Here is a 261,798-nt window from a genome sequence, read left to right as displayed (position 1 = left end):
GGCGGGCGGGCGGGCGGGCGGGCTGGCGGGGCCCGAGCCGCCGGGCCGGGGCGGACGGCGGCGGCCCTGCGCCGGCTCCAGTTAGAGCGGCTGGGCCGGGGGATTCGGCCTCCCCGCTCCCTCCAGCCCGCCTCCCCTCCGTGAGTACAGTCCCCGCCCTTCCTCCGAAGGAGGCCGCTGGGCCGGGGCCTGCGCGAGAGGCCGGGGGTTGGGGTCGCGGCTCGGGAAAGCCGAGTTTCGGAGCTGGAGCCGGCGTTCGCCCCTTCCTTGTCACGGGCACCCCTGACATGGCCACAGGTGCCGCCGGTCGGGTGAGGGGCGCTCGGGCCTCAGCCCCTGGCCCCTGGATAACGAGGGGCAGCTGGCGCCGTCCATTGGCAAGTGACAGGCACTTTACCACAGTCCGACTTCCCGGATCCCCAACCCCAACCAGTCTCCTACCTGCCCCCACTCGGGAAACTTCCCCACTACTGTCTGAATGGTCCTCATGGGTGGCAGTGACTAATTTTGGTTTCTTTTTGTCTTAAAGCTGCTTAAAGGCTGTGCCCTGATATGGGTACCTTCCCCTTAGGCTTTCCTTAGCCTTTTGATTCTTAGAGCACTTTACTAGAAGAGATAAAGTACCAGTCATTCTATTTCCAAATGGGTTCTGGTTTTGTTGGGCGAGGTTTTGTTTTTTAAAGGTAGTCATTTAAGAAATAAGAGTTTCAGTGTTTTAAACGGTCAAGACTTCTGAAAATGTATTGTTCCCCATGACAGTTTTGCTGATTTATCTTCCAGGTGCAAAGAATTGTAGACCAAGGAGCCATGGATAGGAGAAGTTTGGGTGAAACAGAAAATGGAGATGCTTTCCTTGACTTGAAGAAGCAGCCAACCTCCAAATCCCCCCATCGGTATACAAAAGTAAGCATTGTTACTAATGAAATAGTGTTTCTTTATAGGTGGGGAGATAGTAACATTGTGTAGGTATTTCATTAGTATTATCTAAAGTGAGAGTCTCGTTCTGACTATATAGACAGAATATTAACTAGATTTAATAAAGCATTGCTTTGAACTTTTTTCTGCAAGTGTGAATATGCAGTTTAAACTAGAATTTGCTTCTAATTCTCTTTTGGGTAGAGGAAATATTGGCTCATATGGCATATGAATTTGTGGATCAGCATATGTTGGCACACATGTTCTATAACAACTGTGTGTAACTGGTATGTTACTGATTTGATGCTCTAGAGTAAGGATTCCAGTTCCGGCATGCAAATCACTCAAGGTCCTGTACTTAAGCTCTTGCTTCAGTATCTTATTGGTCTCTTGATGTTTCTGAAGGGGTTAACAGGACTCATTGAGATGTGAATTCATTTCTCATTCCCTGAAATGTATTGGGCAGAGTACAAAAAAATGTTCTTGGGACGGTTGATGAGAAGAGTCATGTTCTAGTTGGTCCCATCTCTGTTTCCTAAGTATGGACCCAGTCAGGTGTTCTGATGTGGTATTGTCCTTGACTTTCCAGAATACTGACTGGCTAATATTTGAAGTCAGGCCTTGTTTATGTACTAGGGCCACTACTCAGACCCACTTGATAAAGTATCTAGTGCTGTCAGAGGAATATTCATTTTTAGCATAAAAAAAGAACTGATGGCATTTTATTCAGATTTGGTCTTCACAAATGTGGTTTTTCCTCAAACCTGAGAGTACTTGAATAACTTTCACAACTTAAATTCATTACCTAAAATGTTGACAGGTGAATTCTGAATGGAGAAAAGCTTATTCAATGAAGGGGAACTAACTTGAACTGCTTTCTTAAGCTTATGTGATTTCAATTCTCCTAGCACTTTTATTCAGAAAAGTATTCTACTTATAGAGTCCACACAGAGAGGCTTTTGCATCACTTTCACACTGATCAGAGGATGGGATGTATATGTCATCTTTATGTATATCCGTATTTAGGCTTAAGTCATTTTGGGGGAAGGTAGTCTGTCTTAGGCTAGAATTTATGTGTGTGTAAAGATTAAGAAGCTCAATATTGCCCATTTGCCCATTTTTGATAGTCTAGTCTCAGAATTCTGTCATACTTAGATAAATGTGCCTCAAAGAAATGATTAAGAAAAGCATTTTTTAGATTAGTGACAGTGGAGTTTAGATTTAATGGTCTTCTTTACCAACTTTAGTTGGAGATTGGTTTACGGTCCACTCCATTAGAGAAGATTTAGTTAATGTCAGTTTTGGGATCATGTTTAGGCAGTGTTTGGGTAGTGATTTCATATATACGTGTTTCTCACACTCTAGTAATGTAGTACTTGAGGCAAACTAAGCCTTCCTCTTTGAAGAAAGCTTGAAACAATCCTGTGTTCTGAGAACTATAATAAATGGTCTTTTGCACAACTGGAATAATACTTGAGCCATCCTATTCCTTACCTCCATATTGAGATCAAATTATTGGTGTAAATAAAGCATTTAGTAATGTTTCTGCCACTTCAAGTTCATGGGCTAGAAAGTTTAGAAGCAGGAGAAGGAAATTGTTCTCTGATTTTTGTAAGTTATGTGTTTTATAAAAACTGGTAAACATAGGATGTTTACTACAAGATCAAAAAAACACATTCACCAGATGAGAGGGCTTCTTAAACTTTGACCTTTCTTAGTTTAGCATTCATTTGTTTTATGAGATAATGTTAATACTCTGTTCAGAATTACAGGGTTTTTTCCATGAGAGTGGAGGAGTCCAGGAGTTTGGCCTAGTGCTTTTCAGGGTAACATCAGAGTCACCTGTGTGTTATGGCATTCTTTAGTCCAGCTTCCTAAACGTTGATATGTTTGGTGATTACCAATAAACCCTTGTAAAATGTGAATTCTGGTTGTTAGGTCACGAGTGGGTTTCAAAATGTAGCTTTTTAACCTGCTCCCAGGTTGTGCCTGTACTGCTGGTCCACTGATCATACTTTGAGTAGCAAGGCTTTGGTCTTCTTGGAGAACTTGTTATATGGTGTTGATGTAGTCGAGCAACTCGGATGCATAATTACTCCCTAGGGTTCAGTTGGTGTCCATTGTGTTTCCATGAATGTCTCAGGAAGTCAAGTTAGAATCACATTAGAAACTTTCAAGCCTACCCCTAGGCCTCAGTGATGATTAATTGGGATGGTTACAAATGGATTTATCATATACACCTGTTATCCTGAGAGTCTGAGCCCTTAATTTATAAGCCCATAAGGTCTATATTGGTAGGCCAGGTTCCTAAGACCAAAATCTGTTTCTGGTGGTACTTAAATGTGTCATTTATAAAGTGAATTATGTTGAAGGACTTTTGGAGGCTACAGGGTGGGATCTCACCGCAAAATCATGGATTAAGAGTGTTTTTAGACAGTGGTTCTCAAAGAGTAGTTCCTAGTAGCATTTAGCACCACCTGGTAACCAGTTAGAAATACAAAACTCACGTCCCATTTCGGTGGTATTAAATCAGATTTTAGGGGTAGGGCCCAGCCATCCACATGTATTAAGTCTTTCAGGGAATTCTGACTCTGATTCAGGTTTGAGGACCATTGGTTTACAAAACAAGGGGTGCCTGGGTGGCTCAGTCGTTAAGCGTCTGCCTTCGGCTCAAGTCATGATCCCAGGGTCCTGGGATTGAGCCCCGCATCAGGCTCCCTGCTTCTCCCTTCCCACTCCCCCTGCTTGTGTTTCCTCTCTCACTGTGCCTCTCTCTGTCAAATAAATAAATAAAATCTTAAAAAAAAAACAAGATGAGGTGGTCATGCTTATTAATGGAAAAACTTTGGGACCCATCAGCTTACCTTTATCAGAGGTCCTTGTTTGACCAGTTCTTGGGGTATAGTACCTACTATTAGTGATACCATTTATTGCTCCAAAACAAAACAAAGCAAAAAAATGCTTTGGACTATTCCACTATTCAGATTCATGTTCTTTTTCTTTGAGTGGACAGACTGATTTTAGAGTATACATACTTGGTACTGTTACTCCTTTGCTCCTGTTTCTTGCCACTGATTCCTTAAGTGTTACCACCTGTCAGTTGAACAGGGTATAAAAGCAGGGAACACTCATAACATTCAGGTTGATACTGACCAGTGTTAATCATATACGTTAAATATACCAGCTAAAAAGTGGGCATTGGATTATCTGAGCTTAATTTCATGTGTACTCTTTATTGCCTTGATTAGTTACAAATTGACACCATTTTAGTGACCAGTGTCTATAGGGATCTTCAAAGGAGTCCACCCTAATTTGTAGCTGATGGGTAGTTAATCACGGTGATACAGCCATGTTTATGTCTTTGCTCTCTACATATTTTTTTTAGATTTTATTTGAGAGAGAGCATGAATGGGGGGTTGGGGCAGGAAGGGGCAGAGGGAGAAGCAGGCTCCCCACTGAGTGAGGAGCCCGACGTGGGGCTTGATCCCAGGGCCCTGAGATCATGACCTGAGCTGAAGACAGACACTAAACCGACTGAGCCACCCAGGCACCCCTATGTCTTTGCTTTAAAAGCATTAAAAAAAAAATAGACAAGCACCTGAAGTGGAGTGATTTGAATAATTCTCCCAGCCTTCTTGGAGAGAATCAGTTGCAAGACTGAAGTCTAGCCTCTGAGAAAAGAGGAAGTAGGATTTAAATCTTAGGTTGAAGTCAATAGTCAGATGGTCAAGTTTTAACTATACAGAGATCTCATTTGATAACTTATATTTTCCAAAAACTGAGTTGAGAAATAACCTCTAACAGGTGGCATTTCAGTGACATATTTCACTGCAAACTTCTTAAGCTAATATAAAAAAATAACGATGCCTATTGGGAAGGCAGAATTATGGTATGAGAAATTATTATATAATCTTAATGTTTCAGCTTTTCAGAAAATCTAGCTAACTGGAAGTTCTTAGAAGGGGTCGGCTGGCAACACTGTCTTCTGATTGCTTTTTCCTACCTGTTTCAATTCTTGGAACAGTCATCTTGAAAAGTTGGGATTCAGGGCCATTGCCCCCCATGAGTATCCTCTCCTATTTGCTCATGGTGGAAACTTCTAGCTAGATAAGGAACTGGTCATTTTACAATTGGAACCTTTAACATAGGAATTTGTGGGTAGGGCCTTTGATTCAGGAAAGGGTGCTGTGAATGGAGGCTGGCTTAAGGGAAGCCTGCCCAAGGATGGGGCAGTTTGACTCGAGTTCCCAGTAGTTCACTGGGCAGGGACAAACCCAACACTGAGTGACAGCTGCTGGGAGGCGTCATGCACCTTCCCTTGTCCTCAAGAGAAGCAATGAAGAGGGTAGGATAGGGGCGTTGAGCCCCACTGCCTGCTTTAGGATCCCCTGCTTCACCACTTGCTTACCCTGTGTGGCCTTCAGCCATATACTTATCTGATTCTCATCCTTTTCCTCTGTAAAATGTGGGTGGAATAGTGTCTACCTCATGGGATTTTTGTGGGGAATAAATGAGAAAAATGCATGTCAAGTGCTTAGAAGAGTGGCTGGCACACAGTAAGTGCTGAGAACTGTTTCTGATGTAATAAGGGGCGTACTCAGATACCTTCTTTAGATCCCAACTTTAGATCAAGATGCTTATTTTTTAAATGTCACAGTAACCATTTCCATTTTAACATGAAACCAGAAAGTCCTGTTGAATATGTAATGCCACCACCCTGAAAATGATTTTCTTAAGTTTCCTTCTAGTGTTTACCTACTTTACACGTTATATTTTTTTCAGTTGTATAAAGACATTTAAAAGCCAAGGTTTATTTTTATTGTGTTGGCCAGATCAACAGAGAAAACAGACTTTTCTGTTTTTCCCCCCTTTCCCATTTCCTTAGTTTCAAATCTTTCAATAGAAGAAAGTCTTTGCAGCAAATAGCCACCATTAAATGCTTGGATGAATCCAAGTGCAAAGTCCTGCTTAACAGCTCTGCAGGATCCTTCGAATCCTGACCTGCCTGTAAGAACTGTTCTAAATGGTGCCTGCAGCAACAAACTTCATAAGTGGGGGATGGTAGAATGTATCCCATGTACCCCCTATGTTGTTAGTTCACTGTTGTGTTGGCTATCATCTGTGGGTACCATTACCCTGTTGTGATCTATTTTTAACAGCTGTCTAATCCTTTCAGAAAAGTCATCTGACTTGGCAGAATGAATATCTGGTCAGTCAGCAACCATCTAAGAGCTTGATGACCAACCCCAATGCTAGTGGGTGTGTGGAGGGTGGGGACAGGAGGTCAAAGGCGGATGACCCAACCCAAATGCTGCTCTGGGGACATTTGCCTTCTTTTGGAAGAGCCAGGCATGCATACACACACACACGTACGGTACTGGGTCACTTCTAGTCTTTTGACCACTAACAATGAAATGAAACTCTGGTTTTGTTGTTGTTTTTTACAAAATATCTGTTAATTTTTAAAAAGTTGAGCTTTTTACTCTTACGAATTAAATTCAGCCTACAAAGGTAAAGAATATTTCTTTTTCATCTTATGTAAGTGACTTGTGTGAAATTCTTTTATAATGTCAGAATGTTCATTAAGCGTCTGCCTTCGGCTCAGGTCATGATCCCAGGGTCCTGGGATTGAGCCCCACATCCGGCTCCCTGCTCGCCGGGAAGCCTGCTTCTCCCTCTCCCACTCCCCCTGCTTGTATTCCCTCTCTGGCTGTCTGTCTCTGTCAAATAAATAAATAAAATCTTAAAAAAATATATAATGTCAATGTCATCAGGAGGCATAGCTGCTTCTGCATGGAATTTCTGCAACAAGAAATGATGTGGATTTTAACCACTGTTGTTTTGGGCTTATATTCACATTCATTTGCTTTCTACTGATCACCGAAAGTGGGTATCCATATTAGTAATTCCCAAATAGATTGTTTTGGGAGGCTTGACAAATTTTCCTTAAGGAAGGCTGCTAAAACAGAAAATATGTTTATATTTTTTTGGCTGTGTGGCTCTTGGGCAATTAGCGGCTTATTTCTTGCTTAGGTTTTAAAACCTGTGCAAAAAATAGGGTTTCAGATATTAACTCTTCTTGTCCAGATGGTGATTGTAGTGAATTTGTTTATAATTAGTAAGTTCCTGTGGATTCTTAGGAATCTGCAAAAGGATAACCTCCCATTTCCTCCTGTAATACTCATACGGAGAGAGCATTCCCAGCTCAGAATGGGCACTTTCCAAGTATTCTGCCTTTAGCCAAAGTTGAAGATTTTCTTTGAAAATATCCCAAAGGGGTGCCTTTTCAGGAACATTGCTCTTAAGGGCTGTTGGTGAGATGGCAAGTTCAAGAACACTTCTCTTTGAGAGACTGGAGAACCATGGGGCCAGGGCCAAGATTCATCTGTGTATGCTAGATACTAAGCCTGGCACACAGGAAATGTTCCCTGGACAGCTATGAAAAGAGCAATTTTTGTATTGACTTAGCTCGTGGTTTCTCCCCAGCCCACTTATGTGGGGGACCTTCTAGGCTGGAATACCATCTTATGCAACTTAAGACATTGGTGGAAGGTACAGATTTAACTCTGTCAACCCCATGAAGAGGGCCTCTCAGTGTCCCTAAATGTCCAAGTAGACTTTAGGCCATATTTTCAGAAACATCCATTTAAAGCACTACTTCTTTGGAGTCCATTGGAGATCTTCTGAAGGTATGAATACTCACTGCAGGAATTGCAGAAATGCACAGTTTTGCATATGGTTCCTTAGGACCATGAAATTGGTTTAAGAAGCCCTGCTTTCAAGAACAGTAAGTCTAATTTTACCTAGGTGTTTAAAGTTATTCTCAGCAGCTTTTACTATCCAAGAACTATTGTTTTGTTTTCCCAGTTAACAGCCTGTTACCAAAGAAAGTGGCTCTTCATCCTCTCGAGGCAGGTGGGCTACGTCTTAGCCATTGCTCTTGGTCAGTAGCACCGTTTGTGCTGCTGACATAGTTAATGCTGGCATGTGTAACTGGCTTCCTGCTCTCCCTGTGCTCTTAGAGGCCGTCAAGTTGTATAGTTGGTTGCCAGAGTGTTTATTCACACCTAGTATATGTGTATATATAGCATAAAGTCAACTGGAATAATATGGGAGGGAAAGTTATAACATTTTTACCAACCTGAGCAACTCTTGTATCCTAGGGTTGTTGGCATTTGTAAGTCTGTCATTAGGACACTAAGTCTGTAAGGAAATAAAATATTAACCTCTGGTAATAACACCTTGATTTGATTTACTTAAAAATATTTTTTGAGATAAAATTCACATAAAATTCATCCCTTTAAAAGTGTACCATTCAGTGGGTTTCAGTAAATTCACTAAGTTGTACAACCATCACTATTACCTAATTCTAGAATATTTTCATCACTCCATACAGAAACCCATTAGCAGTTTCTCCCATTATCCCCTTTCCCCAGCCCTGGCAAGCATTAATCTACTTTTTGACTCCACGGATTTACCTATTCTAAACATTGCACATAAACAGAATCATACTGGGGCGCCTGGGTGGCCCCGTTGTTAAGCGTCTGCCTTCGGCTCAGGTCATGACCCCCAGGGTCCTGGGATCGAGCCCTGCATCGGGCTCCCTGCTCAGCAGGAAGCCTGCTTCTCCCTCTCCCACTCCCCCTGCTTGTGTTCCCTCTCTCGCTGTGTCTGTCTCTGTCAAATAAATAAATAAAATCTTAAAAAAAATCATACTGTATGTGCCTTTTTTGTCTGGCTTCTTTCACTTAATGTTTTCAAGGTTTTTGTTATAGCATGTATCAGTATTTTATTCCTTTTTATTGCCAAATAATCCATTGTATGGGTTTACCACATTTTGTATGTTCATCAGTTGATGTGATGGGCCTACAGGGTTGTTTCCATTTTTTTTTCCCCTCCATATCCTTGCCAATACTGGTTATTTTCCCTTTTTTTCTTTTTTAATAGCCATCCTAGTACATGTGAAGTGGCATCTCACTGTGGTTTTGACTTGCACTTCCTTAATGACTAATATTTTGAACATCATGTGCTTGTTGGCCATTTGTGGATCTTCTTTGGAGAAAAATACTGAAATCTTTTACAGTTTGTAAATTGGGTTGTTTGTTGTCTTTTTGTTGTTGAATTGTACACGTTCTCCCCCTATTCTGGACACTAGACCCTTACCAGATACATGATTTTGTACATATTTTTTCCTGTTCAATAGGTTGCCTTTTCACTTTCTTGATAGTCATTTGAAGCACAAAAGTTCCTAAACTTAAAGTCCAACATATCTCTTTCCTTTGGTTGCTTTTGCTTTTTTAGTGTCCCAGCTGAGAAATACTGCTTAATCTGAGGTCATGAACTTGTTACACCTGCATTGTCTTCTAAGAGTTTTATAGTTACAACTCTTAAGTTTAGGTCTTTGATACTTTTGAGTTCGTGTTTGTATATGGTATGAAGTAGAAGTAAACTTTATTTTTTAGAACAGTGTGAGATTTGTAGAGAAACTGGGAACATAGTAGAGTTTTTCCTGTTAATATAGTGTATTTGTTACAATTAGCAATGTTGATACATTGTTACTAAAATCCATACTTTATTCACCTGTCATTCGTTTTTATCTAATGTCTTTCTTCTGTTCAGGATCCCATCTGGGATTCCACATTAAATAGAGTCTTCATTTCCCTCTTTGTAAGATTGTTACCTTTGTGAAAATTTGTTTTTTTTGGTCCCCATAAATAGAACATTTGGTCCTCCTGCATGTTTTGTGGGTATGTTAAAATGTTAATCTTTTCCAGTTGACTTCTAAATAAATAAGTAAAATCATTAGATTCAGCAAACAGGTGTAGTAGTAATAGAAGACACCTATCACCTGGGCTCTCTATTATCTTTGGCAGTTAAAAGTTTCAAACAAAGCCTTATTATATAGAAACTTGAGTGTATTGGGAGTATACATATTTAAGTATAAAATATATTGCTCTTGGTTTAATAGTATACTAGGGTTCTTAGTTTAATATTTAGATTTGAGGGTGGTAGAGTAAGGAGATATGAAATAATCTTTGGGTTGCTTCTAATTGCAGAAAATTGTTTTTGCAATATTTTTTCCTGTAGTATATATTTCCAATATTAAAAGGGCCTTCCTGTTTCTACTGGTATATGTTTTAAGCATTCCTGTCCTCAGGATTTCTGTATTGTAATATTTACTATCATCATAACTACTATTGGTCCATCTACCTTCACCCATCACAGAATTGGTGTCACCCTGCAGCACTGACACTGTGTTTGCTCTGCAGATGTCACTGGATTCCAGTCTTTACTGGTGATTTCTGGGTTGTAGGTCATTACTTGGACAGTTTTTTGTTTTTTGGTGGGGGTTTTTTTTGTTTCTTTTTGTTTTTTGGATTTTGGGCAGTCTCTAGATACTATATTTGGAATTCTGTTTATCTCAGACTTCTGGATTTTTCTAGGTCTTTCTTCCCAATTAAAAAGACATAATTCATAAATCCTAAAAAAATGCAAATGATAGGGGCACGTGGGTGGCTCAGTCAGTTAAGTGTCTGCCTTCGGCTCAGGTCATGATCCCAGGTCCTGGGACCCTGCTTCTCCATCTCCCTTCTGCTCCGCCTGCTTGTGCTCTTGCACTCGCTTGCTCGCTCTGTCAAATAAATTTTTCTTAAAAATGCAAATGATTGATATGCTGGTTTTAAAACTAAAATGTCATCTTAGGGCATTTTGCTCTTGTGAAGAAAATATTTCGATGCTTCAAGTGTCTGAAGACAGAGTTGTGTGCAATGATTCCTGTAGGCTGAGAGAGTAAATCTATTCCTCCATGTTTACCCCAAGATATGGGAAGCAGTGATCAGAGAAGCAGCAAGCATTCTATTGTGAGGCCTGTGATGGGGGTCTTGCTGAGGTCACGGCACAGTGGTATGTATATACTTCTATGCAAGGCAGTTGTAGCATTTTATGCAGTGAAAGGTTGGGAATTGCCCTTTTTTACTTTATTATGAAAATGTTGAAATGTAAATAACAAGGAGGCAGTGGTTGTTCGTGTCTATACACATGTACGAGCAGATGTGTGTTTGTTAACACATATGTACTGAGAGAATTCTAGACCATTGGAAAATCTAGGAATCTGTGAGTCCATGCAAGTAATAGGTAAATACATGGGGGAAGAGAGAGGGTTTGGGTTTTCCCTCCCAGGGAAATGCCAACTGCTGACTGGTAAATATGGAGAGACCTAGAGTTGGGAAATCAGGATTGCTTTGGGCAAGATTCATCAGTAGGTGCTAAGTTCAGGGGGAAATTTTGATAAAGACCAGGATATTTGCAGCCTCCCCACAGATTGCATACTAATTGCAAGTGGGAAAGTAGTAACTGAAACAGTAGAGAAACTGGAGAATACCTTGACCATGTGGTCAAAATCAGGATCACTACTGAAGGGCAGATGGACATCATGGAGCCCAGAGGTGATGCACTGAGATGGACACAACATTTCTAAGGTTAGTGTTCTCTTCCGTGGATGCTTAGCCTCAGCGTAATCATGAGGAAACATTAGATAAGCCTCAAATGAATAATGTTCTCTTGGAGGGGGGAGGGGGAAGTAGGCTGTATTCTTTAGAAATGTCAAGGTCCTAAAAGAAGAAATGGTAGAGATGTTCCAGTTGTAGAAATGTCTCAAAGAAATATGACAGCTAATATCTGATGCTAGACTGTATCCTGCATTGGAGGCTAAAACAATATAAAGGACGGTACTGGGTCAGTTGACAAATTGGAATCTGGGAGGGGTAGGTTAGATAAAAGTATTATTGATAACATATAAAACTGGCAGCCATTCTCATCCAGGTTCTGCAGAAGGTAAGCCCTTATGCCCTAAAGCAGCTGTTACATGTAATGGATTTGCTTTTCTTTTATGCATCTACAATGATACTGGGCAAATATAATCCTTAGAAGAATGGAAAACTAGTCACTCAAATTATTTTCTGTAGGGTTTAATTCTCTCAAGGAACTGGATAAGAGACTATGAAAGAATATCCTCATTCTTAGGAAATAAGCACTGAAGTATTTGAGGGTAAAGGACCATGACTATGCAATTTACTCTTCTACGGTTTAAAAAAAAAAAAAGTATAGAGAGCCCAAATGCTAAAGTAAATGGGAGAAAATGTCAACAGGCAAATCAGAGAAATGATAAATAGATGTTTTTGGTGCTTTGTTTTCTTGCAGTTTTACACTAAAAAATCTTATAAATTGGTATCTAATGCACTTAAGAATATTAAGTAACTGGAGGTTTTATTTAAGCCTAAAGCTTCCATACCTCGATGAGCATTCGTGTTGTGGACTATATTATTGGATGGCAATTTGTGAGAGAATTGTGTTTTAGCAAGAAACTGATGACTATGAAGTTATTTGTCAGTTCTGCTTGAGCTGCTTCTTGTAAGAATTTTGAGCTAACTGCAGTCCTTTTTGGGATAAGTCAAGGTGTGAATAAGAACTGTGTGACATCCTTCAGATAGACACTCAGTCATTACCGAGAACAAATATAAGTTGAAAATACATGGCATGGGAAATATTACTCAAAATCACCATTTGGTTTCTCTTTCTAGGAAGAGCTCTTGGATATAAAAGAACGCCCTCATTCCAAACAAAGGCCATCATGCCTCTCTGAAAAATATGACAGGTATGGGGGCAAGGGGAGGAGCGTGCTCCTTCTAGTCAACTTCTTGTTACACCAAACTTGGTAATTTAAGAATTGTTTTGGAGTTTTTTTGGTAGAATGATGAGTGGGGAGATTTTAGGGATAATGACGTTGGGCTTCTGTGCCAAATACATCACAGATAAACTGTGGACTGAGTAGCACCTTACTGCATCGTCTTCATCAGTTTTATTATTAATTAGCTTTAAACTGTTCAAAAAGTTGAGCTTCACGGGACTAAGGACAACTAAACCAGTTCTTTTTCAGTGAATTGCTGATGAAACTAAAGTTAGAAAATGACTTGGTCAGCGGCACATAGAAAGCAGGATTAAGATTGAACACTGGAGTCCCCTCTGGGGTGTTTGCTATCAGTGGTGGCTTTTGCACTGTGCTTTGGGGGTCCTTCAAGGGCCTGCCCTGAGGAAGCTGGTCAGGAGGACTCAGCTTGTAGCACGGCTCCACCCCACTCCCTGCCCCCAGCCAGAAAAACCATTCAGCTCTTCAGATTAGCCCTTTGGCATCTTGGGCTCCTTCACAAGAGGTATAAGGCTTTGGTCTGAGAAGACTACAGCTAAATTATGGTCTGAAAATCACAAATACCCTACATTGCATTCGTTATGGCCACCTTAAGGCTTTAAGGTCACTTCTTAAAATCAAGGTAGGGGGTTCATATGGCCCACATTTTTAACATATAAAGTGTATTATGTTTAATTTCTTGGTTGAATAGGGCATACTGTTTTTGTTTATCTACTCTTCAGAAGGTTACTAAGTCTCAGTTCCTCACCACTTTCCCCTGATGAAGGTGATATTTGAATAATGACTATTCCAGATGATTAGGATTTTTTGATATGTCTCAGATAAGCTGTTTTTGTTGTTTTTCATTAAAGCTGTCAATCTTTTTTATGTCTCAAGTTGAATTTTCTTGTTACAACTGTTTCTTCTTGGGATAAAATTATCAGGGCACACATACTTTTATTCTGAAGTGGAAATGGAGAGAGGAAAAGCTTCCCATCCTGGTATTTCTCTTCTCAATTAAAATTTGATTCTTAAACTCCAAGTAATCCTCACAACCACACCAGAGGATAGGTAATATCTCCTTTATTGTGAGGGGTTTGGGATTGAGAGGTTGACTCACTTATTTGAGAAATGTTTAGTTGGTACCTGCTGCTGTGTGGCAAATAACTGTCAGGTGCTATCAGATACTGCCTTAATGGAGCATTGGTGTATGGAAGGATAATGGTCAAGTACTCAAGAGTTTATCATTGCCACCATTATAGGCGGTGAAGGACAAGTGCAGAGTACCCTGCTACTAGTCTTTAGCACAGCCTGGTCTGGTCTCGGGGTTGGGAAGTCCTTTCAAAAGAATAGTGAAAGGCATAGCTTATTAATTTGTCCAAGATGTCCCTGATGGTGATGTAGAATTCCGTCCCAGATCATTGGAGTCTAGAGATTCTGCTCTGCACACTCTGCCACCTGCTACCTTATCATTAGAGAGGAGTAACAAAATATAGCGAAATCACACATTTTATGTTTTTAAGGGTTTTCTTTCCTGCCTGTGGGGAAAAACTGAGACACAGTACACATAAGAAATTCTGGAAAAGTACATACCAAGCATTCCAGGAACAACTACAAGCAAGAGCTTTTTCTCCATCCCTTATACTAATCTTCAGTCAACTGGGTTTCTTCCCCTAATAAATTAATCAATTTTATGGAGCATCTTCTTCGTGTAGGACAGGCATAGTTACTGTAATCCCCATGGTTTGTGTCTGATGTTTCATTTATACACAGACCACTGGTTTTCAAGTGACTGTTGGTGTTCTGTGAAAAAATACAACAAAATATTACTGAATTAATATAGATCTTCCTCAGCATACAATGGGGTATGTCCCAATAAACCCATCCTAAGTTGAAAATGTTGTTAGTCGAAAATGCATTTAATACACCTGGCCTGCTGAACATCATAGCTTAGCCTAGCTATCTTAAAAGTGCGCAGAACACTTAGCCTCGCCTCCAGTTGGGCAAAATTATCTAACACAAAGCCTATTTTATAATACAGTGTTGAATATCTCGTAACCTATAGAATGCTGTATTGAAAGTAAAACACAGAATGGTGTGGTTTACCCTTGTGTTCACGCTGGGCGACCAGGAGCTGCTGCGTGCTGCCCCTGTGAAGCATCGCAGGAGGGCATTATATCACACATTGCTAGCCTGGGAAATGCTCAGACTTCTACAGTTCGAAGCAGTTTCTACTGAAGGTGTACCGCTGCGAAGTAGAACCCTCTTGAGTTGAACCTAATAAGTCAGGGACCATCTGTTGCTGTTTGTTACCATCTTAAAGAGGCAACCATGAAGTTTTATATTGGAAAGGGGTTTTCATAACTTATTACCTGAAGACATTTAGAAATTAGACCATGTGGTCCATGGGTGCAAGTGCTAACTTTTGATACCTTTTGACTTGTAGTGATGGCGTCTGGGACCCTGAAAAGTGGCATGCCTCTCTCTACCCAGCTTCAGGGCGGAACTCACCAGTGGAAAGTTTGAAGAAAGAGTTGGATCCAGACCGGCCTTCCCTTGTGCGCAGGATAGTAGGTGAGCAGTAGGAGCCAGGGCACCAATTTTGGAGCAGCAAATTTGTTTGCCGCTGGTTAATTCTTAGCTGAGAATTTTATGCATTCAGGGAAAATGTCATTATCAGGTAACTGATTTATTAACTGGGTTTTTCCTGATTAGCAGAGAAAAATCAGCTTTCCTATATAGCATTGGCAAGTAGACTGCATTAGACTGTGTGCTTTTGGAATTAAAAGTACTGCAGTCTTTCATTGATAGGGATAATTGAGTAAGTTGTGATGGGGAGCATGGTAGTGAGCATAAAGCTGTGCTGGAAATCCAGTTATGCTTAGTCTCATATATGAAACTAGTCCTCAAGTATGAATCAGTTCTGGCAATTCTTAAGAGTGGATTATGGTCTGGATACAGGATTTGGATATGGTTTGAGACTGGACTAAAGCTTGGTTTTCCATATCTTTGCTCTTTAAACCCGAAAAGAGATTGAAGAGTGAAGTGAAGGGTTGGCAGTGGAGAAGCTAGTCAAGAAACTTGTTGCAAGAGGGACTTCTTTTGAGAGAAGAGGAAAACGCATCATAAAACAAATTTGGAACTGGGCGAAGAAGATAGGGAAGACTGGTTTGAGATACAGGATCCCTCTACACAATCTTACAGTACACTTAGTGCAGTAATGTCCCTTGAACAGAGAATTTATTTTAGGAGAATTGTTAAAGATGTGCACAGAAACTTTAAATGATGAAAACTGGTAAGCACCCTACATGTCCAGGGGTAGAAATGGGTTACATAAACTTTGGTACGTCCATAGTAGGACCATTAAATTGTTCAGCTGTAAATTGGAAAACTTGTGCATACTGTGTCTCGTTTTTGGAAAACATGGAGACACCCATGGAAATTCTGGAAAAGTACATACATTTTAGGTACTGTTTCTGGTGAGAAGATTAGAGGAACTTTTTCTCACTTGGTCTTCAGTTTTCTGGCTTTTCTAGGAAGAAATTTTGTGTGGTGACATGTTTCACTTTCTCATATCTTTATTGAGATATTACTGACAAAGGATAGACTGCATGTAAAGTGTGCCATTTTATGTTTGGCAGGTGTATACACCTGTGAAACCATTACGATGATCAAATTAATAAACATTTCCATCACCCCCAAAGTTCCCTGGTACCTCTGAGTCCCTCCTCATACTTCCCACCCCCCCCAATCTTCCTCCCCCCAAGCACTGATTTGCTTTCTGTCACTACAGATTAGTTTACATTTTCTAGAATTCAGTGAAAATGGAATCCTACAGTGTGCACTCTTTGGGTAGCTTTTTTCACTCAAAATAGTTGTTTTAAGATTCAATCGTGATGTTGGGTATATAAATAGCTCCTTTTTATTGCCTAGTAGTATTCTGTTGTATGAATTCACCAATTTATCCACTTATCTGTTGATGGACATTTGGGTCATTTCTAGTTTCTGACTATTAACCAAAAGTATTATGAACATTTATGTACAAGTCTTTATATAGACATATGCTTTCTTTTCTCTTGGGAGTAAATACCTAAGAGAATGGCTGGGTGCTATAGTAAATGTATGTCTCATGTTTTGAGAAACTGCCAAGCTGTTTTGCAACATGGTTTTACCACTTTACATTTCCGCCAGCAGTATATGAGAGTTTCACTTGTTCTGCATCCTTGTCACCGCTTGGAATGGTCAGTCTTTGTGATTTTAGCCAATCTAATAAGTGCAATGGTATCACATTATGGTTTAATTTGCATTTCCCTAATGACTGATAATGTTGAGTATCTTTTCATATGCCTATTTGCCATCCATATATCCTCTTTAGTATCAAAGCATTTGTCCATTATTTTTTTTTTTTTTAAAGATTGATTTATTTGAGAGAGACAGAGTATAAGCTGGGGGAGAGGCAGAAGGAGAGGGAGAAGCAGACTCCCCGCTGAGCTGGAGATCATGACCTGAGCCGAAGGCAGATGCTTAACCATCTGAGCCACCCAGGGCGCCCCAGCATTTGTCCATTTTTTAATCAGATTGTGTTTTAATTCTGAAGAGTTTTTATATTTACCTGATACAGGTCCTTCCTTTATCAGATACACACTTTGAAATATTTTCTTCTGGTCTGTGGCTTATTTTGCATTCTTAGAACAGTATCTTTCAAAGAGCAGAAGTTTTAAATTGCAATCAAGCCCAATCTGTCACTTTACTTTTTTTTTTTTAATGAATTGTGCTCTTGGTGTCATGCCTAAGAAAACTCTGCTTAACCCAATGTCATAAAGATTTCCTCCTGTATTTTTTTCTAGAAGTCTTATATCATTTAGATCTATGATCCATTTTGTGTTTTGTATGTGGTATGAGGTATCAATTCAAATTCATTTTTTTGCGTATGGATATCCACCTGTTAAATACTGTTTTTGTTTTTGTTTTAAAGATTTTATTTATTTGACAGTGAGAGAGGGAACACAAGCAGGAGGAGTGGGAGAGGGAGGAGCAGGCTTCCCGCAGAGCAGGGAGCCTGATGTGGGGCTCGATCCCAGGACCTGGGATCATGACCTGAGCTGAAGGCAGACGCTTAATGACTGAGCCACCCAGGGGCCCCTAAATACTATTTGTTGAAGAAATGCTTCAACTTTTTAAATAATTACTTTTTCAAATACTAACACCTATTCTAGTTTATTAATGACAAAATATTTTCTAATACATAAGGCCTTTGTCAAAAATAAAGGGATTATGGAGCCTAATTATGGAAAATCATTGATTATGAAGTACATTTATTGCTTCAAGGAGAAAAAGCAAAAGACTCAGTCTTATTTAAATGTGTAATGTACATCTCACTCTGTAGCTGTTTCCGTGTTGACTCTTCAAGTACCCTCACCACCACTAGTCATGGACATAGGGCTGAGAAAGGAAAAATACCCTGCTGGTGTGCTTACCTTTCTCTTTCTGGTGTTTTTCTAGATCCACGAGAGCGTGTGAAAGAAGATGACTTAGATGTTGTTCTCAGCCCACAGAGGCGAAGCTTTGGAGGGGGCTGCCATGTGACAGCTGCTGTTAGTTCCCGGCACTCAGGAAGCCCATTAGAAAAAGACAGCGATGGGCTTCGCCTGCTTGGCGGACGAAGGATTGGCAGTGGGAGGATAATCTCTGCTCGGACCTTTGAGAAGGATCACCGTCTTAGTGATAAGGACCTGCGGGACTTGAGAGACCGAGATCGAGAGAGGGACTATAAGGACAAGCGATTCAGGGTTTGTGTTCTAGATCCTTTGGCCCCTCGTGTGCTTAGGGACTTGATGTGCACTTCGTTTATACCAGGTTATTTTGGGATGCTGGATGAACACAGCCCATTCTTCAGCCAGATAGAGAGGAACAGAGTGTGTGCTGGGGGCGGGGAGGGGCTTCAAGTTTGCAGCATCGTATCTTCATTGCACCGTTGAGCACTACCTAATTCATCAAGACCTTGACTGAGGTAGAAATGCCTTAACTAGAACCTTATTTTTTATCTTGCATTGTGTACTTTTCCAGAGGGAATTTGGCGAAAGTAAGCGCGTCTTTGGTGAGCGAAGAAGAAATGATTCCTACACAGAAGAAGAACCAGAATGGTTCTCCGCAGGACCCACAAGTCAGTCTGAGACCATTGAGCTGACTGGCTTTGATGATAAGATACTGGAAGAAGATCACAAGGGGAGAAAAAGAACAAGGCGACGGACAGCCTCCGTGAAGGAAGGTAAGCAAAAACGTGGAGGGCTGGGGCACCTGGGTGGCTCAGTCGGTAGGCGTCTGCCTCCGGCTCAGGTCATGATCCCAGGGTCCTGGGATCGAGCCCCGCATCGGGCTCCTTGCTCAGTGGGGAGCCTGCTTCTCCCTCTCCCACTCCCCCTGCTTGTGTTCCCTCTCTCGCTGTGTCTCTTTTTGTCAAATAAATAAATAAAATCTTTAAAAAAAAAATGGAGAGGGAAACTACTCTTCTAATATGAGATGTGCTTATAACTGGCTTAATTGTGCATTTAAGAACAACTGCACCTGTTGCTGGCAAGTGGCAAGTTTCTAACGTTGCAGCCTGATGTAGAAGCTGCTTCCTAAGTGTGAGTTACTGGATGTATATTATACTCTCTCCTCAACTTGTTCTGCCTGAGGTGCTAAACAGAAAAGTCTCACATTGCCCTGTAAGAGCACTGTGTACACAAAAGGGTTAGTGAAGGAGTCTCATTGATCGCTAGACACAGCGGTGTTTTGTCTGTATAATCCTTCTAACAACCCTGTGAGGTCAGTACTTTTATGGATGAGCATATGGAGACACAGGAGGCTTGAGGGACTTGTCTGTGGACACTGAGGAAGTAAGTAGTAAAGTTGAGAGTTGAACAAGTCTTTTTGTGCTTCAGAACCCACTTTTGTCACCATGGTATTAGACCTTCCTACAGGAGTTGTGACTTAGCTTCTCCCAGACTCCGCTGTGAGATGAGGTGAGGTATCTCCTTTGCTAAACTGAAGAAGCCAGAGCTAATGTGGGAGAAGTGCCTGAGTGCAGAGTTGGTGACCCATTAGTTGTTTTCAGGGTAGTAGCCTGGCTCCAACATGGCCAGTCCTGGGCTGATGATCCTGAGAATTGGTAGTGAAGAGCCAGGCTGGCTAGCCTGGGTTTGAGTATTGGGGCTGCTGCTTACAAAAAGGATAATCTTTGATAAAACTCTTGATGTGGGCCTGTTTCTTTGTAGGCGAAGACAGTGCCTACTCCATAACTTTAAGGGTTGCTTTTAGCATTAAAGATCGAATGTGAACATCAGAGCTCAGCGTCTTGTGGGCACTTTTTTTTTTTTTCCTTCTTGTGGGCACTTCTTGAGTAAGTTCTAGTTCTCTTCAGCTTTCACGTTTAATTGGAAAACACGTTTTGGCAGATAATAGTTAACAAAAGTAGAAAGCTGTTTTAATACGTAAATGTTTAATCAGTGGCACCTTAATATTTGAGGCTTTTATTATTTTTTTAAAGATTTTATTTATTTGACAGAGACAGCGAGAGAGGGAACATAAGCAGGGGGATTGGGAGAGGGAAAAGCAGGCTTCCCGCTGAGCAAGGAGCCCCATGCAGTACTCGATCCCAGGACCCTGGAACCATGACCTGAGCCGTTAACGACTGAGCCACCCAAGTGCCCTGAGGCTAAGATATATTTAAACAGAAAATGAGCTAGTGGAATTTATTTAGAGGAAAGGGAGAAGTCACTTGCCCTTTTTTTGTAATATCTTTAAAATACAATAGACATTATCATTATCTTTATACTGTTACGCATCGTTCCCTGAGGTGATACAGGAAATCGATGGGTAATTTGGGAGATGTTGGCTCTCAACCAGCCTTTGAGACATGCCCTAGTGTCATTCTCCGGCTAACGCAGCACCAGCCAAGTGTGGTCTTTTCACATAATGATAAAGATAAGGCTTCTGGTGGGGAAAAAAAAACAAACACATGTTTTTCTTAACTGAGGTGCGACCTGATATTTACCCATTCTTGTATCAACAAGTGGATGAGCCAGATGGAGTGTCACCTCCTTATCTTATAGATACAAAGAGAGGCCTGGAAAGAAGGGACAACCCAAGACCCTGTCACATAGATTTCATGGCAGAGCCTCGAGTGGAATCCAGGGCTCCTAGCTCACTCACCCCAATAGTTAATTGCAGGGGCACCTGGGTGACTCAGTCGTTAGGTGTCTGCCTTCGGCTCAGGTCATGATCTTGGGGTTGTGAGATTGAGCCCTGCATCGGGCTCCATGCTCACCGGGTGGCCTGCTTCTCCCTCTCCCACTCCCCCTGCTTGTGTTCCCTTTCTCGCTGTCTCTCTCTCTGTCAAATAAATAAATAAAACCTTAAAAAAAAAAAGTTAATTGCAGAAGGGTCCTCAGGCTGTCCTAGCTACTGTACTTAGGATAAACAGGTACCCCATAATTTCATCTTGGCTGCAAGAATGAAAGGAGGGGAGGGATGGTGCGTGCCTTTTAATCCATTTTTGTATCTGTATTCTAGCTTTCCACAAATTTTTTTTTTTTTAAAGAGAGTGGGGGAAGGGTGGTGAGGGGCAGAGTGAGAGACAGAAACTCAAGCCGACTCCCCGCTGAGCACGGAGCCCAACTCGGGGCTCAATCTCACAACCCCGAGATCATGACCTGAGCCAAAATCAAGGAGTCGGACACTTAACCTGCTGAGCCACCCAGGTGCCCCTCCACAGAATTTTTTATATAGCTCTTCTCTGCAAGCCTCCTAGTGCTGGGAATGTGGCAGTGAGCAAGACAAACCTATTCTTTGCCTGTTTGATTTTTAAGACCGATGTATAATGAGCACTCACTCTACACAGGGCCCAGTGCTAGGTGATGTATAAATGGTAATAATTGAAACAATTTGAATATGCATTATACCTGTAACCAGAAAAAAATATGTAGAAGTTAGAAATGGCTGAAACCCTCCACTGATAGAAAAGAACATTTTAGGAGTGCCTGGATGGCTCAGTCAGTTAAGCGTCCAACTCTTGATTTCGGCTCAGGTCATAGTCTCAGGGTCGTGAGATCAAGCTCTGTTTTGGGCTCCATGCTGGGGCATGGAGCCTGCTTAAGATTCTCCCTCTGCCCCTCCGCGCATAGCTCACATGTTCTCTCTCTAAAAAAAAAAAAAAAAAATTAGTATGCATCCTCTCTAATGAAGGTATATGGTTCTTCTGAATGTGATGAAACTTCCCCTTAGTTCTCTTTCCTAGGTCTCTGCCTTTTGAGTCTATCATAATAAATTGCCAGTTGTGTCTGTCTGCCATTGCACATCCCTACCCACTCATACCTACTCTCAGTTGACAGACCCCATCTGCTTCTCAGAGAGCTTGACAATGGCACAGAATTGCATGTGGGACACTCCTGCTGCCTGCAAAAGCTATTTATCTGTTAAGAGATGTTCCTGATACAAAATAAAAGGGATAGAAGTATTAAAGCTTCTTTTGTAAATGTATGAACCAAGTACACACTCTCGTTTCCACCTTTCATCCTTAAGTTGGGACCCAAAACTGCAGCAGAATGTCACTGGTCAGTCCTGAGGGGGCCAGGCAGGTTCTGCCGGGTAAAGTGGGTCAGGGAGAACACTGCTCTAGTGGACAAGGATACAGCCTTGGCATTGATTGGGCTGTTGAGTTGTTTATTTTTCTAGGGCTCCCTTTCTTTGTAAAGTAAGGGCAATACCTCCATCAAAGCAGTCATCTTAGTTTAAATGTCAGTCTGTAAGGAACAATATTGCTTCTGTTGGCAGTAAGCATGTGCAAGCCCACTGGAGAGACTGCTGATTGCCTCGTCTTTGGCTCACAAACTTCGTCTTACTGGTTGCCTTAGGCCCTCAGAGGACTCGGTAGTCACATGGCAGCCACCCCTGTGGAGGAGCAGTGCTGCCTTGATAGACAGGGCTTGGTGTGGGAACAGTATTGGTGGCCGTCTTAGGGTTGAAGTTTCTGCCCCTTGGCTGGTATTGAGACCTTGGGTCAGCAAGCCCCTTAACCCTTCAGTTATAGTCCCCTGCTTTGCTATCTATCTAACATTCCATTACTGGAATGAAAGCAGCTGATAGCATTTCGAGTCTCTTGATCTGATTAATAATGAGACTGAAGTAACTACTGGGGACTTTTAAGAAGGGATGGCTCCAGGAGATGGCTTTTTCTTGTCCCCTCAGGAGGACTTATTTATGTCTGCTACAGATCTTGAAACTACAGGCAGCTCTTATATAGGTGCTTTTGCAGGGTGGGGCTTTGGGAGTCCTGTTCTTCAAATCAAAAAGTTGAATGTCTAGTATCTCTCAGTGCACTTATTTAAAAGAAAAATTTATCCTAAAGATTTTGCCTTTTGCCCATATTCCAGCTAAAACGAAGGTATTAGATCCTTTAAATGTTAACAGTTGGTAGCTTCACTTAGACCTTACCTTCACATCCTAACAACAGCTGAACAATACTTAGTTTTCAATTTACCAGGCACCACAGAGTAAGACAAAACTGATTAGAGCAGATTACCTGTCTTCAGAGGGCTCAGTCTCACTAGACAATTATAATACAGTGTGATAAGTACTCTGAGAGACAACACAAGGGTTATAGAGAAAGCAGTGATTAATTTTTCTGGGCATGGTAAAAATGGGTAGGCAGGTCAGGCTTCCCAGAAGAGGTAACATTTGAGCTTCGCCTTGAAGGATGAGCTACAACCAACCTGTAGGCACGTGAAAATTGCCCTCATGCTAGGTTTCACATGAATACCTTAGATTGCCAAACCCTGGCTTAAAGTGGTGGTGCAGATACGTGGATGAAGGCAGGGTCAAATTAATTTGGTTCCATTTTTAAGCAGTAAGAGACTTGAAAAACTAATCTTAAAAAAAAAAAAAAACCCACTAGAAAAAGAATGTGCTGCATTACAGAAAACTTGAAGAATGGGTGGCAGCAGGACCGCCATCCCCCTGCACTGTGTTGGTGTTCTGGCTTGTTATTAAGGCTTTTTTCTCCCCCAGCTCCTATAGGAAAGGAGCGGTTTTACTGTTGCAAATGCTGCATCGGCCCACAAGATCTGCCCTTAGAGTTATCTTGGTTCTTCTGCATGTGTGAAGATGGCTGGGGCCACAGAATAAGTCTAGAGCGGTTCAGTTGATCAGACCATTTTTTTAAAAAATTTTATTGTTATGTTAATCATCATACATTACATCATTAGTTTTTGATGTAGTGTTCCATGATTCATTGTTTGTGCATAACACCCAGTGCTCCACGCAGAATGTGCCCTCTTTAATACCCATCACCAGGCTAACCCATCCCCCCACCCTTGATCAGACCATTTTTTTGTCCTGATTTTGCTTTCAGGCACAGTCGAATGCAATGGAGGAGTGGCCGAGGAGGATGAGGTGGAGGTCATCCTGGCACAGGAGCCTGCTGCTGATCAGGGAGTGCCGAGGGACGCCGTCCTGCCTGAGCAGTCCCCGGGAGAATTTGACTTTAATGAGTTCTTTAACCTTGATAAGGTGCCAGGCTTGGCTTCGGTGAGTGTAGCCACACACTTACAAACAAGATGGAGCAACTGTACGGTTAAATTTGACCTAAGGATTTAAGATACTCTTTTTAAAGTATTGTTTTGGTCGATGTGTTTGGGGGATTGGGGCTTTTATTCCTAAATATTATTTGAGTTTTGGTGGCTTTGGTTTTAGAGGCCTAGTGGAAATGACCAAGTGAGAATTCTGTACCGGTTACCTCTTTTTCTAGGCTGGTAGCGTTGGACTAAGAATTCTTCAGATGTTAAGAATATTGTCTGCTTTTATTTTTAAATAGTTAAGGGTTTGTTATAAAGATTTGCTGTAGAGGTGGATTTTTATAACTGGTGATTAGCATCATGCTGATGTGTATTCCCTGCATAAGGTTGACTTAGGTGGTAACTTTGTGGTGTGATGGTTCTGAAAACCTTTAGTGAAAAGCACCTTGAAATACTATCAGTGTTACTGTTAAACTGTTGAGGTCCAGTCTTTCTCGACTTTCAAAATAGGAGCAGTAAGACATCCCAAATCTTTACTTGCTACCTGCCCTTGCTCCTATGCCCTTTGGTCCTTTAGGGATGACTATAGCCTCAACAAGTTGGAGAAAACATAGAACCCTGACGAGATTGTTCTGTGGTTATTGAAACAGTGTATAGAATCATGAGGAAACAATTTTTTTAAGATTTTATTTATTTGAGAGATCGAGAGTGAGCACAAGCAGGGGTGGGGCAGAGGGAGAGAGAAAGGGAGAAGCAGGCTTCCTGCGGAGCAGGGAGCCCGATGCGGGGCTCGATCCCAGGACCCCGAGATCATGACCTGAGCCGAAGGCAGACACTTAACCGACTGAGCCACCCAGGTGCCCATGATGAAACAGAATTTTAAACATTTGGGGCACCTGGGTGGCTCAGTTGATTAAGCGTCTGCCTCTTGATTTTGGCTCAGGTCATGATTTCAAGGTAGTGAGATTGAGGCCCACATTGGGCTCCACACTGGCATGGAACCTGCTTAAGATTCTCTCTCTCGCCCTGCTCCTCTCCCACCTCTCTCCCTCTCTCTCTCAAAACAAAAACAAAACCCACATTTGCCCAAAAGCATCTGTATGTTCTAGATGTCCCATTTACAACACCAAATACAGCAAATACATTTGACCAGTCCTTTAAAATTGGTGGTTCGTGGAATTTAAGTGACTCTACTGCTTATCCATAGTGTCTCCTTGTTTGGTTACTGTGTGAGCAAAGAGAACTGGGCATGACAGAAAGACAACATTGGCTTGTCTCCTTTGTCATTTGCAGCCTCGGTCCCCAAAAGATGGCCCCCCGAATAAGTGAGCAGACATTGCATAGGTACAGGGTCACAGGTGAGTGCTAGGGCAGCACTTCTGAAATTCTCTGTGATGAGGGGCCAAGCTATATTTCCAGTCCATGAGGACCAGTAGTTTAGTATAAAGTACAAAGTCATAGCAGTGCCAAATCGCTATAAAAGTGTCTAAGCATTTACTTTGACTCTCTGAACTTCTCTGCACGTGGTCTAAGAGCACACGTGTCTAGAGCGCCCTTCAGGAGCTTGTGGAGTGCGGCTCTAAATCAACTGGCAACTGTGTGGTTGGTTCTGTTCCTTAAGTTCTAGCAGCAGTTTTAACTGTACAGTCTCCTAGTCAGATACCTCACTTACAATCAGCTAGTCAGTAACAGTCCTTTGGCTCACCATGAGCAGACAGGAGCTTAATTTCCTTGATGGAAAATTCTAAGCTTTTGAGGGGGACATTAGTTGCTTTTTCTTCCCCCCCTTCACTCTTAGGCAGAAATCTTACCGTAAAATGTTTTTATAGCAAAAGGTCAAAATGTATAGGCCTATTCTTGGCTCCAAAATTGAGCACCTGTGAAACTTAACCCGTGTGCTTACACAGAAGAATTTAAAACTAAACTTTAATAATAGGTAATATTCATTAGAGTGCTGATTGTTTTAGGCTTTACATACAATAATTCATTTAATGCTCACAAACCCTTTTAAATTAGATGACTATTTCCATTTTACAGATGAGGAAACAGGCACAGAAGCTTAAATAACTTGCCCAAAGTCACACATCCAGTAAGTGGTAGGCACTGAGTTTCGATTCATGGCAGTTTCAGTTAAGGGTCTTTTTTTTAATTCCCCATAACTATACTGCCTTTAAAGCATAAAAGGAGGTATAGCAGCTTCACAGTATTTTATCTTTTGGCCCTCACCCTCAACCAAAATTTGGCTAACGCTGAGTAGGAAATGGTGCTAGGCTAGGAGGTCTCTATGTTTTTCATGAAGGTCCTGCTCATTAAGGTGTGTATTCTATAGTAGGTTCACTTAAAAGCAAAACTGGGATCGGTTAAAAACAAATGCCCAGATTGTGCCATGTAATTCTAATTTTATGCTCGATAAATGACCAATTAGGAAAAATAAGAACTATATAGGATTTGAGTATCAACTGACAAATGTTATATAAAGTGCTTGAAATAGTACATGGCACTCAGTGAGCTCCACCAATGTTAGGTATTAATAGATAAAGACAATTATGGCTATATCTACTAGCATTGCAATACAGTAGAAGTTGAAAGTCATAAAAACCTCAAACCAAAAATTTGGATCACATATGCAAGTAATTTCAGTTTAATAATTAAAAATGTTTATTTGAGATATGACACAAGTCTTATTAAAACACCTGACATAACAGGTGCTTATGTATGTTGAATGAAGAAAAAGGAAATCAGGGTGGATGAACAAGGACCATGACATAGAAGAACCTTGGTGGCATAATCAAAAGTGTACTCAGAAGAAAATGTATATCTTTTTTTTTTAAGATTTTATTTATTTATTTGACAGAGAGAGACATATTGAGAGAGGGAACACAAGCAGGAGGAGTGGGAGAGAGAGAAGCAGGCTTCCCGCTGAGCAGGGAGCCCCACGCAGGGCTCGATCCCAGGACCCTGGGATCACGACCTGAGCCAAAGGCAGACGCTTAACAACTGAGCCACCCAGGCACCCCAAAAATGTGTATCTTTAAGTACATTTGTTACAAATCCCAAAAATCAAACTGGAGTGACACAAATACAAAACTAAAGAAATTTCCATAAAAGTGGAAAGTACTAGAAGAGCACTGATCAGTAAAACCTAGTAATTGTCAGAGAAAATGTTTTACAGTATATTTTTGACAGAATACTATGAATCTTAAGATATGACTTGTCTAAATGACCTTGTTTGAAGGACCAGACTAACAGTCGTAAGTTACCTTAAAATGTTATTAAAAATGCAGAAGGAAAAGTTTAAACATACCAGATTATAGTTCATAGGCTCCTCTTCTTGACCAGCTGATGGCTGACAAGAACATAGGAGGATGTCTTGACCGAAAAGTCAGAGCAGCGTGTCCCCCTCTCCATTTCCTGTACCAAGGTTCAGGAAATCTCACTGCTGTTAGATCGTCCTTGCTTGCTGTGCGGTAAAAATGACTGACTAGATGAATCTTCTTAGGATTCCTTTCGGGCTTAAAATGCTTTAGTTTCTTGAAATTGGCATTTCCACTAAATGTGTTTAAGAGTAATTTTGTTTCTACTTTTTATGTTATAGCTATAAAAAACAGCTCTAACAGAAACAAAGTTGGCACTGATCAAAATATGGAAATGACTGTCTTACTGTCCCATCTTTAGAAAATGTCCATATACTTTATATTCATGTCCTTTACTTTTTCATGTTCCTCTTGTGTATCTTCTCTTTTTTCGGATACACTATGATCAGAGGAAATAAAAGGATTGAATTGCAAAGAGATTTTTGGCTATTTGTACAATTTCACATTCTTTTCAACTTTAAAACCTTTTTAATGACTATAGCTTTTAGTTTTAAAATAATTCCTATTTATCCCTAAGGTGGTTATATTTTAGATACAATTCTCAATTTTTCACAGTGAAGCATTTACTGAAAAAGCTTCTGTTATATTTTAAATTTGGCAAAATTAGTACACTTGAAAGTCCGCAAGTCTACAAGTGAGTGACTGAAACTGAATAGGAGTACCACAAGTAATAAATTAGCGTCATGAATTAAAATCTCTCATTCTTGTGTTCAAGAGAAGTATTTGTGGCTTAGTTTGGGTACATTATGAGAAAATTCTTCCAGATGAGAATAAAATAACAAATCTAACCTGTTGCTGAATTTTGACTGGAAATTGTAGGTTCTAGTCTGTAGATAAAACACTGTCACTACTTTGCCATCCATGTACCAATTTGGGGGAAAATCTGTTTTCTCTTTATCATTGGTATAGAAATGAAAGTTTATGCCTTTCAAGGTGTGCCTCATTTTTTGGATTGACATTTGCTTTACCTTGTCTTTTCTAAATATTGATAAGAACACTGCATAAAGATCAATTTGGATAATTAACTGGATTTATGACAATAGAATTGAAATATTCTTTTTAATGCGTCAATCTAGTTTTTAAGGATTGATCATGGAAATTACTATTATGAAATAGTGTTGAGAAATTGTTTCTGATCGTAGCACATTAATTATTCTTACTAAACTGAAAACTGTTGAGGTTGGATTTAAAAGAAAACCAACACCTGCAAACTCCCTATTAAGTTCAAACAGATATTAGAGATCAGTTAAAAGTTCATCTTTCACATTCTGACACTTTCTGAACTTGGAATGGAGGTATAATCTCTGTGAACTCCACTTCTTAGCTTCTGAAATTGTCACCATTGAATTTTATGATGTTCATTACAACCTTGAGAAAGTTGAAGTTTGAAGCAAGGGCTTTCTTTCATCATCTCTCCATACTTGATATTTAGTTGAAGGCCACTAATCAGCTTGGCAATGGAATGCTTTACTGTGGTGCTGATTTTGATTTTGAAACTGTCCTCTGAGAACATTAACATTAAATAGTTCTTGGATTTTCTAATGAGGCGCAAAGGATAGAAAACCACATATTCTGTGACACGGAGGTTTTTCATTATATGCTAAGAAAGTACATGGTCAGTAACGCCCACCTTTGGGTTACTCAGAAATGACCCTGGAGGGGAAGAAAAATTAAAGATGTTGAAAATCGTAAATTCTGAGGGTGTTTACCTTCAGGTCAGCAGCATCAAAGGAAGTTTCAAAGTAAGTGACCTTTTTTAAAAATTTGAACCTTGTTATTCTTTTCACCTAGAAACCATTATCTTAGCTCCTTTTGTCTTTCCCTTTAGATGATAGAAGATGTTTTGGGAGAAGGGTCAGTCTCTGCCAGTCGGTTCAGTAGGTGGTTCTCTAACCCCAGCCGATCAGGAAGCCGATCCAGCAGTCTTGGGTCAACACCACATGAAGAACTGGAGAGACTAGCAGGTAAAATGGCTTCAGATTCTGACTTTGAAGGTGGTTTTGAGCCTTCTCTGACATGGTTCATTCTATCTTTGTTAGGGTCTGTTAGGGTTAAAGGGTCTCTGGATACTAAAAAACCAGAAAACCTTCAATTTGTACCCTTTTAATACTGTTGAAGATCTATTTCTGTGCTTTATTGGGACCAGTTAATTAATGAATATATTTACTTGCAATATTAGGTCTGGAACAAGCAATCCTCTCTCCTGGGCAGAACTCGGGGAATTATTTTGCTCCTATCCCACTGGAAGACCATGCTGAAAATAAAGTGGATATTTTAGAAATGCTACAGAAAGCCAAAGTGGATTTAAAACCTCTTCTTTCCAGTCTTTCTGCAAATAAAGAAAAGCTTAAGGAAAGCTGTAAGTGTTTATTAAGAGTCTGCTTTAGGCATTTGAAAAAGTGTGGATCTCAGTCTTAAGGCAGTTGGTTCTAACGTACTGCTGTTTCATCAAAAGTCAAATAGAGAGTGGGTTTTAATGTATTTCAAAATTTTTATCAAACAATACCACCTCCTTGAGAATCTAGTAGTTAGTGGATCGTGGGCTTTTCCTCCAAGTCCTTTTCCTTAACCTGGAGCCTGATCATTATACTCCAGTTAATGCTGTAGTCCTCCTGGACATAACTTGGCAGCTTCTCACACCTTTGCCCCAATCTGCCATGTTCTTGCTTAGGTTATGCGCCCTCAACATAAACCTTAGTTATAAAATAACCATAGTTATAGTGCAGGTAGCAGTCTTGCTGATGTTAGGCTATCTTGCATTCCTGTCCCTGGTAACAAATCTCCAAAAGACTCATTACGAGAGGTCCTCCTGCAGGATGCACATTAGGATCTTATTAAGTCTTAAAGCATAACACCCCATGGTTGTGGTCCCCCAGCTTCTAGCATCTAAACATTTTGGGTTTATTTTATGCCCTCTCTTCCTAAGTACATAATTATGGCCTTGTTTCCACTGAGCAACCATGATCTTAAGAGTCTTCAGTTTGTGTGTTTTTGGTATCAGCCTTTTCTGACAACCTCAGTTCAACTGTGAAATTATTTTCACTTTAACCATCATGGTAGCCGAAGAGCATTCCTACCACATATTCCCTTGCTTGGCTTGATTTGGATTTTCTCAATCTTTCAGCGCATTCGGGAGTTGTGCTGTCAGTGGAAGAGGTAGAAGCGGGGCTCAAGGGCTTGAAGGTGGACCAGCAGGTGAAGAATTCGACTCCCTTCATGGCAGAACACTTAGAGGAGACCCTGAGTGCTGTAACGAGCAATCGACAGCTCAAGAAAGATGGAGATATGACCGCATTCAACAAACTAGTGAGCACCATGAAGGCAAGTGGGACTTTGCCTTCTCAGCCCAAAGTCAGCGTAAGTATTTGGCACAAACCCCAGCCTTTTTTCTCCTTTTCCCTTTCTATTCTACTTCCCACTAATAAATGGACTTACAAAATGGTATTCTGAGTAAGTTGAAAGTTCTTTAATAGTCATTTGATCCTTGATGCTTTTGTGTGTTCTTTAATTATCACTGTGCTATTTGTTATTAGAAAAAGCAGGCTTGTGGTTAATCTATATGTTTTATGGGTGACGGTGTAACGATTTGAAAGATTTGGATATAACTTTGTCATTGCTTAAAAAAAGTGTAAAAATATCTTTTTGGATACACTGCAGAGAAAGTTTTCAGTTTGTTCAGCTACTTAAGCCAAAATAACTCACCATGTTTTTATAGTAAAGTCTTTCTTTTCACATGTTTTAATCACCCCTATATACCTGGAATTACCTACTTTCTTGATTAGGCAGTTGGCAGTTGTACATATCATTTATAAAATATCTAAGATGGATTTTTCAAGACCGTTGCATTCTGTCAATTTACTAAATAGAAAAAGCTGTGACTTGTAAAAACATTTTGGGGCACAAATTTGGGTTATGCATGTGGTGACTGCATGTCAGTAAATGCAGGTGCATAGCCCATACTGGTCTTTGTCATAACACATTAGCAGTGGCTCCCAGCCATGGCCTAAAGTGTCAGTATTGCTATCCCTTGATGATAAAGGTGATAGAGGATGCTGGGCAAACCTGAATAATAAAAACATAAACGTAGGTTTCTTCTTGTTGCTAACTAGCAGCAAATTTATTGAATTGAATTTTGCCTCTTGTTTTCTCCTGTCATCTTTTCTGGGAGCTACAAGTTGGTCATGATTCATTGTGCCTCGTACCAAGGGAAGGAAACTGGTGTTTTTTATCTGACCAGCAGTTGGCAATAGATTCCAGCAGAGGTGCCGTTGTTGCTGGCCTTACTGCCAGGACTGACTCTACCTCTGAAAGGAGGCATCTCCGGTAGACTTATTTCTTTGTATCTGACCGCACCATGCCAATTATAGGGGAATGTTTCTCTTAAACCGCTGTAGTAATGAGTTACTTAAGAGTTAGTTCCATAATTCCACAATGAATCACTAGATACAGATCTTTTCACATGAGGACCGGATTAAAAGATCACAAACTATCCTTTTTGCTTGTTCATCTGGGTCTTAGTGATTAGGTGCTTATAAGTAGCTTGGGTCACATCTTGGAAGTAGCTTCTTTTAGTGTGAATGAGTAAAGAAGTGGGAGCAGGGGGATTCAGTAGTTTACTTGATGTTTTGAACATTTTGTTTCAGATACGATGCTAGGGTTTGATACTGATAAAGTTGACCCTGCGTTGAGAGGGTAACTGGTTTGATGTTGAGGTTTCAGTGCTCTGAAATATATCTGGTCAAGGGAGTGAGCCTCAAACACCTGTGTAAAGGGATGGAGGATATAATTCAAGTTGCTACACAAAAAGTTCGCATAAACCTAACCTAGAAAAGAAAGCAACAAGGAAAGTAATGTAATAAGCACACCAGGTATTATCCCAAAATATCGCTTAATTTGCATGTTGTTGTTAAGTCATGGTCTATCCTAAAATCAAGTCTTCAATTACTATGGCTATATGTGTCATGTATACTATTAATCTGCCTCCATCTTGTAGGTTCAGTCCTGTTGTTTTGTCACCAAAATAGGACATACTGGTTCACTCTAAACTCCATTTCAAACTGAATGGTAAAGGCTCTATCATCCAAATATAGTAAGCCATGTAGTGTAAAGTAGCCCATTTTTGTTAGATGGAATTAAATGACTCTTGAGGAGATCTCTTATTAAAAGCATCTGCAGTTAGGGGCGCCCGGATGACTTGGTTGATCATCCGACTCTTGATCTCAGCTCAGGTCTTGATCTCAGAGTCTTGAGTTCAAGCCCCGAGTTGGGTGCCACACCAGGTGTAGAGCCTACTTTAAAAAAAAAAAAAAAGTTCCAATTCTAAAACCAACAATAAAACACTGGGTTATCTTTGGGCTCTTTGTCATGCCTGAGGACATTGCTGTGGACCTCTGCAGCTTCACCTAGTAGAGGGGAAACTGTAACAGAGCATTTCAGGCAAAGCTGAACGGGCACAGGGATGTCCTGAAGTGCAGGAGGTGATGCCATTTGGATAACTGCTGCTGCATTAAAAGAACAGAGTGGAGGATCTGAATTTTGCCCCATATGTGAGAGCCATTTTGGAACAGCTTGTTTAAAAATAATAAAGTTAAAATTTCCTGAAATGTGAAACTCTTGAAATATAACAAATCTGGCCAAACTTTCATGTTGTTTACTAGGTTTTTAACTGCTATCTGTGGTCTATAAATCTTGTTTCAAAGATAATGGGTAGCAAAGGTTGCCTTGAAAATTAAAATCTATAAATTATCACAGTTTCCTACTTGTGGCTTCTTAAGAAGTGCTCCTGTATTTCACCGTTTTCTTTCTCCCTTCTTTTGGTCACAGTGTTAGAAACAGTGAAATGCACTAGAGTTGCCACAGGGAGAAAAAGACCATATGAGAGTCTCTGAGTGGACTTTGCATATACATGTGAAGATTCTTTCCCTTTCCAGATCTTTGGGACCTGTCTGATGAGCAAGTGGAACAAGGGGATCTAAGTTAGTTTTCTGTGCCTTGGATATCATTCTGCTTAAGTGCCAACTCCCTGGGGAGTTTTTAATGCTTTCTTGTGGTTCCCAATGAACCTGTAAGTTAAGTGTGTAAGAAGGTTAAAACCAGTTTTCCTTTGACTTTTTTAGCGAAACCTTGAAAGCCATTTGATGTCCCCTGCTGAGATTCCAGGCCAGCCAGTCCCTAAGAACATCCTGCAGGTACTTCACCATCTTATACCAAGGCCTCGGAGTCCTGAACACTAGTCCTTTGAACTGGTTTTGTGTCCTGGCCCAGCTTCGGGCCTTCGAGAATGATCCATGTGGCCTGGCAATCGAGGATACAGTGTTACTACCTGACATAGTTCTGTGTTGCTCTTAGTCTCATTGTGGGGTGGGGAGGTGGCTGAAGATTACAAAGTAAGCCCTTGATTTCCAGCTTACAGGTTTACAATTTCTATAGAAATTGAAATATCTAACCTATATTTGTAGCACTAACTTAAAGCAAATGTTGTTAGCTGAACAATGACAGAAATGTGTTGCATGTACATGTGCCAGAGTCCTTCAGTGGAGCATGAGGGACATTCATCGTTGGCTTCCAAAAGTTAATCCATAATTCACAGCCTCTGACTAGGAGGAAGAAGTAGGTTTGTTCACAAGGATGACTCTTTCTACCCTCAGGAACTTCTGGGTCCGCCAGTTCAGAGACCTGCTTCTTCCAATCTTCTGAGTGGCCTTATGGGGAGTTTGGAGCCTACAACAGCTTTACTGGGCCAAAGAGCACCCTCTCCTCCCTTGTCACAGGTGTTTCAGACACGAGCAGCCTCAGCAGACTACCTTCGTCCTAGAATACCATCACCAGTTGGTAAATGCTGTTGTGCCGAGATGTATGTCCATTCTCCCCCAGCCCCCCCCCCACAAAGGTTATACTTGTCCCCTGGACCTTGCACAGTCTTTTTCATGGGCATCCCTAAAGAGCTTAAAAAGAAATGTGAATTTATTATGCCTCTTGGGGGGGATGGTGAGGCCCAAAATTAGAAGACCGTTTATCTGGCTGCCCTTCTAGATAAATATACTCATTGTTCTTTCTCCTAAGATTGATCAAAATTGTATAAATTGGATCTAGCTTTTTTTTTTTTTTTTTTTTTGACAGAGAGATAGAAGCACTAGTAGGCAGAGAGGCAGGCAGAGGGAGAAGCAGGCTCCCCACTGAGCAGGGAGCCCGACGCGGGGCTCGATCCCAGGACCCTGGGATCACGACCCAAGCCGAAGGCAGCCGCCTAACTGAGCCACCCAGGCACCCTGGATCTAGCTCTTTAGTCTTGTTCCTTATTTTGGGAATTCAGAGAAGTTGATTTGGCTTCCTAGGTTTTTCCTTGATAGAGTAGGAGTCAGGGTGGTAGCTCTCTACCAACTTAATGAAATTGGTACATATCAACTGTAAGGTCTTGTGGCTAAAAGCTGTCTTAGCATAAGTGTTATGTAAAATCTCAGTGTTCCTGTCACCCTGGATCACTTTAGGCTGATGGGCACTCTGGCCCCTTGCCAGTCATACCTTCAGAGTAAGCTTTTGTACTATCCTTTCCCCAGTTAGTGAGATAGAATGGGAAGAGTGTCAGCCTCAAAGCCCTGGACTCTACTTTGGTTATCAGCTGGCTTGGTGATAATGAGCCATATCATTAACTAGAAAAGCACTTCTCTCTCAGATAGAGGTCTCAGCTCTGAAAGGGACAGAGCTGACAGCTTAGTGGGGTAGATGAATACACCAGTAATTTGGGTCATTAAGTGCTCTGATCAAGGTCCACATAGCCCAATGTGGGCGCACAGAAGAAGAGGGACATGATCAGCCCAGAAGTCAGTACTTGCCTGAAAGAGGGGATGTTCAAGAAGCAGTAGCATACGGTAGTGCTAATAGCTCTCTCATAGATGTGTGCGCTCTTGACACTCACTGGTACGCAACTTTCCCGTCAGGTTTCACAGCAGGACCACAGCAGCTCCTCGGAGATCCATTCCAAGGCTTGCGCAAGCCCATGAGCCCTGTCACGGCCCAGGTCTGTCTGAGTTAAGTTTTTTGCTTGCTTTTCATCCTTATTGTTGACTGTGGGATAGAGAATTGTTGCAATGCTTGGAAGTGGTTTTGAACTACAATTTGAGCTCAGTAAAAGCTAGAAGATGGGTGAATAATTAAAGTCATACTTCATTAAAATCCTGTTGAGCGGATGGCAGCACAATTTAGTCAGGTTTGCAGTGCCTCATCTCTCTCAGCTGCTGCTTGAAACATACCTTTCTAAGAGTGAAGAGAGTCCTCTGTAAAACGTGCGTGGACTGGCCTCATTTTTCTGCTCATCTCCCTCTGCCACCTCCGTTCAGCAGATGAGCCAGCTAGAACTGCAACAGGCAGCTTTGGAGGGGCTGGCCCTGCCACATGACCTCGCAGTGCAGGCAGCAAACTTCTACCAGCCTGGTTTTGGCAAACCACAGGTGGACAGAACCAGAGATGGATTCAGAAACAGGTAAGTTACTAACTAATCCTGCTGCCCTTATGGGGATTTGCAAGTTAGTTTTCCACAAATAAGCAATTAGTTATCCACAGTGGTATCCTCTGTGGTACACACTGATGGGTTTGTACAATATATGGGGAGAATTCCGTCTCCAGATGTGCTGTAGAGGAAGTGATACGTTTGAATTCTGCAGGAGCCTAGGCTTTTCATTCTACATAATTTTATTTATATTCTTGATTTAAAGCATTCATTTATACAAATGTAGCTAGCTGGCACAGCTCCGTATTTGTTGTTATGAGATGATGAAAAGCAAAACCACCTAGCTTCCTCCTCTACAGATTCCTTGTTGAGTTACCAAAGTGTCCTTTGATGCAGGTTTGCTGATCCATTATCTGTTGGTCAGAGCTAATGGGTTTGTTGATCAAAGCTATAAACAAATGATTACTGACTTCAGTCTCCTGTTCCTTCCAATAGTTGCAACAAGTAGTAATATGAACCATAAATTAGGGGAAAGGGGCAGCAATACCGTTCTTTTTTATTATGAAATAAAACAAAACTGCATTAAACAAATGGGTAGCTTATTACAAGACAAACTCCTCTGTTAGCTACTCAGAAGCTCCCTCTGTGCCCTGTCCTGGTAATACCTCTTCCCTTTCTCAGATCCCATCCAGCCTTTAAAAGTAAATACGGGGGGGTAGGGGGGGCGCACCTGGGTGGCTCAGTCGTTAAGCATCTGCCTTCTGCTCAGGTCATGATCCCGGGGTCCTGGGATCGAGCCCCGCATCGGGCTCCCTGCTCAGCGGGAAGCCTGCTTCTCCCTCTCCCACTCCCCCTGCTTGTGTTCCCTCCCTCGCTGTCTCTCTGTCAAATAAATAAATAAAAACCTTTAAAAACATAAAATAAAAAATAAAACTTAAAAAAAAGTAAATACTGGGGTGCCTGGCTCGCTCAGTCAGAAAAGCTTGCAAACTCTTGATCTCGGGTTTATAAGTTTGAGCCCCACGTTGGGTGTACAGATTACTAAAAGAAAAATAAAAGTAAATACCACCTTCATTTTTTTCAGTTTTATCACCAAAATGTTTATCCCTGATCATTAAGTCCTGCCCAAGCAATATACTTGGTAATTAAGAAGTACTTATATATTTATATGATTCTTAAAATTGTCATATCAGTGTCTCATTGTCTTCAGCTGGTTTTGTTGACACTTTCAGAAAACGTTGAAACCAGTAAGTACCCTGTATTCTTGCATAAATGTATTCTATCTGTATATAGTAGCCCTCAGCCTAAACAGAGAGCTCAGGACTGGTCTGCTGAGCTTCTCAGTGGATTTCTCTCTGTAACGTAGTTTCTTAATAATTCATTGACTTGATTTATTGACTTTCAAAGCACTTTTGCTATCCAGAATTTTATTTGCTTTTGGCAGCAACCCTGTAAGGTAGATGGTATAAATTACTGCATTTTACAGATATAGAAACTTAGATTTTTTTTAAAATTCAAGAGCCTCAGAAACTAATAAGGAGACCTGAGTCAGTGTCAGCAGGGCCTTCATGTTGTTTGAATCAAATGTTGACCTCTCGAGCCCTCCCCGAACACCCTGTATACACTTGTGTCCCCCAACAGACATGTCTGGGGTTTTTTTATTTGTTTTTTATTGTACTTACCACCTTCTGGATTACTATTTTTTGTCTTTCTGCCCATAGTAACCCCTCTACCCTGCAACTAAAAGAATGTGATGAGGCCAGAGATTCTTTGTCTGTTTTGTTTATTGCTGTATCCCCCGCACTTTAGCTGGTGTCTAGCACATAGCGCATGCTCAAGTATGCTCATCAGAAGGAGTAAGTGCTAGGTGTGCAGAACCACCAGCCTTGGGGTTTTCCTCCTGACCACTCGGAGTACTACTGATCGGTTTCTCCATCATTGTTGCTCAGATTGGCGGTATGGCAGCAGTGGGGCTTACCTGGTATAGATTGGAAAGAAGCCATGGGTTTAGGAGTCTCATCTGCTTATGATTTAGGAACTCCCAGAATCACTAAAGCTTTGGCCGTCATGGTACAAGGTCTGATAGCTGAAATGGCAGTGAAACTCTCATTAACCAGTGAGCTCATATAATTCATTCTTCCCTGAGCCTTTTTACATCTTCAGCTGTTTCCTGTTTTCTCCAAGTGAAGGGAAAATGAGTAGAATGGGGTGAAAAGGGAAATTTATTCTTTTAATCTTCGGGAGTTTGAGAGTTTGGGAGGCCTGGGATCAACCTTGTGTGTGGACCAGGAGTGATGGGGAATGCTGCATGTTACTAGGTCTTGAAATAGCTGAAACTCTTGGTACTCTGTTTGATCTGAAACAGTGTCTTACATTGCATCAGTTCTTTGCCAGGCCCTGTGCTAGTTACTATTGCTCCCTACTCTCTGGAGCACAGCCTGGCCCACAGAATGAAGATTCATAGCCTGACCCCCCCGACATAATCTACAAATAAACTATACACCAGCCCTGGATAACCCTACATTCCCAAGGCCTTGAACCTGATCCTTCTACTTGAATCGTTGTTCTCCATCTTAACAGCTTTCTCATTGGTCACACTCAATTTAATGCAGCTTCTTCCCAGAGAAGCTTTCCTGGAGTCTCTTCAGTTAAGAGTATTGTGTCACTCCTTCTGTATACTTTATTTTCCCTTTCACCTTATTGTTATCTAGTATCTACATGCCTTTTTTCTTTTTTTTTTTTTTTTTTTTAAGATTTTATGTATTTGACAGAGAGAGACACAGGAAGAGAGGGAACACCAGCAGGGGGAGTGGGAGAGGGAGAAGCAGGCTTCCCGCTGAGCAGGGAGCCCGATGCGGGGCTCGATCCCAGGACCCTGGGATCATGATCTGAACAGACACTTAATGACTGAGCCACCCAGGCGCCCCTAATATCTACATGCCTTAGTTTGCCCTGGTTAGTGTCCCTCTTCTAGACAAGAGTTCCTGCAAGGCCGAGGACCATGTTTATCTTTTGTCTTCCCTCAGAACGTAGCATGTGGTTTTGCATATGTTAGGCACTTAATAAATGCTTGGAAAATTGAAATGGTTGAGGGAATGGGATATTAAAGTCCTAGGCTGGTCTTGAGTATTCTTTGGTTTTAGGATTTGGAGTTTGAGCTGCTTGGAGCCCATACTGATACTTGGTTTGTTCACAGGCAACAGCGAGTGACCAAGTCACCAGCACCCGTGCACCGAGGGAATTCCTCTTCCCCTGCCCCCGCTGCCTCCATCACAAGCATGGTCAGTGACCTTTGCTTTTGTGAGTGACTTTAAGGCTTTCTCTGTTTGGTTGTGCTTATATTTTATCACTGTGTACCCCACAATGTCCTTAAATGCCTTTCTAGGAATAACTGGCTTAATATTTATTAGATCTTCCCCTTTCAGGATACAGTCTAACTCTTAGGATTCTAGTGAAGCCCCTATACTGGGGAAAGTATGCTCCAGCAGATAGATGAGTATGGGCTAAAACATACAAGGTGATATAATATGTTCAAACAAATGAACAGTTGGAGTGGGGAGTAGAGGATGATAGAGGTGAAAGGAGGTGAGATGGATGGGGGCTAAACGGGTTGGATCATGGGGAATCCAGTGAAACATGGTGGGAACTTCATAGATTCAGGTCTGTGATATGAATTAAAGCTAGGACAAAGGAGTTTGCTTATTTGTGTTGTTAAATCTAGTTTTACAATGGACTCATTCGTATTAGCTTTTCTTTTTTTTAAGTTTTATCCCCCAGAAACCTCTATCGCCTTGTCAAAGCTGATAGACAAGGGGAAAAACTGTTACTCTGCTTCAGGACCAGGTCTTTGGCACCAAGCACTTTGAAGACAGGGTCTAGAAGGGGCTTCTCTGTTCCTAATTCATGCCCTGTCTCCTGCCATCAAGGAGTTAGGATTAATGAGAAAAGTCACATGCACAATAAAATCATCAAAGTAAAAATGGGCAGTGAAGAGATGGGGTCAAATGACCCCAAAAGGAATCCTAGGGGCTGAGGAGACTGTTAAGATAATTGTGAATTTTCTGGTAGCGAAGTTAAGATGGGATTCATTAAGAATATAGAGAAATTTAGGTTCTGAGGTTGTCTCTGAACTGTCCTTTCCCAGCTGGAAGGGCTGTTGCTCTAGGGTATACTTCTGGCCATGTTCTTCTGTGTTCTCAGCCTAATCCCAGGCTAGGGAAATGGCCGAAGCAGGGGCTGCATAGGTAGGCCCCTATCACCACAGACACAGATGAGTGGGTAGGTTGAAGTTCTGTGCTTTAACTACCTTTGTGCTCGAGCTAAATCTAGGTTTTGATGAGAATTTGATGTGAGCAAGGGATGATGCACTTAGGGCACCACCTGTCTGGCCCATCCTGTTTCTTTTCCTCCAGCAGCTAGACACCAGAACATTGGAGTTGGGTTTCTGCCACATGTAGCCAGTAAGGGGATTCGTCAGCTTATTGAGTAGTTTGACCAGTTAAGCCTGGCTTGATTAGGAAAGGCACTTAGAGAACATGCTAATACTGTTTTTCTCCGCAGCTTTCTCCTTCCTTCACCCCTACCTCAGTGATTCGTAAGATGTATGAGAGCAAAGAAAAAAGCAAGGAGGAGCCGGCATCTGGAAAAGCAGCTCTTGGTGACAGTAAAGAAGACACTCAGAAGGCCAGTGAAGGTAATGCAGAGCTATTGAGGGTGTACTGCCCAAGAAAGTATGTGACAGAGCATGGGCGTGAGTGCTCACCAGCTAACCTTATTCTCTGCAAATCCCTACGGAAAACCCTTGCCTACTTTGGACCACAGTTCAGTGTCTGACAGAAAGGCATTGTACCAGTTCACAGCTGCTTGGCCATTTGACATTCTGACCAATCTAATAGTGGTATGAGTGCTAGTATGAGGAAGAGTTTTAGTTTAGAATCTTTTTTTTTTTTTTTTTTAAGATTTTTATTTATTTGAGTGAGAGAACATGAGCCGGTGGGAGGAGCAAAGGGCGAAGCTGACTCCCTGTTGAGCAGGGAGCTGGATGCACGGCTCCATCCTGGGACTCTAGGATCATGACCTGAGCCAAAGGTGGACGCTTAACCAACTGAGCCACCCAGGCGCCCCTAGTTTAGAATCCTTATTGAGGCTTCAAAGTTGATTAGTACATTTATTTGGCAAATTAATGTGGTACAACCAGTTTTACTTCTGAAACGTTCTCTCTAGCCTGTGGAGACTAAGTGTCCAGCAAAATCCAGCAATGGGTGAAGCATAAGGTGTGGAGAGCCTTTTAGAAGTATATAGAAGGGGCTCCTGAGTGGCTCAGTTAAGCGTCCAACTCTTGATTTCAGCTCAAGTCATGAGCCCCGGCTGTGTGCTCGGCTCACTATGTGCTCAGCTCGAAGTCTGCTTGAGATTCTCCCTCTGCCCGTGAAATAGATTCTAGTAAGTTAGGTTTACAAAAGTCTACAGTATTGGTCTGAGAGCTTTTTGCGTATGAGCAAGCTTCTGGCAAAAAAGGAAATTCTATTGGTCCTACTAAAAGGCAGTTCAGATTCCTTCACTAGACTGTAATTTCTGTTGTGATGGATTTGCATAATTTTACTTTCCCCTTAGGCTAAAAATGCATGTTAATCCCAAGCAGTTGACTAGGACAGTACTAGCTCCCACACAGATCTGACCCACAACCATATGGGCAGGCAGAGCAAGGTGCCTAAGTTAGACCACCAGACCTTAAGCCGGGTTCACTTGCCCATAGCTATTCCTGGGTTGGGAAGATAGTACGAAAAATAAACTTTGTTCCAGCAAGGCATTTGGAGACTAGCAATCTTGGGGTCTAGTTCCAGCTGTGTCCCTGACTACCCCTGTGACCCTGACTAGGCCTGTTCATAAGGCAAATGATGGTTCCTATGATACAAGCCTCTCAGTCTGCTGAGGGGATCAAATAAGGACTGTAAACTTTCTAAGAAATGAGATTTGCTAGATCATTGGGAAGACCATGTTTGGGAGAAGTTTGCCAATACCAAACTATTGTTTGTCGGGTCCTTACAGAGAACCTGCTGTCATCCAACTCTGTGCCCAGTGCTGATCGAGACTCTTCTCCCACTACAAATCCCAAACTTTCAACGTTGCAGCGGTCTTCATGTTCTACCCCACTGTCTCAAACTAACCGTTACACCAAAGAGCAAGATTATCGACCTAAAGCAGCTGGGAGAAAAACACCCACTTTGGCATCCCCGGTTCCAGGAACACCCTTTCTCCGCCCTGTCCACCAAGTTCCCCTTGTCCCCCATGTCCCCATCGTTCGGCCTGCTCACCAGCTTCACCCAGGGTTGGTCCAAAGGATGCTGGCCCAGGGAGTACATCCACAGCATCTTCCAAGTTTGCTCCAAGCTGGTGAGTTTCTGACCTGGCATGACGACAGTTGCCAGAATTGAAGAAGTACTATACTGTGAGAAGTTTATCCCTAGAAAACTGGTGCTAGGTTTTCCATCTAACTCGTGGGTAGTGGGTCCAATCCAAACTATCCCTTAGTCCATTAAAAGATGAAGCAGCTGGCTAGCTTAAGAGCATTGCTCATTGCTAAAAAAACTTGTAGGTCAGCAAAGCTTGAAAATTTCCAGGCAGATTGATAACTTCTCACCAGTTTTGTTTTTTCCTGCCCAACAGGTGTGCTTCCTCCTGGGATGGACCTGACTCATTTACAGGGACTATCTGGCCCAATCCTGGGTCAACCGTTTTACCCTTTACCTGCAGCTAGTCACCCTCTCCTAAACCCTCGCCCTGGGACACCTCTGCATCTGGCAATGATGCAGCAGCAGCTACAGCGCTCAGGTAGGCTCAGGAATGGGCCGGGGGAGCTGGGGATGGCCTGAATAGGCTTCAAGCTTTTGGACCAGTTTCCAGTAGAGGGGATGAATTACATGATTCATTCTCTAACTTATCCTAGCAAGATTGGGGCAAGGGGATAACCAGAGAATAGGATGAAGTAAACCAACCTCAGTGGGATTGGGAATTCCTATCCCTACAAAGATTGCGGGAGAGCTATGCCTTGGCATTTTTTTGCCCTCTCTTAGAGGAGGTGGAGAATCCTGACAGGTTTAGCATAGAGACGATCCAGAATAGGTGCCCTCTTGCGTTGGTGGTATAGTGGTGAGCATAGCTGCCTTCCAGAATAGGTGCCCTCTCATCATTTAATGTTAGTACTTCTCTGATGTGGCTGCTTGGCATGGGGAAGTAGTGGTCCTGTCATTTAGGATGCTTCAGAACAGCTCTGCTTTCCAGGGTATTGTCTTTTGGCATTTTGTGAAGGAGTTAAGGAAACCCTAGAATAAATCCTCCAGTACAGAATTCTCTTCGGAGTTTTATGGATAAGACTTGAGGAAGGCAAGGCCTGATACAGAACTCCTTTCCTGCATACGTTCTGAATGATCACCTTCTTTCTTATCCCCATAGTTCTTCATCCTCCAGGCTCTGGTTCCCAGGCAGCAGCTGTCAGCGTTCAGACGACCCCTCAGAATGTGCCCACCAGGTCGGGTCTGCCCCACGTACACTCCCAGCTGGAGCATCGCCCCAGCCAGAGGAGCAGCTCCCCAGTGGGCCTCGCCAAATGGTTTGGTTCAGATGTGCTACAGCAGCCCCTGCCCTCCATGCCTGCCAAAGTCATCAGTGTAGATGAACTGGAGTACCGTCAATGAACAGGGCAGGCAGGCTCACCTATGCCTGGACCTGTGGTGGCACCCTGATTAGGACTCTTGCTTCCTCATCTCGGGTTGGTTTATGGACTTTTACTTTGGAGCACTCTGCGAAGCTATTTAAGGAAGCCCAGGCACCTGGTGTGGTCTGCATCGACGCCAAGTATCTTAACCAATTGAATGGAGCCTACATGGTCTGAATACAGGATGCCCAGTGTTGTCAATCCTGGAAAGTCTTTTTTTGTAAGATATGTGAATGAAGTGTTGGTGTCTTCACCAAGAGGTAGCACCTAAGGGTTCTGAAGAAATAAATGTATAGACCCTATGTACAGACTTGTGTATAAACAACTTTTGTATATACATATAGGATAGCTTTTTTGAACTTATACAGCTGTACATAAAAGTAGCTGATATTAGTTAAGCCTGTGTCAACATTTTTTTTTCCACTTGTACATTTGGGACTTTATCTTTTCGTTGATTAAAGTTGCATATGCTAAGTGTGTGAATGAAGTGAATGGCATTGTTGTGTTTATTTCTTCCTGAATTCATTCCTTCTCATTTACAATCAGCTGACCTGTGAGGTTCAGTAGGTTCCCTGAGGGAAATGATCTGAAGTTTTAATTTTTCTTTAAAACTCAGAATTGAGGGGCGCCTGGGTGGCTCAGATGGTTAAGCATCTGCCTTCAGCTCAGGTCATGATCTCCAGATCCTGGGATCAAGCCCCACGTCGGGCTCCCTGCTCTGCAGGAAGCCTGCTTCTCCCTCTGCCTGTGCCTTTCCCCACTGCTCCTGCTCTCTCCCTCTCTCCCTGTCTCAAACGAATAATTCTTAAAAAAAAAAATTGAACTCCTTATCTCATTTAGAAGGAAGAATCATTGGCTGCCTTTTTTGTCTTAACAGGCCAGCTTAGGCTGGAATGACACTACAGGAAGACTTGCAGGTTAACACCAGATTATAATGTGTACTGTCTTAGATTAAAACCACTAGTGAAAACAATTTATTGGGTAATGATATATATGGTAGCTTCTCCCAAACCATGTTTACTGGGGCAAAAGTCAACAGTCCGTTGGCATCCTGTTCTCCAGCTCAAAGTCCCCTATAAGGAACAACAGGACCTGAGAGTTCTCAGTCAACCCATTAATAAGTCCTTTTTCATATGAAACTGCCCTCAAGACTGCGTTAGCAGACTCCTTGTGTTTTATGTCTCATTCCTCAGCTCACAATTATTTCCATTATTCGCCTTAACTATATGCACAGCATTAGAGAACAGTATTCTACCAGAATACCGTAGCTATGGTCTTGAGTTCCCTTTCCTGACTGAGGGTTTTTCAGTCCTACTCTGAGGTGGTAACTTACTTCTCAAACTCCATTCGCCCTACTTCTCAATACTTGTCCATGTAGGGCCATCAAAGCTACTCTGACTTCACGCTAGAGGGTCAAATAATGAGGTGGTTCTTCACCTGTAGGTGAAGGCCAAGGTGGTTGGATTTTGACTGCAAGGATAAAAAACAGCCCGAGTCTTCAGTGTTAGGAGTGTCGCCTATAAACCTGGAGCTGCCCCCACCGTGACTTACTACTTCCAGGAACACAAACCAGGTTGCCTTTCAGCAAAACCTAGCTCTGTGGACTGAGCATGAGGTCTGTGTCTTCCTGGTACTTCAACTTCATTAGTCCTCCCACTCCCCAGGCCCCCATGGGATTTGCTCTTAGGATTCCTTAGCTTTAGAAATAAAGCCTCTGTTTAGAATTCTTACAAATGCTTTGTTTCCACAGGTGGAAGCTGGAAAGCAGTCTCAAGTAACAATAGGAGAACACAGATGCCTGAATCCACTCCCACCTTTCCTACGTTTTCTTTCACTTCGTCCCCTTCGTGTTGAACCAAGAGTTGTAGGTGTTCAGTGGGAAGAATTGGGCCAGAGCTGCCAATTTTCAGGCTAGAAGCTGATAGGACCGAAATGAACAATATAGGCACCGGGCAATGGGCGAAACTATTTGCCAGTGGCTGGTCAGACAAGAGCCAGAAGGAAGTAAGGCAATGTTGCTAATACTAGCACAGCCGAAGGTAGAGAGATTTTAAAACTATTTTGGTGTAGGGGAGGGAGAGGACGCTAAGGCAGTCTTTCAGGAGCTAAGAGCCTGATAAAAGGGTCAGGGTAGGAGGAAGTGAGGTCTCTGCTAACAGGAGGGGTCATACATGGAACAACTTTGGCAAGTCTAGCAGGCACGAGAGGAGTTTAGAAGCAATCAGGACTAGAATGATGTGCAACACAAAAGGTCAAGAGAATCATGGGAATAAAAGATGCAGCATAGGGAATACAGGCAATGGTACTGTATGGTGATAGCTACACTTATGAGCATAACATGTAGAGTTGTTAGATCACTGTTGTATACCTGAAACTAATGTAACATTGTGTGTGGGGGGAAAAAAAAAAGGATGCGGAAGGCAGCCTCAGAGTAAAACAGGAATGCCACAAAGAACCTTATGGAAGACCTACCTTTAAGGAGGGTGGCCAGGTAGGAGGAAAGAATAGTGCCTCCCAAAGGAAGGAGCTGAGCAGCCAGTACTTGGGAAGTCAGTGTAACCAATGAGAAGTGGGGGAAAAATTGGCTAGTACCGCCAACCCTTCTTTCAGGAGATAGCCACTGAGTATCTTTAGACTCTACTAAGAGTAGTAGCCACGTCCACTGGCCCTTCTGTAAATGAATGAGAGGAGCACAAACAAAATCCAGGAATAAAGATAACTTACAGGAGTAAACTCTTCTTCAGTAATTCTATTCTCTACCAACAGCTGGTTCAAGAATAGGCTTGTGACCCAATTTAGGCCATAAGACACAAGGACAAATTGGGCAGTTTCTGGCAAATAGCTTCCCAAAAAGGTAAGAATCAGTCCTCTTTATTATCCTCTGGATGCTGGATGTGAGGCCTGGGACTACAGCAGACATTCTGACTGTGAGGGGGGAGCCAGCTGCTCAGCAAAGCCAACAAACTGCAGTGGACAGAGCTGACTGATGAAAAAATCTGGATCTTCAATGGCATTACAGCTGCCACGAGCCCATCTGAGCTCTGTTACAACTTATATGAGAGATCAAGTTTCCTTCCACTTCAGCAAGGTTGTTAGTGTTTGCTGTTAAACAGTTAAAAGCATTCCAACTAACTAATGGCACAGTACAGTAAGTCTGTTAAGCTGTGCTAAAAAAAATCAGGAAAGGGGCACATGGCTGGCTCAGTTGGTAGAACATGCAGCTCTCAATCTCAGGGTCATGAGTTGGAGGCCCACACTGAGTGTAGAGATTGCTTAAATAAACAAACTTAAAAAAGGTCAGGAAAGAAATGGAATATGTAACCATACAGGAAATTTGAGCCATGCTGTGACAGCCAAACCACTGTAGTCTTGGAGTCCATTTAGAGAAAGCCTTTACTATAGGAATGCCCCTCCTTAGCAGCCCTACCCCAGACAGCATTCCTCTCCCAGAACTCTCAAGTCTGAGCCCAAAAGGGAAAGAAAGGAAAATGGTAGAGTAATGCTCTCCTCAACATCAGGGGGCCACTGATAGGGGAAGAAGAGGATGCTGAATGCTAGAAGCAAGGCCTGTTCAAAGCACATCCTGAGGTTTTTGATGAACTGGATTTCAGCAACCTCTTCTACCCAACTTCCTGGCAGTGCTAAATTCTTGCTCAATGATGTGAATTTGAGCATGAGGATTTCCCTGTAACCCAATATTTGCTCTGGTTGAAAAGCAAACCTTGCTGGAAATCCCATAGCTCAGAAAGCCAATGTTTCTCTAAAGAGCTGGGGTAGGCTCTAGATTTTGGCCTCTGTCATGAATGCACCAGTGATATCAAGGCCTATAGCCTACAAAGTGACTGGGATACCAGGCTTTCTCCTGGGCTGGAGACAGTGCTAAGCCCAAGCTCCAGGAAGACAATCAGAAAAACAACTGTTACTAAGGTAGCATAAATAACAAATACTGGAAAAGGCTGAGTCCTATGTGGATAATCCCACATCCCCATCCCTCACAACCTGCTAGAAGCTCTAGCTCACTGCAGGGAAAATCAAACTCTGTCTTCCTGCAAATCTGTTTCCACTCCTGATTTTCTCAGGGACTACCTTTCTCTGTCATCCCTGTAATCCATACTGAAATAATCTTTTACTTCTTTTTCACCAAAGAGGAAGTTAATCAATTACCAAGTTTAGACTTCTGTGTACCTACCTGACCACACCCTCCCTCTGCCATTATTCCCACTAAACCAGTCTACCGCCCAAAGATTATTACCAATCAATTTCCCAGTATCAGGGTGATTCCCTTTATATTCCTGTATTCCCAGCCCAAGACCTCTAATTATGTCCTCAGTACCCTCTTAAGTAGTCTTGACCCCACCTTTCCTTCTAACATCCCACCTCCATACATACACATGTGTACACACAAAGCTGCTCTGCTCAGGTAACGGAAAGGGACCAGTGATAACAGCCAACATTCACTAAGTACTTCTATGCCAGATACTGTGCTAAGTATTTTACAACTACCATCTCCCTTAATACTAACAGTCTCCACTCCAGAAGGTAAGTGCTATTACCATCTCCATGTTACATGAGGAAACAGACAGTTATAGAGGTTGTGTAATTTATGCAGGGTTTCACAGCTAATTAGAAGTGGCCATGCAATTCAAACTCTTGATGTGTCTGGTTAGAGTACTTTACTCAACTGCCACACGACACTATCTCCCACATGGACCAGCCTTGCAGGGAATAATCAGTTAACTTACATCACGTCCTTCCTCATTCCAGTATCCAGGAGGAAAGACCACTTGAGAAGAGTGAAGGCCACATCCATTTGGAAGGGTTTCCCATGACTAAACATCAAATAAGATGTTGCAGTCACATTTTTATCCATTTCACACTTAAGACCAAGCTCCCAAATACCCCTTCTGCAGATGTCTCACTGTACATATACCCATCCTCATTCAGTCAAACCCAAAACAAATTCTGACAATGACACATGAACTGCACATAGCTGGATGGCCTACCAGGTCCTTTATGCAGTTGAATTTACAAGGTGACACCAAGTTAAGACAAAGTTCCAGCTTGGATGCCTTCATCTCCCTCCCCTGAATCCTGATCCACTGGCTGCCAAAGCTCGAAGGGGTTTGGGGTAGGGTGCTTGGTCATGGGAAAAGCTGCTATGGTTGGCCCAGCACATGGGTAGAGGGGAAGGTTTCATTTCTTCACAATCTGAATGACATCCTCGTCCTCCAGTGTATGATCTTTACCCACTTTTTGAGGATTGTGTTTCACAGACAGACCCCAGACCAGAGCGCTGTATGGAAGGAAAAAAAAAAAAAAAGTGTAAAGAATCATCTCGCTTCTACCTTAGCTACCAGGGTGCCACCTTTCTGCTTAGATTTAGCACTCCAGCTCTTAAGAACCATAGGCTTGCAACATCGCCCCTCCCCAGTCAAGGACCACATTCAAAGCCCACAGGCATTAGCTTCCCCAGCAGTATGGCACAATGCAGCCGTCACATACAAAGTGGCAAAGACTTCTGGAAGTTGTGTGGTTCCTCATTCCAGAGCCAATTCAGGAAAGTCAAAGAGAAAAAACAAATGACAAATGTGACAAGACTAGTTTAAAATTAAGAGAAAGCATGGGTTTGATATAGAAAAATACTCTGAAATAATCTGGATTAGAAATTGGTTCTTACAGTGTCAGTTATAGATTGTTACAGAATGCCAATTTTTATTGGGTCTACTAAAACCATCAGTGGGTACTAATAAATATAGGGCCTCCCTCCTTAGCCATGCTAGGAAAATTCTCTCTCCCTCCCAAGACACCATAACTGGAATGTTCTCCTGATTTTTTTTTGGAATTTACGAAGGTAATTTTTTTTTTTTAAGATTTTATGTGACAGGGAGAAAGTGAGTGAGTGCACAAGAGCAGGGGGAGGGAGAAGCAGACTGAGCCAGCTATTTTTTTATCTATAGGCCTCCAATACTAAAAATATGTTGTGCTAGTGATGGAGATTGGTGAACAAAGACACTGAGATCTGCCTCACAAAGGCTAAGAACTATGTACCAAGGGATAGAAAATGACAGCCACATTGTTATTATATTGCCTTTGCAACAAAACATCTTTATAAACCTATGTTCCAGGTGCCTGGGTGGCTGAGTTGATTAAGCAACTGCCTACAGCTCAGGTCATGATCCCAGGGTCCTGGGATCAAGTTCCACATCAGGGTCCCCCTGCTCTGCAGGGAGCCTGCTTCTCCCACTGCCTGCCATTCCCCCTGCTTGTGCACTCTATCAAAGAGATAAATAAAATCTTTAAAAAAGTAAATAAATAAAAACCTATGTTCCGGGACACCTGGGTGGCACAGTCGGTTAAGTGCCCAACTCTTGCTTTCGGCTCAGGTTGTGATCTCAGGGTCGTGGGACAGAACCCCACTTAGGGCTCCCCACCATTTTGGTACTGTTTGCATTTTTTTTTTTTAAGATTTTTATTTATTTATTGAGAGAGAGAGAATGGTAGAGAGAGAGCATGAGAAGGAGGAAGGTCAGAGGGAGAAGCAGACTCCCTGCTGAGCAGGGAGCCTGATGCAGGACTTGATCCCGGGACTCCAGGATCATGACCTGAGCCGAAGGCAGTCGCTTAACCAATTGAGCCACCCAGGCACCCGCATTTTCTTCTTACATTTAAGTGCTGCTTTTTATTTTTTTAAAGATAATTTGACAGAGAGAGAGACAGAGAGAGAGGGAACACAAGCATTAGGAGTGGGAGAGGGAGAAGCAGGCTTTCTGCAGAACAGGAAACCCAATGCAGGGCTCGATCCCAGAACCATGGGATCATAACCCGAGCTGAAGGCAAATGCTTAATGACTGAGCCACCCAAGCGCCCCTAGTTTTTTTTTTTTTACAAAGATTATTTATTTATTTGAGAGAGAGCAAGTGAGAGAGAGAACATGAGCAGGGGGAGGGGAGAGTGAGAGCAGACTCCCCACTGAGCAGGGAGCCCGATGCGGGACTCAATCCCAGGACCCTGGGATAATGAGCCAAGCCGAAGACACACACCTTACCGACTTGAGCCACCCAGGCACCCAGAAAACTAGTTTTTAGCAATCATATTCAATGCCTGCAGTAACATCAGTGCCTCCCATTTTGTTGATGGCAATGTAAATAGGTCCAGCCCTTGTGGACAGCAATGCAGCAAAACATATCAAAGGCATATTATCATTAATCCTAGATTAAAGAAATTAAAAGGGAAAGGTCTGTGTGTGAAGATAAGAAAACTATGTAAAGTAACAATAAATAGGAAAAATGCGGTAAATAAAAATGATGTGAATCTTGTAACAGAAAACACATAGTAAATGATTAAAGGACATGTACATGTATTCAAGGACACAAACAGAATGCAACAAGGACAAATGTTACAATTAGGTCTAAAGCTGAATTTTTTTCTATTAAGATGGTTAAAATGCTATTTGTTCCATAATTTAAAAAAAAAAGGAAAATAGTGACCAAATAAAATTCTATTTGTTTTGATGTCTTTTCTCCAAAATATTTTTCTCCCTTCTCATTTAATTCCCTCATTAACTTACAGTTCTAGAGGCTGAGAACAGTGTTCTGCCACCATGGAAGGTAAGACCTATATAGAAATCTATGAAGTTGGAAAAAGGAAAATAATCTAACTTCCAAGACTCTCCTTCACTGATTCAAGTATATGCCAAAATGTAAAGGTCTGAGGATAGTGGAAATTAGGTGCCTGCACATGGAATACAGTTATTTTGGATAAAAGGAATGCGAAGTTTAATAAAGGTCTTCACTCTTTCAGTATTCTTAGGATCAGAAACAAGTATTTTTTTTTAAGTTTTTATCTTAATTCCAGTTAGTTGTTATATTAGTTTCAGGTGTACAATATAATGATTCAACAAATATCATCCAGTGCTCACCACAAGTGCACTACACTCCTTAATCCCCATCACCTGTTTCACCCATCCCCCCAACCACCTCCCCTCTGGTAACCATCAGTTCGTTCTCTATAGTTAAGAGTCTTTCTTATTTTCGTTTTCCCCCTTTGCTCGTTTCTTAAATTCCACATATGAATGAAATCATATGGTATTTGTCTTTCTCTGACTTATTTCACTTAGCATTATACTCTCTAGCTCCACCCATGTCATTGCAAATGACAAGATTTCATTCCTTTTTATGGTTGAGTAATAGCCTATCGTATGTATATACACATCTTCTCTATCCATCAACCGATGGACAAAAAATTGTTGATAACTATATTACAGTTATGTGAGCTGATAATGTTAGAATAATGGTAAGGGATATAAGGAAACTCTTTGTACTATTTTTTCAACTTTTCTATAAGTCTAAAATTAGCTCAGGGGTGCCTGGGTGGCTCAGTCGGTTGAGCATCTGACTCCTGATTTCGGCTCAGGTCATGGTTTCAGGGTCGTGGGATCAAGCCTTGTGTCAGGCTCCGCACTCAGTAAGGAGTCTGCTTGAGATTCTCTCTGCCCCAATCCCTATTCGTGTGTATGAATGCTCTCGCTCACAAATAAATCTTTAGAAAAATAAAATAAATAAAATTAGCTCAATTAGCTCAAAATAAGATGTCAGAAATTTTCAGCCTGTATCAGCAATGAAAGTATACGAAGGAGATTTAGGGGCATTTACCCATGCTTAAGGTTTAGGGGGGTCTCAGTACCCACTGGAGGCCAGTATGATGCTGGCAAGAAGAGTTAACATTCGCGTTTGCCAAGAAGAAGACCAATTAACAAGAGAAAATCAGAGCCCTGTGTACTGTCAGCCCACTGACCTGACAAGGCTTTTAGAGCACTTCCTGCTCCAACTTCGCATGGTTTTAGGAAGATACTGCAGAGTTCTAACCAAGCGAACTTTTTAGCAGCACCCTCTGATGCCATTTTCTTTAATGGTAGCCTAAGAATTGCTAGTTAGTGGAATCAGGAGCTCACAGGGAAAAGAAGGCACTACATGCCCATGATACTTACTATTTAAATTCTTTGATAAGATTTTTGTGAATCTTCATGCAGAAATCCTCCACCGTAGTCCTAGAGTAAGGCAGCACCACTGGGGATGTATAATCTGGCAACTGGCCTTTGGGTTTGGTGTAACTAGAACAGAGAGGGAGCAGAGGTTGCCTACTTCTTGGAATGTTTCATGGACTGAATGCAAATCAACCCTCCATCACTCCTGAAAAGATCAGACACAGATAACCTCCAATTAAGGAAGAAAGTGTCCTCAATATGGCCTAGCAGATGACAGAAATTTATTTATATCTCCAAAAAGAGACAAATTATGCACTAAGCTCCAGACGGTATCATTTTAGGATAGTCTGGTTTAATTCCTACAGCAATATGACCCTTTCCACTAAGACTTACATCCTCACTAGTTTCAGATAGTCCCAGATCTTTTCCAAGAGGTCATCAAAATTCCAGCGGTGATGGGCAGAGATGGGTACACAGTGAGGCACCTTATAGATGATATCCAATTCCTCAATGGAGATCTGATCAATCTTATTCAACACATAGATACAAGGGATATAAACTCTATAGAAGTAAAAGAAAAAGAGGACATTAGTCTGGAACTGTTGACAAGACTGTCAGTGATCAGCATCCCCTGGCCCAGGACCCCAAATCAGAGACTGCAAAACATAAGAGGCAGATCAACCCCTCAACCCTGCCTCCAAAAGGCTTCCTACCAAAATAAGGCAGAATATCCAAAACGTGAACTATGAGTTGAGAAGCAACAAAACTCAGGCCCTAGTCTGAGCCATGCAGCTAATTGAGAGGCATCAGAAGGAACAAAAGCTTTGGAATCACACAGACTCAATCTACTCCCAGCTCTGTCACTTCCTGAATCTAAATCCCTTGGGCAAGTCTCAGAGTCAATTTCCCACAAAGTTGTTTTACAAACTGTAAATGTATTTTTAATAATGTATTTCATGATAATTTTTAAAATAAAAAACATAACATCTAACAATGTCACAATCCTAATGTCCATATCAATATGGCAGCTAAGGTTACTATTTACAGCAAGCCACAATTTTTCAGGCTTTAACTGCTCACTTAGTGCCTAACTCAAAGAACTGGCCTTTGTTTTCAAATGAGAATCAAATAAATCCATCCAATAAAATAGGAACAAATGAACAGGAAAGCAACTAAACAACATTATGCTCAAATGCCAGGAAAAATTTTAACAGTGGCTTAATTTATTATTTTTTATTATTTCTTTTATTTATATTTTTATTATTTTTATTTTTATTTAAAATACTATATATAAAAATAATTTAAAATACTAATAATATAAGTTTTCATGGAATAGGGCTGCAGCCCACAAACCTTCAGGTTACACTTGGAGAGAACAGATACAGCCCGGCTGTATGATAGGATATGATATGATAGCCTATAGGATTTCTCAGATGGATTAATTCTGAGAGAACAGATTGGGAACTACTTTTTTCCACCATCATATGACACAGCTTAGGGAATAGCCTAGTTGAATTTGACTATTATAATCAAATTTCAGAGCAAAGAAGAATGTCAGAAATCAAAACCAACCCTTCAATTTACAGCTAACAAAACCAAGGCCCACTATTATTTGAGATAGCAGCACAGCCAGTTAGAATCTATGTCTTCCAGATTCACAACCCAATACTGTTTCCACTACAAGGCTTCAGATTCAAACTCGGGCACCAGACTGTACACTGAGTGATACCTGTTTCCTTCTACCACGTCGATGAGGTCATCCGCTGTGGCATCACTACGCAGTGTCACATCAGCATTGTGAATTTTGTATTCAGCCAGAATGCTCTTCACAGTTTCAGCATCCAGCTCGCTCTGAGGGCACTGAACGTGCAGAGAAGACAATAATTGGTCAGAGAGCAAAAAAAAAAACTCCCAAAAGTATCTATCATTATACCTGGATAATCCTAAGGTACAAATCCATTTCTGTTATTCTGGATGAGAATAATTTGACTTTTATTAGAAAATACTTAAAAACTAATAATGTGGGTGCCTGGGTGGCTCAGTTGGTTAAGCGACTGCCCTCTGCTCAGGTCATGATCATGGAGTCTCAAGATCGAGTCCCGCATAGGGCTCCCTGCTCAGCAGAGGGAGTCTGCTTCTCCCTCTCACCCTTCCCCCTCTCATGCTCTCTCTCTCGAATAAATCAATCTTAAATAATAATAATAATAATCTTTCCAAATTCAGATGAAGGTGCTGTGGACTGAATCACTCCCACCCAAATTCATATGTTTATACTCCTAACCCCAGTATCTCAGAATGGGACTGTTAGGGTTAAAGATAGGGTCTTGAAAGAGGTAAGTAACTAAGTTAAAATGAGGTCTTATGGATGAACCCTAATTCAATGTGACTGACATCATTAGAAGAAAAGGAGACTAGGAAACAGACACACAGAGGGAAGACCATGTGAAGACACAGGGAGAAGACAGCCATCTACAAACCAAGTAGTGGCCTCAGAAGAAACCCACCCTGCTCATACCTTGATCTCAGATGTCTAGTGCCTCCAGGATTAAGACAAAATAAACTGTTGTTTAAGCCACCCAATCTATGATACTTTATTATGGCAGCCTTAGCAAATGAAGAATACTAAATGTTCAAATTCAAACATTATGACAGGATAATGAGAAAGATCTTCAGGGCAGGACAGCTTAACTCTGTGCTAGTCATATCATGGAGACCTCTAGAATGTTAAATGTTGTAGGAAATTCTATTACTTAGAAGCAAGCAGAATTGGACAGAGTTGATCACTCCTCCAATCTGAAACAGTTTCTTTACTTGGCTTCCAAGATTCCAAACTCTCCCAGTTTTCCTCCTTCTTCTGTCTAAAAAATCTTATTTGCTGATTCTTCCCATCTCCCAACCTATAATCACTGGAGGGGGGCGATAAGGCCCAATCCTTGAACCTCTTTTCTATTTACACTCATTTCCTAGTTATCTCAGCTAAGTTCATGGCTCTAGAGTTGCTATCCACCAAATTTATATCTCCAGCCTAGAAAATTCCTCATATGCCTCTTAGATGGTAATACTTGGGTGTCTAGCATCTCAAACTGAATATCCTGATCTTCCCCTCCTCTCCAATCCTATTCTATTCAAAGTCTTAACATTTTAGTAATGAGTGTCTACTGTTCTAGCTCAGGAAAAAATCTTATAGTCATCTCTCTCACAAACCACATTCAATCCAGGTGTAATTCCTACCAGCTACTTTCAAAATCTTTTGATAATCAACCACTTCTCATCTCCCACACTGTTACAACTCTGGCCTGAGAAACATCACTTCGTGACTGGATTATTGCAATAACCTCTTAAATGGCTTCTTTGCTTCCATTTCTTATACTCTTAACCCAATCCAATCTATTCTCAACAAATAGCTAGATTGATTCCACCAAAACCTAAATCAAATCATGTTCACTCCATAGACGGGAACCCAACCAACAGTTATCCAACTCCTGCAAAGTAAAAGTACATATGCTATGACTTCATCTCTTACCACTCTCCTACTTGCTCACTCTGCTGTTCCTCAAGTATGCAAAGGCATGCTCTACCTCAGGGCTTTACACTTGAATATTCCCTCTATATGGAATGCTCTTCCCCAAGATACCCCTTTTGTTCAATCCTTCACATCACCTCAGAGAAGACTTCTCTAATCAACTCTCCCACCAACACTCTCCATCCCTTTTCCCAGTTTATTTTTGTCCTTAGATTTATCATCATCTAATATACTGTATTAACTCATTAATTTTGTTTACTACGTTTACACATAGAATGTAAGGAGATTTTTGCCTATTTTGCTCTCTCTCCCAACTTACCCCCACTGCCCAATAAGAACCTAAAACAATGCTTGGCTCATAGTAGGCACTCTATAAATCTGTGCTGAATGAATGAAAACACAAGATATTAGCAGCCATCTATTTCATGTAAGCATTAAAACTGGTCTATACTTAGGGCGCCTGGGTGGCTCAGTCGTTAAGCATCTGCCTTGGGCTCCCGTCATGATCCTGGGATCAAGCCCCGTGTCAGGCTCCCTGCTCTGTGGGAGGCCTGCTTCTCCTTCTCCCAATCCCCCTGCTTGTGTTCCTTCTCTCGCTGTCAAAAATCTTTAAAAAAAAAAACAAAACTGGTCTATACTCCCATACCACATCAAATAAATAACCCAAAAGAAATGAAGTCTGAGATTGATTCTTGTCCTACTCTGAAAGTCATTACAAGGTCATTGTGTTACCTCTGTAGTGCTGGCAGAAGCCAGGTAATTTCCAAAGGTCAACATCCCTGTGCCTCAATCCACTCTCGACCCCAGTCCCTTCAGCAGCCTGCCCCATATCACCTCCACTTACAGTGGCCGTGAGATTAATGCCTCCTTTATCCTTCTTCTTAAAGCCAATGTTGGGAGGTTTGCTGTTCAAGCGAATGCCAAAGCCTTCCAGCTCATTTTCAATTATCTTTTTGTGTCCCAAAGGTTTCAGGACATCCAGAACAATCAGGATCAAGTTACATGTTCGGGCCACTGAAAAATGGAAAAAAAATAATAATAATTATTTATATCCAAGCAAAACTCACTAAAGACTTAAGTAAGCCAGGGCGCCTGGGTGGCTCAGTTGGTTAAGCGACTGCCTTCGGCTCAGGTCATGATCCTGGGGTCCCGGGATCGAGTCCCGCATCGGGCTCCCTGCTCAGCGGGGAGTCTGCTTCTCCCTCTGACCCTCTTCCCTCTCGTGCTCTCTATCTCTCATTCTCTCTCTCTCAAATAAATAAATAAAATCTAAAAAAAAAAAAAAAAGACTTAAGTAAGCCAAATACTCAAAAGCTGGGGTGGGGGGCAATGGAGTTCCATTAAGACAAAGGATTTTTTTATAAATACATAGACACACATGAAGTTCTTAAGGTTACCAAATTCTATGACAGAAGTCAGTTTGCAATGTGTGCCTGGTTTTCCACTGGTACATCTAGATGTGTTAACTTCTAGATACACTAGCAGAAAAACAAGTCAGAATAAAGATAAGAACCGAGCAGTAACCTAAATCCCAGAAGAAGTTTAGAAAGATTTAAAACAATAAGATTCTAAAACCATAAGACTAGTCTTATGTCTGCTTGGCATATTTTTAGTCAACTTTATTATCAGCATAATTATATATATACACACGTATATATTATATATATATTACATATAGATTATCAGTGTAATTTACAAAAAACAAATTGTGTCCATGTTAAGCATATGGTTTAATGACAAATGTATATATATACCTGTGTAACCACCACAGGCAAGAAAGAGAGAGAACATTTCCATCACCTCTGAAATCAATCTTCCCCTTGATTCCCATTCAACCACTGATCTGCTTTCTGTCACCACAGGTTTGCATTTAAAAATATTTCATATGGGGCGCCTGGGTGGCTCAGTAATTAAGCATCTGCCTTCGGCTCAGGTCATGATCCCGGGGTCCTGGGATCGAGCCCCACATCAGGCTCCCTGCTCCGCGGGAAGGCTGCCTCTCCCTCCTCCACTCCCCCTGCTTGTGTTCTCTCTCTGTCTCTCTGTCAAATAAATAAAATCTTAAAAAAAAAAAATTTCATATAAATGGAATTACACAAAATATAGTCTTATGTGCCTGGCTGTCTTAACTTAGCATAATGTTTCTGATATTCATCCATGAGTAACTCCTAATACATAATTCTATAAATAGCTAAATTAATAATTCAATATGAGTAGACTAAAAATACTTTCAGACATGAAAAAACAAAAATTTACCTATCATTCATCCTTTTTCTGGAAGTTTACTAAAGACTGTGCTTCAGCAAAACATGAAAGTGACCCCAAAAAAGACACTGACTCCAGGAAACAGGGGATCCCACACAAAAACACAAAAGAAAGTCTCAGGCTGATAGACATGTAAAAAGTCTATAGCTGCACTGTCCAATACAGACTCCACTAGCTACTTGGGGCTATTTAAACTAATTAAAATGAAATAAAATTTGAAATTCAGTTCCTCAATTACCCTAGGCTCATTTAAAGCACTCAATAACCACACACGCCTAGGGGCTACCATACTGGAGAGCACAAATTCAGACCACTCCCTCTACTGGACAGTGATCTAGAAAGCAACCAATCCACATTAAAGCAAGAAGACAGGGTACACGAGGGTACTGTCAGGGTTGTGGGGAAAGAATGAAATCACTAAGACTGTATTTGGAGCTATATTTAACTATATAGAAAAATACTGACTGATAGGCATTTGATCTGTTAGAACATTTGAAAATTAGCAAACACAGAAAAGTAAATAAAACAAAACAAAAAAAGAAACAATTATTAACTCCATGAAAAACAAATTTCAAAAAGACTTCAAGAGAAAAGAATTAGCAATGGACAAAAGTTACTTATTTGTTACATAATAATGTAAACTATGACTGATAGGTTAACTAAAAACTGTGATATAATTTATTTGAAAGAAAGGACAGCGCAGCACCTAGCTGGCTCAGTCAGTGGAGCATGTGACTCTTGATCTAGGGGTTATAAGTTGAAGCCCCCTGTTGGGTGTAGAGATTACTTAAAAATAAAATTAAAAAAAAAATGTGAATAAAGGTATAGAGTGTGAGAGTGCTAATTCTCCATCATAACATGAAACCAACAGGTGATATCTAAAATTAATTAATCGTGAAACAGCAATATAAGCATAATATTTGAAAATATGAAGGTAAGTAACAGAAGAAACAGTTGAAGAGTTGGTAACAGCTGCCAATGGGGAATGACAGTGGAGGTGAGGAAAGGCGGAGAAGCAGATTGTTGCAATTTATGATGAGCCTTTTATAGTATTTTACTTCAAGTAAAAGAAGAAAAGAAGGAAAGGCATGGGTAGGAGTCAGGAAACCCAAGTTCTAGATCTGAATCGGCCACAACCAGTGCAACTTCACTTCTCCCGTCCTTAGTGTTTCTCCTCAAATGGAGATCTGGACTGTTACTCTCTGAGGTCCCTTCAAGTTCTGACATTCTACTCCAGTAAGAAGTCAGATAAAACTACACCCTTCACTGTGCTAAAATCTCGTAAGTCCAACAGTCCCCAACTAAAGGAACAGTGCACAGTAAAGGGATGATATCCCAGGATGGTGGCCCTGGACCACTCACCTGCAATGACTTGACGGCCTCTACCTTTCCCATCCTTGGCACCCTCAATGATACCTGGAAGATCCAGGAGCTGCAAGATTAAGGACAGGGTAAAGGCGAGAAGGGAAAAAGAAGTCATATATCTGAACCGATCAAAGAGAATGATTTATTTTTCAAGTATCCAAAGTATAAAAGATCCAAATCCGACCTTCCTTATAAGTTGAGTGTACATAACTTTTACTATTTTTTTTAAGATTTTATTTATTTGACAGACAGAGACACAGGGAGAAAAGGAGCACAAGCAGGGGGAGCGGGAGAGAGAGAAGCAGGCTTCCCGCTGAGCAGGGAGCCCGATGCAGGGCTCAATCCCAGGACCCTGGGATCATGACCCAAGCTGAAGGCAGACGCTTAACAACTGAGCCACCCAGGCGCCCCTTACTATGCATTTAAATGTCAGTTTTTTATATACTTTTTTAAATGCAAGTTTTTTTTAATATACTTTACCTAGTTTAAAATGCCTAACAGCCCTGAGATAAGGATATTAGCTGAGGTTCACAGAGGTTAAGTGATTTGCCCAAAATCACAATCCTAATAAATCAAGTAAGATTATGGCTCACATTTTGAGGGCCAAATCGATTATTCTACATTAATATCTTCTAGGGGCACCTGGGTGGCTCAGTCGGTTAAGTGTCCGATTCTTGATTTGGGCTCAGGTCATGATCTCAGGGTTGTGAGATCAAGCCCCACGCATGGAGCCTACTTAAAATTGCTTCTCTCCCTCTGCTCCCCACCACCTCTCTAAAATAAATAAGTAAATAAATAATATATATATAAGACACATGTTTATATAATATTAGAACATACATATTATCTTCTAATTTCCTTCTTTTCAGAAGGTTGAGCCTCCACATCAATTCCTTATGGTAGATAATAGTTGAATCTTGATATTCACGTGATACATACTGAGATCTTTGCAAATCCTCCAAATTCCCCAATTCACAAAAATTTCTCCAGTCATTAACTAGGCGAGCACATAATAATCACCTGTAAAACCATCAAAAATGGAGATATCCAAGCCCCATCCTTACAAATTCTAATTTAGAAGGGCAAAGGAGGGTTCAGATATTGATCTGTACTTCAAAACGCTCCACGGGGACTCTGATGTGTGTCCCCAATTGAAAATGACTGCTTAATTGCCCAGAAAATGCAGTAAAGGGAAAAACTTCACAGAAGTCATAGTATATGTACATAACAATGAGAACATAAAAACCAACTTTTGCACACAAATCAAATGCACATCTCAGCAAAATTACAAACTATTAGTTATACCTTAAAGAGTCCACTGAAAACAGTTAAGAGCATATATAAAATCTGAAAATATCAAGGGTCCTCTATATGGCCAATATTGAATTATCCACATGAACGGACCAGAACCAGAGTGGCAGCTTATCAAAACATCATTTAAAACCAGTCTTTGCTATAAGCCTGACATTATAAAAATATACTTTACATTAAAAAAACCACAATGGGGGCACCTGGCTAGCTCAGTTGGAAGACTCTTGATCTCTGAGTCTTGATGAGCCCCACAGTGGGTGTAGAGATTACTTACAATGAATAATTTTAAAAATAACTAAATAAACCAAAATGAAGAAACTAATTCAGGAGGTGCTTAGACAGTTCAACTTTTCCTTTCAAGAGCCTACTCAAAGTTCCTCCCTATTCTTCACTAAATAAATGTTACATCGTCTAAGACTAATACAACACACCAAACTGAGCTACCGTTTTATAATTTATGTTGAATACATCAGACCTGACTTGGAAACATTCGTTATATTGATTTACAAGGCTACATGGGAAGTAATGAGCACACCAGATCTTGATTTCTAAACACCATTTTCCAATAAAAGAAACTACAGCTCCTTCAGAAGTGGTCAACTTCAGGCCTGGAGCAGGGAAAAATCTAAGATTAGCATGGAACATCATGTCATGCCAAAAAGTATTCATAAAAAGATGGGGGATTATGGAAAGTACACAGGAGCCAACCTGAAGGAGTTCCTAATTATCAAAGCTGGAACAAAACGAGTAACAAAGTAATGGTAGTACTGGATTATAACCCATAAAATAAAATAAATATCCACAAGCCCACGTTGATACATATTACTGAATAAATGAAAGAAGGAACAGCTCTTCCAAATAGCAGAATTCTAATTAATAACATTTAGTAAGAAAGAGAAAAATAAAGATTCGGCATTAGGCAAGAAGCAGAGTAATAACTGCTGCAGAGAGGATCCAGATGGATGCTAAAATGAGGGGGCAAGTTTGAGAGATAGGATTTGTATCTTCTCAAAATACCTCTCCCAAGATATTTAACTACAAAAAGAAATAATTTTTTAAAAAAGAAAGATAATAGCTTTACAGTAGAGAAATCCTGCAGATACCACCAAAGCGATGGGACATCAACATCACAAATTAAGACATATAACATCATGAATCCTGTAAGATGCACTGAGGACACACCATCATTTCATCATATTCAAGACAAAATACGTAATACCTCAGTCTGATTGTGAGAAAATACCTGACAAACCCAAACTAAGGGACGTTCTACAAAATAACTAATCAATACTCTTTAAGTGTCAAGGTCTTAAAGGACAGGACTGAGAAACTATTACAGATGGCAGGAGAATAAAGAAGAATAACTAAATGCAACACAGGATGATCCCCGATAAAATCTTGGAAAAGGATGTTGGTGGAAAAATTGGTAAAAATTTGAGTAAGATCTGTAGTTTAGGAACTACTGCATCAATGTTAATCTATTCCTGATAATTCTTCTGTGATTATGTAGGATGTTCACATAAGGGGCAGCAACATGAATGATACAAGAGAACCTCAAAATAATTATGTTGAGTGAAAGAAGCCACCCAAAAGAAAGTACATTTATATTTACACATGGTCTTATTTATGTAAAACTCGAAATGTAAACTTATCTGTACTGATAAAATGTAGATAAGTAATTGCTTGGAGATGAAGGGGACCAGGAGGGAAGGGGCATGCAGAAACTTTTGGGGATGGTATGTTCATGATCTTGATTGTGGTGATGTTTCCACCAGCATATAACTATGTCAAAACTTAGCAAACTGTATACTTTACCTGCAGTTTATCGTATGTGAATTATACCTCAATAAACATGTTTGAAAAAACAAAAAGTTCATCCATCAGTTGTTCCTAGAAATTAAGTCTAGAGTCTACTTCTTCAACTCTCCCAAAGATTCTACAATCTATTTCTAACACTTAGTAAATCCAAGTCTGCTAAAAATATATATATTACTTCTGCTAAAAATATATATATATACACACACACATATATCAGCAAAAAGCTTTAATGTATATTGAGCTAGCTAATGTTCTCAAGAACTCAAAAAGGAAAATCCATCTGGATATTCTAAAACTCTTAAACCTAGAATATGGCTTTAAAAGACCATCTGAAAGAGAGAATATTACACTAAGAGAAAAGAGCACAGGCTTTCTAACTATCTCAACTGAAAACAAGGAAATTTATTGAAGCCCCTACAAAAGTAAAAAACCTAAATTTAACTTTTCTTGACAGGGAAATAATTTTAAGGTTACATCAAACATTTAAATGTGGCAACTAAATTTCAGACAGTATCACTGTGTTATGACTGTAGACATAGCAACTAAATTTCATTCAATAAAATAACGTATGCTTTACATATTTAAATTTCATATTACACCAAGAGATAAGAAAAGAACATACATATTTTTTTTAAGTCATGAAACTGTAGGATTTTAAGAATTGAACGTTAAACTAACTCAAACTCAAATGCCTTTAGAGGTTAAAGCAGTTAAATGTGCAAGTCAATTATTTATATAGGACAACAGGAATCCTAGGGACCCTAGAAAGTTAAAATAAGCTCCATAATTTTTAAAACTGAACATCCATTCTACAGGCTAATCTCTGCCTATGTGATAAGTGGTGGTTCAGTCACTACTTAAAACACCTCCAGACACAGTAATTTATTACCTCAAGAGGTACCATTCCATCTTCAGGCACCTTTACTGTTAAAACCATCATACTTCCTAACAAAAAAACCCAGAAATCTCCCTCCTTAAAATTCTTATTAAATGGTTCTAATTTTGTATTCCTCTCCCTCCATGTCACAGATAATGAGTACTCTGCCACAAAACAGCTATTTAGAAAACATTCAAGCGGGGGGACGCCTGGGTGACTCAGTCATTAAGCATCTGCCTTCAGCTCAGGTCATGGTCCTGGGGTCCTGGGACAGAGCCCCACACTGAGCCCCACATTGGGCTCTCTGCTCAGCGGGAAGCCTGCTTCTCCCTCTCCGACTCCCCTTGTGTTCCCTCTCTCACTGTGTCTCTCTCTGTCAAATAAATAAATAAAATCTTTTTTAAAAAAATAATAAAATAAAAATAAATAAAAAACATTCAAGGATAGTCATTTTCATCCTGTTATGTACACCTTAACTTGGTTTCTAGAGAAAGTCAGGGGGCAGGAGGGAAGGACAGTGCACAGGCAGAAAAAGCATCATGCAAAAAAAGGGGGGAAAAAAACCTAACAGGTCAGGAGACACTGAAAGGAATGCTTTGTGGGAAAGACAAGGCAAGAGAGGGTTAAATAGTTCTTTATTCTGATATACTCAAAAGCTCTGAAAGAGGTGTCAAGAACATCTCATCAGGGAAGAAGTTATTCTCTGAGCTGCCAAAGCTATGATTATCACCAAGACTCTAAAACCAGATGGCATCAAGCAGTGGTCCAGATATGCTCAAGCATCCTCATTCTTGTTATATACATTTGGACATGGAAACCCTGAAAGGTCCATGTCCCAACACAGTCTCTGCATGGGCAGGGAAAAAAGCCATTGAAAATACCACCAGGACACTGGTCCCTTCCTACTTCAGATTAATAAAGAAGCACAAATGCACATCACAACTGTGTAGCTCAGCAGGAGGGAAAACAAATGCTTTTACCAACAGTTTCCAAAAAACGAGCCAAGGTACTCTGGGGCACCACACAGAACTTAAGGGTACCATAGGCTATTCTAAGTTTTCAAGAGAAACAACAATTCTTGATATATGTCAGACAATGAAGGAACTACTAGCTCCACAGAGCTCTCAATTTCAACATTACATCCTACTACATTGCTTTCAATTACGTCACATCCAAAACTTTGAGAAGTTAGACTTTTTCATCAGTTGCTATAATAAAAAAGCACCACACAAAAATCAATGTAAAAAAGAAAACAAATGTGGTTGTATCCAATCTGATTCCAAAGTTTGAGAAGTTATGTGGTACCCAACAGTGCACACATCCCACTGGTAAATAAATAACTGTGGCGCTAAGGACGTAACTACTTAGTTGTTTGGACCTAACAAACGGAACCATTAGGTATTTCTTTTGGCCTGGGGCGTGATAGAAAAAATTACTGGGACAAGAAAAGGTGTCAGGAAATAACTACTGAGACACTAAGGGTGCTGTGAGCCAAGAAAGCCTGGGAATCTCCAGCCTAGATTCAAATGTCACAGAATTCAGAATCTTGCCTTCTTAGCTGTGCAGCCAAAAAGAACATGACCCATTAAAGCTTACATTTACATACACCTTCTTTCATACCCAAAGGGACTCTTCATTTGGTAGCCCTAAATCCGTCACCTATCTAAGAAAAACTTCTCAGGACACCAACTTCATTAGGCCTCACAGACAAGAATTATCTTCTAAAAAGGATCTCACCAAAAAACATAAAAATAAAAAATAAAAAGGATCTTACATTATTTCTTTATTAAAAAGTTTCTGATGGTTCCTAGTTACATATAAGATAAAAATCAACTTCCTTAGCAGGCACACAAGGCCATTCATAATTCAGCCCCAACCTACTTTTCCAGATTCAGTTTCTACCACTCCTGCCCCATGCCTCAGCTTGCACCACAGCAAGCTATTTACCATTATGGCTGCCTGAAATTGCGCTTCACCTTCTCTGGCTGATGAAATTCTACCTGAACTTCAAGACCCACCTGCACTGTCATTTTCTACATGAAGCTTTTTTAGTCTTACCAGACCTTCCCCCAATATCCTCAGGTCAAAAAGTAGTCCCTTCTTTCTCTGTGTTTTCACAAACACAATCCCACTGTGTTATGTACTGTTCTATCTTCCTTGCTACACAGGAAGGGCCTAGTAGATCAAAGATCAGGTCTAGCATACAGAGAGCTTCTTAAATGAATGAAAAGAATGGATTTCTTCCCATCTGTGGCCTACCGGCCTGACTCACCTGGATCTTGGCACCTTTGTATCTGATGACACCAGGCACAGTGGTCAGAGTAGTGAACTCATAGGCTGCCACCTCAGAATATACCCCTGCCAGGTTACTAAGCAGTGTTGACTTCCCCACTGATGGAAAACCCACAAACCCAATTCGAGCATCACCTGTCTTGGCCACATCAAAACCTAAAACATCAATAAATATCAAAAAGAAGAGGAAAGTTATCTCTTAAAGTGTTGAGATTCATGAAATTCCTTTCACATTCTGGTAGCCTATCTATCCAGGACATATTTCTCCAACTTCTCCAACTTTCTCTCCAGAACTTAAGCACACAAAATAACAATTAACATTGTTTATTTATTTTTAGATTTTATCTATTTATTTGAGACAGAGAGAGAGCACAAGCAGGGGGGAGGAGGAGAGGGAGAGGCAGACTCCACGCCGAGCAGGGAGCCGAAGGCAGATGCTTAACTGACTAAACCACCTAGGTGCCCCTAACGTTGTTTAATGGAATATTTATTTAGAAACTTTATTCCTCTACCACTTACACTATTATTCACCTTTCTAGTACCCATAGTATTTAACACTCAAAGATTATATAATAATCGATCTAAAAATGGATGGAGCACCTGGGTGGCTCAGTTAAGCTGCCAGCCAACTCTTGATTTTGGTTCAGGTCATGATCTCAGGGTTAAGAGATCAAGCCCAACGCTGAGCTCTGCGCTCAGCACAGTCTGCTTATCCTTCCCCCCTCCCCGCCCCGTCCCCATTTGTGTGTTTGTTTGTGTGTGTGTGTGTGTGCGCGCGCTCTCTTTCTCTCAAATAAATAAAATCATTTAAAAATGGGTTTCTTCATATGTGGAATATAAGAAACAAAAGCAAAAAGAGAAACAAAAAATGAGACTCTTAAACATAGAGAACAGATGGTCACTAGAAGGAAGGTGGGGGGATGGGTGAAAAAGGTGAAGGGGATTAAGAGCCCATGTATTGTGATGAGCACTTGAGTATTGTTGAATCACTATATTGTACACCTGAAATTAATATGTTTGTTAATGTTAGTAGAATTAAAAACAAATTTAAAGTAAAAATAAGTTTTTACATAAAATAAATAAAATAAAAATGGGTTTCTTTTTTGTCTTACAAACTCTAGGAACTGTGTGACTGACTGGATTTTCTTTTTTTTTTCCTTTTATGGCTGCAAACAACTTAAAAGCCAAATTCATGGCCCTCCTCTAGGAAGTATAGACTTTATGACTTTATTTTTGGTCCTAACCTTATCTCTCTTGGCTTCAAATTATTCTTCCTACCCTCACTTCCCTTTGCATCAATTTCCTTCCTTATTTTTACCTTGTTGATGTATGTATTTACATATTCCTGTAAGCCAATGAAAACCTATTTTGGATCAATATAGGATATACATAGGAGTGCCTGGCTGGCTCAGTTGGAAGAGGATGCAACTCTTGATCTCAAGATCTTGAGTTCGGGACACATGTTGGGTGTAGAGATTATTTTAAAAAATAAAAAAAGTACAGGATATACATAAAACTCTAGTTTATCACTTAGACAACATTCATTTGCCTTTGAAACCAGAATAAACACAACTCATGAACTAAGGATTAGAAAATACAAATCTACTATCATAGAAATTTTAAAATTACTTTTAAACCATATAGCTACATTATTTCGACAGAAATTACATAAAAAAAAACCCAATATTGAAGAAAAACACAAACCTTCTCCTGGCCCACCACCACCACCACCTTTTGGGGTAATGAGCTCTCTACGAAGCTTAGCAAGGCGAGCCTTAAGCAGCCCTAGGTGGTGTGCTGTGGCCTTGTTCTTTTGAGTCCGAGCCATCTGTAAGAGAGGAATCACAGCCATAAATCAGAAGCAGTTCCTACAAGGTAAAATATCCAGAATGAACGCTCCCCCAACTGGGAATGATTTTCTTCTAGATCCTACCTGATGTCAGTATGTCCATTTTAGTCAGACTTAAAAAAGAGTGAAAAGTCATTCTCTTTATTACCCAGCCCATTCCCCTCATTACAGAGCAAACAACTGAAGCCCAGAGAAGAGACATGACAACTGTCACTGCAATTAGCACCCACAGATCAGACTAAAACTCAGCTGCGGAGTCCTTTTCTACTGCTTGAACCTGGTATGCACCATCTGATATAAGGTCACCACTTTCCGGGTTTTAAAGAGCTCTGAGCACTTCAGACGACAGAATCACACAGTAATTCAGGTGGAATCAACAGCTACTGCAGATCTTATCCCAGATCCATTCCTGGGAGCAATGCTCTGGGAAACGCCGTCTTCAAAGTAGAGATTGGGGAGAGGAGGGTGGGTTTTGGGAGATGATGAAAGATACTGAAGTGCGTGAGCGGATCAGGGCTGGAGCAGTGGGACAGAGAGGACTGTGTTGCTCACAGAAAAGGAAGACTGAGAGAGGATCGATGTTCGGACAGGAGCCGAACACGGAACGGGGTACCGACCAAGGTGCAGGGGTGTGGAATGCGGGCCCCGGCTGAGGGGAGTCGAAGGGCTCCAGGAGAGGCTGAGGGGAGTCGGGGAACGCAGGACCGAGTAGAGGGGAGTCGGGGGGACCCGGGGCGGGACTGAGCGGAGTCGGGGGACTCGGGGCCGGGCTGAAGGGAGTTGGAGAACGCTGGGCCGGTCCTGAGGCGTTAAAGGGAGTATAGGCAAGAGCAATGCTACCTAAAAAGGAACACTCCGAGGGAGAGTGAAGCGCCAGCTGTCCTATTACCTCGGCTTCGATCTCCGCAATCTTGGCTAAGGTGCTGCTCATGGTAGCGAGTCACCGGGCGTTGGGGGTGAGAGCGTAGTGGCCTCCGCAGGGTACTACCCCTCACACAACCGCGGGAATACCTGCCAAGGCCACCAGGCGCTACTGCAACGCGCAAGCGCGCTACTTCTTACTTCTCGCGAGAGAGTTCCGCCCGAGGCTCACCGCGAGATGTACAGCTTGGAGTGGTCTCCTCCCCCTCAACCAACCCCGCCCCGTCCCGCGAGCCAGCGCGGTGTCATAGAGCCCGCGGGAGTGGGGGCCAGAGAGGCCGCCCGGGTCTGTGCCTCCCCGAGCGCGCGGAGGGTCGCGCGCCGCTCGGCCCCGCCTCGCCGGACTTGCGCCCACGCACTGTTCCGCGCCCGCCGTCGGGCGCGTGGTGTGTGAGGAGTGTGTTCTCGTTACTGCCGCCTAGGCTCGCCGCCCTCCGACCCAGGGCGTGAGCGAAAAGCGCACTCAAGCCATCTACTCCTCTTCCTCGCCAGCAGCGACGGGCCCTGAGGTCCCCTTTTCACAGCCAGGAAGAAACCCCGGCCGACTCCTCGGCCTCCTGGATTGAATAGAGACTAATCTTCCTTCAGAAGGCCTCTCTGGCCCACTTGAAAAAAAATGCCCCCTTTCAATCACTCAAAACTATATTTAGGTGTCTGTTTTGTTTATCCCCAGCCCTGAGTACAGTGCGTTGCACTTGGTGAGCCTGCAGTAGATGAGTGAGTGATTGGATAATTGCCAGAGAATCAGTGCTCGCAACATAGCTTGTAATACTGAAAAATTTGAAGCTATGTTAAGGCCCATCGGTAGGGAAATGGATAAATAATGGTACCTTTATGCTGTGAAATACTATTGCAACCATTAAAACGATCTGTGGTGGTCTGACGAATAATGTCCAGGACATACTGTTTAAAAAAGAATAAACTGCACTTATGTTGTGATCCCATTTACTTTACTTTTAAATGAGTTGTTTATATAGGTGTACTTGTATGAAAGTGCATTGTTTAAAGGTCTGAATAAAAGCATACAGCCTCAAGCTCTTAATGGGATGCAAGGAAAGAGGGAGAAAGACTTTTCACTTGTTATTCTACGTATCTGTCTTTTGAATTTTTTTTAAAAGATGAATGTTATCCGTGTATTACGTGTGTAATAATAAAATTAAAAATTTCAAAAGACTCCTCTTCCCCCAAGTGTCTTGTGAAGAGGAAGCCAGGACATCCAGGAGCTATGTGCTGGTTTTGAAAGCTGCTTCCTGTGGGATCAATGAATTCTTGTTGATAGATTGATTGATCCACCGGGAGTCCGCAGGCTAGGCTTAACCCACACGGCTGGCCTCCACTCAGCCCTGGGAGGGAAGATTATTTATTTAAATTTGTAAGTATGAGCAATTCCAACTTGCCAGAAACAGAAAAGGAGGTTGTATCAGGCATAAGGGAGGGAATGGGGAAAAGAAAGCTTTTACAGAAGGTCCCCAAAGGACCCAGGAGTTTCATTCTTTTCTTTAACCTCAGCCTTTTCATAAATAAATTAAGGGATGATGAGGTAATTAGATCCTGTAGCATCAGTAATGGAGGAGGAAGAAGAGGAGAGAAAGTCTAGCTGGAATGGGATATGATGATAGATCAATCTTAAAAGACAGATAAAATCAAATCAGCAGGCCTTTCCTAACTGGAAGTACTTAAGGAATTAATTGGCTGACAGTATCAAGGGCATCACTTCTCCATGAGTAGATTCTCCTTAGCAAATCTGTTACAGGAGGCCTGCAGTTAAAAACTTCATTGCTCAAGGACACCCTAGGACCCACCTCGGGGGCCCTAAGCTGTGCCAAAGGGTAGTATCTCCCCCAGGGTTCTCTGGGTGACCGTTTTATTCATCCCAGTCAGAATATTTACTGAGCTCTGACTGCTACCTGGCACTGTACCAGAGCTGGGAACACAGCAGAGTGAATCAGACACTGTCTCTGCACTTAAGAAGTATCTAGGTTAGGAGGCCAAGGCCAGGCCTTGAAGCTCAGCTCCTAAGAGCCATAGCTAGCCCAGGTCTGCTTTGTGCTAACTGCAACAGAGAACCTGTTTTGCCATACGGCACTGTATTTCTTTAAAAAAAAATTTTTTTTTTTTTAATGAAACAGAAGACAAACAAATAAGCTTCATCTCTTGCCAGGACACTCCAACCATTCTGAAATAATTGCACTTCTTCGACTGCGCAGGTGTTCTCTGGCACTTGTTTTTTCTGCTCAGTATCCTGTTCACCCACCCTTTTCTTCTTCCACCACGCATGCCTGGCTAACTCACCCTCAAACTTATAGTCTTCTGAGACTTTTAGTCCTTGAGAAACATCCTAGGTCATTCGCTAGGTTCTCCAGTCACAGGTTCTCACTCCCATCAGAGCGCAATCACTCTGCTTGTTTGTCTGATTCCCCACTAACCCATGACCTCAGGAGAGAGAAGCAGTATATATCTCCAGCACCAGTATGGAGGCAGCTATACCAAGCTCTTGAAACATATTTATTAAACTAATGGGAATAAAAACAAAGAGACAGGGGAAAAAATGTTAAGAAGCAGAAGAGGTATTTAAATGTTTTTTTTCCCCAAATGAGCACTTACACCTTATTACAGACACCACGGTAATTAAGAGCTATACACCTCGTTCTCATTCAACGAATGAGAAGTAACAGGGTAACACATGAAAAATCCATGTTACCACATTTTTAAGCCAAGCTGCTAAACAGATCAAAGTTCCCAGGATACTGTAGCAGTTGAGAGTAGGAAGCCCTCGATAAAGGATAGTTATTCATATCATTAGTAAGTGATAAATGTTTTGCTTTTAGAAGGGGATTTCTGGAGAATGTGCTCATTTAGGGCATGATGAAAATAATTCTTATCTACAAACTTTTTGTTTCTTAGATGCAAACGATAAAAGTACAAAAAAGTCTTCACTAAATCAAAGTCTGCTTTTTTTTTTTCCAAGTGGGTGATTCCTTGACCCATATAATACATTCTGGGTCATTTAAGTTCATTCAGTATGTATTATGTGCCAGGGACTGTGCTAGGCAGTGCGGATACAAAGACAGGATACAGTTTTTTTCCTTCTAGGAAGAGTAGAGAGGAGAGGTGAAGGTATGTGAATACCCAAACCTCAGTAATACAAGGCCCAGTAAAGGAGGTGTCAGAAGAGATGTAAACAAGAAATCTTGTTGGGGGCATCTGGGTGGCTCAATCGGTTAAGCATCTGTCTTCGGCTCAGGTTATGATCCCAGGGTCCTGGGATTGAGTCCTGCACCAGGCTCCCTGCTCAGCAAGGAGACTGCTTCTCCCTCTACCCCTCACCCCTGCTTGTGATCTCTCTCTCTCTCTCTCTCTCTCTCTCAGATAGATAAAATCTTAAAAAAAAAAAAAACCAAACGACAGAAAGAAACCTTGTGGGGCTCAGAGGAAGAAGCACCCACATATGGTTTGGATCAGAAAAGGGTTCTGAAAGAGAGGAGCCTGGGAAGATAGAAATGGAGGTGGTAGAAAGGAAACATTTCAGGTAGATGAACGAGGGCAGGGCCAAGGGAGGCACGACACACATCTGCGTTCTCTGTAAATGCCATTGGGCTGGGTCAGAGTGTATATGCTGACTTCCCAAAACAAAAAATTATTATTTATTTATTTTTTTTAGAGAGAGAGAGTGGCATGTCTAGGAGGGAGAGGGAGAGAGAGAATCTTAAGCAGGCTCCTCACTCAGCATGAAGCCTGACGTGGGGCTCGATCTCACAACCCTGAGGTCATGACCTGATCTGAAATCAAGAGCCATTTGCTTAACTGACTGAGCCACCCAGGTGCCCCAGAAAATTATTCTTGAACATCGGCACACAACTGGCTCACCTGAGATTGTCAATATGGTCATATAGGCAGTCTTTTTTTTTTTTTAAGTAAAAAGCAAAATACTACTTTGCCAAAAAAAAATTCACTTTCCTTCCATAGCCGCCTTCTGAGAAAGTTGTAAAAATGTCAAAAAACTTGTTTGTTCTTAAGGATGCTCAAAACAGAAGAAATGAACTAAAGATAAAAACCCTGGACTATAAAAAACAAACAAAAAAACTGGACTAGAAATTTTTTTTAAAGATTTTATTTATTTACTTGACAGAGAAAGACACAGAGGGAACCCAAGCAGGGGGAGTGGGAGAGGGAGAAGCAGGCCTTCCGTGGAGCTGGGAACCTGATGCGGGGCTCGATCCCAGGACCCTGGGACCATGACCCGAGCCAAAGGCAGATGCTTAATGACTGAACCACCCAGGCGCCCCTGGACTAGAAATGTTAATCTAGTGTAGCAAAATGGAGACACTGAGAGTGGGAAAAAATAGACAAATAAATGTACTCTAAAGTCTTAGTCATTATTTAATTGTGATATGTTATTAAAGAAATACACATTGATTAGCAATGGGAAGGTAACCATGGTAGAATTGAAAAGCATAATAGAGCTTCTAAAATAACAGGAAGGGGGAGCCTGGCCACCCAGCCACCCCTTAAGATTTTATTTTTAAGTAATCTCTACACCCAACATGGGACTTGAACTTACAACCCTGAGATCAAGAGTCACATGCTTTACCAACTGAGCCAGTCAGCCACCCCTAGCTGGATTTTAAATATATATATATATATATACATAATATATATATATCTAAATATAGAGATGATAGATAAATAGATAGAGAGAGAGAGAGAGAGAACCCACATAAACAATGTGACAAGGAAAGGTTAAAAATAAACGGGAATGCCTGGCTGGCTCAGTCAGTAGACCATGTGATTCTTGATCTCAAGTTTGTAAGTTCAAGCCCCATGTTGGGTGTAGAAATTACTTTAAAAAACTGAATGAATGAAAATAGATATATATGTGGTCAAATATATGCCAGATAAATGCAAACAAAAAGCAAACAGCATTATTCATAATAGGTAAAAAGTGGAAATAAGTCAAATGTGTATCAACTGATGAATGGATAAACTATAGTATAATCCATGAATGGATTATTCAGCAATGAAAAAGGAATGAAGTTCTGATGCATGCTATAATATGTATTAACCTGAGGGGCGCCTGGGTGGCTCAGTTGGCTAAGCGACTGCCTTCGGCTCAGGGCATGATCCCGGATTCCTGGGATCGAGTCCCACATCGGGCTCCCAGCTCAGCGGGGAGACTGCTTCTCCCTCTGACCCTCTCCCCTCTCATGCTGTTTCTCTCTCTCTCTCTCTCTTTCTCTCAAATAAATAAATAAAATCTTTTAAAAAATTAAAAAATATGATTAACCTTAAAAACATGTTGAATGAAAAAAGCCAACCACACAACATCATATATTATATGATTCCACTTGTATGAAATGTTCAGAAGAGGCAAATCTATACAGACAGAAAGTAGACTAGGGGCTGCATAGGACTTTGGTGGATGAGGGCTGGGGGGAATGATAGCTAAGGGGTATGAGGGTTCTTTTTCAGGTGATGACAATGTTATAAAATTGAGATGATACCTGCACAAACTTGTGAATATACTAAAAGCCATTGTAGTAAAAAAATGCAAGAATATTTTAAAAATCTTTCAAATACTCCAAATAGTAGAGATTACCTAGGCTGCTTTCTCTGAACATAATCTAGTAAAACTAAATATCAGCAACAAAGACAGGAGGAAAATGTAAACACTTGGAAATTAAGAAATACTTCCTTAAATAAGTAAAAACAAAAAGTGAAATTTCAAATCATCTATAATATTATGAATAAAACACTTCATACCAGGAATGCCTGGGTAGTTTAAGCATCTGACTCTTGGTTTTAGCTTGGGTCATGATCTCAGAGCTATGGGATCAAACCCCATGAAGAGCCCCACATAGGGCTCCAGGCTCCGCGTGGAGTCTGCTTGTCCCTTTCCCTCTTCTCCTTCCCCTGCTCTCCCTCTCTCTTTCTCAAATAAATAAATAAATAAAATCTTAAAAATGAAACAAAACAAAACAACAACAAAACACTTCATACCAAACATAGGAATGCTGCTAAAGCTGTATTCAGAGGAAATTGTATACTCTTAAATGTTTTTATTATTTAAAAAAGATGAATGAATTAAATATCCAAAATTTAAAGTAGTATAAGAACCATGTAAACCAAAATAAAATAAAAAGAAAATTCAAAAAATTAAAATCTAAAATTGACAAAATAACAATTTGTCAAAAATATTTTAAAGGATCTGAGGGGCATCTGTGTGGCTCAGTTGGTTAAGCATCGGCTTTCAGCTCAGGTCATGATCCCAGGGTCCTGGAATCAAGTCCCACGTTGGGCTCCTTGCTCAGTGGGTAGCCTGCTTTTCCTTCTCCCTCTGCCTTTCCCCCTGCTTGTGCTCACATGCTCTCTTTCTCTCTCTGTCAAATAAATAAATAAATAAAATCTTTAAAAAATATATTTTAGGGGTGCCTGGTTGGCTCAGTCATTGAGCGTCTGCCTTCGGCTCAGGTCATGATCCCAGGGTCCTGGGATCGAGCCCCGCATCGGGCTTCCTGCTCTGCGGGAGGCCTGCTTCTCCCTCTCCCACTCCCCCTGCTTGTGTTCCTTTTCTTGCTGTGTCTCTCTCCGTCAAATAAATAAATAAAATCTTTAAAATATATATATATATATTTTAAAGGATTTGAAAGGACCAATAAAATAGAAGAGAAAAACATCTTGGCAAGCCTGAATAAAGGGTAAAGTATAGAAAAAAATAATAATAAACAGTAATCATTAATAAAAAAAGGAAATATAGGGGTGCCTGGGTGGCTCAGTTGTTAAGCGTCTGCCTTCGGCTCAGGTCATGATCCCAGGGTCCTGGGATTGAGCCCCACATCGGGGCTCTCCCACTCCCCCTGCTTGTGTTTCCACTCTCGCTGTGTCTGTCTGTGTCAAATAAATAAATAAAATCTTTAAAAAAAAAAAGGAAATATAACCACCAATAATAGCAATTAAAAGAGGTTATTATATGTAACTTTCTGCCAAATAATTAGAAAATCAAGAGGAAATAACGTCCTGGCCAAAAAGAAAAACCCACCTATAATTCCTCTAAGAAGAGAAAGAAGGCCTAAGTAAACAAACTATGAAAGAGCCGAAAAAGATAAATATCAATCATCTTAGAAGGCACCAGGTACAGATGGTTTTACAACTTAGATGTCTTCAATTTTAAAGAACAAGAGGAGGGGCGCCTGGGTGGCTCAGTCGTTAAGCATCTGTCTTCGGCTCAGGTCATGATCCCAGAGTCCTGGGATCAAGCCCCACATCAGGCTCTCTGCTCAGCTGGAAGCCTGTTTCTCCCTCTCCCACTCCCCCTGCTTATGTTCCCTCTCTCTCTGTGTCTCTCTCTATCAAATAAATAAAATCTTAAAAAAAAAAAGAAAGAAAGAACAAGAGGAAACTTGGGGGTGATAGGTATGTTCATTATTTCATTTCTTCATTGTGATGATGGTTCCATGGGCAGACGCATAAATCAAAACTCATTAATTGTACACGTTAAATATGTACAATGTATTGTACATCAATGATACCTCTAAAAAGATGTTTATGGAAAGAGAAAGTAGGTCTTCCTATTCCAGTGATGATGAGCTAAACCTCTAATCCTAAACAACTATAAAACAGGAGATGATTGTTTTCAGGCATTGGAAAACAGGCAGTATACACTATGATTCTTGAGAAAAGAGCAATATACTAGATGAGTCCCATGTTTGTCCTGGCTTTCTGTCTGGGGACAGTTTCCCAATTACAGTGAATCCCAAGCAAAGAAGTGGTCTTCCTGAGCTTAAGATGCAGAAATCAGTATTTGGGACTGCTGAAGCAGCAGGAATTTGCATGTCAGGGTACAGAAAAGCAGGGAATAACACAACAGGAGGTGGGAGGAGGCAGAGGTCTACACAGGAATTCTTGAGTCTTTGGCCAAAGAAGGCTGGGCTGTGGGTTGTGTACGTACAGAGTAAAACTCTGTGAGTCTTAGCAGAGAACAACTGCTCACTCAGGGCTGAGAACTGATCAGAGATACCAGAGTTTGCTCAATGTTAGAACATGTTAGAGTTCAAGCCCAGCCAGAGTAGACATGCTGAACATTTTGGGCATTAAGTTGAGACCCCAAAACGCCATGCTAGAGGAGTAAGGACTACATCCTAGAGTAAGGACCGTGCCCCAGAACCAAAGATAAAACCAAGAACCGTTCCAAACAAAACTAAAACCAAACCTGATAGGTATGAGAAACTCCACCAGTAATTTAACCACTTATCAGAACAAAACTCAAAACCCTTGAAAAGAATGCAATAAAATCCAGACTCCCTAGAACGTGTCATTCATGTCTACCACACAATAAAAAGTTATTACATATGTGAAGATGAAGGAAAATGAGATAAACAATCTAGAGAAAGTCAATGGAAAAAGATCCCAAAGGACCTTGATGTTGGAATTAGAAAAGGATTTAACACAACTATAATAAACATGTTCAACAATTTTTTTTAAGATTTTATTTATCTTAAATAAAATCTTAAAAAAAAGATTTTATTTATTTATTTGACAGAGAGAGACACAGCGAGAGAGGGAACACAAGCAGGGGGAGTGGAGAAGGAGAAGCAGGCTTCCCGCCCGATGTGGGGCTCGATCCCAGTGCCCTGAGATCATGACCCCAGCCCAAGGCAGACGCTTAACAACTGAGCCACCCAGGCACCCATGTTCAACGATTTAAAGGAAAAAAATTAACATAATGAGGGAACCACTCAGTAGAGAAATGGAAAATTTTTAAAAATGAGATCTAAAGAACAGGTAAATACAATATCTGAATTGAAAAATTCACTGTGGGGGCACCCGGGTGGCTCAGTTGGTTAAGCGACTGCCTTCGGCTCAGGTCATGATCCTGGAGTCCCGGGATCGAGTCCCGCATCGGGCTCCCTGCTCAGCGGGGAGTCTGCTTCTCCCTCTGACCCTCTTCCCTCTCGTGCTCTCTATCTCTCATTCTCTCTCTCTCAAATAAATAAAATCTTTTTAAAAAAATGAAAAATTCACTGTGAAGTTAACAAAAGATGAAGAGCTGTGAATTGTGCAAGACTGTTGAATCACAGATCTGTACCTCTGAAACAAATAATGCAATATATGTTAAGGAAAAAAAAAAGAAGATAGCAGGAGGGGCAGAATGAAGGGGGGAAATCGGAGGGGGAGACGAACCATGAGAGACGATGGACTCTGAAAAACAAACTGAGGGTTCTAGAGGGGAGGGGGGTGGGGGGATGGGTTAGCCTGGTGGTGGGTATTAAAGAGGGCACGTTCTGCATGGAGCACTGGGTGTTATGCACAAACAATGAATCATGGAACACTACATCAAAAACTAATGATGTAATGTATGGTGATTAACATAACAATAAAAAATTTGAAAAAAAAGACGAAGAAGTGCAAAGCTTCAATAAGCTTGAAGGATCAATAAAAATTATCTAAATTGAAAAACAAAGGGAAAAACGTTGAGAAAAAAATGAAGAGAATCTTAGTGTCCCATAGGACAATATCAAACTGTAACCTATCTGTAATAAGAGCCCAAAAGTAAAGGAGAAATAAAGGGGTAGAAAAACCATGTGAAGAAGTAAGGGTCCAAATTTCCCAAATTTAACAGAAAACATCACCCTACAGATCCAAGAAGCCAAGCAAACCTCAATTAAGATAAATACAAACAAACACACTCTCAGGAACATAATATTCAAAGCACTGAAACTACAAATAAAGAGAAAATCTAAGCAGTATCCAGAGGGGTAAAGACACATTTACATACAGATAGAAAATAAATATGACAATTCACTTCTCATTAAAAACAAATGTCAGAAGATACTGGAGTAAGGTCTTTAAAGTGCTCAAATAGGGGAGCACCTGGCTTGCTCAGCCAGGAGAGCATGCAACTCTTGATCTTGGGGTTGTGAGTTCGAGCCCCACAGTGGGTAGAGAGATTACTTAAAAATAACATCTTTAAAAAAATAGATAAAAATTAATGCTGAAATAAGTGTCAATCCAGAATTCTATCCAGTAAAAATATCCCTCAAAAGTGAGAGTGAAATCAAGATGTGTTCAGATAAACAAAAGTTAAAGAGAGTCCATTGCCAGACACAAGAAATGCTAAAGGAAATCCTCCGGGCTGAATGGAAATGATACCAGATAAAACTCAGATCTGCAGTAAGGAATGAAGATCCCTGGAAATGAGAAATATGTAGATAAATATTTTAAAAATTATCTTCTCAATTATAGGTTAACTATATTTCTGGAAATATAGTTATATATTTCCGGAAATATATATAAATATATATTTATTGCCAAATATATATATATTTCCAAAAATATGTTTCTGGAAAATTTGTCGTTTATGTTTCCTTCTTTTTTTTTTTATTTTACGTAGGCTCCACACCCAACATGGGGCTTGAACTCAGGACCCGGAGATCAGGAGTCGCAGCCTCTACCAAGGGAACCAAACAGGCGCCCTCTTTTTTTTTTAATTAATAGTAATCTCTATACCCAACGTGGGGTTCGAACTCACAACCCCAAGATCAAGAGTCGTTTGCTCTACCGACTGAACCAACGAGGTGCTTTCTTATTTTCTTTAAAAGACAACTGTTTAAAACAAAAACAGTACTATTGTATTGCAAGGTTTGTATATACAAATGAAATATAAGACTAATGGGACGAAAGATAATATCGGTAGTGTCAATGGAATTACAGTTGACCCTTGAGCAACACAGATTTGAATGGAGCAGGTCCACTTATACATGGAATTTTTTCAATAAATACAATACAATACTGTGAAAATGTATTTCCTCTTTCTTACACTTTCCTTTTTCTTTTTTTTTCCAAGTTTTATTTAAAGATTTCTTTTTAACTTGAGAGAGAGAGAGAGAGAATGAGAGAGAGAGCACATGAGAGGGGGGAGGGTCAGAGGGAGAAGCAGACTCCCCGCTGAGCAGGGAGCCCGATGTGGGACTCAATCCCGGGACTCCAGGATCATGACCTGAGCTGAAGGCAGCTGCTTAACCAACTGAGCCACCCAGGTGCCCCCAAGTTTTATTTAAATTCCAGTTAGTTAACATACCATTTAATATTAGTTTCAGGTGTAAAATTTAGTGTCTTATAATTTTCTTTCTTTTTTTTAAGATTTCATTTATTTATTTGACAGACAGAGAGACAGCGAGAGAGGGAACACAAGTAGAGGGAGGGGCAGAGGGAGAGGGAGAAGGAGGCTCCCCACTGAGCCAGGACCCTGGGATCATGACCTGAGCCAAAGGCAGACGCTTAATGACTGAGCCAACCAGGCCCCCCCTTACAATTTTCTTAATGACATTTTCTTCTCTCTAGCTTACTTTATTGTAAGAATACAGTATATTATATATATATACAACATACAAAATATGTGTTAATCAGCTGTTTATATTATTGGTAAGTCTTCTGATCAAGAATAGGCTAATAGTTAAGTTTTTGGAGAGTCAAAAATCATGCATGGATTTTTGACCGCGCACAGGGTCAGCATCCCTAACCCTTGTGTTGTTCAAGGGTCAATTGTACATTGTTGTAAGAGTCTCACATTTCACATAAAATGGTACAATATTAAATCTTTTAAAAATGATCACAATTTAAAGTATAAGAAGAAACTGTAGGAAAACATTTATAAAACGGGGTGAGAGAAACCTTCTAAAATAAGGCAAACCCAGGGCCTTTAAGGAAATGACTGGCAAATTTAACTACAAAAAATATGTATTTTTGGACTGCAGAAAACACCAAAACAAAGTAAAAAATAAATGACCATTTGGTAAAAAAAAATTTGCAACACATAAGAAAGACAAGAGTTTACAATTCCTACTATACAAAAAACTCTCTAAAAATTGTTGTGAAAAAAAATTAAAACAATCCAACGTAGAAGTGAGCAAAGGATATGAGCAGGCGATTCCAAGAATAGGAAACTCAAATGGTCAATAAACATGAAAAACTGCTTACTCCATCTACTGACCAGGGAGATTCCAATTAAGGAAACAACGAGAGAGCATTTTGCTGCCATCGTATCAATAAAAACACAGAAATGACATCCAGGGGCACCTGGCTGACTCAGTTGGTGGAGCATGCAACTCTTGATCTCAGGGTTATGAGTTTAAGCCCACCATTGGGTGCAGAGATTACTTAAAAATATAAAATCTTAAAAAAAAGAGAAAGAAATGACATCCATTGTTAATAAGAATGAGAAAAAAGGGCACCCTCATTCCTTGCTACTAGAAAGGTGAATTGTTACAATCCTTTTGGGAAATAAAATGATAATGTTTACTAAAATATAAAACATACATGCCCTTTGACCCACCATTCCCACTTTGGGGAATCTATCCTATAATTCCTGAATAAGCACAGGAATGTTTATGGCTGTATTATTTGTAGTTACAAAAAAAAAAAAAAAAGGAAAAAGCCTGAAACAATCCAATGTCCATCAGTAGGGGAACAGTAGAACCTACTATGTATATGAACTCTGGGTATGTTACATAGCGACTAAAAAAGAATGAGTAAGGTCTTTATTATTTTCCTGGGAGGTATATACATGGTATACAGTATATAAAATCAATTTATAGAGTAATATGTACAGTTTACTTAATTTTTGTAAAAATAAAACAAAAAACCTCACATCAAATCCTATAGATACAAGTTTCCAATGGCCAAAGCTGGAACCAATTGAGCAACAAGATAAATAATAGAAGTATTGGATCATAACCCAAACTATAAGTAAAAAGTATCCACAAGTCCATAGCGATAAATGATTGAATAAATATATCCATGGGGGAGAAGAGACAAATCTGAATAGAATTCCAGATGATTTATACAGATACTCCATCAACAAGGAAAATGAACATAAATCCCCAGTACTTAGGTGTGGGCTCTACATGGTGACTCTTCTAAAGAGTACAGTGTGTATGGGGGTGGGGGTGGTGGGAGTACCTTGGCAGAGAACCCTGACAAACACTGTGTTAGCCAGGTGATCGAGGTCAATATTGTCAGTGGTTAGTCATGTAGATAATATGTGCCCTTGATAGGTTGTGATGAAAATGGCACTTTACCTCTGAGGTCTTCCTCCCCCAAACCAATAACCCCAGTCTGATTATGAGAGAAACATCAGACAGATCCCAACAGAGGGATATTCTACAAAATACCTGACAAATACTCCCCCAAAACTGTCAAGGTTATCAAAAATATGGAAAGTCTGAGAAACTGTCACAGCCAAGAGGAGCCTAAGGAGACTTGACGATGTAACATGGTATCCTGGATGGGATCTAGGATATTAGGTAAAAAACAAGGAAATCTTAGGGGCACCTGGGTGGCTCAGTCGTTAAGCGTCTGCCTTCGGCTCAGGTCATGATCCCAGGGTCCTGGGATCGAGCCCCGCATCGGGCTTCCTGCTCTGCGGGAGGCCTGCTTCTCCCTCTCCCACTCCCCCTGCTTGTGTTCCCTCTCTCGCTGTGTCTCTCTCTGTCAAATAAATAAAATCTTTAAAAAACAAAAAACAAAAGCAAGGAAATCTTAAATAAATTATGGACCTTTGCTAATGTATCAATATTGCTCATTAATTGTAATAAAGGTAACATCCTAATGTAAGATGTTAATAATAGGGGAAACTGGGTGTGTAGCATATGGGAACTCTCTATACTATCTCCTCAGATTTTCTGTAAATCTAAAACAGTCCCAGCCAATAAACTCATGAAAACATGCTCAATATCACCAGGGAAATGCAAATCAAAACCACAATGAGATATCACCTTACCTCTGTCAAAATGACTAAAATCAAATACACAAGAAAAAACGAGTGTTGTCAAGGATGTAGAGAAAAAGGAACCCTCGTGCACTGTTGGTGGGAATGCAAACTGGTGCAGCCAATGTGGAAAACAGTATGGATATTCCTCAAAAAGTGAAAAATAGAATTACTGGGCGCCTGGGTGGCTCTGTCCATTGAGCGTTGGACTCTTGATTTCAGCTCAGGTCATGGTCTCAGGGTTGTGGGATCAAGCCCCATGTTGGGCTCCACACTCAGCGGGGAGTCTGCTTGAGATTCTCTCCCTCTTGCTCTCCCTCTGCTCCTCCCCCCCCTTTTCTCTCTCAAATAAATAAATATTTTTTAAAAAATAGAATTACCATATGATCCAGTAATTCCACTACTTAGTATTTACTCAAAGAAAACTAAAACACTAGATTAAAAAGATATATGCACCCCTAAATGTATTGCAGCATTATTTTTAAAAGATTTTATTTATTTATTTGCCAGAGAGAGGGAGAGCACAAGCAGGGAGAGCTGCAGGCAGAGGGAGAAGCAGGCTCCCTGCTGAGCAAGGAGCCAACGCGGGACTCAATCCCAGGACCCTGGGATCATGACCTGAGCCAAAGGCAGATGCTTAATCGACTGAGCCACCCAGGCATCCCATCAGCAGCGTTATTTTTTTAATATTTTATTTATTTATTTGACGGAGAGAGAGCACACAAGCAGGCAGAGTGGCAGGCAGAGGGAGAGGGAGAAGCACTCCCCACTGAGGCAGAGAGCCCAATGTGGGGCTCAATCCCAGGACCCTGGGATCATGACCTGAGCTGAAGGCAGAGGTTTACCCAACCGAGCCACCTAGGAGTCCCTATTGCAGCATTATTTACAATTATTTACAATAGCCAAGATACGGAAGCAACTCAAGTGTCCATTCCATTCATAGATGAATGGATGAAGACGATGTGGTATGTGTAATGGAATATTAGCCATAAAAAAAAGAATGAGATCTTGCCATTTGCAACAACATGGATGGACCTAGAGGGTATAATGCTAAGGGAAATAAGTCAATCAGCAAAAGAGAAATACCATATGATTTTGCTCATATGTGGAATTTAAGAAACAAAACAAAGAAAAAAGAGATAGAAGAAAACAGATTTTTTTATTTTTTTTAAAGATTTTATTTATTTATTTGAGAGAGAGAGAATGAGAGATAGAGAGCACGAGAGGGAAGAGGGTCAGAGGGAGAAGCAGACTCCCCGCTGAGCAGGGAGCCCGACGCCGGACTCGATCCCGGGACTCCAGGATCATGACCTGAGCTGAAGGCAGTCGCTTAACCAACTGAGCCACCCAGGCGCCCAGAAAACAGATTTTTAAACACAGAGAACAAATTTGTGGATACCAGAGGGGAGATGCTGGGGGAGGGGTGAAGTAGATAGAGTATTGAGTACACTTACCCTGATAAGCACTGAGTAAGGTATAGACTTTTTGAATCATTGTATTGTACACCTGAAACTAATATAACACTATATGTTAATTATACTTCAATTTAAAGAAATAAAAATAAATAGGAGCACCTGGCTGGCTCAGTTGGTAGAGCATGCGACTCTATCTCAAAGTCATGAGTTCAAGCCCCACATGGGGTGTAGAGCTCACTTTAAAAAAAAAGAAATGAAAAAAAATAAAGGGGTCCTAAAAATTAAAGTCTATTTTTCAAAAATCCTGTATGTACACAAGTAGTTATATTTATCCATAGATATGTGTATGAGTGTTGAGAAAGAGGTAGATCCTGGTCACATCAAGGGAGTGGAAATGGAGGCAGGTGGGAAGAGATTATTAAGATTTGTTTCACTTGTTTTTTGTTTGCTTGTTTTTAAGATGTATTTGTTTATTTTAGAGAGAGAGCGCATGTGTGCAGCAGAGGGGCAAAGGGAGGGGGAAAAAAGAGAGGCTTAGACTCCCTGCTGAGCATGGAGCCCAAGGCTAGACTTGATCTCACAACCCTGAGATCATAATCTGGGCAGAAAACAGGAGTTGGACACTTAACCGACTGAGCCACCCAGGTGCCCCAGATTTGTTTCACTTGTTAAAAAAGTACGTACAGTAGTGCTTCTGAAATTTAGAAATATATATTTTAAAATAATAATACAAATACCAATGGAGTATAAAGTGTATACACCTTAAGAAGTCAGTTAAAATGAGAGGGATTTTGTCTCAATGCCTCTATGGATACCCCTATGTTGCCCTTCTGTGCCAAGTGTGTAAATCCCATGATTGTCACCCTGACCATTCTCTTTGCAAATTTATCTCGGTAGGAACAGAACACTTCACTGAACCTACAGTCAGGAGATGAAAGGCATCCCTGATAAAGGTGGGATTCTTCAGTTCTTTGTTTGCTTTTAAAATTTTTGTTTATTTGTACGTGTTAAAATTATGCTTACATTATTGCTGGCTCAGTCGGTAGAGTATGCGACTCTCGATCTCGGGGCTGTGAGTTCAAGCCCCCATGTTGGATGTAGAGATTACTTAAAAATAAAAAATCTTTTAAAAAATAATAAAATTAAATTAAAAAATAAAAATGTCTCCTTGTAGACAGTTTGCAACAAACGACACATAGAAGGAAAACAATATAAAACACCTACAACCCCACCATCCACTATCATTGTTTTTGTATGTTTCCTTACAAACCTTCTTTCAATGTACGTGTATTTGTTTATATTTAATTATATAAATATAAAATATATATAAATATATATAATATATAAAAATTATAATTTTTTCTTATTATAAAAGTAATAAATATTCAGTACAGAAACTTTAGAAAACAGAGATACACAAAAAGAAGAAAATGAAGATCTCATGTAGCCTACAGACCTTTTTCTCTGCATTTAATTTTTCTCTACACCAAACTGGAGATCATTTGGGTTTTTTTTTTTGAACTTTTATTTTTAGTTGAAGTATAGTTTACATACAATATTATATTCGTTTCAGATATACAACACAGTAATTCGATGATTCCATACCTTATGAAGTGTAATTACCATCTGTTGCCAAAGTTATTCCACCATTATTGACTATATTCCCTATGCTGTACTTTTCTTCCCCATGACTTATTTATTTTATAATTGGAAGTTTGTACCTCTTAACCCCCTTTACCTATTCCACCCATCCTCTCACTGCCTTCCCTCTGGCAACCACCAGGGGATCATTCTTCATAACCAATTTTGTACCCCTATTTCTTTGACCTCAGTATTACAGCATGAACACTTTTTCTCTTTGTTAACAATTTTTGGTTCATTAGAAACCCTGTGGGGAAATACTTCTGGAGTTCAAGTCTCATTTAAGCAGTGCGATAACCAGAAACCAACCCAACATACTACCTGGCCTGGTAGAGTTTACACTCTGGTAGGGGAGGCAGAAAAACACCAAACACACTAATCAATGTATAATCACATGGAGAACATGTTCTGAAGGAAATAAAGAGGGTATAGTGATAAAAACCATATTGGGGGTAAGATTTGTCTGGATAGTCCGGGGAAGCTTTTGTAAGGTCATGACTTTTAAGCAGAGACCTGAAACCAAAGGAGGAAGGGGTAGGTTTTGGAGCTAGCAGGGGGATCATCTTCTAGGTGTATCTGGAAGCCGATGAAGTAAAGATATTTAATCCAAGTTCCTGCCAAAAGCAGCAGCATCTCTGGAACCAGAACACGACTCCTAACTCCCCACCCAAAGCTCTCTGCCTTTGCCTGTGGCCCACGTGGTGCATGGGCTCCACTGTGCTGAGGAGGGGATAGCCAAGTCTGGCATCACGCGTGTGCAACCCAGGCAGTCCCACAGGGATCCTCATCTAGAAGAGCCTTGAGCTTGAAATGTAATGCCCTGCTGTCACCGTCTTGAAATTCTTAACAATTTTATCTTTGAAATGGCATTTTGTAAGTGAAGTCCCATGGGACTGTCGTTTGTTGCAAACTGTCTACAAGGAGGTGAGGACAATATGCATGCACTTATATATAACTATGTATACTTGTATATCAAGAATGGTCATAGCATTCTTGATGCCCCATGAGCACAGAATTCCAGTGGACCCCCCACAGCTTGGGAGTTCAGCGAGACTCAAAGCAAGTACAAGGTAGATGGGGTACTCACAGTCTGGGTAAGTGGGGTCACAGCCCTGGGAGGACATGCCCTCCATTTGAATCAGAACTTGTTTGAACACAGAAAGAAGTCACTAATGTTCTTAGAAACACAAATGACTGGGGTGCCTGGGTGGCTCAGTCGGTTAAGCGTCTGCCTTCGGCTCGGGTCATGACCCTAGGGTCCTGAGATCGAGTCCCGTATCGGGCTCTTTGCTCAGTGGGGAGCCTGCTTCTCCCTCTCCTCCCCTGCTCGGGCTCTCTCTCACTATCTGTGTCTCTGTCTCTCAAATAAATAAATGAAATCTTAAAAAATTTTCTCATATTTTTTGCATTTGAAACTGGCATTGCACGGTATAAACACGAACAAAAAAATTCACGCTAATAACGCAACCTTTTTTTTTTCTTTTCTGAGAAGGACATGAATAGCAAATAAATAGCACATAAGAAATGACAAGAGGCGGAAGACCACAGAAGAAAGGAAAAAGCTGTACATGTTACTACTTTTAACAGCACTTTTCTCTGCTTTTTGTACAAGGGGACCCACATTTTCATTTTGCATGGGATCCCACAAATTATATAGCCAGCCCTGGGGGCAGCCAAGACCCAAGAAATCCTAGGATCTCTGCCTTTGAGTGAGGCACTCAAGGTAAAAACAAACAAACAAACAAACAAAAGAGCTGAGACAGCCGCACCATTTACCTGGCTTGAGTATAAGATGAGATTAGCCACAATGTGTGCCTAGGCATGTTAAACGCTGAGATGTAGGGAGCATCTCTCTGCTTGCTACATGGGATGCTGCCTGATTCATGAGAAAACAACAAAAAAGCTGATATGCAACTTTTTTTTTTAACTCTGCCTTTGTCTATTTTCCTCTGAGTTTTTAAAATGTGTTTTGAAAATCTCAACAGAAACACTCACTCTCTGTAGTTAATTCAGACAATATCTGATGAAGTAATATGTGTAAATGTCCTTTTGCTGCTCACTGGAATTCCCACTCCTCCCAGAAGAATCGGCAGCTAATCTGTGGTTCTGTTCTCTTTTCCAGAGAGGGGGCGACTGAGGCTCAGAGAGAGGACGTGAGCCATCCACAGTGACCCAGCTGGTACATGGAAGAGTCAGGACTTATATCCAGAGAGGTCTACATCCCGAATTGTGTGTGTCCCCCTCATGCTTTCAGCAAAACCATTAATACCGCAGCAAGCCAATGCAGACACTGGAGAGCATCACGAGTGTGTCTGGCCTAGATTCTACTCCATAATGACAGGCCTCCGAGGCTGCTTGGGAAGTCCCAACCGGATATTAATTTCACCACTGTCAATGGCCTTCATGATATTTTTGTTTTAAAAAATGATGATTCGGAGTATGGAGATCAAGTACATTATTAGTTCCTGTGATCTTGACTCTCAGATGAATTCATGCAATTTAGTGCCTCCTAATGCAGTCAGATGGAAGTTCCAAAGCAGCTGTGTCGGAAATAACAGATTTCTAAAGGAGCTTGACTGATATAAACACTGTAATGGGGGCAGGGGGACAGATCTACTGAGCAGAGATGATCTTTGATCGTCTTTGGATGGTCAGGGCCTGGCACAGCGCCTAGCTCAAGGTAGGTGCTCAATATGTTGGCCAAATTGAATTAGTTGCGATGCACAAAGATTTCTAATCCTGGTGCCTTTGAAATGAAAAGACACCCTAGTTTTTCTGGGGCTTCAAGAGAAGATAATGAAGCGAACGCCTCATTTATGAAGATGCTTTCAAGCTTAGCAGCACAACATGATGTAATTGCATCGGGAAAAACCATCATCTTGTGAGGTATCTAACCAGTTCATAACAATCCACTTTTTCTGAGAACTGCCCTCTCCCCATGTGAGGGCCAAGGCAGCCATTTGGTAGGGCAAGACCCCTCCCCTTTCTCCTAGCCACAGACTGACACCAGGGTGGATGAGGGATCTGAGTTGGACCCATCCAATTCTCTGTCCAAGGGATTCAGCATTGGGCTCAGCAGTTCTAGTCAGTTTCTAGTGTGGCTGGGATGAGGAACATAACAAAATCTTGAAAAACTTTGAGAAACCAATCTCTAGAAGGCAAGGATGCTCAGGGGAAAGAAGAAACGAGAACCAGCTCCTGGCAGCTTTGTTTGTACCATCCTGCCTTTGACGCTAGCTGACTGGATCCACATGGCAACAGATCCAAGTCTGACCAGTTAGTCTTTCCCCTAGGAATTTGGTGAGAGGTCCAGTCTCTCTGTGTGCTAGAACTACAGTCTCTCTGTGTGCGACACTGGGGAGCCGGGGGGCAGACATGTTCTCTTCCCCAAAGAAACCAGAGAAGCAGAGAAATGGGTCTACAGCCCGAGAAAAGCATGTTGGAGATAAATGATGGAGAGAAAGGACTACCTCAGTCCCCAGAGTGCTCTTGTCCCTCTTTCTGGACCTTCTGGAATTCCTGTTTTGTTCTAGGAAACACCCTGGTGTCTTTCAAATAAAGTCCTTTTTTATTTACCGTGTTTGAGTTGACTTTGTTACTTGCACCCAAAGGAGCTCCAATTGATTCTCAGGACTCCTGACTCCTTCCCCTGTCTCGTTCCAGGCCTCTGAACGAGAGGGTTCAATAAGATGTCACAGTGCCCTTCCAGTAAATTCCTATTCTGTTCACTTAAGCTAGTTTAAGTAGATCCTTGCTGTTTGCTTCCACAAGTGCTTTGACTAAAACAACACATTTGTATCAATGTAGGTATCAACACATGCCCATGTTTGCGGAAGTCAACTTTGGACAAAACTCCCCTGGCCCTATTACAAGATGTCGTTTCATGTCTGTTCTCACTGGCTTCTCTGCCCCTTGCACAATCTTTAGATGCCACATGTGCACAGCTAGGGGGATGCAGGAAGTGACTGGAGGGTTTTCCTTAAGCAAGCAAAAGAACAGGACTTAAGAGGATCTGGGTTTCAGTCGTGGCTCTGCATCTTAGCTTTAGGCTTTGGGCAAACCCTAGGTCCCCTTCTAATCTTAGTCTGTGCATCTGTAAAATGGGAATAACAGTCCTCACCTTACTCATCACCGGAGTTGTTGGGTGATCACAGAGTATAAGGGATTCAATGGTGTAAAGAAGTTATTTTATAATGACGACAAAGTGAACATAGAAAATTCTGAAAATAAAGAATAACATGAAAAGGGAAGTAGAGGGGCGCCTGAGTGGCTCAATCAGTTAAGCATCTGCCTTTGGCTCAGGTCATGATCCCAGGGTCCTGGGATGGAGTCCTGTGTGGGGCTCCCTGCTCCGCGGGGAATCTGCTTTCCCCTCTGCCCCTGCCCATCCCACTCGTACTCTCTCTCTCTCTCAAATAAATAAAATCCTAAAAAAAAAAAAAAAAAGAGGAAGGGGTAGCCTACTCTTTCAACTCGGCAACAATCTGTAAATATTTTCCACAATTCTTCCGCTTCATTTTTAACGGCTGCATAGGATTTCCTCCCACAGCTGAATCTTATTTTCACAATGTCCCCCCTTCACTGCAAGGCCCCATCCTGGACACTGAGGCGGCTTAATGGTGGGAGAAGTCCAAGTTACTGGGATAGAGGATAGAGATCAAGAAGGATTTCACCACATTTGAATTTTGAGTGTGTTTTTGAATATATTACCTATTCAAATGAATAGATGGATGAATGTCTTCAGAGAGGAGTTGAAATCTGAGCCAACTGTTGAAAAACAAGAAGGATTTTTTTTAGAAGCGAAAAATGGAGGGAAAGGGGGAATTCCTGTAGGAATTCAAGCAAGGCAAAGGTGTAAAGGTGAGAAACAGAAGTGGACATGGGACAGATTTATTTATCTTGAAAAGGGGCTAACATCAGGAGCTGGTGAGTGACAAAGCCAGGATTTGAACCCAGGCCTGTCTGACTCCTCTAAGTGCTCACTAGTAACCACTATCCCTTTGCAGAACACTCTGGGTCTGTGAAATGATGGCATTGAATTAGATGATACCTAAGGCTCAGTCAAGGCTTACTTCCTGTGAATCCAAGTTCTGACTTACAATTTGTCTGCTACCCTGGGTCTAATGGATTAGATGAATCCTCCAAAGCTGGGAGACTCTGCCGGAGTTTCTAGGAATTTCTAAGAAAGATCTGAGTTTGTGAGAGGCTACCAGGGACTTATCTGAAGGCCCAAGCCCCATCTCAGAGTGCTTCTATGATGGGAGGTACAGCCTGCAGGCTCAAAGCACTTGACCTCGCTGCCCAAGGTCACGTAGTACACACTATTGTCAGAGAAAAGTCCACCCGCAAATCCTGGGAGCAAATTCCAGGCACACAAAATGGCAAACTGTGAGTCAGAGGACTCTGAGAAGAGCCATCCCAGGGATGATAAATTGGGGCCAGAGGCCCACTCTAGCCCAGAGGCCTGTTTCATTTGGCCAGCACAATGTTTATTGAAAAGCTTGAGGGGGCGCCTGGGTGGCTCAGTCGTTAAGTGTCTGTCTTCGGCTCAGGTCATGATCCCAGGGTCCTGGGATCGAGCCCTGCATCGGGCTCCCTGCTCTGCGGGAAGCCTGCTTCTCCCTCTCCCACTCCCCCTGCTTGTGTTCCCTCTCTCTGTCAAGTGAATAAATAAAATCTAAAAAAAAAAAAAAAAAAAAAAGAAGGAAAGAAAGAAAGGAAAGGAAAGCTTGGACTAGTTACCAAACATTTAAAAACAAGAGATTTTCAGATTTCTAGATTTTCATGAAAAACAGGAAGACCTCACAACAGTGGGTCCACATTCCCACGGTTGGCTAGACTCTGGCTGCCCCTTTCTGTGGTACCTTCTTCAGCCCTGGAGTCCCCAGTGGGCCTACAAATCACCAGGTTACCTTGGGGCCTGGAGGAATGTGAGTTTGACCACCATGTTTTACAAGATGAGGAAACTGAATCCTAGAGAGAAGAAGGGACTTAGCTGGGGTCACAAAGACTGGAGACTCCAGCTAGTTCCCAGGGTACGATTCCTGGTGCTGTGTTTCTTTTGGAGAACAAGTCATGGACCAGAAAACGAGGACTCCTCAGGCTTTAGGTGAAGGTCGAAAGCCTACTGTATGCCAGGGGCCTCACAGAGAATAGAATAACATTTCCTGTTGTAACCCACCACCCCAACCCCTCCACCTCCTCACCCCTACCCCAGGCAGGTTTGGGAATCACCTGGCATTGGAATATGCTCATTCTTACTCAGAATGGTCTAGAAAAGAAATTATCTAGGCCTTTCTCCTTTACCATTTGGAATGTGTCAGTGGCATCCTGTAGGAAACTTGCCCTGCTCCCCCAGACTTGGTTTTATCACCTCTGAGATGAGTTTTAATTCTGGGCTTCCCTCATCAAAGCATGTAACACTGAATCACAAACAATAACAACAAAATGGCTACCATTTACTTACGCATCTACAACGTGCATAATAATATTCTCGCTAATTTCCCATAAGAACCCCCTAGGTTTGGGGAAGTAAAGTAAATTTACCCCAAATCCCACAGCTGGAAGTGGGTTCAGACCTCTGTCTGACAAGAAACTGATGCTCTTCCTATTTTTTGTCCCTCAGTTGCCAGAAATGGAGTTTCAGAACCAAGTGAGACCCGAAGTCCTGAAGATGTGGGTTATTCCACCACCTTGGCTTTCCAGGTTCTCCAGGTGCATCTTGAAATGTCAGGTCTGCACAGATGGGGGCTGGGGAGTCACCCCAGGAAGGAACCTCAAAGAGCTTGGTGATGGTTTTGTAAATGTGAACCATGAATCACAAACTTCTGCTTGTAACCCCACCTCTCCTTGCCCCAGTGTGGGATTGAGGTGGATGACCATTAACCAATTTGGATTGACACCCCAAATTCCTGAGCCAGAGTCTATCCCAGGGACCATTCTGCTTTCTCACAGTGTGGTTGCACTGACACAAAGCGATCAGAAGGAGCCACTGGTTGGATCACACAGCACCCCAAATCTTCAGCTAAAAGCTTAACTCAGTCCAAGCACCATTACCTTTGTTCATGCAAATGGGCCCCACTGTTGGACATTTAAATGGTTTCCGGTTTTCATTAATAGAAACAGTGCTCCAGCGAACACTCTTGAACCCACATCGTGAAGCACAGTTGTGCTTATTTCATCAGATTCCTACAAGTGAAATTGCTGGGTCAAAAGGTAAGTGTATTTCTTAGGCTTTTAAAATGTCTCCAGACCACTTTCCAGAAAGTTGCCCCAGTGTACCCTCCCAGCAGTGTGATATGAAAACACTGGGTCCTTCCTTCTAGGCCATCGCCAGCCAGAGTGGCAGGTTGCAAAATATTTGATAACTTGATAGCCAAAAATGATTTTTTGTGTGGTCATTCAACAGATATTTATGAGAGCCATGCACTGCGCTGAACAACGGAGATGCTATTGGGTTAACACAGTAGGAGACCCTGCCTTTGGAGACTGTCTAGTGGGAGAGAACACAACTTAGGGGGTAATTCTTGGGGAAGTTCAGGGCGCTGTTGGAAACGTAACAGGACTTAACTAGGAGGGTGTCTGGGGCAGCCTCTTTGAGGAAGCGGCATTTAAGCAGAGACCAATTAGTCCGTTGGAAATAGTACTTAGCTTTTGTAGGCCATTTGTATTTCCTCTTTTGTGAGTCACCTACTGGTGTCCTTTGCACATTTTTTTTCCTTTAGGGCATTCTTTTTTTTTTCCTTTTTAAAAGGATTTTATTTATTTATTTGACAGAGAGAGGGCACAAGCAGGGGGAGCAGGAGAGGGAGAAGCAGGCTCCCCACTGAGCAGGGAGCCTGATAAGGGGCTCGATCCCAGGACCCTGGGATCATGACCTGAGCTGAAGGAAGATGCTTAACGGACTGAGCCACCCAGGCCCTCCTTTTTTTTTTTTTTTTTTTAAGATTTTATCTATTTGTCAGAGAGAGAGAGAGAAAGAGCACACACAAGCAGGGGGAGCGGCAGGCAGAGGGAGAGGCGGGCTCCCCACTGAGCAAGGAGCTCGATATGGGACTCGATCCCAGGACCCTGGGATCATGACCTGAGCCAAAGGCAGCTGCTTAATCAACTGAGCCACCCAGGTATCCCAATTTTTTTTTTAAGACTTTATTTATTTATTTGAGAGAGAGAGAGAGACAGAGAGTGCCCACACACAAGTGGGGGGAGGGGAAGAGGGCAAGGAGAAGCGGACTCTCCCTTGAGCAGGCGTCCCTAAGGGCATTCTTTTTTTTAAGAAATTTTAAATTGAGGTAAAATGCACATATAAAGCTCACCATTGTAACCATTTTAAAGTGTGCAATTCAGGATGCCTGGGTGGCTCAGTCCATTAAGCGTCTGCCTTTGGCTCAGGTCATGATCCTGGGGTCCTGGGATCGAGCCCAGCATCAGGCTCCTTGCTTAGCAGGGAGCCTGCTTCCCCAGCTCCCTCCGCTGTCACTCCCCCTGCTTGTGTGTGCTCTCTGACAAATAAATGAGTAAAAACTTTTTTTTTTTTTTAAGATTTTATTTATTTGACAGAGAGAGAGAGACAGCAAGAGAGGGAACACGAGCAGGGGGAAGTGGGAGAGGGAGAAGCAGGCTTCCGGCCGAGCAGAAAGCCCGATGCGGGGCTCAATCCCAGGACCCTGGGATCATGACCAGAGCCAAAGGCAGACGCCCAACAACTGAGCCACCCAGGCACCCCTAAATAAATAAAATCTTAAAAAAATAATAAAGTGTACAATTCAGTGACATTTAAGTTCATTCACAATTTTCAAAATTAATTTATTTTGAAAAATGCCTAAAAAGCAGTAAAACAAGTATCTTGATTTTTTTTTTTTAATCCACCTTTAAGAGCTCCATTGACCTTTAGGATATGAACTCTTTCTCTGTCATCTGTAGTCCATTTTCTTCAGTTGGCCATTTGTCTTTCGTGTGTTTGTGTGTGCGTGTGTGTGAGTTAAGGTCCTGCTGGTGACAAAGAGGCAGGAAATACTGTTGATGATAAACCAGGGCCCACAAGAGCACTGTCACCCCCGAAGACCACAGCACAGAGGGCCCTAGATAACCCTGGTGGGGGCAGGAGCAGGAGCTTCTGAGCCTGTGCCTCTTGCAGGGTCTTTGGTGAGGCTCAAAGAGAACAGGAAGAACAGAACAGGCAGATGATTTGCACACTCCTTCCAGTCACAAAGGAAATCCAATTGTCAAGAGAAAGAAAAGAGGCCCAGGTTCAGTGGAAAGAGCCTGGCTGTTGGAGTTAGGGAGGCCTGCACTCAATTTGGACCCCACCCCTCACTGGTGCAGGCTTGGAGGAACCACCTTACTTCCCAGTTACCTCTAAAAAGGGGGCAATCAGCCTACCCTCAGAGGGAGGCTGGCAGGACTAAATACACTGGCACAGGTCACCCAGAGCTACACCCAGAGCTACACCGTCAGCAAGAGGCAGAACTGGAATTTGAACTCCCATCCGTTTGGCTCCAAACCCAGAGCTCTGCTCCTGCTTGAGGTACTGTGATTGTACCATGAATAATCTTGTCGCTATTGTCATTAGAGAGCCAGACACAGGGGCACCTGGGCGGCTCAGTTGGTTAAGAGTCCGACTCTTGATTTTGGCTCAGGTCGTGATCTCGGGGTCATGGCATCGAGCCCCTCATTGGGCTCTGTGCTCAGTGCAGAGTCTGCTTGTCTCTCTCCCTATGCTCCTCCTCCTCTCTCTCTCTAAAAAAAAAAAGAGAGAGAGAGATCGCACCAGACACAGCCCAGCATTGAAGAGAGTCCTCAAAGGAGGTGGGTTAGCTTCACATGCCTTCTAAGCAAGTCCAATAAAGGCAAGTTGAGGGGATGGGTGCCTGACTGGCCCAGTTGGAGAAGCGTGGGACTCTTGATGTCAGGGTTGTGAGTCTGAGTCCCACCTTGGGTGTGGAGAGATTACTAAAATTTGAGAACCTTAAAAAAATAAAGGTGAGTGTGGTGGTTTCTTGTTATCCTGTGGAAACGACAGTGCCTCTCTCCTATGCTTAACTCTATCACTTCCTCCTGTTGTTGGGTCCCTGGCTCATGGCCAATCATTCAACAAAGCCTGGCAGCAGGGTACATGGTCCCAGAAGCAAACCAAGGTCCAGGGGCCACTCTGTCTCATGCATGCTTTCGGCCATTCCTTTCCCTTCCTTACCTGGCCCGTCCTGTTTCTTCATCTGTAAAATGAGAATCCCAGGGTAGGCACCTCATAAGGGTGTTTTGAGAATTACAGAGGGTCAACTCAGTAATGCACTCAGAACCATGGCACGATGAATGTTCTCTGCTTATTATCAACACCCTGTCCCTGTCCTCAGGGAACTTCAAAACCTGTTGGGAAGAAAATATATTATTATGAGACAAGATTATAAAGCAATATATAATATAGGACCCAATTATATTTAAAAAAAAGAAAACCCAAATATTATACATATGTAGAAAGGGGAAAAGACCAGAAGGAAATGTTGACAGTGCTTAACTGTTGGTGGTAAAATTACAGAAGATCTTTATTTTTCTTTGTGTTTTCATGTCTTTTCTACATTTTTCTGCAATGCACATATCATTTGCAATCAGAAAAAAAAAAAATCCCTGTGAGAGCTGAGAGGAGCGAGCTATCACTTGGATCTGAGCTTGTGAGGAGGATGCCCCAGGGGAAGTGGGATTTGAGCCAGGCTTGAAAAGATGCGAGAATTTGAAGAACTGGGGAGGGGAGCTGGAAAAAAAAAACCCTTTTTTATTTCTTTTTGTTTTGTCTGTTTCCTCCTCTAGGCTGTGGGCTCCCGGGGGCACCATCCATGGTCTAGCTTGTTCACTGCTGTATCCCTAGCATCTAAAACAAAGAACCCCCAAACCTGGTGCTTAGTAGGTGCTCAATAAATACAGATCTGGTGAGTGAATAACCTTGACAGCTCCGCTTAGCCTGGGAGACAAGGATGCTCTCAGTTCCCTGTCCAGCTGGTGCACTGCCAAAACCGAGGTGCATGGTTTCCATGGCAACAGAAGAGGGGCCTCGGCCAGCAGCAGGAGGCAGATGCAGGGATTGTGAGCTCTGCATCTTTTCAAGGTGCAGCCTGGAAATTGGGAACATGGCGGTGGGCTCTTTCAACAAATGTTGAGGAAAGGGAAGGAGCTTCATAAATAGGGTTAACTCAGTTCATCACTGTACAGGTCTGTCAAATATACCAATGAATAGTACTTTGGGTCTTTGAAGGAGGGTGGGAGGCTCTTAGTGGGTGGAAGGCTAGGGACCCAGGAAAGATTTGTTCTAGTCTGGACCCTGCTGTGTGACCTTGGAAAGGTTACTTAACCTCTCTGAGCCTCGTGTTCATTTAGAAAATAGGAGGTTTGACCAACTTTAGAATTAGTTATAAAAAGATGTGTGTGGTAAGAATGTAAAATGCTACAACAGTTGTGAAACAGTTTCATTTCTCAAAAAGTTAAACATAGAATTATCATATGATGCAGCACTTCTATTGGTAGGTAAATATCCAAGAGAATTGAAAACAGGTACTAAAACAAATACTTGTACACGAATGTTCATAGCAATACTATTCACAATAGCCAAAAGATCATCAGTGGATGAATGGATAAAGATGGTATATCCATACAATGGAATTAAGCCATTATAAGTTATGAAGTACTGATTTGCGCTACGACGTGGATGAACCTCAAAAAACATGCTAAGTGAAAGAAGCCCAACTCAAAAGATCAGATATTGTATGATTCTATTTGTATTAAATATTTACAACAGGCAAATCCATAGAGACATAATGCAGCTTGGTGGTTGACAGGGGCTGGAAGTGGGGAGGGACTGCCTAATGGACACAGAATTTTCTTAGGGAGTAACGAAAATATTTTGGAACTTGATAGAGGTATCGTTGTACAACATTGTGAATGTAGTATGTGCTACTGAATTACACACCTTAAAATGGTTGATTTTTGTTAGGTGAATTTCACCTCAATTACAAAAGAAAAAAAAAGTGTCCTGCAAGCACACCTTGTAGCCTGAAGTTACAGAATGGAATCTTGGGAGCCTAAGAGAGGAACAAAACCGAAGGATGAGTTAGAGATGAATTTGAGAGATCATCACAGCAGCCCTGCCCCCACCCCAATTATACTGCCAAGGTGACATGCAGCTGGGGCCAGAACTGAGATCTAGATCTGTCTCTGGCCACTTCTCCACGGTGGGATCCCGGGTCACTCACTGAAGCTCCCTGAGTCTCAGGCTTCCTATCTGCAGAATGGGGCTGATGCATCTTCTGTTATCCTCACTGCACTGTGGATGAGGGTCCTGAGAGCACTCTGTGAATCCATCTTCATTGGGTGAACCCTCTGGGATGAAGGCAATCATTGGACTGTCTTCCAAGCACCGTACAATGAGAGCCAGTTCCTGGTTCAGGAGGTACTCGTATGGAAAGAGCACACTCAGGTTAACTGGTTGGATTTGTGTGGCCCTGGGCGAGTCACTCATCTTCCTGTTTCTTCAGCGGTAGAACGTATTTACATCTACCTTAGAGAGAGGATGTGTGTACACCGTAAGCCCTCAATAATCAGATCCCTTTCCTCTTTCTTTATGGCTCTTGAACACAAATACTGCCGGTTCCTGGGATCTGCCCAAGAATCTCAGAGCTGTGGCTCAGAGAGGATAAGGCAACTAACCCGAAGTCACACAACTAATTTGGGCTTAGAACACAGATCGCCTGCCTCCAGATAAAGGGAACTTGCCCCAAGCCTCTAATGTATTCTCTCCAACAGGCGTTTGGCACCTACTACGCCCTAAAAAGGGCGGAGGTGTGTAAGGAGAGAGACCCAGCACAGAATTAAATGCTGTGTAGACGTGACCTTCGAATCCTCATCACTTCGTGAGACAGGTGCTGCTGTCCCGGGTGTATATATTAGGAAACGGACTGTTTAACAGAGGCTTCATTGCAGCCAAGTGACACCAGAACACACAACCAGAAAGCTGAGGTCTCGAATTCGAACTCCGGTCCAGCCACGGCTCCTCGCCTGGAAGCCCCCCACTGCGCGCATGGCTCCATGCAGTCCAGGCGCGCGGCTGTGGGAATCCCGAGCGGAGCTGGAAGCCGGGACCGTTCATTTGCATGCTAATACCCAGAATGCTTTTCCCCGCACACAGCTTCTCTTAATGGAAGCGCTCAGTTTGGAACCGTGGAAAGTTTGGAACACATACTTTGCTCCCTCTTTGCAACTGTGGGAACTTCCTTCCCGCACACGCGGTGCCTGCAGCCCCGGGCTCCAAGTGGCGGCCGCCTGCGCTTCCCCGGCAGGCGAACCTCGGTACCTAACCCGCGCGCGGCAGCATCCCCAGGCCCGCCGGGGACAAAGCGCCCTGGCCTGCCGGCGGGGCCCGTGACTTAAGCGCTCGGCGACTCTCTGGGCTGCGGGCGCTGGGGATGCTCCCGGCCCCAGGAGGCTTTACGGCGTTCCCCGGACCCGCCAGTATCCCCGGTTCCCTGGGGGTTGCTGGGGTGCGCGGAGACCCCCGTTCCTGTCCATCGCCCTTGCCTCTGTGTTGTCGCCTCCCTGAGCTAGTGACTTCCCGCTCCCCGGGGCACAAAGCTCAGCGTGTGGTGGTCTGAGAAAAAGGCTGGACGATGGCCTTATCTCCCCAGCTCTCCCAGGCACGCAGCCCGTTCGGTTCGGTCAGTGAGCCAGGGTGCAGAAGCAGCTCCGGAGGTTCGGCCTGCCCCCAGCCAGGACCCCGGGCCCTCGCTGGGGTTGCGAGCGGGGAGGCGGTCGCAGGCGACTTCTGGGGATTTCGCGCACCAAAGTGGGGCTCCGAAGGGTAACCGACGCCCGCTCGACTTACGGGTGCACACCACAGGCTGGGGGGCCCAGGTCTGCACCCCTCGGTCCCTCACCCCTCCCTCCCGTCCGCTCGCCGCCACTCTCGGCGGGGAGGGAGGGACAGTAGGAGCTGGTTTGCTGGCTTGGCGCTTCGTTTGCATTGGTCCGGGGGGGCTGAGACTGTAGCCCCCGGCCCCGCGGGCGGGGTGGGGAGGCGGGGGCCGGACGGGGGCTCAGTCTGCGCCAGCATTGGCGGAGCTGGGGAATGGGGAGGGGGGGCAGGAAGCGGGGGGAGCGGAGCTGCGGGGGGGGGGGTATAAATAGGGAAGGGGGGACGTGCATCCTCGGCTGGGTGAGGGGGGGGCGCTCGGCACAAAGAAAGTGGAAAGTTTGCAGTGCCGGGCGGCCCGGACCAGGGATCCGGGTGCGCACGTGCAGGGCCGGGGGCGCCGGGGGCCCCCCACGCCGAGCTCGCCGTTTCTTTTTTTTTTTCCCTGCAAGCGAGAGGGGGGGTGTTGTTGGTATCGCCCCCTCCTTCTCCTCCCCCCAGGGGTGAAAGTGCAAGAGGAAGTGCAGCCGCTGCCATCTTTCCTCCGCTCCGAACACACGGAGGCCGGGGCCGCAGCGCCGCCGCTCCGCCGCCGCCTTCGCCCGGCCCGGGGAAGGGCCCACCCTGCCACCGCCACCGCCCGCTCGCTCCAGCGTTCGCCGTCGCCACCGCCCGCCAGGCTCCGGGACCAGGCCCGCGCTGCCGCCCCCGTGCGCGCCCCGCCGCCGCCGCCTTCGCCTTTTGTTTCCTCCGCTCCGGCGCCCCCGCCCCGGCTCGCGCTTTGCAGGGGACGCAGCGCGCGCCCCCAGCGGGCCCGGGAAAAGCCGCGGCGCGCGCGCGCACGCCTGCGCGGCAGACCCCTCCGCCTCCTCCCCGCGCGCGCGCGCTCCTTTTGGCTGCGCGCCGGCGCCGCCTGGCGGGCGGGAGGGGAGGTGGCAGGCGCATTTGCAGGAGGGGCGCACCTCTTTGCTCGCGTACCCCCCGGAGGTAGACCTAGGAGGGGAGGCGGGCCGGCGGAGAAGAGAGAGGAGCGCTCAGTCCAGCAGGGGTGGGGGCAGCTATGTGGGAGGTGGTGCGCCCTGCGGTCTAGACAGACCGATCCGGGCAGGGGGCGTGTGCGCTCGGCGCACCTGCGAGACTACAGAGCCTCAGGCCGGCACGTGTGGGGAGTGTAGATACGTCCGCTGCGCCCCGCTTCTCGCTGCCTAGGGGAAGGGAGGGGGGGCGGGCAAGTGCCGCGGCCCGGTTTGTGGGGAGGGGGCGGCGGCCATGGAGCGGGTGAACGACGCTTCCTGCGGCCCATCGGGCTGCTACACCTACCAGGTGAGCAGGCACAGCACAGAGATGCTGCACAACCTCAACCAGCAGCGCAAAAACGGCGGGCGCTTCTGCGACGTGCTCCTGCGGGTGGGCGACGAGAGCTTCCCAGCGCACCGCGCCGTGCTGGCCGCCTGCAGCGAGTACTTTGAGTCGGTGTTCAGCGCCCAGTTGGGCGACGGCGGAGCTGCAGACGGGGGTCCCGCTGACGTGGGGGGCGCAGCGGCGGCCCCAGGCGGCGGGGCTGGGGGCAGCCGGGAGCTGGAGATGCACACCATCAGCTCCAAGGTGTTCGGGGACATCCTGGACTTCGCTTACACTTCCCGCATCGTGGTTCGCCTGGAGAGCTTCCCCGAGCTCATGACGGCTGCCAAGTTCCTACTGATGAGGTCGGTCATTGAGATCTGCCAGGAAGTCATCAAACAGTCTAATGTGCAGATCCTGGTGCCCCCTGCCCGGGCAGACATCATGCTCTTTCGTCCCCCTGGGACCTCGGACTTGGGTTTCCCTTTGGACATGACCAACGGGGCAGCCTTGGCAGCCAACAGCAATGGCATCGCAGGCAGCATGCAGCCCGAGGAGGAGGCAGCCCGGGCCGCTGGTGCAGCGATTGCGAGCCAAGCCTCCCTGCCTGTGTTACCTGGGGTGGACCGCTTGCCCATGGTGGCTGGACCCCTATCCCCCCAACTGCTGACTTCCCCATTCCCCAATGTGGCATCCAGTGCCCCTCCCCTGACTGGCAAGCGAGGCCGGGGCCGCCCAAGGAAGGCCAACCTGCTGGACTCAATGTTCGGGTCCCCAGGGGGCCTGAGGGAGGCAGGCATCCTTCCATGTGGCCTGTGTGGGAAGGTGTTCACTGATGCCAACCGGCTTCGGCAGCATGAGGCCCAGCATGGTGTCACCAGCCTCCAGCTGGGCTATATCGACCTTCCTCCACCCAGGCTGGGTGAGAATGGGCTACCCATCTCTGAGGACCCCGATGGCCCCCGAAAGAGGAGCCGGACCAGGAAGCAGGTGGCATGTGAGATCTGCGGCAAGATCTTCCGTGATGTGTACCATCTCAATCGACACAAGCTTTCCCACTCGGGGGAGAAGCCCTATTCCTGCCCAGTGTGTGGGCTACGTTTCAAGAGAAAAGATCGCATGTCCTACCATGTGCGGTCCCATGATGGGTCGGTGGGCAAGCCCTACATCTGCCAGAGCTGTGGGAAAGGCTTCTCCAGGTGAGGAATGGTGCCCCCTACCCCATGACCTGTCCTATTCCTGGCTCATGGGACAGTTTCTTGCTTAGATCTGGGGGTGTGGGATTTGTGGGAGGCACTTGACCCTCTAGGGCCACATCAGGTTTTAACGGCCCTGGTTTTGTGGCCCAGAGCTGCTTTCTTTTCCCACAGGGAGGTTCTGTGGCACTAGGCGTGCCCTACTGTCTGTCTTCCTTTGGGCCTTTTGGGAAGGGGCTGGATTCCTCAGGCCACAGCCACGGGGCCTCACCATTCTTCTCCCTGGGCTCCCTTTGTGTTTCCGGCACCAGGCGTGGGGCCCCCTCTGGGGGCGGGAGGCTTTTCCTCCAGCGACTTTCTCTGCTTGAATGGCTGCCCAGGGAGGGACTGAAACAAGTGCATCTGGGACTCCTTACACTCCATGCCACCAAATTCCCCACCCCCCCCACAGAGCACTAGCCATCCTGGATGGGCAGACTCAAGATTCGTCCCTCACACCCTCCTGGGATCATGGGGCACAGAGTTCTGCACCCAGAGTCTCTTAGCACCAAAATCTTTGATCTGCTCTGACCTGGTGGCTCCAGAGCCTAACTGAACCCATAGATCCCCTTTATGTTTTCAGGACAGAGAGGAGTTGGGCAGGATATCTTTTTGGAATCACTTTTTAGTGAGCCTGATAGGGAACTGAGGACTTGTCTGGGAGCAGAGGGTTGTTTTGTTTTTCCCCTTGAGACAGTATTCAGAATAAAAGGCTGGTTTTAACTTGCCTGGATACTGAGGACCTTGTGTGTATGTGAACCTACGGATGGAGAACTCCCTTGGAGGGGCCCCAACCAAGAACCAGTCTTACCGGTCAGGCAGCCCCTGCCCACCTGCTCTGGCGGGCATCTGGTTTACCAGCCCAGCTGGGGACCTACGGCTCTATCCCTTGGCCTCTGGGGACTGAATTCCATCCGGGTGGCATTCATTGGCTGCCCTGGTGGGAGAGGCTGGGGGAGGGGAATACTGAGTTTCTAAGGGGCTTTAGTCTGTACAATGAATCACACATACCCCCTCCCAGAAAGGCTGCAGTAAGGCAGTCTTGTCTCATTCTAAAGCCACCTCCTCTGGTCCTAGAAATCGGTTGAGCTTGGTGGGGGGCGGGGCGAACGGGTAGGCAAGGTCAGAGACAAACACTCACTTCCCTTCCCCCTCTAGAAAAAACCAGGACAGAGAGGCCTGGGCCTATGGAGCTGGGTGGTGACTTTGTCTTTGTCATGCTGGGATGGGGAAGAGGGAGTCCCCTCCATCCGTGTGTGTGCAGGTACGGGTGGGGAGTCTGGCCAAGTTTGCGGCCCCATCTTTTGAGGTCTTGTTTTAAAGTCTCTCTTGGTTCTCTTTTCCAGGCCTGATCACTTGAATGGACATATCAAGCAGGTGCACACCTCTGAGCGGCCTCACAAGTGTCAGGTAGGGGTCGGGGCCAGGGCAGAGATGGGCTGAAAGACAACACTGCTGTTCTCACAGCCCGGCCACAAGCCAGCTGATGTGTGTGCTGGGCCGGCTGACTGACCACCACCGCTTTGCACACCTCCCCCTCTGTCCGTCCACCCTCTGTCTGCTTTCCTCCTTTGTTCTTCCCCCCGGCCCCCTCCCCCCCACCGCTGGTGTCCCCTCCTTCCTGGTTGCTGGGTCCTGATTCCCACCCTGTCTCTGTCTTCGCTCTTTAGCTTGGCTTTTCCTCTCCTGGCATTTGCCAGCTCCTTGGATGGTGGGCCACATTGCACACATGTCGTCCTGGGGGCACCGGCTCCCCATTGGGCCTGGCTTCTGGTTCCTAGCAGTTTGCAGGAGCCACCATGGAGAGGCAAGGGTTTGTAAAGAGCTCCTGGTGGTCCAGCTAACAGCGCTTCCCCTTGTCTGCCAGGCAGGCTGAACTTCTGGGTCCCCTGAACTTAGGGCACGAGGGGTGCAGCAGGAACAACAGTGAAGGAGGATAGAGTGGATGGTCTTGATTCTTTGAGCACTGGCACCTGTTTAAGCCACTCTGAGCCATGTGTGCAAACAGCCAGGGCTTCTAAGGACTGGAGAGCAAGGTGGTTTCCTCTCCCCGTGAGCTCTTTGTGTAGCAGTAGGTGTAGGGAAGGCTGGGCAAGATTCTCACCCTTGGTTTGTCTGCTTCAACAAGATCTGGGGGCCCTGTGGTACCCAAAAAATTGAATTTCCTCTCCTGGCCCCTGAGCATTCCTTCCTGTGTGGATGGAAAACACCGGTATCTTCTCCTTGGCTATCCCCCTTCCTATGCCAAGTTCCCACCATCTGAGGGGGAGACAGAGTGGTGGGGTGCTTGTTACAGTCTCTGGTAGGATAACCTGCTTCTCTTATCCTGTTGGTGGCAAGGAGGGAGGGTTCAGGGAGACCTGCAGGGAGGAATGGACGTGCTGTAGGTTGGGCAGCGAGCCCCCAGGGGCCAGGTGTGGACGGTGTTCACAGCCAGCCAGGCTAGGTGGCCTCCCCCGAGGACGACGACCCAGGGTGGGCATGCTGGGATCCGTCTGTGCCTCGCTGCCTTCTCTCTGTCTCTGATTTTCTAATCATGGAGCACATTCTGACTCTCCCAGGTAGCGTGCTGAGCAGCCTGGCAGAGTAGGAGGAGCCCAGAGGGCAGTGGGGGCGTGCCCAATGGCCTGGGGGGGTAACCTGCACTCTCTGCCCTTTTTCCAGGTGTGGGTTGGGAGCAGCAGCGGCCTGCCGCCCCTGGAATCTCTTCCTAGCGACCTGCCATCATGGGACTTTGCCCAGCCTGCTTTGTGGAGGTCGTCCCATTCGGTTCCTGACACCGCCTTTTCCCTTTCTCTAAAAAAATCATTCCCAGCCCTCGAAAACCTGGGCCCAGCACACTCCAGCAGCGCTCTCTTCTGCCCAGCCCCGCCGGGATATCTGAGGCAGGGCTGGACTGCCTCAGAAGGCAGCCGGGCCTTTACCCAGTGGCCTGTAGGCTAGCCTGGGCCTCCCAGAGAGGGTTTTTCTGTGGAGGGGAACGGGAACGGCGGTTGCTCTGAGACCCCTGCTTTTGGGAGAGGCCGGCAAAATGGTTCCTGCCCACCATGCCCAGCTCCTTCCTGTGTTATTTGGAGTCTTTCCCAGCTCAGGGACCCCAGGAGTAGTAAGGAGCTCCTTTCTGGGTCCCCCCCACAGCCTCCAGGTTTCTTTCTGGGTTCTCTTGTCTTTTTCTCCCCCTTTAACAGATGGCACCCCTGGGTATCTGTCCTTGCCTGGGTGATTTTAGGGGTCGGTGCTTTCCCAAGAACCAAGTCACGGACTTATGTGCTTCCCCTCTCCTAGCATCACCTCCTGCAAGGTGTGGGGTTTCTAGAATGGGGCTTGGCCACCCCTCCCCCCACTCTAGGGGTGAATCCCCTCCAGAGGAGAATGGAGCAACTCCAACTGGGTCAACCCATGCTGCCCTCTTCCCTTCCCACTCAGACAGGTCCTGCTTTCATTTCTGGCTAATGAATTAGACTTCTGTGTTTTTGAGGTTTACTAGTAGGTCTGCTCAGGAATTAGACTAACCAGTAGCTTTATATTGGTTCACCCCAATATACGGCTTTGGGGGCTGATAAAGCAGATGTAGACCCCCCCCACCCGGATCCCAGTGATATGCCCTTTAGCCCCCGCAGCCTCCGCGGGGATCACAGGAGTGATGATAAAAGTTTTCATTCTAACATTTGAGGCTTTGTGTGTTTTGTCCTTGGTCTCTGTCATAACACTGACATCATTGTCCCTCGGTGTACGGTGTACGTAAGGAGCCCACTCCTGCCTTGCCCCTCCAACACACAGACCTGCTGGCCCCACCTCCTGCCCATTAGCCAGAACTCCCCTAATGATGACCCAGCAGGTGAAGACATGCTGGCTCTCATGCTCAGTTAAACAGCAGGGGCATCTGTTTTGCATGGTGTGTATTCTGAAAGCATCAGAGGTGAAGAGATGGCCCGTTGGGAGTTGGTTCCCTGGGCAAGAGCTGGGCACGGGCTTATACCTCTCCACCCTTCCTGAGGCCACAGATGACAAAAAGGGCCAGTTATAGACACTGGTGCCACAGCTTGAGTGAAAAGACCATCTGAATGTTGGGGTATGAAGCCTCAGGGTTGTCAGTGACACACAAATCTCAGGGCTTGGCCTGAGTGTCCTTAACTGGCTCAGATGCCCTCAGGCGCTGCTGGCTTAATGACCACAGTGAGGCTGGGACATTTCCCCCACATGGAGTTCAGCCTGAAGCCAAGAGACTAGAGCAACTCAAGACCTCTCCCATTACTTGCAGTGGCCCCACTTCTCAGGGGCTAGTTGGGGTGGTTTGGGCTGGAGGACAGCTCACTAGAGAAGGAGTGAACTGAAGTGGGAACAAGGGAGCTGACAACCCCCAAGAAGAAAGGGGCCAGTGAGGCCAATGGCACTCGGCCTCCATGTATTGCCCTTAGACTTTTCCAGGGCTATAATAAAAAAGACTGCTTGAGACCACACACCCTTTCCCCCCACCTCCAGGCTGCCAGACTTCAAAGGCCACCAAAGGTTGGGTGTGTGCTAGTGTCCCTTATACCATTTGGGCCCCATTCCTGAGCTGCTCAACCCTTGGGGAGAAAAGCTTTAGGCATTCTGGGATGGGGAGAAACTATTTGGGGAGTGAAGGGAGCATGACTGGGACTCAGTATTGAGTGGGGAAGACCAGAAGAGACCTAAGCTCAGGGTGGCTGGGCTGGGACCTGGCAGTTGTGCTCTTGATAGCAACAGGCTGCCTGTGCACAGGGCAAAGTGGTGGCCATTCCGAACATCAGGGGTGATCAGAGCATGCCATGCTGGCTCACTCCTGTCCCATCAGGGTTGCTTTGTCTTCTCTCTGTCTCCAGGATGAGAAGTGCCTTTCTCCGGAGTGGCCCCAGTATACAGATTCTAGGTGTCCCCTTCTTTGAGATCTGTCTCTCCTTTGGCCACTCTTCTGTGTCATGTAACCAGGCTCTTTGTGTTCTGTGTTGTCTGAACTTCTGACAGGCCTAGACTCGGGCTTGTACACTTTGACAATTCCCCCACAAAAAACCTTGGGGACTGCAGCCATGAAGGGTCAATTTTGGCTCAGAGAAGCCAACTCCACCTTGGCTTTGTAATACAGTGAAAGTTTTTGTTGTGTTTGAGGGTTGTTTTTTTTTTTTCCCCTAGCAGCAGATTTACATTCCTAATTATGTTTGCTCAGGCTAAAGTTAGCTTTCATTCCTTGAGAGATAATCAATGGAGGAGGGGGTGGGGGAAGTCAGCTTGGTCTGGGATTTTAATTTTGCTTAGCTAATCCCTCAAATGGATAATCCACTTGTGGATAATTGAGGTTTGGCTGTCTATTATCTTTAGGTAGCACAGTATGACAGGCAGTGCTTCAAAGGACAGACCCCAAAAGGAGGTTGGCAGGAGAAACAAGGCGTCGCTTTCACATCTCTCTAGCGGCGCCTCTCCCGGGGACTGCAGAAGATGGAATTCTGAATGTGTGCTTTCACCGCATTTTCTTACACCTGGTCCATGTTTGGCTCCTTTGAGTTCTTAGGCATAGACCACACTGCCTCTCATTGTTGGAGGGCTGGTCCTCAGGTCACTGGTTGGCAAAGCTGGTGAATGACCCCCAGATAATTTGTCAGGTGCACCCCTCTCCCCCCAGGGTATTTTTGGCAGCCTTTGCTCTGGTTTGCAGGGCCACTGGGCTGGGTGGAAGATGGAATTTTCCCCCCACTGTCGTCTGTGATTGGGTCAAGAGGTCCCTGACTGAGGAGGGGCCCACCGGTGGCCATGAGACCAAGCGCCCAGAATGCTTCCTGAGTCACCTAAGTGCTCGAGAGTTTCTCTGCAAAATGCCGTCACCTCTCCCTTTCAGGGGAGTCCTGGCCACCGCGCACACTGTTAAAAAGTATCCATACCTTTCCCACCGGAAACTCTCCCTGCTGAGTCTGGAAATGGGAAAAGCGCAGGCTCAGGCTGGTTCACATCCCAGCCGGCCTGGATCCCCTCCAGGCCTCTGTCTGCCCAGCTGTGGAGTGGGGAAGGGAGGAAGACCTCAGGGAAGCCGCAAGAGCAGGGAGGGTGCTGGCCTGCCTGGCAGCGACAAGGTTTTGACTGCTGCTTCCTCTGGTAGCTGAGTCGTGTGCTTCGGGCCAATCATTCTCCAAACTCAGCTTCCTCATTTGTCAAAAGAATCAACTCAATGCATGAAACAGATAAAGGCAGTGTTTCATTAGCATAAGGTATGCTGTTCAGATGTGTAGCAGTCACTTAGAGACAATGACAGAGCAGCAGAGCTGGCCCTGATGCTCACAGACATTTGGGATTGGAGCAGGAACAGCAGAATCTTTGGCCTCCACAGTATCGCATACACTGGCTTCTTGCTTTGACCATATACAGTAAGGAGATAAACATTTGTACGGGGTGATGGTGTTCAGACATTTACCTTGAGGTCCTGGGATCTCAGGAGGTGCTTCTGTTAAACAGAGACGGCAGGAGCAGCTCCATTCTAGTGAGTTAAGGGGTGATGGGTCTTCTCCAGTGGGTTAACATTCCCTCTGTAATGCACTTAAAGGGGAATGTTGCTTTCTTGTGGGAGTTCTAAAATAGTAAACACACACACATAGAAAAATTAGTCAGACTTGACATGAACCTCTGAAACACCTCCATGGAACCAAAATAGTTTTGAAAGTCTCCAGGCTGAACTCCCCCAATGACTTCCTTGACATTCTGTGACCTCCAAGGCTGGGGTGCCTGGGCAAGCCCCTAGATGAGGAAGGGCCGTTGGAGGCCAGGGACTGAGACTGAGTCAAGGCCTCAGGGACGGAAAATGCCTGGGGACCTGGGGCTGCCTCCCAGGGTGCTAGTGCTGACCCTCAGCTCCTGAGTCATCCTCTCCTGGGAACAGGCTAGGAGTTGGTGCTCACACCACGGTTTTCTATGGCCACATTCTCTCGGAGGGTAGTAACACAGCCTGCCTCAGAGGGCTCCTGTAAGAATGGATTGCATGAGATCAGTGCCTCTGACAGGCTTATCATGGCGCCGGCCTGGCATAGAATGCATGCTCAATCGATGTGGGGTGGTATCGTTCTTGTTATTTCCAGCACTTCCGCAGCTTAATGTCCCACAAATGCTTCTGAATCATGGCCTGCCTTCGCTCTGCTAATTCTCACATTAGCAGAATCAACGCTATCGTTTTAGGGGCTGCTTTCTCAATACAAACTCACAAGAATATTATAAGGAGTAATCTCTGTGCTTTGTCCTGCCTTTCCTTTCCATTTCCCTGTGGCCAAAACTAAGGTCACTTTTGAATAAAGTGGATAAACTGAATTCTTTGCATAAAGCAAGTAGGGAAAACCCAGGATGGAGGACAGGAAGACGGATCTGTTCATATGCCAGCTTCTATACGTTCACTCACAGTCAGTGCAACTAAAGTCAACTCATGTTTAAGAACAAATGCCTCATCTCTATTTCGTAAAAGAGTGTGACACTTAGTGTACCATGTTCTGGGCATGCTGCGGTGGCCATTTGGAACCAATAAGCCCAACTCAGGTGTCTCATGAGGAGGAATCATGGGAAGTGAGAGCAGCTTGCTTGCCTTCTGGGGAGGAAGTGTAGGCCACAGGTAAAGCTCTCTTTATGCAGGGATTCCAGGTGTTGGCCGTGTGAAACAGTTTTTGTTTCCCTGCTGTGCTCGGTGGGGAGTCAGGAGTGTAGTGCGCTTTCCCCTCATCCTCTTTCCCTTTCTGCCCTCAGACCTGCAATGCTTCTTTCGCCACTCGAGACCGTCTGCGTTCCCACCTGGCCTGTCATGAAGATAAGGTGCCCTGCCAGGTGTGTGGGAAGTACTTGCGGGCAGCTTACATGGCAGACCACCTGAAGAAGCACAGTGAGGGGCCCAGCAACTTCTGCAGTATCTGTAACCGAGGTAATCTCCCTGCTATTTCCTCACTCCCAGGGGCTAGGCCTGAGCTTGTGTGGGAGGCCAGGGGTGTCTTGATCACCTTGCCTCAGACTCCACTCCTTGCACGGCCGGCCCTCCCTTCCCACTGAACGATAAACACCTTCATCACCCAGCTAGCTATACCTCTTCCTTCCCATCCTTGGGATGCTTGGAATAGGAGTTCCCAGGGGATCAGCAAGTGGGAACGGAAGGAGAGAGTGCCGTTTCCAAGCCTGGGCTCATTAACACATGTGCTGTGTGGATGGCACGACTGGATACATTTCGTAGACACCACTGAACTACTGAGGTCGGTGGGAGAGTCATTAGGCCCCAAGAGGTGGGAGAAAAGGGGTCCTGCTTGAGAGCTTTTGCTGGCTGATTCACTGGCATGTGAAATTCAACAACCAAGGAAGGAGGTTGAGTCTGGAGATGGACAAGGGGCAGAAAGTTTCTAACAAATGGTCGGAAAAGAGCCCAAACCCAGGTAGACTGTGGTCTTGATGAGACAGGAAAGTGGAAGGTGCTCTGCGCAGGACAGCATGCTTGAGGCCGAGGTTGGCCTAGGTAGTGTCTGGCTCTGTGGCCCCAGTGCTGTGTTGATGGAGTCAGGCCTGCCCCTGAGCTTCCGCCAGGGCTTGTTGGTGGTTGGAGGGCTAAGGTTTGTGCTGTGCAAGCACAGTGTCAGTGGAGGAGGCTTGCGCCGGATCTGTGCGGAAGGAGGTCGGGGCAGCCGTCTGTGGTGGGTGTGAAGATGCTTCTGCACGATGCGCTTGCTTTGGCCAGGTGCGGACGTTGCTGGGAAGTCCTTTCTCCTGGGACAGTTTTGTCCCAATGCCTCTGTTAAGTCTTGGGTATGGCTTAGTGGATTGAGTACTGAACTGGAGTCAGGGGACCCAGGGTTTAGTCCACACCCCTCCTACCTTGCCCTACTCTGACCTTGAGCTCTCCCTTCCCCTTTCTAAGCCTCCTAGTTTCTTTATCACTTAAAAGGGGTTAAGAACACCTCACCTTGCCCACCTCACAGGGTTGTCGTGATGATCCCAGGAGACAAGGTAGGTGAAAGTTCTCTGAACTCCCCACAAGGAGCTGCACACTTGGGAGGTCCCGTCCTTACACTCTGTAACCATGTTGGGAAAGACACAGCTCACTGACTCTCTGGTTTAGACCAGGCACAACACCCCTGCAGTCCTTGGCTGGAATCTTTGGGTGCCTGTGCTGTCTCCATGTGCCCTGAGGTCGCTGGTGGAGGAAGACTGCAGAGTAGCTGGATGTTCTTGGTGCCCTGGAGCTGGGTCCCTCCCTGGGATTGCATACCTGGGGTTTGCCATGAAGCCCCCTGGATATGGATGTTTGTACCACCAGGAAACCTGCTGTGAAAGCAGGGAGGTGGTCATAAAAACTGCTGAAGCGTCTGTCCTATTTTCTGACACGTCAGTCGAACCCTTCCTGGCAGGAGCTTCCCCTGAGTAGTGAGCTGTGGGGTTGTGCGTGTAAGGAGTTATCAGGCTGTGGCTGACCATCTTGACTGTGGCTGCCCCAGCTCTAGAAAAAGATGGTTTCTTATCTTAATTCATCCTAACCCGGCTTCCTGACAGCACCCCTTCCCCGCCACCAGTGCCTCACAAATAACTAAACCGGTGCTGTCAGCAGGTGCTTGGTCAAATTTTCAAGCCTAAGGTTCTCCATCTGAGAACTGAGGTCAGAGACCAGAGGCAGGAAACCGGTGAGAGTGGAGAAGGATGTTAATGACAAAACTCAGAGCCTAGCTCAGATTGCAGAGTGGGGCAAGAACTGGACAGGAGACCCAGGGCCACAGCCCCTGGGGGCCCAGCTCAGGAGGAAAGAAGAGCTGAGAGCAGCAGGGAACAGCAGGGAAAGTCGACCTAGTTCGGAGATAGCTGATGTGGCAAAGCCAACTACTGTTGTACGTCATGACTTGGGTTGCAGCCACAGGCCCTGTGACTGGGCTCGGGGAGCCAGAAGAGTCAAACCAGAGCCCACCTTTTCTCAGTAAAGCCAAGCCTAGATCTGGATCACAGGCTGAACACCTCTGGGTCCCAGAGTCAGAATGGGAAGTCCCATTCCCCCAAGAAGACAAAAGAGGGCTCTGGTCCAGCCCTTCCTAGGCATACAAAGAGAAGAGCAAACAATTTTGGTCTTTATCAGAAGAGAAGGAACAGGATTCTACTTCAAGACTCATTTATTGGGCAGAAATAGGAGGAGATGACTCCTGAGGAAAAAAAAGAAAAAGAAAAAGAAGAGGAAGGTAGTTTGTTCAGGAAGAGAAGGATACCAAAGACATCAAGCCCCTGGAATCAGAATGCAGCAAACTCTGGGTCACCCTTCACCCTGCCCACCACCAAGGCTGTGCTACAGGAGGAGGTGCACAAATAAAGGAATGTACTTACCGGGGCACCTGGGTGGCTTAGTCGTTAAGCATCTGCCTTCGGCTCAGGTCATGATCCCAAGGTCCTGGGATCGAGCCCCCATCGGGCTCCCTGCTTCTACCTTTCCTACTCCCCCTGCTTGTGTTCCCTCTCTCACTATGTCTCTATCTATCAAATAAATAAAATCTTAAAAAAAAAAAAAAAAAAGGAACGTACTTACCTCCGTAAGGGTTCAAGCAAAGGCTGATGTCAGCTAGATGGTCAGATGTTTGAGGCTGGATCCGGTGCCCTTTGAACCCCTTCAATCCCAACAATTCTCAAGCAGTCAACTTAACTGCTATAGATCTGCCAGTCTTTGCCATACAAACGACTCTTCCCCATGAAGCATGAGAAAGAACAGAGGCAGCCTGGCTGCTCTCACAACACTTTTGAGACAGATGACCTTGTCTTTGTCCTAGAGACATACCAGGATGTGGGGCATACCATCTGTAGAGGAAGATTATTTGCAGTGGAAGGAGTTATGATGGCTAGAAAAGGTGGTTTACTCATTTGCAAATCCAGGAAATGAGTTGAGTTGAATGGTGGGAAGGAGAGAAGAACCTGGTAGATCACCATGATTTTCTTCCTTACTTTTTAAATTTCTGTAGCAGGGCCTTTGTATATGCACATGTACTGGTATGAGAAAGAGGGATAGCTTATTGGAAATCTGCCTTTGACAGAGACAACATCTGAACTCAAACGTCATTGCTTAAAGGTAGAAGAAGCCTTCTCCCTTGTCAGAGATGAGCACACAAGTTATCACCCGTGCCAGTCATGGACACAGACAGCCTGCCATACCCCTGGACTGAGCTGGTATAGACCTACTTAGTGCCTCCCTCCAGCACAGCTCTGTTGGGCATGACCCCATCAGGGTTTGGACAAGAGGAAGGCAGTCCCTGACCCCTGTGTGGATGTGAAACTTGCAAAAGGAGATTTGCTTCTGGAGTGCGAATTGCAGTGTACGTACCAAGGAAGAAAATGCAGTGGAGGAACAGTAGCCTTTGGTTGTAAATTCTTCATCTTTGGAGTGCGAGAGAGGGTGAATGACTTGTTGGCTGTAGTGAAATCACATGTGTGCTCACTGTCTTCATCGTTCTGGTGCCTGAATCAAGCTGCCTCTTTGGTTCTTGGTTAATCAGTGGTGAATGGGCAGGTGAGTTCAGAATTCCGGCTAAACATTTCTGGCTTCAAAGATAGGTTCTTTTCAGAAACTCGACTTCTGTTTTATCCCAACACTTGGCTGCTGAGTTGCTCTGTGTTTAAGTTCTGGGCTTTAAGTGGCAGCTGTGGATCCACTCCTACCACCCTGCCATGTGGTTTCGCTATAGATAGTACAGTCTGCAGCTGGGGTAAAGTCAAGTGTTCCTCAGACTGTTTTTCAGGAAAACACAGCAAATTTTCATTGAGCGTCTGCTGTATTCTCCTACTAGAGCTCTCCCCACAAGGAGTAAATATAATAATTCCTGGTGCTCCTTTCCTCCTTTCCTGTTCCCTTTAATCTCAGTGGACCTGCCCTGGTACACCATGGAGAAGGCTTCACACCACTTCAGAGGCTCCACAGGGATTAAAAAGCAAAAGAAAATCCCTTCCAAAGTGGAGTCATGGTGTCATTGGAAAGTCCTGATATCTTATGCTGGTTGCCAGGGGCCACAGCACCAATCCCAGGGGCAGGGCTAAGGTCCTCTTTCCTGTTAGCCTTGTCTCCTCATTCCTGACTGCAGCCTCCCTCTTAGGGATGTTTATATGGGACCTTCTTAAGCCAGCTGGGTCTATAAAGTAGCTGCATCAGGAAAGAAAGGAAAATTCACTCAGTCCCCCTTCTCTCCAAAACCACCAACTGCCATTGCCAGGGGAGTGTTTGTTAAATAAGCTTGCCACAGGTTAGCTTCTGTCTGTTAGCGGCTTCCATTCTAACCCACCAATATGGCAGAGAAACACAGAAGTGTAAATGGTGATAACGAACCTACTGCCAAAATCCAAGGGATGATTCCAGGGCCAGGGCCCATTGAAGAGTCTGCTCAGAGCTTAAGGACCACATGGTGGCACAGGGTCCTGGGGTTGGAGGCCAGGCACTGCCATCTAGTAACCCCACATGTGACTGCAAGTTTCTTAACCTCACCAGCCTTCTTTGTTTCTTCATCTGTGAAACAGGTATACTCATAATTCCCAGCTCATAGGGTGGGTGGCTGGGGTAATTCTACAGAAGAATGCATGCAGCGTGCTGGGCCCTGGCACACCACTATCACTTGCTAAAAGTGAACCTTTATTACTGTTCCAGCAGCATTTGAAAGGCCATGCCAAATCGGATTTTTTAAAAACAAGTCTCGTGCAGACATTACACAGTACTCTGTAGCCTCTGACCTGTTAAGCATGGATCCCACTGTTATCCTAGGACTGTAATTTTCAAGGGGAATAAAAGCACTTGAGAATGTGTCAACCACATCTGGAGTAGATTAAAGGGCACTAGTGCTCCAACTGGACCTTATGTTAAAACGCTTCAGATCCTGCTGAAGGCATGTTCTGATCCTTGACCACGGTAGAGTTGGATGACACAACTTCCTGCAAAACCCAAGTCAGTATCCTTTGACTGGCCTACCTGGTTTCATATCCTCAGACTTGTGGCTGGTGTGGAAATTGACCCAAGATCTACTCTTCCCAGCCTGAGATACCACCTGGCTCAAACTGACCAGAGCATCTGGGTTGGGCTGCTGCAGTTTCAAGATCGCTGGATTGCCCCTCCTCCAAAACAAAGACAAAGATTATGTTTCTTCCTTAATTGAACCTGATGGATGCTCCAAAACCAAACCAAAAAGATGACTATGAATAAGATCTGACTGAGCCTCTTTAAGTTGCTATTTCTTTTGTTCCTCAAAAGGTCTGAAGAGTTATTAAATCCAGTTATTCTGAAAGTGAGAAAGTAGCAAAATAGAACATGTCCTGCTAGATAGAAGAAGGGAGACTCCTGGAGGCATTCCTTTGGGATTTCATCTTGCCTCCATCCGGTTTGTTGTGCAGTTTACCTTTACACGTGTTAAGCAGGCATTCTGTTGGCTGGAGTCCTGCAGCTGCCCTTGAGCCTCATGACTTTTCTGACGACATTTCTAGCCATGGTCTCTGCAGCTGACCTGGGGCTGTAGCACATCTTCTCCAACCGTTCACTACTGAGGCACCAAGCAAGCCTAGAGGCGTTTGGCCTCTGGCCCTGGCAGGAGCAGGATCTCAGGCCACCCTTCCAGGCCGCCGGCCTCAGTCCTCCACCGCAGCCTTGCAGAGTGGGCTCTGCAGAGAAGCCGATTCGAGGACAGTGCCACCCACCCTGAGCCAGGGGGCTCCTGTGGTTGCAACCGTTTTTGAGCCAACAAGGGGGCCCCTTCTAGGTGCAGCTGACCTGGGAATGCTAGCCAGAGCGGCCAGAGGAGAGGCGTGGGGGAAGCAGAGAGGTATCTCTGTGCTGGCCGCGGGATCTCATCTCCTTTTGTCTTGTTTAGGTTTCTCCTCTGCCTCCTACTTAAAGGTCCATGTTAAAACCCACCACGGTGTTCCCCTTCCCCAGGTCTCCAGGCACCAGGAGCCCATCCCGAATGGGGGAGCAGCGTTCCACTGCGCCAGGACCTATGGCAACAAAGGCAAGCGACCCCTTGCTCTGCACTTTGCTTCTCTGCGCAGACTGTGTTGTGGGGGCGCTGGGCCGGGCGTGGGGAGGCGGGAAGGCTGCCGGCTTGCTGGCCGCCTCAAGGAGGCTCTGAGATCTGAGTGGCAGTGGCCTCCAGGACAAAAGTCACAGTGGGTATCTCACTCCAGGGCAGTGAGTGAGGCTTTAGGGCACTGCCGAGATCCAGCCCCCGCCTCCTCTTCCCCAGCCCTCCTCCCTTGCTCCTGGTCAGCCCCCACTGCAGGGGGGCCCTGCAGGGATGCCCCGGGCCCAAGGCTGGAAGAGGAGCCCTGCATGATGAGTCACTCTGGGCCTATCCATTGCCTGTGGCCCTTTAAGGATGGTGTGGAGCTGTGGCTGAATGCTTTCTTTTCCTTCCACCCTGTGGGCAAGGGGAAGCCAAGGGCTGGCTTCCCCCTCCACAGGGGTGACTGGTTGCTGTGAGCGGCCCTTTCTGGAGGGCCTCTGGCTGCATTTGTGAGATGCATGGCGATAAATGAGCTACGTGACTGCCTCTGACTTGGAGTTGGTCTACAGAGAGCTCCCTAGGCCCCACCTTCACTTGTTGATTCAGGGTGTTCTGTGGTATTTCACGTTGTTGCCCTGGGGATGATGCCAGGGGCTTGGCAGATGGCAGAGATGGCATGCTCCACGCTCCCATCACAGACCTCCCTTCCCGGCATGGCTCTTTGAACCCAGGTAGGAAGCTGCTGATTGGTGGAGGACTGCAGTGTGGGCAGGGCAAGGCAAAGCAATGAGGATTGCCTTGAGGCCCAGCTTGTCCTGAGCCCTGTGTGGGGACAGTCAGCTGACTGAGTTGTTCGAAGTTGCTTTTTAATCTCTATGCTTTGGCCGCTTGGCCCTGGATAGGTTTTGGCAGAAGGAAGGCGGTAAGGGCAGGGCTTGTGTTGGCAGCATTGGGCAAAGGATTGGCTTCTGTCTCAGCCATCAGGGGGTCTGCTGGGTTGAGGACCTCTCGGCTCTGGTTCTGCCTTGCTAGGGTGCAGCTAGTCTGGTGTGGAGGTGAGGCCATTGATATACCTGCTCAGCATCATCAGAACAGCCGTCTTACCCCCAGGGGCAGCCAACAGAGCGCCTAGGAGCTGGGGGTCTCTTGAGTTGTTCTGGGTGGAAGCAGTGGAGGTCCCCTCTCCATACCCTCTTCCTCGAAGCAGGCTGAGATGGTGGTGAGCCATACACGTGCACCTGCATGAAGAGTCCGCGGCGAGGGAGGCTGGCAGCCCCAGGGCCCTGCTGTCTCACCCCCATAGGCACACCAGTCTCCCAGACCGACCAGCTGAACCTCCGGGGGTTCTGCCAGGGCGGTGGCTGGCCATCCGCTGCCCTCCACAGGCCTGTGAGCTGGCCCTTCCCGACCCCTCCAGGAGGGGGCATCTCCAAAGCCTGGCCTCATCTGTCCTGTGTGTTTTGTTTTTTCCTAGAAGGCCAGAAATGCTCACATCAGGATCCGATTGAGAGCTCCGACTCCTACGGTGACCTCTCGGACGCCAGTGACCTGAAGACGCCCGAGAAGCAGAGCGCCAACGGCTCCTTCTCCTGCGACATGGCAGGCCCCAAAAACAAAATGGAGTCTGATGGGGAGAAGAAGTACCCCTGCCCTGAATGTGGGAGCTTCTTCCGCTCTAAGTCCTACTTGAACAAACACATCCAGAAGGTGCATGTCCGGGCCCTCGGGGGTCCCCTGGGGGACCTGGGTCCTGCCCTTGGCTCACCTTTCTCTCCCCAGCAGAACATGTCTCTCCTCGAGTCCTTTGGGTTTCAGATTGTTCAGTCGGCGTTTGCATCATCTTTAGTAGATCCTGAGGTTGACCAGCAACCCATGGGGCCTGAGGGGAAGTGAGGCAGATGCGGTGTCCCCACAGAAATGGCCACCGGGGACTGCTGAGAAATGCTGTGAATGCGGAGGAAAGTAATGTCTTTGGGTTCTGTAGCTGAGAGATTTTTATTCGTTTTTAACCCCCCCTTGCCCCCACCCTATCACCCCACCCACCCCCACTCTACCACCCATCCCCTCAGTGGTCTTTAGAAATAGATTCTCATCTGATACTCTGCAGGAATATCTGCGAGACCTGGTATGGGATAAGGGCAGAAAACACTACATAGGCCTCCAAGGCAACACCAGTCCCGGTTTCTTTAATGGGCGGAAGCTGGAATTCCTGGTGCTCAGTTCTTAGTGACCCCAATCCCAAACCCACACCTGACGACATTCTGGGACCTCAGTGATTTGGGTCCCCTCCCCCTTCTCATATCCTTCAAGAGAAACCACATTAGGGTCTCCACACACTTATACAATGCTGATGCCCAACTGTTTTCAAGGAAGCTGGAAGCCTACAGCATCCCATGGACCATGGGGTGAGTGCCCTCTGAGAGCCCCTGAGCTTGACCCTTGACCTGGAGGGCCCCAGACCTTTCTGAGCCCTACCTGGAGGCTGGCATTTTGCTACTAGGACAAGCTCAGCTATTGAGGACACCCCCACCCTAAATTCCAGTTCTTATGTGATTTTAACCATTCAACTTGCTGTTGGGTTTTAATTCTCTAATTATTATTATTGTTATTATTTTTTAGGACCAGTTGTAGTGAATTGCTACTGAAAGCTATCCCAGGTGATACAGAGCTCTTTGTAAACCGCAGTCACACGTTAGGGTTAGTATTAAACTTTGTTTAGATGTACCATAATTAACTTGGCTAGTTGATTGTTTGAAGTCTATGGAAGAAATAGTTTTATGCAAAATTTTAAAAATGCCAGTCTGGTCAGGGAGGTGTAGGGGGTTTCAATGTTGTTGGTAGCCAGGAAGGCAGGAGAGCTGGTAGGTGGGGACATTGTGTGCCTCGGCTGTGTCACATGTGAGCAGGCCCAGGTTGACCTGGTGATGTGAATTGATCTGATCAGACTATTAAAAACGTTAGTACATTAATCTACCTGCTCCCCTGAGTCTGGTTTTTCAGCCACAGGTGGGGGGCCCTTTGGGACCCAGAGTGTGGGCACCTGGGGTGGGGGTGGGATCCCAGGACACTTCTCTTCCTCCTCATTGTACCAGCTGCACTGGGACTGCCCTGATAGTTGGGTGTTCCCACTGAGGACCCAGCTGCCAGCATTCACCCATTTGTTCAAATATTCACTCCCGTTGTCTTCACTGCTTTGTGCCAGCCCCAGCCTCAGACAACCCTGGTGAGCAGGACACCCTTGTGGAGCTTATCGGGAAAGAGACAGTTAACAAGTAAGCAGATTTAACCATGAGTTCAGGTAACAAGAAGTCCAGGGAGGAAAACCAGGCAAGGTGGGGACAGTGACAGAGGTAGGGTGGTCCAGGATGGTGAGGGGCAGGGAGTGGGGCTCTGGGAGAGAAGACCTGGAGTTAGAGAGGACCCAGTGTAGCGACCAGCTAAGACCTAAGGAGGGACATGGGCAGGAAGAGAATTCTCATGGCCAAGGGGCTCTAAGAAGCTCAGCAACATGAATTCCCCTCTACCCCCATTACCTACAGGGTTGAGTAAAAGTTGTTGCACTCTTTGTGGTGAATGTATGAAGAGAAGGGGGAAAGAGGACAGCAAACAAGAGGCAAGAAATGAACACAAGGAAGAATTAATGGGACCAAGAATTGCAGGGAGAGGGGGGGACTGGCCAACTTAAAGCAGCCTGGTCATCTTGAGAAACTTCAAGGAGAAGGAAACCCCTCAACTAAGTGAAACAGCATGTAACCTCCAAACAAGTAGGAAAAAAAGTGATAAAGGAGAGAAAAATAAACACAGACCTGGAAGAATAAACAAAGCATAAAATGATTTAGACCCACATTAATACCATTAATTACATTGCTCTGGTTTAAGGCAAAGACTCTGAGCTGGATTTAAAAAAAAAGCAAAACAAAAACCTCTAAGCCATCTACATGAAATCTTGGGTAAGTTGCCGGGTTCTGTGGAGTGTGTGGGATGGAGGCTCAGGCCCCTTGGTATCAGTAGCAGAGGAAAGGGTAACCCTAAACTGCTGAGACCCTGTGAATGTGGCCTTGTGACCACCACAAGATCTGCCAGCTGATAGCACCCATCAAGCGTTACAGCAGAGAACCTGGCCCTGAACTGAAAACATTATTAGTCCTGCCCCCCTGCAAGCCCCTGATCATGTCCCTGGATAGGCAGGGGCCGCAGTCAGGAAGCAGTATCTGTGCACGGCAGGAGGGGAACAACAAAGCAAGCAGGCTGCTTCTTACAAAGCACTACTCACCTGGAGGCCTGAGCAGCAAGAGGAGGTCCGCTGCCTGCCCCCCAACCTCTATCTCCTCTGTATACCTGTGCCTGTCAGGCCACAGGGAAGAAAGCTGTGCAGAACATGGGTGCATAAAGGTGGAATGACTGCCATGGTCAAGGGTAAAGAGCCTGAACTCCAGCTCTACCATCTGCTGTCAACCCTGTACAAATCTTTGAGCCTTAGTTTCCTCATCAGTACAAAAGGCATGAAGGTTAAGGGAGACCATCATGAGCTAACATTTTCTGTGCCTAATTCTCAGCACAACCTATGAAGTTGGTTCCATTACCATTCTCCTCCTGCAGATCAGCAAATAGGCTCAGAGAGATAGAGGCACCCCTCCCACCTCTGCCCCAGGTCACAGAGTAAGTGCCAGAGCCAGGATACAAACTCAGGTCTGTCCTCTGAGTCCAGAACCCTTACTCCCAAGCTCTAGTGACAGTGCCTTTATACACATGTAAATACCCACTACCATGCTTGGCACAGAGCAGGCCCTTACCCCCTGCCAGGCCCCCAGGACAAGGGTTTGCACAGTGCAGCAGAAAAAAGCCATGGAGGAAGTCAGGGTCAGTGCCAGCAGGAGTGCCCAGAGACCCTTTGTGAGCAAGCACTCTTCATGCTTAGGTGACCCTCTGGGGTGACTTGCACCCTACTCCAAGTCACTTGCTCCAGGCAGAGCTGTCATACCAGGAACCCATCCAGCCACTACCTGATAGCCTGGGCAAAGACTGGGCACTGGTCTCACTTCCCCACAGCAATGATCACCCATCTCTGCCCCTGGCAGAGATTAAGGAAATCCCATGGCACCAAGGAACCCTGGCGCACAGGGCTACCGAGAAATCTGACCACTGATAGACAGAAGTGGGTGGGACCTGGGGGCCTGGCAGGTCTGGGACTGTGGCCAGTCTCAGGATATACTTTGTGAGATACCTTTTACAATTCTGGCAGTTCTCCAAGACTTGGCTTCCTTGTCTGTAAAGTGGGGATGATGGGGGACTGACTTGGAAGGGTTGTAGTGAGGATTAATAACGTATACCAGGTACTGGGCACAAAGCCAGGCTCCCCATGTGTAAGAATGAACTTCAGCCCCTTCCCTGGCCCCCTCTGTTCCTGCTCTCTGCCTCTGTCCCTCTAGAGCCTTTGGGGACCCCCAAAACTGACTCTCCACAGCAACTTGCCTCCTCTGTATTTCCCTGGCTCCAATCCCACTTTTCCTACTTGGTATGCCCCAAGCACAAGTCCCCCTTGTACTTTCATTTTTCATGTATCAGGCCTTTACTTATGCCAACCTTCAAATCACATCCAGTTTCTGACAATAATAACCTTAATAATAACAACATATGTTGTGTTTAGTAAGTGCCAGGTGCCCTTCTAAACACTTCACATATATTAAATTCAGTCTGCCCTTACAACTGCCCAAATAGGTAGGGACTATTTTTATAGTTAAGCAACTCACCCCAAACACAGAGCTTTAAGTGGTGCACCGAGGACCTGAACCTAGGCCCAGAGTCTGTTTCTTCGTTCCTGCCCTGCACCCAGGAGTGCCACGGCTTGACCCCAGGTGTCCTGGGAGCTCCCACTCAGCTCCTTCCGTTCTCAGTGCACACCATTCATTCCCAGGACTGGGCCTTTACCCATGGAACGCCCTCCACCTGGAAAGCTCTTCCTCTGCAGCTCTGGGCATCTGAATCTTATCCTTTCCACAGCCTTCGTTGCTGCTGCTCTCCTGGGTCGTCACCACTGTGCCCTGGTTCATGGGGGTCTCCAGGGACAGCCAGCTGGGTGCAGATCCCAGTGCCACCACTTTCCAACTGGGTGACCTTTGGCAGGCGTGTTTCCTTTTCCTGGTGTGGAAAACAAGGGTAACAGTTTCCCATTCACACAGCTGCTGTGAGGATTACATGGACTGGTATCTATGAGCACATTAGGAAATACTCAAAAACCTGTACTATCTCCCTCACAAGACTACACCCTCCTAAGAATGAACATAGGCAAACTTTTTCTGTAAAGAGCTGAGGGTAAACATTTTCAGCTTTGTGGGCCTATGGTCTGTCACAGCTACTCAGCTCTGCCCCTTGTGTAAGAGAGTCTGGCACAGACAATACATAGATGGATGGGCATGGCTTGTGCCAATAAAACTTCACTGATGGACGCTGAAATCTGAATTTCAATAATTTTTACATGTTACAAAATATTATTCTTCTTTTGATTTCCCCCCAACCATTAAAAAATGTAAAAACCATTCATAGCTCACAGGCTGTACAAAAACAGGTTGGCAGGCCTGACTTGGCCCCCTGGCTAGAGTTTGCTGACCACTGTCCAAGGGCATTTCTCCAGGCCCTCCCCGGATTTCAAATCTTGGATTTCACCCAGACTGGGGTCCCAGCCTACCATGGGCTCACAGTTTGTGTGAGTTAAGCTGCTCTGACACCCAGAGCTTGTGATTTCTTGGTCTGCGGATCAATCCATTGATCCCTGCAGAGTGCAATGCCACATCCCCCAACCAAGGTCGTTCCAAGAACTCCAGAACCGATGCAAAGAAGGGCCTAATGTGCTCAGAACAAGAATGGCCTGCCCAGGTCACCTATCCTGTTTTCTGGTCCTTTTGTTTGTAGAAGTAGAGGAGGGTAGAAGTAGAGGAGGAAGGTCAAGGGGAGAGGGTAGTCAGGGAGCTGGCAAAAGGAAGGCGTTGTAGGGAGTGGTGAATGAATCCTGTTACTGCTTGCTCCAGTTCTTCCTTAGGGCTGATTTATCTCTGCTTTCTGGCTTTTCTGAAAGGTCTGGACTCTGAAGCACCAGGGATGAAGCACCAGGCTGCTAGTTTGGGCAGTGAATTCAGAATTTCACAGTTCTCTTGAGTGCCCCTTGCAGGAGGAAATTCCACAGTCATGCCCCCTCTCACATTTGAATGATAGTAGTCAGCACTCACCATGAAGTTACCTAAAACTTGCCCTAAAGTTATCACCAGCATCACTAAAATCCATTCTGGGCCTTGGAGAAAGCAGGCTGGAGGGATTTCCTCCAATTTACATAATCATGCCTGGCCACTGAGTGCCTGGCAGCAGAGCCTCTAGAATTCTAGTCCTTACACACTCCCCTCTCCCCTCTCATGGCTACTTCTGACCCCTCCTCTGGACCTCTCCAAGAGTGCAGGATGCCTTTAGACCCCATGAAGCGTTCTCCCTGGGGGTGGAGAGGAGGAGGGCAGAGCAATAAATGTCTCGATCTGCATCTCTTGCTAAACTGCTGTGAAGGTAAATACCAAATATTTATCTAAGAGAAGAAATCTGTCCTAACAAAACATGTTTCCTTTGAGGACAGGGCAGTATGGAGGTAGGTACCTCTGAATAAAGCTTCTTTGTATCACTGTGGATGGGTACAACAGGAAAACAACTTATTTTTGCTTCAGAGAAAATCTGCTGCCCTCCCTAAATCTGGTGCCCTACCCCATGGCCAGTCCATACCAGGCAGAGGTCAAAGCCTTGGCAACACTGAAAAGGAAACTGCATGATTATTGACATCTCCTTCTCTCCTTCAAGGGCATTCTCATCTGATTTTCTCCTCTTCTGAGTCAAAATCTGTGCCCTGAGCCTGCTGAATGTTTTGGCGTCATGTTAAGGAGCACAAGCTCCATGAGTGGCAGGGCTTGTGGGTTTTTTTTTTTTTTTTTTTGGATGATGATAAACTATTTGCTCATTCATGTAGGTTGCTTTGCCTGTTAAGTCCTTATCTCTTGCATACCTGAGGAATTTTTATTCAAAAGCTCAGTTCACAAAAGCTCAGCCCCTTGTCTGTACAGCTTTCTCTGTTCCTCCAGAAGAGAGTTTTCATTTATTTACATCACTACCATGTACCATGCACTGCGCCAGAGGCCTTATGTATATCAACAACCCTATGGGGTAGCTACTATTTTATTCTCACTGAGGCCCAGAGATATTAAGTAACTGCCAATGTCACATAGCTGTGAAGTTGGTAGAGCTGATGAATCCTGAACTGCTCAGACTGTGGAGCCCAGGGCTCCATCACTGTGTTTCCCTCTGTGCCATCTCCCTGTTCTGCGCATATTTCTACTCTTGCATCATTTTTTTATGATTCTATCTCCCCATATGAGATCAGGTTTCTTTGCAAATGGGATTCACGCAAAGATAATTCATTTCTGTATTCCCAATACCTAGAATAGTGCTTGGCACTGAGCAACCACTAATTCATCCAACAAATATTCTGAGTGGCTACAGAAAGACTGAATTTCTGTTCTCAAGGAGCTTAAGCATACAGAGTAGTACAGGACATGGGGCATATACCTAAACAGATGTCGGTACCACAAGAGAGAATATAACATGGGAGGTAAGGGAAAATAAATTCTCTGATGATTTGGAGAAGGATGATGTGCCAGCCGGGTCAGAGAAGATGCCATTAGAGTAGGACCCTGTAACACCCTTAGAACTTGAAGGTGTAGGATGGGTGGGGGAGGAGCAAGGGGGCTCAGAGAAGGAAGGACATGGGCAGATACCAGTCCAGAAGTATCTGAAGTCCAGATACCAGCTGACGATCAAAGTAACAAATCCCTTCATGCCACTGGGGGAGAAAAGGGCCATTTCAGACTGTGTAGGAGCTGCTGGGAAAAGTCAGCCAGCCATCAGATTGAGAAGAACTAGTTAGGGCAGACTATGCTCCAATGTGGGGGCCAGTGTGGGTGACTGAACAAAGACAATTTCCTAGGGGAATTCTGCAAATCTTCTTTCATTAAACAAGAACTACTGCTATTTATTGAGGACACAGTTCTGATTCTTGTGATCATGACACATACACCTGTCTCCATTTCACAAGAAGAAAACCAAAGTTCATAAATACAGCACAGAAAAAAAAAAAAAAAGCCTGAGATTTAGAATCAGAAGATCTTGATTCCAAGGCTCACTCTTACTTTTCTATACCAATGGCAGAACTCTTCTGGAAAATTATTAGAATTTATCAAAATCCTAAAAATGTTTATATCTTTTAAACCAGTAATTCTACTTTTTGGAAGATAGATCTAACAAAGTAAGCCTCAGTAGCTTAATGCAAAAAGATGTATATAAATTGTGGAAGCAGCCTAAATGGCTGTTAATAAACAATCATTTGAAAATGATGATTACACAAAATGGTTAGTACCATGGGGGGAAATATTTGTATCAAAAGTAGTGATGAGAAAACAGCAGGTTATGGAAAAACAAAATTGCCTACGTAATAAAATCTGAACAATGTTAAAAAGATACATGGGGGAAAAGACTGGAAAGAAATGCAATTGCCACTGGTTTATCCCAGCATCTTATCCTGGATAAACTTGAAGGGTTTTGATCTTTTTCAATAGCTGCCCTCAGTGACACAATGCCAAACCCCCTTTTCTCACTGGGTACTTAATGATGGATGCCATGATCCTCAGCTACTTTCAGGAATTCGAATAGTCAGTCTCCTTCTGGTATTTAAGATTAGTTTTAAATGTTTATATAATAAAAATATTCATTTTTGAAATGTCCATCTCAAGTTCCCCTTCAAAGATCCGCTCTGCCCCTTCCCAAGGAAGCCAGGCCTGGTCATGGCTCTGGGGGTTTGAGGTGAGGGTAGGGGAACACAGCCTGTCCTCCACTTCCCCGCTGGTTCCTCTCTGTGGGAGGGCTGGGGACAGAGCTAGGGAGGCTCAGGTCTTCCTACCTGACAGCAATGGGGAAGCCAGGGTCTCTCTGATGGTTGGTTGCTGCTCTTCAAGGCTAAACGGCTGCTGGTTGCCATCTTCCTCTGTGTGGCAACATCAAAACACTGGCTCTCTTGTGCAGAACTTTCTGAATCTCAGCTTCCTTACCTGTAAAATAGAAAGAAAACAAACTACCTTATGTGGGTGATGCGGAAACAGAACAAGATAAGGTATGTGGGAGCACTATCAACTATAAAGCACTATGTAAACAACATTCCCTATTATTATTACTTTGAGGAGCCTATTATTTGGAACGTCTACTATTATTTGATTTTTTTAAAGATTCTATTTATTTATTTGACAGAGAGACACAGCAAGAGAGGGAACACAAGCAGGGGGAGTGGGAGAGGGAGAAGCAGGCCTCCCACCAAGCAGGAAGCCTGATGCGGGGCTCGATCCCAGGACCCTGGGATCATGACCTGAGCTGAAGGCAGACGCTTAATGACTGAGCCACCCAGGTGCCCCAAGAATGTCTACTATTATTTGAAATGGAGACCTCCACTTAGAGATCAAATAGATATTTCACTTAATAGGTAGAAACAGAACTGGTGAATACCACCCCCCTCCTCCCCCCGCAACCTAGCTCTTCTCCCAGTCTTCTCCATCTCAGTTAAACAGCAACTCCATTCTTCCAGTGATGCAAGCCAAAACCTTTGCAGGTAGCTGTGGCCCTCTCCTCCTCTCACACCCCACCCACACCCAATCCCTTAGCAGACCCTGCTGACTTTTAAACCAAACCTACTAGTCAATAGCTTCTTCCCACTTCTGCTACTACCCCATCCAACCCACATCACCTCTCTCTGGCAACCATCCTCCAATTGGTCTTCCTTCTCTACCTTGCTTCCCTGTGATCGACTCCACACTGCAGCCAGAGTAAGCCTTGTCAAACCTAAGTTGGTTCACGTCATTTTTGTTTTCAAACCCTTCAGTGGTTTTCCATCTCACTCAAAGCAAACCCCAAAGCCCCTGCCAAGGTGTACAAGGCCCCATATGATCTGGCCACTTGTTTCCTCTCTGAGCTTACTCCTACCACTCTCTCCTTCACTCACTCAGCCCCAGCCACTCCATCTCCTCACTGTTCCTCCCACAAGCCAAGCATGCTCCTGCTTCAGGGCCTTTGCACTCTCTAGTTCCTTTGCCATGAATATTCTTTCTCCAGACGATCACAGGACTTGCTCCCTCACCTCAACAGAGTTGTTTTCCCTGATCACCAAATTTAAAACAACACACTCTTGCCCTATCCTTCTTTCCTGCTTTTTCTCCTTTCTTAGCAGTTAGCACCCCTGACATGTTACATATTTATCTGGTTATGGTCTAACTTCTCCCACTAAAATGCTGGACTTTGCCCACTGCTACATCCCCAATACCCAGTAAAGAAGTGAATTCCTTCCAAACATTTCTTTATAATGACCATTTCATAGATATACCTGCCCAAGTCTGGTGGCAATTTTCATGCCCTTGGGTTCTTCTGGATTGGGGTCCCTTCCTTGTGTATTGGGGAAAATCACATGCTTCCTTCTAGGAAGGAAGGGTAACAAAAGCCTATTTCCATGTTCAACTTTAAGTGTAATTACCCTGGCACTTGGGGTTTGGGGTTGGAGAGAAGAGGAGGGGATTTGCCCTTAGTGTCTGACCATCTTTAACGCTCTTCCTGATGTCTGTAGTTTGGAGTCTGGCAAGATGCATTCTGCCACAGCCCACTTTCTGGGAAGTTGCATTGTGGTAAAGACAAATACATGTAAATAACCAAGAAATCTAGGAAGTGGGTAGGTGTGGGGCATTTATGGTATTTATGGAGGGTGGAGGGAGGAGGACCTAGCAGAGCATATACCCAGAGCTCCACAGAGTTGTTACTGGTCTTAAGAGTTGGGAGATGGGGTCACATAAGACCATGAACTCTAGGGACTCTCCCATCTACATGAGCCACCCCACTTGGTTCAACTTTCACAGGAGGCCAAAATAAAACTCGGTAGCCACTCAACCTACATGGTGACTATGTCTGACCTCAAGGTGCTTTGTCTTAAGGGGAGAAGGAGCACATCTCTATTCTCAATATAGAGGCTGATTCCCACATAATGACCACCTCATTTATGGGTCCATGCGGTCATGATACTCATGGTCTTCAGGTGCTGCAGCCTCCAACCCTGCTCTTCTGACCTTAGCTGGCACTGGGCTACCTTCCTTGCCCCTTATACAGAAAGCTGCACTTCCCTGAACTGTTTTCAACAAGCTGCTCTCTTCCTCCTCAGACCTGCCTGGACTGGCTAGGGCACTCCACAACAAGGTTCTATTTTCCCTTGGCAGAACCTGCCTCTGGCTCCAATCCTTGGCCACCAGTGGCACCTGTGTGCAACTACCCTGGAGAGACCAGTAGGGGGAGCCAGGAAAATTCAGATTCTTCAGCTAGACAAAAGGGGTCAAGGATAAAAGCTACTTCTAAAGAGGTTCAAGTAATTTTCTCCTCATTTAAGATACACAGAACCAAGTGCCCTGTTAAAACAGCTGGGTGTGAGGTTCAGGAGAGTGGAAAGCCAAAGGGAATTCATCCATTCAGTCATCAACTATTTACTAAGCACCTACTACATGCCAGACTAGGCATTGCATATAGAGTAATTAATGACAAAGATTGCTGAAGTCCCTAACCTCATACATTAAAGTTGGTGAACTAGGAGGGAGAATAGGTAAGTGAGATCTAGGCACTTGGATCAAAGTGCATGCATGACAGGTTCACAGAACTCTGGGAGTGGGAGAGACAAAAGAACAGAGTTTGAGGCCAGAAAACACCTATGATTCTACCAATGCAAAAAACTTCCAGAGAAAGAATGTCAGGCCCAATAAAGCTGCTAAAAGCAATCTAAATGAGAGCACACATCCCAATATCTAAGGGAAATAGCTTCAACAACAAGTAGAAACTGAAAACTTGATCAATATACTGACTTTGTTTCAAAATAATCCAGTGGGGATAAGGAGTAAATGGAAGTAGAGATAAAACAAGATTGGCCACATGTTGATGATTCCACAAGATGGGTGGCAGGTACTGCTAATTCATTATATTATTCTACTTTTGCATATCTTTGAAAATTCCCATAGCAAAATTTCATATATACCAACAATTTGATCAATAACCACTACAGACAAGTTTTACAGAAGACATCCTATTTGTTATGGGGGAAAACTGAGCATCTCTAGAGGCTCATCCAAAATTCCTAGAGTTCAGAACACACTGAGGCTGCGGACATTTTCTCACCTGTCCCCACTTCTCTCATAGATCTATTGCTAGAGCCCATGATTTTGATCCTTCAAAGAATGGTACAATGAATGCAAGTTATTCACTGAAGCTCCTTACCTGTGTTATTTACCAAAGCGGGGAAGAAACTCAAAACCTCTCTTGGGGAAAATACTGAGAAGTAAATTCTATCTTCTGTTGCCCAATAAGGAAGGAGTGTGTGGTAATGATGATGAGAAGGGGATCAATGGGAGTCGGGGATTAATTCTGTTCCCAGTAGCACTGTAAGGTCACTGGACAACCTTGAACAAATCCCATAATCTCTGGAAGCTCCTCCTTTCTAAAGGCAGGGATATATTACATATGGAAACAGCACTTGTAAATGCTTGTTTTGGCAGCATAAGAAAAGTTCAAAAGACAGGTTCTTTCCCATGTGTCTCATCAGTGTGACATCTCAGGAATGGTTATTCACAAATAAGCATACAGCAGATTGTAAGGTTGGAGCCACTCTTGATCTCTGCACAGCTCTGGTTCAAGAAAGAGGTTTTCTTAGAGGCCTTCTACCCCAGAAACTCAACTCACAACTGGCTGGAAGTATTGGGTCTGAGCTGAGGCAGATCAGAGTAGTCTGCATTTCTATGAGGATGACCTAAAAAAGCAGCCAGCATTCTCTGATATCGATGGGGGAGGCCTGATAGCTAATGAGTCTGGGTCCAGAAGAAACAGTGCAAACAAGGCTATCTAGAAAAGTTAAAAGCAACCCAGAAAACAGGTAAAATAAAAGCTTAACAAAAATAGCACAGTAGAGCAAGGCAAAAAAAAAAAAAAACCACTTCATAATTATTTTAAATGACAAGGGTACTGATTATAGAAATGATCTACACAGAAGTGTGTGTTCCCCAAAAAGTGAAAAGAAAAATACAAAATACTGTTCACAATACACAAATGTACTCAGAGGCAGGCTTGCAATAATAAAAGTAGAGAATTCACAAAGCTACAGTAATCAAAACAACATGGTACCAGCATAAGGATAATAAGTCTATATATCAATGGAATAGAACTGAGAGTCCAGAAATAAATCTATACATCTATGGATAATTGATTTTCCACAAGGTACAAAGACCATTCAATGGGGAAAAGATAGTCTTTCAACAAATGGCATTGGGACAGCTGGATAGACATAGGCAAAATATGAGACCAACAGGACAAGCAACCAAAGGAAAAAAAAAAACTAAATTAAAAACTTGTATGCATCAAAGGACTATCAAGAAAGTGAAAACAGGGGTGTCTGTCTGTCTCGATGGATGGAGTTTGGGACTCTTGATCTTGAGGTTATGAGTTCGAGTCCCATGTTGGGTATAGAGATTACTTAAAAATAAAATCTTTTTTATTTTTTTAAAGATTTTATTTATTTTTCAAGAGAGAGAGAGACAGCGAGAGAGGGAACACAAGCAGGGGGAGTGGGAGAGGGAGAAGCAGGCTTCCCGCCGAGTAGGGAGCCTGATGTGGGACTCGATCCCAGGACCCTGGGATCATGATCTGAGCCAAAGGCGGACGCCTAATGACTGAGCCACCCAGCACCCCTAAAATCTTTTTTAAAAAGGGGTGGAGGGGAGCCTGGATGGCTCAGTCGGTTGGGCATCTGCTTTGGGCTTTGGTCATGACCCCAAGATCCTGGGATCAAGCCTGCATTGGGCTCCCTGCTCAGCGGGGAGCCTGCTTCTCCCTCTCCCTCTCCCCCTGCTTGTGCCCTCTCTCTCAAATAAATAAATAAATCTTTTTAAAAAATAGATTTTTGGGGCACCTGGGTGGCTCAGTTGTTAGGCGTCTGCCTTCGGCTCAGGTCATGATCCCAGTGTCCTGGGATTGAGCCCCACATCGGGCTCCCTGCTCAGGGGAAGCCTGCTTCTCCCTCTCCCACTCCCCCTGCTTGTGTTTTCTCTCTCACTGTCTCTCTGTCAAATAAATAAATAAATAAATAAATAAATAAATAAATAAATAATCTTTTAAAAAATTGTTTTTAAAAATGCCTGCTTCTCCCTCTCCCACTCCACCTGCTTGTGTTCCCTCTCTCACTGTGTCTGTCAAATAAATAAATAAAATCTTTAAAAATAAAAATAAATAAAACTTAAAAGGGGCACCTGGGTGGCTCAGTTGGTTGAGCATCCAATTCTTGATTTTGGCTCAGGTCATGATCTCAAGGTCCCGGGATGGAGCCCTGTGTTGAGCTCTTTACTCAGTGGGGAGTCTGCTTGAGATTCTCTCTCTCCCTCTCCCTCTCCCCCTGCTCACACACTCTCTCTCTCCCTCTCAAATAAATAAATAAATAAATCTTTATAAAAAAATTTTTTAAGTGAAAGCATAACCCATAGATTGGGAGAAAATATCTCATATATTTGATAAAAATCTATCCAGAATATATAAAGAACTCTTACAACTCAACAACAAAGAAGACAAACAACCCAATTTAAAAATGGGCAAACGACTGTAATAAACATTTCTTCAAAGAAGATAAATGGCCAGCAAGACATGGAAAGACGCTCAAAATCTTGTTATTAGTTATTAGGAAAACACAAATCAGCATCTTTACCGGGCTGGGAAGGCAGGGGTTTGGCTCTGGCAACCGGGCTGCGATGTGGTTCAAGATCCTGCCCGGGATCGGCGTCATGGCCATGTGCTTGGTCATCCCCCGGCACAGCCATGGCGCACATCCACAGGTTCAGTAACAGCAGCAAGGAAAAAAGGGTTGCCTATTATCCATTATCAGTGGAGTGGGATGCAAAGAGATAGGTGGGTCCCTGGGGTTAATCGTTACTATGTGTCAAAGGGTTTGGAGAATATGGATTAAGGAAGCATTTTCCTGATTGATGAAAAATAACTCAGTCATACTCATCTACCCCTTCTAGAAGGTTATGCAGTATATTAATGTAGTGTATAATAAAAACAACAAAAAAGTAAAAAAAAGAAAACGCAAATCAAAACCACAATAAGATACCATTTTACCCCACTAGGATGACAATAATAAAATAAGGTGGGGGGTGAGTGGGAATAACAAGTGTTAGCAAGGATATGGAGAAATTTTAACACTCCCACATTGCTGGTGAGAACATAAAGGTGCAGTCACCATGGACTGGCAGTTCCTCAAAAAGTTAAACACAGAATTACCCAGCAATTCCACTCCTGGGTATATACCCCAAAGAACTTAAAACAAGTATCGAACAAGAACCTGTACATGAATGTTCATAGCAGCATCATTCATAATAGCTAAATGTGGAAAAAACAACCAACTGATGAATGGATAAACAAAATGTGGTGTACCCATACAAGGGATATTATTCAGCCATAAAAAGGAATGAAATACTGATACATGTTGCAACACAGATGAATCTCAAAAACATTACTTCTAGTAAAAGAAGCCAGACACAAAAGGTCAAATGTAGTATGATTCCATTGATATGAAATGTCCAGAATAGGCAAATCCCTAGAAACAGAAAGTAAATCAAGGCTGGGGAGAGGAGAGGATAGAGAGTGATTGCTAACAGATAGCAGGTTTCTTTTTGGAGTGATGAAAATGTTCTGGAATTAAGATGGTGATGATGGTTGCACGACCTTGTTAATATACTAACCAACTGCTCAAATGTAGCTGTAAATTGAATTTTATAGTATGTGAATTATAGCTCAATTTTAACAAGTGGAGCATTCATAAGTTTTTTTGTTAAATTTTCTTAAGTTCATTACATTTTTTTAAGAGATTTTATTTATTTGAGAGAGAATGAGAATGAGCTGGGGCGGGGAAGAGCTGAGGGAGAGGCAGAGGAAGAAGCAGACTCCCCTCTGAGCAGGGAGCCCCACAATCATGACCTTCGCTGAAAGCAGACACTTAACTGACTGAGCCACCCAGGCGCCCCTAAATGTGTTTTAAATGTGTCTTTGGTCTTAATGATGCAGGGACATACTGAAATCTGCTTGGGTCCCTCTCTCTTTGCAACTCATTTGTCATCCTCATTTCCCATCTCATCCCTGATCCACAGCTGCATACCAAACCCCTAGCCATTACCAGAACACAGACCGCCAAGGTCTCTCATTCTCCAGCACCTGTGCTCATGCTTCTCCTGCCTGGACACTCATGCCCTTGGTCTACCTCATTCAATCCTATCTTGTCTTTCAATACCTAACACAAATGTCACTGGTGCCTTGAAGATCCTCCAGCTTTGCCCTACCCCAGCTCAGAAAATGTACTTTCTCTGTACCTCTCTCTGTTCCTCTACAGTGGCATTTCTTATACTCTACTGTAATGGTTTAGTGCCATGTTGGTCTCTTTTCCTCCCTCTTCACCTCAGACAAGGACCCTAAGGAGGTGCAACTTTCCTATTCCATCTCTACCACCAGTGCAGGGCTTAGAACAGAATAGGAAGAGAAGAAACCAACACTGACTGCCTAATAAGTGCAGAGTATATAACCGTTAATCTTCACAACCATCCTGCAAAGTATATATTACCATCCCCATTTTACAGATGAGTAGACAGGTTCAGAAAGGTTGAGTATCTTTCCCAAGATCATTCAATTTTTTAAAAAGATTTTATTTATTTATTTGATAGAGAGAGAGACAGCGCGAGAGGGAACATAAGCAGGGGGAGTGGGAGAGGGAGAAGCAGACTCCCCACTGAGCAGGGAGCCCGATGCAAGGCTCAATCCCAGGACCCTGGGACCATGACCTGAGCTGAAGGCAGATGCCTAAAGACTGAGCCACCCAGGTGCCCCAAGATCATTCAATTTAAGTGATGGAGTAGAGGGGTTGAGATCAGAACTGGACTTCTGTGCAAATCCAGGGTTATCCCCGTCAGTACAGTGAGGCAGTTTTTAGCACAGGCTATGGGACCAGACTGCCTGGGTACATATCCAGGCTCTTCCACTTACTATCCTTTGCTTTAGGCAAACTATTTAGCCTATGATCATTTCTTCATTTACAAAATGAGGATTATAATTGTGCCTGCACATAGGGTTTTTATGGAGAATAGATGAGATAGTATATATATAAAAATACTCATGGGGCATCTGCATGGCTCAGGTGGTTAAGCATCTGCCTTCAGCTCAGGTAATGATCCCAGGGTTCTGTGACTGAGCCCACACTGGGCTCCCTGCTCAGTGGGGAGTCTGCTTCTCCTTCTCCCTCTGCCTCTCCCCCCGCTTGTGCTCTCTCTTGCTCACTCTCTCTCAAATAAATAAAATCTTAGTAAAAAACACTTAGAGCAGTATCTGGCACATACTAAATGTTCAATAAATGTTAGTTATGATGCTTTTGTTACTGTCCCATGTTGAGCTACTGTTTGGTAAATATTGGATGGCTGGATAAAATGTACATCATTCTAGGCAGAGATTACTGGATTATCCAATTCACTGGCAAGTGAGGACTCCAGTCTCTTAGGAATCCAGAGAGGAGGGACACCTGGGTGGCTCAGGCTGTTGGGCTTCGGCCTTTGGCTCAGGTTGTGATCCCAAGGTCCTGGGATCAAGTCCCACGTTGGGCAGGGGAGTCTGCTTCTCCCTCTCGCTCTCCCTCTGTGCTTTCCCTCTCTCTCTCTTTCTCTCTCAAATATATAGAATCTTAAAAAGAAAGGAATCCAGAGATGAGATGTTAAATCTCTAATAAGTAAAAATACTAATGTGATAACACTTTGACCTTTTTAAGACTCTTTAAGCTGACAATGGCTATAAAAGAGAGGAAACCAAGTATTTTCAAATCCATTTCCAGATAATTTCAACTTGCTTAAACTACCCAGCGTAACAGGAGCAAAATCAGAGGTTCAGCTAGGCTCTAGCTTCTGATCCTACGTGGTGGCAGTAACAACAAGAACAACAACATTAAAAATAATAGCAGAAGTTCTTAATATGTGAGGTATTTAATTTAATGTTTATTGGAGATTTCCCTACTATATCCAAGAGAGCAGAAGCTCAGAGCAAAAAGCATGTTACTGGCCTGATGGCAGAGCTATTCTAGGAATGGGAGGCTTTTTCATAAATCTGATGACTTAGGAAGGTGACAAAAGGTTAGGCCACTCAGTGTTGGAGAGGACAAGATCCTAGAAAGTGGAAATGTCCCACTACTGGGTATCAACAGCCTGGCTGCAACTGGGCAGCGTTTCTATTTCTAATGTCAGGATAATAAGGAAGTTGCTGCCAATGCTGCATAAAACTCAAGACACTTAGCAGTGATGGCTGACTTCCAACTGAGCCATTAAGGTAAATGTAAAAGAAAGCTCCAGGTAGAAATATCATTAGGAACTCAGAGAACACACTGAGTGTTTGAAGCTGGTACTTAACCTTCTATTATTGAACTCAGGGTCTTACCATGCTGGGACCAATCTGAGTCCACTTATGACACCCCCTTGTGCCTATAATACTGCTCATTTCTGTTATCTGGGCTTCACAGAGGTAATTAGGGCAGCAATCTCTTATGGCTAAGATGTGATTTCTCTTGTCCTTGCATTTCCTTCCAGCCACAATTGTTCTATGATCTTGTTTAGGATTCCTTTTTTTTCTTTTCTCCATTTCACTGAAACAGAGTCTGAAGAATACATAACATATATTAGTATTCCCTGACATACAAATCCTTTAAAGAATCCCTCTTAAGAGGAGATGGGATGGAGCCAACAATGAAAAAAGATAGATGAAGAAAGTTTTGAAGAGAATAGTTCATGTGACAGTGCAAAATGACAGACACACCCAGGAAGGAACTGAGATAGATAATAAAAGGAAAAGCAGTGCCTGACACAGAAGATACTCAAGAGCTGTTTGGGGACTGAGAAAATAAATAATAACAGGAGAATGAAATACCCGGATTCTAAAGGTAGAACAGATGTATTTTCCCAGCTACCTTGTTATTCCCAGACCCAGCATATATTCAATAGATAAACACCTTATTTACATATTGTTTATGTAAATACAAATGCTAACTACAACCCTGAATGATAAATTAAAAGTAATTCATGGCAAACACCACAGTCCAGGGCTTGGCACAGCTGAAATACACAGATGAACTTTTTTTTTTTTTTTTACATTTTGAAGACAGAGCAAAGATTAGGACAATAGTGTTGCCTTCCTAAAGTTAACCCATACAGCCTATGCCACATGACTGCCTAGACTAGGCCTAGTATTCAGCCAAGGTCAATCGCTCCAACTCCAAACTCAGGACTCTCCTGCTCCCTCTCCCTGACAGCTTAGAACTCCTGGGCTCCATCTCTGAGCAACTCTGTTTATTGCAAATGCTATTGATAAGCAATGAAGTTTGGATATAAGGCTTGGCTTCTCACTTCCGCTCTGAGACCCATTTACCACCCACAAGCACCTGCCTTCATGGAGGTCACACATTCTCATTATGCTCATGAATTCTAAGGCTAGATCCAGAGCTCCTTTGTGCATTCTTCCCAGCCTGCTTTTGTTCCGGTACCTGCTTAGTTCATCCCCACTCACCTGCGTCTTACTCTGATTTTTCTGTCCATTAGTCCCATATCAAATTGCTTGCTGGGCATTTCTACATGCATATGTCAAATTCAAAACCACTGAGGCCAAATCCATTATTTATCCCCAAATCAGCTCCCCTTCTCAACCTCCCTGGCATGGCTATGGATCAAATAGAATGGATGCACAACCACTAAGAAATCTATCTGCCAGTAGGCCAAATCAGTGTATTGGGTCCAATGTCAGCCTTGCCCATAATCCTTCCAGCCACTTCCAGTCCTACTCAGCTAAACTTCTTTAAGCAGTTGTCCATTCTCACATTTTCCCTTCATCATCTCCTTTCCTTTTATAATCCATACATTTAGCTCCCTCGAACCAGCCCCCTCAACCAAAATTCCTCCTGATAAAGTCACTAATGGCTTTCTTGTTGCTAAAACCAATTCTTTTTAGCTTTTATCTTAAGTGACCCTCTAGTAGCATTTAACAGTGTTGACCACTCCCTCCTTCCTGCAACACTCTTCCTTTAGCTTCTCTAACACCACACTCTCCTGATTGCAATCTACCCATCTTTGACTGCTTTTTCTCAGCCTCTCCCAAACCTGCTTTTCCTCTTGTTCCTTATCTCAATGAATGACACCACCATCTTCTAAGCTTCCAAACCAGAAACCAATTTCCTTGGCTTCTCCTACTTGCTCCTGACATCCCTCTGTCATGGAGTCTTACTTATTCTTCTTCCTAGTTTGCCTCTCTTCAGCCTCATTACCTATATTTGTAGAGCACTTACTATGTGCCGGGCAGGAGTGTTCTAAGTGCTTTAATCCTCACAGCAAACCTCTAAGGTAAATTTTATTATCATCTCCAAATTTCAGATCAGGAAGAGACCTAGGATGGTTAAGTAACTTGCATAATGTCACATAGCTATTAAGCAGCAGAGCAGGATTCATACCCAGGTGGCCTGACTTAATTCTGGGTCCAGGTCCACTATTCTCTTTTACCTACATTAGTCCAACAGCCTCCTTGCTGGTCTTCCATCTTTCTGTCTTGGCTTCTTCTAATCCTCTACCCTGCAGCCTGAGTGATCTTGCTAAAACATGTCACTCTCTTGCTTAAAACTTTTACTGATTCCTCACTGTCTTCAGGATAAAGTCTACACTCAGGAACCTCCATAATCTGGTCCGCAAGTATTCACCTCTTTGGTTGCATGTTTTTTGGCCTCATTTTAATCACCACCTTGAATGCCCCACTAGCATAGTGATAGCCTACGTTTCCAGGCTTCTGCACATTGTCTGACCTGCCAAGAACACTAACTCCTTCCCCATTCAGATTTTATTTTTTCTGATAAGCCTTTTCTAACCTCCTAAAACTAGGCCATAAGCACCCCCCTGTGCATTCCCACGGCCCCCAGTACTAATCTCCACTGTAGCATTTATTTCACTGTTGTTTTGCCTACTACTATCCGCTCTATCACAAAATTATGAGCTTCTTGAGAACAAGGACCTTGCAGAGTTCACTGTTGTATCCTCAGTACTCAGCTTAGTGCCTGCCTGGTATGCAGTGGATGTTTAATAATCACTGAATCAATAAGCCTTTATTGTCTGCATCACACTGTTTAACACCTACTTATAAATGCCGTATTAATATTTTCATTTTCATATGTGTTAGCCTGATCTTTATAACCAGATTCTAAGTTTCTGGAAGAGAGCAAATATACTCAGTACTTCAAAGTCAGAGGTTGCTGACACAAAGACTGATACAGTTAATATTTATTCAGGGCTGAGTGAACATCAACAATCCAGTGGTATAGGTACTATTTTTATCTCTCTCAACCTCCATTTGAGGAAACCGAGTCATAGAGAATTTAGTAGCTGCCCTAAGATGATACAGTGAGTAAGTGACAGAGCTGGGATTTGAGTTCTGATACTGGTACTTGTACTCTTAGCCACAATAAGAACAGGCTGAGGAAACTGAGAATTACAGATGCTAAGTAATTTGCCCAAGACCATACTGTAGCACCAACACTGGAACCCAGGTCTTTCCTAAGCCTACACTCTTAATTATTTGGCATACAGCTCCTCTTGCTTTAAATGTCAGCACTAAAGCTCATACTGGGTGTTGATAAATTTTAAAAGCTTCAGCTCTGGTTTACTGAGATTGAAGAATATTACATTCCTTTCCCAAAGAGGCATCCTTGTAGCTTACTGGGTTAATTTACCTTAAATATCAACAGCCTAGCCTTACAAGCCAATTAAGTTTATATAGTCTCTAGTGTTATCCCTGCAACACTGAAGACTGTGTTTTCCTCAATGTGAAAACCCATGTTTTCTAAGACTGGCCTCTAAGTAAAAATCTACTCTCATTCACAAATTTACTCTTCCCTTTATTTCTCAAAACCAGTTATGTGATATTCCCAAGTTCTCTGCTTTTGTGGATCCTCAGTTCCTCGGTGTAGAACGTCTTGTTTCTGAAAGTCACCTCTTGGCTGTTTTATTGTTTACCCTTAAAAAATTACTATTCTCTGTAGGCTTATTAGACTCTTTGTCTTTACGTGGTACTCTGCTTTTCCCTTTTTATCTCAAACATTTACTAAACACTTAACTGTGTATCAGAATGCAAATAACCTAACTCATTGAAGGCCATACTTTCAAAGAAAATGGTCTTGGGGTTTAGATATTGGAATATTATTTCCTTAACAATCTTCATAGAGTCATCCTCTGCTCAGTTTGCAATTATACACCCAATATCTTTCAGCAAAATCTCAGCAGCTACTTCTACAACACATTATATGGAGAGAATAGCTGGAGCCAACTCATTAGATATTACTCCAAAGATTTTTACCAACACGTTAGCCCTCTTTTGCTGACAAAAAAGATTCTTAAGTCTTTTAACAGCTTTATGGCTTCCTTATTAGAGCTCTTCCACTAACATTCCCTGTTATCAAAATGAACTGCTCATCTTTCTTGGGAAATGTTCTGAGGTTATTTCCTGAGTTAACAGTATGGCTTTGTCCCTCTGGATCAGTAATGATTTAATATAAAATTGAGAGTCAAACATCCCTGAAATATTTAGTAAAATATGAGTATTATATTTCACAACATTGTCTTCAGGGATATATGCAATCCAAATGAATATATGAGTAGTGCTGTATCATATTATTATTGTAGTAATATTTCCAGAAGAAATATGGAATTTGGAGTAACTGTAGGCCATGAAATATGGCCATATTACAGCAATACATGAAGCAAAGTTCAAAACTAGATCATAAGAAAAAAACCAAAACATCATCAATGATGATGAAAAGCACATCTCTGAACTAAATCCAATTTCCTTGAGGAAGGAAGGTACTGAACTTATTATAATAGAATACGCCTTTGAAGGACTAAGAAGCCTGTCATTCTAGAAAAAATCAAATCACGCAGATAAATGTCTTACAGGCAAGAAAAAGCAGAGATGACTAAGCTGAAAAAAATCTTCTCTAGCCTGTCTTATATCTTTTCTAGGTAGTGCTGTTCCTGATAAGACACATGGCACAAAATATGGTTTCTCTGTACATCAAGGTAAGTTACAGAAGATAGCAGTTTTCTGAATAGAAAACTTAGATAATAGCAACAGGTAACAAAGTCTGGGATTCTGAGGAAGAAATACTGTCACCCCGACATGGGCACAGTAGATAATCTGAAAATGGTACAAGTGCTGGCCTATGTATAGCCTGTCTCTATTATATCAGAGAGGAAAGTATTATAATCTGGCAGAAGTAGCCCTTCAGAGTCTGAGGAGCATTTCATCAGATAATAACTGAACACTCACTGCATACAAAGGCAATAGATTAGATGCTGAGGAAGCAATCCAAAAGAACTCCCTGCTACTCTGAAATTAAAAACTGCATTCTCATTTTCTCAAGCCTATATATTTTATGTAATGAAACAAAATGTATATCATATTTCTCTTACAGGGGTGTAAGAGTATTTAGGATCCTCAAGGAAAATTGTGCAAAGAACCCTTCCCCTTCAGCCTTCTGCCTATAGAAATATCCTAATTCCCTGAAAATAATGTAAGCTTTCTTTAACAAATGAAGTATACCCCGTTACTCTCTCCCTGACCATTTCACTTTGTTTTTCATAACACTTAAGACCACCTGACACTTTACATATTTATCATTTATCTTCTCCAACTAGAATATAAGCTTCATAAGGGCAGAGATTTCAAGTTGTTTTTTTTTTTAAGATTTTTAAATTTATTTGACACAGAAAGAGAGTACGCACAGGCAAGGGGAGTGGCAGGCAGAGACAGAGGGAGAAGCAGACCTCCACTGAGCAGGGAGCATGATGCAGGACTCGATCCCAGGACCGTGGGATCATGACCTTAGCCGAAGGCAGATGCTTAACCGACTGAGCCAACCAGGCATCCCTCAAGTTGCCATCCTTCTTCACAGATACATTCTCAGTATCTGGAACTATATCTAGTATGTGGTAAGTTCTCAAAAGAATTGTAAAATTAATAAAAGTGCTTTAAAAAGACCCCTGAATACTATATTAGAATTATTAAATTACTAAATTTTGGCGTATCTGTGTATATGTATATGTGAGTAAATTTACAGATTCTGTGTAATATCCAGCATAGGCCAAGTCAGGAGTCAGAGGATCAGAAGCTTTTGTGGGGAGACGGAAGCATGATCGCATAAGCAAAGCAACGCGTCTTATTAAATGGACTGAAGGAATCAAACACAGTCAGCAAACTTCTGTAAAAGTAAACTAAATTTATCTCTGTTCTTTCCATGTCTGAAATCTGACTGTAGTAAATTCAAATTCACTTCACATTGGTTGGATTGACATTAGCTTTCTTCCTTGATAAAGCTTTTGAAACTTATGGAAGTTTTTTTTCTTCTCCCTAAATTACTGCCTAAAGATACAAACCCTCAGATCAAAACAGTTTCCTATTTCTATTTTGAGATTTGCCTGAGTCACAAGGTAGTCTTGGAGAATCACTCTGTTCTGTCTCTCCATTTACTGAGGCTGCCTGGGAAATCAAACTGTCAGCCAAACAGGAAGAGGACCCTTCTGCCTAACTCCAAAAGACCGAAGTCATATGAATGTGGTGAGGTTTAATGATGGATATAAATCACTGCGAATGGATTTCTCCACAGGGTGGAGAAAAAAAGCAAACATTTGACTTTACTTCCTCTATATGAATTCAGGGCTGGTAGAAAGGGTAGACTATTAAATATAGCTGAGCAAACGTCCCAATGTTTGCATAACATGTGTTTTCAACTAAAGAGACCCCTTCTGTATTCCTACTATATATGACACCCCCAAAACCCAAATATAAACAAAGTAAAGTGACTGATCTGATCCTGGCAAAATTATACTGTTTAAAAAAAAAAAAGTCAGGGTTCATAAAAATGTATAAACCACAAAGGCCCTTTTTCTTTTTCAGAAATGGATATGAAGTGTTCCTTCCACCTGGATACTCTTATTTGAGCCCCCTATGTGGTCTTGAGTTCCTCCTGCTTGTGTAATTAGCATGTCCTAAGCTGTTCTGCCTTTGGGACTATAATTTCAAACCTTCCCACAATGATGCCTCCTGACAGAGTTACTCTTTCTGTACTCACACAAATGGAAACAGAAGAGATGAAAGCCCTGGGGATGCAGTCAGTGTAGGTCTCAAACTGATCCTCTGCTAAGCACAACCTGAACTTCTCAGCCTCTCTCTTCTCTGGGCGGAGATCCTCTCTTGGCTTAGTGATCTCGCATGGCATAGGAGGCTTAGGACCCAGGGGGCGCCTTTCAGCCGAAAAACACCTCGCTGCAGCAAGCTAGCTGGGAAGCTCCCAGCTCTAAAGAGAGGCTGTTTACCAGAAGAGCATAACAAGGGCAGGTCTGACTGCGAGGCTGGGACTGGGAGGCAGAGGCGACGCTAAGGGGACCCCGGTTGGGCACTGGTTGGTCAATCACAAGCAAGATGAAGGAGGTGAGGATGCTCTTAGCCTGGGTGCAAACATTCCTCATCAGCAACATGCTCCTAGCAGAAGCCTATGGATCTGGAGGTGAGATTACAATCTTTCCTTCCTGCAGCAACTTAATGAAGTAGAAAGGGTAAAGCTGTTTCCCAAGCATGGCCAGGCCAGACAGGAAGATGACTGGAAATGAAGCTTTTAGCTGGTTTCTCTTGTCCCATGAAGGCTTTTTTTTCTTTCCCCCTTTTTTTCCGTCTTCTTCTTCCTCCTTTCCCTGTTAGGGGCTTGCAGCTCCATATTTGCCATTAAGAACAAAGGCAAGTAGCCACTTTCTCTGTCCTTTTCCTTGCCTGTGGCTCCATGAGTGGATGGAATTTGGGATTCATCTCCCCTACTCCCTAAGTCCTTTTCTTTTCAGGGGCTTTGCATGGTGTGGTTAGGGCACAGGCCCTCCTTCCCCAGGCTCTCCTGCTCAGGGGAGTGGGAGTTTCGAGTCACATCCAAGCAGGGATGAGGCAGGTTCCCTCCGTTTGAGGCTCTCTTTTGCCTGACTGAATCAAGGCTTTTGTAGAATTCTCTTGGGAGGGAGTGTTGCCAGTGCAAATGTGGCCATATCCGTGAAAGGAATACGCCGGTTTATGTAACGTGGAATTACAATACAAGGATGACCGAACCAAAACTCCCAACATCTCCAAAAAGGTACCCGAACCCAGGCGTCCCCCGCCACTCCTCCAAAGTGGCCACAAGTTCCAGAGTAACAACCCCTTGCACTTGTGCAGTGCTTTCCGGCTTACAAAAAGAACAGCAAAGCTTATTCTCTGAGCGCTGAGTGAGGGCCGGGCACCAGAGGGGCTTTAGACGCGCTTTCTCTTCCTTCTTTTTCCGGGCCTCACAACAACCCTTCAAGGCAGCAGGGGTTTTCCACATGAGGTCAGGGAGGCCCAGCCGGGCCCAGGGTCGCCCAAGCGGGGTAGGCCCGGCTCCCCTGCCGGCCACTCAGTGTTGGGGGGGGGGGGCTCCTCTTCCTCACAGACTGCTTCTGGGACAACGGCCACCTGTACCGGGCGGACCAGCCCTCCCCAGCCCCGGGCGTGCGCTGCCTCAACTGGCTGGAGGTGCAGAGCGGCCTGGCGTCTGCCCCCGAGTCGGGTGAGTGTCTGCCCCGGGCGGTAGGCGGGCGGCTGCCGCGGTCTGGGTCCTAGCCCCGTCCCATGGCGCCTTCTCTCCCCTCCCAGATGCCGGCAACCATAGCTACTGCCGGAACCCGGACCAGGACCCACGCGGGCCCTGGTGCTACGTCAGCGGCGACGCCGGCGCTCCCGAGAAGTGGCCTTGCGAGGACCTGCGCTGCCCAGGTACCCGCCCGGACTCCGAAGACCTGAGGACCCCCGAAACCCCCACGCCCAGGGAGGCCTGGGAGCGGCCGCGACACCCGCCGCGCACGTGCGTCCGCGCGTCGCCGGCCGGCCCCGCCCCGCCCCCGCGCTGCCCGATTGGCCAGGGCTGTCTCCAGGCCTCAGGGCCCAAAGCCCATTGGCTGCTGCCGCCTCTCCGAGTGAGCTCATCCTCCGCGAGCGCCTTGTAAACAACTGGGGGAGGCGAGGCCACACCTCTTGGCCGCGGGCTCCCTGAGTGGTGCGCAGTCTCTGGGAGCTCATGGGGCTCGAGTCCCGGCCCCACGCCCTTAGCGAGTCCCTTAGCGAGTCCCTTAGCGTCTAGTGGCCATTTGTGGAGCGTTTGCTGTATGTTAGGCACTCTAGTCACAGCGACCCTGGAAAGAAGCTATTTGGGAGATCTGAACCTCAGAGAAGTTCAGCGACATATTGAAGGCAATGGCAGGGTCTAGATTTGAATCTAAATTTCTTAGGATCCAGAGCGAAGGCTGGTTGCTCCCGAGGCGGCGGGACCTTTCTCTGAAATTAGATTAAATGGGATGTGTAACGCATATAACATAGGGATTGGCAAACTGTGGATTCATGGATTGTTTCCTAGCGCAGAGGGGGCCTCTTCCCTTGGAGAAGAGGGCAACTGAGCCGGGCCTTGGAAGATGGCAAGAATTTGAACAGATAAAGACATGGGAGGCAGGAGAGGCTCTTTCTTACGTTCTTCCTCTTACATTTGCCTTGTCCCAGCTGTAGCATGGCCCCCTTAGACCTGGTCTTGGCCCTGGGGCAAGGATGGATTTCAGTGTGTATAGGCATCCTAAGGTGAACTCCCTTCCCTTCACCTCCTCCAACACTCCAGGCCAATTTCAGCTGTGGAATTCACTCTAATGAGACATATTTTACACTTCACCTCCAGAGACCACTTCCCTGTCCCCTCTAACCTCCACAACAGAAACTGAGGAGGCGTCTGAAGTGCCAAGTGGAGATGAGGTGCAGGTGTTCGCTCCTGCCAACGCCCTGCCCGCGCGGAGTGAAGCAGCAGCTGTGCAGCCAGTGATTGGGATCAGCCAGCGGGTACGGGTGAACTCCAAGGAGAAAAAAGACCTGGGAACCCTCGGTATGATTGCCCCAACCCCTCCTTGTGCAGATCATCAAGAAATATTTTCTGATCATCTGGGGTGAGGCTAATGGGACCTTGTGTCCTGTCCTTGGCAGGCTATGTGCTGGGCATTACCATGATGGTGATCATCATCGCCATAGGAGCTGGCATCGTCTTGGGCTATACTTACAAGAGGTCAGTAGCTTCTCTTCTGGGCTCTCTGAGAGGAGGGGAAGAAGGTACATAAAGTCGAATCTGACTTCTTTGTGGCATACATACCCAAAAAGGGAGTGAAGTATTGAAAGAGGAGAACTAGCTTATGATGTCCAGACTTGGTTCTAGTCTTTACCAGGTGACCTTGGACACACCATTTCCTTTGGTGCCTTTACTCCTCACCCAAAAGCCTTGTGAGGTAGGAGTTCTTGTTTCACACTTTACAGATGAGGAGGCTTTCATCAGACAGGTGAAGTGAATCGCCCAAGATCACAGTGCCTGAGAGTGGCAGAACCTAGATTCAAACCCAGCTCTTTTGATACCAGATTCTCTGCTGTCTAATCCAACATGCCTGGTATGGAAGTGAGTGGTGCTGCAGAAATCAGGCTGGACACTCATTGCAGGGTCCCAGAGATTGCATTCTTTCTGTGAGTGATAAAATCCTACTAGAGGGGAACCTGAGTGGCTCAGTTGGTTAAGCATCCAACTTGATTTCAGCTCAGGTCATGATCTTAGGGTTGTGAGATTGAGCCTCACATTGGGCTCCATCCTCACTGGGTGTGGAGCCTGCTTAAGATTCTTTCTCTCCCTCCGCGCCTTCCCTTTTATAAAATACATAAAAATAAAATAAAATCCTACTAGGAGAGGTTCCTAGTCACTCCTTTTGCATTTGGGGCTTGAATTCCCTGGGCCATAAGCAGTGGGATCTCCTTCAGAACAGGAGGAAAAAATGAGTTGGAGGACACAGAACCTGTTTGCTACTCATCACCACATATGAGAAAGCCAAAGAAGCTCCTGGGGAACTCAGGGACCTGACCTGTGGCTGAAACAACAGGAGGAGAAATGCTCATTTTGAGAGGCCCCTTGAAATATCATATGGAAAAAGTTCTCAAAGTCCATGATGGGTGCATGATGATAAGCCAGAGTTGCATTCATTTGTACAGCATTGGCTGGTTCTGGGAAAATTATTTGCCATTCTGGGCAATATCAGGGGATTTGACTTCTAGCCCTGAGTGCTTGTGATATTTCTCTTCTATGGTCTGAGAAGGTTTTCTGAAAGGGAAGTGACAAGGTGGCTTGCATTTTCTAGTGGTAAGGGCTATGTCTGAGCTCACAGCCCCGGTGGGTCACCCAGCATTAAATAAACCTAGCATGTCCTTAGAGACTGTGTAGTTAGCCTCCTCATTTTACAGATGAAAAAGGGGAAGTGTTGGCTAAGAATAACAACAACAACAGCAGCAAAAGTGAACATTTATCATATGCCAGACCCTGCTTCAAGCAATTTGCATGCTTTAACTCAGTTCTTAACAATCACCCTTATGAGGTAAATGTTGTTATTATCCTCAGTTTACACATTAGGAAACAGACAAGAGAGGATATGTACCTTGCTTAAGGTCACACACCTAGCATTTTGGTGGAGCCAAGTCTTAAGTCTTCCCATGAACTAGCTATCTGTGTGATTTTGGGCAAGTTGTTTGTTTCCTACTGCAGAGCTAAGCTCAGTGTGTAACACACAGTAAGTGGTCAGTAAGTGATAGCTGTTTTTTTTTTTTCTGTAAAATGTGAGTCCTGTACTAGCACTCTCTGAGCCCTTGTTCCCTATCTGATTTTCTATGATTCAGGAAGCAGAGGTTCAGAGAGAGCCAAGTATTGACCCAAGAGGGTCTCCTGTCTTCCATTCCGAGGCTGTTACCTCCAGTGGGATGGTTAACGTGGCAGGTCCAGGGATACCTGCTTGTTCATTTCCACGAGTTAAAGGAAATGATGTGATAGCCCTGGCCTACAATTCATAATCAGACCCAAACCTGTTGGCTGAGTTGAGCCCTTGAAATATTTCCTCCTTCCTCAGCCACTGGATAGCAGTTGGCTCTTCTCTAATCTTGTGACAGTTTCCAGGCCTCCAGGTGCTTGAACTGACTAAACGTTCTTAATTCTAAGCTCAGCTCTTGTGCCCAATAAGGAATCCAGGCCTTTTTTCTTCTAAGTTTGCTTCTCTAGGCTGTCATAGGACTGCCCTGAGGCCTAGAATTTACTGTACTGTAAATTCAGGGCAAGGCACGAAGTCACCAGACTCCCTGTCACTAACCACCAGACCACCCCTTTCCTCAGCAAAAGTGCTCTGAGAACAGACTATAACAGGAAACCACATGTGGGCTAGAGGCAAGCTCTCAGCTCCCATCTCTCTCCAAAGTCAGAGAACAGTGTCCTGGAAAGAGCTGTTGAGTGTAGGTTCTGCCGTTCCTCTGCACTTCAGTTTCTTGACTGTTGAATGGGGATATATCCCCCTCCATACACCCATACCCACCCACCCAAGATTATCATAAGTATTAAATATAAGCAGAACACCAATCAGGTTAGATAATCATAATAGCAGCCAACATTTATTGCATGCTTTTTAAATAAATAGGGCCTTACTGAATGCTCTTCCTGATGATCTGGCCCAAGCCTCATGACCACACTTACAAGGTTCACTTTTTACACTGTTTTACAATAAGCTGCTGAGACCTAGAAGAATTAAGTGCCATGTCTAAGCTACACAGCCAGTAAGATGTGTCCAAGGATTATCAGTATCTCCCAAAAGCCCAGCGAGGCTCAGCAGCGTCGCGCAAATCTGCTTTGAATTGCAAAGGACAGTAGGAAACATGGAAACTTTGAAAATAAAATACCTGGGTCTGGAAGTCAAAAGAACCAGGATATAATTTTGCAACTGCTGTCAATTCTGGATGTGACACCAGACAAGTAATTTACCTTCTCTGGTTTCCTGAGTTTCCTCATCTGTAAAAAGTGTAAAGGCAGGAGGTTAGATGTGATGATACTTTCAGCTCTCATGTTTCCTAAAAAGGCAATATTACCTGCTGGTGGCTGTACACGGTACTGGGTTCAAATCCCAGCTCTGCTATTTGCTTAAATAAATGATTTAACCTCTCTGCATCTGCCTTCCCATCTCTGAAACAGGGATCCTAATAGACACCATATAGGTTTGTTGTGAGGGTGAAATTAGACAGTGTAGTTGGGCATAGGGTTTGTGTTCATAGTCTTAGCTGCCTTGAGGAACTTTTCCTGAGCAGCAGTATGGCATAGCACTACTTCCAACTGGGAAAATCGTGAGAGAATAATTGGAAGTAACCTGTGTTGCTTGAAGGAAGTCTGGGGTGTTTCCATCACTCCAAAGAGGGTATCAGAGGCAGGCAGCAGCTCCATTCACACCTGCTGACTCTGGCCAGCTCAGCTCTGGATCATGGCTCTGGAGCAGTCATGGATGGAATTACTGTAACCCTTGAACTCTGCAAAGGACCATGAGGCTAATAGGATGGAGTTTTCCCCTGGCTGGGAAGGGCGAGCAGGAACCAGGCTTCTGCTCAGGGGAGTAGGGCTGCAGGTGGGGGTGGGTGAGGGCGGGTGAGGGCTCAGCCTGTCGGGTCTTTGTCATGGTTGTCTAGGCTACGGGGTTCAGCCAGCCAGTCTGCAGCTCCCTGTCCCTGCCCCAAGTGCAGTGTCTGTGCTATCCGGAGGGAGCGTTTATTTTCTGATAAAAAGGCAAGGGAAAAACTGTAAGTCAACACTACTCCACCCCCTTAGGAGAGAAGCTGAGTCAGTGAATAAGCCTTTTGTTCCTTCTTGGCTGCCAGACAACAGTCTGGCCCCCCACCCCACCCAACAAAGGCAGTAGGAAGGGGCTGAGCTGCTTGATGGTCAATGCGGCAGGCCTGGTGGCCTCTCTCAGATCTTGAAAGGAGCTGGGGACGGCCTCTGCATCACCAGCACTCCTAGGCACCAATAACAGGAGGCCCGTGGGGTTGGGTGTGTTTTGAGGCTTCTAAATGGATGAGACTATAATCCAGATGAATCCCAGCACCTCCTTCCTTTACCCTTTGCTGTTCTTCCAGTCCTGTTCTGCTCCATTAATATGAATTGATTTTTTTCCCCCTAAAGACTTGTTTATGATGTAGCCTGACCATTATCAACAGGTGGCCACAGCCAGACACTCGGTAAAGAAGGTAGCTGAGGAAAGCAGGACAACTCCAAAGCCTGTTTCTTCATCTATAAAAAGTGCATAATATTATCTTGCAGAATTGGTGTGGAAGTGGTACATATATAAAGGGTGTGGCATCCAGTAGGTACATAGGTAGCTCTTTTCATTGTGGATGATGGGAAGGTCATTTCCTGGCACCTTAGTACGTACTCAGGATGTGTGAGTTCTCGCTTTCCTTCTTCCTCCAGCCCCTTAGATTTTGAAATTCAGGCCTTGGCAAAGGACATTTGCATACTCCACCTCTTTTGTTAATTGCCTTTTGGCCTTCTGCTGGCTTGGGGCTCCCTTAATAAAATTAAATCCAGACCTTCCAAGTTTTTCCTTACATGGGCAACCTTGAAGAATCTGGCTTTTTGTTTTATTATGGAAGGAGGTGTTTCCTTCTGTGGTGGCAGCTGTAACTGATGAGCAGTGCCCAAGGGCAAAATGAATCTTAGGCTGAGTGGGGATACACTTGGGCCAGACAGCCATCTTACCGTGTCCCTCCACTTCCTTTTGGGGTGCTCTGGGAGTTATTCTGTTGCAGGAGTTGGCGGTATCCAGTACAGAGCCTAATGATAAGGATGGGGCAAGTGCCTTAGGCTTGCACATGTAGAAGCTCAGTCACCCAGGGTGACTCAGGGAGATGAGCTCACAAATTTGCCTTCTGTGACCTTACAGTGAAAAATAGGGAATCAGAGCATATCTCATGTGAGGAATCTTACAGCATGTCAGGGGCCCTGGAGGTTATCAAGCCCAAGTCCTTGTTTTACAAATGATAAAATTAAGACCCAGAAAGGAGGTGAGCTGCTGAGGTCACATAAACAATTGCCTTGGTGGGTCAGTAGGAGTTTCCTTGGGAAACCAGATTAAGAGAACATTGCTTGGTGAGTCAAGTCATATTCAGGGCAAATCATAATAACCTCCTCTGTGAGTTTTACAGCAGTGCCGCTGTTTTCAAAATGCATTCACATTCATTATCTTATTTTGAGGCAGATATTATCCCCATTTCACAGATGAGGAAACCAAGGCTCAGCAAGGCTGTTTTGCCAGGTGTCACTCAGCCAAGGCTGAGCTGGTACTAGAATGCAATAGAACTGGTTGATTTAAAGATAGTTCTGAGGCACCTGTGCAAACTCCATCCCCCCCAGGCCCTGCTGTTTTCTCAATATCCTTCAGTCTCTGGAAATTTGTCATTGTACCTCATATGATGGATGTGTAATCCATCTGATCTCAGCCATCTCCCTGCGGTCTGAAGTAGGCCAGTGTTGTTTAACCAAGTCATCGATCAGCTGCTGGTTTCAAGGCCTCTTTGGGGTGGGCTCCTTCTAGGAAGATTTCCTCTGACAGTTGAGCCCATGTGTCTAGTTGTGACTTCAGAGTATGCTGATTTGGGTCCTGTGTGTTGGTTCTGGTGTGTAGTATGCTAGGCACTCACCAAACTCTTTGGCCTGCAACAGGCGTGGTCCAGGCCAGTGGGAAGGGCCCTACATGTGCAGCCAGAAGACTGGGTTTGAGTCCCTGTACCACCATTGCTTTGGGGTGACACTGATCAGGTCAGAATTTCTCTAAGTATTAGCTGGAGTCCAACAGACTTGGGTTTGAGCCCATTATGTTATTGGACAGTTCCTTCACTTCTCTGAGCTATTTCTTCATCTGTAAAATGAATGATAAGACCTAATTCCTAGGGTTCAGTCAAGAATGAAGTGAGATAATGTACACAAAGTTCTTAGCATGGAGTGAGCACTCCATTTGAGTAAAACGGGCAACACCAGGGCCTGATTGGGTCATGAGCACCATGAAAATTCAAAGGATGTTTGAACATGCAGGGATCTGATGGTCATTGTCTCACTGTTTCCCACTGACCAGAGCAGCCCTCAGTCCCTTTTGCCCCCTGCATGGGCTGGGGACAGTCCTTGTTTCTAGCCAGCGTTCACACCTTCCAAGGACTTTAGAATAAGAGAGCTTAGAATAGGTAAGTTTTCGGCACAACTTTATGGGTTAGGACTGAGATGGTTCTCTGGGTCTCTTGGAGCCCTTGGCTGAAAGAACAAAACCGTATCTTGCTTTCAGTCACACTATCTTCACTGAGCCTGTCTGCAGCAGTGGTGAGGTTCATGCTACTATACACGAGTTTTACAGATGAGGAAGCAGAGACCAGAGGTATAGGAGCTTGTTAAGGCAATCTGGCAGAATGGAAATCTCATACATCAGCCACTGATTCGCTCTGACCATGCTTAGCCCTCGCCCCTGCCTGGGTGCAGCAATGCTATTTAATGAGCAAAGCCATGCAGGAGGCACAGCCTGAATGCTTCCTTCTTTTCCTGCCAGGGGGAAGGACCTGAAAGAGCAGCATGACCAGCAAGTGTGTGAGAGGGAGATGCAGCGAATTACCCTGCCCTTGTCTGCTTTCACCAATCCTACCTGTGAGATCGTGGATGAGAAGACTATTGTGGTCCACACCAACCAGACTCCAGTGGACCTTCAGGAGGGCAGTGCCCCCCTCATGGGTCAGGCAGGCACTCCTGGGGCATGAGCCACCAATAATGGGCAGGAGCCCGTGCAGATACTGGTGCAGGACAGCCTACCCTCCTACAGTTGGGAGGATCTACACTTTTTGTTGTGGTTAAAACCCTCCCTCAACTTTTTTTTTTTTTTTTTTTGGTTAATTCTAAAACAGAAGCAGGTGTTGTGCTGAGGGCGAGGCTGGGTAGGGTCCTACCAATGCTCCTCCTCCGTCCCCTGGAGCAGGATTTTGCCTGTGGATGGAGACAGCGGCAGCCCTCACAGCAGTGCTGCTGACAAGGGCTTCCAAACGTTGCCTGTGCCCTGGAACTGAACCAGGGACAGACAAGGAGCTCCCCCAGGCTCCTCTGTGCTTTATTATCTAAGATAGCCTCGGTCTCCGCCCTTCTGTTTGTTCTCTGTGGGCTTGAGTGGCGCATACTGTTATCCATAGTTCAGGTCAAGCGGTCAAGAGGCAGTATTTAAAAAATACAGTTTTTAAAATAGTTGGGATGGAACTCCCTACTGACCTCTGAGAACCAGAAAGGAGTTCGTACAAAAGTCAAAACTGTGGGTTGAGAATGGGATCTAGGCTAGGGGCTCCTGGGGGTGCTCCAGCTTGCTGGTGGTGATGTGCCTTGATAACCATGGGCCGGCCCGGGGCCCAGGGACTCTTCCTATTTCAAAAGGAAAGGAAGAATCGCACTGAACATTCCACTTGGGAAGAGGGTAGAGAAGGATCCGCAGCTGCTTTAGGCCACAGGACCTGAGGGGGCCCTGGGGTACCCTAGACAGTCTGTTCAGGGTGGACAATGACCTCTTTTCGTTTTTCAGGGGTAAGACAAGAGCCAACTAACCTACGGGAATTACACTGTGGGGCCTTGTGAGCTGCATCTGAGAGGTTAACTCAGAAACTAAGCTCAGAGGCAAGGTAATAAAGTGCTTCGGGGCTTGAGTTTGCAGGTGGCTCTGTGGCCTCCAGGCCAGTGCACCCCTAACTTGTAAAACAATCAACCATTGGAAGGGACCTTAGGGCTCCTCAAGCCTTTTGGACACAGGGGCCCACAGGGGGAAAGTGATGCCCAAGGTCAGAGAGCAAGCTCCTGGCATGGCCAAGAGGAGAGTAACATTTCTCCACAGCACTGTGCTGCACTGAGCCAGTGGCTCAGCAGGGCCTCCAAGCCCTGATGCCACACTTGGAGGCCTTAGCAGTGCTCCCTATCCAGAGCTTCCTTCCCAAAGCCCTTCCACTGCCCCACGTGGGAGAGAGGGGGGTCAGTAGGGCCCATTCTCTTCAGCAGACTATTCCTGGGAGTGGTTTGCTGAGGGGACCTCGGCCTCATGGGTCCCCTGGTGTTAGTGATACTGAAGAAAAGAACAGTACATTACTGGTTTCTACTTTTCTATAAAAGCATTTCTGTGTACATGTTTTATATACCTCATTCTGATACCTGCATATAAAGTGCAGGAAATTGCTCTGCATTTGACTTGTATAAATTAAAAAACAAAAAACCCAAAACTCTGTACTGCCAAGTTTTTATGGGGTGCCAGGACACTCCTCCCCTAAGTTGGTTGGTTTTTGGTTACCTCGTCCACACCTGTGTGGCAAGCGCTGGCTTTCTGTCATTAACCCTGGCCCCGTAACTGGGAGGCGGCAACAACTGAGTGGTGGGTAGCTGCTGCCCCTGCCTTCTGTCATCACTAGGAATCATTCAGGTTGACGCTATAGGAAAGATGGGTATGCTGGCCTCCCCACAGGCAGTTTGGTCACTGCAAGTCTTCTCCCCCATCAGCATTCTTCCCAAGGTGGAGGTAGTTAAAATGAACATCTAGGCAGCCCTTCGCAGGTGCTGGAGACAAGGGATGGGTGGTGGTGCTGTTGCAGCAGCCAAAGGGATGGATGGGTGTGCAGAGGGGGATGGGTCCTTGGGCTGCAGGGAGCAGTTTTAGATAGAGGAAGGCCCCTATGGGGGTGACTCCTAGGGCTCTAGAAGCTACCAATGGGAAGTTGTTGGACTTTTTCAGCATGAGACTTCAGCAACACATTCTCTGCCTCTAGGAACACCCGGGGTGATCTTGGCCCATGCCTAGACATTGCTCTATAGTTCTACAAACAAGGGGTACCCTGGCTTATCAGTTTTGCCAAGAACCAGATTCTGTCCTTAAATTGAACTCCCCAAGCTTTGGGAGAAATCACCTTCGGGTATATGGATTTATACCGTGCCCAGGATCCCACTAGCCAGATACCGTCCTGTCCATTGCCCCACCATCTCCCAGGTGTAGAAGCAAGGCCAGGTCTTCTCTCAAGCACCTGAAGGAAAACACAAGGGCTGGAGGTGACTTGCATTCATTTCTTCCCTTTATGAAGGTGGCACCTGGCTATGCAGGGAGGATATCCAGGCTTACAGCAATGTACGTGCATCAGAGGGTGGAAGTGTATGGCCCCAAAGGAAGGACTGGGCCCACAGGTCAGTCAGACCTGCTTCAAGGATTGGGTTGCCTCAGGTGGGAAGCGCTTGTTCCCTGGAGCAGACTGGTGTCTATGTAAGAGGGAATTAGAGTTGGGGGTGGGGCGGGGCATGAGTAGTCCCCTACTGTGGGGAGTCATGGAGCAGGGGCCTGAAAGTGGCCAGCAGAACCCCCATGTATCCTCCTCCTGCTGAGTCAGGCCCCAAATCAATTTTTCATTCTCAGTAACATCACTTATGTTAACTGCTTAATTTATTTGGTCTGCTCAATGGCCCACCATGGGCCCACCACTCCCATGCTTGCTGGGGACAGCTGAGGCACAACCAGCCACAAAATTCTGACTTAGGGTTGCTCGGAGCCAGGGCTCAACCCTACAGCAAGCTTGCACACTCCACATATAAGTATGGTCTATATAGCAGGTAAACTCTGTCCAGAGAGGACATCTAATCCCCCAACTTATCAGGCCTATGTACAGTATTTCACATATCACCCAACAGATAGAGCAACAAAACAGTATTAACATCAACCACTCTCCTGGATCACTCCCCCCCTACTACCTCCCCCCACCCCCCCCCCCAAAAAAACACAACCACCACACATTGCAGTAATATCCCAAACCCATTCCCAATTTGTTAAATACGGTGCAAGCTCACAGACACATAGGAGGCAAATTTTGTTGTGTTTAAGGGTCCCTGGAGTTCTGGGAGCCAATGTAGAGGGTGCCTCCAGCGCTTTTCAGTGCCCATAGTTGTGTGAGGAAGCTGCAGCCAGGAGCTACAAGGAGCTACTGAGCTGGGCCAACCAACAAGGGAGGTAGAAGCCAGAAAGCCCAGCTCAGGGAGCAGTCTCCCCCAGCATCCCAGCTCTGGGACTCTGCCACCACCTCGTCCTGCCCAAGTTGCTACCTGGACCAGGCATGGTGAAGGGTGAGCAATGGCTGCCACAAGGGAAGGGCCAAGAGACTGCTGAGATTCCCACTCTCTTGGCTCATACACTGGGCCTGCGGCAAGCCACACAATCCTCCAGAACCTATCTAGCACTAAGATAAATGTCTTGGGCTTCTGACTGAGGTGCCCACCAGGGTATGCCTGACAGCAGCCAGGATATGGGCTTTCTAGAGGGCAGGGCCCCTTTCTTTCCAGGCCCCAGCCTCTTGCTGCATTTGTGGGTGAGTGCTTGTTGCAGGTAGAGAGGCCCAGGAGCTCTCAGCAAGCCTCTAGCAGTACAGTTTGAGAACATGAGGTGGAAGCTCCCCCTCACACTGATGTGGCCCCTAGCCCTGGTAGATGAGCAAACTAGCCCATCCCCTGACTCCTGGCCAATTCCACCACAAACTAAGGGACTCTTCAAAACTTGCTCCCTCAACCCCTGCCCCAGAGGAGGGTGGGACACAGAGTGGAGGGGTGGGTAGCACCACTGTCACTTCACATCCTTGGATAGCCGCCTGGCCACCAGTCTTTCGTCCACACTCTCACTTGGAAGTCCTCCTGTACCCAGCTGGACTACAGACTTCAGAGCCCACAGGCAGGTTCACCCTGGAATCCTGCCCAGCAGGTCCAGGTCATGCTCATTAGTGTAAGCAAGAGCCTCCTGGAATCCCAATGCCAGGGACGTCCCAAGTGGTCACGAGTAACAGATTCCTCCCGGCTCATGGGCCAGGCTTTTTTTTTTTTCTTTTTTTCTTTTTTTTTCTTCACAGCTTTCAGGCGAGTGTTGGATCTACAGACAGTAACCAGACCCCCAAACCTTGATGTGTTTCCCTGGTGCTGCACCCGCTCGCCTCCTGGGGAGGTAGTAGGGATGGCTTGTTCTGTTTCTAAACAAGCTGCCAATCCACAGGAAGCCCGGACGGCCCTGCCCACAGCAGGGATGGGGCGCAGAGGGGGCAATGGTGGATGCAGAACGCCCCCCCGCAGGGGGCTGGGCCAGGGCTAGGGGGGTGAGTCCCGGGTCAGGCCGTACTGCATGCTCACATTGTGGTCCAGCTCTTCCAGCTCTGCAGGCAGTGGGATGCCCAGCTCCCCCAGGTACAGGGAGAGAGCCTCAAAGGAGTCCTCCAGTTTTGAGAATGCTGGTCTAGAAAAAAAAAAGGGGGGGGTGACTTGAAGGCACCTGAGACAAGGGCAGGGCCACAGGGTGCTGTGTAAGGCACCCAGGCCTGTAGCTCAACCACTTCCTAGTTGTGTGACCTTGGGCAAGCCCCTTAACCTTGTGCCTCTGCAGGAAATGGGGATGTTACATAATGTTACAGCTACTGTGTAGGGTTGCTGTGACGATGAGAGAGAGCACTGTGACAAGGCTGGCCTTGCTTGAAGGGGTAGCTTAAAAAAAGAAAGTTCAGGGGAAAAAAGGCTCCTCTCATGTCTTGGAGAAAATGCAATCATCAAAGGTGGAATTGGACTAAGTGCCTTTTTAAAGATTCTTTCCAGTCCTCAGACTATTTCCACATCAATGGATCTGCTCAGGAAGGGACATTTCATAGGCTCAGCAGCTCTTCCGAAGGGGAAAACAAACAGCAGGCTCCCAGTGCTGTGGAAACAGCTTAGCTGTCTTAGCTTAGCTAAGGCTTACTCCTCCATCTCCTCCATGTTTTTGTTTAACCATCCTGTCATCTTCTCTGCAAGGCCCACTCTCACCATATTTAAAATTACAACTTGCACCCTACACATCCTCTTTCTTCAGCTCTGTCTGGAGAGTTGCAAAGTCTTTTTTCCATGCCACTTGTCACTTCCTAATATTCAATGAAGGGTATTCTATCTATTGTTTATCATCTCTCCTTGTGAGAATGTGAGTTCCAGGAGGGCAGGCAGCTTTGCTTTGCTCAGCCAAGTGCTCAGGACAGTGTCGAGCACAGGACAGGCACTCAGTCTGTATTTTTTGAGTGAATTAAACACAGACATTTAAAATGACTAGGAAAGGATATTAGCAAACAAATACTGTGTAGCTTCACATTTTCTCCTCATGCTCTTACTCTGGTGTTATTGAAGGTCGGCAGTCCTCTGGCCCATGAAGGAACAAAATGTAGAGCCTCCCAACTCTAATGTGGACCTTTAGAAACCATTCTGAAATAAAGGCTATGTGCCAACTGGTTATCCTGAGGGGATGGAGCAGGAGAGTGAGAAGAGCTGAGGGGTACAATGGTTAGATGATCATAGAAAACATGCACTTTATGTGCTATATATTTTAGTCATATATGATTTTTTTTTAAAGATTTACTTATTTAAATAATCTCTATGCCCAACGTGGGGCTCGAACTTACAACCCTGAGATCAAGAGTTGGACATTCCACTGACTGAGCCAGCCGGGTGCCCCTTGAATTTGCTTAAAAGAAACAGGATTTTTGAGAGCAGAAAAACAAGCACAGATTCTAGTTCTCTAATGCACAAACTTGGAAAAAACTGGGGTAACGCTGACAATAATGAAAACCATAACCTGAGATGAATAAAGGTCACTTAAAAAATTTTTTTTAAAGGAGATATTAGCTAAATGCATAAATATGCTCACTGTAGTAATACCTATAAGGAGAAACTGAAAAAACTTGAGTATCTACATTATGTGTATTTTTAATTTTATTTATTTATTTTTTAATGTTTTAATTTTTTTTTAAAGATTTATGTATTTGAGAGAGCGAGAATGAGAGAGAGAGAGTACATGAGAGGGGGGAGGGCCAGAGGGAGAAGCAGGCTCCTCGCAGAGCAGGGAGCCCGACGTGGGCCTTGATCCCGGGACTCCAGGATCATGACCTGAGCCAAAGGCAGTTGCTTAACCAACTGAGCCACCCAGGCGCCCAATTTTATTTTATTTTTTTAAAGATTTTATTTATTTATTTGACAGATAGAGACATAACGAGAGAGGGAACACAAGCAAGGGGGAATGCGGGAGGGAGAAGCAGGCTTCCCGCCGAGCAGGGAGCCCGATGTGGGGCTCGATCCCAGGACCTTGGGATCATGACCTGAGCTTATCGACTGAGCCACCCCGGCGCCCCTACATTATGTATATTATAATATGTTCGGACAGTCTCTTGAACTGAATTTCACATAGTCAACAAAAATGATAAACAGGAAGACTGGGTAGTAACAAGGAAAATGCAGGGCAAGATAAAAAACTTTTCTGTATCTGAGATTATATTTGTTTGGACACAGGTGAACATGAGAACACTTATCCTTTTGGAACGGCATAGGTTTGGGTGAATCTTCTGTTACAATTTGTTTTCATGGCTGTGTGTGTGTTATATCCAGGTCACTCATGGCTATGCCCTTGTCCCCCCAACCACCCCCACCACACAGATCAGAGTTGGTAGGGCGGCTTCAGTGGTGGAGAGCCGCATCCTTGAGCTCAAGGCTTTTGCCGCCCCTGTACCTGGGAAGGGCTTGGGGACGGCGGAAGGCTGGGGCAAGCATCCCAGGCCTGTGGGAGGTGGGGGAAAGGGGCGGGATACCAACCTGCTCTCGGGCTCCAGTTTGCAGCAGATGGCTGCCAGGGGGAAGAAGGCTGGGGGGCAGTCTGTGGGGACAAACTTCTCCCAGAAAAGCTTCACGTTGAGGCCAAAGTCCAGTGTTCGGGGCAGGCAGTCAGGATCTGCATACACCTGCCCGATGATCTGCAGATGAAAAGATGGCTGGTCAGGAGTGGACTGTGGTGGGTGCGGTCACAGGGCAGTGGGATACTGGTGTATGGACAGGAAGGATGGGCAGAAGAGGGAGGTAAAAACCAAGGTTAGGGAGCCGTCCCCCATGCCCAAATCTCACGAATCCAGACTCTTCTCTCAACTGAGAGTCTGGTTACTGAGAAGGGTTTAGAAGAGGCTTCACTGCAGCAGAAGCAAGATGTTCCAGATCTGGAGAGGCAGCTCCACACATCCCACTCTGCCCTGCTGTATCCCCTCATGTCTATGTCCCCTGTCAGAGTTCATAGGGTCTGATTCACGTCTGAAATCTTTCGGTGCCAGCTTAGTGCTTTGCACACAGTAAATGCTCAACTGACTTCTATTAAAGAAAACAATTTTTAAAAAAACCCTCCTTCATTATTCCAACTGTCCCTTGTCTCTCCTCTACCACTCACCATTTGTAGGAGTTACAGAAGACTTTGAACATATGTGTTTGACTGAGTGCTTCCAGACACACCGAGCTAAGCTCCTAACGGCAGAGATCTTTCTAAGACTCACTCTATCCACCCCACTGTGCTCGACAGACTGGCACTTGCTACAGTGGCTACTTCCACTTGTGGGGCTGATGGCTACGGCACTACTAGGGCCTGGGGATAGAGGACCAGAGGGAAAGGCTGCATCTGGACCAAGAGCTAGACGGACAACCATAAGGACACTCTCATCTGCCCCTTCCTGGCTGTGGAACTAAGAGCAAGTCGCTGCCCCTTTCTGAGCCTCAGTTTCCTCACCTGAAAAAACCAATCCTTCTCATGGGACCCATGAGACTCAAATGTGTCTCGCATTGATTTTATGGTGAACTGCCCATTATGGTGTACTGCCCATCATTACAAGAAGCAGTCCCAGTTCTGGGGCAGGGCAGTACTACTAGGCCCGCTGCCTCAGGCCTGGCCTCTGTGCTGGCTGGAGCTCACCTCGCAGAGAACGATCCCAAAAGAGAAGACATCCACTGTCTCATCGTAGCTCTTTCCTTGGGGAACACAGGAGAGTAGGCAGTTAGGTTTGGTCTCTTATCTGCTCTGTACTGAGTCTGGGGCCAAACCAGGCCACAGCCAAGAACTAGGGCTAGAACAGGCTCTGCAGGGATGCCATAAAGGCTGCCCAGAACAGGCACCCTCTGAATATCATCTTTCCTCAGCCCTGGGTGGGCTGCCTCAGAGAGATCTTATAAAACACACTGCCCAAAATGAAACTGCATGGGACAGTGAAAGAGAACTGGATCAAGGTTCACCTGGACTCTGTCATTAGCTAGTTGTATGTTCCTGGGCAAACCACTGAACTTCTCTGGGCCTCAGACTCCAAAAAAGGGTTAAATCAGGCCATTTTTGAGGCCTCACAACCCTGTTCATTTCAAGAATCCTAGCCAGTATCTATGGTTGGTTTGAGTATTATCCACGAGGGGGCACCATACTTCAGTTCTCAGCAGGGAGAAAGAAAAGGCATGAAATCTCTGGCAATAAACAGCCTGAGTTCTCAGCTATCCTTGGGGCACAAAAGCCACAGTCAGGTCTCACCCTAGGCCCAGGAGCTCAGGGAGGAAGGAATTTATGAGGTCCAGTGTGACAAGGGATAAAAGTCATCTAGCCATCAGCTGTGGGTACCTGGCCTTACTTCACAGGCCTCCCCTGAACACCCAGGACTCTACTCCAAGATGTGGCCCCCAAACTCCCTTCTTGGGGCATGTCCCCTCCATTGTCCAGTGTCAGGACTCACCATTCAGCATCTCAGGGGCCATCCAGTAGGGGTTTCCCACCACTGTATAGCGCTTCTTGCGGTCATTCTTACGCAAGGTGCGTTTCTTGGTGGTAGCCTTCTCCACTGGGGGCTTTTTCCTCTCCTCAACTATAAGCCGTGACAGCCCAAAGTCTGCCACCACCACAGTCTTGTCCTGGTAGGACAAGGGCCAGGTCAGGACATTCCCAAGAGAAGTCATTGAGAAGGGGAGAAAAGGTACATAGCAAAGGGGAGTCACAGCTAAAGCTCTCTCTGGCAGACAAGCCTTTGATTATTTGTTTTCTAACAGTCTGGTGTCTGTACAGCAGAGTCCCCAGACCTGGGGGTGTTCACAGCAGAGCCCCTGGAGCCTGGAGGGGTAAGGCTCTGGGACCTAGAGAGTGGAACTTAGAGGCAGAAAAAGGGATTTCTTTCTTTCTTTCTTTATTTTTTTTAAATCCCATTCTGCCTTGTTCCCCAAAAGATTTAAGGCATGGCTAGAACCAGGATAAGACAGAAAAAGATAAGGTGGAGGTAGTCAGTGGGGGGACTTGGGGGGAGATAAGCTCTTCAAACAGCTACAGGGCAGTCATGTGGAAAAGGGTTAAGATTATTTAGTATGGACTCAGAGGGAAGAGCCAGGGCCAGTTAGTGGACACCCAGGGAGCTAGACTGCAAGCTAGCAGGAGAAATGACATGCTAACAACCAGAGCTGATGGGTGGTGGGAAAAATGCTGACCCCAAACTGGCCACTGTACATTTACTAGCTCTGTGGCCTCAGAGTGAGGCCTCAAGGTGCCACAGTTGTAGAATAGGGTCTGTAGTGAGCTGCATTACAGAACTACCATGGGGTGAATCCAGGAAAAACACCAGGGCTCTATATATAGTTAAGGAACTTCTGGAGCTCCCTCTGACCAAAGGATTTCAAAGGCTGCTACTGGGAGTTGGTGTAATTGTGTTTACATGTGTTTGAGAGCCCCCAGAAGACAGAGGAGGGCATCAGGTACGGCAGGAAAGGCAAGACAGGAGCCTTAGGTGACAACTCAGTTCTAAAGCACAAGGGAACAGTCAGTCTCCTTTGTGACAAGGCAAGAGGGCTCACCCTAGGGAGACCCAGGGTGGTGGGACATACCAGCTTGATAAGGCAGTTGTGTGAGTTCAGATCCCGGTGGATGATGCACATGGAGTGCAAATAGGCCTGGAACAGAAGTAAGAGCTGAGGCCAATGGCCAGTAATTTAAGCAGATGCAGACTCCGCAACTGGGGGCCTGCTCTTCTCCCAGGCCATCCCTATTCAGCTTCAGAACCCAATCTGGACCCTAGGGCTAGGGCCTCCTGCTGTCACTCCCTTGTCCCAACACCAACAGAAAGCCAAAGGCTGCTTGGGCTTCCTCTCTCTCCCTGCTACCACCTTCTGACCATCCTTTGTTCACTGACCCCAACCCAGTGGCTGCTCCAGACACTCACTGCTCCCTCCTAAAGTCCCCAACTCTATGGGCCCTGGCCCTTGCATGCCCCCAGCTCCTCTACCCATTTTACATAGATCCAGGCCACCTGAAGTGAGCGCCCTCAGATGCACTGCTCCTAGCCCCCTTCACTGCCATCCTTACCCCAATCTCTGGCTTCAGCCACCCTGGATCCTTCCTGCCTGTGATAGGGGAAGAAGTGACCTCCTCCTGGCCAGCTGGTTCCATATTCCTGATATTCTCCTTCTCTGAGACTTAGCACACTCCTTGTTCTTCCCTCTCCACACTTTAACTTCTCCCTCTTCCTACCCCAATGTTTTCATGCAAGTCTCTGTTTGCTATTCTGCTTCCCGCCCCCCTAACATCCAGGCCTCTACTCCTGGCTCTTGTCACTCTGCAGCCACTTCCTTTTCTTTCTCTTCCCTTCCCTAGCCAATGTGGAAGGAACTCCCTATGCGCCCCCCTCCAGTCTTTTCTAATACTGCTTCCATCCCCAAGGCTCCTGGCTCTGCTCACATACCCAGGGAGCTCTTCCTGAATGCTGTAGCTCTTGTGACCTGCCTGCCTGTCCTTTCTCCCAAGGCTGCCTGGTCCTCTCCCATGCTACCTGCTCCTGAGACTCTTGTGTGCCTGCATTTTCCTTCCAGCCTCCTCAAAGCCACCTTCTCTACACATGCTGACCCCCACTAACCACACATCAGCCTCAGGCAACACTAGTTCTTCCAGACCTGTTTCCCCAACATTGCTGCCCCTGCAAACATCTGGTAAATGACACCACCGTTCTTCTAGGTACCTCAAGCCACCCCTACTCTTTCTCCCCCTACCTCTGCTCCCTTGCTGCCAACCAGTCTCTCTGCACCCTGCCTCCCAGTCTCCCGTCCCCACAGTCATACCTTAATTCAGAAACCTGAAGTGTTTCACTAGCCCCACCCCTGGTCTCCCTGCCTTCAGTTCTCCTAACTCTACCGCCACCTACTGACTGCACCGGACCCATCTTCAAAAAAAAAACCAGCTCTGTTCACAAAACTTTCTTAAGTATCTTTTACACCGTCTTTTTGGCTTCCTAAATAAAGTCCAGACCCCTCAGTCTGAAACACAGAGATCTTAATGTACCTCCAGACTAACACAGTCTTCATGGGCCCCACATGAAGGCAGTGATTAAAATCTCAGGCTTGGGGGTCAGACTGACTAGCCTAAGCTCCTTGCCCTGTCCCTTTCTAGATTAGCTTCTCATCTGGAAACTGGGGTTGTCGTGAGGAACACATACATACACGTTAGTCCCTCAGCTCAGTGCCTGGCATATAGAAAGCACTCAGCAACGGTCACTGGTATTACTACTATAATTGGTCTCATTCTTTCCCAGGTGAAACAGACTACTTCCTCCTCTCTCCTACCAGGTCTTTGCTGCTGTCATCACCTCAACCTTGGGGTCTCTCTGCCAAGAGGAACTTTTATCTAATTCTGACCCATCCTTCAGGCTTAACTAGAACACATCTCTCCCTTCTCTGATTTCATAGGCAGTGAAGTTCTCTACTTGCGCCAAGTTCCCACAGCAGTTGGACACTACTAGTTTGCCTTACCCACGCCCTGTTTGCCCTTGAAGATTTAGGACCCATTGAGAGTAGGTTGTGAGCTAAGAAAAGGCAACTGGGGGCAATTCCACAGGCACAGAAGAAGCTCAATAAGCAGCTACTGACCGACCCAGCCCACACAAGCTGCCCAGGCTGGGGTCTCTGCCTTCCAGTACCTGCCAGCAATCTCCGCACCTATCCTGACTCCCCATCCCCACCTTGCCACCACTCCCACCGCTGGCAGAACTCACCATTCCAGAGGCGATGCCTTTGGCAAATCTGACCTTCTGCTGCCAGGGAAACGGGTCCTGCGGGATGGGGGAATGCCCATCAGAGGCTCTGGGGCCCTGTCCCATTTGGGATCCAGGCCCATGGGTCAACATGGTCTGCCAGTGAACCCTCCCTGCTTATGCCCAGTTCTGCTCAGCATGACCCTTTGCAGGCAAAGCAGTGAGGGAGGTATGCTCACCACACTGCGCAGAAAGTCCTTCAGCGTGCCCCCCTCAATGTACTCTGTCAGCAAGTTCAGCTTCTTGTCTTTGTATAGCACACCAATGAACTTGAGCACATTGGGGTGGTCCAGGCTGCGCATCACCTTCACCTGGGGGTGGTAGAGGCCAAGGAGGGTGGATGGTTACTTCCCACTGTGTCTTCCTCACCCCCTTTCCTCCAGGGAGTCAGTCTGATGGGTGTTACCTGCATCTCCTACCTCCAGTCTTACATGATGGGGTAGAACACCTCCACGTGGATAGGGATGCCTCACAGGCCTCACCCTTGGGATCCTGCCTTTCTGGGAATTTTATTGGGGGGAACTGGAATGGGAGGGTCTGAGAGTGAAACAAAGGCCTGGAGGGCAATACCCAGACCACGGGAGTACCAACTGAAGGAATGGAACAACTTGGGAGGTGTGGTAAAAACTGTGTAAATGCTCCACAAGGGTGACAGTTCTCTGGGAGGCCCCAATCCAGGCTCCCTTAGCAGGGTGTTCAGGTGGTGAGTGTAACTAGTTGTCCTAAACTGGTCTGTTTTCATGTCCATTACCCCCACTAGCTGTAAGCTCCTCTGAACCATATCTGATTTGTTACTGTATCCCTTGTACCCAGATCATGCTGTCTTTAGTAAATGTTCATTGAACAGATAATTAGGCATTCCTCTAGAGCTCTTTTCCGCTCAGCTTTTAAGAAAGCGATTCTAAAATGTTTGCTCCTGAAACTGTTTAGTAAGATCTTCCCTCTTCCAACAGTGAAACCAAACTCCTAACTCCCACCACCCCATCTTCTTACCTCAGTCAGAAAAGTCTTCTGTGTTTCCTCATCACACCGAATTAACTCCTTCATGACCATCACTTTGCCAGTGGCTTTGTGTGTTACCTAGTTACAAAGGAGGGCAACTATTACTGGTGCAGAGTTCTGGGGAACTGTGTGAAAATATATGCAACTGGCCATCCCATCCCCTGGAAGACATACTGAGCCAGATCAGACTGACAGAGTTCATGTGTAGAAGACACAGCATGAGGCAAGAAGGGCCTCAGAGGGGAGCATACCCTCTTCCTTGGAGAGCTGGGCATGCACAGAGGGGAGGCGAGAATGCAGAAAAGGGAAGTATAGGAGGCAGGAGGGGACAATGGCAAGCCAAGCAGGGGCTCTGGTCATCTGACACAGGAATGAGTCCCTTGGGTGAACAGAAGTCTGGGGACAGGAGGGTCAGTGCCACAGACATGCACCAGGGAGCTGGGTGGGTCAGGGTGAGCTCTCCAGCCCCAATGCCCTGAAAGCTGAGACACATGGCTTACCTGACCCCCCCTCCCAGCTCTCAGCAGAGGAGGAGGAGAGAAAGAGAGAGAGGTTAGTCCCCAAGACTGTCAGGGAGGCAGGGGCAACTCCCCCGTATGCTCCCTGCAATATGCCCAGCACTGAGGCCTCAGGGGACCTAAAAACCTCCGCTGACTGGAGGTGGCAGGGCCATGGGCACAACTCATCCCAACCTGGGTCTCCAGGTCCACCAAGCTCACTGCGACAGCAACGCTGCCCTTAGATGGCCTAGGAGGGCAGGAGTGTAGCCCTCACACCATCACCTGCAGCCAGGAAGGGGGGCCTGGTGTCCTGTAGGGTGTGGAGTGAGATCATGTCATGAGAACTCCCCGAAAGAAGGTGAGAGAGGGGTTGGGGGCAAGGAGCAGAGCAGCTGCTGCCTGTGCTCACCTTGATGGCCTGCCCAAAGAAGCCCTTCCCCAGGACCTCCCCGTGGATCAGGTCACATGGCCGGAAGATCTGCTGTGAATTGCTGCTGGAACAGCGGAGCGATTCTGAACGGCTGATGTCACGACTAAATAGCAGGGGCTCCTTTGGGGAGCTGGGGCCAGGAGACTTGGAGATGCTGTTACTGCGCCTGAAGATGAGGAAAGATGAGGGTAGGGCTAGGGTAGTCCTCAGAGACCTGCCAGTAAAACCCTGGAGGTAGAAACCTCAAGGCCACCCTACTACTCTATCCACCCCGATGTCTGTAGTTCAGGTGCTATGATGAGGGGAGGGAGCTCTTACGTGAGACTGATGTGCCATTCTGGAGCTGCAAACATCAGTAGTTTATTTGAGAATCAGAGCAGGAAGCCTGAGCACTCACCTGGAATGACTACTAGCCTATAGTGCTCAATATATAACAGCATTGGAAGATGGTCATCCCACCACCTCCCAGGTCTGCTGGAGTGACAGCCTACCACCATCCAAAAAATGACCAAATGGGATTCTGGCTATTTTGCTCATCTTTCTACCTGTCTACATTTCCCGAATTTTAAAATAATAAGCATGTACGATTTTTACAGCAATAACACCAGTGTACTTACATTTTTAAAAGCAGCCAGTAATAGTAATGGTTGATAACTGTTACTGACTTCCTGAAGAAGGGACAAGAAGGCTGAAGTCCACAGCACTGCAGGTGAATTGCAACCCTGCAAACTTCTCTCCGGCACATCCTATTTCACTTGGGCTACCCAGAAAGGACCGCCCACAGGCTTCTTAGCCCTTGCTCTTTTGCTTTGCCTCTCACCAACTGTGCCCACAGAAGCACACAAGGTGAGCTGCCGTCTCTCCTGCAGAGGATGGTCCTCTAGATATCTAAGCAGCTCTCTGGCCACCACCCCGCCCCGCCACGTTCTCAGGCCTTCTCTGCGCTACCACTACCAGCTCACTTGTGCCGAGGCCAAGAGGGCAGCCAGAAGTTCATGCCAGCAACCTGTGGGGAGGGCCCTGTTTCCAAAAGATGCCAGGCAAGGGCCCTGAGTGATTTAGTCTGTCTGATCAGGAGGGCAGATAGAGAACTTGACTCCTAGAGATATTAACAACACCTCACTTAGTGCTGACCCTTTGCTGGCACTGTGCTACTTTGCATCCCTTTCCATACTGGATCCTTACATAATTGGTGAGACAGCCACCTTTGTCTTACAACCCTACTTCACAGATGCAGAAACAGAAGCTCAGAGAGATGATGTGATTTGTGAAGGGAGAGAGCTCAGCTCAAAGGCATGGTATAGGTGTGTCCGTCTAGAAAGCCACTGCTTCAGACTCCTTTCAGTCTCCCCACTTGGCACCTGCATCCAGGGCAACCGCTCCCTCCTGTTGGACCTGGACAACCCTGAGGTTTTGACCATTGGGCCCTCAACTCTAAAACAGTTTGTATTCATCTCTTGCTTTATAGTTTTCAGTGTTCTTTATTTATACTTATTAATCCTCCCTGTGCCCCTACTCCAGCCTCTGAGCCCTGCACCTCCCTTTGCTGGTCCTTTAGGGGCTGGCATTGCTGCCTTCTGTCCAGCTCAGGAGTTCAGTGGACAGGGGCTGATTCTCTGGTTTCTAAGGAAACCTGGCAGACAGCTGGGTCAGATCATGCACAGGCCCTGGCTATGAACTGTGATTCCTATGGGGGGAGCTGGGTCAGCACAATCCTCATGGCTCGTCCCTAGCTGGCGGGTTCCCTTTCTAACTCCCAAAGCCAGTTCAACCTCATCTGAGGGATAGGCATGGGTCAGCATGGAATCAGGATAGGAGGTAGCACCTCAGGGAGCGTCTCCTTAGTGTGCCTTCCAGATTCTCCTTAGTGTCCAGGGTGCTGAGGGTATGGGAGTGTCCGGCATTCTGCATGTGGGGGGAGAGTCGTGCATCCAGCCGCAGCTGGTCCAGGCGCTGGGACACAGGATCATGTTCAATCAAGAGCTGAAGCGTCTGGCTTGTCTGGTTAATTGCATCCTCTACCTGTAGCCAAGAGCAGTGTAAGGCTGGCTCCCACAGGCTGTCCCAACCCAGGCCACCCATCAGCCCAGATGATCCAAGCACAATATGGCCAATGTTCAACTTGGCTAATGGTGGCCTCCAGCTGCCAGCAGCCCCACAGTGCCCTCTCCCTGGCATCCTGTCAGATATCCCATCTGTCAGGCCATCCCTGTTGTCCTGGGAATGTGCCAGGCTGATACAGGAGGTCACCAGTGGTCACAGGCTCAGTGGCAAGACAGAGATAGATTGGGGATGGAGAAAGGCAAAGGCCACAGCCTGATGTCCCAGAGGGTCTGTTCCATGTCCCACCCCCACACGACAGACTGGACACACACTGTACCTCTTCCACTCGGAGTGTGCGGACGGGGATCCCATTGATCTCCAGGATGCGATCCCCAGGGTGGATGGCGTTGCGGTTGCTGGGACTGATGTGCATCCGGTTGACCCTGGGCCAGACAAGAGTTGAGTCAGGACGAAGACATCCTAAAAATACACCTGACCAATTTCACTTGTGCAGGAAGGCTCACCAGGCGCCAGGCTCCTACCAGCCCCCAAGACCCAGACCACTCACAGGGGAAACGCAATGCTCTTTACAGGGTGCCCTGTCTCAGTGAAGGGCACCCCCTCTCACCCAGTGGCCTATATCAGACTTGGATGACATCTTCCCTACCTGGAGTTCTCTCATGCCCCCCAACCCTCGCTGTCTTCAAAAATCCTGCCTTCACTTCATCACCATAGTTACCAACACCTCTCACCTGTGTTTCAATAGCCTCCTAAATGGTCTCTACACTACCAGGCTTGCTCCTCTCCCAACCAACACCCATCCCAGGAATCCTTCTAGAACGCTAACCTGGTTGCATCACCTTGTTGCTTATCCCTCAAAAGACCTGCTCATGTCTTCATAATCCCTACATGACTTAATACCCCCTTTCTGGCTACTCCCAACCACCCAATCTATACCAGACACAACCACAGACTCCCACCCCTGCACTGAACACGGTGCCCCCCCTTCATCTAATGAGGTTTTAGTGCAGATCTCACCTCTTGCTGACTTCCCCACCCCTCGCACCTCTCACCTATACTGCGAGTACCTAGTGCTCAGCACACAGTACATGCACAGTCACTATTTACGGGGCTGGCAGCCACAGGTGCCTCATTAATGGTATTAGACAAATACAGACTCTTTCCCCATCTGGTCTCTGGCCTGGACCTGGGATGAAGTCTTAACTTCTTTCTCTTCCTTCCTCCATTGATTTACTCAACCAACAAAACAATAATCAATCAACATGTACTACATGCCAGGTACTGTTCTAGGCCCTGGGCATGTAGTACTGAACAAGACTAAGTTCCAGAAGGAACTCGTCAGGAAGACAGATGATAAACTAATATACATAATCAAGCTGGATAATTTCAAAGAACAAACATGATATGAAACTTCATGCATGAAAGGTGAGCTGTTCTGGCATTGAGTATCTATCTGGTGGGAAGCAAGCTAGGCAAAGGGAAGATTAAGTGCCAACCCCAGGTGGGGTTAGAGCACAGTGAGCTCCAGGAGAAAGATAGGAGATGAGGGTGAAGGGAGCTCTGCAACCCCTGAGGCCCATCCAAGGACTCTACGTTAACAACTCCTGCTCTACGGGTCCTCAAAATACTCACTCTTTTACTTGCACAGTGGTGGCATAGTTGGAGCAGGCACTTTCCACGGACACGGAGAAGCCCCGTCTGCCCTCGGTGGTGGCTGGCATGGAGATGTGTGTGACGGAGTAAGGCAGCTGGTCCTGAACAGACTCCGTGGAGAGCCTCTCAAACATGGGTGCCAACACCACCTCATTATGGCACTTCCCACTGGGAAGAGGAACATAAAGGGGGCTAAGATCCTGGAGCCCCACCTGGAAGCCCCAGCAACCACTGCACCATGTGGCTTCAAGCAATAGTACCCACATTCCCACTATTACCATCCTTGCCATGATTCCAGTTGGCTGCTCAGAATGAGCCCAGGGTCCCTGGGGTAGGGTGGGAATGTGGGTGCAATGGCCTGGGTTCTCTTCGCTCTGCTTTTGACTCTCAGTAAGAACCAAGTCCCCTTCCCCTCTTTGGGCCTCAGCCTGACTTCTTTGTCAACTGAGGCAATTGGACTGGGTGAGCTTTAAGGGGCTTTTGCCTTTAATTTTCTGGGATCCTTCTCTGAGCGTACCTCCCAGCCTTCTCTCCCTCTGGGAGGACTGCAGGGCAGAGTGTCATTATTCTCACAGTAGACTAGAGGACAGAGGACAGAGAGATGTTAACTGTCTGCTTACAGATTACTGAGGTTGTTACGGGCATTGTGATGATAGGAATCCAGTGCTCTGACACCCTCGTACTGTTTCTGCCCAACTCACACTGCCATGCCATCTGTTTCTCTCTCTTGGCCACTCTTAGGGGGAGGATGGACACCACCTTACCAGTAGAGGGTGGAGTGCTGCACCAGGGCATATGCATCACCATCTTCAATGATCACCTTGCAGCTCATACAGGCAAAGCACTCTGGGTGGTACTTGAACTCCCCGGCCACCTGTGAGCAGATAGGAAGAAGGGTAGACAGATGACAGATGGAGGAAGTGAGCTGTCATTGCTGGAGGGTAGGGGTACGTGAGTGACCTCCAATCAAGGATCTACAGGTCCCAGTCACAATCCACCTTTGCACTCCCTGCCCTAGAGCTTCCAGAGGACGAGTCAGATTGGTGCCTCCCTGTCATTTCTGAGATTACAAAAAACTGTTTTGGTCTCAGCCATGACAGCAAGTCGCCAGAAGTCATCATCCCCACTAGGAAGGCACAGTTCCTCCAACGCAGGGTTGGCAAACCTGTGACTAGGCTTAAAGCCCATTTCTGGAGCAGGTAGGTGGAACCACTCTCTAGTAGCCCATTCTAGGGTCACCTTTTCTGATTCTCTGCACACAATTTGGGTGTATCCTCCTCAACCTGTAATGCTCTCCTCTGAGGCCTTAATCCCATTGTACTGTGTCTCCTCCCTGCCCACCCACCCACCCACCCACTCCCAACATTGGACTGTTGATTTTAAGGGAAGGATCTTACCTGGCACTTAAATGGTACTCAACAAACATCTATTAAATGACTGAAGAAATAAAAGGGGAGGCCTTGGCAGATGAAAGGCCATGGGGAACCAGAGGTGCCGTCAATGGACTCTGATGACCAAGAGGGTCTCACTCACCATGACAGGCCCTGTCATCAGCAGAGAGCACCCATGGCAGAACTCCCCAAACTTCCCCCAGTAGTCCTTGTGGCAGTAAAGCTTCCCATCCTTCTCATAGTACCAGTTGGTGAGGGAATCCTGGCATTCTGAACACCTGAAAGGAGACAAGAAATTCTTCTGGATCCTTGGAACCAGGATACACAGGCTGTCTCTGGCTCCCAGGTTTAACAAAATGGACAGACCTCTCTTTGATCTAAAGCTAGGATGAGGGAAAGTTAGAGTTTACTGCCATCCCCGCAAAGGAAGTTGATTCAGCGTCAAGAAGATCCCAGAAACCAGTTCTGTATTGCCTGCCTCACCTAGCAGACCTTAACCTTTTTGGGTCTTGAAGCCCTTAGAGAATCTAGTAAGGGTCAAGAAGCCTCTCTCAGGGACGCCTAGGTGCTCAGTTGGTTAAGCGCCTGCCTTCGGCTCAGGTCATGATCCCAGGGTCCTGGGATCGAGTCCCGCATCAGGCTCCCTACTTCTCCCTCTGCCACTCCCCCTGCTTGTGCTCTCTCTCTGCCAAATAAATAAAAATCTTAAAAAAAAAAAAAAAAAGAAGCAGCCCCGCTCAGAAAAAGGCACATACAAGGAAAATGTGCTTTTGATTTAGGTATGGTGTGTGTGTGTGTGTGTGTGTGTGTGTGTGTCTGTCTGTCTGTCTGTCAAGGACTGAAACCTAGTCATGTCCCCAGTTAAGAACCTCTGGTCTAGACAGGTATCTTGATGAACCAAAGAAGCTCAATCTCACCTCTGTTCAAAAACCTACCCATCACCATCACCATTGCTGATGTAACATTCTTGTGAAAAAATTATGTTAAGCATTAAGAAACAATCAGGCAAATCCAGAACGTGGGTCATTCTGTAAGACTACTGGTCTTGACTCTTCCAAAAGTTCATGTCATGAGGGGAAAAAAAGTACAGGGATTAAAAAAGCCCAGAGACACAGCAACCAAATGTAACACTTAACCTAGGATTCAATCAATTCTGGATTGAAAAACAAACAGCCATGAGTGACATTTTTGGAACAACTGAGGAAATTTGAATTTGGGCTATACACTTGATTATATTGTGAAATTACTATCCATTTTCTTAGGTGCAATAACGATACTTTGGTTATACAGAAGAATTTTTAGAAGAAACTTATTAGAATAAAGGTGAAGTCAAAATATCTACAACCTACTTTTTCATAGTTCAGCAAAAATAAAGTACATTGTGTGTGTTGTGTGTAAATACTTAAAGAGAAACTGGCTTAAAGTTAACAAATCTAGGTGAAAGATACATGGGTATTCTTTGAACTATTCTTTCAATTCTTCCATATATTTGAAAATTTTCAAAATAAAATAATGGAAGGGCAAAATTCCATTAGCACTGTGGGAGATACATGTTAGACCCACAGCTCCTTTCTCCTCCAAGTTATCTGGTTGTAAAGCTCCACCCCTCAGGTTAGGTGTGTTCTCAAGTCTACACAAGATAAGCTCCTCCTCATTTCTGAGCCTCCCAGCACCCAGAACTAAGGGCTTCCTGGCCTGTGGAGCCCATGCCATCTTTCCAGTGAAGACTCTCTTCTTGTTGTCAACACTTTGTACCACCCATCCTGGCCACACCCTTGCTTCTTTTTTTTTTTTTTAAGATTTTATTTTATTTATTTATTTATTTATTTATTTATTTGACAGAGACAGAGACAGTGAGAGCAAGAACACAAGCAGCGGGAGTGGGAGAGGGAGAGGGAGAGCAGGCTTCCCACTGAGCAGGGAGCCCGACGCGGGACTCGATCCCAGGACACCGGGACCATGACCCGAGCCGAAGGCAGACGCCCAACGACTGAGCCACCCAGGCGCCCACACACCCTTGCTTCTGAGAGGCAGGATGGAATAGCCTCTTAGTGTGAATCCTGACCCTGCCAACTCATGTCATCTTGGGGAAGTTACCTCACTTCTTTGCCCCAGTTTCCTCATCTGTAAAATGGACTACTGTGAAAATGAAATAACATGTATCAAACTATATAGATGTTTATATAAAAGGCTAAGTACAGTAGGAACTCAGTGTTAACTGCTCTTAAAGATGATAATGCTAGCTGTTCACATTATCTGCCACTTCCTCCACTAGCTGGATAGCTTTGGACAACTTCTCTGTTGCTTTTCCTCCTTGACAAAATGTGATAATAGCATCTTACTACAAAGAGCACTGTGAAGACTAAGTGAGCTACTATATGAGGAAAACCTTTTGCAAACTGTGAAGAGCATAGTAGCTTGCTAGGTACTGCAGATATAAAAGATACACAAATTTAATGAGTTGGGGAAGAGAAAGTCTAAACAAAACTTAAAGGTGAGAGGTCACAATGGGTGTCACTACTTCTGGGCATTGCAGGAGGTAGAGGAGGGAGACAGGAAGGAGTTGAAGCAGCTGTGGAAAGCAACTGAGCTAGGGAGGTCTAGAGAGGCAGGGCCCTGAGAATCTCTTTATGGAGTACCCAGTTCCCCCTGGGTGTTCAACACTGATGGCGTCTGCCATCAGTCATTCCTATCCTATAGCATTTCCTCGTTCTTTGGATGCTGAACTTCGGGGACTTGAGAGCTGGGTACGGCATGAAGAGTATGGATATGAAGTATCTAGAATGGCTCAATTAGAACCATGAATTATAGGTGGCAGGGAAGACCCTGTTCTGGGCATGCAGTTCAAATTCCTTTCAATGGAAAAGGCATGCTAGATGAGCTCCAAATTGGGAAGGAGGAGGCCTGGTTCAAGTTCTTGGAAGCTACATGCCCTTGGACAAGGCCCTTTCTCTCTCTGCGTATAGTTTCCCCACCTGTAAAATGAGGTAATTAGACTTTACCCCATATCCCCTTAATTCTGTGCATATCTAGGTCTTTCCCTACATGATCCAGGGTTCAAATCTCAGAATCACCACTTACCACCTAACTGATCTTGGGCTGGCTGCTTCACTTCTCATTTGTGCAATGGCAACATTACCACCTACTTTCTGGGTAGCAGTGAGGACATTCAATCCAGTTCTGAATGACTGTGGAGCCTAGCAAAGGATCAGCACTAGAAGCAGGAAGTTTGCCTCCCAGCTTCTGACTTGAAGCTCTTAGGTACCTATCTCTCTCCTTCACTAACTGTGAACTCCTTGAGGACAAGAGCAGTGCCCCATTTATTGTCGGTAGATTCAGCATTACCTAACAAAGGGCCCAGCAGTGTAATAAGCCCTTTGCCGAGGTTTCCAAACTGAAAATGGTGGGAGTAGCAAGAACCAGCAGTCCAGATGGGAGCACAAGCGTTCTGTGGCTCACGGTCACCAGGTCCTGCCCTTCTGCTATCTGCAGTGGAGAAAAGCTGGTGCACATGTATTTGCACCTAACTGCAGGCCTGGGCCCTGTTACACCCTCTCAATGGTATGTGTGCTGCAGGGCACAGGAGTACCAGAACACGTCCTCCTTTCCACTGCCAAGATCCTGCTTTTGTTTGTTGCAAGTAGCCCTGGCCAGGCCCAGGAGAGTGGGGAGAGAAACGAGTGCAGACATGCAGGAGAGCCACACCAGGCTTCTGGGAAGAACACCTGCCTGGCGAACGACATCACCAAAGCACACATCTGTGTCAAGGAATGCCTTTGAAGGGTACAGCCAGCTACACAGTTGAAGTCAGCTGCCGCAGGTGTCTGAAGAACAGGAAGGTGAACAGCTGACAGGAGGACTGGCTGTGGGTCCCTAAGCTGTTTTGTCACAGAACACAACTGGTTCTCAGGTCACTGGAGTGGTAGACTTAAGAGTCCTTGTTTAGATATTAAGGAGTTAGTTACCTATTACTTGAATGCCAACCATATTCTGGGTACTGTATGAGGTGCCTTACTTCCATGATTTCTAATCTTGACCACATCCTGCAAGGTGATAGGATTATCCCTGTTCTATAGACCAGAGACTGAAAAGCAGAGCCAAGTCACTTCTCAAAGTCACCCAATACATACACGATGGAGCTGGAGATTTAACTTGTGTGTACTTGGCTATGAAGCCATTTCCACTAGACCGCATCACCTGAGTAATGCAGGACATCCACTAAGCTGGGCCTCAGGATTTGCATCTGTGAAAATGAGGCTGGAGCCCTGAGAGCTGAAGTCCCTTTAGTGTTAACATGTAATGAGGTTTCTCCTTAAATCCAAGTACTGAATGTTAACTGGCACAATGATTCTCCTTCCTTTAGTCCACAGTGTTGTGTTCCCTAGCTGTCTCTGCCTTTTTAAGAATCCAAAACACACTGTGAAAATTTAAGGTGCTACCCCAAGAAAATCCCCCTTCAGATTCTTGGAGGTCATGGCCACAACGTTTCTTCCAAAGCCAAGGCCTTTTTCCAGCTTTCAATCTTTTTAAGTTTCAAGTTTAAGTCAAAATCTGCCCTAGCTGAGGGCTGCCCAAGGGCATCCAGCTCAGAAGTCATGGAGCCAGTGGTGGAGCCATACACCGAGATCTGAGGCATCAGTCACCACCCTCTCCCAAGCAACCAGAGTGAATAGAGCTGAAACGCTCCAGCCAGGAGAGATCAGAGAGAGGTCCACATGCACTGAGGACAACCTCCAAAATTCCTCTCTCAAAGCACTATAGAGGGCCTGGGTAGCCACAAAGTGAACTGAAACTTGGTGGTCACTTCAGTGGGCAGCTCAGATCCAAACTAAGGACTTTTTTTTTTTTTTTTAAAGATTTTTTTTATTTTTTTTAAACAGAGGGAGAGAAAGTGTTTGGGCGGGTTGCGGGGGGGGTGTGGGGGGGGGGGGGCAGAGGGAGGAGGAGATAATCTGAAGCAGATTCCCCGCTGAGCATGGAGCCTGACCCGGGGCTCAATCCCAGGACCTTGAGATCATGACCTGAGCTGAAATCAAGAGTCAGATGCTTAACCCACTGAGCCACCCAGGTGTCCCTAAAGATTTTATTTTTAAGTAATCTCTATACCCAATGTGGGGCTTGAACCCACAACCTCAAGATCAAGAGTCACATGCTCCACTGACCAATCCAGCCAGAGACCCCAAACTCAGGACTTTTGAGTTAGCAGGGAACACAGTTTAAAAAAAAAAAAAAAAGGAGATAATCAGGTTGAGATTCTCACAAATAACTTTTCAAGACCTGGGTCCACATTTCTTCTTTGCCATTTACTATCTGTGTCACCTCAAGCCAGTTATTTCATGACTCTGGGCCTTAGTTTCCTCATTTGTGCATTGGTGATAAAACCTCATGAGTTTATGAGAATTACGTGCAAATGCCTAGAATGACCCCAGGCTCAGAGCAGGTACTCAGTAAATGTTCACTTCCCTCCCTCCCCTCTTTAATTTGAGAACACCAAGGGCAAAAGTAGGCAAACTTCTCTCCCTCCATGCCTAAGCAATATGGATCTGTATCTTGGCCCAGAACCAAACAGATTTCGGTGAGTAGAGAAGGTCCTAAAATGAATTACTTACCGAATCAATTAGAAGCCAATTGATTATTATCAATTCCTATCAATTGGGAAATAGTTACTGTGCATCTAGGATCTGCAAGACCAAACAGGCAAGGTGTTGTGCTGGGAAAAGCCAAGTGATACAATACATTGGCCCAGCCCTCATTCACATGCACACTCTTCAGACCAAATGTTTACAGGTTAAGTTTTCAACCTTACGTGGTTGAAGTAGCCACTATTACAGTGGATTTACAAAGGTTAAAGAACAAGACCTCCCATGTCCTGGTAAAGGCCTGGTTGGATGCTCATCCTTAGCCTCCTGAATGAGCAGACAGACTGTTGGGGAGAAGCTGCTTCCAGCCCCTTGCCTCTGAGCTCTGACTGGGCTAAAAAGGGGAAAATGGGCAGGTCTCTCTGTCACAGCTTGAGGATACTGTGACCAGGGATGCGAACTCTCCCCCAGGCACAGAAGGGCAGATATAACAGGGGCCTAGAGACACTGGCCCATCAGAACCCAGTCTCCTACCACTGAAAATCCCTTTATTACTCCTCTTTCCTGCAGACCTTATAGATTGAAACAGGCTGTCAATGAAACTGTAATTATTATGATGGACACCTTGTTATCCTGTTTAAAAAAAATTAACCAAACACATAATAAGCCTCTCATCAGCTCAGCAAAAAGTAAGTGCTACCAGAGTGTGTTAATTCAGTTCCAACCAAAAGCCAGGAAACCTGTAGATTCAAGTAATGTGTGCAGTCATACTGAAGTTAAGGGTAAAGCCTTCATGATTAGGAAAAAATGGAAAAGAGCTTGTGTGTTTGAGGAGCCACGTGATTTGGGAGTTCTATCACTCACCTGATCTGAGTCCTTCACTTTTCAGATAGAGTCCTAGAGGACCTAAGGCAGCTGCCAATGTTACTGCTAAGCCGGGCAGAGTTAAGAATAATTTTTCCCTTTAAATATGGGTTGCTTTAGAATACAAAGATACACTTGTTTCCTTCAAGAGACAATGTGTAAATCAAACCCATTAAATCAATGTTGGACATTAAGGGAAATTCTATAAAAAAAAAATCCTTTAAAGATGTCAGACAAAAGTCACTCCTTAATTGACCTCTTCTGTAAATTCCAATTGGAGGCGTTTTCTTACTTGGGAACACACCTATAATTTTATCTCCCCCCTTTCACTAGTGGCATTGGCGGAGAAGACCGCTCACTCTGAGTGCAGTCTGTCAGGCAGGGGTGTACAGGGTACAGAAATTACATTCTTCATTCCCTGCTCCCTCGTCCCTCCCTTGTGCATTGTCACGCCTGATCATGTCCCCGTGGAATTTGGTTGCGTCACTTTCCTGCAACCACAGCCCTAGAACTCCTGTGGACTTTGTACTCCCACAGACACTTGGGGTCAAGGACTTAATTTGTTTCACAGAATCTGGCAAGGGTTGTGTTCAGGAGCCCAGAAAGTCCAACCCCTATGCTCTGCAGCAGAGCAAACTGAGGCCTAAGGAGGGGACTGGCATCTGGTCAAGATGCCCTGTAATAAGGCAGGGGGCTGAGGGTGGGAGCAGTTTTCTGACCAGTGACAGTGGTGATTGACCAGACTGATACTTGGGAGAGCAGAAGGTCTGGGTGGTCCCTCCTGTGGGGCACAGAGCCCTGCATGCTGACTATCTCTTCAGAAATGGCTCCAGGAATGTGGCTTCTCATTTGGGGGAGGTGGGAGGGGCTAAAGTGAGTCAGTAACCCCCTGACTCCAGCTGGGCAAACCAGAACTGGGGCAGAGAGAAGGTAGTCAGTTCCCCAGAGGCACTGAGACAGCAAGACAAGGAACAGGCAGACTTGGGCGGCACTGGTGGCATGAACCTCAAAAGGTCCAGGTTGAGAGTTCATTATCTGCTCCAGCTCCTGAGTTGTCCTCAGAGATTAAAAGGGGCATGGCATTCCTCGCTCCCAAGGGAACAACCCCTCCCCCATGCTGCCTTTCCAGGATTAAGAGTAAGAGGGATTAATGAGGCCCTGGTCTAAACTAGTGGCTACTTCAAACACTTGGCATCTTGATTCCACATGGTAAAACCTACTCCTAAACTCAAGATCAATTCCCATTGGCTCTTCAGAAAATAATTTTTGCCATCCCTTCAATGTGCCAGGCAAACTATGGGGGCCCTTTTTGGACCCTCTGCTGGGAAAGAAAAGCAAACCTGAGACTTACCCTTGGGGGGCTGTGTGAGGAGATTAAGTTGCAGCCTCCTGAAGGATAAAACAAACCCAGGAAGATGGGAAAGGCCGACCAGAGAGACCCCACATGTTAATTCTGTTGAAAGTGGTTGCCTCTTCCGTAAAATGGGGATACATAATGCCATCAGGCTTTGAGAGAATCAAAGGATAAAGTGCCTAGCAGGATGCCTGGAAGAGTTAGCACTGAGAACCAATTCCCTCCCCCCTCCCCCAAATCCAAAGGCTTCCCACCACTCTACCAGGGTCAATTCCGGGAAACCACATGGTGTTCTGCTTTTCTGCTCAGGGCATGGCCACCTGACTAGTATCCTGGCAGCGAGGTCTGGGCATGGAGCTGGGTTGGGGAAGCCAAAAGGGAGAGGTCGACTAGGACCACTGGTGAGGGGGAGGCAGCCCTTGGAACAACAGGCTGCTCCCAAAGAATGAAAACAAGCCCCACCCTGGCCAGGAATGGCTCCATTCAGGAGGGACCCTGAGGGCCAGAAACCCCCTGGGGAGTTTCTGTTGGAGGTAGGGTGGGGCAGAGAGCAAAGAAAGGCAGGTCAGAAGTAGAAAGTTTCCACATCTCCCTCCGAGAAGCCCTGCAGTAAAAGGCCCGCAGAGGTCTCAGGCCTGGGGATCTGGTCTGCGTAGGGTGGGAGTGGGGAGGTGGGGGGGGGAAGCTCAGGACACTCCAAAGCCAATTGCCCCAGTCTCGGAAGGAGCTGCCCAGGTCTTTCCCTAGCAACTGTACTCACCTGGGAGCTCAAAAGCCCTTAGAGCCAGAGGCAAATGTGTTTGCCATTAATAGAAAAAATGTTTATAGAGCACCTACTGTGTACCAGGCTGCCCACACCCAGGCCTTGCCAGCTTCTTCTATGCTGTTTGACAAAACCTGCCCATCCTGCTTGTTGGGGCAAATTCCTGGCAGACAGCACGGCCTGCAGGTAAGACGTGTGAAAGCTGGAAGAAAGCACCCTATTTGTGCTCTTCCCCCGGAAGCAGTAACACCAAGAACAGGCAGGGTCACCGGCATCTTTTGGAGGCTCTTCCAGGTGTGCCTGGGAAGGCGAGCTGGAGTTCCCCAGGAGCTTCCGTCTGGGCATATCTCTCACCTCACCATTCCTAGAACATGGTGGAAGCCTTCACCAGGCCTATTCTGCTTGGGAAGAGCTTCTGCTAGCTTCTTCCTGACAGTACCGATGGTCAAGGGACAAGTGAAATCTGAGAAGCAGGTTCAGGGAGGCCTCTGCCCTCCCCTCAGGACCAGGGGCCAGAAGAGAAGATGGAGAGGGGGACTCAGAGCCCAACTCACCGAAAGGGGTCTCTGGAGGTGAAGTAAGCCGGGACGGACAAGTAACTCCCCATCTTCTTCCCACACCAGATAAACAAGCTCAGCTGCAAACCTGTCTGGGAGTGCCTCAGGCTGGCTGCGAACGGCCACCATGACAGGCCCAGGGCTCCCGGCACCTCTGGCTGTGGGCGGGCTGCCCAGGGTTCACCTCTCCCTCCGGAGAAGCCGGAGGGGCGTGAGGACTCCAGGCCACTTGCCCCCCGGCAGATTCCCGCAGGGGGTCATGGCTGGGATGGCTTCTCCCCAGTTCTCGGAAGCTCCGATGGACCCTCGGGATTCCGGGAGAAACACCTCTCTGCAGAGGCCACACACACACACAGGGATTCTTGGGCCGGGGCCGGTGACTAGCTAAGAAAGAAGCGCTGCTGTCAAGTTAGCCTTCTTCTTCAGTCCCTCCCCTGATGAGGGAGGGAGGGAGGGAGGAAGAGGAGGGGCTCTTCGCGGAACCGAGGTGTGTGGTTGGAGCAGCTATTAGGAAATAGACCTTGCAGGCAAGGGGTGGAGCTGGGCTGGAGGGAGGCTGCAGGCTAGCGCCACAGACAATAACCAGGGCTGGCTAAGCGTCCATCCCTGAGCTCGGGAAGGGCAGGGCAGAGAGAGGGGGCGAGCCCATCTGCCTCCAAGTGTCCCCAGCCTGAGGAGCTGCCCAAAGGATAGTTAACTCTGCTCGGAGGTGAAGGAAAGCACAGGATAGCAATTCCAGGCCAAGCCACGCCCCCCCCCAAAGAGGGGGAGGTCTCTTGGGAAGGGGAGGCAGGTCTAGACAGTAGAGACCCAGGTCCAGAGAGCTGCCCTCTAGGTTCTCTACTCCGACTGGTATCTACTGGGTCCTGGCGCTAGGGTCCCCATTCATCCCTTTCCTCTGCCTGGCCTAGGGACAGCCCCCAGAGCTAGCCAATGGGGGTTGCCACTCCACTTCTGGGCAGAGCTGTACTGAGCATGAGGAAAAGACACCTAGAGTGTCAACTGACACCCAATGTTTCTCCACGTAGCAAGCCCTGTACAGCACTCTCTTTATTTCTCCAAGCCCTGTACAGCACTCTCTTATTTCTCCAAGATGGGAATTAGCTCCATTAACACGGAAAGCGAGGTTCAGAGAGATTAGCTAACTAACCCAAGGCCAAAATATTGTTCAGGGGCAGGGCTGGGATTTAAAGATTTTTTTTTTTTTTTAATTTGAGATAGAGAGTGAGAGAGCACGAGTTTGGGGGACAGAGGGAGATGGAGAAGCAGGCTCCCCACTAAGCAGGGAGCCTGACGCAGGGCTCGATCGGGGGACCCCAGGATCATGACCTGAGCCAAAGACAGATGCCCAACCGACCAGCCACCTAGGTGCCCCAGGGCCGGGATTTAAATGTAGGCCCGTGTGAGAACTCCACAGCAAGAGCTCTCAGCCCAGAGCTCATTCTGACTCTTTAAGGGGAAATATCTCCCTCAAAGCCTTTCTGCAAGTTGGAGACAACACAGGAACTGGAGCCCAGGTCACCTGTTACCTCTCATTTTTCCTTTCATTGCCAGAACGCCATCCATTGGCCTCAGCGGGCAGTGGTGCTTCTTCCGCTGTGTCCATGGCAACCAGGCTTCTCAAACTGAAAAATGGGGCACGATGGAGGACAAGGCTGGGAGTGCCTACGGGGATGTTGGGCCTAAGTATCTGGAGTGGCGGCCTGGCTGAAGAGTACCAGCTGAGATGGGATGACAAAACCAGAGCCTACCACTGGGAAAGCCCCTTATCCCTCTGCCTGCAGGACTGTGAGAGAAAAAGCAAGGTTGCTGGAGTGGGACATGTCCAGGCCTCACTGTTGGACTTGAGGGAGTAACAGCAGCTCTCTCCCACCAGGCATACATTCCTCTCCACTGAAATCACCCTGTCACCATGACAGGAAAGTCTATGGCAAAGGTGGTGGCTGGGTTACAAGGGAACATTTTCCCATTCCTCTATTGATTGGAAACATGGGTAACAATGAATGTGATAAGAGAGACTGTGTATGCACCTGTTATAAGATACCATTTATTAAACACTTAGTATGTTCCCCGCTCTGTGGTAAGTGCTCTCCATTTGTTATCTATCATACTTAAACTGCTAATATATGGGGGTAGATGTTATCATCCCCATTTAACAGATGAGGGAACTGAGGTTCAGAAGGGTTATGTCAATAACCTGAAGACAAACAGCTAGGAAGTGGTGCAGCTGGGTTTCAAACCCAGTCAGTGTGATTGTAGATCAGGGGTCATGACACTTTTTCCCTAAAGGGCCAGGGAACAAATATTTTAGGCTTTGCAGGCCTACGCAAATACAGAATCTGTCACTGCAGTGTGAAAGTGGCCATATATAAAATATAAACAAATGGACATGGCTGTTTTCCCATAAGCCTTTACTTATAGATAGTGAAAATTGAATTTCATGTAATTTTCTTTTTCTTTAAAGATTTTTTATTTTATTTATTTATTTGACAGAGAGATAGAGAGCACAAGCAGGCAGAGAGGCAGGCAGAGGGAGAGGGAGAAGCAGGCTCTCCACCGAGTGAGGAGCCCAATGCAGGGCTCGATCCCAGGACTCTGGGATCATGACCCGAGCCGAAGGCAGCCGCTTAACCAACTGAGCCACCCAGGCGCCCCGAATTTCATGTTATTTTCATGTGCCATGAAACATTCTTTTGCTTCCCCATGCCCAATCATTAAAAAATGTAAAAATCATAGGCCATACAAAAACAGGCAATGGGCTATATTTTGCCAACCTCTACTGTGCAGCCAAGGCCCTCAACCACTCTGTTTACTGCCCCTAACAGTGAAGACTAACTTTTGGCATATGTGCAGAACTCAGCCACATCTATCTACTGGCACACAGACACCACACTCCAGCCCCAGAGGCAGCCAGCAGGGAATAAGCACTGGATGGGCGCTCATTCTACACCAAGCACTGCTCATAGCATTCACTCATATGAATGAATTTTAACCCACAGTAGTCAGTAGTGCTATGCTTTCTCCCTTTTTACAGAGGGAAGAACTGAAGTACAGAGTCTAAATTGCTTGTATGAGGTTACCCAGTTGTATAAGTGAGAGGAGAAGCCAGGATTCGAACCCAGGCTTTCTATACTGAGGTCCACCATCGCTATGTTGGAGCTCAGTCTGGGCCTGGAGCCAGACTGTCTGGGTTTGAATGCGACAATGCACTGCGTGTAAGCCCTTGGCACAGAGTCTGGAACACATTAAGGGTTGATAAATGTTAGCTGCTAATATCATTAAAACTATTGTTACTACCACTATGGGCTAGCTATGTGGCCTTCAGCAAGTCACTGCCTCTGTCTGGGCCTTGGTTAGGTCTCTAAATAGCTTCCAGCTTCAACATTTGTCAACCCTATGAGGTTGCAGAGGGCTCCCTGTTTTCCTTGGGTCTCAACTTGAGTTTAAACCTCTTGAGCCAGCTCTGAGGTGATTGGGATCCCAACCTGGGGCCACACAGGAGCAACAGAGGAGGTCGGGCAGTGTGGAAAGGAGAAACAACACACAGGATACTAAAACGCCCATCCAGCTGGAAAGCTGGGAGCTCTCTTTCTCCCAGCAATAGAGCCAACTATTTCTCACCAAAAATCTATTATGTTCCCTTGTAATTCGATCAGGCAAGAAGGGGGCCCCCAATTAAGTCTGGAACTAGCAAATTATCTTCTAATTGCACCCTCTGATTTCCATCTGATGAACAGAGTGCAGATGGAAGAAAATGCAAGCCACAAAGAGACTGGGGCCAGGGAGCCCATGAGCATAACTCCTCTTGACATTTCATACAGCTCTGCTGTTCCAGCGGCGGCGGGTGCAGTGAGTCGGTGTCTAGGAATGTGAGCAGGAGGCTGCAGGCTTTCTCGATTCCCCCCACTCTGCTTACAAAGGACTCAGTGGGTGGGTGGGTGGGTGTGTGGGGAACTAGTGTGAGGGCTTCTCAATGCCATGAAAACTGCTTCTCCCTCAAAGAGGGGCAGCCGTCTCCCCATGTCATGAGTGGAAGCCCCTCCTAGGTGGAATCCATCTGACCTCCATAAATCCAGACTTTGGGAGGAATCACTGAAGGACTGATCACCAGATGTGATAAGCTGTTGGCTGCTCAGACCCAAGTGTGTGGTTCCTCAAGACCAACTTCAAAGGGCCTAAACCACCCAGAACTGGGAGGTGAAAGGTCACATTGGAGACTATACTTCCCCCTCCTGCCTTTGGATACTGGCCCTGGGTGGAAAGCTGCTCTTCTAGGTCCCTAGAGCAGCTGGCAGAGGATTCAGCAGTTATGGCTGCCTGAGGCAACTGCAAGGATCCTTGGACTGGCAGTTATGGACAGGATAAGGTGGCAGGAGAGGTACTAATCTGCACATTTCACAAGTTGGAAACCTAAAGAGGAGCCAAGCAAACTGATTCTTCTGAACCAGATGAGATGCGAGAGGCTGAAGGCAGCAGCCTTCAAGGCTGGCAGACCCAAGTGAACACTCTGGTGAGAAGTGGTAAATGAATGAAACACTCGGACCTCTCCTCAGAAGGCAGCTCTGCTCAGATGATCTGAAGCCCAAGGAACTGTGTTCTTGTGGGGCCCTCTATTGGCCGGGATGACTCCAACCAAGGAAGGGAGCTCCTGGGGACTCCATAGCTTCTGAACCTTGAAAGGTGAGCACTGCTACCCCATCTACTGACCATTTCTCCAGCCTCTGCTCCTCCTCTCTTTCAACATGACTATAGCAATCATCATCCTAAAACAGGAGTCCTGGAAATTCCATTGTTAGAAATTTTGCCCAGAGGCAGGGCCTGGGTGGCTCAGTCAGTTAAGCATCTGCCTTCGGCTCAGGTCATGATCCTGGGATCCTGGGACTGAGCCTCTTGGTCAGGGTCCCTGCTCAGTGGGGAGCCTGCTTCTCCCTCTGCCTGCTCCTCCCCCTGCTTTTGTGTGCTCTCTCTCTCAAATAAATAAATAAAATCTTAAAAAAAAAAAGAAATTTTGCCCAGAGAAATATTAGTACAAATGAGCTAGAACACATATCCAGCACTGTTTAATACTAAAAGATTAGGAACAGTCATGTGTCTATTAAGGAGTGGGCTCGGGGCACCTGGCAAGGGCAGGCGTACTCTTTGCAGTGACCTATGGCACTGGTATTGCATTTATAATCCTGCTTTTTTTTAAAGATTTATTTAATTTATTTATTAAGAGGGAAGGGGTGGGGCAGAGGGAGATGGGAGAGAATCTCAAGCGGACTCCCAGCTGAGCGCCAAGCCCTACATGGGGCTCGATCTCACAACCCGGAGATCATGACCTGAGCTGAAATCAAGAGTCAGATGCTTAACTGACTGAGCCACCCAGGCACCCCTCCTGGGGCTCTTTCTTCAGCTTCCCCACCAGGGTCATGGCTCTGGCCACCTCCTGCCCCATTCCACTTCCTGATCCAGCCATGTATGCTTTCCCAAGCCTTTGCTGTCTTAGCTCCTCCTGTAGCCTCCTCCATCTTCAGGCTGGTGGCTGTCTCCTCTTTTTTCCAGGTCCAGTTCCAAGAGAGCACTCAATCTCCTCTGGGAAGAGTTCCCTTGATGTGTCCCTAAGCACCACACACAGGAATGGCTCTGAGCCTGTATCTGTCTAGTGCCAGATCAAACTACATGAGGCCCATACCAGTCTCACCCTGCATCCAAAGATGTCCACTACATAAGCATATGACTCAGGAACCTCCTTATGAGCAACTACAGTACTAGAATGATGATGGTAACTAATGTTTATAATGCATTTTTGGTTTACAGAGGGCTTTTATACTCATCATCTAGTTTAGTCCCTGTAACAACCTCATGAGGAATACCTACAGCACAGACCCGGCAAGGGAAGCCCAGAGATGTTAGGTGATTCATCCAAGGTTACTGCTGGGAAGTGCAAGACTGAGATTAAAAGCTGCCCTGCTGACATCAAATCCCAGGCCTTTCTTCAGCGTGAGCCCTAGCAAGGTGTTTAGGAATCCCAACTCTCCAGTATAGGGCCCCAACCTCCTGGGTGTGTTGAATTCCTGCATCTGATTTTTCTAGGTTTCCTGCCCACATTCTTACTGTCAGGATATCATGAAAAAGCTTACCAAATGCCTTGTGGAAATCAAGAGAGGGTCTCATGACTTGCAACCCAATGAAAACATGAAGTCATGACTAATTCACTACTGCTGAATCCTAGTGATGGGCTCTTTTCTAAGTGCTCATTGTCCTATCATCTGCAAAATTCCACAGAATTCCATTAGAATTTGATGAAGGAGTCTAGTCAAAGGGATTATGAGTTCACTTTTTCCAGGAGCTCTTTCTCCTCCTTTTTGAAAACTGGGTCAGTTAGCCATTTCTACCTTTATTTTGCTAATAGATCCCTGGTACATGGCAGGTGTGGATCAAATAATCATTATACTTGGGTACTGCTCCCCTTCTACAAGGTCTCTCAAAAGTTTCTAATAGTCGTTCTGTTACTATGCCACAAGATTTTTTTTTTTCTTTTTCAGTATACTGGGAAATAATCTTCTGTCTAAAAACTAAACACATTTCATGTGATTGGGTACCCTGATGCATCTTGGGCTTCCCATCATCCCTTCTTAGTTTCAAGTTCATGAGCTGTAAATCAAAGGATTGGACTAAATCTCTAAGGTTCTATCCAGATTTCCATGACACTTAAGACGGATGCCAAGGATTATCTTTTGCTGGGTGTTTGTTAACATGACACCACATTCCAGAAGTCGTGGACACTTAGTTCCCACTCTGCAAAACACTGACTAAGTTCCATGAGTTAGGCACTGAGGTAGGCTTGCTCACATATGCTTTCATTTAATTCTCAAAACTTTGTGAGGCTGCCATCTCCTTTTTACATATGAGGAACTAAGGTTCACAGAGAAGGCTGTGAATTGAGGTCACGGGTCTAGGAATTGGCAGAGCTGGGATTTAGCCCAAGTCTTTGGATTCCAGGTCCAAGACAATAAAGTTGCCTCAAATAACTATTTTACACTTGCTATTTGATTTGCAGTGGTTGGTATTTCTGAAATGTGGTTGAGAGAACAGCAGCATCAGACTCCCGGGGGCAGCTTGTTGAAAATGAAGACTCCAGGGCCTTACCAGAGCCTATATAGTAAGAATTGCTTAGACTGAGCCCAAGAATCTGCATTTTAAACAAGCCCCAGTGTTTCTGATGCATACTGAAGACTGAATCCACTACTTTACTCTTTTCTATGGGCTCTTCCACTTGATTTCATTCTTCTCTCACACTAACCTTGAGAGGCAAGCAGGATAGGTCATTATTACCCCCTGGCTACAAATGAGGAAATGATTCAAAGATAGGTTGTTCACCTTCTTATTCTGGATTGAGCTTAAAAAATAAATGTTTGGTGGCTGACATTTTGTAAAGCTTTGGCTCACTGGGGACTTTCACCTTCCTGGTATTGTTCTTACTCATTTGTAACCCCACAGTAGCTGCCTCTCTTTTTTTTTTCAGTAACATTATAGTGGTACTCAGGGTATGGTGGGAAAAGAGGACTCCAGCATATAGCGTCATCTCATGAAAAGGCCACCTTTGGAACTGAAACAAAACACAAGGGCTGACATCAGCCAATTTCAGAAACAGCTGATGCCACTGTAAGAGTCAGTGCTATTGATGGGAGTTCAGTAGAGCACCCTCTGATCTAAGCAGGATCACTACAGAGCAACCTCAGAAAGGTATGACCAGAAGATGACTGACAGAGAGAAGAAAACTATCCTCAAATCTGGTTTGAGGTACTTGGGAGGTTTTTCCTGGTAATAGTGATGGATGTGGAGAAAGAGAATTTGTTAGCACCCCTCCAGTACTGCCCAAGGGAAGGGGGATTCTAGCCCTTGGGGGAAAAATACAAGGCAAATTAGCTGCCACAGTGCAAAAGGCATGCCATCCCTTGAGCTTTGATGGTTTTAGGCTTTGTAATGACATTTATAGACACAGGTCTTACTCCATGCTCCCACTTCAGAAGGAAAGCTCTTGCTTAGGAGAAAACTGCAGAGCAAAGAGATGGTGATGGTGCAGAGTGAAAGGGCTTCATCCACATGTCCAAAGAGAAAGGCTGTCATTTGACAAAACATCATTTGCCTAGCAAACACCCTCTGCGCTCTGGGCACTCTGCTAAGCTCTGGGATACAAAGACGAACTAGATATGGCTCCAGACTTGGAGAATTTCATACTCTAAGAGCGATGTTAGATGTGTAAATAAATACCAATAGAACTCTAACTCAGGTATGAGAATAACAAAGAGGAAGAAAGTCTCCTGTTTGGTGGGGAAGGTTCAGGGTGGGTTTGGTGAGGCTCTTCCACAGGGGACAAGATGTATCAGTTGAATCTAAAGGCCGATTACCAGGCAGAGAAGAGGCATTCCAGCCTGAAGGAACAACATGTGCAAATGCAATGAGGCATAACAGACTATGGTCTGTAAGCTGCAGAGCAGGGCGCATGTGAAAGGTAATCAGAGAGGAGGCTAGGATGGTGGGAGAGGGCAAGGGCAGATTACCAAGAGGCAGGTCTGTCAGGTGAAAGAGTCACCCATGGGCAGTGAAGAGTTATCAGAGGTGTTTAAGCAAGCAGAGGTTCCTAATGAATGGAACATAAAGCCTAAAACACCAAAGATAGTGCTGGTCTTTAGTTGTCAATTTGTCTCCTTGAATGGGCATTTATGTCTCAAGTCTACACTGGCTGCAGATATGTCCACATGAAGTTTGCTGGCCAACTAGTTTCACTAACAGCAAACTATGGCTTCATCCTCAGGCAACATTGCTACTGAGCTGGTCATTTTAACAGCTGAGATTTGCATATTGGCTATAAGCACTTAAGTAAGAATGAGGTTGTGGACCCCTTATAGATAATCATCTACTGTTGCTCTGTGATACAACTTAATGTCCAACATTTGGTGTGCAAAACTGTGTTTACATAGACAATCTTATCCCGGCTGCACTGGAAAAAAAAAAATGCTTTGGATACCTTAATCTCCAGGTAATGCCAGGAAAAGAACCCTGGCCTGAAAGAGAAGACCTGATAATTTGACCTGGCTAAAAATAGACTTGCTATGTGATCTGAGGCAAGCCATTAAACCTTTCTGGGCTTCAATTTCTTCCTCTGTAAAAGGAAGGATTTAGGTTAAAAAAAAAAAAATCCACACCAGTAAGCCAACACTAAAGAGAAACACAAGGAAGGGCTGTGGTCAGAAAAAGGTTGACTGGCTGACCACCCAGAGACCTCTCCAAGGCTAGCATTACCTTAGTGAATGACCCTAATTCAGGCCTTGTTTTTGGCCTCTGAGGTCCAGAAACAGGACTTGATGGTACCCAGAGAGGTGAAGACATTCTAGGATGGCTCTAACCATTTATCAATTCCATGGTCCATTTATGAATTCACACTTGAAATTAGAACACCTACATCCTCCATACAGGTATCACCTCCAGACCCTTCCAGTTATCAAGAAGTCCAAGAAGCTGAATTAGGCATCACAAGGTTGTTCTGGGAGCATGGACTTAAAAGGGAGATGAGCAGCCATGGAGAGAAATTTCATTCTGGCACTAGTGAGCCAGCCAAACCAGCCCTGTCTACACCAAAGAACCCCCTTCTGGCGACCAAATCCAGATTCAATATTTTTATCTGGACACGTACGTGACTAGTTTTGCCTCACTGATTTTTACTTTCTGTTTCACTGCCCACTCATTACTCCACTGGCTTTTAAACGAATTCTTTTCTAAAGATTTTTATTTATTTATTTGAGACAGAGAGAGCGTGAGAGAGAGAGCATGAGCAGTGGGAGGCACAAAGGGAGAGGGAGAAGCAGGCTCCCTGCTCAGCAGGGAGCCCAATGCTGAACTCGATCCTAGGACCCTGGGACCATGGCCTGAGCCAAAGGCAGAGGCTTAACCAACTGAGCCACTCAGGCGCTCTAAACTAATTTTTAATTGAAAAAAGAGCATTACTTCTTCAGATATTTGACAATCACCAATTCACATATTATTCAGCTCTGAGAGACATGTGGCTTCCTAGTAGCTAATAACAAATGGCTAACACTCATGAGTGCTCACTCCATGTGAGGCCCTGTTCCTACCCAGTACTACACAGGACTTCCCTCATTTACCCCTCCATGATAACATTAGGAACTAGGCAGAAGGTTAGTATCTCCATTTTATAGATGAAGAAATGAAGCACAGAAAGGGTAAGTAACTTGCCCAACGTGCACAACTAATAAATGACAGAATCAGGATCTGAACACAAGCAATCTGGTTCTAGAGTCTGTGCTCTTAATGACCACATGATACTGCTCTTATTACATGTAGATCTGAGTAGTTTAACCCCCAGAGGACAAACTTCATTTCCAACTTCTTGGAGAATCACCAACCTATTCACCCACTCCCTGCCAAAAATCACCCATAAGTAAAAGATATTATGTCAGTATTCCATTTTTTCCACACTATACTTAATGTATATCTTTAGCTAATGCTATCCTTCAAAGATTTCTAAAATATAAAAAACAGTGGTGTCTGGGTGGCTTAGTCAGTTAGGTGTCTGCCTTTGGCTCACGTCATGATCTTGGGGTCCTGGGATGAGTCCCACATTGGGCTCCCTGCTCAGTGGGGAGTCTGCTTCTCTCTCTCCCTCTGCTCCTCCCCCTTGCTCGTGTTCTCTCTCTCAAATAAATATTCTTGGGACACCTGGGTGGCTCAGTTGATTAAGTGACTGCCTTCGGCTCAGGTCATGATCCTGGAGTCCTGGGATCGAGTCCCGCATCGGGCTCCCTGCTCGGCAGGGAGTCTGCTTCTCCCTCTGACCCTCCCCTCTCATGTGCGCTCTCTCTCACTCATTCTCTCTCTCTCTCAAATAAATAAATAAATAAATAATTCTTTAAAAAATATATATATAAAAAACCAAATAAATAGGAGCACCTGGATGACTCAGTCAGTTAAGTGTCCGACTCTTGGTTTTGGCTCAAGTCATGGTATTGGGATCCTGAGATCGAGCCCCATGTTGGGCTCCCTACTCAGCATGGAGTCTGCTTAAGACTCTGTCCCTCTGCTCCTCCTCCCTGTGCACTTTGCTCTCTCTCTAATAAATTAAAAAATAGGGGCACCTGGGTGGCTCAGTCAGTTAAGCATCTGACTCTTGATTTTGGCTCAGGTCATAATCTCAGGGTTGTAGGATCAAGCCCCGTGTCAGGCTCCGTGCTGGGTATAGTGCCTGCATAAGATTCTCTCCCTCTATTCCTCTTTCCCCCTCTACACAAACAAACTTATGATTAGAATTGAAATTTGTCAGATTTCAATTCATAATTAGTTTGGTCTAGAGTAGCTGGACTCATTCTTCCCTCTACTGCTTTTCTCTCCAGGGTTTGTTCCTGTCTGGCTGGTACCTACAGAGAAGTACAGCCCTGGGTCATCCTTTCTGCCTCCTTTGGAGGAAGAAGACAAAGCTTTAACTTCTCACCTTGACACTTCCAGACAATTTTCCAAAACAACTCAATCTCTGGAACTTACTCCTCTCTGCCACTTATAGTAACTGCAGCCACAGTGGCTGCTAAGGGAAGGATATGGGGAAGGGCAGGTAAAAGCCTCGCTTACATCATATCTCTTGGCCCCCCTGGCAATTCATTCAACAAACATCTCCCCCATACCAACGATGTGCTCAGTGGTGACACAATGGGGGGGGCAAAATGTCCCATGGTCTATGACTAGGTTATACTTACAGAATATTAGAGGTCTCAGGATGTCACTAAGGAGATGATCAAATGAGTAAATGTAAAGTTAAAACCACAAAAAAAAAAAAAAAAAAGCTTCAAAGGGAAGGTCTGTGAAAGCATAAAACAGGGGCCATGACCTATTCTCTAACTATTTCCCTGAGACATCCAAGTAAAGATTTGAAAGATGAGCAGGAGTTAATTAGGTCAAAAGGGAGTGAGGGGGCATTCCAGGCAGAGAGAACAGCAGGAACAAGGGCCTGTCAGAGGAAGCAGGGTGTGTTTTGGACCCCATGAAGCAGAGCAGTGAGACTGAAGTAGAGAGAGCAGGAGGTTGTGGGGAGAGGCCAGACCACAAGGGGTTTTGCAGGCCACATTAAGGACCGGTCTTTATCCAAGAGTGCTACAAAGTCGTGGAGATATATAAGGATGGAGAGACGGCAGTGTGATGTGGTCAGATTTTTTTTTTAAGGTCATTCACTCTGGCCACTTTTTGGAGAATGGATTGGGTGGTGTGACTAACTATCCACAGTTAGAAGGCTACTGTAATTATCCAGGTGAGACACAATGGTAGCCTGAACAGGGTGGTGGTAGGAGAAATTGAAAGACATGGATGTATTCAAGATATAATCTGGAGATAAAACTGACAGGTGTGGATATGGGATAAGAGAGAAGAGGTATCAAGAAGCACTTCCAGGTTCTGACTTAAGCAGTGGGGGGGACGGTCATGCCATTCAACAGGACAGGTTATATTGAAGAGAAGCTGGTTTTGGGAGGAAGACTGAAAGTCCAGCTGGGTCTGAGATGCCTGGAAGACACTGAAACGGACAGGAGAAGTTGACAGCAAGATAGACAGGATTAGAGCCCAGTGGAAAGGTTTGTTGATATGAATTTCAGGGTCATCAGTGTGTGGAGGACAACAGAAGCCATAGGTGTGGGTGAGACTGCTTAGGGAGAAACAGAATGTGCCTGGAGAAACAGCAATATTCCAGAGCTGGATAGAGGATAAGCAAACTAGAATGACCAGAAAAGGGGGGGTGTGTGGAAACTAGGACAGTATGGAATGCCATGGAAGTCAAGGGTTTCAAGAGTGACAAGGACACTAATAATAAATGATAACATCTATTAAATCCTAATTATGGCCAGGTACTGAGAGAAGGGCTTTGAATACATGATCAAATTTAATCAGCATCACAACCTTTTGAAGTGGGAAGCATTTCACTTCCCCTTTTCTAGATGAGGAAACTGTGGCAAAGAAACTCAAGGTCAGCTGACTCAAGACAAACTGGGATGAAAACTCAAGCAGGCGGACTCCAAACTCATTCACTTGTCTCTACTACCTCTAGTGCAATTTGAGAAGTCATACAAGATGAAGCCTGAAGAATGGCCAGTGGATGGACCGGTGTAGCTGGCCCCGGGAAACTTACTAAGGGAACACTGTTTCAGGGGAATGAGAATGGAAGCCAGACTAGAGCCCATTATTAGACATGCTCCACATTATTACCTGTTTTTCAGCTGTCTGAGGGAGCCAGTTAGGAGACCAGGCCACTAGGTTAAATCTGTATCCCCAACAGCATCTAATTTGGTGCCTTTAATATAGCAAATGATGCTCAAAATTATATGTGAACTGTTAATGTAAGAAGCACAAAGTTGCCATGTGCTGCTCGCTGCTAACCCTTTACATCATACCATCCTCAAGTTTTCAGAGTGTGTTCTTATCCATCACCTTTTTTATTTTATTTATTTATTTATTTATTTATTTATTTGACAGAGAGACACAGCGAGAGAGGGAACACAAGCAGGGGGAGTGGGAGAGATTTATTTATTTATTTGACAGAGAGACACAGCGGGAGAGGGAACATAAGCAGGGGGAGTGGGAGAGGGAGAAGCAGGCTCCCTGCTGAGCAGGGAGCCCGATGCGGGGCTCGATCCCAGAACCCTGGGACCATGACCTGAGCTGAAGGCAGACGCTTAACGACTGAGCCACCCAGGTGCCCCTCCATCATCTCTTTGATCCTCACAACTACTTCGTGAGGTGGATTACTTTTAGCACATCTTTTTTTTTTACCTTAAAAAAAAAAGATTTTATTTATTTATTTGACAGAGACAGAGAGCACAAGCAGGGGGAGCAGCAGAGGGAGAGGGAGAAGCAGGCTCCCCGCTGAGCAGAGAGCCCACCATGGGGCTCAATCCCAGGACCCTGGGAGTGTGACCTATGCCGAAGGCACTTAACCAACTGAGCCACCCAGGTGCACCTACTTTTACTACATCTTATAGATGAGAAACTGAAGCTCACGATGAGAAAGGAAATTGCCCACAGTTACACAGCCAGCCTGGCTCAGCTAAGACTCAAATCCAGCTCTTTTGACTCCAAGTCTATTATTCTTTCTGGGGAGTACCAGTGGAAAGAGGACCCTCTTCAGAGCCAGGGAGACCTGAGTTCAAATGTATGTGACCCTGAGCAAGTTCTACTTTTCTGGACCTTGCTGTTTTCGTGTAAAACAGGGTTGTAGGGTTATTGTAAGGGTTGAATCAGATAATCTAAGCGAAACTCCCAATACAATGCTTAATAAATATCTGTTGTCTATCCCTGGCTCCACCCTACCCCTCTTCATCTCTGCACTAAACAGCAGCTGTGGGGCTTTCTCTGGGATCTTCGTTCTCTCTTCCCAAGGAACAGAGCAGTATTAAGGCATGTTGAAGGTCTCATACTGCTGCTATATACTAGGAGTCCCACTCTGTGTTCATGCTGGACTCCCTTGTGCGGGCAGAGGAAGTCCCAGGTGTTTGTCCTCTGTCAGGCATGCCCCAGCCCCCTGTTTAACTGCTAGCCTTAATGAGTTGCTGGCTGGCTGTTTCCTTAGAGATAAACTAGACAAATAAGCAAACTAAAATCAAAGGCTTGGGTCCATAAATGCAGCAGCAACATCAACGTTATAACAGCAGAGGGCAGGGTTGCTCCACAGACTCCCATGCCAGGAGCCAGCGACCCAGGAGAAATGTAACGGCACTTTTATTTGACACTTGAGAGTTCATAAAGCCTTTGAACCAATACCCTTCAGTGTTATCTGACACCACCAGTGTGTGGCAGGCAGGATGAGTGTTTTCACTATGAAGCTACAGAAGAGGAAACTGAGCTTCAGGAAGGTTAAATGACATGACCATGTTGAGGAATGCAAAGAGACTCTTGTAAGCAAGGAGTCACGAATGCCTGGGTTCAAATCTCAGCTATGCTACTTACTAGCTCTGTGACTGTGAGCAAGTGAACTTCATTTCTTTATGTGTAAAATAGGTATGACCAGTACTATAATTATTATATTGTTATATATTGTTATAAGAATTAAGTTAGATGGAGCTCCTAGGTGGCTCAGTCGGTTAAGTATGTGACTCTTGGTTTTGGCTCAGGTCATGATCTCATGGGTTGTGAGATGGAGCCCCACATCAGGCTCCCCGCTGAGCTTCTCCCTTTCCCTCTCCTTCTGCCCCCGCTGTCTCTTTCTCTCGCTGAAATAAATAAATCAGTCTTTAAAAAGAAAGAATTAAGTTAGATGATACAAATATGAAATGCTTAGGATGGTGTCTGGTACATAGTAAACACTCAATAAACGGTAGCTCTTACTATAATTATGTTGCACTGCACTTGTTAAGATGGGGGTGTGGATGAGAAAACGAGCATGGCTTTTAGCATCACAGAAGCTACCCTGTTGTCATCCAGCCCATTACACCACAGTCTCTGGCTGCTATGTGTACAATTTCTTCACTCACCTAACCTGGAGGCACAAATTTAGCAGAAATGTTCTGTTACCTGATAAAGTGACAACAGCTTTATATTTGTATTATTCCTTTTCCAGAGCATAGGCATTAGAAATCACTTCTCAAAAGAGAAAGCTCAAAGAGTCTGTGTTCGTGATCCTGGGAAAAGAGGCCCTGAAGAATTCCCAGGAGCCTTAAGTATGATGATTTTTTCCCCCTCTGAATATCCCTTAGGAACCAGGTCAAGCAAGAGAGTCCCAGGTAAGGGCAAAAAAGACGAATTAATAGAGGCAGTTTTCCCTCTTTCCACAACCTGTCCTCCTTGGCTAAGCATTTCTAATGAGGGCGAAAGGACAATCATCAGAAAAGTTGTCAAGGTTCTTTGGTTTTCCAACATGTCAAGTCACCATAAAACATGCCAGCTCCATACTTTAACCTCAGCTACAAGCAACATGCAGTCTGGCTGCTTTCCTGGCCTCCTCCATGGAGAGGGAAGCCAGTTCCAGAGAGCTTCAAAGAGAATGGCTCTAATTCTAGAACCAGTGGCACTGCTAGAGACCAAATAGGCCTGTTGGGAAGTCTGAGGAGAGGAAGCAGGAGGGCTACACAGCAAGTGTCCAGGATTAGAAGGATCCTGGCCAGGCGCCCAATTGCACCAAACTAAGTTACTTCCAGGAGGTTTGTCAGTTGGCCTCTGCTGTACAGTCCCAGGTTCCAGCCTTCAGTGACTTCCTATTGTCCCAGGCACCTGAGAATCTGGCGGAAGTCTATCAGAGGCAGGATTACGGATGTGGCCGCAGATGGGGGGATGGGGTAATGTAAGGAGAAGGCCAAGGGAGGAGAGTTTGGGCCAAACCCCAGCAATTTCTCCATTGAATATCCAGCTCCACCCTGTGACTAGGAAAACAAAGGTGTGGGGGAAGGGGAAAAGAAAAGTCATTTCCTTTATTGTAACTAACTCAACTGAGTAAGAGCAAGGCTGGAAGGGAGTCATGAAGAATTAATTTCTTTGAGTAGCATGGAGAAAGGGTCCTGCTTTCAGCAGGCCTGTGCCCAGACACTGAATTCATCAGAGAATTTAAAGGACTATTCAGGCTGATGCCCCATACTCCTTATAACCGGGTTACTTCTGGGGTCAGATACAGTTGTTCCCAGCCCTGAAGATCTTCCTCCAACCTGGGCAAAAGTCAGCTGGCTCCAAAGCAGCCAGTTTCCCCAGGGCAAATTACTAGGCTCCATCTGAGGACTTCATGTCATCCAGCTTTTGTGGGAAAGCTCAGGAGTCAGGAAATGTGCTCCTTCAATAGAGCTGGATCAGAGAGACTATGTCCTTGAGACAAAGCCGTAAATAGGAGACTTACCCCAGATGCTCTACTTCCCCCACAGGCGTGATCTTTGGTGTAACTGTGCCAGGGTAGTTCAAAGTTAACCTTAATCTCTGAGGCTCCACATTAGAACACCAATGGGTGTGTATTAAGAGAAATAAATGCATGCACGTAGGTGTACAGAGACATACAATATAATATAAAGTGACAGCTACTGAATATTATGGGTATTCTATGTGTCAGATGCTATACTGAGCACTTTATATAGGTTATCACATTTAATCCTCCCTAGCAACCTGTGGGATGAGTACTTATCCCCATTTTACAGATGAGGTACCTAAAGCTCAGGGCAGTCACCCAAGAACAGTTAATAAATTGCAAAGCCAGGATTTGAAACCAGACAGTCTCATTCCAGAGTCTGCACTCACCCACCATGATAACGTGCCTTACTTCTTTCTGAGCATGTATATATGCGTATGTTTTCCTCTCTACCCCCCCCCACTCTGACACACGCACACGCACACACAAATATGTTCCCTAACAAGCTAACATCTGATCGGACCCACAAATGACCTAAGACTTCAGTTCTAAGGTCAGCTCTGGTCATCTATGACCTGTCTTTGTAACTCTTTTTCTCTTTTTGGTTTCAGGCCTCTCAACCGTGATATGAAGGGTTATATCACACAATAGGTGGTCCCTTCTGGTTCTGAACTTCTTTAGTGTTAGGAGAATCCAGAAATTCTAAAAATTAGCTTGTTCTACCCTATCCTGCTTATTTTGGATAGAAAATATTAACACAAATAGGATAACAGCAGGAATAAATATGACCATATGGGTTAGGTGCCAAGGCGAGCCTTGGTCTAGCAACTCATTAGGATTCACATCACCTCTAAATGAAAGGGCTAGCCAAAGGCTTTGTCTGTAGGTCCCTTATAGCTCTGACACTCTGCTCTAATCCTTAATAAGAATCAACTTCCCTTGGGACGCCTGGGGTGCTCAGTTGGTTAAGCCTCTCCCTTAGGCTCAGGTCATGATCCCAGGGTCCTGGAATCGAGTCCCGCATTGGGCTCCTTGCTCAGCTGGGAGCCCGCTTCTCCCTCTGCCTGGTGCTCCCCCTGCTTGTGCGTGCTCTCTCTCTGACAAATAAAATCTTTAAAAAAAAAAAAAAAAGAATCAACTTCTCTGAGGGTAAAAGGAAGAACTAAGGCAATTAGATCCACAGAGAAGACTGGAGACTCTGAGAGCTGAAAGGGCAGAAAAATGCTAGTTCCTCTCCAGCTCTTCCAGAGGCCAGAGCTCTCCAGGACAACTCCCCACATGGTTCCTGGGTGGAGGCAAGTGCTTAAAGGTCAATTAAATTACTTGATATCAGCACGGGGGATGCTTTGCAACACGAGCTGTGTGTGGGAGCTGGAATCTAGAGCACATGGTGCCTGTCTACAGTCTGTCTCATTCTCAAGATGTGAGCACCAGCCCTACCACTTCAGACCACGGGGCCACACATGCCCACCCAGCCTCCAATGTGGAATGACTGTAGGCCAGGCACTGTTTTATGTTCTGGAGAATGCAGACAAGCTCCCACTCTTGAAGATTCCAATCTCACAGGGGAAAGAAATAACCCTTCAGTGGATGCCTATCATGAGCTGGGCCCTTGGCATATATGATTTCACTCGATCTTAACAAGTCTATGAGATAAATTTTTAACATCTGTGTTTTCCTGATGAGGAAACTGAGTCTTAGACAACAGGAACAAATCCAACTTTAAAGTCTCTGTTGTTATTTTTAAGAAACTGAGCTGCCTTCAAACAATCTATGAGCTAAAATAAAATTAGATAACAAAAAGCAAGAAACTAGGGAAGCATCCTGTGGTGAAGGGCTGGCTCTGCCACTGCACTAAAAACAACCCTTAAGGCACCTGCATAATCAGTAGTGTAGCTGCAGGAAAGTCATTCTTTCTGGGTCTCAGTTTCCTCATCTGTAAAACGAGGGTGGTGCTGAGACACCCCGGAAAGGGCTTCTCTCATCCCTTCACCCTACTTCTAGCTGTACCTGGCCCATTTGTGGCTCTTTCACTCTCACACCTGATATTGGCTCATGTTCTCTTCCTTGGCACATCCCTCCCCCTCCCCTCAACCCACACCAAAATGGGAACTGTCAAGTCAGAAACTTTTGTATTTTCCAGAACATGAAGGAGTGGCTGGCCTGTAGTATACTGACAAAGACAGGAGGACAGACCCACTTACCGGAAGCAAGAGCTGTGCCAGGCTTCGTTGACAGTCCTGTACCGCCTCTGGCTTGGAGCGACATGGTCCCCACAGCCCTGACACTTCCAGGTATCTTCCCCTGCACACAAAACCAGGGAGTTTAGAGGCCCAAAGTAGCAGGATGTACAGGGACGGGGCTCCTATCGTGCAGAATTAGACTGAGTTAACGGACCTACAATGAAAGGGCTGGCCAGTGCTCTGATAAATGCACAATTCCCTCCTCCACAAGATCTCTGGTAAGCACTTATCCAGCTTGCTCATCTCCCCAGGGACAGGGAATTCATGGCCTCAAAAGTTGAGTCTCATTCCATTTTTTAGAAATGGTTCTGATTGTTCCTTTTTCCAATGAAACAAAACCTGCCTTTCCCTAGAATTTCAGCCCTTGCTTATTATAGCTCTGAGTAGATGAAATGAACAAGGTCTCTTTCTTTTCAGGGTCAGCCTTTCCTGTGACTATTCCCAGCCAGCACCCAGAAAAACTTCTCTGGGTTGAATGTGTTATTGCCTTTTCCTATTCCTCAAAAGTCCTCGTTGTATAGATATTCCATCACTGAGTGCAAGAGCTCATTCGTTCAACCAACATCATGGGCCCATGGGACCTCTCCAAGCTCTATGTTGGAGACTGCTGGATAACATCATCTCTGCTCTTGGGGCACCTGGGTGGCTCAGTCGTTAAGTGTCTGCCTTTGGCTCAGGTCATGATCCCAGGGTCCTGGGATTGAGCCCCCCATGGGGCTCCCTGCTCAGTGGGAAGCCTGCTTCTCCCTCTCCCACTCCCCCTGCTTGTGGTTCCCTCTCTCGCTGTCTCTCTGTCAAAAAACAAATAAAATCTTAAAAAACAAAAACAAAACATCATCTCTGCTCTTCAAGGAGCAAATCCACTGAAAAAGAATTCTTCTTCCAGAAGTTATGGGTATAGAAGGGAAAGAACATTTAATGAACACCTCCTATATACCAAGGCTTGTGCTAGGTGCTTTCAGAGACCCAGTCTCATGTAATTCTCAAAACAATCCTGTGAAACAGGTATTAAATTCATTTAAGGGGTGGGAGAACTGAAACCCGGGGCTAGGGGGCGTCAGGCCAAGCAGCAGATTCAGCATTCCAACTCAGGCCCAACTCGTCCTGAAGTCCATGCTCTTTCCACTCACTCCACCACGTTGATTCCTGCTCATTCCATTTAGGGAAGTCAGGAAAGTCTTTGTAAGGGAAGCTAATACTTGAGCTAAACCTTGAAGGATGGGGAAGGTTTGCCAGAGAAAGGATGGAGAAGGGCTGTGTAGGCTGAGAGATTAGCATAGGCAATAACACAGAGTGAATCAATGTCCCTCCAAAAGGGACAAAACACAACACTCCTGCTGTGGCTCAGATGCCAACTTCTTGAAATAAAGAAGGCAGCTGAGATCAAGCTGTGGTACCTGACTCAGCCCTAGAAAGCAGGACAAGGTTGTTACAAGACTCCCTTGTATGCTCCGTGTATGCAGCTTTGTTCTCTCTGGGTAACTCCAGACTGCCACAGGCACAGTGACAGTCACTGAACCCTGTTTCACAGGCACAGGGGTAATGAATAGACAATGCTCAGCTCCGGACACTTCAAGATTGCTTAGCAGCATTCTGGGGCAGCCCGGACACAGGCAGCTGTCCTCATACCCCAGAGGAGAGTTAAACAAGAAGGCTTTAAAACCTTGACCCACCTGCTCCTCTCCTCCAGTTCCACAGTGATAGGACATATCACCACATGAATCTAAAAATTCTCGGACTCTCAAGAGGGGCCTTTTTGGTTTTTTAGGTGGTAGTGACCCAGAGAATGCACTATTATCCTCACAAACCCCAAGGCACAAAGTCTGAGAAACTTATTCAAATTGGGTTATGGATAGTGGGCAAGCAATGAATTAGTAAGGTTTTCTTTTCTTTTTAAAGATTATTTATTGGGTGCCTGGGTGGCTCAGTCGTTAAGCGTCTGCCTTTGGCTCAGGTCATGATCCCAGGGTCCTGGGATTGAGTCCCACCCACATCGGGCTCCCTGCTCGGCAGGAAGCCTGCTTCTCCCTCTCCCACTCCCCCTGCTTGTATTCCTGCTCTCGCTATCTCTCTGTCAAATAAATAAATAAAATCTTTTAAAAAAAGATATTTATTTGAGAGAGAGAGCAGAGCGATCAAGAGAGAACATGAGTGGAATGGGTAGGGACAGAGAGAGAGGGAGAAGCAGACTCCCCTGCTGAGCAGGGAGCCCGATGTAGGGCTCAATCCCAGGACCCTGGGATCATGACCTGAGCCAAAGGCAGACACTTAACCGACTGAGCCACCCAGACGCCCCCATAAGAAGGTTTTCAATGAAGACAGACATCCAAATGAATCTGCCAGGTTTGAAACATTTTTGGAACTCTTAAAGGGAAGGGCTTTTAGGTCAGTTTTTGAACTGCTGTGTCCTACCCCCAGCAAATCTCATTATTTTAAGCCACATCTTGTTTCTTATTTTTCCTTTTTAACCCAAAGGAATGGTCTCTAAATTGACCACCCACTTACTCAACAATTCAGCATCTTGGCCCTGAATAACTTCTGGCTGTTTATAAAATTCAAAAATAATCAGGACTTTCCCCTATGAGGATACTCAAGATGACTTTTTATTGACATACCCTCCAGAGCCTGCCCTTTCTCCAGTCTTGAGAAACCCGAAGCCATCCAATCAACACTTATTTAGCACCTGCTCTGTGCTAGGCTCTAGAGGCACAAAATCAACAGCCCTACTCCCTTCTCTCATATCCACCTGGTTCCACCTTCCAAATGTCTCTCCAATCCTTCCCTGTCCTTCACCACAGCCTGAGTTCAGGTCTTTGGCTTCTTTTCCCAGTCTTAACTGGCTTACCCAGACTCCCCAGTGTCTACAGAAGAAAGGCTCAACTGTTTACCATGGCACTCCTAGATTCTATCCTATCCCACCTCTCAGAAGATGTGCACTTTCCATTATCTCTACCACTACTCCCTTCTCCATTGGCTCCTTCCAATTATCATTTACATTAGTTCAAGTCTTTCCCATTAAAAAAAAAATCTGGACCCTGTTTTCTGCTCCAGCTACCACCCTTCTTCCCTTCACAGCCACACATATTAAAAAGTTATCTACACATCACTGCCCTCATTTCCTCACTTCCTTGACTTCCACCCCCACCATTTCTCTGAAACTGTCTCACCAAGGGCCAAAGTGACCGCTTATTGCTAAATTCAACAGACACACCTTAGTCATTCTTGCAGCAAATATTAATTCCATGCCAACTATGTGTCTAACACTGTTCTGGGGAAAGAGCAGCAAATGAGAAAGAGACTTAACCTAGATATATTTTTTAAAGATTTTATTTATTTTTTTGACAGAGAGAGAGAACATAAGGAGGGGAAGTGGCAGGCAGAGGGAGAGGGAGAAGCAGGCTCTCCACTGAGCAGAGAGCCTGACGTCCGAAGGCAGACGCTTAGACCGACTGAGCCACCCAGGTGCCCCAGATTTAACATAGATATTAAACAATAATATAATGGGAGCAAGTGGTATGAAGGAGAAATCAAGTTCATAACTAGGAAAATGGGGGTGGAGAAGGGCAAACAAGTATTCCTTAAGGAAATAATTTTCAAGCTTAGCTCTGAAGGACAAATATGAATTAACCAGGCAAAGAGAAGGAGGGAAGGATAACATTGGAGACTGGGATGGGGTGGGGGGAAGACATGTGCAAAGGTCCCGAGGCAGGAATGCAAACTCCTCACACATCATTAAAGTCGGCTATTGTCAGCTCCAAAGTACTAGGGGAACCAAGGCAGGTCCCTGGCCTACTGTAGTCCTTCAGCAAACATTTATTAAAGGAATGAATGGCCCTCTACAAGGTGGACCCAAAGAACTTTATTTCTCATCATCTGTTACAAAGAGATGCTTTAATCATATCTTGATCTATTTTCTGTTTCTGCTGCACACATTCATCTTCTTGCATCCTGACATTCATGTCTCAAGCTATTCTGTGTTTAAGATCCTTACCACCTTTTTTTAACATTTTTTTAAAGATTTTATTTATTTATTTGATAGAGACAGCAAGAGAGGGAACATAAGCAGGAGGAGTGGGAGAGGGAGAAGCAGGCTTCCTGCTGAGCAGGGAGCCCGATGCGGGGCTCGATCCCAGGACTCTGGGATCATGACCTGAGCCGAAGGCAGACGCTTAACGACTGAGCCACCCAGGCGCCCCTACCACCTTTTTCCTTAATCAAACTTCTATCCTTCTTTGATGGTCCCCCAAAGGGGGACTTTTTTCACTTTGTCTATACCTGCTTTATATCATTAGTTTTGTAATTATAGTTCATTATGTTTCTATTTCCTTCAGTCCCTCCCTCTCTGTGTCCCCCATCCCCACTCCTAGGTCTAAGGGACAAAGACTGCATCTTGATCATCTTCAAATCTCCAGAGCCTAGCATAAAACCTGATGCAGAACAGACACTCCTTTGTGTGGCAAATCCAACTGAAAAGTTGGATCCAACTGTCAACTATGAAGGTAATTTCCAAAGATAAGCTCCAACGGTCAGCAGGAATGATTCCATTGAATAAGGGTTCAGGCTCTCAGGATGACTACCTATGGGTAAAGTCACATGTAGATGCACAGGCCTCAGTTTATCTGTTGAGCATTCACACTGTTTTTCAGTTAAGTACCTGAGCAAGAATATTCATCCAAAGCCTTCAGCTTCTCAAGCCCAGATACTCTTCAAAAGAAAACTCTTGGCTTCTTCAGCTCCGTACAGCCCTCAAGGTTGATGATCCTAACTCTCTTACAACTTTTTTTTTTTTTAAGTAGGCTCTGCACCCAACGTGGGGCTCAAACTCACAACCCCAAGATCAAGAGTCTCATGCTTCCACAACTGAGCCAGACAGGGCCCCCAACTCTTTTACAACCTTTATTCTAAGGAATGCAAGAGAAATATAATAATACAAAGTCCTGGAGATTTCTGTGAGGTCCAATGAAAGACCAATCCAGAGTCCAGTCTGCCTGGGAAATATTTCATCTAGGAAAATACTTCATTGTACCAGGACCTTCACCCTCTACCTCTATAGTGTTTACTTCTCATATTTGCAGACTTATCAACAGTGCCTACTAATTGTCAGAGGCCAGAAAGGGAGTTTGATTAAGTAAATGTCCCCAGCAGCCTCAAAACAGTAAGTGGCCCTTATTAAGTGTTTAATAATCAGAAAACTGCTTTTACAGTTATTATTGGAATCTGTTGCTTTTAAGAAGTTGTAAATGTGCAATGCAAAGAGGGGAGAATTACAACAAATGGCTCATTACAAAGGTTCTCACCTTCAGGATCTTTTGAATCCTGGCATAAAATATAGTTAATATATATATATATATATACACATATTCAGTTTATGCACACTTCTCTCTCCCAACTTAATAAATGGTGACATGGCCCTCAAATAATCTCTGAATCCACTGGGGTAGGGAGTAGGATGACAGGTTGGTAAGGCTGGAAGGGCTTTTAAAAATCATCTACTCGAGTCCAGTCTTTTTATTTTTCTTAAAGAAAAATGGGCCCGAAGAAGGAGGATCAGGTTGCCTAACCATGAGAAAGCTAGTCCAGGAGGGGCTCAAACCCAAGTTCTGAAACTACCAGACCAGTTGCATTTTTATTATCATATGCAGCCTCAGACAAGTTAGGACTTGCTTAAGACTATACAGTTATTCAGCGGAAGGGCTCAGCCTGGTACCGCAGCTCAGTGCCTGTGCATTTCTCACAAGACACTAATGTTCACCTTAATCTTGGTCTAAGAGCTGGGTTTCTGTAAACCAGTCCTTCTCAGACTTCAAAGTGGTGAGAAATTTCCAGGCACTGAAAGCTCAGGAGACCATAAAGCCTAGCCTGAACCAACATGCACAGATCTATCCTTTCATTTGAGAAAAATCTTTGATGCTTCTCATGTTCCACTAGACAATGAGAACCAGGAACAAAACCCAGCCAATTCAGTGCAGTACAAAACAACTAGTACGGTAACTGCTGTGCACCCTGGGAACTGGCGGGTCAGGTGTATAAATCCCACTTGTCCCAGGATAAAGCAGGAAGCAGAGGGGCAGGGCAGCAACTGGTAGGGAACAGCCAAGAGAAAAGAGATCACACCTTAATGAAGTGAGTACCAACAAGACTTAACAGTATGATTAACATTCCTCTAGATACTCTCCCTTGTATCCCAAAGGGTTTTCCTCCTCACTAGCTTACCAAATATTACCACGGGGAGTGTCTATGGAAAAAAAGATTAGATGATTTTTAAAGGAGCTTCTGTACTTCTTTGAAACTTATATTCTTCCTTCCTAAGAGGAGGGATCAAATTATTCCTTCTAGCTCTGAGTTGGCAACACCAAACCAGGGGCCTCTCATTTTTCAGATTAAGGCATATACACAGACATCTCAGAAGGTTTCATTCTTGTTGTTGTTCCCATCCGCCTTTTATTTTATTAGGAAAACCTTGTAAGGGTCAAGCAGAAGAGCTGGAGCTAGACCTAGGTTTGAAACCTGGTTCTGCGTCCATGGGCAAATTATTTAACCTCTCTGAACTTGTCCCTTAATCTTTAAAAAGAGAATGACCACCTACCTTACAGGATTACCAAGAAGATTAAGAGAAATAACTTAATGTATGTGAAAATACCTCCTGCAGTGCCTGGCACTCAGTTGGCAACTGAAAGCTTTTCTTTTTTCTTTCATGTATATCTAGAGGGTTGGCTAGGAAAAAGGTTGAGTTGAATTACACTAACCTCTAAAATCTGAAGGGAATGTCTTCAAAACAAATTCAGTGAATGTTTTCTATATGCCCATGTGCAAGACAAAGACTAGGTCATGAACTTCTGGGGCCCTTGGTGTGTAGTCATGGAGTGTAAGAGACAAAGATGTGTATAGAAATAACACATGTCAGAGAGGGACAAACCAGGTGCTGAGAGCAGGGCAAACTTGGTAGAGTAATAAGATACTTGGTAGAGAAACAAATGAGACAGATGGTTCCTGTGGCTTTTGAGCGCTCAGGTTCTCCCTTCCAACCATAAGTCTACTTAACTGTGAATGAATAGGCATTTTCTTATCTGGGGGAAGGCATTTTCTTATCGGAGAACTGGTTAACCAGTTAATATATTCCCAAACAGCAGTTCTCTACCCATTGTCAATGATATGGGAAAAAAACCCAACCACTTTGATCCTTATAATATGACTGTGGTGTCCTAAGCACCATGCGAGCATGAATTAATAGAATATAAAGATCCTATAAGACAAAGACAGACTATTACTATTCCCGTTTTATGAAGACGAAGCTGAAATGCTCAACTCACAAGTGTTAGAGCTGGGTTTAGACCACAGGTCTGCTAACTCCAAAGTTTATGTCTTTAACTATATTTTAGATTTTCTTTCCTAGAAAAAAGAAATTACAGGCAGAAAGACTTGACAATAAAATGCCAGGGTGGATGCTCAAGGTATACTCTAATAGAACTAGGCAATGGTTTCATGTTCTAGCTCCCGCTGGGTATAGATTAATAAGTAAAAGAGTCAAATTCTTGTTCCTATATAAACAAAGGTCAAGAGTGAGAAGGATGATTGGCTTGTAAAAGAATGCTAGAGCTCCAGGTCCTCTCACTGAAATGCCAAAGTGATGCTGCACCCCTTCTAACATGCCCCTGAACCCTAGCCCTTTCCAGATTTGCACTGATCAAAAGCCAGCCCTGCAAGGGGAATCAGCTCAGCCTCCAGAAGACACAGAAAACCCACCAGGAATGTGGAAAGCCTAATACAGCCCCTTGAACATGAGGGATTTCTTTTCAGCTTTAAAACTTTGTGGCCCTTAAAAACACACACACACACACACACACAAAAACTTTGTGGTCCTCTTGGACCCTATGTCGCTCCCTCCATCCCATATCCATGGCCATCCAAGTTACCCTGCCCTGCCCAACATGAGGTAACTCCTGTGGTCCGTGCCTTCTTCCCCATTCCTATCATTAACACTTCAGCTCAGGGGCGCCTGGGTGGCTCAGTTGGTTAAGCGACTGCCTTCGGCTCAGGTCATGATCCCGGAGTCCTGGGATCGAGTCCCGCATCGGGCTCCCTGCTCAGCGAGGAGCCTGCTTCTCCCTCTGACCCTCTCCCCTCTCATGTACTCTCTCTCTCTCATTCTCGCTCTCTCAAATAAATAAATCTTAAAAAAAAAAAAAAAACACTTCAGCTCAGGGCCCACTGTACCCACCCCCAAATTAGTGCCTTCCTCACCCTTGCCCAATCCATCATGCCCACAAAGTCCAGATTGTCTAAAAATAAAATACATCATGACTCTCCCTGCCTCTAAACCTATGGTCTCTACTGTAGAGACTGAAAAATTCCACAAGTCTAGCATTAAACCCTACACGGTCTGGCTTTACCTACCCTCTCAGCTTTATCTTTCACTTCCTGTAATTCCCCCATTTGTGCATTCTTGCCTCTACCACACATATCAATTCACTATCCTTTGTGAAAACCTTGAAACTTGCCCAGCTATGCATCCTACTTCCAGTTTCTTCCCTACCAGGATATCATACCCCACCCCACCTCCCACACCACTTTTAATCCACCTAAGACTTCTCAAATTTTACCTCAAATTTTGATCAGCATTTCCTGACCAAATCTGGTAGCCACCCTGGACAACTTGCTGTTCTTCAGAATGCCAAGCACATTCCTGGCTCAGGGTCTTTGCTCATTCCCTTTTATTCCCTCTGCCTAAAATGTTATTTCCCCAGATATCCAAATGGCTCACTCCCTTGCTTCATTTCTCTGTTTAGATGTCATTAATCAGGGAGGCTTCCTTGACCTCCCACTGTCCCTATGACTTTATCCTATTTTATTTCTCTTCAGGGCACTTATCCCTGATGTTTGATATTCATATATTTACATATTGTCTATCTCTCCTACCATACACTCCATTAGGGAAGGGATTTGGTCTGTTTTGTTTCCTGTTGTAACCACCAGGGCATAGAAGTGCTTGGCACATAGTATGAACTCAATATATATTTGTTGGAATGGATGTATGAAGAGAGCTCTCCTCTACCTTTGAAATTCTATAATGTTATCACATACAGGCCTTCTAATAGTCTGTTTTGATTTGCCCATTTTTTTTTCTTAATTCCTCTCAATAGACAGTGAATCTCTCAAAGGGACAAACCACGTATTATTCATTTCCACAAATATTTACTAAGGACTTTTTGTATGCCAGATTCTATATCTCAAGCAGCCTGGAATATCAGAAAGAGCACTGGAGGAGAAATCCTAGGTTAGTCCTGGCTCTACCATTAGGTGAATGACCCTTGACGAATCCATTTTTCTCCCTGGGTTTCTTCATATGTAAAATAAGGAGAGTTACATTATCTCAAAGTCTCTCCTGGCTCTAGCATCTGTTAAAATTTTTAAGAGGTGGAACTTGGCCCAGCCCAGTGCCTTAGACATCACAGGTACTCAGTAAATATTTGGTTTCTTTGTTGTTGATTCTCCTGTTACACAGGAATCTGAGGTGTCTTGGAACAGTTTGGACAGAACAAGTAAAAGTTTAAGCCCCACTTCCTTCTCTGACTCCAAGGGACAACTTCATTCTGGTGTTTTGTGATAATAAAGGATTCTAGTGTTTGTGAGAGGGTAAAGCACCGAATTTGAAGTTGGAAAATACAAACTCTGACCACTGCCATTTACTCGGCTACAGAACCTTGAACAAGTCATTTCTGAGTCCGAGTCTCCCCAGACATAAAAAAAGCCATATTGGCCTACTCTCAACTCTTCAAAGGCACCTTTTTATGCTGTTCCATCTACTTGGAATGTTCTTTGCCCTTTCTTTGCTGAATTAATTTCTACTTATCGTCAAGGACCTAAATACATTTGCTTTTTTAAGGAAAAGCATCCTCTATTCACTCTCCCCCCCACACTCTCACAGCACTTACCTCCATTGTTTATCTCAATTATTATAGCATTTATCTCCATTGTTACCTCAATTATTTACTCTCTGTCTCTAGAACTGTAACCACCACAAAGGCAAGGACTGTGTCCATTTTGTTCATCATTATACTACTCAGCGCTTGGTTAAGTTCGTGGCACAGAAGTATCCAACAAATATTTTTATGGACAAATGTGTAAACTAATGCACCTAGAGACTTTAATACCTCTAGGAAGCTTTTTGGTTCATTCAGAGAATCTAATAAACACTATTACACTCTAAGATCTTTTACAAGTTTCTGTGAATCAAGGTTCAAAACAGGGAATTTATGTACACAGAGGTTAGAAAAAGTCACTGGAAATCATTTGAGCTGAAGAACTCTGGAAACTAAAAAAAATCAGAGAAAGGGACAGGGAACATTTATACCCCTAGCCCTCTTTCTCCAGAAGCCTATTATCAAGAATGGGGAGAAAAATCCCATGCTTCCATGGTGAGGAAGTGACCCATTTGTGGCCTGGTCCTTGTATTCAGGATGGAGGAAGTGACTGTCCACAGGCTGAAATCCAGGAAGTGGGGGCAGATATCCAAGACAGCCTCCCTCCTCCACCAATCCCTCCTGCCACCTCTAGAAAGCTTCTGGACGCTGACCCTGGTCGACCTAGAGGCTGGGCCGCCCACACAGGTGGCTGGGAAATATAGTCAACAGATAGTCCTGGTGCAGGGAGGACAGGCCAGGAAGACAGGAAGCTGCAGGGTGGTGTGTGAGGTGACTGGGAAGGGATTGCAGGTCTGGCTAACCTAACCCTAAAACTACCCTTCACCTCTGGACATTCCTCTCTTGTCTCAGAGAGGCCAAGGGAGGACCTAGCTCCCATGGAGGGCCCAGAACCCCGCGGGGCCTACCTTCCCCAGGAAGAATGCTCCAATCTCTCCCTAACCCCTAATCCGTGTCCTAAACTCCAAGGGAGCCCACACTCCGGATTCCTGCAAAGAGCCCTAAGACCAGGGCATCACAGGCACCAAGATATCCGCGAGAAGCCTTGGATCCGGTCAGAAAAGTCAATTATCCCCCACTTTCCACAGAAAACCGAGAACCCAGGGTAACTCTCTATCCCTTTATAATTGCCCCGAACCCTGAGGATCCCGCTCTCCCCATATTCCACATATCCCTCATTCCAAGGGAACCCAGGCCCCCAGCTTTCTTAAAAAGAGTTTTAATTTGAGGGCCTGTGGTCACCAGATCCACAAAAAAAGCTGGCCCGCTGACAGAGCCAGCATCCCTTCCTCCAGGGACCTCAACTCTCAGAGAACTGCCCAAACCTCCTGCTCCTTGGGGCTTTCTGTCTCCGGTCCCCCAATTCCCGAAGCTCCACAACCTTCTCGCGGAGCGTTGTGCTCCCCCCCCAACCCCGGTCAATTCTAAGGAGCGGGAACCCACGGGAGTCCACTCAGCCTGAAACCCCCGAGGCTGCCAGGTCCCCCCAGGCGTCTTGGCCCGGGCTTCCGAGATAACGGCGGGACAGGACGGGGAGGCCCCTCCTTACCCGCCTGCGCGGCCATGGTCCCGGGGACGCGGAAATGGGGAGGTGGCGGGGACCACAGCAGCCTCTCAGCTCCCGCTGCCAGCCGCCTCAGGCGCGGGAGGATCTCAGCCCCGGGCGCAGCCCCGGGCGCAAGCAGGATGCACCGCCTACGGCGCCCGGGGAGGACCAAACCGCACCTGGCACCGGGGCCCGCCCGCCGACGCCCCGCCCCCGGGCCAGGCCCCGCCCCCTGGCTCGGGCTCTATGGGGGCCCTGGCGCCTCCTACCGCGAGCGGCGCGGAGCTGGTAAAGGTGGTTGTGCGCGGCCGTGAGGTGGCTTGTCCGGAGAGTCCTCAGGACAACCTGGAGGTCTCAACAGAGGACCCTCAGCCCATTTTACAGATGCGGGCAGCTGAGGACCCGAGGGAACAAGTTTGACTACCTCGAAATAGCTCAGCTCATTAGAAGCAGAAGTGAAATGGGAACCCAGGTCCCCTAACTCCCAGGCAAAAGCTCTTTCCAGTAGAGTGTTTGGGATCAAGAATATGAATATGAAGGGGTGCCTGACTGGCTCAGTCAGTACAGCATGGGACTCTTGATCTCAGGGTTGTAAATTCGAAACCCCACGTTTGGTATAGAGATTGCTTAAAAATAAAAATCTTAAAAAACAAAATGAATATGGAGAAGTTACCCCACAAACCTTTGGGGATTGAGGGTAGACTTTTCTTAGAAGCTTCCAGCTCAGAGAAGCCACTTATCTGCGCCACTGAGTAAGCTGGCGCTCAGTAGATAATCTCTAGGTCAAAGATGGTATGAAGGTGGTGCAACCACATTCCAGAGGCAGATCCTTCTTGAGGCCAAATAGGTATATAAATGAATCCCAGCACACCAGATCTTCCAATTTTTCAAGACAAGCCAAAACTCCAGGTATTTAGGTGAATTTTCCTATTTTTAAATGTTGGTAACATTCGTAAATTTTAAAAATGCCATGTAGACCAAAGGAAACACTTGTGGAGTGAGTTTGCCCCGCTGGCTCCTCTTTGTGGAGGAGAAAGCACTGGACAAGGAGTTAGAACAGCTGACTGGCTCCTGGCAGCCGTTAGCTGGCTGAGGGGCCTTGAAAACCACTTCCCTTCACTGGGCTTGGGAGGGAATTGGGGCCCTCCACGTGACAAAGGGTGGCCTACATCACCACTGGACCTGTGGTCCCTCCCATTTGATTCTCTGGTGCTGGGTGTTTGGCAACTGTCATTTCCTTAGACTGGATTTAGGTCATGGGAAAAGTGTCCAAATGACCAGGAAGAGGCAGGGATGGGGCCCAAGGAAATGGATCATGATGCCCCCACCAAGGACAAAGTTCAATCCTGCTGCATCTGGTTCCAGTAAGCAAAGGTGAGCACAATTCTTTCTTCCTGCCCTCTGTAAATCCAAACCAGATGCAGGTCAGTTGGTTCTCCTCTGGGTGTGTCAGGTGGCTCCTGAAGTCCTGAAGGTGGAGAAAGTGCTGAGGGGGTGGGGGAGGGGATGTGCCCAACTTCCTTTAATTCCTGGGAACCTTCCAGTGGTTGGTTTTACAGTTTGAGGAAATCTCTGGTCTGATTATAGTAACCACAGGATTGTGTGTTGAATTAAAGTGACAGGGATCCAGGGAACTCTGACAAGCCACCTTGTGGCTAGCAAAAAGGAAGCAGGGATTTTATTCACCCTGCACATGCAAAGAAGTTATGCTGTATTTTCCGAGGTTCATGGGCACTGGCAACCTTGGAACCAAGACCCCTGTTTGTCTTCCCTTTCCTCTGCCCCACAGCAAGGCACCCAGGTCTGTCTCTTTTCCGTCCTCTCTCTCATTCCACCTCCTTCCCACCTCCAGCCTCCTGGTGTTCACTAGCAGTGAGTGGGGGGATAACCAACTCCCCCAAGTTCTCTCCAGAAGGGAAGTTTAGGTATTTCTTGAGAAATACAAAATGAAATGTAAAGAAAGAAAATAGCAATCTATCGAAATGGTATAATGAAGGGATATCATTCCAATATAGATCCAAAGAATAGTGTAAGATCACTTGTGAATGCGAGGGGGACTTCTGGAGGACAGAAAAGTTCTGGGTAAGGAGAAGATGTGGGTTTCTAGTGCCCAAGTCACCTGTTCACAGTTTGATTACCTGACCATAGTTTGGTCAGTCTCTGAGGCCAGATCCTGCTGACTGACTCACAATCAACTCTTTGGACCTACAGAAATGAGGACCCGGACACTGAAAACCACCTTAAGGTTCAGACTCTGCCTCTCAAAAATCTTCAACAGTTCCTTGTTGCCAACAAAATAAAGGCCAAACCAAGCCCTCATGAGCGAACTACATCTCATTTTGCAGCCTTCTCTCCCTATTCCCTTCACTCCAGGACTTTTTTTCCTGAATACATTCTGCCCTTGTACTACTCTGCCATTCCTATAACCCCTCCATGTTCTCTGTAATTTTGTTGTCCTATTCTACCCAGAAATGCACTCATTTCTAAATGCTTAACACATCATTTTCAATCATATCATTTTGCAAACCCTGTAAATTAATCGAAATCCGCACTGATAGGATAGCCATTAGCCACATGTGGCTATTTAAATTAAAATGAAATAGAACTGAAAATTAAGTTCCTCAGTCCACTGGCCATGTTTCATGTGCTTGCTAGCTACATGTGCCTAGTGGTTACTATGTTAGACAGTGCACATAGAGAACATCTCCGTCGTGACAGAAAACTCTGTTGGACAGTGCTGTTTTAGACAATGATTAGTAAGGGCTGTTAACATCACAAAGAGGGACTACCAGGCACTATGTGCCTCCTGAAATGATGCAACAAGTATACACTACCATTTATGACATAGTTATACCAAAAAACCAAGCCTGAATCTGGTCACACTTCTGGATCTAACAACCAATTTAGAGGAAATACAAGAGTAGGAGGAGCTTATTAACACCACAGTGATATATACAGCAAAACTGAAGCTGTGGGAAACTCAACAGGACAAATGAACTGGTTTCTTTAACAGATAAAGTGCAAGAGAAAGAAAAGAGGAACCTATGGATGTAACATAGACTTAAGAGAAATGCAATAGCAAGGTATGGATCTGATTTAGATCTCAGTGCAAGCAAAGTGAACAAAAAGTTGAGAGAACTAGGAAGATTTGAGCAATGATTGGATATATGATGACATTAAGAAATTATTAATTTTTTAAGGTACGTTAAATACCATTTGGATATGTTCTAAAAAATCCTTACCATTAAGATGCATATTTAAAATACTTAATAGAGGGGCGCCAGGGTGGCTCAGTTGTTAAGGTTTTGCCTTTACCTCAGGTCCTGGGATTGGGGCCCTGCATCAGGCTCCCTACTCAGTGGGAAGCCCGCTTCTCCCTCTCCCATTCCCCCTGCTTGTGTTCCCTCTCTCGCTGTGTCTCTGTCAAATAAATAAAATCTTTAAAAAAAATACTTAATAGATGGCACGGGACTAGGATTTCCTTCAAAATAGCCCAGGCAGGAGAGAGGAAGCAGTGTGAGGGTGGTGATGAAACAGGATTGGACACAAGTTGATTATTGGGATTGGGTCATTGGTACATAGAGGGTTTACTGTCCTATTCTACTTCAGTGTATGTTTTGTTTTCCATTCCTTACTGGGCTCAGTTCTGGGAAATCCCTCACCTTTGCATTTCCTACCAAATCTTGGTGCTATTCAACTTGATAACTCCTAGGTCAAAGTGGAAGAGAGGGAGAAGAGACCTTTTCAGAGGGATGACCTGTAGCTCTGGTGTGCTGGGGAGCCTGAGGCTGGGCAAGGTTTGTAACCTCACTATCTTCCATCTCATACTGTGCTACTGAGGAACCTCAAGGAACTGCACAGCCACTGCTCCAGGTAGAGGGCTTGGCCGGGGGCCCGCCTGCCCGACTGCAGAACATGTGAAGAGATGCAGACACTGAATAACCTGTCATTGTCCTCAAGGTTCTGACTGTCCACAAGCTAAGCTCCATCTTGGTTGCCTGCAAGCTTAGGGATTCTATACACTTTGTCAGGACCAGGGCTGTCAGATGGGTCACACCTTGGGCAGGGCTGTGTATGAAGTATTTCTCATCTCTAATTAATGGCTGCCTGAAGCCTTTGCTCCTCGATGTGACATTCCCATGTATGCAGAGGTGTTTTCCTAGAGGCCAGACCAGTGTGACTACTCCCCGACCCATTCATGCCCTGCCCCACCCCCTTACACAAACAAGTCCACAGCTCACAGTAATGTAAAACCATTTGTTTAATTCTAAATCAAATCACTTTCACAACAGTGAAAATTAGTGACTGGTCAAGGTGTGCCACTGTACATGGTGTCATTTTCTGACTGTGGGTGGGACCTGGTCCTAATCCACAAAGGTGGCAGGAGGGGGTGGAGGCCAAGAACACAGACAACACACAAAAGAAAGGAAAACTACCTTGGCAGAGGGGCAAGGTGGTGAACCTGCAGAGGGGTGGTGGGAAGGGGGTTTCCTGTTGGGGCTGGGCCAGCAGTCCCAAGTTGGCTCTCCTGCCCCAGCTCCCAGTAGAGGGTGAGTGGGGACCTAGAAGGTTCAAAATCAAAGGGCACATGACCAGCCTGGCTCTGCTTACAGGTTCCTGGGATGCCCTTGCTGGTGGAGTTCTCCTAGGCTTACTACTTTGTTAGAGAGTCCAAGTGATTTGTCTTCCTATCCCACAACCCTTTTTTAACCTTTCTTCTGGAAACCCATTTCTGTTGGGCCCATCTGACTGAAGTCCTCTCTCTCACCACTAGGTGGGGCTACTACACCGAGCGATCCCACCAATTCACTTATGTTGAGAATTCAGACACCTCCCACCCCCCCCCACCCCAGTTCCCCAACTTTGGGGACTTCCAGGAGGTGATAAAAAGAGCACTCTTGAGTGGGTGTCCCAAGAATGTTCAAAATCCATCCGGGACCTGTAAAGCTGGTGGCTTAGTCCTACCAAATGGATTCGGCAAACAAAACCACCTATTCAATACTTAGATTTTGTTTGATTGAACACTGAACTCTGGCATTGACAGGTACAGAGGGGAAGGGGTGGGGCCTGTGGAGAGGAGAGGAGGAAGACTTCCCTCATCTTCCTCAAGGTCTTGGTTTCCACATGCTATGCAGAGCCACATCTGGAAAAAAGCACTAGGTGGGGCTTTCTACCATTTGTTGGCTATGGCTGGGGGTGAGCCAGGAGCAGTGTGGACTGGTAAAGTGACAGAGAGGCCCCCAGAGGAAGTCCATCTCCTTCGATCCCTGGAATCTGCTGGAAGGGGCTGGATTTCTAGGAAGAGGCCTGACCAGCACAGTGAGAACCATTCCACAAGTGAACTGTCCTGCTGCCTGGAATCACTCCCTTAATCAGATTCTGAGGAAAAAGTCTGTGAAGTGGAAAAACAAGTCAAGGGCTTGGGAAGATGATTTCCCCTGGAAATTTCCTGGGGAAGACCACACCATATCACCATGATGAGGGTCTCTAGGCCCTGCTGCCTGGCTTTAAAAATCATCAAGAGTTGCTTGCTGGGCAGTTTCATGCTTCTCTCTGGTTTTAGCATAGATACAAGTTTTCAGGGGTATCCACCCAAGCTATACCAAAACCAGGGTCATATGTGGGTCTCCCCACTCCTGCCTCTTCATAAAGGACAATTTGGCTTCTGGGGAAGATGGTCTTCAACATGCAGCTGAGCTGACGTGACAAAGCAGCCAGTTTCCATTGGGTGGGTCTGAGAGGATGCACCCAGAGCTTCTGTAGCCTTGGGGACAGGGCTGCTTGTTCAGTTGTTCTTGCATCAGAGCTCCAAATACCACCAGAGCCCCACTGGCAGGTCTTTCCTAATGAGTAGTCAGTTCCAGCTTCAGCAGTAGTCTCCACTGTGCGTCCTCTGGCAGATGCGCATATTTGGGGAGGAAAGATGATAGGAAATCTGTGACTGAAGCCACATGTCTCTGGGGATAATCTACTCCAGGAAACCAGGAGGTCATTCAAGCCACTCTCTGGAGCCAAAGAGACTGAGCATGTCCCAGAGCCAATAAAAGATCTTTGGATCTCTGGTGAATTCATGAAGTGACTCCCGCTTTAGCTGCTGCAATTATGATCTTTATAAGGACAGCAATTTCTTGCATTTCTGCTGAGGAGGAGGAGATAGGGCAGAGCAGCACTGGGATACAGAGGGAGGAACCTCTCTATATGAGGAGTCCACTGATTTTGGAGGCCACTCACCAAAGGGTATTTAAAGAGATGAAAGAAAGTTTCTATTTGGCTCATCCCTTTGTTTTTATATTAAACTCAGGTAAAATTGTACTGACAGTGTCTCTCTTCCTGCCTCTTTCTTGTGCAGAGTCAGGACCTGCTGAGCTGGCTGGAACAGGATTTCATGGTGTAACTCATGAGAGATGACTCAATGCCAAGGACTGAGGTTATAGCAGGGTGTTTACAGCAGTGGCCATACTCCAAAGTCCTTGACAACTGGTCTTGAGTCCTTAAGCTCTGATGGAGAAGCAAAACTCCTTGATGTGTTACTGACCCCACCGATTCCAGGGATCAGGATTAGCCAGGAAGTCAAACATCAAGAGTGGGTGTGGCATGTCACCAGTCCAGAAGCCCTGCCATGGATGTAGGCTGGGAGCCCAGCATTAGGCAATCAGGAGCCAGAACATGATCACTAGGGCCACAAACAGGAAGAGGCGTGACAGGAACTGCTCATCCACGTACTGGGGCGTTCCAGGGACAGCTGGAGAGACAGGAGGGAGAAGAGAGGGTGTCAGAACACTGCAGCTGTGCACACTGCTGCCCATCTGGGCCAGAAGTCGAGAGCATTAGTGTTCATCTCTTTACAGCAGAACTCTGCATGCTAAAAAGATTCCCAAACCCCAAATAACATTAGGCAAAACAAAACTGAAATTATGAAGATACGCGGAATAATATAACAATGAGGACAAGGTCTCCAGTTTATCCTAAGACAGTTTGGTCTGCAGGTGTAAATTAAACAGGAAACTCAGAGGAAATAATAAAAGAAAAGCTGTTAAGCATCTTCTGTGTGCTAAGAGTTTTGTACATACATTACTGCTTGGTGAGTATTAGCATTCCCATTTTGTGTAAGAAGAAATTGAAGCACAGGTATGAGGTGACCTGCCCCAAATCACAAGGTTCACGCATTAGTGGCAGAGCCCCACAGTCACGCTATCAGCCTCTCTGCATGCTCCCTTGTGAGTCATGGAGTCTCTAGATTTTGGCACTTTGAGCCGGGGGATGGGGGGGTGCAGAGAGCCCCACACAGAGTGCCTTCCTTTTCTAGAGGACAGAAGTAGAGCCCAGACAAGCAAAGTGACTTGTCTCATCCATCACACAGCAAACTAGGGGCAGAGCTAGGCTTCCATTCCTCCCTGCTTTGAGAAAAGCTACTATGTACAGCTCCCTGTCCAGACTTTGGGGGAAGAAGAGTAAGAAATCTATATCCAGGATGGGCAAATTTTATCAAATATGACAAAAGAAAACTGTGATTGTGGCAAGGGGATAAAGTGATCCAGAGTCCAGCCTGGCTGTAGAACTCTTTACCTAAGGAACCCAGGGTAAGCCCTGAAGCAAGAAGGGAAGCAAGCTGCCAAGTGGGTTCTTGCTGCCGCCATAGTGTCCTGTCCCTCCTTCAGGGCAGAGCACACCCTGCCCTGTGGGTCTCCTTCCTTTGAGAAAATGCATAAACGAAGGAGAAACCTTTGAGGTGGAGGAGGTAAGGAAGGGCATTCCAAGATCTCTTGGAGCTGTACTATTCCCCAGGTGGGTGCTCTGATGATTCATGCAGGCAGTCAGTCAACAAAGACTTACTGATTGCCTGCAATGTGCCAAGCATCAGGGTAGGGGCTGAGGAAAACTGGGATGACCCAGGAGTAGGTTTCTGTCCCTAAGAGCATAAGCTCCTGGCCAGGAACCACACACTGCTCTCTTATGTACCACACACTGTGCCCAGCACACATGAGGTTCCAATGAGTGCAGCAAGCAGAGCTCAAATGACCTCAGGACCTCTGCAGACTCCATGGTAAGGATCTTGACCCAGGTGTCAGATTGGGATAAAGTACAGGGCACCCACCTTGCTGCCCTGCTCTATATGGAATACAGGTGGCACCTTAAGCCGGCTGGAGAGAGAAAGGCAGTGGCAGGTAACAGACCCAGAAAGGGAGAAAGCGTTCTCAAAGGGGTGGGGCTTGGGACCAGCCCCACACGTATCCTGAGGGAAGCTGGACAGAGATGCCAGAGAATAGAAAGGCCCTGAATCCTGGTGGGTTGCCTCTCTCCTCTCTGCCCCTAAATGGCACATGCACAGGACTAGGCTTTTCTTCAGGTAGGTATCCTGGGTATCATTTTATTCTTTTTCATTTTATAGGCATAGAGTAGGTCTTGGAAACATGCTGAGCATTTTCTAATTTGTAAAACGGAGCTAAATGCACACCCATCCCACAGGCTTGTGGTGAGGATCCCCTGCATTTGTGATGACAAGCACTTTGAACATGCGTAATATTTAGTAAGTGGGCAATATACATTATCATGACTACCAGTAATCTGAAAAGAATTCACATTTTTGAAAAGGCTGATTGACCAAGCAGTGACAGTTATCTGTAATCTGCATACTAATAAATTCCAAGGAGACTTCAAACAGAATTACCAAGGAAGTAGGGTCTTACCTGGAGGAGGCCGCCCATCATTTATGTTAAATGCTGTGGCAAATATCCCAAAAGGAAATGCCCCAATTCCAAAAGACATCTGGAAACCACCATCTCCAAATCCAAATCCTTGAAATCCCTGTGTGGAAGAAACACAATTCAGAAGAACAAGAAGCATGTTTTTCCTGCACCTGTCAAACATATCACCTGCAGGTGGCACCTGCCTCTCCTCCCTACCCTCTGCCACCTGTTTCCAAAGGGGAACATTTTTTCCTCCCATTTAGACTGCAAGGCCTGGTGGCCCCTCTGCCCTTCTGGCCTGCAAGGGGTTCTAGCTAAGGAGTTGTGAATGCCAGAAAGGACTGGCTCTGGCCCAAAGTAAAACAATCTGCTGATGCAAGTCAGGCTTCTTAAAGCACCAGGTTTTTCCCCAGAATTCCACCCTACATGCTTTTCTACATGCTTTGTAACAGCAAAATTGGCAACCACCCCTACACCTAATTACAAGGGAACATTGGAACAAGCTGCACATTATTGCTAATAGCAAAAAACTGGAACCCTAATTAACCAACAATGGAGGTCATGATCAATATCGTGATACACACTCTCTAAAGACCATCATGCTGACTAGGCAGCAACACAGAAAAACTCCTGTGACCAAGGTACCAGACAAAACTGAACACTATGTTCACAAGTACATGCCAACATGCAGGTATGGAAATAAGATATAAATAGATATGTATTTTCCCTCAAACTTTTAATATTTTTACAAAGAATTTAAAAAACATAAAACACTAACTTTTTTCTGATTATTTTTGTATATAATACAAAGAATACATAGAAAGTCAGAGGTCTCCTTATTCACCATTTCATGGCCATGCTCTCCCCAATAACCACTATCAGCAGTTTGGTGTATCATCCCCATAACATGTTCTATACTGTGTCATCTTTCATATGAAAAAACTTAGTAGGAATTGTAACACTGTGAATAAGTAACCCATTTTCTATCTTGACCAAAGTTGCACAGAGTAGAAGCGTAGAGTTTAGATTAGAAACTAGGTCAATATGATCTGAAGACCCATGCTTTTAATTATTGTGCACATCTTACAAAAATTTTCTCTCCTCCCCCACATCCCTAGGTAGATCTTTAGAACAAATGATTAAAAAATAAGAAGAAAATGTACTGGGTCAACTGCTCTCCACAAAGAGCTGATTGGCCTTCACTTGTGAGTCTTTTTTAAGTCATGGAAGTGGCTGTTCCCTATCCCATACCAAGCAGCCTGGCATCCAGCTCCAAACGTCTTCCTAGGCGGCACTACCTTTAAAGCCCAACAGCAGATATAACAAGAGGACAAGCCTACAGAGAAGAAAAACCACCAGTCTTCCATCTTCTCAGTGCAGAGATGCCTCCTACTCAAACCCAGCATGGTTGAGTTTGAGGGCTCCTGGGACCGAAGCTGCCTTACCCAGGAAGGTGCAACTGTTTCATCAGGAACTACCACTTCATTGAGTGCAATCCCAACGATGGACCCTCTGGACTCCCTTTTAGCAACCTCTACACAATTCCACAAGTCCTCACATTTGCTGGGTTTATGTTCCTGGGGCAATGGAGGCAAAAAGCATCACTGGTGGCTGCAGGTACTTGTATGTGCTAGAGCTACACACAACAGTCATTGAGGCCAGGGCCTCTGGCTTCCTGAGGTTAGGAGCCGATGCTCTCTGTTGAGAAACAGAGCCTGAGAAAGTTCAAGTGATGTCACCTGGTAGTCAAGGGTGGAGAGTTTAGATTAAAAACTAGGTCAATATGATCCAAAAACCCATGCTCTTAATTCTTGTGGGGAAATGAAAAACTCTTGTGACCAAATTATCAGAACAAAACTGAACACTATGGTCATAAGTATGCTCAGGACAATATGTAGAGATGTGGACAAGATACAGATAGGTATTTTCCCTCAAAATTTTTAATATTTTACTCTGGAGAAATGAAAATATACTCATTTGGGGATTCTGGTAGTGTGGATAAATATTTCGCTTTTACAATTTCTTCAGTATTTTAACGAGAAAATTTTAACACTAACATCTGATTTAAATGAGCAAATTTTTTGAGCTAGTGATTTTTCCTAAGAATTTATCCTAGTAAAATAACCATGAACCTGCTCAAAAATGTATCTATAAGTTCACCAGGGTATTTTTAAAATAAAAAAAAGAAAAGGACACAGTTAAATGTCCAACAAAGGATCAAATAATGTTAAGCTCATACAACTGAACACTAAACAGCCTTTAAATAAAATATTACTGGCATGTAAAATCTCAAGATATGTCATTAAAAGTCTCCCTCTCTCTGATACAAACTTCGTAAGGGCAGGAATCTTTGCTATGTTCACTGATCTATCACCAGTGCCTAGAATAATGCCCAGCATACCGAAGGCAAATACAGAATGAATGAAATTTTTAAAAAGAGCTACAAAACAGGAGCCAAGTATTGTAAAAAATAAACAAAAATATATGTATACACATCTATAAAATACATGCACATAAATAGATCTATAAAATTTATATATGTGTATACATAATTATAGAACAATAGAAAATAGACCAAAATATTTCCAGTAGTTATCTCTGGATGGTGTGATTATAAGTGATTTCCCCCCCTCTTTTCCTTTGTGTATTTCACAATTTTTCCTTTACTTTTATAACCAGGGAGAAAAAGTGTAGGGCCAAGATGGAAACTTTTAAAGCCATCAGCTCATTTCTAGAAGCTTCTCCTAGCATGTTCCTCACCCCTCTGTTCTCTGGCTCTGGCCTCTGTCCTTGAGGACGGGGAGGGGTCTTCTCTCTGAAACAGAAACACCATAAAATAAATAATTATAAAATGCTTTCAGCTATTGTGAGTGTGGTAGGAGCTCTTCACCAACAGGGTCAGGCCCACCTTGCCCAGCACATGAAGTTACACCAAATTAAACCAAATCCTAACCTTCATTCTACTTGCAACTGTATAGAAAAGCAGGGAGAAAAATCTGCTTAGTCTAAGATGTTCATCATGTTGTGCTACAGCCTACTCCTCTCACAGGAGCCTGGCCCAGACTGGTTATGAATGCTAGCCAGACACCTTCCCTGGACCTGTGTAATATAGGGGTCACCAATGTTAAAAAGCCCAAATCCAAACTGAAGAGGAATGGCCTATCAGCATAGAGGGCTGAGATTCAGGATCTCTCTGATCTGCCCCTATTAACTTCAGCTTTACCTCCCACTATCCCTTGGTAAGTACTCTACACTTAGCTTTTTGCCTCTGGGTCTTAGCCCCTTCTATCACTCATCCCCAAAATACTGGACTGAGGGCTTGTTAGCCATTACACACTGGCAGGACACTGCCAATACTAAGACTGTGATGGACCCTACTCTTGAGGTGTTTATTCTTTAAAAGGGCTACAACCAATCACAATACAGCATGGGAAGGGACTTCTTGAATAGCGGTATCAAATACATAGGGTGGAAGCAAGGGTGAGAGCAACTAATGTGGGGAAAAAGGGCCACTTCAAGGAGGAGGTAACTTCAGGGCTGCTCATTAAAGATGGACAGAAATTAGTGGAGGAAGAGGGTGTTGAGTAGGACTGTGGAGGGCAGAAGAGGCAGGGGGAAAACAAATACAAAGGCTCATGAATGTGAAAGGGTAAGTTCCTTTAAGAGAAGTCCAGGATGTCTGGATACAAGGTATGCTGGGGTGGGGTCAGAGAAGGTATGAGACACTGCTGGGAGAGTCTAGGGGTGTGTGAGCATGTGCATGTGTGAGACCACACCATGAAGGGCTCTCAGAACCTGTGTTTGTAGAATGACAGACCCATCCACACCTCAAACTCCACAAAGCCTTCCAGACCTCCTGTCCCCTCCTCCCTCTGTACTTTATATATCACTGCTGCGGCAACTCCCCTCTGTGCAGACTCTCCTGCTAGACATCCTGCTTCCCAAGCTGCTCCTTCATAGCACTTTGCGTACTTAAAATGTGATATCTTGTGCACTGCCTAGCACATTGCCTGCTTGCTGGCAGACACTCGGTGGATATTCGTATTACAGCCTGGTGAGGAGCAACTTGGCTTCCCTCCCTTCCTGACCGACTCCCATCTGGATCCCAACTGCCTCAAAAATGAGGGTCTGTAAGCACTAAGTAAAAGCTGGAGTGAGAAGGTGCTGAATGGAAGTGAATTCATGTCCAAAGGGAGGAGTGGGTGTGAGAGGTGCCCCAAGGCCTCACCTGGGGTCCTGCTGCCCAGTGCTGCCCCTGCCATAGAGCGGGATGACCTTATCTCGGCTGATGCCGGCTTTGCAAACTGGACACACTTGTCTGTTAGGTCTGGTCTCCAACCACTGCAAACAGGAGAGAAAAATGTGTGAATGGTGCAAGCCCACTACAGAGCAGTCATAGCCAGCAGAAAAACATGGACCAAAGGCCTCAAATTGGAAACAGCAGCACCAGCAGGGAACACTTCAAGGAACCCAACTCTATGATTCCTGTTCCTGGCACTCAATAAATATTTACTAGTGGTGAAATCAAAATTGCTTTTAAACACCTCATAATTAAACAGGATTCTTCATGCTTCATTACTTCTAGGGGCTCCCTGCAACACAGCAGGAAGGAACTGCAAGCCTGGAGCTATGCCAAGGGGTCTGACAGACCCAGCCTCAGTTTAGGTTGTGGGTGCTGGTATAATGAACTTTAAATCTCTGCCTTCCCCAACAGATCAACTGTATTACCCGGGCAGCCAAATTTTGCTTTCTGTGACTTCTCATTTTTACAGCATTTCCTCAACAACTTTGTATCCCAGACATCAGCATCTGGACATAACCTCACCATTTTCTGGTGATCTACTATGGGCTAAAAGATAGGTTTTGCTTATTACCTAAATTTGCTTAGTGTTTTTTATGTACTTTCATTGATTTTTGCATTCAACTGTTTTTTTCAATATTAAAAACACCAGAATTCTGTTTTGGGCTTCCCAAGCTCTTTCACTGGCTAAAAACATTTTGCTTAACTTTCCTCTAAAATAAAATAAAAATGATAAAAACATGTTATCTGCAGTGTCTTAGAATAATTTAATTCATATATATTTTCTCAACATTTATCTTAGAACATAAATTGCATCTTTAGACCAAATAATCTAGTTTATTATATAAATGTGAATCTAGGATTTCAGGGTCAAGGAGAAAGCAGCATTTGATGATTTTATATCCCACTTCCTTTATCCTACTGTTGAAAGCTTCAAACCTTAAGTTATGTGCTCTTTATAAATTTCCAGCAGATATATTTATAAATTTACTAGGTCTTCCTAGAGTCAGAATTAACAGCCCTTAATGTAGTGGGAACCCCTCTCTTATTTCCCTTGCTTCTTTCTCCCACCTAGATTCTGAGGCTCTAGAGCTCTGGAACTTCTGTCCTCCCCCTACATTCCTAAGCCACCTACTAGTGTGGGGCTCTTTTGCCAACAACCGTGGAGACAGTCAGCTAGCTCACAGTGATTATTCACAGCCAGTTGTGGATGCCAGGCCCTGCTATCTCACTAAGCACGTGCCTGGGTCTTGGTGAATACTTAACTGACTGGTCTTCATAATAATCTAGGGGTGCCTGGGTGGCTCAGTTGGTTAAACGACTGCCTTCGGCTCAGGTCATGATCTCAGGGTCCTGGGATCGAACCCCACATCGGGCTCCCTGCTCGGCAGGAAGCCTGCTTCTCCCTCTCCCACACCCCCTGCTTGTGTTCCCTCTCTCGCTGTCTCTCTCTCTGTCAAATAAATAAAATCTTTAAAAAAATAATAATAATCTAAAGCTGGGAAAACAGACTTTTCCCCTCTCACAAAATCTCTCTGTTGAGATCAAAAAAATTACTCCCTTCCTAACATTTTCAAGACCTTTATGGGTACGGAGAACAGCTGATATGCTAGAAGGTTCTTTTTGTAAAGGCAGAATCTCAAAAGTAAAAACTTAACATACTATCAAATCCTATTCTACAAATGGGAATCTGTGAGCCAGAGAGGTGGTGGCCTGCTAAGGCCACAAAGACCATCAGTAACAGAGTGAGGACCATCCCAGGTACTACATGGACCCCTTATTTTCAGCAAGTACCTGTCAGTGGGCAGGTGTATAAAGAGGGTTGGGGGAGAGGGTGGTAAAACAAGCAAATGAGCCCACAAACAGGGGAGATTGCAGCTTCTGACAGTAGTCTCCCGAGACTAGGGGTGTCTTGTGCAACCAGAGCTGATGAAAGACAAAGTAAAATAAAACGCATCTTACCTGATGTAAACACGGCCAACTGCCAGAGTCCCCAGGGCAACCAGTCATCAAGGAGAAAGAGAATGGGGGTAAAGGAAGAAAAGTACTTTCATTAGCAGAACACCGAGGGTGGGAGCAGAAAAATGGGAACACAGGGTGGAACTCTAGAGCCCTGCAACCCCACTGAGTGTCTGCGGGGAATCACTAGTATCAGAAATTAGAAAAAACTGGGCTAAAATCACAGGAAAAATTAGGCAATAGAGATAAGACCCCAGTCTCTACCCCTGGGATCTTACTTGTAAAGGACCCCCAGGTCCCAAACCCAGCTTCTCTACAAGTCAACCTTTGAAGGATTGTGGCCTCTGAGGAATCCAATATAGGCTAAAGACCTTCTGTGCAGAAAAATTCATGGGGGCATTCTCATACACACATGCACACACACATACACATACTATTTCAGACTCCATTTCAGTGGGTTCATAACCTCCTAAGGCTCACAATGTGTGACTCTATATCTGGTTTAAGAAAAATCTTCAGGCTGTCCTCAATCTTGAATGCTCTGCCAGCAGGAAGTAGTTTAAAAGGTCAAGTTTAGTATAAAAAAACATCTTTAAGTAATGAAAAGGATGGAGATGCTGCTCAGCAGAAAGGGCTACCTTCACAGCTTAACGAAGTTGTACTACAGTGAATTGCTGCTCAGTCCCTCATTTTTCAAATAAGGAAACCAAACTCAGAAACAAGAAACAACTAGCCTGTGGCACCAGGACTAAAAAGTAAGTTTCCTGACGTCCAGTTTTTTGTCCCTTCTATCACCCAGCATTGGGTGCAAAAAATGACATTTAGAGAACTGAAGGAAAAGTTACTCTAACTCTAAATTTTTCACTTTTACTCTCTTGATTTATTCATCCAACTAACAGATATCCACTGCACACCTCCTGTGTGCCAGGACAATGGAAAATGTGGACATGGTTTCTGTCCCTCATAAAACATGACTCCTCTAGCTGAGTAAAATTTGTTGGACTCAGAGGCTAATCCCTTTCTCAGTTCCTGAACCACAATTTAGCCCAACCATCCAGACATGCAATCTCCCTGGATGTAACAGACCCACCTGACATTTGACTCCTACATTAACCTTGCAATGTCATTCCAAACTGAGCCCAACATACACCAAATCACAGATCTCCACTGGTAACCTTCCTTGAAGGCTGTGGGGGGAGAAGTGGAGGTGACTTCCTTTAGGAGAAGGTTCAAAATTATAACAAAGATGGTGACCACTTCAATTTATTAAGCAACTATTGTGTGCCAGGCCATGGTTGACTAGCTTTTCATTTGTTATTGTCACTGGAGGGTCATATTAACCTATGATGAAGTGTAATTATCTCCCTTTTACAGATGAGGAAACTCAGGTACAGAGAAGCTTGCAGATTTGTCCAGGGACAAACCACTCTGATAGGAAGCATCTGTTTCCTTTTAGAGTCTGTGTTTTTATTAATGGTACCTTGATTTATTCTTAATTTTGTCACTTGTTTCAAGTCCTGGTTTTATAATGCCCCAGAGAATCTCCAATTTTTAGAAAACAACAGTTTCTGCGTAAAACTTAATGATCAGGGCAAGAGCTGCCAGAACAAAATCTGCCCAAACAAAATCTGCCCCATCCTATTTATTCAATAAATTTAACTCTTTATCTTAAACTCCCTTAAATACTACTTAAATGACCCCTTCTTCACACCAGTTCCCTGCTCAAAAATATTCCACAGATTTATGTCCTACTCAATCAAATTTGAGTTTGATAATCTGGCCCAACCCTCTCTTAACCAGTCTTGTTCCCTAACACTTCCGAGCCCCCCATCCAGGGCGCTATCTGAGGTTCACAGCAGTCTCAGGGTCTCAGTCTCATATCCAAGAGCGCATATGTCTATCCCCATAAAACGCCTGCCTTGGGGGGGGGCACATACTCTTTGCCTTATCTGCCATTCTTACCCCTCCACTTAGCCCAATTCACCCTTCAAGGTCCAGCTCAAAATCAAGGGATAATAAAATCTCAACATTTACCCAGAACCTCAGATCGAGGAGGGACTTCTATAATGATGGAGGCCAGAATGAAACTAACCCTGCCACTTCATTTTGATATACATAAAATAGAACAACAATTATTAGGATCATTGCTAACACACAGTATTCCGTGTGTGCTATGTGCTCTTCTAAGCTTTTTATGTATTTTGAGTCATTTGATTGCTCACATACAACCCTGTAAAATGAGACAGAGTGTGTGTAAGCACCTTGCCCAAGGTCATCCAGTAGGGAGGTGGCAGAGTCAGAATTCAGAACAGGAAGTCCGGCTCCACTGTCCTTGCTCAACAGCGTACCACAGTATAACCAGTGTACACACTGCCTCTTCATTCAGCCCAGCAAGTGGTACACAGCAACTGCTCACTAATTGGTGAGCATTTTCACTTTAGAGGTGGAGGTACAGAGTCCAGAGCGGGGACAGGATTTGCCCAAGGCCACTCAGCTCATCATCAGCAGAATTGGGACAAGAACGCAGGGCTCCTGCTTCTTGCACCTGATTGTATCATGAGACCCAAAGTGGGTGGGAAAACTCCTGTTCCAAAGCTGCCCGGGCCACAGGCTTTCTAAACTTGGCAGTGTGTCTTCTGGGGGTGGTGGCAGGGGTACTGACCAGAAGAGGTGGCCACACAGGCTGATGACGGCGTCCTTGGCTGTGTCCAGACAGATGTTGCACTCGAAGGTGCTGTCCTGCCCTCCACTCTCGCCAGCACCATTGCTGCTACCGCTGGGGCCCCCTGCACTGGAGTTCTCAGGGGATGCAGAGGTCGAGGGCCCCTTGCTCGCCATCCTTGGCTGTCAGACTCTGACTGAAGATTCTCCCCAGGAAAATCCTGAAAGGCAGAGAGCCCTTGATTGCCCATTTCTGCAGCCCTCTCTCCCCAGCTTCCATGGCAATACCCCCATCTTCTCTCAGCTCCAGAAGTTCAGATGATGACTGAACCCCTACACAGACTTTGCAGAGGCTGCAGAGGATGATACTCATGGGGCACTACCCAGAAAACAATGACTCAAAAACTTTCATGAACACAGCCTAGAATGTACCACACAAAACACACTGCACAAATACAGAACATCCTCCATCCAGATGGCTCTCCAAAGGAACTGAGACCTTTTCTCATATGTCTTTACATTCTCCCAGGAGAACCAATCCAGGTATACGTGCTCAATAAAACTAAATGTTCACAGGCTGGCCTCTAACTGGACTGCCTCTATATTGGCGGGTGAATCTGCTTAGACCAGAAGGCTTTTGTCACTACTGTACATAGAAAACCAGTATTAGTTACCATGAGTGAAAGATAAATACAAATATATAATGACAGAAAAACTGTTTATCCTCATACCGAAATCTGGCACATTCATATAATACTTTGGGCAAACCTGATCTGGTCCAATCTCTTCAGGAAACTGAAGCCCAAGACCTGTCCTCTAATTGACTAATGTGGAGCTGAGACCGGGACTCATGACATCCAGTCTGTAATCAAACCACTGTACCACCACAGATCAAGTTGGCCACCAAATGCTGGGAGAAACAGACCGTTGTTCAATATTGCCTCCAAATCAAAGAACTGCCAGGAGCTGAACAAGAAAGAGGACAAGACCAACACCAAGGATACCCAGAAATTCTGGGTGCAGATTAAGAATCTGTGAAGAGCTTGGTCTGGCCACCCCCACCATCTTAGAAATTCCAAGCAGGAATGCTGGCTGGTTTATCATAGCCAGAGAACCAGCAGCTTCGATGCTGGCTTCAGTTGAGCCTACAGCTTGCTAGGTGTTTTGAGAACCTCCCTTCTCCTCTGTGGGCCACAGTTTTCTCATCTGTAAACTAAGGCACTGGACTACATGGTCTCCTAGTTGTCCCTTTCCAGCTCTGAGACTGTGAGGCTCCAGGTCATCTCATCCATTCTTTCCAAAGCAGGCGGCCCTACCATAAGTATGGGACTCACCACTGGAGCACCAAAAGACTGCTCTGATTCCAGCTTCCAAAGTTTGAAGACGTTAACGACCAAAAAGCCAGAAGTCTTCTCTGACCAAGAAGCCTTCCTACACACCACCAACTTAGAACTCTGGACTCACAAGCATCCCTCACCATCACAGCAGCTCAGTGACTTGAGCAGGGAGAGAAGACCAGCTCACTGCCACTTTTTCACTCAGTTACATCATTTTACATAATGTCCCAGAAGGGCAGCTGGCTGCTGGCAGCACCAGTGCCTTACTGGCCTCAGCTCCAAGACTTTCCCCCTGACCCAGTGCTTCTTCCTCTCCACATGCAACTGTTCTCTTCTTCTTAGGATGCAGCCTGCTTCTGATGGCCATGTTATGGCCCTCAAATGTCATTCCAGCTCAAGTACCTGACCTATGTGAGTTTCCTTAGAATATGTTTATCTTTTAAAATTAAGGACTGTGTGGGCACCTGGGTGGCTCAGTTAAGCATCTGCCTTCAGCTCAGGTCATGATCCCAGGGTCCTGGATCAAGTCCTGCATCAGGCTCTCTGCTCAGTGGGGAGTCTACTTCTCCTTCTACCTTTCCCGGCTGCTCGTAATCTCTCTCACTCTCTCTCAAATAAATAAAATCTTTAACATTAAGGACCGTGTGTACAGACGTGGAAAGACAATCATAAAGTCAGGTTAACCGATCAATCTTAATGATAGTCTCCTGATGTGATGCAATAGGAAGTACACATCACCAACAATGAAGCACTCTTAAAACACAGACTCTAATCATGTCTCCAAAATAAATTACCCATTTACAGAAAATATGGGGCACAGAAGCACATGTTTAACAACTCCAGGAGGCAATCAGCAAATCCAGAATGTGGGATCTTTTACAGGACAAATAATCCAAGTTCTTAAAAAATAAATAGCATAAGTGGGACATGGAGTTCTAAATTGAGACTTGAGACATACCAACCACTGAAAGTGTGTGGATCTCACTGGAACCAGGTTCAAACAAACCACCTGTAAAAAGACACTTGTGAGATGACTGTCAAAAATTAGATTTAGCCTAGGTATTAATTGATATTGAGGAATTATTGTTAATTTTATTGAGTATAATGGTATTGCATAATTTAAAAAATACTCATCTGCTAGAAATACTTATTTTTTAAAAGATTTTATTTGAGAGAGAGAGAGCATGAGCAGAGGGAAGAGGCAGAGGGAGAGGGAGAAGCAGGCTCCCTACTGAGCAGGGCTGGATCCCAGGACCCCAGGATCATGATCTGAGCCTAATGCAGACACTTAACCAACTGAGCCACCAGGCGCCCCTAGAAATATATACTTAAATATTTATGAAGAAATGATGCTTGGGATTTGCTTTAAAAACTCCAGGGGGAGAAGTGAAAATGGAGAGAAAAGACTAACAACAGGGAAGGTGATGGTTGCTGGAGCTGGATGATGAATGAGGGTTTATTCCATTAGCTTATTTTTGTGTGTGCTTGTACATTTCCATAATAAAAGGAATTTTTAAAAAGGTTAGGTTGCAGAAGAGTATGTGCCTGAACTTATTTGGGTAAAAACAAAATATATAAAAGAATACACATATACATACACACACACAAAGAAAATGTCTAGAAGGCACACACTAAACTATCAACAATTATTTCTGGGATTAGGGGCTGTGGAACTTCGAATTTTATACTCTTATCCTGTTTTAATGTTTTATGATAGGCAGGTATTACTTTTACAATAACGTTTTAAAAAACTGTAAAATGTATGTATAATATACTACATTTATTAAATAATGAAATATAAATATTAGAAGATGTCTTTTAAAATGTGGAAAAACATACCAAACTGTTAATGATGACTATCTGTATTGGTGGGGACTTAGAGGTGGTGACATATTTTCTAAGTCCGCCCCATTTACAAAACTGACATTTTTACATGTATTAATTTTGAAATCAGACAAAAGAGTAATAGTACATCTAAAAACAAAAAAAAAACAAACAAAAAAACCCTTCTGGGGCATCTGGGTGGCTCAGTCAGTTAAGCATCTGCCTTCAGCTCAGGTCATGATCCCAGGGTCCTGGAATGGAGCCCCAGGTCTCAACGGGCTCTCTGCTCAGCAGGGAGTCTGCTTCTCCCTCTCCCTCTGCTCCTCCCCCTTCTCATGCGCATGCGCACCTGTGTGCACACTCTTTCTCTCAATAAAATCTTAAATAAAATAAAATAGGTAAAAAAACTTCCCAGCGTTCCAGTTTTCCCCAATCCTGAAAAGCTCGGAGTTCAAGTCCTGACTCCACCACTCTGAGTAGATACCTTGATGGCTACAATCTCTTTTTTCACCTGAAAAGTAACGGTGTCGTGCCTTCTACAGGACTGCAAAGGTGGCCCTATGAGATAATACAGTGACCCAGAAGGTCCAACAGGTGAGGGGTCGCTGCTACTGGGGAGACATACATAGACACCCCTTATCCTGGTTCATTACCCTCTCTACTCCCTGGACCCAACAAGGCTCTGCATGGCTCATACTCCTAAGGGAAGGAAGGCTTAAGGGGACAGTCAGGATCAAGGTAGGTGTTAGGGTGGGAATGGTCAGAGGACAGTAACAGAACAGCTCAGTTTGCAGACAGCAGCAGGCTTACAGCAGGTTACGCACTGGGACAGGCCTGCACATCCCAATTCCAAGCAGACCATGTAACTCTCATTCTAATTCTTGGCAGACTGACCACGTGGTCCCTACTCAGGCTCTAAAGCCTCCTCCTAGTAGGCACTCAAATATTTGCTGAGTGAATGGGTGTGGGCATGTATGACTGGTTTTGGTCAACAGGCCAACTGCTCACAAACCTCTCTGCAACACATCCTGGGCCCCAGAACCACGCAGCTATCCCTGAAGCCTTCTCTCCTCACCTTCTCCCTACCCTCATGTACAGGAACCTCACCACAGCGAGGCAGCATTGCAGAGATGAGCATCATTCCCTGGGGACTGTCTACTGAACACCTGCAGAAGAAGAGAATGTGGCTACAGCCTCCTGGGCCCAGCAGGAGTGGGACAATGGTCAGAGGACAGAGGGCCCTGGTTGGCTCAGGAAGTGGACAAAATAAAAGGGAAGCAGGCCCTGAGCATGCCTGAGCTGCCATCCTACTAAATCTTTCTCCTGGTCCTGGTAGGGACTATGAACTTCAACCCGACCACACAGCAGTCTTGTTGTAGCTGGTTCTGAGCCCCTGTCCCTACTCTGACAATTCTTCACTCCTGATCTGAATCTACTTTCTGCTTTTCAAGCACATTCACATCTATTACCACTTTGATCCTCACTCCACTTTACAGATGAGGATATAGGCCAGGGAGGTTAGAGGACCTACCCAAGGCCAGGCAATCATACAGCACCAAATTCAGACTTTCCAACACAACACTGGCACTCTTTTCACTCTTACATATTACCCTTTAACATGTAGCTTTACAAAATTACATACCTGGTCTTTTTTCCCCTCAAGTTTATTGTACAATGCTGTAACTTTTGTGTTCTTTGAAGTGAACGTGAAGCATGCATTTATGCTTTCAATCAACAGATCTCTAGTACCAACTACATTTAAGGCTTGGGGCTACCAGCTGTGTGTGTGGAGAGAAGTCTCAAAGAGCATGGCCAAGTTGAGGCTCTGGAATCTGGAATAGGAGCTAAGGAAGACACATGGGTAATTACAAGAATTCTTAACAAGGGGCTCCATCAAACTTGCCTGTTTTTCCTAAACAAGGCACCCTCCCAGAGATCTGGTTCCTAGACCCCCTCAGTGATTTAAATAGAATTTGGATCTGGACAGTGCCCAAGAATGTGTTATTTTCAAATAAATGCCCCTACCTTCCACACCAAGTGATTCTTTGATGAACTTTTGGAAACTCAGCTCTCAAACAGGGAAGAACTCTACCAAAAGCACAAAGCAATATGACACAGCACAGAATTTGGGAGGGACAGTGACCTCAGGGTCTATCCTTCAGAATGCACAACCCCCAGCTCCAGTACACAGAGACTTCGAAGAAGTCAGATAAACTTGGGGGATGGGGGACAAGTCAGCGGAGATCTCAGACCAGTCAGCACCTGGTCCATCCAAGACAGAGCTGACCATTAAAGAAACAAATTCATACCTAGTTTCAAAAAACATTCCTAAATGAGATGTCCAGGTTGGCACATGTGATGCTGGGACTAAAGCAGATTTGCAATACTTAATGATCCCTTAGGAATGCAGAGCCTGGAAGCTGAAACGGACCCAACATCCTCACTCCTATTACTTTCCCAGAGCTGGCCTGGTCTACCTCACAGGAACTGAGCAAGGAAGAGAACAGAAAAGTTGCATACCCCTTCAGGAAACACTGGGGAACTTGACTTCATGAAGAAATCTCTTTGTAGCATTCTTGTATTCAGATCTCAAGTTCTAGAGAACTGCAGTTTTCAAAATCTGCCTTCTTTGTGCCTTTAAACTCTAAGAATTCCTGGACCAGGGTATGCCGAGGCATCTAAGAATGTTAATCCTACTGACGATGATTACAAATTTGGGTGATAAATGATTGCCACGATCCCAGAGGATACCCAGCAGAGTTCTTGTTCCTGTGGGCACATGCTTGTTCACATAGAAGCTTTCTGCCAGAAACTGTAGCTTGCCTGAGCCTGTCTGTGCTGTTCATTAGGCTGCTGCTGGACCACATGCAGGCAGAGATGAGAGGTGCATTCTGAAAATGTCTACATCACACTCACAGAAGGCTGGAGTAGGAAAAAATCTAACTAAGTTGATTGGAACTTGGAACACACAGAAACCAAGCTCTAAAATTTTAGTCTAAATGTTGTTTAGGTAGGTCCCTAGGCTAGCTCACAGAAGCTTGGCCCTAAAATATAGGATCATGGGCATGAATGACCTTCCACATCCAAAAGGACAGAGGGAGCTGAGACTAGCCTCTTTTCTCTGGGGCAGCACTGGTCCTTTTTTATGGCATCCTTTAACCTCCCTATCTGTTCAAGCAATCCCTCTCTTATCTTCAAAGATTTATTTTTTTAAGAATTTTTATTTGACATAGAGAGTGAGAGAAAGCACAAGCTACAGGGAGGAGCAGAGGGAGAGGGAGAAACAAGCTCCCTGCTGAGCGGGCAGCCCAACCAAGACCCTGAAATCACAACCTGAGCCAAACACAGAGAGACGCTTAACTCAATGAGCCACCCAGGCACACCATCTTCAAAGATTTATTAAAGATCTTATTTGTCAAGCATTCAGGATACAGAGATAAAGGGTTTCAGTCTAAAGGGGAACATAGTCAAGTAAACAAGGCAGCCTAGCTTGCTGAGTGCTGACAGAAGTATGTACAGAGTGCATGACTGCAGGGCATGCTGGGGAGACACAGAACACAGGGCACATATGGGTGTGGTAAGGCAGCAAGGGCTAGGACTGAGGCAGGAAGAAAGGCCTTAGAGTCCTTGTGCCCTTCATATTTGAGTGGGGACTCTGGGATCAACTGTTCCTACTTCTTCACGTTTTCTTCCGGTATTTCTGAATCGAAAGGGTTTTCTTTGTTTTGGTTTAAACTTCAGTGCTTTTCCTTTTTTTTTTAAGATTTTAATTATTTGTAAGAGAAAGAGTGAGAGAGAGAGAGAACGAGTTTGGGGGAGAGGGAGAAGTAGACTCCCTGTTGAGCAGGGAGCCCTATGTGCGACTCGATCCCAGGACCCTGGGATCATGACCTGAGCCGAAGGCAGACACTTAACTAACCGAGCCACCCAGGCACCCCTTCAATGCTTTTCATTAAACTTACCAGGTTTCAAAAGAAAAGGTAAAGCAAGATTTGGATGATCACTGGCACATACTTTTAAGGGTCACCCAAGAGCTAACTTTTATCATCCCTCGTATCACTGTCTTACAATGTTCTTTTAACTTTTTATGGACTTTTGTCCTTAAAAACTAGCATGGCAGGGGCACCTGGATGGCTCAGTTGGTTAAGTGTCTGCCTTCAGCTCAGGTCATGATCCCAAGGTTCTGGGATGGAGCCCTGAGTTAGGCTTCCCTGCTCAGCTGGGAGTCTGCTTCTTCCTCTCCCTCTGCCCCACCCCCTACTTGTGCGTGAGAACTCGTGCTCTCTCTCTCAAATAAATAAATAAAATCTTTAAAGAACAAAAGCCAAAAAACAAAACTAGCATAGCAGAGGAATTTGATGGCTTTGGGTTCAAATCTCAGCTCTGCCACTTACGCAGTAACTTTATACATTATTTTCTCTCTGAGCCTTTGTTTTACTCCTATGTGTAAAGGGGCTATTACCTTCTTCACAGGATAGTTTATAAGAATTAAGGAGATAAAACAATAAGGGACCAGCACAGTGCCAACAGAGTTAAGTGCTTGAAAGATGTTAATCTCACCTTCACTCTCAGGTCTCACAAAGTACACTGAAGGTGTACTACAGAGCTATGTAGTCAGCAGGTACTTCATTAATTTGCTTAATGAGTAAGTCACAACTTCCCTTTCTGAATGACCATCATTCTTTGAAGGCATAGTAAGTGAAACATCAGAACTGTGTATGAGAAAATCCAGAATGGGATACTTAGTTTGATCCAGGCAAAATCAGATTGTCACCAAAAGTTTTAAAATCAGGAGCCATTTTTAATATTTACTATCACCATGAATAATGTCAGCTAACACTCAGCACCCTTTACATGAATTATCTCATTTAAACTTCACAACCCGCCTTTGCAGTAAACACTACTATCCCATTGTTAGCATCCCCTGGGGTGTCAAATTAAGGCTTAGAGTAGTTAGGTCATTTGACCAGAGCCAGTCAGAGGCAAAGCTTCCCAACTCCCAAGCCAATGTGCTTAACAGACAGCACCTCAGTGATCTGTTTGTGTGTCTTTGTCCTTGGGCCCAGCTTCCAGGTGCCTTACTCAGAACAGGGCCAGGCACCTGAAGAACACCTCATAAATGTGCGTGGGTTGATAGATCTGATAGCCAGACTTAGAACTATACAACTCGATATGACTCAATTTAGCCAACTGAAGTAGTGGAAATCAGTATCCTAAAAGAACAAAATTTCTTCAGGGATGTTTTTCAGAACTGGAAATATCACATAAACATAACCGTTTTAAAGTAATTTTTTAAAAATTAAGTATTGCTCAAAACTCTGAAACAAATGAAAAAAATTTTTATTTTAAAGATTAGGGATCTGCAACCAGAAAAAGGTTTGGGTTTTCCCAAATTGGTACAACCTCTATTAGAGATAACTACTGATACAGAGCATTAACTATTCATTTATCTGTCTATTGCTTACTCTAAGTTAGACACCTCCTAGAGCCACAAGCACAGTGCCTGACACAAAGTAAATGTTTGATAAATGTATGTGAACGAACAATGGGGATCTACTAATTTCAAATTCAAACCAATATAACTGCATAAAATATTGTAATAAAGAAAACATTTTCAGATTGGACAGACCTCAGTTAAGGGGGGTGGATTTCTAGTATAATACAGTGGAGGAAGAATCTGGAACCAGAAGACCTAGTCTGACACTCAGCTCTACCACTCACTAAGCCAGAGTCCTCACCTGCAAATGGAATAACTGTGTCTGCCCTTCATTATCAGAAAAGTTTTCAAAATGAGGGTTCTGCTTTTGTTTTCATGTAGTCAGTAAATCCTTATTAATACAGAATCTATAAAATCTCATTAATTCAGATTTTACCTGAGGTTGAGCTAAAGAGCTCTAAAATAGTTGGAAGGTAGAGTATAAAAAGAAAATAAATGCTGAAATTTAGCTAATTAAGGAGAAAACTTTCTAAGAGTTTAATAACACACAGCTCATACTTGACAAAGCAATGATCTCACTTCTCCTTTGAATAGGAGGCCCTAAGGAGAACCATCAGGAGAACATATGTAAGATAAACCAACTATGGTTTAAAATAATAAAACCAGGAGCGCCTGGGTGGCTCCGTTGGTTAAGCGTCTGTCTTTGGCTCAGGTCGTGATCCAGGGGTCCTGGGATGGAGCCCCGCATTGGGCTCCCTGCTCAGCGGGGAACCTGCTGCTTCTCCCTCTTCCTCTGCCTACTGCCCTTCCTGCTTGTACTCTCTCTCTCTGTCAAATAAGTAAAATAATACAACCAAAATGACACCATTTTGAATATGTAATATTGACTTTTACAAATCAGGTTTGTGTCCTGAGCCACTTGATGCTAACTGTCAGAGCAGTTTGGGAAACATTTGGAGAATGCCAAGAACTATGCTCAATGATAAATCAAAGCTCTGGTTCCTGCCCTCAAGAAGTCTATGGTCTAGTCATAACTGTCATTTTTTAAAAAAGAATCTCATTGAAAAATGCCTCTGCAGAGATGGTAGTGCTAAGAAAAGACAAGTAATTTTCCTGGGCTTTTGCCTAGGACCCACTCCCATATTCAGAGAGCTGTCCCTCTTTAAAAACTGCCCCCATGCCTATACCACATGGCACTTCTGAGGAGCAACTGGGAGCATGGATATCAAATAATCAAGTGCTATAGAGACTACCAGGGAAGTCAACTTGGTGACTGATCCAAGAGTGGAATGGCCAGCCAGACCCCTAGGCCATTTTGCACAGAAACAGTCACACAGCCTGCTGCTTCTGACCTCTGTGTGTCCTCAGACCACCATTTAGTCGTGCTTTGCTCCCACTGCTCAATGAGATGTACCCATGACATCCCAGCTGATGTGAAGAGTAGAAAAGTAGGAGCCATGAGGCTCTTAAGCCAAAACCCACTTGGTAGCTTCTTCCCTACTTTATTTTTTTTTTAAGATTTATTTATTTGAGAGAGAATATGAGAGAGAGAGAGAGAGAGAGAGAGAGAGAGAGAGCGCGCGCACACGTGCGTGCACGCACAAGACAGGGGAGGGTCAGAGGGAGAAGCAGATTCACAGGGAAGCCTGATGTGGTACTCGATCCTGGGACTCCAGGGTCATGACCTAAGCCGAAGGTAGTCGCTCAACCAGCTGAGCCACAGAGGCACCCCGTTTTTTCTCTACTTTAAATACTACATTTCTGGCAATGATTTCTTAGATAAAACTTCAAAGGCAAAGGCAACAAAAGAAAAAAAAATTAGACTTCATGAAAATTTTTAAAATTTTGTGCACCAAAAGACATTAAACAGAATAAAAAGGCAATTCACAGAATGGGAGAAAATATTTGCAAATCATGTATCTGAGGGATCAATACCCAGAATATATGGAAAACTAAAACTTGGGGCACCTGGGCGATTCAATCAGTTAAGTGTCTGCCTTTGGCTTGGGTCATGATCCCAGGGTCCTGGGATTGAGCCCCACATTGGGCTCCCTACTCAATGGGGAGCCTGCTTCTCCCTCTCCCTCTGCCCCTCCCCCTGCTTGTGCTCTCTCTGTCAAATAAATAAATAAAATCTTAAAAAAAAAAAAACTCTTAAAACTCAACAACAATGAAACAACAATCCATTTCAAAAATGGGCAAAGGAGGGGCACTTGGGTGGCTCAGTTGGTTAAGCATCTGCCTTCAGCTCAGGTCATGATCCCAGGGTCTTGGGTCAAGCCCCGCATCCTGCTCGGGGGAGAGCCTGCTTCTCTCTCTCCCTCTGCCTGCCGCTCCCTTTGCTTATGCTTTCTGTCAAATAAATAAATAAAGTCTTAAAAAAAAAATGGGCAAAGAACTGAATAGACATTTCTCCAAAGATATACAAGTGGCCAAAAACAACATGAAAAATGCTCAATATTACTATTTACAAAAATCCAAATCCAAACTACAAAATACCACCTTATACCCATTAGGACAGCTACTATAAAAGCAAACAAAAAAACAGAAAATAACAAGTGTTGTTGAGGAGGTGGAGAAATTGGAACCTTTGTGCACTTTTGGTAGGAAAGTAAATGGCACAGTTGCTGTGGAAAACACTATGGCAATTCCTCAAAAAATTAAAAATAGAATTACCATATGATCCAGCAATTCTGCTTCTCGGTATATATCCATAAGAACTGAAAGCAGGGTCTTAAAGAAATATCTGTACACCCATGTTAATATCTGTATTATTCACAATAGCTAAAACATGGAAGCAACCCAAGTGTCCATCCACACATAAATAAATGGATAAACAAAATGTGATAATATGCATACCATGGAGTATTATTCAGTCTTAAAAAGGAAGAAAATTTTGACACATACCACAACATGGATGAACCTTGAGGACATTATGCTAAGTGAAATAAACCAGTCGCAAAAAAGACAAATACTGTAGCATTCCACTCAATATGAGATACGTAGAATAGTCAAAATCATGGAGACAGAAAGTAGAATTGTGGTTGCTAGGGGTAGGGGAGAGGAGGGAACAGTGAGTTACTGTTTAATGGGTATAGAGTTTCAGTTTTGCAAAATGGAAAGAGTTCTGGAGATGGATGGTAGTAATGGTTGCACAACAACACGAATGTACTTAATACCACTGAACTATTCACTTAAAAATGGTTAAGATGATAAATTTTATGGTATGTGATTTAAATCCAATAAAAAAATTGGAAAAAAGATCCCTGTATTTCCACAAAATGTCATTTATTACATGATTCCCTTAATAGAAAATATCTACAACAGGGGTGCCTGGCTGGCTCCGCTGGTAGGGTGACTCTTGATCTGAGTCATGAGTTCAAACCCCACGATGGGTGTGCAAGCTACTTAAAAATAAATAAAAATAAAATAAAAATGGGTGAATGCTGTCTTAATAAAAAAAAAGGAAATATCTACAATAGACAAATTCATAGAGATACAAAGTGGATTAGAGGGCAATGGGAAGTTATTGTTTAATGGGTATAGAGCTTCTGTTTGGGGTAATGATAAAGCTTTGGAAACACACAGTGGTGATGGTTGCACAACATCGTGAATGTACTTAATGCCACCGAATTGTACACTTAAAAACGATTAAAATGGTAAATTCTGTTATGTATATTTTACCACAATAAAGTTTTTTTTAAAAAGAATGTGCTCCTTATTAGAAAGAAAACCAGATTTCCACTCACTAAGAACACGCTGAGTAATTGTTATATATATCTATATAATATTTACTAACTTATCGAATAAGTGAATGGCCAAATAAATGTATCAGAAGTAATGCTTACAAAAAAAGGCTGGCAAAAGCGCAGAGACATCAACATTAAAATGCTAACAGGAGGGGCCTCTGTGTGGTTCAGTCCATAGTAGAGTATGTGACTCTTAATCTCAGGGTTGTGGGCTGGAACCCCACGTTGGGTGTAGAGATTAGTTAAAAATAAAAATCTTAAAAAAAAATGCTATCAGGGCGCCTGGGTGGCTCAGTTGGTTAAGCAACTGCCTTCAGCTCAGGTCATGATCCTGGAGTCCCGGGATCGAGTCCCACATCAGGCTCCCTGCTCTGCGGGGAGTCTGCTTCTCCCTCTGACCCTCTTCCCTCTCGTGCTCTCTATCTCTCATTCTCTCTCTCTCAAATAAATAATAAAATAAAATCTTTAAAAAAAAATAAAAAAAAATGCTAACAGGAAAAAGCAAGCTATAGAACTATGTGCAGTGAATGGTTCTAACCATTAAAAATGTACACACTGGGGGAGAAACAAGAAGGAAATAAAGCAACTTAATAAAGGCTCTCTTCGGATACTAGAGTTAGAAACAACGTGGGTGGGAAGAGAGGGAAGCTTTTCTGTATTTCCCAAAATAAGCATATATTACTTTCACAATTAAAATTATTGTTTTGTGCCCCTCACCCAAAATAGTTGCAACCTAGAACTTCCTGTTTCAAAAACCAAGTCCCGAAGTTATGTGTCCTTTTTAAGGTACTGTGATACCAATTAATAGGGGAAACAGGGCTTATCAAAAACCAAAAACTAACTGTGGAAAATTTATTTAGGTTGAAAGAAACCTTTGTATTTCATTTAGCCCCATTTCCTTGTTAAATAGGTCTGACTTCTTTGCAACATAGTTCCAATCCTAGGTTGATCAGTGAACAAAGAGAAATTTAATGATGGTCAGCACATCCCCACTTACACCTGAAAAGACACCTCTTTACAACCTCCTGACACAACACTGCATAATTTACTGTACAGAGACACAAAAAGATCACTTCAAAGAATAAAGTATTAAATAGAACTTACTATCAATAGATTATGAGTATAGCTGATTACCAAGTCTAATCTAATCAATGCATATATTTCCTTTGACTGAGCTGGTCATGTCCTTTCTCTATTTTAGCATCTGCCTAACTGCACTTCTCTCCACCACATTTCCATTATTTTTAAGAGTATGTTCAATATCTCCAGAGATAACCTGTCTGGAACCTGCTCCAGCCACTTGCTTCTTTAAGCTTTTCCCTAAAGATCTTGTTTTCTACTCAACTTCATCAACCCACTTCTGTGGCCATGCTCTAAAATTTGTCATTAACTATTACTAGACTATTAAAACATGTATTTCAGTAGTCTCATCATGTGACCACCACTTCCTAAATTCTAGCAAATTTCTTCTTAATACTATTCAGTAACTGGGATGGCTAGTTCACTAACTCTACCCCCTTTCTACTACATATAAAGACTCTTCAAGTCCTTACTTCCTTTTTATCTTATTTAGATCTCATGGTCCAACCTTTTATCCAAATGCATACCTCCATAATTTCCTTCCCCTCCCTTAGTTTCCATAAAGGACTTACTTTAAAAAATGTAGAACAGTAAAATAATGCCTTCCTATTTATTGATATATTAAAAGAACTGAAGGGGCGCCTGGGTGGCTCAGTTGGTTAAGCGACTGCCTCCGGCTCAGGTCATGATCCTGGAGTCCCGGGATCGAGTCCCACATCGGGCTCCCTGCTCAGCAGGGAGTCTGCTTCTCCCTCTGACCCTCTTCCCTCTCATGCTCTCTATCTCTCATTCTCCCTCTCGCAAATAAAAAAAAAAATTTTTTAAAAAAAAAAAAAAAAAAGAACTGAATACGCCTAGACAGGGAAGAAGGAGATTTTCTGCAAATCAATTTACCTTGAATTTATGACCTCAAAAGACCCCTTGCAATTTTCAGCAATCTTTCCACCACATTTTGAGTCAATCTAATTTATCAGTCTGTGAGGGCTGTTTCATAACTTTTTACTCCTTCAGTTACAGCTTCTACTTTCTCTTCACCTTCACTAATGACAATCCTTATTATTTCCCCTAAAAAAGGAAAAACAAGAGAACTTCCTTATCTTCCTCCATCCAAATAGGACAACTTGGCTCTGTCTGTAGTCTTATATTCTTTTTTCTCTCTTTATTACCATGCATGAACTATCTCTGCTCTTAAGTAAGGCTAAACTTTCCACTCATACCATGGATTACATTTCCTCTCACCTGTTCAAGGTATTTGCTCCCCAAAATATACCTTTTCCCTTGCATCTTTAAAGTTTGGCACTTGGCTAAATCTTTTATTTCTAAATCAATAAGAAAAATTTGTGTTATCTATACTGCAGTGTCTCCCATCTTAATTTCTACATACTGTATCAAAATACTTGTTAAATGAGTGAATTACTCAATCAATGGTTCTCAGGAATATGTTTCTTTCTGGTTTCTAATTATGAGGATTATCATATCTCATTCCTCATCCCCCAGTCCTTCTAATCTTTGGAAAAGGAAACATATATTTTCTTTTTTTTTTTAAGATTTTATTTGTCAGAGAGAGAAGTAAAGATTTTTTTTTTAAAGATTTTATTTATCTGACAGAGAGAGACACCGTGAGAGAGGGAACACAAGCAGGAGTGGGAGAGGGAGAAGCAGGCTTCCCGCTGAGCAGAGAGCCCGATGCGGCCTGATCCCAGGACCCTGGGATCATGACCTGAGCCGAAGGCAGACGCTTAACGACTGAGCCACCCAGGCACCCCGGAAACATATTTTCTAAAGTTTCAGGCCCCTAATGGTAGAAATGCTCTCAATATGGTATTAAGTCTGAAGTAAAAAAGGTGCATTAGTCTTCCTGAATGATTCCTCTTAGTTGAATGTAAAGATTTTGAATTTTGGACTACACTTTTATTATGGACATGAATTCTACCAACAAATAAAATGCTGGAGGAAAATTCAGAAAATCCTTGCTTGGCACAGTAAAGCACAACAATAAAAATGCAAGCTGATACTATAAGAAATGATCGTAATAATCAATGGGAAAATCACAATTGTGAATTTTAAAAAAATTTTATCACATTAAAAACACTCTTACTATTGGTACACATGCTTAGTGAAGTGAAAAAAAATTAATACTCGTTCAGTTTACTGTAACAAAATATTAAAAGCATTGAAAATTAAAGTGTCTTTTTTCTTTGTAAAAACTTTTTTTTTAAGAGGGGGAGGGGATGAGGGAGAGAATCTTTTTTTTTTTTTTTAAGATTTTTATTTATTTGAGAGAGCAGAGAGCACAAGAGGGGAATGGGGTGGAGAGGGGCAAAGGGAGGGGAAGAAGCAGACTCCCTGCTGAACAGGGAGTGATGTGAGACTTGATCCCAGGACCCTGAGATCATGACCTGAGCTGAAGGTAGATGCTTAACCGACTGAGCCACCCTGGCGCCCCAAGGGAGAGAGAGAATCTTTTTTTTTTTTAAAGATTTTATTTATTTGAGAGAGAGAACGAGAAAGAGAGAGAGAGAGCGCACGAGAGGGGAGAGGGTCAGAGGGAGAAGGAGACTCCCTGCTGAGCAGGGAGCCCAACTCAGGACTTGATCCCGGGACTCCAGGACCACGACCTGAGCTGAAGGAAGTCGTTTAACCAACTGAGCCACCCAGGCGCCCCGAGAGAGAGAATCTTAAGCAGGCTCCCACACCCACTGCAGAGCCCGACGCAGGGCTTGATCTCACAACCCTGAGATTACGACCTGAGCCCAAATCAAGAGTTGGATGCTTACCCAACTGAGCCATCCAGGCGCCCCTGTTTTATTTTTTAATTATATGTTCAGGATGGTCTGGTTATAGCCAAATGCTCTGGGGTCAAAAGAGGCATGGGTGCACCAGTAGCTTTGCCACCCCACACAGCTGTCCAATATCACAAGTCCGGAGAAATCCAAACCACCCCTGACTCCTCTACTCCTTGCTTGTGACCAGACAACCACAAGAGTAGCTCTCAGACGGCAGGATCTCCTCGTGGTCTTATCACATTTCAAATAATACCGTAGTACACCTTTTACTTGATCATGGCCATCCCAGCTCTGCATGATCAGCAGTGGTTGGGGTTGAGAGAAGCTCTGAATGGTCAGCAGTTTCAAAGGGACAATTACTCTGCACTTCAGCATGTCCAAATCCAACTCCATTCAGATCAGGGAGTTACTGGCATTGCCTCAGATTTTGCAGTTCAGCTCACTCTGAGTTACTTCAAGGGGCTCCAGGGAATCTGCAAACTCTCTGAATATTTACATGCAAAACTGCATGATAACAAATAACTCAATTACAAAATGGACAAAGGATTTGAACAGACATTTCTCCAAAGACACACAGATGGCCAATATGCACATGAAAAGATGTTCAACATCATCAGTCATTAGGGAAATGAAAATAAAAACTACAATTAGATGCCACTTTGCAGCCACTAGAGTGGATATAATAATAACAACAAAAAGGGACAACAACAAGTGTTGAAGAGGATGTGGAGAAAATGGAACCCTCACATATTGCTAATGGGAATGTAAAATGGTGCAGCTGCTGTGGAAAACAGTTGGGCAGTTCTTCAAAAAGTTAAACATTGAGCTGCCATATGACCCAGCAATTCCACTCCTAAGGAGACACATCTAGGAGGACTGAAAATATGTTCAAACAGAAACATGTACATGAATGTTCAGAGCAGCATTAGTCATAATAACCAAAGGGCAGAAACAACCTAAATGTTAATCAACTGATGAATGGATAAACAAAATGTGGTGTAACCATACAATGAAATATTATTCATCAATAAATGTAATGAAATACCGATATAGGTCACAACATGGATGAACCTTATGAAAACATATGCTTAATGAAAGAAGCCAGACACAAAAGCCACATACTGTAAAAAGGGCACATACTATATGAATCCATATTAGTGGTTGCCAGGGGATGGAAGAGGGGAGACTAAGGAGTGCCTGCTAACATGTACAGGTTTTCTTTTGGGGGACATGAAAATGTTCTGGGATTAAAATAGTGGTGATGATTACACAACCTTGTGAACATACTAAAAACTACTAAATTGTACTCTTTAAAATGGTGAATTCCATTTCAAAAAAAAAATGACAGACATTCTACAAAATTGGCCAGTCCTCTTCAAAAGTTTACAGTCGGGGTGCCTGGGTGGCTCAGTCGGTTAAGCCTCTGCCTTCAGCTCATGTCATGATCCCAGGGTCCTGGGATTGAGGCCCCCCCATGGGGCTCCCTGCTCAGTGGGAAGCCTGCTTCTCCCTCTGCCCCTCCTCCTGCTCATACCTTTTATCTCTCTCAAATAAATAAATAAAATCTTTAAAAAAAAATAAAGTTTACAGTCACAAAAGACAAAAAAGACTGAGGAACTGTCTCAGATCACTAGAGACTCAGGAAACTTGAAAACTAAATGCAATGTGGAAACTGGGCTGGATCCTGGAACAGAAAAAGGACATTAGTAGACAAACGGCTAAATTTGAATAAAGTCTATAGATTAGTCAGTAGTATTGTATTTTTGTTAAATTTCTTACTTAAATTTTAACATGGTTATGTAAAATGTTAACATTAGGGAAAGTTGGGTGAAAAGTATACAGGAAGTTTGTGTATTATTTTTGCAAGTCTAAAATTATTTCAAAATTAAATAAACTATACAAAAGTTTAAAAATGTAAAAAAGTTGAAGAGTTAAAAAATGTACATGAAAAAACCAGGAGCTGGTAAATTCTGTAAAATGCCATACAGTAAATACTTTAGACTTCGTGAACCATATGGTCCTTGGGGCAACTACTCAACTCTTCTGCCAAAGACGATTTGTAAATTAATGGGTGTGGCTGTGTTCCAATAAAACCTTACTTATAGTTTTAAATTTCCTATAATTTTCACAGATCACAAAACATTATTCTTTTTTGGATTTATTCCCCACCATTTAAAAATGTAAAATCCATCCCTAGCTCACATGCCCTGCAAAAACAGGCAATGGAGCCAGATTTGGCCCACATGCCATGAACTGCAGACTCTCCGGATGAGAATCTGCCAATATGAGGGGCACCAGGGTGGCTCAGTCCAGAAGAGCATGCGACTCTTGATCTCAGGGTCATGAGTTCACGCCCCAGATTGGGTGTAGAGATTACTTAAAAATAAATAAATAAAAGAATTTGCCAATGTGTGCTTCAGTTAAAAAAAAAGTACTGCACATCAATTAAATTTGGCAACACTAGGATTAAACAAGGTTAGGTATGTTTCTTTATTATAGGACATCCCAGTACATTGGAACTGAGAAGTTCCAAGAAAAGATTATGATATACAGCATTTTCCAAACTTATTTTTACTATGGAACACTTTTTTCAGAGGCATCTCTTCAGAGTAGTGGCCTGAAGAACACACTTCGGAAATGCCGATTCAGGAACTTTTTTAAAAGGAAAATTTAGATTAAGAAGTATTAAAGACATCAACAATCATTTTACCCAGCACCTGGATAATATCTGAATAAGCATTTCACAATTTTTTTTTTCTGTTTGTTCTAGGAAACACAAACAAAGCAGGAAGGTAAACACAAGCAGGAAGTCTTGGCTCAAACAAAATCTATTTTTCGGGAGGGGGACAGGATGTGAGCTGAATTTGGTCATAATGTGGAATCTTTGCTCCATAGGGCAATGTAAGCATTCTTACAAGTTGTTTTTTTGTTGTTGTTGTTAAAGATTTTATTTATTTTTTTTTTAAATTTTTTTTTAAGATTTTATTTATTTATTTGAGAGAGAATGAGAGAGAGAGAGAGCATGAGAGGAGGGAGGGTCAGAGGGGGAAGCAGACTCTCAGCTGAGCAGGGAGCCCGATGTGGGACTCGATCTCGGGACTCCAGGATCATGACCTGAGCCGAAGGCAGTCGCTTAACCAACTGAGCCACCCAGGCGCCCCTTTATTTATTTGACAGAGAGGGACACAGCGAAAGAGGGAACACAAGCAGGGGGGAGTGGGGAAGGGAGAAGCAGGCCTCCCGCCGAGCAGGGAGCCCGATGTGGGACTCAATCCCAGGACCCTGGGACCACGGACTGAGCTGAAGGCAGACGCTTAACGACTGAGCCACCCAGGCGCCCACATTCTTACAGGTTTTGAAAAAGCAACCTGCTTTTAGGAACTTCAACGTTTGATTAGAAAACTAAAGATAAGCTAGGGGCACATGGATGGCTCAGTCAGCTCAGGTCATGATCTCAGGGTCTTAGGATGAGCCCCAGGGCTCTGTGCTCAGGGGGAAGTCTGCTTGTCCCTCTCCCCCAACTCCTGCTCTCCCTCTCTCAAATAAATAAAATCTAAAAAGAAAAGAAAACTAAAGATAATGCTAGAAGCATTACCTGTAGATTGTATGTTAGGGAGGATGAACTGGCAGTCCCTAAGAGGACTGGTTTTTAAATGCTGGATGAAAAGTTAGCTGACAGATTGCAAACATTCTCTCATTAGACACGAGAGCTATACAACACATTGCTGGAGAGAGGATTAAAGAAGCATTTATGTCCCAGGGAGGAAAGGCGGGCCTAAACAACCCTGAGGGGCCCTTCTGACCTAGACTCCTCAATTCTGTGATCCAAAGAGTTCATTGGCTTCTCCTGATCAAACACAAACTCTTTAGCAGCATTTCCAAGTTATTCTAAAAACATAAGCTACAACCAATGGGGTGGGGTACCTCCTTAGTTATTCAACAAACATTTAAGGAGCCCTTATCAGACGGGCCATTCCAAAGTCCCTGAAAAAAGGATGGTGCACAGGACAACGAGGAACAGATTACACTATTTCATATCCACTGCCTTACTTCTAGAAAATGTAGGCTGAGGGGGATGGAGGTGTTAGGAAAAGAGGACAGAAAAAAGAAGTCAATCAGCACCAGAAAGACTGAAAATAGTTACTCAGAATCAGACATTTCAAGTTGGAAAGGACTTCCATACCAGGGAGTTCATTACTTTTGGAGGCAATCAATCCACTCCATTGCTGGTCACCTCTGACCAGCATTAAGTTCTTCTATTAAGTCAAAAGAATCCGCCTATGGGTCCTAGTTCTGCCACTTTCAACCCCAAAGATTAAAGTGAAGCACTCTTCACCATAACAATTTTTTTTTTTTCCGATTTTAAGGCCAGTTTCCTTCTACTGTTCTCTTTTCTGGGCTAAACATCCCAATTCTTTCAAAGATCCGGAACCGGCTCCAGCTGCCGCAAAGCAAAGAATGGGTATCTAGTACTCACAGCAGGAAAGCACTTCAAATCAGGGGGCTTCAAACATCAGTATGTACAGGACCCCCGAGGTATATGTTCAAAACGTTCCCAGGTTCCGACCCAGATTCTAAATGAGAGGTCTTATTGGAGTCCTGCACTGTAAAGCATGCATCCCGGGACATTTCAAAACAGGCCAGTGTAAGAACCGTATTTTGAGGAACGCTGCCCTGTTTTACAAACGAGGAAACTGAGGCTCAAAAAAGGGAATGGACTGGGCCAATAACGCACAACTGGCTGTAAGCGGCGAAGTCTCTCGGCTCTCTCACTCCCAAGCCCAACTCTGTTGACCACGCTTTCTGACCCCGGCCTCTCCACCCGAGGCAAAATTATTTAAAGCACATCCACCTGAGAGAGGCGGTCTCGAGCCGGGGACAGAAACAAGAGTTAGAGTGAGTCCCTGCCCGGAAAGGAGAGCTCGTGGGAGCCTTTTCCCTTCTCGGGGACCTCAGTTTCCCAAAACTGTAATCACAGGACAGAAGACCACAACGCCAGGGGGACCTCTCTTCTGGGGCGGAGGGTCCCGGGCAGAGCCGGGGTTGTTGTCTCTGCGCCGCTGGGCCAGGTGTCTAAGCCTGTGGGCCGGGTTAAAGCAGAAACCCTGCCCGCGTCCCTCAACCTTGACAGCCCCTAAGCTACCACCCGAGCCGCTCATGTACCTGCCTCTGTTCAGCTAACGCCGCTGAAGCCACCCCAGCTTATCCGTTCGTCCGGTGCCCTGCCACTCCGTCCCTTCAGGCTGTCCGGTAAGACCGGCGATCCCTCCTACGCAGACTCCGGTCACCTGACACAAAGCCGCCCCTTTCGGAGGACTTCCGGCCATAACCGGAAAAGGTTGGTCCGTTGCGCCGTTCTCCCGCCCAGGTGAAGAGCTCTAAGGTTCCGCCTGAGGGCAGGAAGCGGAGAGACGGGCTTTCTGGCAGCTTTTCAAAGAGCCTGGGTCCGGGCAGGGAAAGTACCAGATAAACCGGGGCGTCTGGGTTGCTCAGTCGTTGGGCGTCTGCCTTCAGCTCAGGTCATGATCCCGGGGTTCTGGGATCGAGCCTCACGTCGGGCTCCCTGCTCCGTGGGAGGCCTGCTTCTCCCTCGCCCTCTCCACCTGCTTGTGTTCCTGCTCTCGCTGTCTCTCTCTGCCAAATAAATAAATACAATCTTAAAAAAAAAAAAAAAAAGCTTGGAACATCTTGTTGCATCAGAATGTAAGGATGATGGGAATCAATGATGAGAACATGTTAAGACACAGGAGCTAACTTGAAGGAGATACCATTGGTCAAATCGGGGCAGTTTGAGCGTCAAAATAGATAATGATAGTGACAGAATGTAACTAATGGAATAAAACGCTAACCCATGAGTCTGCTGATGTAAATAAGGGTGTAAATAGATAGGGAGAAGGGAAAACCCCTCCTTTTAGTAGAATGCCAACTAACAAAATTCATGGAGTTAGAAAATCAATAATGAATGGTAAAACCAGAGGAACAGGGTAATTACACATTAAAAGTGTCTCCCATAAATTACTTATTGATTACAAAAGGAAAATGGTAATTTTAGAGGTATAACCTCGAAGAACAAGTGAATCAAAGTTATCAAAGTTAATGTTACCAATTATAGGTCAAGTAAAGATCATGTTCCTTCCGATAAGATGCACTGAGAAGGAAGGACACAACATCTCTTCTGTGATTAATTCTGTCAAAAATGTGTAACCCAAATCTCACAAGGAAGCATGAAATAAACCCAAATCAAGGGCACTCTACAAAATAACTTTTGGTATTATGAAAGACAGAGAAAGGCTGAGGAACTATCCTGGTTTAAAAGAGATTAGAGGCATGACAACAAAATGTGGTGTGTGATTCTAAATTGGATTCAGGAGGGGAGGATAGGAAGCGGAAAAGGTATAATGTACAATATTGGGACAAGTGACTAATTTGAATATTGATTGTGAACTAGCTCTTAATGCCTATTGTATCAATGTTAAATTTTCTAAATTTGATCGCTATATTGTGGCTATGTTAAGAGAATGTCCTTGTTCTTAGGAAATATTCACTGAAGTATTTAGGGGTAAAAGGGCACAACGTCTCCAACTTAATTTCGGATTACTCAGAGAAAAATGCATGTGTGTGTGTGTGTGTGTGTGTGCGTGTGTGTATGAGAGGGGCATGATTAAGCAAATGAGGCAAAATATAAAAAAGTAGTGAATCTAGGTAAAGGGTACATGGGAGTTCCTTACATACTTTTTGCAACTGTTATTTAAGTTACTAAAATTTATCCCCCAAATGGAGGGAGTTCCTGGGTTTTAGCCAATTTGCTTATTTATCTATCAAATATTTGTTTGTGCTAGGGACTGGTGATAGAGACAAGACAAGATCTTTGCTTTCACGCCTAGTAGGAAAAATATTGAACATGTGATCACAAAACTAACAGACTACTTATCCTGAAAATTGTAATAGCTAACATTTGCTGAACTTAACTAAGCACGCTCCTCACAACAGTTCATTTGACCCTCACAGCAGTCCTTTGAATGGTTTTTGTGGTTATCTCCATTTTACAAATGGGTAAAGGAAAACTTTTTGAAGCTTACACAATTTTATCATTTAATTAAAAATTTCCAGGGACGCCTAGGTGGCTCAGTTGGTTAAGCGTCTGCCTTCGGCTTGGGTGGTGATCCCAGGGTGCTGATATCGAGTCCCGCATCGGCTCCTTGTTCACTGGGGAGCCTGCTTCTCCCTCTGCTTGCTGCTCCCCCTGCTTGTGCTCTCTCTCTCTCTGACAAATAAATAATAAATAAAATCTTTTTAAAAATTTCCAAATCACATACTGATAGGTGGTGGAGATGCAATTTGCACCCACGCAGTGGTTCTCTGGAGTTTTTGACATTTTCATTCAACAAATATTTATTAATTGCCTACATTTATCCCAGAGACTGTAGTAGAGGTTGAATCTGAGTAGGTGGTGAAGGTAGTAGATGAAATAAACTCATAGATGAAATTCCTCATCTGCTTGTCTTCTTTTCAGGTTTCTATGAACAGGGAGTAACATGGGAAATGTTTCTAGCCACACAAACCTGGATCTGGGTTCAGGCTCTGAGAAAAATAAAAGCAGTCCCTGGTATCCAGGAGCTGGCCTGGCACTCACAGGTAGGCCTTGGTGTTCTCCTGTTGAACATACGCCCTCCTCCAAATTATTTAACACAAGCCAAAATCCTAAATGTCCTTTCTAACCCTCTGTACCAAGATGCTCCATCCTTCCTCATGGTTTGCATCCCCTGCTTTATGATAACAAGTAGTAAACCCAACCTGTCCGACCACAGAACTGTTCCTGGTGGTCTTTGACTAGAGGGCATTGAAAGTTTCCATGCTCACTAGCTATGTGAATTTAGACAAGCAGTTTCACTTACAGAAAACTCAATTTCCTCATTTATTTAACGGGGAAATTCATTTCTTCAGAAGATTATCGTGAGGATGTAGAACAGGCTTAGCACTGGATGAGCTCTCCGTATACTTTAAAAAATTCCTGCTTGAGCTAACTCCTTTGAAAAAGTCACAGAGTACTATCATTATGAAACAACATGGGAGCATCCAATTAAGACAAAGTTGTCAATTATATTCTCCTTTGCTGTTTTTGCTGGGTTCATCAGGCAGACTAAAGGCAGGAGTTCAACTTTTCCTTTGTCAGAAATGAGGTCATTCTCATGGTCTCTTCTGGAAAGCAATAACCACATTCCTGAAACTTTAATGTTAGGGAACCAGCACTGTTTATCTCTTCATGTTCTTGTTAATAAAACATTCTCAAGAAATAACAGAATTGGGATTACCAAACTTGGAAGCACTTCAGCTTAAAAAATATATTGAGTAATATCTTCTCTATTTTAGCACACTAAGACACTTACGGACCACAAAAGCACACTATTGGTGATGTTTGCATGTATCCTGCTATGACCCACCCTGGATTTAATATTATTTAATGCTTACAACAAATTATGACAAATAAAAAATATTCACTCCAGTGGGAAAGAATAAAATAAATAGAAATGTTCTGATTTCTTCCTCCGCTTGCTCTGAGCATCCCAAGGGCTCTCATTTTAACAGCTCTAACCTTCCTCCTGCCCCCTTCCTTCCTCTCCCCTTCCTCTTCTGATACTAATATTAATACTAATACTGGCAGCTAATATTTATTGAATGTTTATTAATGTGCTACACACTGTGCTAAGGATTTTATGCAATTTAATCCTCACCCCCGAATCATGAAGCAAGTATTACTACATATGAGGAACTAGAGGCCCAGAGAAGTTAAGCAACATACCCAATGCCACACAGCTGGTAAAACTCACACTCAAGATTGGAATCTGCCTATAAAACCAGCACCTGTTGAAATGCTGCCTCACCATCTGGGCCAGAGAGGGGGGGCTGTGAAGGGATGGAGGAAGGGATGGGGCTGGAAAGGAAGGAAAAGGCTGGGGCAGGGGGTAGTGGGAATCCATGCAGAGGCATTCAGATCTCTCCAGAGTACAGAGGAGAGGGGTGGAGATTAGGAGCACAAGACAAGTAGGAGGCCACTGCAGAGCCTCAGAGGGATCAGGAATATCAGTCAAGGAGTTTGAAGGGCCAGGAAGGTTGAATAGTGGGAAAAGGCAAGTAATTGAGTAGAAGAAAGCTATGATTAAGGACTTGAGGCCTCAGATGTGTATCTGCCAGGTGAGGAGAGGCAAGAAGTCTGGTAGACCTTCTGGCTTCTTGGATCTGTTGAGGCTCACAGGTCCCTGCCCTTCTCTGAGCCTCAGTTCTTCTGTTCAATGAAGGGAAAAAAGATTCCTAGGAACCAGCCCAGGTCTGGTAGGTGACATCACTTTTTCCTCCAGTCTCCTCACCTGACTTGGGGGAGAATATTCCCCGGGCCTGGCCCATCCCCCACTCACCCTAGGCTGGGGTCAACCTCTCCTCATGGGTACAGGAAGCTCAGAGAGAAGACCATGTGTGCAGAGAGAAAGGAGAAAAAGCCAGAGAAAGCATCCCTTAATCCTCTTCAACTCCACCGTTCCACAGAGGAGGTTGGTGGGTTAGGAACATGGCCTAATTAGTTACCCAACCCAGGGCAAACGTGCAAATCCTTGCTGCATGCCCTTGGGCGTGTTACTAAACCCCTGGGCCTTAGGCTCCTTTTGTTCTCCGTGCATGGGTGTTAAGGTTAAGATAAAGCTCACTGCACCCCTGCCATTAAGCCTTATGCCCCAGGACAGCTCAGGGTCTGGTTCTTCTGCCTCCTATTGGAGCCGGGCCTAGGACTCTGCCCATATGGTGACCTGCTGGCTTCCTAGGTTTGGGTCTGGATAGTATTATTTCTTTAGGGACATGGCCACTAGGTGATATCAGGGCCATATTCTGGAATCTTCTGGGATCCAGATCAGTAACACCTTATTCCTGGGTGATAGGCTCTTCCCAGAGGATTCTAGGATGCTCCCAACACACGAGGCATGAAAACCCAGTCTAGAAAACCAAGGAAGGGGAAAACTAGTGAAGGGGAAGAAAATCTGGAAGGCACCAAGAAATCATAGGGTCCAAGCCCTGGGTAGTGTAGAGAGGGAGGTGGGGCACTCATTGGGCAGCCCATCTCTGCCCTGCATCTCTGGAAGCCCAGGAGGGAAGGGTTGAATATTCACTCAGGGCCTACTATGTGCCAGGCTTTATGGGGAGTCCTTTTTAAATATTTTTATCAGTGAGTCCTCTTAATAGGTCATTAAGGAAAGAATTATTGACCATTTTACAGAAGAGAAAACTAAAGCTCAGAGAGATGAAAAAACGTGGTCAACATCCCACAAGGAAGTAGAGCCAGATTGCATGTTTCAGAGTCCTGGACGATGAGCTAGAAGTCAGGCTGCCAAATAAAATACATGACATCCAGGTAAATCTGAATCTCACACAAACAACAAATGGGACATACTTATACTAAAAAAATTTTTGTTTGTTTATCAGAAATTCAGATTTAACTTGGTGACTTTTATTTTTTGCTAATCTAGCAATCCTAGGTAGAGGAGATGCCCATGGCCCCGACATAAGAATGGGCAGAGCCTAGGACTGTGGAGTCCAGGAGAGAAGTTTGAATGGCACCCATGACCCCCTCTCAAGTCTTGGGGACAAGTCCTAGGCACCAAGGCCACCTGCTACCTGGACAGCTCCTGGTTAGGTGACTCTGGAAACTTTCCCAGGGCCTGAGGGCAACAAAGACCTAAAGGGACAAAGACCTTCAGGGTCTCAGCTTTTTCTCACCTTGCACCCCATCTGTTTACCTTCAACCTCTCCCATTCCAGGAAATTGCCCCACCCTTTGTCCATCCACGTTCAGGCCAGAAACCTGGAATTACTCTTTTATTTCTCAAGACTAGATACAGTTTGCATACAAAAAGGTCAAAGTCTTAAATGTTCAGCTCCACAAATTTTTTTAAATTTTTTATTGTTATGTTAATCACCATATATTACATCATTAGTTTTGGATGTAGTGTTCCATGATTCATTGTTTGTGCATAACACCGAGTGCTCCATGCAGAACGTGCCCTCTTTAATACCCATCACCAGGCTAACCCATCCCCCCACCCCCCTCCCCTCTAGAACCCTCAGTTTGTTTTTCAGAGTCCATCGTCTCTCATGGTTGGTCCAGCTCCACAAATTTTTACATATGTACACACTCATGTAATACTCACACAGACCTGTACTGTGCAGTAGAGTGGCTTTTAGCCTCATGAGTGCTTGAAATGTGGAATCCAAATTGAGACACACATTAAGTGTAAAATACACACCAGATTTCAAAGACTTAGTATGAGGAAAAGAATGTAAAACAGATCATTGATAATTTTAAAATATTGATTACATGTTGAAATAATATTTTATGCATGGATTATATAAAAATGGATCATGAAAATTAATTTCCCCTGTTTCTTCTACTTTTTAAACTGTGGCTAGAAAATTCTAGATTATGTTTGTGGCTCACGTTAGAGTTCTATTGTCCAGCACTGGTGGACAGAGTGTGACATATTCACCTGTGAGAAAGGAACTCGGAGAGGTGGAGCTAATGTTCACACTGCCCAGCTGTGGCAGAGTGAGATGGGAAATCAGGTTAGTTTGAACCCTGAGCCCACAGATGGGCTGAATGGACTGAATGGACAACTGTTTGATCTCTTCCAGGGTCATATCTTATTTGAGACCTAAATCAATCTTCTGTGGGGACCTAAAGTACACTTGCCCATCCTGGATTGAAGGCATCAAGAAAGAGGGCTTCCTGGAGGGGGTAATTAAACTGACACTTGAAGGATGAGTAGGAACAAGCTAGGTAAAAGAGAGTGTTTTAGGCAAAGGAAATGGCCATATACAAAGGCCTTAAGAGGGACTGGTGATTAAGGAAATGAAAATAGCTCTATGTCACTAGAGCAGAGAAGTGGGGATCTGGTAGGCTTAGATCCTGCAGGATATGACAGACTTCAATCTGAAGGCCAGGGTCGGTCAGGGGACAGACCTGGCCAGGGCTGTGTTTTAGAAAGATCAGGCCGGGGGCACCTGGGTGGCTCAGTCATTAAGCGTCTGCCTTTGGCTCAGGTCATGATCCCAGTGTCCTGGGATCGAGTCCCACATTGGGCTCCCTGCTCCGTGGGAGGCCTGCTTCTCCCTCTCCCTCTCCCACTCCCCCTGCTTGTGTTCCCTCTCTTGCTGTGTTTCTCTCAATCAAATAAATAAATAAAATCTTAAAAAAAAAAAAAAATCAGGCCGGCTGCGATTTGGAGGATCTTTATTCCAAGAGAGAAAACTGAGAGCTAGAGAGGCAAAGGGCTTATCAGGGTTCTACAGTGAGTCAGAGGGCAGAGCCCAGACCAGAAGGACCAGGAAGGTGCAAAAAGGGACCAGGAACTTGGAAAGACAGCCTTCTTTGTTCAGTTTTTCTAGGAGGTGCTGGCTTTGAGTGCCCACTAGATGGCAGCAGAGGCTGGACCAAACCTTGTGGGCTCCGAAAAGGCCTACCCTGTTGTCCCCACAGGCCTTCCTGCTCCCATCTCCTTAGTCTGGGCATGAGGGGGCTCCTCCCTGGAACCTCTTGTCCAGACCCAAGAGCAGCAGGAAGAGCGCTGGATGTCAAGAGGCCCAAAGTCTGGTTCTAGCTCTAACTCCCATCTGCTATTGACTTTGGGCAAATTCACAGATAAAACCGTGCTTGAGGGGCACCTGGGTGGCTCAGTCGGTTAAGCGTCTGCCTTCAGCTCAGGTCATGATCCCAGGGTCCTGGGATCGAGCCCCACATCGGGCTCTCTGCTCAGTGGGGAGCCTGCTTCTCCCTCTCCCTCTGCCTGCCATTCTGCCTACTTGTGCGTGCGCTCTCTCTCTGTCAAACGAATGAATAAAATTTTTAAAACAACAACAACAATTGTGCTTGAGAACTTGAGTCCTTGGCTGTAGAAATAACTAAATTTATTAGTTAGTCTACTAGGGCCTGAGTTCTGCAGTCAGATCCCCCTCTGGCCTCCTGATCCTTCTTTTATGCTCTGCCCCACCCTCTCAATCCTGTTGAGTGAGTCAGACTCCCAGGGCTTTTCTAGGGCCTCAAAGGCCAGTCCAACCCCAAGAGGGAAGGGGGTGTTGTGAGCTAAGTTCTCTGAGTTAGAGACAACAAACAACCCAGGTTTCAACCTCAGCAAAAGAGCCCTGTGTAGACTGAAAAGGTGGATAAGTAGCAGAGCTTTGGGCGGGTCCTATCTCCTCCTTGTGCCTCCACTGTGAAGTGGGATGAAGAGTTACTGCCCTGCTTATCCTCATCTCACTGCTGGGTAGGGTGGTCAGAGGTAGCAAATAAAAAACACAAGACAACCAGTTAAATTAGAATTTCAGATAACCAAAAAATAATTGCAATGTTGGGAGCATACACTTAAACTAAAAATTATTCACTGATTTCTGAAATTCAAATATAACTGGGCATCTCTGTTTTATCTGGCAGCCGTACCACTTGGGTTTGGTGAGAATATAAATGTCAAGTGCCATCGGAATATGTGGGTTGTGATTCTTGCCCTCAGTGGCATTCTGTCCCATACCCTGAGGCCCCCAATGTGGTGACCACCACATTGAGCTGGACAGAGCTCTCAGGACCCATTCTGCCCTGTTTCCCAACAGTTCTGGGGGTGGGATCTCATGCCACATGAACGACTCATGTGAGCTATTCATGACATAATGTCAGTGAGCTCCTTTTTTATTCTCTGATCCTTACCATTGACCCTGGGAAATAAAAAAGAAAAAAAGAAAAAAAGAAAGAAGAAAGAAAGAAAGAAAGAAAGAAAGAAAGAAAGAAAGAAAGAAAGAAAGGAAAAGAAAGAAAGAAGAAAGAAAGAAAAAGGTAGGTGTGAGCATACCAATCAATAGATTATATCATGGGGATCCAGCCAAGATAAGGGACTTGCCCTAAGCTGCCTAGGGAGGGGAAATGGAGCCCAAGATTGAACTCAGGGTGTGGATAAGATCTACTGAACATCTTAGGACCCTACTAGCAGGCTGGAGTCAGTTGGGAGAATGGAAGGAGCCCACATTCTGCAACCTGGGGAACTGAGGATTAAATTAGTCATACTGTGATCCTGCCTGGCTCCTGCCTTCAAATCCCATTCTACTTATCAAAGGCTGCTGTATGTCAGCCACTGAGGTACCTTATATACACTCACTTTAATCCTCATGGTATAGGCACTATTCTCATCTCCATTTTACAAATGAGGCACAAAGAGGCAAAAGGACTTGCCTAAGATCGCACAGAAAGTAAGGGAGAAGCGAGTACTCAAATATGGGTCTGTCCTGGGCTTGTTCTATTCCATTACACTGCTTTTCCCATCCCAGGTATTGGATACACCTGCAGTTTCTAGGGAGATAAATCAGTCTACAAACAATGACAGTTTTGTTTCTTCCATTTCAAACATGACAATTTGTGTGTGTTTTTTTTTTTAATTTTTGAGAAAGAGGGAGAGAGAGAGTGCACGAGTAGGGGAGAGAGGCAGAGGGAGAGTGAGAAGCGGCAGACTCCCTGCTGAGCAGGGACTGTGATGTAGGGCTCGATCCCACGACCCTAAGATCATGACCTGAGCCAAAGGCAGATGCTTAACAGACTAAGCCACCCAGGTGCCCCTGTATTTCTTTTTCTTCTGTTATTACATCAGCTGGGACTTCCAGGAGGATTAATAGTAGGTACCCATGACATATACCTGAATCCTTCTGTGTTACTTATGTATTGCTGTGTAATAAATATCTCAAACCATAGTATCTCAAAACAACAAACATTTATCATCTCACACAATTTCTGAAAATTAGGGATTAAGGAGTAGCTTAGTTGGTGCTGGTTCAGGGTCTCACAGGGTTACAATAAAGATATCTGCCAGATTTCTTCGAAGAAAATATACAAATAGTCAGTAAGCATGAAAAGATGGTCAACATCATTAACTGTCATAAAAATGCAAGCAAAACCCATAATAAGATGCCACTTTACACCCACTAAGGATGGCTATAAGATAGACAATAACAAATGTTGGCAAGGATGTGGAGAAATCAGAATTCTCAAACACTGCTGGTGAGAATGTAAAATGGTGTAGCCACTTTGGAAACAGTCTGGCAGTTCTTCAAGTGGTTAAAGACAGAGTTACCACATAATCTAACAACAATTCTACTCCTAGGTATGTGCCCAAGAGAAACTAAAACATATGTTCACACAAAAATTTTTACATGAATGTTTGTGGAAACATTATTCATAATAACTAAAAAGTGGCAACAATCCAAGGACCCAGCAGCTAATGAATGAATAAAGTGGGGCATATGTATACAATGGAATATTATCCAGTCATAAAAAGGAATGAAGTACTAATATATGTTACAACAGAACTGAACCTTGAAAACATTATGCAAAGGGGAAGAAGGTGGTCACAAAAGACCATCTATTCTATGATTCCATTTATATGAGATATATAGAATAGACAACTCTATAGAGACATGAAGTAGATTAGTGGCTAAGTAGGGGAAGGGAGGAAGGCAGAGTGATTGTTACCTGTTACAGGATTTCTTTTTGGAATGATGAAAATGTTCTGGAATTAGGTAGTGGTGTTGGCTGCACAACTTTGAACATACTTAAAACCATTAAGTTGTATACTTTAAATGAGTGAATTGTATCGTATGTGAATGATATCTCAATAAAGCTATCACCAAAGGCAGAGGGCCGGGGAGGTCACATGGTGCTGTATTCATCTGAAGGCTTGATTGGGCCTTAAGGATCTGCTTCCAAGTGGCTCACTTGTACAGCTGTTGAGTGAGCCCTCAGTTCCTCACCATGTGGGCCTTTTCACAGGGCTGCTTGAGTGTCCTTGAGTGTCCTCATGACATGTTCACTGGCTTCCCCAGAACGAGTGATATGAGAGAGAGCAAGAAGGAAGGTACAATGCCTTTTATGACTAAGTTTCAGAAGTTACGTCATGTCCACCACATTTTATATACTAGGAACAAATGACTAAGTACAACTCACACTGAAGGGGAGAGGAAGTAGCCTCCACCATTTGAAGGAAGGAGTATCAGAGAATTTGTGCACATCTTTAAAACACCACAGCTTCTAATGTTGTTCAATTAGAATAGTTTCCATGGTCCCTCTGACTCCCCATCTCTCTCTCTCTTTTTTCTATGCATAGTTTAATAATCTGTTAAATTGAATCTAATGTGTTTCTTCCTATCTATTGCGATGTCTAGGTGGTTTTTTTTTTTTTTTTTAAGACTTTATTTATTTATCCGAGAGAGAGAGAGCCGTACAAGTTGGGGGAAGAGCAGAGGAAAAGGGAGAAGCAGACTCCCGGCTGAGTGGGGAACCCCATGCAGGGCTCAATTCCAAGACCCTGAGATCATGACCTGAGCCGAAGCCAGATGATTAATGAACTGCCCACCAACTCCCCCTGAGATATCTAGTTTGAAACACTGTTGTTTCTCAGTATGTATTCCCTCAGACCTGGGGCTGGGCTTCGTTTATGCCATGGATGCTTGGGTCTGAACTCCTACCTGGAAATCTTATGAGGGATAGTCTTGTACTCAGATTCCTATTCCTTAGCCCTGGGATCTCCTGGAAGAAGACTGCCTTCTGGGCTTCCTCCCAGCTGTCAGACTCCATCTGCCCATTGAGTTTCTTCTTCTGATCTGGGCAGGGGCTGCGCCAGATGGGCAGATGGAGTCTGACAGCTGGGAGGAAGCCCAGAAGGCCCCAAATGGCTGGATGAATTCTCAGGTGTGACAGCATCAGCTGCAGCACCTTCAGCATCTGAAGCAGCATTGGGGTGGATGCCACTGTCCTCCTGGGCAGCCCCCAACCAATGATGGGGCACGGCCAGGGCATTAGGGCCTGCCTGTTTCTGACCAGCTGGGGCTCTTGTATGGGTAGTCTGCACCAGAGCTCCCCGTTGGCTGGCTGAGATCTGCTCAGAGTGGGACCACAGTGTGATGCTCTTACCCAGCTCTCCGTCCCTTCTACTCCCTCCCCATAGATGTCAGACTTGCAACAGCCTGAAGGCTTTCCCTGCCCAATCCTGCTCCCTCCCTATCCCC

General features: G+C 44.9%; 7 protein-coding genes, 3 long non-coding RNA genes and 1 pseudogene across 28 annotated transcripts in view; 5 read left to right on the top strand and 6 right to left on the bottom strand.

The window, feature by feature from the left end:
- The window catches only part of SFI1 (SFI1 centrin binding protein), a 99,501-nt gene extending 99,006 nt beyond the window's left edge, over positions 1-495 (bottom strand). The window contains exon 1 of the mRNA XM_025858211.2: positions 442-495. The gene's annotated coding sequence lies outside the window, so the exon portion shown is untranslated. The remainder of the gene's footprint in view (positions 1-441) is intronic.
- EIF4ENIF1 (eukaryotic translation initiation factor 4E nuclear import factor 1) overlaps positions 1-44,176 on the top strand; it is a 44,928-nt gene extending 752 nt beyond the window's left edge. For 2 of the 6 annotated variants that reach the window (XM_025858221.1, XM_025858219.2), the window contains exons 2-19: positions 781-903; positions 12,495-12,568; positions 15,045-15,172; positions 18,101-18,387; positions 18,665-18,866; positions 23,988-24,163; positions 29,353-29,488; positions 29,704-29,883; positions 30,649-30,881; positions 33,641-33,712; positions 34,172-34,355; positions 35,462-35,541; positions 35,861-36,003; positions 39,167-39,251; positions 40,531-40,663; positions 42,019-42,363; positions 42,637-42,801; positions 43,423-44,176. In XM_025858221.1, coding sequence (XP_025714006.1) covers positions 808-903; positions 12,495-12,568; positions 15,045-15,172; positions 18,101-18,387; positions 18,665-18,866; positions 23,988-24,163; positions 29,353-29,488; positions 29,704-29,883; positions 30,649-30,881; positions 33,641-33,712; positions 34,172-34,355; positions 35,462-35,541; positions 35,861-36,003; positions 39,167-39,251; positions 40,531-40,663; positions 42,019-42,363; positions 42,637-42,801; positions 43,423-43,664 — 2,961 coding nt within the window. In that variant the 5' untranslated portion in view covers positions 781-807 and the 3' untranslated portion in view covers positions 43,665-44,176. Of the gene's footprint in view, positions 1-6; positions 141-194; positions 378-780; positions 904-12,494; positions 12,569-15,044; positions 15,173-18,100; positions 18,388-18,664; positions 18,867-23,987; positions 24,164-29,352; positions 29,489-29,703; positions 29,884-30,648; positions 30,882-33,640; positions 33,713-34,171; positions 34,356-35,461; positions 35,542-35,860; positions 36,004-39,166; positions 39,252-40,530; positions 40,664-42,018; positions 42,364-42,636; positions 42,802-43,422 lie in introns of those variants that run through there. The other 4 variants (XM_025858220.2, XM_073886856.1, XM_073886857.1 and 1 more) reach the window with 4 other exon arrangements.
- A 4,499-nt stretch (positions 44,177-48,675) lies between these two features.
- Positions 48,676-69,017, bottom strand: DRG1 (developmentally regulated GTP binding protein 1). The gene is made up of 9 exons (XM_025858161.2): positions 68,857-69,017; positions 67,823-67,946; positions 66,099-66,274; positions 59,818-59,887; positions 57,035-57,204; positions 54,397-54,527; positions 53,061-53,228; positions 52,671-52,793; positions 48,676-48,977 (listed from the first exon to the last, which is right to left on the bottom strand). Exons 1-9 carry the CDS (start codon positions 68,896-68,898, stop codon positions 48,878-48,880), a joined length of 1,104 nt encoding a protein of 367 aa, XP_025713946.1. The 5' UTR covers positions 68,899-69,017; the 3' UTR covers positions 48,676-48,877.
- Positions 69,018-94,446: 25,429 nt separating this feature from the next.
- Positions 94,447-100,005, bottom strand: LOC112813176 (uncharacterized). Its single transcript, XR_003205463.2, has 3 exons — positions 97,946-100,005; positions 95,899-96,071; positions 94,447-95,442 (listed from the first exon to the last, which is right to left on the bottom strand). It is a non-coding gene; the product is annotated as an uncharacterized lncRNA (long non-coding RNA).
- A 20-nt stretch (positions 100,006-100,025) lies between these two features.
- PATZ1 (POZ/BTB and AT hook containing zinc finger 1) lies at positions 100,026-119,110 on the top strand. 5 transcript variants are annotated; one of them, XM_025858118.2, is made up of 5 exons: positions 100,026-102,137; positions 103,520-103,583; positions 109,905-110,076; positions 116,006-116,143; positions 117,615-119,110. In XM_025858118.2, the coding sequence occupies exons 1-5, from the start codon at positions 100,867-100,869 to the stop codon at positions 118,028-118,030; spliced, it is 2,061 nt and encodes a 686-aa protein (XP_025713903.1). In that variant the 5' UTR covers positions 100,026-100,866; the 3' UTR covers positions 118,031-119,110. The 5 variants fall into 5 exon arrangements, with proteins under 5 accessions (XP_025713903.1, XP_025713902.1, XP_025713905.1 ...); XM_025858117.2 differs by having other exon boundaries at positions 117,612-119,110; XM_025858120.2 differs by having other exon boundaries at positions 116,071-116,143; positions 117,612-117,795.
- Positions 119,111-121,872: 2,762 nt separating this feature from the next.
- Positions 121,873-142,567, bottom strand: LOC141371458 (uncharacterized). The gene is made up of 3 exons (XR_012376417.1): positions 142,449-142,567; positions 126,120-126,267; positions 121,873-122,275 (listed from the first exon to the last, which is right to left on the bottom strand). It is a non-coding gene; the product is annotated as an uncharacterized lncRNA (long non-coding RNA).
- Positions 132,019-132,324, top strand: LOC112813126 (NADH dehydrogenase [ubiquinone] 1 alpha subcomplex subunit 1-like; annotated as a pseudogene).
- Positions 142,568-142,662: 95 nt separating the features above from the next.
- Positions 142,663-182,410, top strand: PIK3IP1 (phosphoinositide-3-kinase interacting protein 1). 4 transcript variants are annotated; one of them, XM_073886776.1, is made up of 7 exons: positions 142,663-142,883; positions 143,826-143,942; positions 144,029-144,148; positions 145,095-145,295; positions 145,394-145,472; positions 150,963-151,058; positions 151,834-153,526. In XM_073886776.1, exons 1-7 carry the CDS (start codon positions 142,799-142,801, stop codon positions 152,036-152,038), a joined length of 903 nt encoding a protein of 300 aa, XP_073742877.1. In that variant the 5' UTR covers positions 142,663-142,798; the 3' UTR covers positions 152,039-153,526. The 4 variants fall into 4 exon arrangements, with proteins under 4 accessions (XP_073742877.1, XP_073742876.1, XP_025713869.1 ...); XM_073886775.1 differs by lacking the exons at positions 150,963-151,058; positions 151,834-153,526 and adding an exon at positions 181,891-182,410; XM_025858084.2 differs by lacking the exon at positions 150,963-151,058 and having other exon boundaries at positions 145,131-145,295.
- On the bottom strand, positions 154,711-211,061 carry LIMK2 (LIM domain kinase 2). 3 transcript variants are annotated; one of them, XM_025858079.2, is made up of 16 exons: positions 210,907-211,061; positions 199,399-199,498; positions 171,362-171,497; positions 170,593-170,702; positions 169,808-169,996; positions 168,492-168,597; positions 167,937-168,133; positions 166,091-166,277; positions 165,173-165,259; positions 164,359-164,490; positions 164,141-164,197; positions 161,985-162,050; positions 160,853-161,027; positions 160,054-160,109; positions 158,919-159,076; positions 154,711-156,552 (listed from the first exon to the last, which is right to left on the bottom strand). In XM_025858079.2, exons 1-16 carry the CDS (start codon positions 210,920-210,922, stop codon positions 156,408-156,410), a joined length of 1,917 nt encoding a protein of 638 aa, XP_025713864.1. In that variant the 5' UTR covers positions 210,923-211,061; the 3' UTR covers positions 154,711-156,407. The 3 variants fall into 3 exon arrangements, with proteins under 3 accessions (XP_025713864.1, XP_025713865.1, XP_025713866.1); XM_025858080.2 differs by lacking the exons at positions 199,399-199,498; positions 210,907-211,061 and adding an exon at positions 180,334-180,766; XM_025858081.2 differs by lacking the exons at positions 199,399-199,498; positions 210,907-211,061 and adding an exon at positions 180,425-180,766.
- A 2,909-nt stretch (positions 211,062-213,970) lies between these two features.
- Positions 213,971-217,389, top strand: LOC141371475 (uncharacterized). Its single transcript, XR_012376445.1, has 3 exons — positions 213,971-214,107; positions 214,616-214,700; positions 217,253-217,389. It is a non-coding gene; the product is annotated as an uncharacterized lncRNA (long non-coding RNA).
- On the bottom strand, positions 215,147-250,042 carry RNF185 (ring finger protein 185). Of its 5 annotated transcripts, none has more exons than XM_025858086.2 (8): positions 249,887-250,042; positions 230,806-230,856; positions 228,512-228,731; positions 225,853-225,871; positions 223,819-223,931; positions 222,351-222,405; positions 219,591-219,708; positions 215,147-217,645 (listed from the first exon to the last, which is right to left on the bottom strand). In XM_025858086.2, the coding sequence occupies exons 3-8, from the start codon at positions 228,685-228,687 to the stop codon at positions 217,548-217,550; spliced, it is 579 nt and encodes a 192-aa protein (XP_025713871.1). In that variant the 5' UTR covers positions 228,688-228,731; positions 230,806-230,856; positions 249,887-250,042; the 3' UTR covers positions 215,147-217,547. The 5 variants fall into 5 exon arrangements, with proteins under 5 accessions (XP_025713871.1, XP_073742975.1, XP_073742976.1 ...); XM_073886874.1 differs by having other exon boundaries at positions 249,891-250,042; XM_073886875.1 differs by lacking the exon at positions 249,887-250,042 and adding an exon at positions 234,192-234,559.
- Positions 250,043-261,798: the final 11,756 nt, after the last annotated feature.

This window comes from Callorhinus ursinus, unplaced genomic scaffold (genome assembly GCF_003265705.2).
Source record: "Callorhinus ursinus isolate GAN/ISIS: 27379988/994484 unplaced genomic scaffold, GSC_fseal_2.0 scaffold72, whole genome shotgun sequence".
Taxonomy (NCBI): Eukaryota; Metazoa; Chordata; class Mammalia; order Carnivora; family Otariidae; genus Callorhinus; species Callorhinus ursinus.
Note: the sequence above shows the minus strand (reverse complement) of the source record. Positions and strands in the feature narration are given on the sequence as shown.

What these genes read in the sequence shown, in the direction of transcription:
- DRG1 (XM_025858161.2), bottom strand. Translation starts at nt 68,898, where the DNA reads ATGAGCAGCACCTTAGCCAAGATTGCGGAGATCGAAGCCGAG. An exon ending in TTGCGGAGATCGAAGCCGAG is followed by an intron (nt 67,947 to 68,856) that starts GTAATAGGACAG and finishes CCTCTCTTACAG; the next exon opens with ATGGCTCGGACTCAAAAGAA. An exon ending in CTTATCAAAGAATTTAAATA is followed by an intron (nt 48,978 to 52,670) that starts GTAAGTATCATG and finishes CCTTCCATACAG; the next exon opens with CGCTCTGGTCTGGGGTCTGT.
- PATZ1 (XM_025858117.2), top strand. Translation starts at nt 100,867, where the DNA reads ATGGAGCGGGTGAACGACGCTTCCTGCGGCCCATCGGGCTGCTACACC. An exon ending in TGTGGGAAAGGCTTCTCCAG is followed by an intron (nt 102,138 to 103,519) that starts GTGAGGAATGGT and finishes TCTCTTTTCCAG; the next exon opens with GCCTGATCACTTGAATGGAC. An exon ending in AGCGGCCTCACAAGTGTCAG is followed by an intron (nt 103,584 to 109,904) that starts GTAGGGGTCGGG and finishes TTCTGCCCTCAG; the next exon opens with ACCTGCAATGCTTCTTTCGC.
- PIK3IP1 (XM_073886776.1), top strand. Translation starts at nt 142,799, where the DNA reads ATGAAGGAGGTGAGGATGCTCTTAGCCTGGGTGCAAACATTCCTCATC. An exon ending in GGCGTCTGCCCCCGAGTCGG is followed by an intron (nt 143,943 to 144,028) that starts GTGAGTGTCTGC and finishes CTCCCCTCCCAG; the next exon opens with ATGCCGGCAACCATAGCTAC. An exon ending in AAAAGACCTGGGAACCCTCG is followed by an intron (nt 145,296 to 145,393) that starts GTATGATTGCCC and finishes TGTCCTTGGCAG; the next exon opens with GCTATGTGCTGGGCATTACC.
- LIMK2 (XM_025858079.2), bottom strand. An exon ending in TGATGACAGGGCCTGTCATG is followed by an intron (nt 170,703 to 171,361) that starts GTGAGTGAGACC and finishes ATCTGCTCACAG; the next exon opens with GTGGCCGGGGAGTTCAAGTA. An exon ending in ACAACTGCCTTATCAAGCTG is followed by an intron (nt 161,028 to 161,984) that starts GTATGTCCCACC and finishes TTGTCCTACCAG; the next exon opens with GACAAGACTGTGGTGGTGGC.
- RNF185 (XM_025858086.2), bottom strand. Translation starts at nt 228,687, where the DNA reads ATGGCGAGCAAGGGGCCCTCGACCTCTGCATCCCCTGAGAACTCCAGT. An exon ending in ACTGGGCAGCAGGACCCCAG is followed by an intron (nt 222,406 to 223,818) that starts GTGAGGCCTTGG and finishes TTTCTGTTTCAG; the next exon opens with AGAGAAGACCCCTCCCCGTC. An exon ending in TGATGGGCGGCCTCCTCCAG is followed by an intron (nt 217,646 to 219,590) that starts GTAAGACCCTAC and finishes CTGTCTCTCCAG; the next exon opens with CTGTCCCTGGAACGCCCCAG.